Source organism: Rhamphochromis sp. 'chilingali' (genome assembly GCF_963969265.1).
Source record: "Rhamphochromis sp. 'chilingali' genome assembly, chromosome: 12".
Classification (NCBI taxonomy): domain Eukaryota; kingdom Metazoa; phylum Chordata; class Actinopteri; order Cichliformes; family Cichlidae; genus Rhamphochromis; species Rhamphochromis sp. 'chilingali'.
Genome location: NC_137939.1, coordinates 20,431,889 through 20,669,762, shown reverse-complemented (window position 1 = coordinate 20,669,762; position 237,874 = coordinate 20,431,889). Strand labels below are relative to the sequence as shown.

At 41.1% G+C, this 237,874-nt stretch overlaps 11 protein-coding genes across 20 annotated transcripts in view; 5 read left to right on the top strand and 6 right to left on the bottom strand.

Moving 5' to 3' along the window:
- The window catches only part of LOC308407015 (protein-serine O-palmitoleoyltransferase porcupine-like), a 14,260-nt gene extending 7,746 nt beyond the window's left edge, over positions 1 to 6,514 (bottom strand). The window contains exons 1-13 of one of the 2 annotated variants that reach the window (XM_080898386.1): positions 6,379 to 6,514; positions 5,609 to 5,751; positions 5,318 to 5,510; positions 4,432 to 4,475; positions 4,131 to 4,312; positions 3,911 to 4,041; positions 3,778 to 3,798; positions 3,485 to 3,499; positions 3,252 to 3,377; positions 3,058 to 3,158; positions 2,858 to 2,934; positions 2,694 to 2,757; positions 2,401 to 2,486 (exon numbers count right to left, since the gene is read on the bottom strand). In XM_080898386.1, the coding sequence (XP_080754512.1) occupies positions 2,401 to 2,486; positions 2,694 to 2,757; positions 2,858 to 2,934; positions 3,058 to 3,158; positions 3,252 to 3,377; positions 3,485 to 3,499; positions 3,778 to 3,798; positions 3,911 to 4,041; positions 4,131 to 4,312; positions 4,432 to 4,475; positions 5,318 to 5,510; positions 5,609 to 5,744 (1,176 nt within the window). In that variant the 5' untranslated portion in view covers positions 5,745 to 5,751; positions 6,379 to 6,514. The remainder of the gene's footprint in view (positions 1 to 2,400; positions 2,487 to 2,693; positions 2,758 to 2,857; positions 2,935 to 3,057; positions 3,159 to 3,251; positions 3,378 to 3,484; positions 3,500 to 3,777; positions 3,799 to 3,910; positions 4,042 to 4,130; positions 4,313 to 4,431; positions 4,476 to 5,317; positions 5,511 to 5,608; positions 5,752 to 6,378) is intronic. The other variant, XM_080898387.1, reaches the window with a different exon arrangement.
- A 1,884-nt stretch (positions 6,515 to 8,398) lies between these two features.
- LOC308407013 (uncharacterized protein) lies at positions 8,399 to 14,204 on the bottom strand. Its single transcript, XM_080898384.1, has 4 exons — positions 13,933 to 14,204; positions 13,710 to 13,803; positions 11,725 to 11,896; positions 8,399 to 11,521 (listed from the first exon to the last, which is right to left on the bottom strand). The coding sequence occupies exons 1-4, from the start codon at positions 14,114 to 14,116 to the stop codon at positions 10,463 to 10,465; spliced, it is 1,509 nt and encodes a 502-aa protein (XP_080754510.1). The 5' UTR covers positions 14,117 to 14,204; the 3' UTR covers positions 8,399 to 10,462.
- Positions 14,205 to 25,949: 11,745 nt separating this feature from the next.
- Positions 25,950 to 45,443, top strand: LOC308407006 (PDZ domain-containing protein 4-like). 2 transcript variants are annotated; one of them, XM_080898372.1, is made up of 8 exons: positions 25,950 to 28,594; positions 37,750 to 37,803; positions 38,283 to 38,593; positions 38,746 to 38,833; positions 38,927 to 39,025; positions 39,116 to 39,178; positions 39,491 to 39,592; positions 42,136 to 45,443. In XM_080898372.1, the coding sequence occupies exons 1-8, from the start codon at positions 28,535 to 28,537 to the stop codon at positions 44,164 to 44,166; spliced, it is 2,808 nt and encodes a 935-aa protein (XP_080754498.1). In that variant the 5' UTR covers positions 25,950 to 28,534; the 3' UTR covers positions 44,167 to 45,443. The 2 variants fall into 2 exon arrangements, with proteins under 2 accessions (XP_080754498.1, XP_080754499.1); XM_080898373.1 differs by lacking the exon at positions 37,750 to 37,803.
- A 2,324-nt stretch (positions 45,444 to 47,767) lies between these two features.
- On the bottom strand, positions 47,768 to 71,949 carry kdm5c (lysine demethylase 5C). 3 transcript variants are annotated; one of them, XM_080898362.1, is made up of 29 exons: positions 71,411 to 71,949; positions 69,611 to 69,758; positions 68,914 to 68,991; positions 68,678 to 68,800; positions 68,258 to 68,428; positions 67,993 to 68,127; positions 65,394 to 65,450; positions 60,085 to 60,208; positions 59,547 to 59,821; positions 59,144 to 59,302; positions 58,912 to 59,031; positions 58,651 to 58,809; positions 57,723 to 57,904; positions 57,427 to 57,589; positions 55,683 to 55,802; positions 55,399 to 55,593; positions 55,091 to 55,272; positions 54,823 to 54,947; positions 54,577 to 54,724; positions 54,412 to 54,502; positions 53,404 to 53,786; positions 53,150 to 53,288; positions 52,864 to 53,043; positions 52,485 to 52,613; positions 51,559 to 52,308; positions 51,414 to 51,456; positions 51,135 to 51,334; positions 48,701 to 48,877; positions 47,768 to 48,614 (listed from the first exon to the last, which is right to left on the bottom strand). In XM_080898362.1, exons 2-29 carry the CDS (start codon positions 69,752 to 69,754, stop codon positions 48,606 to 48,608), a joined length of 4,761 nt encoding a protein of 1,586 aa, XP_080754488.1. In that variant the 5' UTR covers positions 69,755 to 69,758; positions 71,411 to 71,949; the 3' UTR covers positions 47,768 to 48,605. The 3 variants fall into 3 exon arrangements, with proteins under 3 accessions (XP_080754488.1, XP_080754489.1, XP_080754490.1); XM_080898363.1 differs by lacking the exon at positions 71,411 to 71,949 and adding an exon at positions 70,979 to 71,404; XM_080898364.1 differs by lacking the exon at positions 65,394 to 65,450.
- Positions 71,950 to 74,648: 2,699 nt separating this feature from the next.
- iqsec2b (IQ motif and Sec7 domain ArfGEF 2b) lies at positions 74,649 to 104,786 on the bottom strand. Of its 4 annotated transcripts, none has more exons than XM_080898365.1 (14): positions 103,016 to 104,786; positions 82,756 to 83,050; positions 82,288 to 82,605; positions 80,972 to 82,026; positions 80,699 to 80,860; positions 80,299 to 80,421; positions 80,022 to 80,188; positions 79,746 to 79,885; positions 79,530 to 79,655; positions 79,323 to 79,422; positions 79,068 to 79,229; positions 78,714 to 78,908; positions 78,445 to 78,494; positions 74,649 to 78,149 (listed from the first exon to the last, which is right to left on the bottom strand). In XM_080898365.1, exons 1-14 carry the CDS (start codon positions 103,474 to 103,476, stop codon positions 76,974 to 76,976), a joined length of 4,530 nt encoding a protein of 1,509 aa, XP_080754491.1. In that variant the 5' UTR covers positions 103,477 to 104,786; the 3' UTR covers positions 74,649 to 76,973. The 4 variants fall into 4 exon arrangements, with proteins under 4 accessions (XP_080754491.1, XP_080754492.1, XP_080754493.1 ...); XM_080898366.1 differs by lacking the exon at positions 103,016 to 104,786 and adding an exon at positions 88,048 to 88,148; XM_080898367.1 differs by lacking the exon at positions 103,016 to 104,786 and adding an exon at positions 83,210 to 83,975.
- A 2,545-nt stretch (positions 104,787 to 107,331) lies between these two features.
- Positions 107,332 to 158,925, bottom strand: magixb (MAGI family member, X-linked b). Of its 2 annotated transcripts, none has more exons than XM_080898370.1 (17): positions 158,413 to 158,925; positions 145,070 to 145,359; positions 143,189 to 143,305; positions 137,321 to 137,440; positions 132,533 to 132,697; positions 130,198 to 130,396; positions 128,619 to 128,689; positions 127,438 to 127,599; positions 125,397 to 125,910; positions 123,816 to 124,362; positions 123,549 to 123,612; positions 122,104 to 122,490; positions 114,952 to 115,152; positions 114,779 to 114,855; positions 114,511 to 114,657; positions 111,762 to 111,900; positions 107,332 to 110,850 (listed from the first exon to the last, which is right to left on the bottom strand). In XM_080898370.1, the coding sequence occupies exons 2-17, from the start codon at positions 145,347 to 145,349 to the stop codon at positions 109,817 to 109,819; spliced, it is 4,224 nt and encodes a 1,407-aa protein (XP_080754496.1). In that variant the 5' UTR covers positions 145,350 to 145,359; positions 158,413 to 158,925; the 3' UTR covers positions 107,332 to 109,816. The 2 variants fall into 2 exon arrangements, with proteins under 2 accessions (XP_080754496.1, XP_080754495.1); XM_080898369.1 differs by lacking the exon at positions 158,413 to 158,925 and adding an exon at positions 157,877 to 158,127.
- Positions 158,926 to 159,558: 633 nt separating this feature from the next.
- On the top strand, positions 159,559 to 172,680 carry gpkow (G patch domain and KOW motifs). The gene is made up of 11 exons (XM_080898379.1): positions 159,559 to 159,775; positions 159,979 to 160,148; positions 160,229 to 160,371; positions 163,968 to 164,074; positions 164,390 to 164,594; positions 165,755 to 165,887; positions 166,287 to 166,476; positions 166,609 to 166,729; positions 169,218 to 169,287; positions 172,031 to 172,116; positions 172,213 to 172,680. Exons 1-11 carry the CDS (start codon positions 159,576 to 159,578, stop codon positions 172,342 to 172,344), a joined length of 1,557 nt encoding a protein of 518 aa, XP_080754505.1. The 5' UTR covers positions 159,559 to 159,575; the 3' UTR covers positions 172,345 to 172,680.
- pqbp1 (polyglutamine binding protein 1) lies at positions 172,539 to 176,282 on the bottom strand. Of its 2 annotated transcripts, none has more exons than XM_080898393.1 (7): positions 176,196 to 176,282; positions 175,004 to 175,071; positions 174,779 to 174,890; positions 174,422 to 174,522; positions 174,035 to 174,238; positions 173,892 to 173,949; positions 172,539 to 172,972 (listed from the first exon to the last, which is right to left on the bottom strand). In XM_080898393.1, the coding sequence occupies exons 2-7, from the start codon at positions 175,068 to 175,070 to the stop codon at positions 172,822 to 172,824; spliced, it is 693 nt and encodes a 230-aa protein (XP_080754519.1). In that variant the 5' UTR covers position 175,071; positions 176,196 to 176,282; the 3' UTR covers positions 172,539 to 172,821. The 2 variants fall into 2 exon arrangements, with proteins under 2 accessions (XP_080754519.1, XP_080754518.1); XM_080898392.1 differs by having other exon boundaries at positions 174,035 to 174,241; positions 176,196 to 176,281.
- An 8-nt stretch (positions 176,283 to 176,290) lies between these two features.
- Positions 176,291 to 181,005, top strand: timm17b (translocase of inner mitochondrial membrane 17 homolog B (yeast)). The gene is made up of 6 exons (XM_080898394.1): positions 176,291 to 176,351; positions 177,591 to 177,690; positions 177,775 to 177,838; positions 177,970 to 178,098; positions 178,279 to 178,389; positions 180,042 to 181,005. Exons 1-6 carry the CDS (start codon positions 176,326 to 176,328, stop codon positions 180,125 to 180,127), a joined length of 516 nt encoding a protein of 171 aa, XP_080754520.1. The 5' UTR covers positions 176,291 to 176,325; the 3' UTR covers positions 180,128 to 181,005.
- LOC308407001 (voltage-dependent L-type calcium channel subunit alpha-1D-like) lies at positions 180,180 to 209,659 on the top strand. Its single transcript, XM_080898361.1, has 48 exons — positions 180,180 to 180,217; positions 181,022 to 181,689; positions 182,488 to 182,677; positions 182,853 to 182,958; positions 186,173 to 186,312; positions 186,410 to 186,555; positions 186,869 to 187,021; positions 187,105 to 187,301; positions 187,411 to 187,514; positions 187,664 to 187,806; positions 187,894 to 187,962; positions 188,047 to 188,113; positions 188,215 to 188,241; positions 188,955 to 189,115; positions 189,230 to 189,455; positions 189,554 to 189,761; positions 189,893 to 190,013; positions 190,129 to 190,201; positions 192,659 to 192,722; positions 192,808 to 192,865; positions 192,948 to 193,044; positions 193,143 to 193,272; positions 193,381 to 193,440; positions 193,566 to 193,672; positions 193,833 to 193,920; positions 195,201 to 195,308; positions 195,420 to 195,472; positions 195,562 to 195,708; positions 197,002 to 197,203; positions 197,292 to 197,450; positions 197,541 to 197,651; positions 197,754 to 197,837; positions 198,591 to 198,611; positions 199,319 to 199,453; positions 199,553 to 199,618; positions 199,802 to 199,893; positions 200,744 to 200,903; positions 204,830 to 204,957; positions 205,066 to 205,162; positions 205,251 to 205,353; positions 205,474 to 205,575; positions 205,759 to 205,883; positions 206,382 to 206,713; positions 206,818 to 206,958; positions 207,177 to 207,568; positions 207,876 to 207,988; positions 208,133 to 208,465; positions 208,877 to 209,659. The coding sequence occupies exons 2-48, from the start codon at positions 181,671 to 181,673 to the stop codon at positions 209,081 to 209,083; spliced, it is 6,165 nt and encodes a 2,054-aa protein (XP_080754487.1). The 5' UTR covers positions 180,180 to 180,217; positions 181,022 to 181,670; the 3' UTR covers positions 209,084 to 209,659.
- A 4,999-nt stretch (positions 209,660 to 214,658) lies between these two features.
- sypb (synaptophysin b) lies at positions 214,659 to 231,428 on the top strand. Its single transcript, XM_080898200.1, has 7 exons — positions 214,659 to 214,716; positions 216,014 to 216,079; positions 223,535 to 223,659; positions 224,187 to 224,385; positions 224,492 to 224,683; positions 224,778 to 225,090; positions 229,312 to 231,428. Exons 1-6 carry the CDS (start codon positions 214,699 to 214,701, stop codon positions 225,057 to 225,059), a joined length of 882 nt encoding a protein of 293 aa, XP_080754326.1. The 5' UTR covers positions 214,659 to 214,698; the 3' UTR covers positions 225,060 to 225,090; positions 229,312 to 231,428.
- Positions 231,429 to 237,874: the final 6,446 nt, after the last annotated feature.

Here is a 237,874-nt window from a genome sequence, read left to right as displayed (position 1 = left end):
CCAACTCCAAGCCCATAGCACAAGTTACCATCAAGTGCGGGATCTACCAAGGAGATGCTCTGTCCCCACTGCTGTTCTGCATAGGCCTGAACCCCCTCAGTGAGATCATTAACAAGACTGGCTACGGATACCGACTACGGAACGGAGCAGTTGTCAGCCACCTCCTGTACATGGATGACATCAAGCTGTATGCCAAGAGTGAACGAGACATCGATTCACTGATCCACACTACCAGGCTATACAGCAATGACATTGGAATGTCGTTCGGACTGGAGAAGTGTAGTCGGATGGTAACAAAGAGAGGGAAGGTAGTCAGAACTGAGGGGATTGAACTACCAGAAGGCAACATTGCAGACATAGAGGACAGTTACAAGTACCTGGGGATCCCGCAGGCAAATGGGAACCATGAAGAGGCCGCTAGAAAGGCTGCAACCACCAAGTACCTGCAGAGGGTCAGGCAAGTCCTGAGGAGTCAGCTGAATGGTAAGAACAAGATCCGGGCCATCAACACATACGCCCTGCCCGTGATCAGGTACCCTGCTGGGGTAATAGGCTGGCCAAAGGAGGAGATAGAAGCCACTGACATAAAGACAAGAAAGCTCCTGACCATGCATGGAGGGTTTCACCCCAAGTCCAGCACCCTGAGGCTGTACGCTAAGCGGAAGGAAGGGGGCCGGGGACTGGTGAGTGTCAGCACCACAGTCCAGGATGAGACAAGGAACATCCAAGAATACATTGGGAAGATGGCCCCAACTGACCGAGTGCTCAGTGAATACCTCAGGCAGCAGAAACCCAAGAAAGAGGAGGGAGACGAGGAACCATCATGGAAGGACAGGCCCCTGCATGGTATGTACCACCGGCAGATAGAGGAGGTGGCTGATATCCAGAAATCCTACCAGTGGCTGGACAAAGCTGGACTGAAAGACAGCACAGAGGCACTAATCATGGCAGCACAAGAACAAGCTCTGAGTACAAGATCCATAGAGGCTGGGGTCTATCACACCAGGCAAGACCCCAGGTGCAGGCTGTGTAAAGATGCCCCAGAGACAATCCAGCACATAACAGCAGGGTGCAAGATGCTAGCAGGCAAGGCATACATGGAACGCCATAACCAAGTGGCCGGCATAGTGTACAGGAACATCTGTGCCGAGTATAACCTGGAAGTCCCGAGGTCAAAATGGGAGATGCCCCCAAGGGTGGTGGAGAATGACCGAGCTAAGATCCTGTGGGACTTCCAGATACAGACGGACAAAATGGTGGTGGCTAACCAACCGGACATAGTGGTGGTAGACAAACAGAAGAAGACGGCCGTAGTGATCGATGTAGCGGTTCCGAATGACAGCAATATCAGGAAGAAGGAACACGAGAAGCTGGAGAAATACCAAGGGCTCAGAGAAGAGCTCGAGAGGATGTGGAGGGTGAAGGTAACGGTGGTCCCCGTGGTAATCGGAGCACTAGGTGCGGTGACTCCCAAGCTAGGCGAGTGGCTCCAGCAGATCCCGGGAATAACATCGGAGATCTCTGTCCAGAAGAGCGCAGTCCTGGGAACAGCTAAGATACTGCGCAGGACCCTCAAGCTCCCAGGCCTCTGGTAGAGGACCCGAGCTTGAAGGATAAACCGCCCGCAGGGGCGTGCTGGGTGTTTTAGATATATATATATAGATATATATATATAGATATATATATATATATATATATATATATATGGTGCTAAGTAAAAGTCTTAAGCCACCCTTCATTTCTTCATAATTTGCTAGAAACAAAAAGGTGATTTATTGAAACATGCTAAGATTGAAAGTCAATATTTAGTATGACCACCTTTAATCTTCAAACAGCTAAACAGTCTTATGCAAGCTTTGTTGCAGTTTTCAGGAAGTGTACTCCAGGCTGGATGGCTGCCTTTTGTTCAGTTTTCTGTCTAAATGACCCCAGACAGCTTCATTAATGTTGAGGTCCAGGGTTCTGGGAAGGTCAATCCATGACTGATAGTGTTCCACTCTATAAAGCTCTTCTCTGTTTTTACTACATTGGAAGTGTGTGTGGCAACACTGTCATGCTTAAAAATCTGTCTTTTTTTTTTTTACCTTTGAATGACTCACAGGTCAGTATTAAGCATTTTCACAGGAATGTGAACTGTTCTGAAAATAAGTGAAAAATAGAAAATGACCTTCAGAAAGCCTGGAGAACTTTTGCTCAGTCCCACTGTAAAAAATCTCCTTCCTTAAAATGAGCATCTATATGAAGGCTATCAATCTTGTCCCTGTTTCAAATATGAAATGATCATATTTACTCAACTTACTCAATTCTTTTTAATAAAAATAATAATAATTGAACGGTTGATAATTGAAAGGTTTTTTGTTTGAAGAAGAAGAACAAATATACGAGGGAGCTGCATTTTACCTTTTTGTTCTGGTGAGTGCAGTTTGGCAGGCATTTCTTTGACAGTATACAGGCATTAAAAATAGCTGCAAGCCTCTTCCGCAACACTAAAACACGAAACAAGACCAGTGCATTAAAACAAAACAAATAGATGAGTTTTTTCCAGCATAAGAGGAAAATTACAAGCACTGCAGTAAACAGAAACAGTGTTTCACAGTGAGTGCAATTAGCCATTAGTGCAAACCTAAGCACCTTCTCCAAATGGAAAGGTTCTAATGTGGAAAAGAGAAAACCCCCCACAAAACTCTGCTTACCATGCTCAACATAAGTGATGAATCCCAAAGATATTAGGACTGCACCTAGATGAAAACTCAAACCCTGTGAGGTAAAAGAGCTTCAGTCAAAATAATCCAGTTACTGATACAAAAAAAAATGCATTTAAAAAAGTAATTGTAGGAAAAGTCTGCATAGGACTCACATGCAAAAGGGCACTGGCTGTATATGTCACCATTATAGCAGAGAATGTCCCAAATTTCAGTACACTCTTAAAAACATCTGTGAAATTAGAGCAAAAACATCTGTGAGCTGGTATAAGAATTTCTATTTAAATGAGCCATAATCATTACACTCACAATGGCAAACTAAAGCAAAAACAGCTGCCGCCTGTCTTGAACTCACAGGTGTGCAGAAAGCGAGACATGGGCAGATTCCACGATGTTACCACCTCCACCATTGACCGAGGAAACTCTATATTAAGCGGCTTGGATACGGTCATATCCCTGCAAAGTAAAAGGTAAATGGGCGGTGGCCTGTTATAAATGTGAATAAAGAGAAACACACTCAAGGTTAGCAGGTGCGCTTGCAGTTCTAACCATTTGAGGTTGTCTTTCTCCTCGGTGAAGCCTGCCCCAGCCAGAGTAGTGGTAGTTTCACTCAAATAGCCAACAAAATAATTGCTAAAGTGGAAAGACAGTGTGTTCTCATACGCCAGTAGCCACCTAATGCAGGGACACCAAAATGGGAAGAAATAGATGAATATCACAATCCAGCTTCAAATAACGTCCGACTTTACTGAGTGGCTACTACAGATGAGTAAAAAACATACTTAGCTGGTGTAGCCCTGAGTAGCATTAGGATAAAGAGAGCAATGTTAGTGACAAAAAAAGGTTTATTGACTTGCCTTGTGATGATTTATGCTTCATCAAGCTGGTGAAAGTGTTGTGGTAAATGAGAGGGTGAGAGGGGTCTCCTGGTACATATATAACTGCACAGAGAGGAGGAGGAGGATGAAGTGGGTAGATACATGCAAGCAAAGGTTTTGGACAAATGGTGATTATGAGGAATGCATGCCTACAGTGTTTGGTTTATTCAGAGTCACTGAGGTGGGCAATTAATTACCTGATCTTCCTCCTCTTTTTGCTGTAAACAAAGCAGGTGACAGACACATTATCTTAACAGAACAGCAAGCCACAAACCAAGTCAAGAATACACAGGCATTTGTTTACAGTATGAATGTGTGTGTTCTCCTCACCTTCGTAGCAGCTTGTCTCCATAAACAGGTATGAAATAAGGGAAGAGGTAGGGTGCCACACAGTTGGAAATAACAAGGCAGACCTGGCTCTTCACCCAGCTAACAGACACTTTTAAAAGCCACGAAAGGCTCTAAGGAGAAGAAGGAAACATCAGCTGTTCTTTCACTTTTTTTTTAATTAATCCTCACTCAGATCTAAAAGATATAGTATCGCACCTACCAGCTTACGGCCTTCTAAAGCTTCTTTGTAGCTGTTGAAGCTGATCCAGGGACCAAAGATGACTGTGCCCACAAAGTAGATATAACCCATGAACTCAATGGGTGAGGGCACACTGGTCACAACACCTCTATCCAAATCAAAGGCCAAAGAAATGGCTTTCATTGCAACCACCATCTGAGAACCTGGATGACAGCAGCAGCATTTAAATGATTGTTGTATTCCAAAATTAGACATTACTAATGGGAATATTAAAGTATACAGACAGCAATCACATTTAAGAGACAAATGATGGCTGTCTTACCTCTCATCTTGTGCCAGTTAGTGGTATCCATCATATGTAGCTCCCTGATGAAATGAAAAGGAAAGGTAGTCGTAATGAAAAGAAAAGACCATTCCTTGAGTTTTCCCAAATCGGCCAAATTCCCGAATTCACAAGCTTAAAGTCAATTGGAAATTAGGATTTAGGCGTGAATAAGTATACATCATACATTTAAAGAAATATTGGGGGAAATCACAATAAACTTTGTTGCTTTTATTTTGAATTCAGGTGCTTTTTAAAAATGTTTTACATGCGTACATATGAACCAGTGTGAAAGCACGTTGTAACGTGTTGGAACCAGTGTTTATGACAGATGTGTTTGCTAGCCCTGACAGATGTCAGCTCACGTTAAAAAAGAAATCTTGATGTAGAATGCAGAGTTTTTAAGAAGACATTGACTTCTGAGCTTTTATTTACTGGAGTCTATAGAACTGTGCTTAGTTTACAGAGAGCAGATTGTTGTGTTTGAGGATTACAGTTTGAATCATCATTACGAGACTAAACACACAGAGAAATACAAGAAGTTGACTGATGCAGACTGAAAATGGACATCTAAAGCTTTGCTAGCGAAGCTGCAAAAGCAACAAGGACTTTTTTCCTTACCAAGCTTTACACATCCAGAGATGGAGCTGTCAAGACCAGCTTTGTGATTTGACAAAATTTGGGCTTTTTTCACTTTGCCGGTTTCACATTTTCATTGCTTATAGCAGTTTAGATTGAGTTCAGCTTATTTATGTAACCCCCACAACACTTCCAGCTTCTCATGTGGCCCCATTGGGAAAATGAATTATTAAAGAAGCTCTTTGGTTCAGTATTACACCTAATGTGTAATACTGAACTGTCAAGTAACACAAGAGGACTCTCTTACCCCAGGAGCAGGTAAATGAGCACAGTGATGGAGAGAAAGGTGCCTCGGATGGTAGAATGGCGACACAGGAAGAGGAAGAGGTAGCAGAGAAGGCTGAGAAGGACCACCCAGATCATGTGCAGCTCAAAGAACAGGTAGAGCGTGTAGAAACCTCCTGCCACTGTGACCAGGTGTTTCACAAAAGAAGGAAGACCTGACATAGCCAGATAAAAATAAAGAATAATGTATGTGATTAGAGATTAAAGTGAAGGTCTGATAACACTGGCTGGGGTGCAAAAGCTCTGTACTCACCGAACATCCAGATAAGTCGACATAGCAGGCAGATAACCAGCAGCTGCCATACCTGCTCCAGGCCCTGCTGAGCTGTGGGCAGAAGGCAGCCATGAGCGAGCTCTTGGAAAAACTTCTGTCGGCTGAACACTCCCATCACTAGACTTAGAAAACAAAGAGAAGCCAAAATGCATTTTTACAGCAACAAAAATAACATTTGTGTTAACAGTGGTGACTTATAGCTAAATACTCTTCATTAAACTTCAAATCCCAGCATGCAACGCAATTCACTACAGATCAGTGCACATGCAGCACAGCTGCTGTTCAGAGTTTCACTAAAGATGATGAGAGCTCTTCTTGTAATTTAACATATTTTTAGTTGCATCAGACTGGATACAATGAAATACATCCCAGGATGTAAAACAATATGAAGACTTCATCACAATAACACCATGACCTGGGTCTCGGGCATGTGGAGAATATTTGACATATGCTATTCTGCAAGACATGCTCTCTCCGCAATGCAGTCGGCCAAGGGGATGAGTTGACTCACAGCTGCCTTCCTTCAGCCGCTGCATTAACAGTGCCTCAGCGTGCTCAGCGCTGTGCGTCCAGGGAGAGGCAAACGCATCGTAAATGGATGCGAGAAATCCGGCAGGAGCTACTGATCCTTGCAGTGAGCGGTCCTGCTAACAACCTACTTCAGAGCTACCCCCCCACTTCACACCAAAAACAGCTATGAGGCCCCCCGCCCCCAGCATGCCAGTTTGTTTTCCGTGCGTAAAACTCACCCTCTCAGAGCAGCAGGATGATCCTCGTGTCTCTGCTGCTACTTTTCCGTCCCTTTAAAATAACAACAAGCCTGGGTCCTGCTGCTGTCTTTCAGGCACACTCGGGCCAGATGATGCATATCTGGATGACTCCCATTGTCACAGCATCAGCACCACTAACCTGCCATCTATGAAGCCACGCGACGACACATCGGCCAATCTAAACCGCTGCTGAACGGATCTCAGCCAATCCTCGCTTTCGTCACCCTAATGTGACAGCAGGAAGGTCCAAACAGAATCGTCGCCCTGCATAACCCCGCGCATCCGAACCAATGAGACGTGGACAGCGTACAGATGGACTGAAGACGGGACTGTTGTGGATGCGGAGGAATGCCCTCTCTGAACGTATGCAAAAAAATCCAATGTACCCTTAATCTACGTGATCTTTTATTCATTTAGTTCATCGATAATATGCAAATTCAATCAGAAAGTCAGTTTTAATTCAATGTTACCATTGTGCATGAAATAAATATTTTAAACATAACCTACATTTTCTTCGTCTAAAGTAATTCATAAATGCAAACTTAAAGACAGTGGTTAGTTTGAGTGATCCCTCACCGATGTGCAACCCTAAAATATAAAGCTGATGATGATTTAAAGGCTAAAAACAAACAGTGTTCATGCGTATTTACGCATATGCTGTGTCCTTTTCCATAATTTCAACGTAGGTTTATGCTTAATATTTGTTTCACTTTCTATTTAGTCACCCATAATACTGGGTTTAAAAGAAGAACACGATCAACAAAAAGGCCATTTGACTGTTGTATTTCCTCATGTAATGGGGATTAATGGATTTTGCTTTTAAATAATAATTTAAAAAGTCCCCTGCATCCACTTTTATGCGATATTTTCCTGGGCCTTAACTTCCTTTTAATTTTATTCTCTTTGATTTGTGGCCATAACGCCTGGCAATTTATTTAAAGTATTCTACTTTTACCTGTCAAAGCAATTTGAAAATTGTGCTTTCAAAAGATGATAAATCAATCAAATGTTTTGTTGTTGTTTACTTTTATTAAGATTGATAGGTTTTCTGCTTCCTAATAATGCAAGCTGCTTTGTAGTTATAAGTGTTAGTGAGCACATAATAAATTCCTCCAGCAGCAAAAACATAAAACAAAACTTATAAATTAAGGTATGAAAAACAAAATAGCTAAACAGGGGGGGACAAACACACAAAAGAAGTCAATTAAATAGAAAATTAGATAACATACTAATAGGCACTACTAGAGATAATTTTTACTTGTTTTTTCACTGGTTTACTTGTCAATGTATAAACATTTTTTTTTAATATAAAGTAGTAGTTTTTCATCTTAAAAAATGTAACACTTTGTCAGTCTCATGCTCAAGGGCACTATACATTGGAGCCAGCTTTCTCCGGAACAGTCGAGTCAAGTCTGCATTTTCACATTATGATTAATTATTAAATAATTATTAAAATTGTCACGGCTCAATTGCAGACAGTGCGAAAACATTCACCAGATCGATACAGCTGAACCTAATGACCCAGAAGTTGATAACATAAAGGCTTTATAACCGCAATGTTAACTGAAAACATCTGTATGGCCAAATAGGACTTTTACTGTGGTTGGCAGGTTGGATTATAGAGCAATGGGGTCCTTTTTTTTTTTTTTTTTTTACTTCACATCCATGCAGCAGTTAAAGTAAAAATCCTCCTTGGAAAATTCAGCTGCATAGCAAGAAAAGTTCCAAGCAATGAAAACTAGTACACACCTTATTGTTGCTGTACTGCGGGGGTTTTTCTGTGCAGTCAGCTCACAGAACAAGCAGGTGGTTTTAATGCAGTGTGACACACTGACAGGAAGACTGTCCAAGAAAGTTAGACAGACATTTTTGGGTCATTTTAACAATCCCTCTAGAGCCACCATCAGGACAGAGACTACTTGGTCTGACAACCTTGAACTTTCCTTCAAAACTGTTACAACTCTGTGAAATCTACGCACGAACAAAAGTCAAAAAAATATAATACAGCAATTTAATTTTATTACATTATGTAAAGAGCATATTTCACTTCATACAGCTTATTTTTTTTCTCTTGTTCCTGTGTCCACGTGAGAGCAAATCTAATGGGCACACAGTAGACAGCTGCAAATCACCAGCTGAGAAATAGCTTTAGCTATTTTAACAGATAATGCTATTCCAAGAATGTGTCATTTGGACATATAGCTGGTTAGGTGCTTCTTGGTGTGGGGGAAATGGGTACATGGTAGTTCAATCTTTCCATTTGTCCATATTTTCTGCCATTTCTACATTTGAGTACATATACATACAGGTCAGCTGAAGGAGAACAAAACAAACAAGCAAAAATAAAACGTAATCAGTCCAAAGTTGTTTTTTACAAATGGGAAATTAAAACTCCATATTGTGTGCAAACAGTGCAAATATCATAGCTTACAAGTCAGAAAAGCGAAGCCGAAGGTGTCTTAATCCATATAAGAGACCACAAAACGTTAATTAAATTCAGCAACTTGTAGAAACAGCAGGTGACATAACCCTGAGCGATGGAACGTGGGCACTTTTGGAGTCAAGCATGGGATCAAAACATACTGTTAATTGATATGAGATGTTCATGAATACATTAAACGGCTCTGCTACACAACGGCAGTGTGGAAGATCCACTAGTGACTAAAAGCCAGCTAAGAAGTGATGTGGGATGACCACATTGGGTTTTATGTAACCAATATGATCGTGAGGAAAAATGAGCCTTTATGAGTTAAAAAAAAAAAAGGAGATTAGCAATCAATGGATGACATCCCTGTGACCAATGTACATCTTTTATGAACAGTCTCTAAACTAAACTTAATTGATTGTAGTTAATGAAGGAGTGTTGGTAGTTAATTCTGCTCTCAAAGAATTTTACCGTTCACTTTAAAAATTCGACAAACACTTGATGGAGGCATTTTTAAGCTGGCAGTTGTTTACTCTAACCATAAACATAATTTATTTTAGAAAACAAACAGCATTGGTTTCACAGTCAGATCCACTTCTCATATACAGATTAAAAAAACAAACAAAACAAAGAGGACAACTAAAAAAAAAAATGCACAAAATGTAACAAATGGTTGACGTAACTGTAGCTACATCATACATACATAATATGTTGTTGATCATATACACTGCATATGATCAGCAACATAAAAAGCACCTGATATCTGACAAAATAACTGTAATCCCTCAGGGCACGCATACTGGACCCTCTGGATTTGTCCTCTTCGGCATGTGGCCAGGAGCAACCGCTGTCTTCTGCTGTAGCCGCCTCTGTGGATCAGCCGTTTTTCTGGATTGAGATCTGAGAGTTTAGAGGCCCTGTCAACACCTTGGACTCTTTGTCGTGCTCCTCGAGCCTTTCCGTTTGTAGGCGTGTGCTGCACGTAAAAGTAACACCCACACGAATTCCTGGGAGCTCAAGGTTTGCCAGCATTGTAATAGTGCAATCAAGGTTATTCACGGTTTCAAGGTTACGGCTGATTGGTTTATGTGTGTAATATAAAGCTGCAACCACTATCTGTTTCCAGTTAGCTGAGGCAGATGTGAAAACTAAATTGTGTGGCAATTGTTATTAGAGATGATTGATCATATTATTGATGCCGTTTGTAGCACACGGTGCATTTTTCCACAGACTAAAGTGATTATTACGGCACAAATTGCCAAGTACAGAATATAGCCTGAAGCCCAAATCCCACCTGGTGCAGTTTTACAACACAGGTCAGTTCAAACAGCAGTCGAAAAAAAACAATTGCACCTCATCACTGATTAAGAAGTGAAAGATTTTAACTACAGAACTAAAAAAAAATTATAACAGCATCACAGTACTTACAAATATATCAGTGTGCTAAGAGAGGCAAAAGTGGTGCAAGTATAAGCCAAACACTACGGGTTTAATACTGAACACAGCCTTGCTTTTGTTAAAATGCCTTTTAACTCAAAGAACAGAAACACTAATAAGATAGGAGCACTAATGTTGAACATCTTAAGTAAGGCAAAAAGGTCAGGTAAGTAAACAGGTCATTCTAATCCATTATTGAGATCAGAGCATAATCTCCAGGTCATAAGCTATTCTCTCCTTTTTTTCTGGCTTAGTGTGTTCTTCTGGTGAAATTATTGGTGCCTCACTTTGTTCCTTCTTCACCAGATTCTTAACCCTACACTTTTTCGGCTTGCTTAAAATATATTCATAATTTCTTTTAACCTCTAGGAAGGCTGAGGTGAGGTACTGAGGTGAAAAGATCTTCAGTGAAGATGGAAGTTCTGTATTTCGGGTGAACAAGTCATGGTGAAATGAGGAACCCGGGTTTTCTGAGTGTCTCGCTTCTGGATAGAGTCGACGAGGCACAGGACACGGTCTCAGCAACACCGGTGGGGGGATTTCTGGTAATATATTGAATGAAGCCAAAGGTGGGGGCTTGGATAGAAATCCAGGATTTGGGGGTGTAGGAGCAGCAGTTGGAGCAGAAGTAGACAGTGGAGGTGTAACGGTCCTTGAGCTCTGAGTGTTGCCAGGTATTTCAGTCATCTGGCTTGGTTCCAGTTCATTTTCTGTCTCACTCCTGGAGGAACTGTCCTCAGGCTCAGACTCTGTTTTAAACTCTGTCTGCGGAAGGAATAAAATGTGGTTGTGACGCTGACAGAACAGCGTGCCACACCTGAGGCACTTCCTGCCATCTTTAACATGAAGCAGTTTATGACGCTTCAGTTGGTGAATCGTGGTGAAAGATCGATCACACATGTTGCACGGAAAGAGGGGCTCATCCCTGTGCACAGCATGGTGCTCACTGAAATCTGCCTGAGTTATGAAGCTTTTTCCACAATTTTCACAGACAAAGGACCTTTGTTCTTCGTGCAGCCGTTTGTGTTTTACCAGCTGTGGTATATCAGTGAAGGTCTGACTGCACAGTTCACACCGATAACCACCTTCTGATGCAACTAAAGGTTTCAGGAGCACAACTGGCCTTCTCTTATCTAGTTTTAGGGTGTCTGGTAGTCCTTTGAAGGGTGGTGATGTCTTATTTAAGTCGAGCATTGTTTGAGACTGGATAATTTGGGTTTCTGCTTCAGTCTCAGACACTTTTGCCACCGTTTCTCCTTCCTGAAAAACATAAATACACAAACAGAGGAAAACAATTTAAAGAATTGTAAAGAATTTATCATTAGAAGAAAATAAAAATACTTATGACAATCTTGCAACTCGTGTCTTATAAAACAACTACTTTACAACAAACAAAAACATAGCTATTTTGCATAATGTCCAAGTAGAAAAGATATACAGAAAGAGCAAGTTGTGGCTGCTACCTTTGGCACTGAGGGGGTTGCTGGCGTCTGCATTTCTTCTGAAAGTTCACTTTCAGTTCGCATCAAAACAGACGGCTCGGGATTCACAGAAGAATCAGCTTGAAGTGGAGCTGCATTTTCCTCTCTTCTGCCTCTTGCCTTCCGGCGATGCCTTTTTCTACGACCATAAATCCTTTAAAAAAAACACAAAAAACCCCACAAACAAACATATGAAGTGATCTATAAAAGTGGGTCTCATATCTACAGTAAAAGTGTAAAAGAAAATGTTAGTATTAACACCTTGTTTTTGTCATACACTGTAAAGCTGCACAAATTTTCAACAGTTCAGAGTCTGTGACCCAATATGTACACAGAACACATACGATGGGAGATAACTATGCAGCTTATTTACTGAATGTTTATCACCCTTTCTAATTCATTACCAGTTACTGTGCCTGTTCTATTATGGAAACTGATACCAAGGGATGACCTTTGTAACCCTGACCTGGGCTGGCTATAGCTATAGGCCAGAGTAGACCTGAATGTGCTTCTCGCCCACTCAGTGAAAATGATATGGGTTTTTTAATGCTTTTGATCAGTCAGAGAAGAAAAATGGAACGGAAAACACCAGTACTGTTTAAAGTACCACAAGCTTTGAGACAACCCTCTGTCCTCGCACTGTTCAAACACACAGAGCTCAGAAACAAAGAGACGTGACAACTATGAACCCAGCGCAGAGCACTGACTACAGCACACACATTAAATATCACACACCGGGTCAATATGTTGTTAATGTTATGTTTATAGTGATGGGCATTATAAAAACCTGTAACATTGAGCCATAAAGGCTTCATTTATGTACATCTGCAACCTTCTATTAATTGAATGAACAGGTTCTCGTAGGGTTTTATCTGTTATAGTAGCTTTTACTTTTATAATGTCGCTCCACTGGTTAAAAGGAACCTATTGTCATTTCCAAGTCCGTGCATTTAATCTTGGACTAGAGCTGATTTGCATGATTTAGAGTTCAAAACAGTCTTTATTTAGGCCTTGTTGCATGCAGCCTACATAGACATGCCCATTGGGACATCACCCATAGGTTATTGTGCTCCTGTTGGGAAGCCTCAATCTGAGGACCATAATTTATAAAATGAACATCACATTGTATGCATTCACTTGAAACTGATGATGACAATTAAAAGTATGTCCTCACCATGATTAACATAATTCACTAAAGGTTCTGTCCATCTAAACTCATCACATGAAGACTTCTCAAATGACCACCACAGATTTTGCTGGGAAAAATACCGTTCTTCAGAAAAATTGTGCAAACTTTAAATCCCTACTTAAAACTTTGAAAATAAATAAGTAACCTTTGAGAAACCAAAAACGGGACAGAATACCATCACAAATTTTGGATATGAATTATTTGGATTTGGTACATGGTGTAATACCTGGGGAATATTGCACTTAACTTTAATTTCAAGCTTTAAAATCTGTAAAAATATTTGAATAATTTTGACTGCTTTAAAGGGCAGTATGTGTCCTATAGATGAGGTGCTATAAATAAGATCAATCCTTTACCTGCACGACTTGCAATTTGTGAACTCTGCTGTTGGAACCTTCAAGCATCCATCATGTTATATGACCTTAGCTTAGCTACACTCCAGTCCATATTCATTAAGCCATGTTATCAGATGTTTAGCATCAAAATGTAAGGACCTAGTTAAATTAATTTTATATAATTTTAAAGAGGACACTTAAAACAATGAAGCTGCAAAACTATCAGAAAACACCCTTACCTTAATTAATTTTTAAGCGTTTTTTTAAACTAATGACAATACAGACCAGAATAAGTAACAAAAAAGTATATTACAATTAAATTTAAAACATAATAAGTTAATTTAAAAAATTGAAAAAAATATTATTAGAGAAACACAAAGCTATCCAACAACTTTGATCCTCACAGATTTTATCCTGACCCAACACTACTTTACATGTCTTACCATCTCACTTTTTTCTTGGGGCTTTGATTTTTTTTGGTGCAGGTAAAAACAGAAGGCACAAAGTCCGGCTTATCACGCTCCATAGATGCTTCTCCTATAAAACAAAAACAAAAATAAAAATATGTAGGGAGCTTTGTGCTAAATCCGACAATTTTAATCAACAAACCGCTTGTTTCTCTTACAGTATGTCTACAGTGCTAGCATAGCTCCAATCTTAGCTTACCTGATATGAAATGAGCGCCACAAACGCGATCATCTTCCGTGAGTCTCGCAGTGCTGCCGTTCGCTTCTTGTATTGCTCGCAGCCACAAACGCCTCCGGTGGCCCCGAGACGGTATTTTGTAAAATTTCAATTTTTTGCTGCGGATATACCGCTTTTCACAACCAGACACGCAGCAAACTATCATTTTTGCTTTAAAACTGTTTGAGTTTTGTGGTTAGCACGGGTTACGGAAGTTATCAGAAACAACTAAAGTCAACTTCCGCTGCAAAGAGGCGCGCGCAACCCTGTTGAGGATGTTACGGTGGCCGGGCAGCTCGTTTTACGTTAATGTTAGGTAAACATCAAATAACAATCCCTACATTTTTCTGTTTTATGTTAATGTTTTGATCCAGCATCGATTTTGGCAGACTGCTGACTAAAAGGAGAGTTTTACCGAGGCAGGGAGTACACCGCGAGCAAGCAGTGAACTGGGGACCCCTGCTGTCCGCACTCATATCTGTGAGCCTGATTAGCCTGTCAGCTGAAATGGTTCCTCGAAATTAAATAAATTTAATCGGAAATTTAATTGGAAAAAAAGCGACTTTACTCGGTTGCTAGAAAATTTCTATAAAAACAATTCGTCTATAATTTTGTATATATGTGACTAAGTCTTATTTATTATGTTCTACTAATGTAGGATAAATAAATTGGTATATTATTATTTTATTGATATTATTATTTTAATCTTGAGTGAAATTGAAGATGGCAGTGAGACCTGTTATAATGTGTGGTTTGGAGACTGGGACTCTAATAAAAATACAAGGTTAGGAGGAGGAAAACATTATGATTTTCACTGGGAGTGACCAGAATGGACAGGTGTGGAGATGAGTACATCAGAGGGACAGCTCAGGTTGAGAGGTTTGGAGACAAAGTTAGAGAGGCGAGGCTGAGATGGCTTGGGCATGTGGAGAGGAGCGTCAGTGTATATATTGGACAGAAAAGAGTAAGACCACAGAAAAGATTCATGGATGTAGTGAAGGAGGCCATGCAGAGGATGTTAGGGATAAGGTGAGATGGAAGCAGAGGGTTCCCTTTGGTGACCTCTAAAGGAAGAAACCAAAAGAAGGTTTCTTTGTTTGTTTTTTTTTAACCTGGCCACATCTACACTGAAAAAAATATTGGTAACTACCAATGATTTCTATTAAATAACAAAAAAATTCACACTAAAAAAATCGATACATTTTGCTATTTCAATGGTTAAGTGTTATTTTAGATTCAGCTGAGCTGTAAGAAGAACACCACTGCTTTGTCCAGTTTTTAAAAACATAATCCTTTGTGCTCAGTAGTATTAGAAGGTATAAAGCAGGCATGAGACAAACAGTCTAACAGGTTTTAACCTGAAATTGTTATCTGCATTAGAATACACATCCCAAAACATGCATAATTTTCACCACTGAAGAGGCAGAGGGTCCTTGATCCTTTAAACAAAGGTTTCGCTAACGTACAATCAAGGACACTTCAAAACATATTTATTTAATTAAGGGCTAGCGTTTCCCCGACAGTGCCACGCCTAATGCACTTTCCCGACCACTTTCCGCTCCCGTAACTATGAACAAAGGACACATTTGTATTCAGCTATTTCGTTCCCATTATCAGTCAGAAGAACAAAATTAATCTCCCCTAAAACTCATTTGACTTGTCCTTGGTTTTGTTTTAAAAAAATGTGTCTCTTTTTTTTCAACTTCCCCTTATTGTTGCCACTTACTGAAAACACAAGTAGGCTCAAGTGTTTTCCTGACTGTTACTCAGAACAGAGTGCCGTCTGGCACTATTTTCATCTGCAGATTTTAAGGTAGCCGGCTTTGTATTTTCTCTTCTAATGGTAACACCAATGTATACATATTCCGGAGTATTCATCTGCTAAAATAGCGTAAACAAGGAATTAATTGGTGAACTATTTATAAGGTACATCTGGTCAACTGCTTGTTAATTGAAATATCTAATCATCTAATCACATGGTAGCAGCTCAGTGCATTTAGTCGTGTAGATATGGTCAAGACGCCCTGCTGAAGTTCAAACTGAGCATCAGAGAGAAGAAGACAGGTGATTTGAATGTGGCATGATTATTGGTGTGAAATGAGTCGCTCTGAGTAACTGTCAGAGGTCAGAGGAGAAGCGCCAGACTATTTCAAGCTGATAGGAAGACAACAGTAACTCAGATAACCACTGGTTAAATCCAATATATGCAGAAGAGCATTTCTGAACGTACAACACATTAAACCTTAAAATAGATGGGCTACAGCAGCAGTTGGCCACCTGTCAGCCAAGAATAGGAAACTGAGGCTATAATTTTGTACCAGGTCATCAAAACTGGACAGTAGAACATTGGAAAAATGTCGCCTGCGCTGATGAGTCTCAACGTCTGCTGCAAAATTCTGATTTTGGCGTCAAAATATATCATAAAAAACATTAAAGCATGGCTCTATCCTGCCTTGTATCAACAGTCCAGGCTGGTGGGGGTGTTGTAATTCTGACACTTTGAGCTATTTAGTATTAACTGAGCATCATTTAAATGCCACAGCCTACCGAAGCGTCATTACTGGCCATGTCCATCCTGTTATAAATAATAATAATAATAATAATGTTTATTTGTATGGCACTACTTAAAACCAGTGTTACAAAGTGCTTCCCAGAAACGGATTTTAAAAGAAGAAATTACAGGAGACATTATGAAGAAATTACAAATCAATAACCATAGTGTATCCATCTTCTGATGACTGCTTTTAGCAGAACAAAGCACCATTATCACAAAACTCAAATAATCTCAACCTGGTTTCTTGAACATGGCAGTGACTTCACTGTACTCAAATGGCCTCCACCGTCACAAGCGCTCATTCCAGTAGAGCACCTTGGGGACGTGACAGAATGGAGATTCACATCACAGATGTGCACCCAACAAACCCATCTATGAAGAATGTTTCCAGCATCTTATTGAATGTGTGGCACTATGAATAACTAAAGTAGTTTTAAAGGTAAAATGGGTCAAACCTGGTATTAGCAAAGTGTGACCAATAAGGTGTATTTGCTTTTTAGATACATATACTTTATGTGAATATGAAGATGAAATGATGAAATCAAATGACAAATTAGGAAAAGCATAATTAAATGAGTGCTAATTAAATTAATGATGCTTGTTGGGACATAGAATGGTGCCATGTTACTATTGGTAACACCTGTTCTACTAAGAAACGCCTAAATGTCATCTGTGAAACAGTCCTGTGGTGAGTGGAGAAAAATGAAGTGGTAAACGTGCTAGTTTCTTTGCTTTGCTTTGTGATAAAAGATTATGCTTCTCTCAGTATTGAAAAGCCAGTAATGCTCTAAAAGAAGTTCACCTAAGAAAAACTGTCGCACTGTTTTCACTGGTGGATTTACAAGTGTGTTTATGGAATAGGGCAGGGCTACAGATAATAAATTGTCTTCTGATATCAGTGAACCTCCATGGCACTTTGGAATAAAAGGATTTGCTCCTGCCACCCGTCTCACTCTCTGGGTGAATATCAGCATTTCACCAATAGATGTCACTGTGGTGTAATGTGGCACACTTGTGTCCTGCCCAGTTTTGGGGAGATTTTAAAATAGCACCAAAACAGCAGCCATGCCCGATATATTTATTAAATATAATTTGAATATATTCCGCCATTTCACTTCGTACTCAGTGATGTGTAACTAACATTATAATCAATCCTCCCCAATGTCCTGGCTGAGTCATTCTAAAACATTTCACTGTGGATTTCAAACCTGAATCTGTTGCTGTGATAAACGGAAAATCTAGGCTGCCTGAGGGCAGTACTATTGTGGATAAAGGCTGCTTGGTATGACAATCAATCTATAAAGCTGCGCCTGAGAGTTAAATCAATATTATTTCACTTCCACTCAAACTTCCACTGAGAGAGGGGGGAGCAGAGTTCCACTGAAGCCAGCGTTTAGTCACTGCTGAACCTGCTTGTACCACAAACAGACAAGAACCAACAGCTAACACTTGGAGAGATTTCAGGATTTGCTCATGTTGTTGCCATATATTATAACCTTTTTGTATTATTCAGGCCGAGCATACAAATCCATTGCTTCTCAGGTGTGTTCTTCAATATCTACAAGCTTGTGACCTGAAAATAAATAAATTGGCATTCCCACTGTGTCACTTCCCTCCGCCTTTCCCTCAAGGTGACTCCTCCATCTGCACCCTCCCTGGTCTTGCCAATACCTCTCTCTGCAGTAACTGTGGTATAGTAACCAGGATCTGATTCCCCTCTTGTTTTTCTGAGCTGTCACCATCTCACCTGTTTCAATGAACTAAGCACATCAATCAAAGCTCTGCAGCGTTGCTCCTGATCTCTGTGTGCGTGTGTGTCTGTGTGTGTGTGTGCGAGGGAGAGGTGTGTACGTGGGTCATCAAAGAAGGCTAGTCTAGTCTCTATGAAAGAAATGTTTGATTAAAACAACATCTGAATATATATATTGTTAACATAGTTCCTGATGACACACACAGTCCTTCCTATTCCATTCATGTCTTCATCTCCACGGCTTGCTGTTTTAGGGTTGAGGTGTGTCTTTGTACTGGCTTCATTTCAACGCACAGCACTCCCATTTTAATTACCCTCTACTTCACCCCTGCTCGGTTTGCTCTAAGTGATTGGAAGGAGGAAGGGGAAGGCAAAATAAAGAGGAGATTGATGCGAATGTTTAAAAATGTAAATAGGAATGGGTGGTCTGTCATGGGGAAAGATGGAGGAGAGGGCATCAAATAGAGAGGAGGAAGCTGAATTTGTGGTTCCTTGCATCAATCCAGTGACCAGTTTTCATGCTTTCTTCATGCTTTCCTGACTTAATCATGCTCATAAATTCCACACGCCATGCTTTTGACACTTTGCAGTGAGCGATGGACATGTTGCTACCTGGTGCTGTTGGCACCTTTACACTGCTACTGACGACTCCCTGTGTTTAGCCGACAATGCAGCAGCTACGGGCTCAGCCACCTTCTCCGGGGGATCTTGTGGCTGCCGCTCCCTCCATCACTCAGTTGTTCAAGGGTTGAGCCACAACAACTCAATTACACATTCATTTCACCCGCACAGTCAAGCAGCCAAGCTCCCCTCCCCCTCGTGCTCCCCATTTCTTCCCTGCTTTGCTCTTTCTCTCTGCCGACGCCCACCGTCTCCATCGCTACATGATGTGGCTCAAAATTTCCACCCATTGCACCTTTAACCCCCCACCCCTCTCATTTTTACCCCTCTTTCACGGTTTGCTTCACATCAGCAGAGAAATACACATAGGACTCAAGCAGAACTGCAGAGAGATTGTGGGGTTTGGAGGCCAAAAGAATAAAAATGAAAGGCGAGGCACTTGGAGAAAAACAGCATGAAATAGTGTGAAATGTGAGGGGAGGACAGAGTAAGAGTGGAGTGGGAGGAAGGTAAGGTTTTCTGGAGGGAAAACAGGGGGTGAGTGGAGAGACTGGCTAATGATATATTGATTTGGCTGGGCCCGGGGCAAATATGTAGGAGTATGTGGGAGGAGGAGAAGAGTCACAGCTTGCAGATGTCTTAAAACACCTGAGTGGGATACGCTTTGTTTATTGCATGCTTATACTGGGGGGAACAGAAGCACAGTTTGTAAACATCTTTAGGCATAAAACACAGTTTATACATATAGCGCTTGCACCTAACGAGAAATTTTAAGTACATTTTAAATGGGTAATAACTCAGGAATAACGGAAGCATAGATGTCAGCAAGATCGCTGAGCTGGAACAGAATGGTATCTTCTGGCTATGAAGGCAAGCACTTAGATGGTGGGCTGTCACTGGGGATCGTATTAGGTGAGATCCCCAAGAGTGGGGGGACTAAGTGGAGGGATGAAGGTGAAATTAATGGCTTTTTCTACATCTTCCTCTCATCAATTTGGTGTTCATGTGCCCATGCACTCATGCCCCTTTGGCCAAAGCAGAAGACAGATGCTGATATTGATTATTAAATATAAATACATCTCTTCTAGATGGATGGCTCGCTCTTTATTGATTCTAAGAGTCAATTGAGAGATTATGATAATAAGAAACATGCTCTGGGAAGAGTCTCACTGTTGGAACGGCCACACAGACGGCAGTGGGTGTAAAATTTAAGAGATAATACATTAATTTAGGAAATTCATTGCCACACTGGCAGTTTGTTAATTTGATTTCTTACCTGGCTGCTGCGACAGTTCCTCCCTGTTGTTCTTATGTTATACCAGATTCCTGCTCCTGCTGTTGCATGTGAAATTATCTGCAATACTGGCTGAGACAGTGGTTGGCATGAGCAGTCATCCGGAGAGAAGAGTTGGAGACTTCATATTGTGTTCTTTGTATTAGCGCTCAAATTAATTAGACCATTCTGAGTAAGCCTTCCTTCCTCCCTTTGGACCGCGATAATCACTTTTTTCTTTGGAAAATTCAAGTCGATGTCTACTGCACTTCTTCTTGTCTTTTCCTCGCTTAAATCTCTCAAATACTCGTTTCTTCACCTACTACTTTAGTGGCTATTTTCTCCACTTCTACAAAACTAACTCTCAAGCTCCCTACACCCTCACTCCACTCCCTCCAGCTCCAAACCCCCTCACAGTTTCTCCTTTCTTTCATCTCTCTGTTACTGCATGCAACAAGCAGCACTTTGCACCTTAGGAACGTGATCCAGAAGCAGATTATATACACTGTATTCTCAGCTTTACATTAAAGTGTTGCAGTCCTTTCCTCTTTCCTTCAGCCTTACCTTCCACTTTACTGCCCTCTCCTCCATCCCTAATCAGTCTGTTGTGACATGATAGCAAAGCCTGTGAGAATTGGGAATAGAGGGTATGGAGTAGCGATGAGTGAGGATTTGAGAAAAGGTTGACATTAGGGAATAAGCCCCTGTTACCCTGACTACCACAAAAAGCCATTCATTTGTGTAAGAGGACTTACATGCCCCACATGATTGCCAGCCCCTTGTGATAGGCAGATAATTTAATTCCTTATAAAGCTGAACAAGCCTCAAGTGTGTCTGCTTGTCTCCGTCTCGCCCCTCTGCTCTTTCATAAAAAAACATCATTTTTATTAGGTTTTACTACATCTCTCTTTTTAGCTGAATCTCAGTTTTAAATGTTTTAGCCTTAAGGCTAAGTCCTCACTGAAAGACTTCCAGTTTTTTGCATTTATTATTTGTTAACCTTGATTTTTGTCAAGAAGTTTCATTTAAATTGAGATCATATTTGCAAAGCTAGCATGCTCTAAACCTGCTTCCTTTCCAAAGGCTGGCAAAGATCAACTTCTTTAGTTGCAGTTTCATATCTTTCTGAATACAACAAAATGTTTCAAAACACCAAGAAAGCGAAAGAGACAAGGTTTCACAAGGTTTCACACTGGACTTCACAACCTAATAGGTGATGTCAGTGGTGGTAGTGTCCATCCAGTCTGCCAACAAAAACAGATACCAGGGGATGACGTGAGGCGTACCCAGGGTTGTTGGTGCTGGCACTACACACACACGACCAATGGTGAAACCTGAGAGTTGACTATACACATGCTTTCAGAACTGGTATTACTTACTAATTTTACAAACTCATATTATTTGTTTAACATTTTCTCTGTGGCTGTTGCCTCTAAACAGTCACATTTAAACAGTGAAGCCACACATTCATATCTTATGATTTTAATTAACAATTACAAAATACTTGATCAACCTTTTTATTTCATCAGTTGAAGATGACATGAAAAAATATTTTGTTGGAATTAGAATCCCCATAGCGTACATCTGCACCACGGTTTTGCAGTTTATTCCAGTATTGGCATGCTCTAAATCTGTGTTCCTCAGCTTTTACGGCTAACTTAAACAGCAGTATCATAACTGTTTAATTCAAGCGACACTCTCTGTTAAATATCTCATCAACTCTGATGCTTGATAACTATGAAAACTGGAATACTGAGACTTTCTGAATGTCAGCAACAAATTCTTGAGTAACAATCTGAAAGGTACACATCCCTTTTTGTCCCGTCTTCCTTCTCTCACCCTTAACTGGTTGCGGCAGATTGCCGCCCCTCTTTGTGCCTGGTTCTCCCGGAGGTTTCTTCCTGTTAAAAGGGAGTTTTTCCTTCCCACTGTCATCAAATGTTTGCTCAAAAGGAGTTGTTTGATTGTTGGGGTTTTCTCTCTTTTATTGTAGGGTCTTTACTTTACAATATAAAGTGCCTTGGGGCAACTTGGGGCAAATTGAACTGAATTAAAAAGGTACTGTGAAAAATGGTGACCAGTGAGTCAATAATAGCACAAGGACAGCACAAGGATTCAGAAAATCTCTAGTCAGTTTGAAGTTTCAAATTTAACACTAGCCAAATTCGCAAATACTATATTATCCACTAGAGTTTCACTGAAGATGATGAATTGCATAGAAACATCAAAGCTTTCTCTCTTTGGAGAAATGAAATTGTAAACAAGGTCTAAAGGTCGAACAGAGATCATCATTAGAGAGAAACCCTGCCTTGAGGTGTAGCCGATATCGACATAAACATGAACATAGAAAGGTGGTATCCTAGGTGTAGCTCGTTAAAATCTTGGATGAGTTCAAATCCCAGTGACCTCAACCTCAGAGTCAAGGTCAGAGGTCAAGTCTTCTGAAAATCTTGTGAATAGGATAACTAATATAAGAAGGAAGTCACCTAGGATTTTCAAATTCATACCACAGGTGCAGCAACAAAAAATCTCGCTCAAGTTTGAATATCAGTGACCTTGACCTCAAGGTCAGAGGTCAAATTTTCTGAAAATCACCTAGGATTTTTAAATTCATACCATCTACTGGGAGTCTGAGGGGTAGCATTGGCAGCTGCCAGTATTTAAAAAAATATGCAGTCTGTGATTGAGAATATCATTCACAACAACTAAAAACAAAAGCAAACGCATATGATGAATAATATTTATTTTCTTGACGTACCTGAATTTGAGGGGCGGCGCGGGTTGTTTTCTTTTGCTTTTCAATATAGTTTTCTCAGTGCACCTCCAGTCCTAACATATTTGTTTGGCAATTGAAAAGTGGCCGGTTTGATTCCAGCCATAAACACAAATCCCCTGTAGGATTGCATATCAGGAAGGGCATCCAGCGTAAAACTCAAATCACAACATGCAGAGCTGAAAGTTTCTGGTATATATGGCTTTCTCTGTGTTTCTGAAGGCCAAAGTTTCGTTCACTCAAATAAGATTAGACACAGAGCCTCTTCTTTCATTTTCCCTTTCCATCATTCTTTCATTTCTCTGTCTCCTCACAGTCTATCTAAGCCCCCATCTCATGCCATCGCAGTGCTTCTTTGTGGCACCTGGCCCTCACTGCTTCCTCTGTGAAATAGCTTTCACACTCAGTAACCTCTGTGGAATGTGAATGAAGCTGCTGCAAGGGTCATTTTTTACTACCTACCAATCACAGTCCTATGATGTGACAGCGGAGTCATAAACACATATGCATGTGCACACACACACACACACACATACACGTATACATATATATATATGTATATAATATATATGTGCAAAAACCCAAACAAAAGACCCTTAAACTGTGGTTCTTTTGCAGCTTGTGTACTGGTGCTGTGCTCCTCAGAGCAGTAAATAAATAATGAGAACATGGTTAAAATTCTGCCAGTATTCCATTGCTCTGCTGCCTTTTGCCTCACGATAAAGAAAAGGAAGGCCTCAGTGGGAATGCAATTTCTCTTTTTTCTTTCATTTTTACATATTTCTGTTCCCCTCTTCTTTTATCTCCCTGCGATTATTCCCTTTTCTCTACTCTTTTATGTCTCGTTCTCCCTTAAAAAAACTTCTTTGCTGCGTCTGAAATTCACTGCTGTTGTTACCTTGCTATTCCTGAGTGTTTGCCATTAACATTTTTGCAAAACAAAAGCTCCCAATTCATCTCTCTTGTTCATTTTAGCAATGCGGAATGTGCCAGAAACACACAAAAAAGAAAAAAAGTGAAGCACTTCACATTAGAAAATAATTTGCATCTCCTTTCTTTTAAATTTCTCCAAAGGTACTCATTATTTAAAAATACTTTTAGCAGTATATTTTTTTCCTTTCTTTTAAACCAGTAATTGTCATTATCTTGTCTCACCGCACCTTTAAGAACCACCAAGTTTTTTATGTATTGAAATGACAACTTAAAAGGAAAAGAATTACATGCTAAATGCTGATAAATTACGCCAACGCAGCTCCCATAGAGGACTACCAAAAAGGATTTAAATGCTTTTAAGCTTTTCCATTTAAAAATGCCCTTTTTAAAAAAATGTCAGGACAAAGGTGAAGTTGAGTGGAGATAGAGAAGGGCGGCGACCTGCAGGCTACGTCCCCTTTGTTCAGGTGGGAATGAAAGAAGCAGTGGTGGGTAATGTGAAATGACAACCACTGGTATTTAAGCTGGAGACAGATCATAATGCGAGCCAGATCTGTCCGTTTAAATGCGATGCTCTCTACTTTTCTCTTCCTTGTGGAACGGACAGTTGATATTTCAGAGGATAATAAGATAACACTCTGACATTTTGTATTGAGATGAAGATCTAAAGCGGACAGATTGGGGCTGAATGATGCACATGAGCGCAACAGATAACAAGACGACGAGATCGGCGTGTGTGTGTGTTTCCTGTGAGTACTGCTAAGTGTGTGGGGTGCATTCGGTATTACTGGCTATGCAGCAAAATACATGTAAGCCTGTTGAACCAGACACAGCCACCATGAAATCCTGTTTCAGACTGGCTTACAGCGAATAACACACACAAAGGGGAGGCTGAATGTGTGTGAGAGAGACACAAAGAGGGAGAGAGAGAGCAGCAGATAAAAACAAACTAAGTGGCACAGGACTAGATGTTGACAAAAGGGTGGTCTTAATTAAATGGCAGTTAATAAGGGTCTATGTGTGATGTATTAGAGAGGATTCACACATATAAAGATGGAAAAACAGAAAAGTGGCAGGCAGAAAATTAAAAGGCTAATCTGAGTATGGCAGCATGTCATTCTTGTCCCATGGAGCGTCTCACTTTTCCAGCCTTGTGGTACTTGGCATTGGCGCTGCAGCAAAGGTGCCACTAAAGCCTTTCTAAATAGAAAATAAGTGGTGTTCTGAGTGTGAGCACAGAACTCCACAGGGAAAACTAGGGAGAAGGAATTGTACCCACAAATATCTCCCAGGCTGTGCAGATAGTTAAAATGAAACATCTCCATATGCCTCCGCCTCACCCTCCCCTCAGCAGGTCATTTTGATTACTGCAGAAACCCCTTGTTTCCACCCCTTCTCCACTTCACCAGTGATCTCCCACACAGTCATTTGCATTTTCTATCTTGGCTTTCTTCCATATCTTTCGATTTATCCTGTCACACCTGTTATTCACTTGTTTTTCTTCTTTTCCACCCCCCTGTTTCGCTTCCCTCCTTCTTTGTGGCAGCACAGAACCTCATCTAAATGCACAGCCAGTCATCAGCTCTCTACCTGCTCTGGGCATTTTTATTGGAATGAAAAAGTGCAATCATCCTTTTTCTTTCTGATACATCTCAACAAGGGTTGACACTGAATTGCTTAAATGAACCGATTCCACACTTTTCTTGCACATCTTGGTAGTACAGTGCATGAAAATCTTGATATTTCATTCACTTTTATGTGGCGTTGCTCGTTATCTTGTCCTGTCCTGCCGAAACAGAGCGCATAGACTTTCTAGTGCTTGCTCTCTTGCCTGCAGACAAGCAGACCAAGAGAGGCAGGGGAGAGGAGAGTGTAAGGAGGAGGGAGAGGGTAGCAAATGAGGTGTGGGTAAAAATTATGGGGGACTGGAAAAGAGAGCAGTGGCCCAGCCCTGGATATGGAGAGAAAGAGGGTGGGGGAGAGACAGAGGAAGAAAGAGATTATACAGTGTAAAACCAGAAGATGCAGTTTTAGTAGTAGTGCGACGTGCAGATCAGTAAGCTCCTTCACCGCTGGGGAACAACCGCCTTTTGTTTCTCCCCCTCCACTGCAGTGGGGGGGTGCATTTATCGTCTTGCCCAGGGGGAGACGCCAAGAAGTATCCTCCAATCAGCCTTTAATGATTTCTCTCATCTTGTGAGGCTGCTGACGGTGATGTATCACTGACCTGAGACTAGCGCTGCACTCTGCACAACACTCTAACCACCCGGAATACTCGCCATGGTTTTTATTTCTTTTCTTACAAATAAATATCCTCCAGTGGATGTTTCAAAGGGAAAGACCAGTGGACAAAAGAAGGATTAAAATGGACTTACTGACTGATGTTCTTGAATTTCCTGCAGCACACTGAAGATGGACTAACTTTGACACAAGCACAGGACATATATTTTTACACCCACCACTCTAACAGAAAGGCTGCGTTTGTCACAGCGTGCCATGCCATATTTTATTCTGAAAGCATGGCAGGCTGGGAAACATCCTAAACACTCAACTGCAACAATCATGTAGGACTGACACTCAGGTAGAGGTAGATGATGATGCTGAGCAGGAGGTGGAAAGACTGGGTGACAGTTGGAACTGGCTTGCCTGCTGAGCCTGTCTAGCACTTCACTATAGGTTGATTGGCCGTCTGATCTCGAGAGTTCGACTATCAGGTTGTTTCTCCCAAGTTATCATGCGGTTCATTGAGTGTATTTAGCTTTCCTCTGTGCTTGTGTGAGTGAGGATGCCACTTGGTGTGTGTGTGTGGAGTTTGGGATTACACAGCCTCTGGAAAGAATACAGGTGTAGCAGACCTTGAATAAAGATTAGCAGCTGTAACACCTTGTCACTGGCAGCAGACAGCGCGATGGTACTTTGAGACAAGACTTTCAAACTATGACCTCTTGCTGGAGGATTAATGATAATGCTCTGAGTAATATGATGACACTTAAAGGGCAAAGGAGGAGACAGGAATATGGCATATTCTAATTCTAGTTTTCTTTGAAGGAGGCAGACTGAGGCTAATCCTAAAGCAAACGGGAATTTCAATTCATATTTAAATTCAGTGAGACAGTTTACAACAGCTTTATTTGAAGAGTTAAAAGTAAAGCATCAGAATTAGTAACAGTGCAGAGCATGTCTGCAAATTCCTAAGAAATAAGGTGCCTTTCTAAATGAATTAATTGGATATGTAGGATGAACATTGGTGGTACTTGTCATAAAGAACCTTGAGCTCAACAACAACCCACCCAGCACAAAATCCAGCTGATCAATGAATCAGTTTTGTATTGATTTCCCAACACAGACTGGATAGGAGGTGTCAGTAATTATAATCAATCAGTGGGTCCAACCCATGAGCAGTTAGGTATAGTCCTGAGTATGGTTTAGCTGAATATGAGTGGTTAATAACTGGTCATGACTTCTGACAACAGATCAGATAAATGCTGCAATTTGCTGTAACAATCTGCAAACTTTACAGTTTCTGTATGTTTTATTTGTTTGTATTGTTTGGAGAAGCTTTCTGAAAAATGACAGTTTTGCTGATAGTTACAGGAAAATTGGCACTCCCTCCGTGCAGTAAAGCTTGTAGTTGAAAGAATCGTGTCTTGTTTCCTGTCTTGATGTGTCTGTAGGTGTGCTTGTCTTTAGGTTGTTGTCTGTGGCATGCAGCTTATCTTAGCTGCACAGCAAGGGCTTAGAGATCCAGGCTACTGGCATAACGGGCACCACCCAACCTGCCCCACCTCCCTACTCTGTGCATTTCAATAGATTTAAATTATGAAATTACTTTAAACACGCATTGATCGTTAAGTGGAGGATCAGAATAGGTAAAGAGGGTTCTAAAAAGACACTGAGGAGGCTAAATTATCTCAGCAGCCACACTCAGCAGTCCTGGAAAGAGAGAAAGAGTGTAGTAGATGGGAAGCTCCAAGTGGCAGCGATGATAGCAGAAGGAAAAAACAAAACTGAGACAAATTCTTTGATAGCTGCATTGTTTGCATCTAACGGGCTCAAAGAGCATTTTTGAAAATGTGCTTTTTGGAAGTTTAGTTCTTTGAGTGAAAAAGACTCAGGAACAGCGTGGGAGAGTTCAGCGAGAGTTCTTCTGGGAAAACTTTATCTTTTAGTGCAGTTTTTCAAACTAAAAAGCCACTGTAGCAATTTACAGCAAGCTTTCCGTGTGATCGTTTTTGAAAAGTTACTGGATAAGCACAACATTTTATGCCTGATCTACTGAATGACACACAAACCAGCAGGACTCTTGAAGCACATCTTTTCCACAGATCCAGCCAAAAATCCTTCCTGATCTACAACAAGCACACAAACTTAAACAAGACACATTTCTGCTTGCCATGGAAACAGAAACTAACACGTGGGCTCGCTGCTCTGAAACTATCTCCACGTTTAAATTTACTCTGGATTACAACACTTGAGCTGCAAACAGCACGGAAGAGAAGCGAACAGTGACACAGCCAATTAAACTGTGTTCTTCCCAGCCAGGGATGTGTTGTGTGTTACTCTGAGGACAACCCTGCGAATGAGGGTGGGGCTCTCCCACTGCCATAGACAAAGACCGCACAAAGAATCCTGGTGTGAGCGTTGGTCATCTGGGGCAGTTGTGGGACCCGCACAGCCACGATGGGGTGCAACATGTGTGTGGTCCAAAAACCTGAGGAACAATACAGGGTCATGTTCCAGGTGAGCTGTCTGTCTCCTCTCCTCTCTTTGTCCTTTGACTTTCTTGAATTTCTTTCTTCGTGAGTCTTCAAGCGGAAGTGTTTGCGTGTGTCCCCAAAGTATTCTTTGTTATTCTCTCCCAACTTGTTATTTTCCTTATAGTGAAGCTGCTGCACAGGTCACAACCACCTTTCTCAGAAATCAGCAGACGCTCAACATTTCTTGCCAACAATTTAACTAAACCATTTACACACCCAAAAAAACAACACAAAAAACTGTTTTGAATCCCAAATAAATTTTGCATAAATGAGCCACGCTGATTAAAACAACAAAAATAAAATCCATAGAGTCAGCTCATGACATTAGCTCTAAATTATGTGCATAGAAAGATGTTAATGACATGTTGGCCACAGTTATTTAAACTGAAGCAAATGTAAAGGATAATAAATATCTCTAATTAGTAAATCAAAACACAACGTTAGCACCACATCACCATTTCTTCCTTCACCAACCTGATTTATATTGGTTATATTGATCGGGTCATAATGTGATTAATGAATATAGGGTGTGTGTGTACCTAATATATTAAGATCTTACAATGTCTCTGTGTTTCTGAGTGGGGAAAGATCAGGAGCCTATTCGGGCTTTTTAGGCTATGTAAGTATATTCAAATTAATTGTTATAAAATACAGCTACACAGATTTGTATCTATGCATTTTTATTTAATAACTTTCCAAAAAAGTGTGTTTACCTGTCCAGGTACTGCAGATGAAAATCAGCTCGTATTTAATAAATAGTTTTTTTTCCTCCTGCAGTATAATTTGTATCTTCCTCATATGTTTTCCCACGTTCTTTAAAAATTGTCTGATTATACTCATTACTTCTAAATAGAATTTGTTTAAAACCTTCAACTGTTACCCTCCTTTTCTCATTTACCTACTTGTAAGTTTTTTCAGTGCTGGAAATGATAAGCTGAATGCAGGAAAATTACAAGATAACAGTTGTGAAGTTACACTGTAAGTCATGGTATGTGCTATAAAAGGCTATTTGTCCTTGACAAATAAAGAAATGAATAAAACTAGTTGCAAATAAACATCAATAAATAAAGTTAATTACGTGAATCAGCCCGACTGATGCAAACTCAAAGTCATAACCTGCTTTTTCTTCTCTCCTCCGTTTTATGGATTTTTATACATGTATAAATTAGCCTAGTACCTCTTGAACAAGCCTGCTAATTGATGTATTGGAATAGTCATCTAGTGACAATAATACTGATAATTATGATAATGGTACTTCACAGTGATTACGATGATATGATCTGAGAGAACAGGGTACCACTGCATGAGATGGAGAGATAGGCTGGCACAGACAAAGTAGCCTTGTGGTGCAGAGCCACAGAGGCATGAGGATGGATGGGTTGTTAAACTGGGCTAAAGTGTTGTGAGAGAGAGGGGTTGCCACGGTTACAGCTTCAGCACCACCTGCCAACTGGGACCACAGACTGAATGTGAGTAAGCTCATCTGGCTGTGCAGTGCCTAAAAGAAGCTGCTGCTCCGCAACGCCGTGATGCATGCGGTGACCGAAAAGAGGTCCCATGCTTACTAAGCATGAAAAATGCTCGGCACACATAGCTATGGAGTGCAACACTTGTAGTATCTGTGGCACCAGAAGCCTCAGCTGAAACTCTATTGCCTGCTGAAGTCGGGGTGTAAGCCAGTTAACTGAGTTGCATCTGGTGCCAAAGGCAATGCCAAGAGAGAGGAAAACAGGAAGAGAGCCCAAACAGAAGCACAGTTATGTGTCAAAGAGGGAGTCCAAGCATGTGAATGAAAGCGTCTGGGAAAGCCTGACTGTCTTTTCTCCCCGCTGCTTGTCCTTAGATGTCAAAAGTAATTGATTTGAACACTTCAGGGAGCAGGGGCGAATATAGAGGTTTGAGTGACTTCACAAATCCCCAGGGTGGAGGGTGAGGGGTGATGAGGTAGCGTGCACAGTTTGGTATGTGATCATAAATTCAGAGCATGGGTGGATCATTCCACAATCAGTGACCTTACCTAACAAGAGTCAGCAATAACGACACTGACTGCATGCAGGTCAGCATTGTGGCAAGTAGAAAACACATAATTTCATTAATCGGGTGATTGTGAAGTCAACTGTACTCGAGGGTTGTGTCAGACATAGGCATCTGTCAAGGTTTGTCATCCCAGAGTCCATTCAGCTTGATCAGACACCTGCACGTGCCTTCCAGACGGGTGTGGTGAGGAGTGGAGTGAAGAGTGACAGCCGTGAAAATAGGGTGTATGATTTGGAGCAGGCAGAAGACTTGTCATGTTGCAGAGAAAGATGCTTTCTCTGCACCCAAAAGTATTGAGGTGGTGAGACAGCAAGACTACATACAGTGTGGTCTATTAAACATGAAAAACAAGTATGAGACAAGAGAGCGAACGCAGATGGGGTATCAAAGCGGAGCCAAAGCCCTTGGCTTAGAGAGGCTGATCGCTACAAGTGCAATCAGAATATTATGAACACTAGAAGTCTCATAAAAGAAGCACGAGCTGGTTTGTGCTAAACTGCTAAAAAAAAAAAAAAAAGTAAAACACTTAAGAAGCAAAAAAAAGCAACAGGAAGGTGATCAGAAACCTGCTTCTCTACACAAAATTCAATCAAGGTTATTTTACGGTAACGATAACTGAAAAAGCAAATCTTGCTGTGCAGATGGCTGAATAATCCAAAGATCACGCCAAGCAAAAAATTGAGGTACACGGCACTTAATCATTAAAAAAAACATCATAAAAGAGAAACATAATTACACTTGCACCCCACATTTCCTGGCTTTCCACGCTATTCATTTTCCCTTTAGAGGGAAGCGGCTTTGAGCTGTTTTCCTTAACTAACATGTATAATTATACCTTCAAATTAGATGCAGTCTACTGAGTAACTGAGTCTGTCTTTAGACAATAAATACAGCGTTAAACAGCTTACAGCTACATCGCGCTCTAAAACCAGCCTGTTAAATCTGACTATATCAAAACACTTGCTTCTCTTGCCAAAGGAATAAAACTCATGCATTATACATTGGGCCTCTGCTACACATACGCTGCATACTGGTGGTTGGTACACACCCATTGGCATGTTTCTAATCAATACTGCGTCCTACAGCCACAAGTAAGAAGAAATATTTCGGTTCACTTGATGAATCGCAGAGCTGCAGGCAGATATGAATATTACCAACCATTTTTTAAGCAGCATTTTATTTTACATACATTTTACAGAGTACCTGATCCACACACTCAGCAAACCTATTCCTCCCCTCTGAGCCCTTCAGCCGCTCCCATCTTTTCCTCTCCCGTCACTGTAAAGCAGGAGGCTGTTTCCATGGCAACCCGCGTCATTAAACGGACCTGATGTGCTTTCATTCACGGTGACAAGAAGAAACATGCTGACACTGGCAAGAAGCAAACACATCAGAATCGATACATACCAATGACCAGCTGATAAAGCTGGATAAGTGCACAGAGGCAATCACACCCAGCCGGTGCACCCCGGTGTGTGTGAATGACAAAGGCAGCCGCATGCTGGCACATGTGGACAGAATAAAGACACATCTGACAGTATACTGTAACATGATTTACTACAGAAGTATTTCAACAGCATGCTGTACTGCAGTGCTATCATATTGGAGTTATGATATCATTCACCGATTATATAATTTTTCTTTATTTACACCTTTTCCTATAAATACTTTAATTGAATTGGTTAAAATACTATTTTATTCTATCTAACATCTTAAAACTGGCGAGAAATTGTTTACAGCACATTATAAAGTAGTCAAATATAAGGTGAAGTGCTGCTTCTATAAATCCTACCTAAACAATTTAAACTCAGTTGTCTCATATAGCCATTCGTTATATGTTTATACACCAACATCCTGTTCACAGGAGGAGCTAAAGATATTGACAAATACATCAAAATGAGCAGATGGAGAGTGCATTTTTCTGCCAAGACTGTCAGTTCCCTCCTTCCCACAAATGGGTTTAGTCCCTGGATCAACAAGAATAACTGGATCCCTCTAAGCCTGTCATTTTTTCTTAAGATAATCAAAATGATGTGTCTCGATTTTTCTTATTTTAATTTGATATGTATTTGTGAAAAAATGACAAGAAATCAGGACTGCGATGATTGACAATATCAGTATCAGTTCAGTGACCGTGATAATGATGTTACTGCAATGTCGAAAGAAAAGAAAATAATGATATCAGTCAAATTCTGGTGTTTTCTGGTCAATTAAACACAAAATACAATTGCAGGAGACAGTCTTTAACAATACCCATACAGTCACTCAGTTATTTAGAATAATATCAGAATAATAGATGAATGACTGGAATCATTTCCATGTTATTTATTTATTAGATGGCATTTCAGCTTTTAAATATCACAGTTACACATTTTCTGTATTAGTAATCATGAAACTGGTGTGTGGAAAATGTCCAATTTGGCCTATCTCACAGTGGCAATCCAGATCCAGATTCGGATATGGATCATTTCCAAAAGTTAATCACTTCTAAGTTGGGTCCCAGCTGTGATAAGATTTTCATGAGTAATTGTGCAAACTAACAGATAAACCGAACGATCACATAACCTTCTTGGCATCAGTATGACTGTGTTTCTATGTAACCCTAACAATGTGTTAGAAATAATTGAAGCATCAACTGGAGCAAAAAGGAAAAGACAAACAGGTAATTTAAAGGAGTTAAATAGACTGCCTGACAGACTGTTTGTTACCTTCTCAAGTGTCAGCTGTCTGTAATGCCAAAGGTGTGTTTGTCTATGCCCAATCTATGTATCTACCTAAGCATTTAAAGCAATTTGTGAATCCATCCATTCTCTTCTGCTTATCCTTGCGATGATCAATGTGTGAATACTTTGTCAAATCGATATCTTCTCAGTGTTATCACTTTATAATAAGACAACCACTCCAGGCTTGTCTACTTAAATTAGCTCGGTGATATCAAACAATCGGGGTTATATCTGGAGTAGGTCAGCTCTGTCTCCAGATTAATTGATTTTCTGAGGTGACTGGTGCAGCTTTCAAAGCATGGGAGGATGAGAAAAATCAATTACCAAACAAGTCAGAATTCAATAAGTCGGGGGTGGTTGGTGCAGGTATCGTTCATGCATGCTCCTGCATAAACACTATGGAAATGCAAATGAACACAAGCTTGGAAAAACATTTGTTGATGCTGAGAAGAAAAGCTTAAAGGCTGCACTTTAGATTAAGATTGATCTTATTTGTGTAGGGGTTTTTTAACCTACAATGAAGACTATGTGTGAGATAATGTGCATTATTGTGTAGTGAGTCATTGCCTTCCCCCTTCTTTTTCATCTCAGCCTGTTGTACCGCACATGGGATTAATTTGCTCTTTAAAGGGCTCTCGGATAAAAACTAATTATGCATCAACCACTTAGTAATTCCCCGTAAGCTCCATTGTGTGTGTGTGTTTACATGCAAGTCTCGATCGCAGTGTCAGGCTCTCTCTCTGTTTACATTTACCCGGCCAATTCTTGAAAGCTTGTTTTCTACATCTCTCCATCATCATTACACCTCTCTTCACCTCCTTTCCGCTCCTTATGTCTCGTATGCTTTGCTTTCTCCGTCTACACTTTGAACTCAGCCTCTCTTTCATCTCTATCCACAACATCCCCACCCTCCACTTCACAGCCACCGTAGATACCACCACTGCCAGCCCCCTGCTGTGAATCTCGGAGACTGTTTTTTCTGAATTTTAATATAATTTTAAATGTAAATAAACTACACAAGGAGCCTGGGGATGGGTGAGCAACAGCAGCTTTTGTTTTTTACATTTTATTTTTTTGTGAATGCATAGTTTAGCTTCTAAACCGCAAATGTACATAATGACCCAGTAACCCAGAGAAAATAGAGTACAGCATTTGGAAAGAGTGTAATGGATTGTCCATCAAGTCGGATCTGAAAAGCTGCCTAACACACAACAACGTTTACCCCGCATGAAGTCATCTTAAAAGCAATCTCAGCACCTCTCATTGATAATAAATGAGAAAGCCCCCTTTTACCCCTTCTATCAGTATTCATACCTGTCACTCATGACCATGGAGCTGACTTCTAATAGCCTCTCTCTGATCGTGAAGGGCATACAGCACAGGAACAATAGAAATGTCCTACAGTGAAAAATAGATAATGAGTTGAGTGTTGCAACAAACATAATACAAAACACACAAATTGTAGATTGTTAATTCCTTCATCACTAGTCGGTCATGCAGGGAGGAAGTGTCTTATTTGTAGTGAAGAACCTCATTAAGAAAGGCAGCAAGATTTATGGAGGAACATTAGTGAGAGGAAGGTGTACCAGCAGAAATAGATGGAAATAGAGGAGTGCGAATTGCTATCTCGAGGGAAGGGACAGAGCAGACAGAACTGCTGAGGCAGCATGGCAAAATAAATGCAGAGCCTGGAGAAAACTGGAGAGAGAAGAAGCAGGAGAGGACATGGCTTTAGATGCAGAGAACAGAAAGGAATTTGATGCTATGGAAAAACACGAAAGGTAGACCCCAAGGGATGGAGATGCAGTTGCTGTAGGAGTATGTGGGAGAACCAATGTGGGGAAGAAAAAAAGTGTGGGGAACAGGAGCCCAGTGCGGCAAGAAAGTTTTTGTGCTTGGCTGCACAGGGGAACATTGATTTGACATGCAATTACTGGAAGGGGACAAGATTTGAAAGAGGGAGTGGGCACATGAAGCAGAGTGGTAAAGATGTGGCGAGTCGCAGACAGCCAAGGTCAGTGACTGTGTACAACAAGAATGAAATTATACCAAGGCTGTCTGGCTCAGTAACATTGGTATGCACACATCTTCATTTTGCTGTCTCTCATACGGAATGACACCAAGAAAATTAAATTCATCTACATGTGATGTAAATGTCTTTAAATTAATGGTATTTTAGATTGAAATTTACAAACGTGTGACGCATTGGCTCTATGAGGCCCCAGTTGTTGAAGCAATGATAATATTCTGATCCTTATCCTTAACGGACTGCATAAAAAAGATGAACAAATCCACTGTTACAGCATCCTGTGTTTGTCATCTTGGAGTGTCTTGAAATGCGACATAATGAGCAAGGGGGTGATCTGACTGATAAACCAGCAATCTATTAGTGCCAGCGGAGGCTTGCTGTTTAGCTTAATTAGTATAGGTTCATCAGAAACCCAGCTTTAGTCTCCCATTTGACTCTAATTGAGGCCATAATATATAAAACCAAAATCACTGTATTCAGACTTAAAAATAGCAATCATGACCACAAACTGAAAATGAAGCTAAACACCTAAAACAATTATTCAGTCCTGCTTCTGGACCAAAGGGCCTGTAGTTTTTAGTTTTCACAAATGCACTAGTAATAATATGCCAGAACTGAAATACACTTATGTCTTTTAGTTTTTCTCACAGGGAAAATGGTTTTTCATTATAAATTGCTAGCATTCTGCTAATTGGTAACATGACACACTCCCTTGTTGTTTTTTTAATCATTTTCAAAAGATTACTAGATATTAGAAGTATACAGTAAAGCTAAAGTACTTGCAGAAATGCACTTCACGGTAGTATAGTCTGAAGCTATATCCATCTTTTATATACAATATATATTTTATACATAATTTTCAATAGCTAGTTAGCTTAAAGCTATTGTTAGCTTCCATGCTAGCATGCAATACCATGCAAACGTCTAGAGCCATGCCACCTTTATTTATATTTATCTTGTAAAGATCCAGAGTTTCTTGTAGTTTATTTTTGTTAAATTGATCATTTCATCATGATAATGATCCCAAACACAATGCCAACCAATAAAAGCACACTTAGATAGAAAAACACAATGGGACACTATCCTTGGATCTCAAAATTACTGAAGGAGTACGACTACGGCATTCCATCCAACGAATCTCTTTGAAGAAGCATGGAGAACTATTGCTGAAGACTACTTACATTTACTCAGATATACATGAAATATTGCTTAAGAGAGTTAAGTCTGTGTTGAAGAATAAAAGTGGTCAGACTAAATGGTGGCTTTCAGTCTCATTAGAATTGTGCAAATTATGTTTTTCCTCATATACTGTATTTTAATACAAGCATCTTCCAATAAATCCTGCAGCTATTTCAATTTTCCTACCAAACAAAGAAATGAGGAGTGACTCAAGAATTTTGCACAGTACTATAATTGCAAATTAGAAATAAACCACTGAGTATAATGTTACCTATAATTAGTTGTTCGTCAACTAAAATATTGAAGAAATTAGGGCTATTGTTATAATAAAAGAGTACTGAAATCACATGTTGTGGGAAAGCTGAATGTATAAAATACATAACATTTCATTCTGTGGTGGTAGTCAAGCCAGTTTAGCCTGAATACTGAATGAATCTTTCTCCCTTAGGTTTGTGCAAAGCACTGCTTGGTATGATAAGGATTGTTTTGCTTTAAGTCACCTTGAAGGCAAAATCCTTGTACTGTTTCATTTTTTTCTCCAGTTGTATTTTCAATAATCTTACATTTTTAATGCCCTCTCTCCGCTTTGCTGTTCGAACAGTACATGGACAGAAAGGAGAAGTTTCAAAAGCCAAAGGATATTAAAACAGCACAAGTGAATCAAAACATACACAAGCAGGAGCAGTATACTGTGGCGTATATTTGGGTCTGTTTAAGAACATAAAAGTATGCTTAATAAAATATCTGAAATACCTATGAAACATAGATATAAATGTTTTCCCGATCAAAATTCTGAAAGTGTAATTTGCTGGCAAAAAATTATGTTACGAAGGTTTTCAGTTTCATTTCCCACTCTTCTGTAAAAAGAAGGAAAATGAAACTATGTTTTCCAGATTGAAAGATTTATGCAGAGAGGAATCACCTTTATTTTGCACAGGCGAAAGATAAAAGTGTTTTGCAGACCAGAATGACTAACGTACTGAGGACACTCCATTTGATATTTGTCAATGTTGAAGCTTAATATGCGATTTTTCTCTGCCATTACCTTTGGTCCGCTCCATTATAAGAAAAAAAAAGTTCTCAGTGACCCCTTTCCATTTTCCATCTATTCACAGTTGTAATTACTTTCTAACTTCACCATTTTCCTGATGGCTTTCTTTCTCTCCACAGAAGGGTCACATAAGCAACATGCTGTGCTCTTTTGACGCTGATGGTCGATTGAAGGTCTCAGTATTCGGCTTTTTGCTCTGTTGCTTGGTGTGATGTGTCGAAGCCTTTTATATAACTTGTTTTTACGCTTCTATGTCCCTGTATGAAGTCTACTAGCTTTGTGACACTCAAGTGTATGTTTTGAGTTTTCTGTTCACTAACTTAGTGTCAGTTTTGCTTTATTTTAGGTATCTGTAGTTTCCCCTCCTTCATTTCCGTCTGTGAACTAACCTTGCCCATTTAATCTAACTGCTGATATGAGTTGCTATCTTCCTCTCCTCCACTTCTTGTCATTCATATCAGCATCTTTATGGTTTGGTTTTTACTAAAATTCCGTCTCTGGTCATTTCTGCTTGCTGTTTATTTTTTGCAGCTGTGGAAAATCTACAGCTTATTTCTTCTTCCTGGAATTATTTTATTTTATTCCTCTTCCTCCTCTCATTTTGCTCTTCCACTATTGAATTGTGATGTTTGTTGTTGTTGTTTTTTTTCAGGTGAATGGGAAGGAGTTGACACGTCTGTCGGGGGATCCCACCCTGGACATACGGGACCCTGTGCTATCCAGCATACTGAGGAGGGGGGCCCGCAGACGGGCGGGCTTAGCAGGAGCTCCTGGAGGCCAAGTGCCAGTGACCATGGGCATGGCCGACTGTGTGGACAGCTGCACCCAAACAGACATCAGCTTCCAGCATATGTTGACTCTGGGCAAGAGCAGCCAGCATCCCTGTGGAGCTCCACCCCCACCCGACCCGCCACCATCCCCTCCTCTGCCTCCACTCCTGGAACCATATCTACTCAATGAACTGTGAGTGGGAGCAGTTTAATTGGATTCTGCAGCATGTCCAACCATCAGACCAGAACTCACCTGCTGTGCTATCCCATGCCATTCTGTTCACACATTTGAAGTCGGTAGCTGCCCCAATTACTCAAATATTTCATGAATTTTCTCATCCTCAGCTTTATAGAGCCTGTATACTATGACCCCACAGACTACTTCGACATCAACCAGCATGAAGTGGACAGGCAGGATGAGCTGGAATATGAGGTGAGAGCCTATTAGCTACCTCAAAACTCTAGTACAGAAAGCTGATCCCCACTTCCTGTCTGACATTCGTTAACTTTCTTCTAACTACATCAGGAGGTGGAGTTGCACAAGTCTCGACAGCAGGATAAACTGGGTCTGACAGTGTGTTACAGAACTGATGAGGAGGAGGACCTTGGGATCTATGTAGGCGAGGTGAAGACAGTATCATGAATGTTAAAACTTTATCAGTAGTTCAAAAAAGTAGTTCCCATTTGTTCATAATTCCAGCCGTTATCGTTTTAGGTGAACCCCAACAGTATAGCTGCAATGGATGGTCGTATCCGCAAAGGGGATCGAATACTACAGGTAGAGGTTTTCTAAGCTAAGGTTCCTTTTCTATGCCATTACTTTATGTAATATTAATGCCTAAATCTGAAGTCTTAGATAACCCCCTGGACCACATCCTGTGTGCCTCATTTCAAAAGAATTTGCTAATAGCGCCACATTTAAGATGAATTCTTCTTGAATATTATTTCCTATGCTATTAAACTACAGAGAGGTTTTTTTCAGTAGCTTAATAAAAAAACCCATTTTCCTGAACTGTGCACTTTAATTCAATCTAACATTGGTATTAAGGCTCTTACATTATCTGACATTATTCTCTCCTTTCACTGTCAGATAAATGGAGTGGACATCCAGAACAGAGAGGAGGCGGTAGCTATTCTCACCAGAGAGGACAGCACTAATGTATCCCTGCTTCTCGCACGACCCGAGATAGAGGTGAGGAAATTGGAGATGCAGTTTTTAGGGGAAAATGCTACAAAATTCAGTCAAAATACCCAGCGGAAAAATGCACTGTTCTCCCTTTATCTCCCTTTTTGAGCAGCAGCAAATTTGTTTGCTTGGATATAGGTGATACTACAGACATTACATTAACATTTAGTTACAAAAATGAAAGGTAATTTAGACACAAGAACAAATAAAAGAAGAGATAGAAAACAAAAGGAATAACTTGGCGTTGTGCTTTAGTGTTTCAGGAGGCAGAAAAGAAAAGGGGTGCAAAAACACGATGAGAACACAGATAACATGAAGGGAGAGACAAAGACAAATAGTGCTTGTACTCGCAGTGCTAACGTGGCACCACTTTGTTTCACTCAAGGTCACTCTTCCAGCAGATATGGGGGCACTGTAACACACATCAGACGGCCCTGAATAACATACCTCTGCCAAATTACTTGTAAAACCACAACACGTGTCGACCCGCTCAAATGGATTTTTCATTGCAAAGCTTCACAAGAACGCGCTTCATATGGAGGCAGGCAAAATATGTGAGAAAGCAAAAAATTTGTATGCGGTCTGAGTTTTAGTGCAGATTTAAAAGGCACTCATTAAAATGGTTTAAGCCAAACACACACACAAACAGCCTGTCCTCTGTTTAAATGCGTCCTTGTCTTAGAGCACAAGCACTGGCTGTGAAAGGCTGACAAGATTTATATTGCTAAGGCATTGTCCCACATTAGGATTCAAGTGAGAGAGGGAGAATCATCAGAGGGAAATGCACAAGCAGAGATTAAAGAGATCTGTTGCCCTGTGGGAGAAAGAAGGAGAACTGAAGGGGTTTGCCAAAGAATGAGAATGAAAACGAACCTAATCAATAGCTCGCCTCACGGTCTGCATGCAGTTCACATTCAAATCAAACCAATTAGGCAAAGAGGAGGAGGAGTGAATTGTTTACTAATTTGAGACCAAGTATTTGAAATATAACTAATTAGCTTTTGAGGGGGTGCCAATCAAGTCTGCAAATTAAACAGATTAGAAAAGACAACACCTCTTTATGAATTTAAATTCTCATTAATTTCTAAAGACTGGATCACTCTCATCCACTAATGCTGATACTTACATATCATCAAATCACTTTTATTTTCTTTTTGGCACCTAGTCCTCTCAGATTTTTTGTTTGTTGTTTTCTGTAGAGACATATTGGTAAATGGAAATCAAATGTATTTTTGAGTGTAAAAATCTTACAGACCACTGGCTCCATCTAGTGACACAAAAGGACTCAGTTCAGACATCCACTGTAGTCGAAATTAAAGCTGCTTTTATCAGTACTGCTAAGATAAAAATTGGTCCAAATTTCCACAAAAATTCCACAAATTTTCAAGGTTCTTTTTTTTTTTTCATGTATTTTCAACTCTAAAACACTATTTTAAGGCTAATAATTCAACAGCAAGTTCATAAAGGCAGTAAAGTTTAGCCGCTGAAGTACACCTTTGGTTGGAGGCCAGATTAAAAGGAGAGTAAGTCTGAACTGGAGTCACGGATCTTGTTTTCCTGTGTCTGTTACCCGTATAAATAAGCAACTGCCTCCTTCACAGTCTACTACCTTTGATGTTGTTAAGCTGCTTTAAACTCACCTTACACTGTCTGTGTAAAATACACACAAATCGACACCCTTGCTATTCTCAAAAGGTTATTCTTTCTAAGATCAAGGGACTGAAACTAAACTGGTCAGGACGTTATGTAAGCTTTATTTAGGCCAGTATTTAAACTTAAATCATTGATCAGACTGTTATTATCAGACTTTTGGGTTATTTAAATACTGAAAACATGTCTCAGCCGAAACGGAAATTATTTTTCTTTTGTAGACATGAGTCGGGTTTCTTTCTTTGTTTTTTACTGTATTACATCGATGCCATTTTAATTGTGACATTCCTTTCCTTTACACATGCTTTGTCTTAGTCAGATCGTTCATAACCATACCATCACCCACCTCAACTATACAGTTGACATAGTTAATATTAAACGTTAAATGCTGGCTTGTCTCAAAACCCTCTGAAGTTAAATAATGATACACTTGATTTATTAGTGATTGATCTAAACATTTCCACAGTTCTGTCTCAAAAATGTAAAGCTGTCTACTTGTAACCTGGGAGGGATTTTTGACAGGTCTGTGTTGATGCTCAAGTAAAAACCATTATACAGTCATTATATCATTTTTGTCCATTAATGATTTCCACAAGGCTGCATTTTTTTCCTGACTTGATTAGTGGAATACTCTTTAGTCAGATCTCATGTCACCGAGTCACCAGGTGATTCAGAACGGCATTGCCCAGATTTTAACTGCCATCAAGAAATATGAACATATTATGACCGTATACCTGCTGAATTTCATATTGTATGTAAAAACTTACCATTGACTTTTACGATACCCATTCTTTGATTTGACCAACTTCCAAATGAATAATTTTCCTGTGTTTTTTGTCTCTTCAACAACGAACAACTGCCATCATCAACTGGTGCTGGATACACCTTTTACCTGTTAGAATGACAACCAGCTGGATCCAGATGAGCTGGAGCTGGAGCCATTAGACAATGCTGTCCACCTGGCCAGCTGTCATAGTGTGAAGAACAGCCCTTCTGTTCTGGGTGCAGGACCTGGAGGTTTTGCAGGTGTTCTACCCAGCCACAGTCATTCACTGAACAGGGATTCCCCCAGTTTGCTTCAGACAGTGCTGAGCAATAGCCAGGAGCTAGACAGTGGGGTGGGTCGTACAGATGAAAGCACACGCTATGAGGAGTCTTCAGAGCATGACCTTCTGGGAGACGACCACACTAGTGCCTCCAATACGAATGCAACCAACACACCAGGCAGCATGCGCAAATTTTTCTCCAGCCGAGGGGAAACTCCACCCTTGCTGCATTCCCAGGACCTCCAGTTTAGCACGGACTCCCTTTTAGGTCTGGAATCTGTTAATGGAGGCGGCTTGGAACAGGGGGAACGTTTGGAAAGGCCCTACAAGGCAGATCCTGTGAGGATGATGATGCCTGGGCTGACTGAGGAGGAGTGTGAGAGGTACAAAGAGCTGCTGGAAATCAAGTGTTACTATGAAAAGAACAGTAATGCTCTAACGTTACTGGGAGGTCAGGGGCCAGCACAAGAGGAAGGGGGTGTCTCACTGGATGTGAACAGGAATGAAAGTCTGACACAGCATGAGATGGCTCTCCTAGAAGAGGAACTGCGCCACTTGGAATTCAAGTGTCGCAACATCCTGAGGGCACAGAAAATGCAGCAGCTAAGGGAGCGATGCCTGAAGGCTTGGCCTCTAGAGGAAAAGAATGGGGCAAGTGTAGGGGCTGGAGCAGGAGCTGGACGCTTGGACATTAATGGTACTTTGGTCAGCGAGGAATCCTGTCACCATGCTCTTTCAGATATCAACGAGCTTCCCGAGAGGGAGCGCTCAGACAAAGATAGCACGAGTGCCTACAACACTGGAGGGGAAAGTTGCAGGAGTACCCCTCTTGCCAATGAACAGTACCCTTCACATTCCACACAGAGTCTGGAGGGAGGAGAGTGTCTTCACTCAGCAGGTATGCAGACTCCAGCGTCCACTCGGCAGAGAGAGAGAGGAACCAGAGGGGACGGAATACAAGAAAACTTAAACCAACCCTATTCTCCCCACGCTCACAGGCGAGGGGCTGAAGCAAAGACTTCCAGCCCTGGTGCAAAGGTTAGGTCCCTGTCCAGAGATGGGGGAACCAGGAGGGGCTCAGATGGAGGAGTGAGACGTAATCCCAAAGCTAACGGAATGGCTGACAGGGGTGGTGGACGCAGTGCAGAAAACAGCCCTTATTTGTCTCGCCGTCAGACTGAAACACAGCCGCCTCAACGCTACCTGAGCTGCATGCAGCTGAGGTCCCCCTCCACCTCTGAGCAGCTGGGTGGACTAAGAAATGCTCCCAAAGAGGGCATCATAGATAATGGAGGCGATGCAAGCCCAATGAGCTTGGGTAGCACATGCAAAGATGTTACCCAGGCCCCAGGTGCTGCATCCTTACCCCTGTCTCCTCCACTGCTGCCTGCCTCCCCTCGAATGGAGTGGAAGGTGAAGATTCGCAGCGATGGCACGCGCTACGTGGCCAAGCGGCCTGTGAGGGATCGCCTCCTGAAGGCACGCGCCATGAAGATCAGAGAAGAGCGCAGCGGCATGACAACAGACGACGACGCTGTAAGCGAAATGAAAATGGGACGTTATTGGAGCAAAGAAGAACGCAAGCAGCAGCTGCTGAAGGCCCGAGAGCAGCGGCGGCGCAGAGAGTTCATGATGCAGAGCCGCCTCGACTGTCTGAGAGAGCGTGAGAGGGAGCAGGGAAGCAGCGGAGGAGGACAGCAGGGAACCGAACAACAGCAAGAACCAACTTCAATCCTGGAGTTGTGTCACCGCAGGAGCATGAAGAAGCGGAGTCGCAAAATCCTGGACAATTGGATCACTATACAGGAGCTACTGGCTCATGGAACCAGGTCTGCGGATGGGAAGAAAGTCTATAACCCCCTGCTGTCTGTCACCACAGTCTGAGGAAAGAAATGATCAGAGAGTGAGGGCAGAGAGTTAGGAATATAAGAAAGTGCCAAAGTGTTTTACTTTCAGGATGAGCAGCTTCAGTAAACCATGGCACAAATGTTAATCTGCAGAGATGCAGCAACACAAATTCATGATGGTAAATGACTGTAATGATTACAAAACCTTACACCTGAGTTCAAAATCCAAAAGGAAAACTGTCACGTTCTGTGTCTAGAAAAACACGCAGTAAAAATGTTGTCGAAATGATCATTCATTGAAGAAATGAACTCGAAGACCACAAATGCAATGCATTTTAAATACACTGTAGCAGACCTATAGACCTAAAAGACACAGAATTAAGTAAACAAAACGATGTCTGCTGTCAGGGATTGAACCACCTGCTGTTTAACAACTAGAAACTATTTTATGATCGAAAGAATGCAGAAAAATCAAAAGTGAAGCCAAGAGCCATGCAGCTGTGAAATAAGATGAGTTAAAGTCACTTCTGTGCCATAAAACTGAACATTTAGTGTCCACAGAGGACTTCTCATTAAGCACACCTTCAAAAGAACATTTTGTGCCAGTTTATGTCGTTACAATTTCCTACATTCTTGAAGTGTTCATGTACAAATGCCTCTTTGTTTTTGTCATAAGAAAGCCAACATCTTCAGCTGATCACAGATGCTTCTTGGTCATGAGGAGCTGAGCGGTGCCTTCCTTTCGGGCAGACTTGACTGTATATAGCACATTTTTCAATGATACAAAAAAAAAAATAAAAATCTAGAGGAAAAAAATAAACGGTGATGCACAAAGCAGCCTAATTACCGTTTTTCCAAAAAGAAACACTGTATCATACAAGCACATTAATCATTTGATAGCGTTTCATGCAAAACTAGACCAATACATTTTGGTTAGTATGCAGTATAGTTTATCTTAATGCTGACTGTGATCAAGGCTATTGCAATGCAAAATAAAGTTGAAAAAAATTCCTGTTAATTTGGTCTACTTGAATTGCAATCATAGCCAAGGATGGGACGACTAATTTCCTAACTTATGTAAACTAAAGCTAATTTTTCATCTGGCTTATATGCATGTTTGATATTAAGACAGAAATGTTCTTTTTTTCATGTTCTTTAAAATTGAAGGCCTTTAACATAATGTAATTGTGGATGTGTCTTTCTATGACTTTGCTCAAAATCCTAGCATAGAAAAAAGAAAACATGGTGTACTCGTCTGTTCAATATTGTGAAATCCAGTGTCTGTCATTTTACAGTGAAAGCTTTTCTAAATAAATGCTGTGATCATCTTACTAATCATTTGAGAAGTCTGTCCATCCTTATCCTCATCTAAACAACCTTTCATCCAATAAATAAATTAAAATGAATATAATAATAATAATAATAATACAAAGCATTGTGTTAATGGAACTAGAGCATTAAGGCGAAACTTTCTCATGTGTTTTAGCATAGTCAGCATACTGTTCATGTTTTAATTCAGTAGTTCAAAACTGGACCCTTTTCTTATATTACTCATCTCAAGTATGGACCCTTCCACACATATATGGCAGTATGTAGTTCACATGTTTGAACTATAGGCAAAAATAAAGGGTAAATGAATAATGACACGCTAACCTATAAAAATTTGTATTTAGCAGTTGTTTAAATGAACTAATGATGAAGTGAGGAAGCCTGCTCCAAAGTTCAGGTGACAAAGCCTGAAAAGCATGGTTAATAGACCCGGACCAGATGATCGGAGAGAAGGAATAAGCTATAATAAGGTCTCAGTTGCTCTGCTACACACAGGAGTGTGGCCAAGTAGAGTTTTATATTTTGCCGTGGAAGACCCGAAGTCTTCCACGGCATGCATTTTTAATTTCCCTTTGATATTTGGGCTGATTCGGATGATCGATAGATTTTTTTGTTTTCTACACAATTTTTGTTTGTAAGAAAACTCAGCCACATATGAGGATATTTGTTTAAAATTTCGATAGAACAGTAACAGTATAATGTCCTCGTAAGTGGATATCAGGCCCTTGTAGAGCAAAATTGAGTATTTTGGTCTTATTAATGCAAAATGTGATGTCCACATATGTGGATGCCAGGTCCTAGGAGGTTAATTTATAACATTTGAAAATGCATTCAAAATTTCACTGGAAGCCAATAAAGGGACGCACGAAGAGGAGTGAGATTTCAAAATTATTTGGTGCCATTAAAGGTTTGATTTTTGCTTTGTTTCTTATGGAAGAAACAAGACTTATATGGAGCAAATATGATATGAAGACATTCAATAACATTCAGTTCAACCAAACAAGTTTGTGCTTTGGTTAATGATATTACATGATGATTCTATGGCATTTACATAAAGTGGCTTGAGGAAACTGTTGTTGCTGAATTAGAAAAACCCCGTCACATAACCTCCCATGAGCAAGCACCTGGTGATAGTGGGATGAATAAACTCACTTTGAAGAGTAAGAAACATCAGACAGGACCAGGGGAGGGGACGGGCTCCCTTCAGGAGATCCAATTAGTAATGGCAATAACAATGAAGATCCACTTCAAAGAAAAGTTTCAATTTGAATATTAAATTTCTCATACTATAATGCACTCACTATGCAGTGGTGGCAGTACTGCATATGTACTATTTTTATTCTTTATCCTGCTGCTGTAACACAGTATGAGTGGAAAAACCATCAGAGCCATCGCTCATTCTGAAGGTCTTCGACTCAAATTGGTTTTCACAAAAGGAAAGTTAGAAATAGTCAGTGTTATATACTGACTGTGGTGCAGTAGTCAGCTCTGCCACACAGCAAGAAGATTCTAGGTTCAAATCCAGCCACCTGGGTCCTTTCTGAAAACGGGGCACTTGCATGGTCTACCCAGATCTGCACAGGCTCTCTCCAGATACTCCAGTTAGTGTTAATGGTTAATTAGCAATAGATGTGCATGTGAGCATCTGTCTTTCTCCTCTGTTACCTGCCTCTCTTCCCATGACTGCTGGGTTCAATCTCCTAATAATTTGTTCATTCGCAGACATTTCTGAACAAGCACAAAAACACATGTAGTGAATGTGAATCCTTACAGCAGTTCTTCCATAATAATAACTTAATCAGTGTGTTTAACTACATTTATAGGAAATCTATATGTTACAGCTACAAAATAATAATAATAATAATAATAATAATAATAATAATAATAATAAACAGGCTTAATTCTCTCCAGATAGAACTGAAAATGTTGTTGGTCGGCACTTATGTGTAAATCTTTTCCCAAAAACAAAATACCATCTCTATATATAGCGCTTTTATGACTATAGAAGGACAAGGTGAAAAATCAGTCCATGTTTCCTAAACAATTCTAAACCTTTTATTTTTCTAACAAGAGTGAAAAGAAACAAAAGGCAACAGTAAAATGAAAAGTTTATACACAAACTCACGACATCTGTGTGTCTGCAATATCAATAATAATAATAATAATAATATAATAATAATCATCTGAACAAAAGGAAACAAAATATATTGGGATAAAGTGAGTTACAGTGAAGTTAACCTTAACTTGCAAAGAGGGAGAGAATGACAGAGGGAGGAATAAAACCGGGAGTCAAAAGGATGGGAGGAAAAAAAAAAAAAAAAAAAGCATAGAGCATAGAAGGGAAGAAGAGAGGGAGGAAGCCAGGAGGTGTGGAGGTACATTTTGGGAAAGTAGCACCAAAAACATTAATGCCTGTTTTTAACACTTCCCAAAATTTACTTATTTAGAATGCATGTCCCCTCAAAACAGCATCAAACACGAGATTTGAAACAACTACAAAAAAAAAAAAGAAAAGAAAAAAAAAGTGTATCCATGGCGCCGTTGTCTCAGATCAGTAGTCAAAATCCTCTACTGCAGCACAGCTTCAGGAGTCATGCCCAAACAACAGTCTAAAATAAACCCATAGCTTATCCAACTTCAACAAGTGACTCAAGTGAAGAGAAACTGCAAATGCCGGTCCTCGTGACAGGCTTCGCTTAAACTAGCTTTTAACACAGTTGGGATAACATAGCATACTGAAAGACCTCAGAGACAACTCTAGACCAAAGACACTCCTATTACGGCAAGTCTCACATCTGTCAAGCACAGTCTTATTATGTTCACAGGAAGAATTCGTCCAGGGAAGGTGGAGAATAAAGTTTGGGTAAGACTGAGAGTCTGAACAACAACAACAACAAAAAAGAAAAAAATAATAATAATAAAAAATCCGGACAAATGAGATACTGCGGTGTTATGGATGATACTGGAGTGTAGAAGAGCCACCACTCTTAGTGTCTGAATGCATAAATGAGGGGTGAGAAGGAAAGCAGAGCACAGGGGAGGTCCTGTATCTCTCTGTAACTTGATACAGTCTTCTGGCACAGAAAGCCCCTGTCCCTTCAGTTTTTCAGGCTAACTGACTGTAACGAAGCTCCAACGATGACTGCATCACAAAATCTATCAAAAAAATAAATAAAGGTTAACACTAAGATACTTTATGCATTTCAAGGTAAAAAGAAAAATCTAGAAAGGGGATATGATACCTCAGGATGGGTCTGGACAGGGGAGGGGGTGTGTCTGAAGGGGCAGGTTTTCTTTGTCTCCGAGGCATCCAGTGACCTTTGTCCTCCGTCCCCACTGCCCCCTCTGTGGCTCTTCCTCTTCCTTTTGGAGTCCTTGGTTCGCCCACGGCCTGCTCGTCTCTGCTCTTCAAGCTCAATCTGAGAGATGATGAAAGAAATGTAAAAAAAAAAAAAAAATAATAATAATAATAATAATCATCAGGGCTCTAGACTAACTTTTTGACACGGGTGCACCGGTACGCCTAACTTTAAAAATGTAGGCGTACCGGCACAAAAGTTAGGCGCACTCAAATTTTTCAACCGCATCGCTTATCACTGCAGTTTTACATGTGCACTTTCTTTTGGGGGGGGGAGTCCATACAGATAATATTCATTTCTAAATGATTAACTAACAAACTTGTGCTTAAAGTGCTTTGTCAATATTGTAGAAAATTTTAAGCTTAATCATCATCTTGGCCTCCTCTGACAATCTGTTTGCTGCTGTCTGTTGCTGAAAGGCACTGGGGAGAGGGGACACTTGGGCACTGCATTTATTGCAGCATATAATGCGTTTTCTGGATACACTGTGCTTTTTCAGCATTCAAAGATTGATGGCACTGTGTCAGAGCACTGGCTATGAATTTCAGATGGATCAGGCCTTAACTTAACAAAAAAGTTATCAATCGTTCTTTTCATCTTTTCTCATTACCCACAGCTACATCCACTTCTGTCGGGCGTAGGCTGCTCACTAGGGCTGGGTATCATCACTGATTTCTATAATCCATTCAATTCCGGTTCTCAAAGTCCTGATTCAATTCAATTTAGCCTCAGACAGTCAGAAATATAATTCTGATCATTTATCAGTACTGATACACATGAGACTTCATCAGAATTGTGAAAATCACAACAGATGCCTTTGTGTGAAAGTAACTGAGAATAAAACACAGAAAAACATGAAGGAGATTTTCCTGGTCTGGCTTTTTATAGCAGATAACCTTAAAAATATTCTACAATATTCTGCAATTTTGCATAATTTTAAGAAGTTTACATTTCTTCAGTATTGAACAGCAAAAATTAGGCTTTCTTGTCCGAGGTCATTTAAGTGAAAAAAGAAAAAGACAACAACGTTAGACTGGTGGGTAATAAGCGAATGAATAATGCAGAAAACAGATTTGAGACGGGAAACTGTTCCTGAAGTACACAGAGAGCTGTGTATGAAGTGTAATTTTTATCGTGGTGGAAGCAAAACCACAAAAGTCAGAGGGAATTTATGACGACATTGATCAAATGTGAAGCGCAGTTTGCTGCTTCTTTTGCTGCTGGCTCTGCGAATTTTGGTTGGAGAGAGACAAAACCTGCAGCTCAAAATCAGTGCAAAAAAGACGTAAACACAGAGTGGACCTGACGCATCAGAATCGCTAAGCTCCGACAGCGTATCCGTCTACGGGCCGTCGGGTGAGAAAGCCGAGAAAGACGAAGCTGATTCTGATGTGTCGGGTCCGCTCTGTATTTACGTCTTTGAGTGGAATCCGTTAATGAATTGATATCGCTTTATTCAAGCTACTCACCTCTCTCTTCCACCTGCACTTTCAACTGGACCACGGCCAATCAGAGAGGTCCCGCCCCTGACTATCTCTGATTGGTTTAGTCCACAATAGGGGCATAATGTGTGTCTGTTGTTGACCACACGGAGAGTTGCAGAGATTTATTTATTTTTTTTGTTACCCGAACAGTTGGTCACACACGACCAATTTTTTTATTTATTTTTTTATTTATTTATTTTTTAATAGTCGCACCACTGAAAAATGTGGTCGCATCTAGAGTGCGACCAATTTGGTCGCACTCTAGATGCGTAGATTTCCGCTATTCCACATATCTACAGGTAAGTAGATGCCAGACACACAACATTGTGTCACTGAACAGAGACGATAACAGAGGCTTCAACTGCAACATTTTGTAGTAAAATTAAAGTAAGCGTTTTAGTAAAATATAAAAATATTGATGACGGGTTAAGCATTTGACCTAGATGTACTAAGGCTAATGCAGAGACCTGGACTGAATGTTCCTGCCTTTCCCGTCTATCCCAAAAGCCCTTGAAGTACATGGAAGCACAAGTTCAAGTAAATACAGTGATGTAATATTTTGGATTAGCCAGAACTGAACCTTTGCCTGTAAAACTGTATTAACTTTAACACCTGACAATTTACAGGGTTTCAAACTCTAAGATTTGACTCTTTTCTTAATGCATTTCAAATAAGGAATTGCACAAAGAAGACCAACACCACACATTCTTTGGGGCCAGAGATACATGATGTTAGTCTTTTTGTGCTTTGGTCCTGGTTCTAGTTGCACATCGAAACCAAATGAGTTTTGGAAGATTAAAATTGAACTATACAGTCACTTTATTTTCCAGTACCTGTATGAGTGTGTGTAGTGTTTCTCTGGGTGGATCAGAGGCAGCTAGCAGGACTCTGTGGATGGTATGCATCTGATCTAGGGAAACCTCCAGCAGATCTCCTTCTAGCTGCAGCTCCTCCAGCCGGACCCTGGTGTCAGGGGAAAGTTCCACTACCTGACCTTTTAGCAAGGGCAGCAGGGCCAGCAGAGACCCTACACCTGAAAGGAAGGCAGATACACAGTCAGTACAGTGCACAACTTGACTTTTGGTTAAATTAAAATTAACATGCCACCTCACCTGTAACATTTGACTTCTTTTTGATGCCATTTTCACATCCACCCTGTCAAACGGGCACATAAACATATTAAAGATTTTGCCCTACTGGACAGCTCAGATTTGGTTTAATATAAAAATACACAAGAAGTTGATATGAGGAATTTACCTGTGTGCCATTGCTTTCCTTTGTGTTCTTTTTAGGTGAATTCTCCTCGGTTAAATCAATGACACCGTCGTCTCCTTCACCTCCCTCCGAGTCGGATAAAACAATAACCGAACTCCCTTCTGTCTCCTTCTCCACGCTCTTCTCCTTTTCTGGTTCACGATGAAGAGTTTCTTTGAGTTCTTGCAGCCTGTGAAGTACCTGCTGCACCTCAGGTGTCTCCAGTGCTTCCTTAGCTCGGCCCTGCCAAGTGATGGCCCTCTCCGTGAGACACTGCAGTGCTTCACCTTCAGGCAGACGCACGGGCAGCCTCTGCAGGGCTACAAGTAATGCCAGGATAGTTTCTAGGCGCGGGCGCCGTGACCGTTGGCACCGAGGACACAAGAAGCGCGAGTCCCAGTCCCACCAGCAAAGGGGGTTTATTGGTGGTCCAGAAGAGGGTAGTAGGGAGGGGAAAGGAACACAGCCACCATGAAACCAGTCCTTACAGAGATGGCAGCGTAACTGAGGCGCACGAGGCTGCCCAGAGCACACGCAGACTGACTGGGAAGGGGTGTGGTTTCTGTTACCATTCTCTTTTACAGAGTTCTTGGAGAGACCGCATGTGTCCGTCTCCATGGGATCATCCCAGCTCCCATTCTCCTTGTCCTCCTTACAACCTGCAATGCTAAGTCCAGATTTACGCATGTTCACCTTCTGTAACCTTAATAGCGCATCCTTTTCCTGGTGTTCCCCTTCTTTGAAAGCCATCACCTACAAACAGGGCATGGAAATAGATTTACCAGTTTAGCATAAAAAAGCATTAATAATGATGGAACTTAAACACTGAAAAAAAAAAACAACAACCCCCCCCCCCCCCCCCCCCCAAAAAACAAACAAAAAAAAACAAACAAAAAAACAAAAAACAAAATCATATTCTGAATACTCACAATAGCTGCAGGGTCCCTCAAGTCCTGAGCAGAGAGTCCCAGAGTGTTGGTATCAGAGTCATCCAAAGGATCATCCGGCGGCCCTGCCTGATCCCGCCTCTCTCTCCTTTTTGCACATGGACATAATACCTGCAGGGGGCGAACGCCAAGTTTAATTAATGATTTCATGGAGGTCACAGCGCTGTACAAACCAAAATTAAATTAACTAGTACAACCTCAACACACAAGAATTTATTCAGATAATTATTTGTTTAGTAAGTATTCTGCTTTCAATTTTGGGATTCAGACATCTATTTTATCGATTCAACAATAAATGCCAAAAACAAAAAAACAAAAACAAAAAAACAAAACAAAACAGTATAGGACAGCTCTAAATGACCTCTAGTAGACTGTGCTGACTGCTCTTCTTCAGGAAAGTCTTGCTGGCCTTGTCCCTCCACGAGTGTGCGCTGGTCACCTGGAGTTCCAGCTGCCTCAGCTCTTCCATGAAGACTGGTAGGTCTCTGCCAATAGCTACCAGGCCCTCCAAATCATCCATACATGGGTAATGCTCCCCATTCTACAACAACACAAACATTATTTAATAATTGCAGGTATTTCAAGTATAAGTCAAACCATTAAAGTGGGAGGTAAGCTAAAAGAACATAGATATTTTTTTTCCTCACCTGAATTTCCTCCAAATCTGTTACCCATGCCCGAGCTCGAGTAAGGCACCCCTGTAGAGCCAAAATGTTGGGCAACGTGACTGGGATAAGTTGGGCCTCATTTACTATTGCCTCCAGGGTGGAGAGAGGGTGCTTTTGCCTGGAAGATCAGAACCCAAAAAATTCATTGATAGAATAGACAGAAACACTTGTAAAACAATAACACTCACTATGGCAGGGAATGTAAATTCTCTGGCCTGATTCGCCCGTCTCACCTTTGTTCGAGGCAGATCTGTGCCTTCTCTTCCCAACGTTCTGCAATCGTGAGTAGCTCCTGAAGCTCTGCCATGGCGGTCTCCACAGACACACTTTGGGGCACATTGCAGCCTGCTTCCATCAGGGTCCTCAACACATCCAGCGTCACTTCCTGCCTCTCACCTTCTTCTGTCCCAAGGGTGCACCTCACCTTGGCCAACCAATGGCCCTGTTCCTTTAGCCCCTGGAGTAAATTACACTCTGGAACCAAAACAGGCAGCTTGGCCCCTTCCTCCAACAAGGTTTGCAACTGCTCAGGGGGTGGCGAGTCCTTCCTCCAATCTTTGTCATTGATCAATACTTGAGCTCGGCTTTGGAAATCCTCCATTGCCCGTAGAACCGTCTGAAGAATGAGAGAGTACCGAGGTCAGGCTAACATCACTCACACTTTTAAACAGAGACTCATCACAAGATTTTTTTCTTTAGATCTCAGTCACACAGCTACAAAAACCAGTCTGTGAGCCCCTGAAAAAGCACAGATAACTAGAAAAAAAATGTGTATTCCCCACCAGACTGGCAAGTTGCTGGATCAAACTGGTCACAAAGAGGGTGCTGCCCAAACGTCGTTACTGCTAACTGCTTTAGTCAATAGAGGTCGCCTGTAGTTTGCATGAAGACACTAGGCATTTACTTTCCAAGTAGTAATTTGCAACTTTTATTTTAACAGCGATCATTATCAATTTCTAGTTTGACTCACACTTTAAGTTTCAATACTGCTTGGGGAGTAGTATACCACTTTCACATAGTGACAGCTAGCTAGCAACCACTTGCAACTGTTCCGGGAATACAGGTTTTTCCCTTATGAATGGCGGTTGTCAGATAGTTATTCACAATCACAAGGGCTGAAGCCTTTATGAATGAGGTTTTAATTGTAAATTACATAAATATGAAAAAGAAAAAAAACCCCAGAAGATTATTTGTTTTGTGTGAAATGTTACGTTAACTTCTTAATAATTCTGAATTCTCACCGTGACCCCCTCCAACTGGTTTATTACACAGGGCAGGTTTTGTATCGTCTCAACCAAGGACTTCAGCTCGTCCAGAGTCATCCTGTTTTCACTAAAAAAACAGAACTATGTCAGTGCATACAACCTAACGCTTTGTGCAAAACTTAAGCTTGGATTCTATCTTACCTAGTTGTTGAATTGCTAAGGAGCTCTGTACTTTTCTCTTGGCAGTGTGCTATATCTTTAAGAACAGTGTTGAGTTTTCTGAGGAGCTCATTGTCAGGAAACTTTTTCTCTGCTGCTTCCATCTTCAGCATCTCCAAGTAGTCAATTTCTGCAGTTCAACAGGCCTTTGGTGTTAGTATCGTCTTTTGAAATGATTATGTTTTACTGAAATTTCAAGGCTTTATGTAATTAATGCTGATTCCTCACCTATTTTGTTTCCTTCTTCCTGTTCAAGTGCCTCTTTTACTCTGTTGGCCCAAGAATCAAAGGACTCCGACCGAACTTTTAATCGATGTAACATGGCTAATAACTCATCCAGGGTGTACCTGTACCTGCAGAGTGAAGAGATAACAGAAAATAACACAGATGGTAGCTGTATTAGAAAAGAAAAATACCACTGTATTTATTTTATGGCAATTGTATTTACACGTGCAAGCAAAAAACAACAACAACAACAACAACAACTGACAAATACCTGAGGTAGAGTTTTTCAGTGGGGCAGTTGCACAGATCCTGAGTGTGATAGAGACAGACCAGGCGCTCGGGACAGTTTGAGCAGGCCAGGGCAGAAAGGAAGCATGTGGTCTTACATTTATCACACTGTCTCTCATCATCAGGCAGCAGCTCAAAAGCCTCACGCTCTGCTTCGGTAATGCCCTGCAAGAAACGAAGTTTCCCATATTCTTAAATGAACAATAAATAATCATCAATACATAAATATTATTCAACTGAGGCATTATTTACTTATATGTGAGTAAAATAAAGTTTGCTTCTGTGTCTCACCCTTTCCATCAGACTCTTTCGGAGCTTCCGCTCCTCCTGAACAATGATAAACATTTCCCGATGTGTAGCTGCAGCCAGATTAAGGTCTAGCTTCTCTGGGCTAGCAGCCATTTTACAGGTGAGCTCCTCATGGGAGAATACACAATATCTCCTAAGACGTCTGTAGTGCTCAATACAGGAACGACCAGCAGGCAGCTGAAAGAGACAGAGAAAAGTGATACTGATCGTGCAATATTGAAGGAGCAATGTGAAATGATAAGTTGGGACAGCGTAAACACACATACCCAATCTGCAGTGCAGAAATTGACAGCTTCTGCAAAGTTATATCCCTGATTGAAGCCACTATGGTAGGCTCTGGGGAAGGTAATGACAAACTCCCCAGCACACTGATTGGTACGGACAACCTGCCAATCAGAAGCACAGCAATCAATTTAAAAACATAAATCTTTCTAACGTGTGTACATTGTTTCCCAGATGGATGCTTGGGCAGTATATAATATGCATATATGAGCAATTGTTTATTTGTGCACCACAAAGACATTTAACAATCAAAAATTACATGTTTTTACTCTGCAATAGGGCTGTGCGATATGACCAAAATCTGATATCCCAATAGAAGACATTTATCGTCCGACAACGATATATATTACACAAAAATTACATTTTCAGTAAATTCTGTGAATCTCAGTCAACTCAACTTGTGTGAAGTGCTTTCAGCTGGGCGTCATGTACCTGGAGTCGAGTGTTATGCAAGTTCAAATGGCCGCAATTTTCCTTTGTGAGTATTTATTACATGGCGTGCTGCGAGGAAAAGCCTGTTCTTAAGTTTATTTTTTAGCACCTGACGACTCTTTTTAGCTTATCATCCGTAAACACCCTGCATACTATTTTATGTGATTCAGCTTATTTTGAAAAATCTCAACAGGATCTTCAGATTTATTTTGAAAGGTTCATGTGAAAAATAAACAAGCGGATAGGCTCCAGCGCCCCCCGCGACCCTGAAAAGGATAAGCGGAAGCGAATGGATGGATGGATGGATGGATGGAGGGCGGAGCCACGCGATGGTTTTACCATTGTTGTTGCTAACGACAACGCATAAAAACAGTCACTTGTGCGTCTGTTGCCGTAAACAGTTTATTTTGCGTCACCCCGAAACAAACGATAGCGTAATATGAAACGATAGACGTTTTCATATCGTCATCAGATATATATCGTTATATCAAACAGCCCTACTCTGCAAGTTGCTGACAAATACTTGGACAGTACAATCAGTGCTTCTCCAGTGTAGCCAGTGTGAGATCAGTGGCACATAAACAAGCTACAAAGTGTGGTTAGAGTGCCCAGCCAATTAACAGAGCAGAAGATTATCAATGACTACGGTATGACAATAGTATGTTAAACAACTGATATGTTACTAATGCACAACAACATTTGTACTGCTGATTCTGAGATGTGAGGATGCCACCCACCACAGCACCCCCATACAGAGATTGTCAGGGGAATCTTTGCTGTGTGACAGGAAGCTGTAAACAGGCAAGGTGGAAAACAGCTGCACTAACTACTGCTGCTTGTCTGTACTTTGAAGTAGAAAATGTGCAGCTGTATGCCCGCTGTAACCATTCAACCAGAGCAATACATAACCACATTTTGCATGGGTGTGAGGACGTTAATCCGCTTCTGCTAACAATGTCAACGTTACCCACACTTGGCAAACTGATAATATGACATTGGGTGTGCGCAATGTTTTGTATGATGCAAACCACCACTTGTTTTAGCCTCATTTAACATTGAATTCAGTTTAAAATGTCTTTTAAATACACATTCAATATTTGTGATCATGTCTGAGTCAGCCTGTGTGAGATGTCTAGCAGTGACTGAACTTTCAAAATAAAAACAAACTGATTGTCTAATCGTGGATGGTGATGTTTTTTCAGACAGGGTGGGGGGCATTTAAATGCCTCTGAGGCCTACTAAAGTAAACTCCATGTGTAGGAAACACTGGTGTATGTGATTTGATGTGACACTGACCGGGACACCATGAGCCATGAGAATATTTGGGTTCATGATGGTGACCAGCTGATGCAGGAGGTCAGGCTGGAACTCAAACAGCTCTGGTGTTAGCTTCTTCATAACCTCCTCAAGTCGCTCAGCTGCCATAGAGGGAACCCCATACCAAGTCTTGGGTTCACCCCTAGAGATGGAAGATACATGGGGAGTGAAGGGGAGAGAGTGCAAAGTTAGTCTTTCTCTAAAGTACACGTACAAATGACATACTGTCTCTGCACTTAAAAGCTTCCTGAACAAATGCATTGAGCATGCTGTACCAGTGCAGGTAGTTGATGGAGTAGCTCCAGTGATCCTCAATGTGCCAGCAGAAAGCTGAGAACACCATGCCCACGTAGAGCCATGGCACCTTCATCCCAGAGATGTCTCCATTAATATGGCACAGGAGTGACTGCTCTAGCACAGGCATCACATTCAAGTTCCACCCACAGCGGGCATATTCCTGAACAAAAAGAAAGCAAAAACAAACAAAAAACATGGTTATGAACAACTTTAATGATTAGAGATTGGCAACATTTAGTATTTTAAAGCAAAAATGGCAAAGATACACTGGTGTCTGTCTCTCCAAATGGAATAAACTGCAGCATTTCCTTCTCAATTAAAACATTTGGTCAATTAAATACTGATAAATATTTATATTTAAAAACATTTGTTGTACTTTGGACCAAAGGTAAAATCAAAAGAAGTAATTTACTTAAATAATCTTGAACTGCGACAAATTATAATTGACTTCTTTGACAAAAATTATTATAAAGAAAGTAAATCAGTCGAAAATGTAAATAAACGTCACACTGTAGAATTACATGGAACGCACAGCATGTGCAGCAGCAGCTTTGATGTGTCTTCACTGTAGGTTACCAGCAATTTTCATTTAAGCGTCTGTTGTAGTACATTTAGCACAAAAACGTTTTATGATGTAGCTGCAGTTTTACTTTTGAAACATTTTAAAGGATGTTTGTGATTTTTTTTTTTCCACCTTTATCATCTTAACTCTGAATTAGGTGGGGATTAGTTTCACCCAAAATCCATTCTACAGTGGTGTTTTGTGGATACACTAACTACTTTCCGGCTTTTTCAGTTGACAAGATTTTCAACAGTTAATCTAAAGCCGGATACTGCAATCATCACTCAAACAAAGACTGCCAATGAAAAACTGAGCTTAGAAAATAAGAAAAACAATGCACGTACCTCCTCTTCCTTTGTGAGCTTCCTCTTGCCATTGTTCATTGGGAAGCCACTACCAAACTCTTTGGAGTGTATGTCTGCTCCGTATTCAACAGTCACGTCTTCCTCAATACTACTTACTAATCGCCAGAATTCTCTCTCTACGAGCTCAGTGGGGACCATCTATACAGGCAAAAAATATAAACGCTAGAGATTAGCCTCTCTCCATTTTAATCGCTGAAGGGGGAATCATGATTCATAATGAAAAGCAAATGATACACTCACATGGACAGGCATGTTGAAGTAATCTGCTTTGAAAGTATCTGCCATTTCCCCAAAACTCTGCAGTGTGTACTCCCGTGTCGCTTGTTCAAAGCCAAAGGCTTCTGTGGGTTTTTTACACTCCTAAAAACATTAATTCAAAAAACAAAACAAGATGACACATAAAGAAAATCAAAACATCTAAGAGTCTTGCAGATTAAAAGGCAAACACATGCTTTTAAACATTCTTACGTACTTCTGCCACACACTTAGGGCATCGCCAGTTGCCCTTGGGAGGATCGGCAAGTGGGGGTAGTAGACAGTAAGTGTGGTAGTTGTCATCACAGCCGTCACATAGCATTAGTTTCTCGTCATCGTCTCCCCGACCACACATCCGACACACAAAAGAATCCACCTTTGAAAGTCGGTGATTAAAATAACATTAATCACAAGGCTTGGAGCCAAATGATGCCAACTTTGAACCGAACATCTGCAAAACAGGTTCCTGGGAACCAAAGCAGTGATTCTCGCAAAAGTTCTAAAGAATACCATCTACCTTGTTTACAGGGCTGAATAATCATTTATGCTATAATGTAATTAGATATCACATTTATCACAATTTTAACTGCCACAATGGAGTAATCACTAACTCTACTTACACACTGAGGATTGTTGAGATTGCGTCTAAGGCGCATTGTCATTTTGGTGCAAGGTGTATCATCTTCCTCCTCTTTATGTCCTTTCCCATTCTCTTCCGCTGGTTCTTCTTTCTTCACTGCCATCTTTACTGTAACACTAGGAGGAGGAAGCTGTGGGCCTGATGAGCTCCCATCACTCTGTCTCTCTTGAGGGTCCAGGGGCTCTGATTTGATTGAGGTGTCACTCAAAGGAGGTGGTATGTTGTCCTTGACAGTAACAGTTTGAGGCAACTCATCTAAAAACAGGAGGAAGAATCGCTCAGAGTCAGATGTGGTCATTTATCACAAGACAAGTAAAATTTATATTGTGTGAGATGACTGGATGATTATAGCACACAAAAAACAAGCTTCACAATATGTCCATTTATTCAACTGTCCAATTATTGACTGGTGCCACGCCATCCCCCCCCCCCCTCGAATTACTAGTGCCAAGATATAAAAGCCAAAATTCAATACAAAAATTTAAAAAAGCTGTTTAATAAAGTTATAGTAATGATACCTTTCTTTCTGATGCCCTTGTCCCTTGCCACCAGTCCAAGTCCCATCATCTTAGGTCCTGCACCATAAATCTGTAACTTCTTCAATTCTGGGTTCTTCTCTATGTCTTCCTCTGTTGGTTCAGGCTGTGGAAAGAAGAAGTCTTTTACAAATCAGAAAGCAAGAAACAGACAGCAGCTACTCCTCAAAGCACAAAGAGCAAGCAGAACACACAGTTAAAAACATGAGAGCGTAGCAATGCATCACAAGAAGGGATTATTCTAGGTTAGAAAGTAAGGAAAAGTTAACCTACATCACAGTGAAGCTTAAAGGTTAAGACCCATCACCATCACACACAACAGCAGATGCAACCATTCATTTAAGTGGAGGGCACTGGTAAGGATTTTAAGTTATGTCATCTATTTAGTCAACTCAGGTTGATTATTGGTTTTACGAGTCGGGTGAGAACACAAAAATAAATCAATAGCAGACATACAGAGTAGATTAGGGCTGCCATTCACAATTATTTTTTAAAAGGGTAAATGGATTTTGAAAAGCAATGTCAAAGGCAGGAATGCATCTCAGACACAAAGTTTCATGCTCATATAACAAAGATAAGCCATTTTAGCATCTAAAGCTGTACTAAAACATCCCAAAAACAGATATTATTTAGTTTTCCATTCCTATTGGATGATTTAAACTTCAGAAAAACTGCAGAAAAATGACATCACATTACAGCAAAACATGAAAACTACAAATTAGTGTAGCCACATTCTGGACTATATTGCATCTGGGAGGTTTAGAACATGGAGAAATCCAATTTAATCAAAATACTACCTGCACATAATATTAATGGGGGGGGTGAATATTTTAGGACAGTGATCAGATTTTCAGTCTGCACAAAACACATGCATGATCAGCAACGCTGACAAAACCATAACAGGCCGTAATGTCACAATTAAATAGAATTATTGTTTTTAAAAGGAAAGACACAAAAGCATTTCTTGTTTAGAACAGCCATTCCAAACAAACATAACGTCTTCGCATAACATCCATTTAAGAGGTTTCCTCAGTCAGTCCCAATCATGAAAGGATTTGGTGAAAACTTGCTCAACCCCCACTTTTTGCACACAGGTGTGCACTAAGAATCCAGTAAACCACATTCAAACCACAACCTGTCTTCCAACAAGACAGTTCATGTTTGCATATCATACCAATACTATTGCCAATCACAGCACAAAAACTGTAAATAAACAATACCAAAGACTCAAAATTTCTTTAGATAAGAGGTCAAGACATTACAAGGAAAAAAAGTTAGAAATTTAATCAAAAAGGATTCAAAATATTTGCCACCTGTGTGCAGTTGTACTCCCTTTAACTGACAAATGTAGCTTTGGCCACCTAAAACATTACCTATATTGTCCTTGTGCACAATGCAAGCACCTTTTTCAGTCAGCCAAACCCTGTGGACTGAACGCAATAGATATCAAAGCAGATGAAAAGGGCTTGAGGTTGTGGAGCTATCACTCTTTGATCTGAGGCCTGTACTACAAAGCAAAGTTTGGGCTTCAGGTTCAACTATGGAGCTAAAGTCTTTGAGCTTATTCACCGCTTATGCTTAATTTACGCTACCACGGTTGTGTCTGTTTGCAGAAGTATTTGACTATAGAGAAGGATTTTCAACCAGCACAAAAGTACTCCCATGCAGTCCTTCAAAATCCCAACTACATGCTGCTCAATGTGGATAACTTTGCGTATTGGTCGAAATCTGATTGAGATTGAGAAGTGGGCCAGAGAAGTGAGTGACACTGAGGGCTCATCAGGAATGAGAGGAGTGCGACAAAAAGAATAAGATCAGAAAGTAATCACAAGTAATAAAATACAGACAGTGGCTACAGTGAGCACTTCATTGTTTTTTAATACTTTTTCACTTCAGCTCTTTGTATGTTACAACTTTTACTCATCTCCACGGCTGGCTCATAGACCAACAACAGAACACAAGCAAGAGTAGCCCTCGGACCGGTTGCACCGCATATTTTTGTTACTGCCCCATCTAACAACAGATGCTCTCTGCAGGTAGACAAGCAGTCCAAAGCTGCCAATGGACTTCCCACACGCTACCACTGCTGAAACATAATTTCCCCAATAGTGCGTTTCTAATGCCATGGTAAGCTACCTCTAACAGAGCAGGTCATGTTTGGGAATAAGAGTTGAACATCAACAAACACCACCAGCTAGTGACTAATCAATTCTGTCAAATATAGTGCATGTTGTGAAAGCATCTATAATTTAAAGAATTATCTAAAGTCTTTCCTTCCTCCCGACCCCAACAATAGAGGCACTTTGGACACTCATTCCCCCACCTCTCCCCCCTCCATAGAGCCATCACCACCTTCAAACTGTTCACCTGCAACACCCGCCCCCTCACCCCACACAAAAGAGGATTTCACACCACCTCCTCCGACCACAACTCTTCATATTCATGAAGCAGATGTGAGGAAGCAGTTTAGGAGTCTGAATGCTCGGAAAGCTCCCGGCCCAGACGGTGTGTCTCCTGCCACCCTCAGACACTGTGCAAACGAGCTGGCCCCAGTGTTTTCTGGCATCTTCAACTCCTCACTGCAGGCATGTCATGTGCCTGCCTGCTTCAAGTCCTCTACCATAATCCCTGTCCCCAAGAAACCTAGGATCACTGGACTAAATGACTACAGACCCGTGGCTCTGACATCTGTGGTCATGAAGTCATTTGAGCGCCTAGTTCTCTCCCATCTCAAGACCCTCACGGCCCCCCTCCTGGACCCCCTGCAGTTTGCATATAGAGCCAACAGGTCTGTAGACGACGCCATCAACATGGCCCTACACTTCATCCTGCAGCATCTGGACTCCCCAGGAACCTACGCCAGGATCCTGTTTGTGGACTTCAGCTCTGCCTTCAACACCATCCTTCCAGACCATCTCCGAGGCAAGCTTTCCCAGATGAATGTGCCTGATCCCATCTGCCGGTGGATCACCGACTTCCTGACGGACAGGAAGCAGCACGTGAGGCTGGGAAAGAATGTCTCGGACTCCCGGACCATCAGCACCGGCTCCCCTCAGGGCTGTGTTCTTTCTCCTCTGCTCTTCTCCCTGTACACCAACTGCTGCACCTCCACCCACCAGTCTGTCAAGCTAATCAAGTTCGCAGATGACACCACCGTCATTGGGCTCATCTCGGACGGGGACGAGTCTGCCTACAGGAGAGAGGTTGAACGTCTGGTGTCTTGGTGCAGCCACAACAACCTGGTGCTGAATGCCCAGAAGACAGTGGAGATTATTGTGGACTTCAGGAAGCACACAGCCCCACTCCCCCCCATCATCCTGACTGACACCCCCATCACCTCTGTGGACTCATTCCGCTTCCTGGGTACCACCATCACCCAGGACCTGAAGTGGGAGCCCACCATCACCTCCGTCATCAAGAAAGCCCAGCAGAGGATGTACTTCCTGAGGCAGCTGAAGAAATTCAACCTGCCAACACGGACGATGATGCAATTCTACACTGCAATCATCGAGTCCATCCTCACCTCCTCCATCACCGTGTGGTACGCTGGAGCCACTATCAGGGACAAACAGAGACTGCAGCGTGTTGTGCGCTCTGCTGAGAAGGTGATTGGCTGCAGACTCCCATCTCTGCAGGACCTGTACACCTCCAGGACACTGCGGCGTGCAGCCCGGATCTCAGCTGACCCTTCTCACCCTGGACACAGTCTGTTTGACCTGCTCCCCTCAGGCAGGAGGCTCCGGTCCATTTCCCACCAGAACCTCTCGCCACAAGAACAGTTTCTTCCCCTCTGCTGTTGGACACATGAACAATAACCACATGATTGTCCCCGCCACTAACACATGACCCTACGCTGTGTCACTGCATCATTTCATGTTTGGCACTGATCACCACCTGCACTCATGTATATATCTTTCTACGTAGCACTCATAATTCTTATTCTCATGTATATATCTCATGTATATCTCATGCACATATCTTTCTTTCTACATAGCACTTTAATTCTTATTGTCTGCACTGAAGCACCGCAGCAATTTCCTAATGTTGTAAACCTCAACATCTGGCAATAAACCCATTCTGATTCTGATTCATGAGGAGCATTAAGAAATAGCCTTTAGAGCAAATATATTTCTAGATTTTTTGTTTTGTTTTGGTTTTTTTGTTGTTGTTTTTTTGTTTGTTTTTTAAGTTTGTTTTTTTTTTTTTAAACACTGCACCTGTTAATCTTTGTAATCACATATGCTGTAAACACTAGACAGAAAAACACCGGGTTGCCTTATTGAGTTGACAGACACCTTCGTGTGATTTAGTGCGACTGCAGATAGGGCAAGTGAAGCCAAATAAAGAACAGACATACTGGATATGCCTCACTTGCTTCATAGTACAGGCCCCCTGATCTCAAATGGGTAAAACCACCTAGACGACAACAATATGTTCAGATTGGCGCTTATTTATTTTAGTGCTTGAGTGCATTAAGAATCCAATATTTCGCTGTCTGCTGTCAAAATATAGTGCTTGGTAAGTAAAACCCTATTAAATTAAACCTAGCTGGTTCTTCAGTGTGAGTGCACTCAAAAAAAGAACACATGCAGTCACACTGTTAACTGCTGTAATGAGGGAGCAAGCCAACACAGCGCAAGTGAAAAGGCACACAGACATCCCAGCAACAAAGCATCACAAGCCAATTACTACCACACAGAAATAGCATGAGTGAAATAGAGAAGACTAGAGAGCACAACAGCCCAAAAACGAGACTAGAAAAATTTGTTTGTCAATATTGTCTATAATGAACCTATTTGGTTAGGGCCTTGGAAGAATGGTTCTCAACAGCAGTGTCATTCTTGTATTCAAAGTCCAATCCCCTTGAATTTTTAAAATAAGATAATGTCTAGAAACACATCGATAGCATTATAAAACACTTCCGTCCAAGATGAGACTACACGGTCTCATAGTCCTAGAGCAATTTTAAGAAAAAGACCAAAGGGCTTAAATAAGAAGAAAAGAAGTCAGGGAAGTTTCTCTGCATTCAGTGTAAATCAATATGGAGATTTAACAAGAGAAGGTTTTTTTATGGCAACAGTTCTGTGACCATATTATGGGCTGGCACCCCCACACTGAGAAGGGATGATTGCATGTTAATGAAAATGTTTTAGTGGTTAATTATAAAAACAAAAAAAAAAAAAATCAAAAAAAAAAAAAAAATCAAACATTTAGACAACTTCAAAGGGGGTATGGTGGTCTAGGAAAAGAGTGGGGACATAAAGGGAGCTCATATGCTCAAGAGGCAGTACCGCAGAGATGAGTTGAGAGCCAGTGGTGAGAGGATGGGGGGCCAGATCCTCTGGACCCTGCAAAGGGAGACAATAACAGCAACAATAAACTAAGACAAGAGGAAAACAGGAGATGAAAGAGGAAGGGAGAGAGCCTGGAGAGAACAGCCAGTAGTTGTAGAGGAAAAAAAAAAACCCAGTGGGACATTATGAGTCCAGGATCACATCTTATGTAGGATGTAAAATTTTAGATCTAATAGGAGCTGCTGAGGATTGCCATTTTAGCTGAGGTTTGTTTTATTGCACGACACTTGGAATGCAGTCTAGAAAAATGAAGTTTTTCTAGATTAGCTTTTCTAGAGAGATAGAGATATTTGTAAATACAGAATTAAACAATATTGTTTATATTGACATAGCGCGATATCAATTATTTTACACAGAGACTTTTTTTTAATAAAGCTGTGCTTGTGAACCCTCCAACTCATGCTCATTCTCAAAGTTCACCTACCACATGGAGGGAAAATTTGAAGGTTTATGTCTATGCAGTTTGTAGTCATCAAGTTCAGCATAGTCTAAGGGGCTTGGAAGGAAGCGCCTGGACTTAAGGTCCATGTCGCAAAAGTCAACCAAGTATGATGACTTGTATAAGCAATGTTAAGAGTCAGTCACCAACTTCAAAACTATCAGTCTGCATTTAGTATACAGTGCAGACTGGTAGGCAGTGATTTTTTTTAAAGTATAAAACAAAGAGTAGCAGGTTACTCTGTGTGACCTTTTTGAAATTGCTGTTGTCAGTGAAGTCTGGTGGAGTCACAGCTTCCCTTTCTTGTCAGAAAGATTTGTCTGACAGCAGGTAAAGTGGTGAAGACACTTACACTGATATCGATTTCTTATAGATGGCTAAAATTCATGATGCCATCAACCTCGTCCATAGCCACAAATGACTTCAGTTGGGTGTTCTTGCCTGCTTTTGTATATCGACTGAAGGTAATATCAATTATAGCTCTGACACACACACACACACACACACACACACACACACACACACACACACTGAACTCTAAGTGAAAACTGTTTTGGGTCTCTAAAATAAGTGCAGAGTTTCCTGGAAATTGTAGTAAACTGTGGCAGAGAAACAAACTGCTTTTAAATAGGACCCATGAAATTAATATTATTACATTTTTTGTTGAGCAACCTGGTGATAAAAATGCTTTTGACATCCCCCCTGTTGCTTCTGAAGAATATTGTGAGGCATATATCACTTTTAGTATAAATATTTAATATATGATTTTTGGGGACAAATTACCCAGCCCAAGTCTGAACATGTGCTCAAAACTGGACGTGTTCAAATCCCAGTATAGTGCTGTATAAAAGCTGAAAGAAAACCATGCATTGAATAGGATATAAAGGACATTCTTAGGCAGTAATCACCGTCAGTTAACTCGTCACAACTGCACACATTAATTTTCGAAATTGTTTGTTCTCAAACTTAAATGTGCAAAATAAAAATGCACATAAAAAAATAAAGAAAATTAAAATCTACAGGCAGCCATGCTGCATCTAAGTAGAAGCAGATGTGAATGTAGGTTTGTCCAAAAGTTGGGTTGCAGATTAGTAAAAATTATTAAAGATAAATAAATAAAAATATACTGTGCATTTACTTGAGTGACTGGAGAAAGTGCAAGAAACAGATCAGAGAACAACATAATAGTGCAAAGAGGAGCGACAGCAGAGGAAAGCAAAGCAGCGCGACAGGATGGAGAATAAGCAAACTATGATGCGCTCTGGGTGCACTCTCATTTTCCAGATACAACTGATTCACATGGGTACATAAAGGACTTGGAAACAGTAGCATGACGGCATGGTCCACTCAATAAGATTTTCAAACACTTGCAGTGTAAATGGTGTGCCTGCAGTGATGGAAGCACTGTTATTTCTATGCAAAATTATCACAGAAGTAGAAAGTGAACTGTTAAATGACACTAAAATTTAAGCATGACGGAACAGGCTTCTGAATTCACTGTTACTTCTAGATTGAACAATAAAAATGTGCAGATAACTATGTTACACTTAGATTTAAAATGTTGTAATGCAAGATAGAAAAATCAAAGTAAACATCTAATTTAGTTGCATAATTTAAGTCCTCCTAGAAAAGTTTCTTAGGTTTGCACTTGCTAATTTTATGCATCTTTCCAGTAAATGTAACCAGTGCTGATTGTACTGCTGTTTATTTTGACCACAACACTTTCTACATAAGAAGTTTTTTAAGTCACAACAGTCACATTTTCTTCCCTTCTATAATTATAAATAAGCCCAATCAGGCTGCCTGAAAACTACATGAATACCAGGTGGTCACACACACACACAGGTTAAATTGGACTACATTAAAACCACACTGCTGCTGAAACAGACTAGATTAACCAAACCAACACGAGTTTTGCATTGCTTTACAAACAACTTTTTCTGTGGTGGACAGTTTCTTTTTGAGGCAGCAAGCCTATTTGGAAATGTGATTCAACAAATGCCATTTATGTAACCAAAATACACATCAACAGAGTCATTGGTCACAGAGGTATGCAAATATACTCAAAGAGCATTAAGGACTGATAGTCTCACTCACATCAGGCTGGCAGCGGTTTGCTCTGCGTCCGTAACTGCTGATTTTGGGTGGCTGCACTGACTGTCGTAGGGGAATGGAGTGAGGCTTGTACTCTTTGTCCACATCTTCCCCATCATAGTGCTTCGGCTTACAGTGCTGGTAAGTGTTTGGTTTTTTTAAGGAAAGAAAAAAAAATTATTAATAATATTCACAGATAAACTCAATTTGAAGGCTGTCTATTAACTGATCACCCCATGTACCAAGAGACCAGAATGTAGAGCATTACCTGCAAGCTGGTACCAGATTGGAACATTTCATAGGGGTAGACAATCCTCTCATAGTGTGAGCGCAGCAGAGAACCGATGTTCTTGCCCGGAGGGTAGCCAAGCCTCTGCGCAATGCGAGCCCAGCGCCGCTCCTTACAGACCATCTCAAAACCTCCTTCATCCGTCACAATCTTTGGCAGAAATATATTTTTACCCATACTTTTTACAAACTGAACAATTTAAAAAAAAAAAAAATAAATAAAAAAAAATAAAAAAAAAAATATATATATATATATATATATATATATATATATATATATATATATATATATATATATATATATATATATATATATATATATATATATATATATATATATATATATATATATATATGAAGTATATATTTTGAGTTAAAAAATTTTTTTATTTATACTCACCTTTGACAGGCTGAAAAGATCAAGAATGCGCCTTTCAATATGTGGAATTTTCAAAGAAGATCCCTGGATCTCCCAAAATCTGGCGATGCGGTCCAAATAATTAAGCTTCACTCTTGTCTCCGCCTAAAAACCGATGTATGGGGAAAACACCACAATTACTATAGCCTTTTCCACCCAAATAAATTACTGACAAATAAAGAAATTTAAAAAGGGGGGGGGGGGAGGGGGGGACTCACCTCTAATTCATTAAGCCTCTGAATACGAGGTGTGAAGTGAAAACTATCCAGCTCCACTGAAAATGGAGGCTGCCAGTCCTATTTAGTAGGAAAGACATTCAATTAGAACATGTGTGCCTATGTGCTAAATCAAACTTGTGCTATATCTTGCAACAGACTATTCAGAGAGGTAAGAAAAAGAATAAAAGAGCATGGGAGAAAGGGAACACTGAGCCTATTTTGGACTTATTTGGGTTTAATGGCTTTTGGGCTCAAGAACTTGGCACAGCTTTAACCAGAAAGGATGGTTAAGGTCTTTCACTTAAGAGTAAGTGAAGCTCAAGCTGTCCACAATAATAGGCCTATCTGCTCTTATCAATTCTGAAGAAATTATAATACAGATTAAAAAACAAACAAACAAAAAAAAAAAACACCACTGCAGGTAATTTGACTAGCACTTATAATAGCTCCTATTTGCATAACTTTTGACCAAGCCCTAAATATGAATGAAAAAAGCTAATTAGATTTAGTGGACATATACACAACTAAACGCAAGTGTAATCCTCCTTCAGGACCAACATACATAGACATTTTAATTAATACTGTACATTGTCGTTTTTAAATTCCAGAGTCATGGAATTTAAAAACGACAATAAAATTGAAGAAAAATAATTAAATACATAAATACAACATAAACCAAGTATAAGCAAGTATTTACTGGTGGAGGACGAATTTTACAGATCCCAGATTTCTCTGCAATCGGACGTATCTTGGCGATGTAGCCTAGGGGATCCTGAAACTCCTCCCATGACGGCTCAAATACTGGACACTCCGGAGGAGGCACAAATTCTTCCCCTTCCATCGCCCTGACAATAGGGAAATTGTCAATTCATACAAGTTAATAAACTCTAGCCCACTTAGTAATGTGCATGGCAGCAATAATACGGAATGTGAAAAATATTTTATGTACATGAGTCTGTTAGTGTACACACAGCAATTTGAATACCCCCGGACCCAATTCATGACCTAATGACCTTTTATAGATACTACAGGACACTCCAGAGTCAAGAATACTCACAAAACTATAACTCAGTGTCATCATCATATTTACATACATGTTGAATACTTCATTAAATGTTCTCACTGACAGAAAATAAGAACAAGTGGGCGGGCTGGTGATGTCAATTTTTGCAAAGGTATTCAGGAATGTCAACTTCCCCCCTTTCAGGTTAAATCTTTGATATGTAAATTGTACTTGCACATCAGAAAAAAAGACCCATACGTGCACAAATAGCCTATTTGCTTAGTCTTGCCAAATCATCACTTCCTTATTCTGCTCTCAGGTTTACATATATACAGATGTGTGATGATCATGTTGAAAACACTGTTTCTAGTATTCACAACAGTTTACACATTTCTTAATAATAACATATATCATGCTGGGAAATCCCAGGACTATGATTTGTTTTTTACCCTTGAAGTGCTCCTTGTTAAAAACCCCTCCCCCATCATCAGACAACAAAACAAATGCCATGGTCTGGTAGGTCTAAAGGCCCAGTGTTGGAAGGGGCTAAGGTTTTAAGTTCTTCTTTATCATTTGGGCTACACAAGAATAATTAAATTTGATAAAACACACGAGTAATTTCTATATGAAAATGATCAAGAAGCACTGTTGTCAATGTGTACATTAAATATCTGTACCAGCCTGCAAAAAGTGTCAATCTAGTGCCTTAGCTTTTCAACGTTTCTATTTTTATTTTATTAAAATAAAAAAAAATTTATTTTATTAAAATAAAAATAGAAAAGGAACTTGAAGCTGGGACTTCAGTAACATATTTCACATCCATCTAATCCCAAACAATGGCGTGGAGGCCATGAACCCTCAGATACAGAAGGCCTTGCAGCTATCACCACTCATGAGTGGGCTGGATTAGATTACTAAATATGACAAATACAATAACCTCTTTACAGAAGCCAAAGAGTAACATCTAAACACCACTATTAAATAACACATGTAACTATTAGGTTACAACTGTTAGCTTCTACCAACTAAACTTAACATAACTGCCGTTTAAACGAACCTTACCTTCAACCAGAAGCGTAACGACAGAAATAAATTATCAGAAAATGCCTCCAGTTCCGTTATTTATAGTGGGTTAGCTATGTGTCATTCATTTCTCGTCTTCTGTCACCTAGGAACTCTATTTGTGTCTATTGTCCGGCTATCAGAGGCGATAACGCAGCTTGTGGCTAAACGCTAGCACCGAGGCCTGCACTTTTTTTCTCAGCTCCGTCCCATCGCCACCCACAGTGGTAGGTAACTAGCCTTAGTTAGCTAACTGGGCGGCTGAAAAAACTAAGTCAATACTACAGCCGCAGACCAGCTAACCTACATAATGTCGCTGAAGTCGACGCCAACACGCAGCTAGTGAACATTAATCGTATATATGCAAGTTGATATGCAGTTATCTGTTGATCTGATTACACTACAACATCTCGCTGCATTCCCGTGACTGACCCGAAGACACCTCGATGTCCCGGGGTATGATAGGGATTGTGGCCGCTCTCCTTCCTCTGTTGTTGTGATGACTGGTGGCTTAGCTAACGATGGCCAGCTGTGCTCGGTCCAGTTGGCTAGCTACCGCTGCTAGCAAAGTTGACCGTTTTTTTTTTAGCTTCAGCGCTCCATATACTCCGGTCTGTCAAGCATACGGGCTCAAAACATGGATTGCTGATGTTCGTTTAATACTAAACGAGGTTCTCAAACTTTGTCAATTATGTCGTTATCAGTCATTTTCCGATCAACATCATTACTCTCCTCAGGCCATCCTATCTTTCTTGACGAGACGCCATCTTAGCTTTTTTCTCACGACCGAAGTACAACCTCAAATCTCTCACGTCTCTCACGTTTACTCCCTGAAAGTAGTACCCACGTAGGCAAAACACAAAGCATGTAATTGCTGCGCGACCAGTTGGGGAAGAAGTAGGTCAGAAGAAGTGAGGTTCCACTGTGTATTTAAGGGAGGAAAAAAGAAAAAAAAGTTCACATCTGTGACGCCTGCGCTTCCGCAGCACATTAACAAGTCACTGATAATGATCAGCACGATAGTGCTCTTCCGTTCTCTTCCAGAATTTCGGAAGGAATACGAAACATTAAATGTTAGCAGAAAAATGACAAGCTTGATAATGAAAAAAATAAACAAACAAATCAATAACAGTATCAGACTTTCACCAGGTTGGTTCCTGGTTATTTATTGCCGTGCAGATCTTCCTGAAAGTTTATCATCAGGCAACACCCTTTTGTTGTGAAAAAGAAAGTTATGGTAAATAGGCTGTACTTATAAAGCACTTTCCTGGCACTTTAAGCTCTCAAGTGCTTTCATACTACAAGCCTCGTACATCCCTTCATTTACACACTTACTACATTTATATACACACACAGACACTCTGTAGGATGAATTTAGGCAGGACTCAACAACTGAATCATCGACCTGAGTGGTAGACAACTCAGGCTACCTACTGAGCCACAGCCATGTGAGATAAGGCTCTATGTAGTCCTATGAAAAACAAAGTACACCCTATGATTGAGTAGCTTGTAGGCCTACCTTTAGCAGGTAGATTTACAGGTACAGGTAGATCTGGAGATCTATCTGTACCTGTAAATCAGGGATGGGGAAGATCTGCAAGTAATTGTTTTCTGTAAGACTCAGAAAACAAACAGCTCTCTTAAGGTCCTGCTGCACCATTTTTAGGTTGGGTTGAGGTCTAGACCGGACTGATTGCAACTTTTTGTTTCTTTTCTTTCTCGGGGATTCTGTTGTAGATTTGTTGGTGTGCTTGGGATTGTCCTCTTTCACAATCAGATTTCAGACAGATGGTCTCACATTTGAGTCTAAAATACTTTGGCATTCAGATGGTGACTCAGAGAAATTTTGTTTTAATGCACCTTTAATGTAAATCTTCATTTTAGAGAGAATAGGCTTTCTTCTGTCAGCCTTTCTAAACAAGCCAGTCTTTTATTTTTTCTTGTAGTTGTACTGTCATGAATATTAACATGTAATGTGCTAACTGTGGCCTGTTTCTTTGTTTCTTTTCCAAATTCTCTGACCATTTTCTGACCTTGGAGGGAATTTGCTGGGATGTCCACTTCTGGGAAGAATGTCTTGAATGTTTTCCACTTGTGAATAATCTTTCTCACTGAAGAATTATGGAATGACCTTATAACCTTTTCCAGACTGATGTGTAGCAACAATTGCTTCTCTAAGGTCATTACTGATGCTTTTCCTTCTTGGCATTGTGTTAAGATACATCTGAATGTCCCAGATCGACAAATTGCCAACACTTTCTGATCATCAGTTGATTAAGTGCTTTTGATTAGCAGCACCTGGATGCTACATTCATCCATTCGCTTCCGCTTATTCTTTCCAGGGTCACTATCGCTATCCCAGCTGTCATAACGAGAGACGGGGTACACCCTGGACAGGTCACCAGTCTGTCGCAGGGCTAACACACAGAGACAGAAGACAACCATTCACACTCACATTCACTCACAGATTCACACCTATGGGCAATTTAGATTGATCAATTAACCTATCCCCACTACTGCATGTTTTTGGACTGTGGGAGGAAGCCGAGTACCCAGGGAGAACCCACACAAACACGGGGAGAACATGCAAACTCCACACAGAAAGACCCCAGCCTGACGGTGGAATTAAACTCAGAACCTTCTTGCTGTGCAGCAACAGTGCTAACCACCGTGCCACCCACCTGGATGCTACATGCCCTCCTAATTTATATGGAATGAATCACGTGAAAACTTTCTTTTGAAGGCTCTATATGGTTTTAGTAAATGGCCATCAAAACTTTTATATATTAAAACTATCTGAACTGACTGTAACATCATTCATTGTTAATATACCTGTAAAAATCACTTATTGTCATTTGGTCTGGTTTGGTCTCAGGGTGTTTGTGTTGCTTTAGAGTTTTGGTCTTGCCAGTTTCACTGTTCTTCTTATTCTCTTAAGTCTTTCTTTTTTTTTTATGTATTACTCCTAGGTATGATTTTTGATTTCTAATTGATATTCTCTGTTATTGCACTTACCCTCATTGGTCAGTTTATTAAGTACAATTTGTCTTAAGAACTGCCTTAATTCTTTTCTCACATAGATTAAAGACGATGATAGCGTCCCACAGTGACTGCAGATTTGGAGCTTTTCTGGTTTCTAACCTCTTTAATTCCCCCTTGAATCTCGTTTGTGTGAGCTTTCTTGTCTTTGCATTTAGTCTGATTTTCATAATTCCTATTTTATGCTGAGAGGCTGTCATGTTTTGTTTCTGCTGTTTCCACTTCCCCAATCAGGCCCCTGTGTGCAGGTAGTTCTGCCTTGCTCTGTTTTGTCAGATCATCTGTTGTTTGTCATGAGTTTCCCATGTTCTTTGTTAGTTTTTGTTTCTGTGGAGTTTTTTCTCCCCTCACATTTTGTTGCATTATGGACTTTTATTATCAGATTTGTGATAGCACTCACTTCTTGTTTTACATCATGTTTTTGTAGCTGCATTTGGGTTGACTTGAGAACTGAAACGTGGAACGTAAACTTTTCCCCTTTGACTTTCATTATTACGTATATTCCTCTTTATCTAGGAACAACAATGCTGCTTATGTTGAATATTTAGAGGCGAGGTCTGTTTTAATGCACGTACAAAATACACACAAACACACATCACATCACTGCAAGGACACTTTAATGTATCAGAAGCAATAAATATTCACATCTCAATTCTCTATTCTTTCAGTACACATAGTACATACACAGAAAAAAACAAAATTGTTTGCTTAAAATAATATCCATAAGTGTACTGACATATAAACTTTTTTTAGGCTTTAATTTAAGTCATGTTAACTCATTCTCTCACCCTTAGTCTGAAATGATAAGAAAAGAAAAAGAAGTTGATGTTCCCTTTGGCCAACATCTCATATCCCTGTTTTTTATGTACATACTTAGTGGCACTCACATGCACGCACCTGAATACAGAATGGGAGCAGTTCATCCCATAGTTAAGATAAGAAGCCTATGTATATTATAATATGTACATTCAGGTTTATACAGTACAATCTATTCAATAAGTGCAGATATATTCATGCAAATAGAGTCAAAAAGGACACCATAAAGAAAAAAGTAGCCAACACATACTTATAAAATTCTTCATTTAATACTCCTGACTCTCTCCAAAACTTCTTAAAACCTACTTTTGATGATTCAGATCATCCAGAAATTTGGCATATTCTTCCTGTAGCTTACATCACCTGCATTTTTATACTTCCCTTGCTCAAATATTCACGTCTGAATCCGATTATACGCGCAGTTTTTCCTTTGTAATCAGTGGCACTGAAGGTAATCTACATCAGTGCTCAATTTTTACTTCAAAATCTGCAGTAGCAAAAGGAATGACACTAACACGAGGCCCACAGAGAAGAAAAAAAAAGAACAGGAAATACAGTATGCACCTGTAGGCTATTTTACATTCTTGACTCTTGTTATGGTTTCTAACAAGAAGCCCTCAGCAAGATGCCAAGGCATCAGAAAACGGTAGCAGAGATTTCTGAAAGTAGCAGGAGAGGGAGGATTAGAAGAAGGCCATTTCTGACTTAAGACATCACGTGTGCAAAAACCACAAAACTTCATGTAAAAGCGTGCTTGTTTCAAAACAAAAAAACACACAATGAATAAATTTGATGACCGTGATATGGGGCACTGCATATGCACCCTGTATGAAAAATTCACCAATTTTTACGATCATAATTAAGCCTTTTAAAATACTGGGAGAGTCATAAGAAAAGAAAAAAAAAGGAAACGCTAACTGAGATTCATTCTGTAGATTCAAGTTTTTGTCAAGTCACACCATTCAAGAGGTTGTGCCCCTGTTTGCAAACAGAACAGAAAAAAAAGAGGAATGTTGTAAATGTTCAAATCGATTTGAACAAAAACTAAACCTCCTTCTTTATCCTGAACAGTCAATAATACTAATCGTTAAAAGATGAACTGAATAAAACCATGGTACTATGAAAAGAACTCACACTTCACATAACTGAATACCCTCAACTGGATATGGCAAAGTGAGGGAATCTGTATGTGAATATACTCTCTAAAACCATGTACAAACATCTGCTGATATAATTACTCACTGATCAAAACAATTATTGGACAATATTCATCATACTCATGGCAGGTATATTATAATATCTATAAAACAGCAAGAAGCTTCATAAACATTCAAAATATATTATTATTTGTCTCATTGATTCCCATACCCCATGTTGCATTAGAAAGCCCGGTGACATCTGTTGACATGTGAAAGACCAATAAGCAAAAGACTGTCAGAAAACTGTGCACTGGTTTTAGAAGTTTTAGACAAAGCAACATATCTGAGGTCTTCTTTTAGAAAAAAAAAGATGCCTGTCAGCAAAGCGTAACCTGCAAAAATGAACAGAGACATCATGAAGCCAAGTAAATTATTGCAAAGTCAAGGGGCAGTTTTTAATGCCAAACTCCGCTGGAATACATTTGGTGGTTCAGTCCTTATTTACATGCCCACGTAAGCAGGTGGATACCTATGGTCTCCAGTTTCCCAGTGCCGCATTATCACATCTTTGTACTGTACATGTAAATAGTCTCATACAGACTCAACTAGACTCCAAACAATTAAAACTGAGGCAATATAGCTAGATATAGATTTAGTTTCATCTTAAATATATGGCTATAGACTTCTCTGATTGTGTGTGGGAAATGTGTGGAGTGTGTTTTTGTGTAATGTTGCACGTGTGTGTGTTTCTGTGGTGCCGGTTCAGGATCAAGGATGCGTCCACAGGCCGTGCCGTTTAACTCTAATGGTGCTTTCTGTCTCCGTCTACATATGTGGAAAACGGAGGTGAAAGTAACAGAGACGGAGCAAACTTCGTTTCCTCTTCTCAGTAGCGCTGCTGCTGTTACTTTCTGTCCTGGCAGATTTGGTTCTAGGCCTAGCTCTGCCCATCTCCTCCAATCTATCATCTGACCTTTGAACTCTGGAGCCCCACATCCTGCTCACACTACGGTACTTATCCGGTTGATAGGCTTGGATTTGGAGCTGCCCCCTGTACCGGTCGCTCCAGCCCCTGTCACCTGCGGCCCCTGCTGAGGCTGCCCGGGGTGCTGGGGGGGGTGAGGGGAGAGAGGTGTAAGAGGGGTAAGGGGGGACGAAGGGGGGGGTAAAGGGGAGTGTGGTGGGGGAGGGGGGATAGAAGAAAGAGGAGGGTACTGGGGCAGATACGGGCCGGCGGAGGCTGCGTGATGCGCATTGACGGTAGCGGATGGTAGATTGTGGGGCAGAGTGCCGAATATGAAGTGTGTTTGGTGGGTGCTGTGGCTCACTGGGTGTGGTGTGTGCGCGTGTCCTGGGTGGGTTTGGGAGTGTGCGTGGGGGTGGGAGAATGACAAGGTTAGTGGAGGTTTGGTACCAGGGCCGCCGGCCCCTCTGACAGAGTGTGTGGGCTGCACGTGGTAGAGGGCGAACTGTTGGTTCTGGGAATGTTGGGAGAGAGGAGAAAGGGGGGGGGGACATCCCACCACCATGTTGGCGTAACGACCCGGAAGCCCATGCTGGGAGAGCTGGGAGAGATGGGCCAGCTGCGGGTGCTGGGCGTGCGGTGGGCCAAGCGGTGGACGACAGGGTAGAGGGCCTCTCTGTATAGTATGAGGGGGCACTCCTGGCAAAGGAGGAGGGACAGTTTGGACATGGTAGCGATGGTGATGGTAGTAAGGTGGTGGCGGCTGCACGGTGCCCGCGTGACAGTACTGTGCGTGAAGTGCCTGGAGCTTGGAAGCCCCCCCTTCCAATTGGCATAGAGATGAAGGGGAGTGAGGAGGGGGCCCTCCCGTAGTCGGTGGGGGGACAGGTGCGGGGTAGGGTGGCCCCGGTGGAATAAGGGGCCCTGGTGGTTTGGCGCGTTTGCTGCCGAATAGGGAACCCAGGAAGGAACCGCTGTTGTTGTTGCTGCTCCCCCCAGGGCCGCTCCCCGCTCCTGCTCTCTCTGCACTGCTGGAGACTCCCCCAGCTCCTGTCCCAGCAGTGGTATGTTGCTGCCCCGGCCCACCCCCCACCCCCGTCCCGGGGCTCAGGATGGGGCGATGAGGCCGGAAGTCTTCTGTTCCATAGCAACCAGGAAGCACACCTGGCAGTGGATAGCGCTGGTGAGGCTGTGGGCTGCTAATGATGGAGCCCTAGAAGATAAAGTATCATCGAGTTTTAGAATAAACACTAGAGTCTTGCAATACATCCCGGTTCCCGCTTATTATCACACACAGGAAATAACTGTATCTGGAGGTGGAAAACATGCTAGGGTAAGTATATACGCACATAGTCATGCAACAGGTGTCAGTCCAGGACACACACATGCATGTACACGCACACACCATGTACATACAGTACTTGCTCGGGAGGATAAAGAACCAATGGGGGAAAATGCAAATCTAGTGAAGGTTATAGGTCTAATTCTAGTCTTACATAAAGACTTACTTCCATTGTACTGTCCAGAGAACCAACACTGTTCCTGCGACCACGTTTCCCTGTACCCCACCAGGAAGAACCAGGTTAGCAAAGCATGAAAGATTGGAATATTTTTTGCAAAAAAAGGCAAGAGTTGCATAAGCTGTGTCTGACTGTCAGCAAGAAAGAGAAACAGGCGGTAGCAATAGAAACAGAGACCAAAATCATGCAACCCAATTCATCCCAGCTGGTAGTAATGTAATCAAGCTGAACCTGTCTCCGATAAGGCAATGTCTCACCTGTATCCGATAGGTCCCTGAGAGAAGAGCTGAGCGCTGTGCGTTTGAGACCCTCACCAACTGAGCAATTGTCATCAAAACTTGTTCTTCCCAAGGTGCCATTCACAACATCGCTCTTCACACCTACGCCTCCTCCAACCACACCTCCAGTTAGCAAGCTGGGCCGCATCACACCTTTCTGTTTCTCCAGTTCCGCTGCACATTTACACACAGGGCACAGGGGGATTTGAAATAAAATTGAGGTTTAGCACAGAGAAGAATGACCAGAAAGGATGTGAAGAAAACGAAACATTTTGACTGACCAAAAAGTAACATTATGGTTTACAGGAAAGGCCAGCAGATGGGGCTACTTACATTCAACTCTGTATTTCTCCATTTCTTGCACTTCAGCAATACTCTCCCTGAGGTCGCTAACAAAGCGGGTGCGGTCTTGCTGACTGGGTGCCATAAACACAATAAGAACCTTCCTCTCTCCACCCAGGACTGCTGAGGTCAGACGGATGCCATGAGGGTAGTCTAGATGGGGGGGGGAGCAGAAATAAATACTCTTGTCATCACAAAATGCACTTAAGAACAGTTAGAAGGTGCAAAACAGAGATTGCTTCTTACATGAGTTCTGGAACATGTGCACTTGCATTTCAACCAAAGGGAAAGATTGTCTGAAACTATAAGTCACTGAGGTTTTCTTCTTCTGGAAGATTTTTGTCACCTAGTACACAACAGAAATAGTATAATGATTTTTTTTTAACAGGTACTTTAGGAAAAACTGACCTCTTATCTGCCACATGATAAAAAAAATGATAATGTAAATCTTACCACGAGCAGGTCATTAAAGAGAAAGACCTCCCGCTGGTGCACTCCTGTCCTCTGAGGTCTGTTAGGGTCAGGCACCTCATAGAGCTGGCAGCAACACACCAGTCTACGATGGGGAAGGGACAGCACCTACATAGACAAACACAGCACAAATAAATGACAACTTTTAGCTAAATAGAACAATATATTAAAGAGCTTTGTATTACAGGATAAACTCACAGGCTTCTTGCCCACAATGACTCTTTCCACTGCCTGCACTTGGGACACGTGGTCATCATTGGTCCTTAGCTCCCATTTCTGTATTCTCTGGTAGATCCCAACCAGCAGGTCTCTAGGTATGTCCTGGCCATTGTCTACACCTTGAGTGGAACCAAAGAAAGCTATTTTAGAGTTGTCACACAGAAAACGTATAACTTTAGCCATATTTTAAAAGTTGCAATATGTGTTTGATGAGCTCATGTAGAGGGTAATTTGATCTTTTCTGTCCAGCAGCACCTCTCAAATTCTTGATGAAATCCTCTAGTTTCATTTTCCTCTCAGGTTTGACATTGGGACTGTACATATCTGTGTTGAGGAGGATTATGGCGAAGGCCAAGATGAAGATGGTGTCGGGATTCTGGAACTGTCGAACCAGGGTCGGATTACACACACAGTATCTCTGACTGAAGACAGAAACAAATTTTGTGTGAAAAAATAAAACAAAAAGATTATTTTCATTTTGATGCAGCATCCAAGCGACTGAAATGAATTCCTTTAGTGATCTATAACAAACCTGAATGCCTCTATAAGCCGCTCTACTTTTTGGGCTTCTCCTTGAACTTTAATCTGTGCCTGGAACTTCCTCAGAGCATCATCGATGTCCATGCCTGAGAAGTCCATCTCATCCACCACACAGCTGAAACACACACGTCAGAAGTTACAGATGACACGTCTCTACCCTCCAACTTGGATATTAAGAAAAATTAATCCTATATATGGGCAGGAGATTAAAGCTGCTTCAAGATTGCATCAATTTAGACTTGGCATGAAATATGTGAGATGGAGTGTGCGTATACACTGACATATTTTTGGGCAAACTTTCTGAAGTTACAAATGTAGATGGATTTGGATCATTCAGACATCTGTGTCTGACATGTTTTAATATATTACAGCCGTCTGTCTCAAATACTCACTCTAAAACATCTTTGTTGAATTGTTTCTGTCGGTTTCCCAGAAATTCTCCAATCATCTGCCTGCTGAGACCCTTTCTCTCCAGAATGAAGCGAGCAATGCCAACAGGAGTGTCAGACACAAAACCTCTTTCTATCAGGTACTGGATCCCCTTCTCTGGTTTCCTGTTGAAGAAAACCCACCAAGGACTTTTCTTTTTGCTCCAGTATTACGACATTTGATATATTTTTCTCAGTAAAACAGCTACTTGTGTTGTGTTTCTTAGTACATCTTACTTGTTAAACAGATTAAGACCAATACGGTACTGGCGTCTCTGCACCACGTCACTGTTGAAGGGGGGCGAGTCCCAGCTATGGCGGCTCTCCCTCTGGTATGTCTGCTTGCCCAGAGGAGGCAGAGGCTCCCGCAGGCTGTCCTGAGATGAGGAGCCTGAGCTGCAGTTGACTGTCTCATTAGAGTTGGTCGTGGAGTTGAGTGAATCATTGTCTCCATCGGAGCAGCACGGCTGCTCCAGGCCCCCAGGGGGCAGAGCTGTAGAGGAGGACGACGACAGAGGGGTGGTAGGAGGCTGCTGTGGGGACGAGGATGATGAAGGTGTGTCAGGGTACTGATGGTGGTGTATAGGGTGGTGGTGATGGTGGTGGTGGGCTGCCACCTGGTGCGGGATATGTGTGGGTATGGGTCTGCCAGGAGCTCGAGTCTGGCCCTGCGCAGCTGCTGTGGAGGTGGTTCGAGTACCTGTGTTGGGGGAGTGTTTGAGGGTTCCCTGAGGGGAACCTGCACCCACACCTGGCTCCTGCTCAAAGACCAGCGTTCTGCTCAGAGAGCCTCGGTCTGAACGATCACTCATGTCCACTGAGCTGTCGCTGGGCGGCTCAATAGTGAGGAGAGGCAGGTGTGCACCTCTGAGACGATAGTCTCTACACTCTGTACACGGGGTGCTTCGCCGACTGTTACTGCTGCCGCCTCCCTCAGTGTCCCTACTGTCCTCTCGCCCTCCCACACCGCCACCAGGACCCCAGTACTCTGTATCTGTGCTGCTAGGTGCCCGGTCAAGGGACAGAGGGGAGGATGGCATACCATCATCCATATAAAGGGTGACATCACTGTACGAAGTAGCTGTACTGTCACCATGCATACTGAGTCCTCCTCCAGCACCCCTGCCTCTTTCTCCCAAACCTCTTTGGGAAGATGGGTTGCTGCTGCTGCTCCACACACACTCCCCAAAGTCTTCACTAATCCCTCCACCCTCCTTGCTGCCCTCCTGGGAGTCATCGCGACCTGCACGGCAGGTAAGGGCATCATCTATGGAGTCAGCTAAGGATTTAACCTAGAGGGAACAGAGGGTGAGCTGTTATGATCGCACAGTTTTCACACATCTAAAAGAAAAGAGGAAATTGTCTAAACATGAAATGATTTATCAGTAGTTTGCTTGTAAGGTCTAAGTTTGACAATACAGGGGACGCTGGTCAAGTTTGGTTCATTATAATGTTTCTTTGTTACTTTCTGTCTCTGTGACTACCTTCATATTATATAAAACTTAGCATTAAATGAACTTGACGATGACTACTGAAAGAAACAACACTCTTACCTGCTTGGAGAAGGAGTCCTCTAAGTGGGTGTAGTCTCCTGTGCGGCCTGGATCAGGAGAGTGAGGAGGCCCCACGGCCACACTGTGGGTGAAGTTCGTTTGTGTCTGGGCCTGCTGCTGAGGCTGTCGGTCATCAAACGAATACTGCAGTCTCATGTTGGACAGGATGATGCGGCGCGTCATGCGGCTCTCTGAAGCTGAGCTTCTGAGGCGCTCAAAATTTTTGTTCATGCGATACTGTCTGAAGGCTGTCTGAATGGTCTTTGCTGCTCTGCGACTTACAAAGGAGCCACCATATTTTCTCTCCAACATCTCCACCTGAAATAGGGGAAGGTTAAAAAAACACAAGGTAAAGGACGAAATCACAGTCTGAATGCTTTGCACCCATACTGCTCCAGTGAAAATATGTTTCCTACGGCTTACTGCTTTCAAAGAACACATTTACAAATATATTCTTGCGACTGATACCTTCTTATCCTGCAGATCTGTTGATAGTTCATAGCTGTCCGAAAGAGCCTTGCATCTCTTGTTCTCCTCTTCTTCTTGCTTGCGAAGAGCCAAACTTGCAGGTTGGTGGCGTGTTCGCAACGCCCAGGCCAAGCTGGCTGAGCTGGAAGCTGTAACGCATGAAGGGCCCCTGGAACCGGAGGGCGCGTTGCTGCTGCTGTCACTGTAGCGCTCTGAGCCTCGAAGGTAAGGCGCCTGGCTGAACGAGGTGTCTTTGTGGGTGCCCGTTTCTGGACACTGGGATTCCCCTTCCACACTGCAGAAGAAAAAAGGAGTAGAAGCTATAAGAATGACTCACAAGCAGCTTCACTAAATATTCCAAAAAAAAAAGACTTTGAAGTGTGTTAAGTCTTAAATGGAGACTGAATGAAAAATTCTGTAGGATAGACTTAAAAACATACTAACAAGGACTTACGTGTAAACTTTTGAGCGGTGCAGAACTAACCATCTCTTAGTGGAGCTCATGATGAACTTATAGAAAAGCAATATTCTGGTTACTTTCAAGCAGTGCCAGTCCCGAGACCTGACAGTATTGCTTGCCTGGAGAATAAATAGGTAATCCAACAGATATAAAAGGTCTCTGTCATGTATCGTCTTTCTTAAGAGTCCAGAGGAGTAGTTAATGTACTACCAAGCGTTTCCAAGGTTAGTATGCACTTTTGCACTCTCCTTGTTTGACAAACATAACAGTAACCAAATAAGTGCCAAATACCAGCAGCACCATACTGACAGGAAAAACCAGGTTAGCGCTAGCTGTACGACAGGCACCATCAGCTTAAATACTGGAATTAAACGCACGCAATTCCTTCCAAATTCACTCACTCAGTCCATTATGCGGCTGTAAATGCAAGCAGTTAAGAGTACCATCGTAATCCAACTGAATCCTATTTCCAGTCAGGATAGCAATAACAACAAAACCTCTCAGATATCAGTTAGTCCCAGAAGTCCTTCAGTGTCCTGTTATCCAGATTTGATGAGACAAAATCCACCCGAGTCAATCACTCAGTGTGTGTTTGGGAGAACAACTGCTGTCACATGTCCCTGCCTACATTTCCTTCTTGTGTTAGCCGCACCCCCTCCAGAAAGTTGTGTCCTGTCCCGCAACAAGGCACAGAGTGTGCAGTAAGGGTCAAGGATGTGTGGGAGCATTAGAGTCAGCAAGTGAAACAGATTTTGGCAGTAAAAGACTGGTTGTATAGTGTTAACCTTCAGTATTGTTTAAGCTCTGCATCACACAGTAATTCACATGACAGAAACATGACTGAAAAATGACTCTTTTGACCATTTTAGGTTTGAGTGGGTCATTCAGTGTCCTCCTCCCTCCCTCCCTGAGCTGTAGCTGTTCCATTGGATCAAAGAGACTTCCTGTTGTTAGAGTTTAGTTGGTAAAAACAAGACAAGGAAAAGTCTTCACGGGCAACAAGGAAACTATTTTAATTTGTTTTGGTTTTGATGTTGTAAGCGATACTGTTGAAATTCAAGCCCCGCAGTTCGACAGACTTAGAGTCGTTGCTGTCGCCAGAAGGGGAAAATACAGGGCAGGGTTTTTAAGAAGGACATCCAGTGCCTTCAAGCAAAACATGACCAAGCTAATTTATTGTTGAGTCTAACAACAACTCTAAGAAAAGCTTTAATATGTTGCATAACACAAGAGTCATGTTGAAACACAGTTTTAAAGAAGCAATTCTGACATCTACAGGATAGCCCATATTACCACAGTTAAGACAGGATCCACATATATTATATTGTGAATGTGTAATAATATATTATAATTACACCGTGCTCATTCATCACAATACCAAGCTATGCTTTGCTTTCATTTTCAACAAGTTTTTGCGTATATCTCCTCTTTCTCTGTGCAAAATCATTTATCATTCCTCCTCCTCTGCTCCTTAAATAGAGAAACTGAGAAGCGGGAGGGGGTTGCTTGGTGACGGTTGCTGTGGGACCTTTGTGGGCGGTGAGGCGGTTGTTAGGAAGAGAAGCGTGGTTGCCATGACAATGTATTGACTGTTATCACCATTTCGGTGGGTGTTGAAGATGCTCCACAGGTTGTGAATGACGGTCTACGTAATACTTGCCTTTTTACGAAAACACTAAAAGTAAGATATTTGTAAAGAGTGAATCATGAAATTACTGTATGGTCTAAACTAGCTATTTTCGATAGATCAATCTTTGGATGAATCGTTACTATATTTATGTTGGCTATTTACACATTGTCTTGCATAACCTGTAGGAATATGAAATTCTGTCTAATTCAAAGCGGCTTCAGTTGGCTTCTTTTAAGGAAACTGGGCACACAAGTGCCTCTGCATAGCATCAACAGGTAGACTACTGTATGATTTTCAGCCGTGCACGTCACTTGGAACAAATGCTACTTTCATTCAACAGCGTACCTAAAATATGAACTGAAAAGGAATATTAGAGAGCTACAAGTCCAGTTCCATATACCTGTCTCTGAAAAGGCATAGCTGATCCCCAGATTTGAGCTTTTAAGCTCTTTTAAACTCATTAAAAAGGAAAATCTAAAAATGCAAACCAAATGTAAAGGTGACAATTTCTCCACTGCCACCAAATAAGAGATCAACTATATGGATTATGTGACCATATAACTGTGTTATTCATTTGCACAGACTGTATGCTATAAGACGGGTGCAAATATCACAGATTTATGTTTCTTTCTTTGAGCGTGGGGAGAACATTTGTCACACTGTAAAATATCCAGGTTGGTGAAATATTAAAGAAAACATTTTTAAAAAATTCTCCTATCTAGGTGCAGTGCAACCCACGTCCAACTGTGCATGCAATGCTCCCTTAAAACTCTGGCTATTTTTATTTTCACCTGAAAAAAAAAAGATTTTCTCTCAGATTCAGTCAATAACAGCTACAAAACGATAAAGCCAAACTGCACAAGCTTCGGCTCAAATATGCGAGCGATATTTGGGAGACTTTTGAAATACATAATGCAATTTCTTTTTGCCCTCATCAGATCACAATAATGTTTTAAACCCTTCAGTAATTGGTTTTTTCTTACTTCACAAATAGCCTAAATAAAATCCTCAGAATATGTCACTAAAGCAGACACTGATGCTATCAAACCTGTTCTCAAACTGAACTGAAATGCAACCTCAACAAAGTTTATGCAACAGAAATGAAGCACAGCAGGCCCTATAGAAATGCTACACTTAGGCAGCCTCTTTACTGAATGTGCAACTTTCAAAAAACAAAAAAATGACAGCTGGTTATGTTTTACAGTTACTGCCTGCTGGTGCAGGGACCTCCCCAGGGGGAAAGCGTTTAATTTAGAGTTCCCTGCAGTAGGAGCCAGCCAGTAATATGCGGTAAGAGACTAGACCATGATATCTGAGTAAAAAGTTTGTTGTATAAAACATGAGTGTGGCCATATCGCAGCTGGCATCTGAATCTCATTATTTATGTAAGAAACACTGTATTCCTGTTACACAGAGAGGCTCTCTCTAGAGGCTTCCGCATAAAGACCAGCCCAGGGTTTTACTACCTCCTATCATTTAATTGGAGATGGGACAGATGGCTGGAATGTCATAAACAGGAAAGAGATTGCTGATGGTGTTTAAAAAAATTACAGAAGTGGGTTATAGAAGTGAAATTGATAACAGGGCAGATGAGAGAAAGTGTATGGGAGCATGCGCTGTAAAGGACAATGCCAACTTCATGCAATCCCCTGACTTTTTTCCCTTCATCATATAATATTGATGTGCTGACGGTGTGTGTATGTGTGTTTGCCTATGCGCTTATGAGAGAACAGCAGTAGGTCCGACTGTGTTATCGAACCCCCAGCGGGACATGGAGGCTGAGGGATTAGCCTCTCCGCTGTCTGCAATGAGATGCCAATAATTGCATCGATCTGAACGTTGACTCATTTCCACCTGAGCATAAACTCAGCGCAGTTATCTCATATCCTTTCTAATCTCTTCATCTCTGAGTTTTTGTGTTAATTTTTCCATTTGTCTCCGAGCTTATTACCCAGTATAACCCTGCCAAGCTGAACGTGGACAATGAAGGATAAAAAGTGCAGCGCAGACCTTCAACAAGATCCAAGCTAATTACTTTGGAGATGTGATGTGATAATATTTGCCATTAATTTCAGGACTTAAAGAGATCAGAAACCACAGAAATGAATCCTCAGCCGGAGCAGTCAGTATTCTCTTTCATGGCCAAACCGAAAGGAAACAATAAAATCATTCATGGGTCAAATCGGAGCATTCCTGCACCGCCAACACTCTCCAGCCATTTCACCATCTCAACCCATGAGCTTCCCATCGCACACATGAACACTTTACACTTTCTTCCTACTACCTGAAGCCTCCAGTTCAAAGCCCAATAAAGAGGTACTGGATGAAAATGTTGTACAACTTGTTTGGAAGGCTCAGAATTGGCAGCATTTCTTAAACCTTAACTCATCAGATAATCTCTGGCACTAAAGCAAAAAAGAATGAAGAGATAAGTGTTGTATAAAGAGACAGGGTGACAAGATAGTGTAAACTTTTATTGGAAACTGACTTCGTTTTCTCGTCTCTTATTACACTTGCAGTTTTTCTGAGCTTGACATCTGTTTTTGAAACTTCCTTTTACTGTCAAGCTCTACTGATTCACTTTCAGGTTGGGTACAGCTGATTTGGCATTTAGCATCTTGTGAACACACTTCAAAGTGCCGCAAAGTGCTGACAACTCCTGCTACCAGGCATTCAAACTAACATGCCAAACATTTGCAAGGGTGTTTTAACTAATTTACTTAAAGTCATTTATTTCAAACAGACCCCATCTGGCACATGGTTATATGCTTTCTTTGCAGTTCCTCAAGAGCAGCACTCATAACAGTGGCAGATTACCAAGACTTCTAAAAGTATGTGATCTGTCAGCTGACTGGCATTTACACTCTGTCACACAATTACCCGTCAGAGCCCATTTATATCCTTTCCTTTCCATTTTTCAGTTTATCAAATTGAGTTTCCTTCAATAAAATTGCATCTACTGAAAACAGACCCCCATTTATTATCAGTTCCCGCTGCCGTCTGTCTGTGATGGTTAAATATCACCGTCTGTACACACAGCAGTTAATCCACTGTACAAGCCGTGTCATGAATTTGCACCACTGCATTGTAGGCCGCCAAAAGCACACACCGGTGTTACAAGTTGTCTCATACAGATGCCAAAATAAAGTCTTTTTGGGGTAGTTTTACACGTAAAAGAAAAGTGAAAAAGCTGAGTTCTTACCATGCTGCTACTGTCAGAGAAAGTCCCACACTAACCGGAACACCGTAATAATAAACACACCCTCTCTCGCTCTCTCTCTGCATACACACATGGCTCCTGCTCACCCCGCAGAGCAGTACAGGCTACATTCTTGACGATCCTTCGACAGCTATGAACTTCCCTCTCCCTGCCCAGCTTTTTCATCTCCACCCTCCTCTGCCAGATCACTCACACGCTCACAATCACTTGTACTCCACACGAGCAAACCAAGCAAATAAAACACATCAAAACACAGGAAATAGAGACACAGAGAAGTGCATTCATTTATTGAAGAACAAGAGGATAAATTAAAAAAAAACAACATAATGAGTGCCGTTTCATCTTGTGCTTTTGTATTTTTATAGGTTTTTACAAGTCTATGAGAAGCAAGTGAAAATGAAAGACACATGGGCTGTGTGTTGAAATGAATATGGGCAACATAACAAAAGACATGCATGTTAGTTTAATCACTGATTAAACTGGCATTGGGTGTGAATGTGAATGCCTGTCTCTTTGTGTTAGCCCAGTGATAAAACTGTCTATCTGTCCGCAGTGTAATCCAGCTGGAGCCAACTCCGGCTCCAGCCACGTCGTGACCCCGAATTGGATAAGTGGTTAAGAAAATGGATGGATGGAGAGTTATATGCCACAATATTAGTAAAAAATAGAGCGGGAGGCAAACAATGACACATTTTAAAATGTAATCTTCTATAGCACGATACTACAAAATAATAATTCTCCTTAATATACTTTTATAAAAGAACCCTTTTCCGAAAAAGTTGGGACGCTGGATAAAAGTAAATAGTGATGGAATACAAGGACTTGTAAATCACGAAAATTGTACACAGTAAACAAATAGACTGCTAAAAATGTTTATTGCTTTTTGAAAAATCCATGCTTTTGAATTTGAGGCCAACGACAGAAAGAGCAGCAGCATGTTTCACACTGTGATGCATCACCATTTCTTTTAATAAAGCAACACGGGTCCCCATTCTTTCTTCATTTCAGCCACTCCGTGGTTCAACTCTTCCTCTGTCGTGTTTTTACATTTCTGAATGCTCTAAATGTTTTCAACATGTCTAAACTGCAACAAGCCCATTTTAGAACTCATCTTTCACTGTGATGCTATTAATATACATGCAAAATGTGTTAGGCAAAGCCTTTCCTGTATAGACGTCATGAAGATGTCAGCATCTTCGAAACCTGTTTATCCTGTCCTGCATTTTTTGAAATGTGCTGCTGGAATAAAATTCAAAATGGGCTTGGGTTTTTAGAAAACAAAAGAAAGACCTGTTTCAACATTTAATATAATTTTTTTAACCTATTTACAAAGTATAAATTGCATAGCTGTTGTTTACATTTTAAACACTGTCCCAACACTTTTATAGAGATTGTAAAAACAGCTACATGTGCTAAAAATAAATTAAATACAATTTGAGTCAAGAAAGCCAGTTGGTTGGAAATAACACTTTAACCAAACTATAACAACATGTCATAGATAACTATGCATTTCCTGTGTGTTCTGCAGTGAAAGGTTACCATGGAAGGCCAATGCAGAGCACAGAGTCAATATAACGCTTAACTAGAATTACTAGTATGACTTCCTGCGAATACAATGGGCTTAAGGTGTAGATACATGAGGTGGCAGATATGTATGAGCAAAATTGGTGCATGACTCAAACACAATTAGCAATTAAAGAAGCACAAGCGTCATCTTCAGACATTTATACAGGAGAGAAATCCTTGTCTTCGGGAGCTTGGAGTCTTTTATTGAAGATGAAGATTAAATCAACAAGACTTGACTTTGAAGTCATGAATAAAAATGATAATAAACAGGTGGATATTTATCAGATGGAACAAATAAATTAACAGGCTAAACAACAATGTTTTTATATCATCATATGCTAGTTTCTCTGACAATACATAATCGCTGGAGACAGAGGTGTAGAGCGCTTTGCACAGATAACAAATAGTGACTACTGTGCACATCCAAAATGACATGACTCAGCTAGTGGATCTAAGATAAACATGAGTGTGACAGTAATGAGCAGGAGCTAGTGATGTGATCTGACAGCCTGATATGGCTGCAAGTAAAGAAAAAAAAAACAGCAAAGTATACAGAGAGAACACAACATCGAGATTCCATAAAGTCTAAATTAGCACACAAAAATGATACCTGGCTAAATCAGTGACAGCATACATAAAAACAAATACGGCATGCATTTCTATTTTTCTTGCTCCGATGCAGCAAGACTCAGTATTTTTGGTACACAGCGAGGTCTCGGTTTTCTGGCAGCATAAGCTGCGATATCCTTTTCACAGGTAAATGTGCGAGCGAGTCGTCGTGCGGTCAGTCACACCTCAGCTCAGCGAGAGGAGGGGCTACTGCAGCCCGAGGCAGAACAACAGAACTGATGGGCACGCTCATCCTCACCCTCCTCTCTTGGAAAGCAACATGGGACAAGCCAAAGCACGTGAAGAAACACAGGACAGGAGGCAGACAGAGCAGACAGGGAGAAAGAGAAAGAGGAGGACGGAGAGTGAAAAAAACACAACAGTATGAGACACAAAAGCAGAAAAAGCAGAAAGCAAACAGACGGAGACTGGGTGGCAATTTTAAGTTAAATCTGGGACATGAAGGGATCTTTATTAAAAAATATGCTTTCTATACACAGTTTAAGCAGCCACGGCCTTCTAATACCACTAGATGGCAGTGTTGGACCATCATGCGCACATGTGTCTGTGACTCAGTTAAAGGATAAATGAAATAAGGAGAGGACAGAGGGGGAGAATTCACCAGGTTCACTTGTGATTCAGTTCATCTCAGTCCCAAAGCTTTCTGAGGACGAGTGCTTCCTCTCACTCTTTAAAAGAAGCTGTGTGTTTTTCAGGCTGGTAGAATTGCCTAGCTATAAGTCACACCTGGGAGTGGTAGGAGACTGAAACACAGGCTCTTGAGAGAAGCAGGTAACTGGCAGATAATGATGGTGACAAATGGACTGGCCACAGCGTGAGGGAGAGATCTTCAGGTGGTTGCCAGGTTTTGGCATCGCAATGTTTCTAATGGGGTTTAAGGGGTTTTATTTATTTATCTTGTACTCACTGTAATTAGGCCCCATGAAGGCAGCCCTTACCTGTCCTCCTGCTGTAAGCTTTGGTCAGTAGAAGGGCAGCAGTACTGATGAAGACTGACGAAGCTGTGAACAGTCAGACTGGTGGGAAACAGAGTGGCAGCACTGCTCACTGCCGTAGGAGTGGAGGGAGCCGAGGTGGGCTGCCCTGAGATAGATGGCGGCCGGACACTGACAGGAAGGACCAGAGATGGACAACACACACACACGCACGCACAAACACACACACACACACATACAGAGATGGAGAAACCAGAGAAAGACAGACACATACAGTCAGCACCAAAGCAGAAAAAGCGACAGGCAAAGGAAGCAATTGAAGCTGCACATTGATAGTGACAAATCATAGCAATGGTAGTACAAAGAATGGGACATTTAAGAGGAGGAATGTAATGCAGATGTGCGACAGCTAACAAAGTGTAATAACAGTAAGATGACTGACATCATCAAGGCATACGCCCCCACCAACTACACAAGTTTTGAGTTCTGACAGATAAGTTACAAGTGTATTAAAGAGCAACAAAAGCAATTTAAGAAAAACAAGTAAAATGGGGAAAAATGTCCCTTCGCTAAAGTTGTTAAATATGTTTTATTAGTGAAACTCCAACCACTCTAATGGATTATATAAAGCTCGATACGAGTTCTTCAGTGGGTCATCCTGTATGAAAATGGGAAACCACTTTCTGTAATGCATGCAAAAGTGCACATATAACACAAAAGCCTCTCTACGCTGGCAGAAATCAGAGATGTTCCATCTGCAGATTGCGAGTGAACGGTGGAAGAGGGAGCAGTGGTTGAGATTAGCATGTAAATGGCTGGTTTCTCGCTGGGGCCAGCTGCTGTCAAGGACATGCAGTCCCTGTCATTTTAGCATGGAAACACTGGGGGGGGAAAAGCACAGAGAGAGGGAGGCACGAATGCAGCAAAGAGAGTAAGAGGAAATAAGATAATGCAATACTTTTGCAATTCATTGTAGTTTCCCAGCTTGTTTTATGGAGAGCGGTGCAAGGACGAGGCAGCCAAACCGAATTTTAGGGAAAAACAATGAGAAGCAATCTCTTGTTAAAGATAGACTGTATTTAATATTTTTTCCACTATCAACAAATCCAATGAAAAGACTAAACCAACAAAGACTTCATTCTATTTACAGGCTGGACTATTGTCAAACAGCAGGAGTATTGTAATGTTGCTGTCAAAAAAAGAGAAATCGATTAATAAGCTGCGAAACACAGAGCTGTAAGGCTTACCACAAAACACAAGAGAACACAATACTCCACTTTTAATTATCCAACACTGGCTACCCATTTAATTGCTGTCCCCCTACTAACCCATTTACACCCTGAGATTTTCAGATAGGAACCTGCTGACTGTTTCCACTTGACTGTTCACCACAAGGGTTATGGAAATACCTGCCTTGTGAACTACAGTGTCTTTCAAATCCCTTTTTTAAATTATACTTTTAAATTTTCAGGGTTTTGTTTTGTCCGTCCCTACCCTCACCTATGGCCACGAGCTGTGGGTAGTGACCGAAAGAACGAGATCACGGATACAAGCGGCGGAAATGAGCTTCCTCCGAAGGGTGGCTGGCCTCTCCCTTAGAGATAGGGTGAGAAGTTTGGCCATCCGGGAGGGGCTCAGAGTAGAGCAGCTGCTGCTCCACATCGAAAGGAGCCAGCTGAGGTGGTTCGGGCATCTGACAAGGATGCCCCCTGGGCGCCTCCTGGGTGAGGTGTTCCAGGCATGTCCCACCGGGAGGAGGCCCTGGGGCAGACCCAGGACACGCTGGAGAGATTATATCTCTCGGCTGGCCTGGGAACGCCTTGGTGTTCCCCCGGATAAGCTGGAGGAGGTGGCTGGGGAGAGGGAGGTCTGGGCCTCTTTGCTTAGGCTGCTGCCCCCGCGACCCGGCCTCGGATAAAGCGGATGAAGATGGATGGATGGATGGATGGGTTTTGTTTTGGTCTCAGCTGTTTATTTATACTGTACAGTGTAGCTTTTCACTACACTGTTACAGAAAATTACACTGCACCCAAGAGTGATCTTATATTGCCCTTTTTGAAGTTTTAATACATACATCATTGACATATTTTAATCTTTTTCATAGCATCTATTCTTGAAGGTTTCTCCCTTTTTCATTTTAAGTACAGCATGTGCAGCCAAAGCCTGACATGGTTTATGTTTTGTGCCAGAGAACACAAGGACTAGAAGACATAACAGTGAGGCACACTCTTGCACTGAGTGACATGCTCCGTCACTACTACGAACATGGGCACTGTAGTTTATTCTCAGTCAAGCCCACATACACCCTCCAGCTTCCGTAAATACTCACTAGAACACCAAATCCACGGCTGAAAATAGTCCCCGGCAAATATGGTATTTACTGCTGTTTGAGTAGCAGTAAATGCCACTACACTGTTACAATTACCAAGCATCTTTTACTGAATATACATTATTGTGACTTTCTATGAAAACAGTAATAAACCCAAATCTGCAGCTCCCCTTAGCTTAATAGAGCTTTAGGTTTTTGGGGAACAGTGGAATATTTAGCAGCTAATGAGCCAGATATTTTCCTCAGGAATTAACAGAGACAAACAACAGAACTAAAAAAAGAGTGAATATTGTATAATAGATTAAATGACGATCCTCCCCTGTATCTGCTAGCAAGCCAGACTCAGACTCGAGCATTCCTTTATGTCTTTCTTCTCATTTTTCCATTTTTTATCTCTATTTACAGCAATTTATTACCATTTCAACTACTAACCACTTTTAACAATTTCATTTTTGTCTATTCTTTTTAGCTCACGTTAGCAAATAATTGCAAATGTTTCATATCTTACTATAATACACAAAATCTCAGTCTGTCTGTTTGTTTCTTTGTCCACAAACTCCGCCCACACGATCAGGACTTGAGCAACCGAACTTGGCACGTAGGTACATCTCAGGCCCCTGAAGGTTCTTAGCAGTACATGATAATAAGGCATCATCATGTTGCCTAGCAACCATTTAGCCATGGGTAAAATGACCCGTTTTTAAAATGTATGTACCTATAACTCCTTATAAAAGCATCCTATCATTTTAATGTCGTAACAATAAGATCTCATTTGTACCCACAAAACTTGAATTATGCATGATATATTATGACACCATCACGTTGCTTAGCAACAGGCTAAAATGACCAATTTTCCTATACATATTGAATTATAATATCTAATTCATTGATGCGTAAAGTACTGGGCAAACACTTTGAGTTACCCCCAATTCTTTATATTTCATTAGGAAAATGGGAAATAGGTGCAGTGATTTAGTGAAATGTGCAAGAGGCAGATCTACTGATGTGGAACAGGATGGGTTGTGCTACCCTAAAATAATCTCTTTCCATTTTGCATATGACAATAGCTACAATTAGCATTGAATATGAATTATAAAACTGAACATACTGCGTTTGACCATTAAAAAATGGTTCAGCCCACAGTGTTGAAACGCTTTATTTCTTATTTTCAGTAGCAACTCAGATCTATAATTGAGAGCGTGTGAAACTTGAGACTTTCTAACTGATCCACCTCATGTTGTGTAGCATTCTGGATTTTATACTTATTAGGCGGCATGATTATTTATTATACAGGCTATACAGTACATAACATCAAATGTAACTCAAATGTTTAATTATTTGTGTATATACTTGTAGCATTTGATGTGTTTTACCATATACAGTACATATTACAGAATGTAACACCTGCATATGTGTAAAGAAATGGATATGATTTTCCCACCCCATCTGATTTCCATGCCACCCTCAGAAAATGTATCTAAATCTCATATATAGTATATAAAGCAGAAACAGAGCTTAAACAGTACTAACACATTTATGATACTTTTCTGCAATAATTCCATGAATTTTGACAACATACCCATCACTGTTGCCTGAAATGCATTGGCAAATCATGTCAGAGCCTTCATGTGTTTTACACACTTACTGATGACTCTAATCAAAATGGTCAAATTTGGTTAGTCACTCCATAAGATCTGTTGCCACTAATTTTCAATCCAGTCCTTGTGTTTTGACATACCTCAATCTTTTCTCCCCGTTTTCCTTCTTTAAGAATGGCTTCCTGACAGCCAGGTTCCACTGACAGCATTTCTTATGAGGCTTTGGCAAATAGCAGACGAATCAGCTGAAGGACCAGATGGATCCTTCAAGTCTTCACTGTATTTTTTTTCTTTGAAAATCATCTTGCTGGTGCAAAAACGGCTCACAACTTTTGCATAGTACTGTATATCACTGTTGCAGCCATTGACTGATCTTATTGTTGGGTAGCTTGATCCAAAGTGATGCAATTTATATGCAAAACGTGAAGGAACTAAAGCTTTAAAATGAAACTACTTGGGGTGAAGTCATGGTTGTGGTTCTGCAAATACTTCATGGGCTTAGTTGACAATGACAAAAGGCATACTCAGTTTTATCCCTTAATCCTCCTGATGACATAACGTTTACATATAACCTAATAGATGTTTGACAGGATTTCACTCTGACTCTGCCCTTTTTAATACTGGCTCAGTCAAAGAAGACACAGATCTACCACACTAAGCAGCGATTCACATCCCATTGCTTTAATTTTAAGAGCACTTTAAGAACTACGAGAGTGGTCGAAATTAGAGCGTTTAAAGATACAATCACGTAGGTGGAGCGCTCGTTTGCTTAGTGCAGATGAATAAAAAGTTCCAATTAGGGTAGCAAAAAACTGTCAGTGGCTATTTTAGCACCATATTATCAAAGAAGACCACCTTTTTCATTCCTGTCTTTATAACTTATACTTCAGCGCATTAAAATGAAAAGTTTAGGCGTAACTTACAAGCACAGATGTTCTATTGTTGAACATTCTGACAAGATGTTACGTCTGAAAGAAATTAAACATTCGGAAAAAATAAACCCGTTGACCTGTTCATCTTCAGATGGAGATGTTGAGAGAAGCAGAGGTGCTGTTACGCAAGTCTGAGCCATGCTTGTACACACTGTGTGGTTTTACACTGCCAAGATTTGTATTTTACCAGCGGTAACTAATGCCTCCTGTTAAGAGTATCCCCCCAGTGAGGCAAGTGTTGACAGGCTAATCTAGAATCTGATTTCTGCTTCATGAGCAGTTACGCCTGAATCCCTGAGCGCCATAAAAACAGACACACACACAATCATCCTCCTCCTTCTTCCATAGAAACACAAAACACACATACTACCCACACATAGTATGTACATCTCTTGTTCTATTATTAGCAGACCCACACACAATAGCAAGACAATAGGGAGAGGAGAATAAGATATGAATCAACACAAGTCAAAAGATATTAGTAAAAACAGAGAGGAACAGGAAGTACAGGCTAGAAGAAAAAGTGGTACGTTGGGAGAACGGATGAGGTGGCGTGTATTTAAAGCTGTGAGTTGACAGAGGCTCGAGGTAGGAAGAAGAGTGGGAGGAGAAAGAGCTACGCGAGAGTGGGAGAGGTTGAATACAGAGGAGGGCAAGGGTGAAAATAATCAAGAGAGAAAGAATGAAGGTAAAAAGGATGGAGATGGGGGGGGGGGACATGATGTGGAGTGATAGTGCTGGATTCAGTGTTTCCTCAAACCTGTGCTGGGCTTGGGGGTGTCAGCGTGTAGGTGAGTGTCTATGTATAGACGAGTGAGCAGAGTGGGAGCGAGGCTCACATGCGGCAGTCACAGGAAGACATTCAGCTTCATCTTTGTGGCAGGTTTACATACCACAGCGCACATCTTACAAAGCAGCCCACAGGTCAGAGAGCACTACCATTTACATCTGTGTGGCTTTCCAGAGTTTTAATGTGAAAATCCATTCGCCTGATTTAATGGTGCGAGCCACTTCAAACTGTGCTTTCACCTTTTTTTTTTCCTTCTTTTTCTTCACCATTGTCTATGAAATAAGCGTGTGGGAGCGTACTGCGTCATCCCACCTCCAGCCTGACCTGGCTCACTCCTGCTGACAAACAGAGATTTTTGATGTAGCTTCAAGTAGAGTGTGTTTTTATCCCACCACCACCACCATCTTCCACCAGTTCTTCCACAACCAACCCCCCCCCCCCCCCCCCCCCCCCCGGTTTTCCACCGCGAGCTTGAGTCTCCTGCTGCTTGGCAACAGGGCGGACTGCCTGTGTGGGCGTCTGGCGTTAAGTGCCAGGCAAAAGCACTGACAAGGAGGGGCATAGTTACAGTTATGATTCAAAATACACATACCAGGCACCTGCTGTACCCTGTGAGTCTGAGTGCACGTGTGAGCACTTGTGCACAGGTGTCTGTGTCTGTGTGTGTGTGCGCGCACGCTCTTGATTATAACTGGATATGATTCATCCAAATGAAGAAAAATTAGGCTTCATTTGAATGTGATGTGGGAGACGGAGAAGGAGTAATTCAAGAAACTGATATCACAGCAGATCACCGAAAGGGATATTCTTATTATCCAGAGTATCCAAAGAAACCGCATCCCAACTTTCCAGTGAAACAACATGCACCGCGCGATGAAAACGTGTGGCGGCACTCATCTGTCTTCAATATGTCTCCCGCATCTCCATCAAGTCGTCATTCAATCCCGCTTCTGTCTTTCGCCCTGCTCCTGCTCCCACTCCTACCCTCTCTTCACTTCTCTGTATCTCTCTCTATTCTGTGTCTCTCGCCCACAGAGTTCTTCACAGAAGAGCTCACAGCGTTCCCACGGTAACCAGTCTCCCTTATTCGGCTCCGCAGAACGTGTGCATGAGTGTTTGACAAACATCCCTCCTCAAAAGTGCCCCTTATCTGCATCTGAACGAGGGGGAAGACAATGCTTAAAGTCGTGGCCGAGAAAAGACTTGGGAATCACGCCTCTGTTGGTCAGATGCTGAGTCCGGGGGCAGTACGCGCAGATTGGAGGCGATTTTGACTACAGATTAGATCAAATAGGTCGACTTAGGATAAATGTCTGAATTCCTCCACTGCACAAAGCACTTCAGACCTTGACTACCTCAAGTAGCAGCATGGCACAGGGAATTATGAGTAAATAAAGTTAAATAAATAAATAAATAAATAAATAAATAAAATGTCCAACTGAGTGACCCTGGGAGAAACAGGCGGAAAACATGGGAAGACCTTATAATTCAATCTCTTTCCCAGTGGATTCAGCTGAAGTCCTAAATCAAAATCAATCAATCCAATCAAAGTTGACTAATCTCTGTATGACACTGGCTTCATAATAAACTAGTGCTTTCAATGTTTATTATTCTTATTCTTAGCAAACTATGAGCCACGTTCTTTTCTCTCCTTTATTATTTTAAATGCTACTGTTAAATGGAGGCATTGCTTATTGTTACAATGGCAAAAATGGGAGGTAAGGATCAAATTGTTTTTTGTCTTAAAATGAGTTAAGTCTTCATTTTTGTAAAACTTTCTAACTTTCTAACTTCCAGTCTAATTAATCTTAGCGAAACAAGCTCCAGTTTAAATGATAGAAAGAGTGATGATGAGCAAAACTCTTGATACTATAGCGAGGGGTTCATAATTAGATCCCCAGTGATGACTGGACAGCAGCTTAGCACTCTGTCCTCCTCACTAATGACCAAGCAAGACCCATAATCTCTGCGCTAATTTACAGTACACTTGATGCTGTTAAGATGCAATCTGCACACAGCTGCCCTCAGTAAACAAAGCAATGGTGGCTGCTCCAAACACACAAGGACGGAAAAGGGAGGAGGGTATGTCAGGATCAAGATACAGGTGAGGGGAGCAGGAGGGAGGGAGGGATAGGAATGCAATATCGCAACTGTCTTGAGGACAGCTTTACAGTTTCCACAGCAACTCGCATGCACATTTCACTTCCTGTGGAAATCTTTATATCACAGCTGCTTATTTGTCTCCTCGCCATTTCAAGAAAGTCGGGTCTGATGATACATGCAGCTATAAGAGGAATGAAACTGGGAAGGGATGTTGTTTGAATGAAAGCGGCATGGGTTTGTGCCTAGAAGCACAACAACATACTACTTGAGACAATTAACTTTAACATATTACAGCTATAATTTTATCATTTTCATTTTGCCTATCTATAACATGTGAAGATAACTGCCTCATCAAACCTGTGAATCCATCAGCGTTTCCATATAATCTCTACCCCGATAACAAAAACAGAAGCTAAATCTGTGTGTTTCATCTTAATTATATAGAATATATGCAGAAAGAGGCAGGTTCAGCAGTCAGTCTACACCAGAGATGAAGCACAGGTGCGTGTTTCTAATTGGTCTGGTGATATTTAAAACAAAACATGCATTTTCATGAATCCAGACTCATGCATAGCTAAATATAAATGAACAAAACTATGACTTTTTCTTCGCGTGCATGTATGCAGCCATGAACACTCACTGCACTCAGAAATGGCAAGTAGAAGGCAACAAACACCACCCACATACAGTTGCCTCCCACATACACACGCACACACACACACATCCATCATTTAAATTTACATCAAGCTAAACTCCATCACTGTAATCATTAGCACCATTACGATATTTTAATTCCCGGCAACATTATTCAGTCCCGAAACCAAAAATATTAACAGGTCTACGATTGGGTTCTTGTGAGATAAACAGCATAAACAGCTGCAGCTTCACTGTATTATTTTTCTAGAAAGTCATGCCAGATCCAGAGAGAATAGATTACCTCCCATCACTTCACACAGCATGTTTCGAGAAGGTCAGTACAGGCTCAGCCGAGCTTACCCACACATTTGCCCGGGGCCAGTTGTATCTGTGCTATCTTTGTTATCATAGGATGTAAAATTTAAGCCAAAAGGCTAAAATGAATACACATTATGAGCTTGATTTTAGCCTCAAGAATGAAAATTCAATCAGGAACAATAACTGTGCTTCAGTTAAAGGCAAGGGAAAAAAGGCAGATGAGCACAGAGGGGAAGAGAAGGAGAACAGCACAAAAGTAATTTCTGCTGCTTCTCTGAGTCATATCTGCAGCAGTGGGAAACAGAAACAGCGAGGGGGAGAGAGTGAGTGTATGTACGTGGGTATGTGAGAGAGAGAGAGTTAGAAACGAAGAGTGAGAGAAGGGGTGGAGTGGGGGTTGTGAAAAGGGGATGGCTTATGTGTAGTAGAGCTACGTAAAATTAGCAAAATTGAGCTCCTTCTGAAATGAAAGGCCATTATCGTTCTCCATATTCTCTCAGAGGAATTAATGTCAATTTCCGAGGGAGTAGTGAACATGCCGTCGATGGCATGTGTGGAGAGGGGAGATAGATGGAGGGATGATGGAATAAAGAGACGAACGGAGACTTGAGCACCTTCACGGGGCTCTTTGGAGCTTCTGAATTCTCCCAGTGTGACAGTCAAAGTGGAGTGAAGAGAAGAAAGATAGCGCAGATCTTTTCTTTTTTTTTTTGCCATTACATAATAAAACTGCTCTGAGTATGAGCACTACTGGGGTTGTCACCAAAACCTCCTGCCTGTCATCCTATGAGCTGTTTGAGCAAACTTACATCCATGTAGCACATAAACAAGGACACAATCGCTCACCCACACAATGAACTGCCACATCTTCACGACATGACAGGCTCTATTGTCAGCACCAGGGTCGCATCAGCTTTATAATAAAGGACATCCCAGGTGATGTCCTGCAAAGCGGGCATACACACTCGCAGGAAAGACACACCGAGGAGACACACACATGCACAGCAGCAGTTGTCACCTCTGGGCCAGTGGTAATTATACTCCAGTCACACTAATTGTCTGTCTTCCTCCCTCTTTCACACATTTTTGTGCACTTACACTAGCACGTGTACTGTATAAACATGCACTTGTTCGCATACACATACATGCGGAGGGTAATACGAAATACATTTGCAGAAGTCTCCCAAAATAACCGCCGCACAGCGAGCTGTGGCAGTGCCCTCAACCCTTCTTGGAGAAGGGACTTCACGTCAAACATCATTTCACCCCAAGGCCTCAGACTCACATTGTTCACACTGCCATTAACAGCAGGAAAAGGATGAAACAGGGTTGCATTTGGGACAGCTGTTTATGATGTGCCGCTAGGAGGAAGAAGAGGAGAGGACTTTGTTTTGATGCAATTCTTGCACGCATGGCTAATAGAAGTGGAGGCGGGTGGGGGATTAGTTTATTCAGTTTCTTTGTCTGAGATCAAAATTGTGGGTTATGTGACCCACACAGAGACACAGGGAAGAGAGGAGGGCTCCTGCTGGAGGACCAAAAACTAATTGGACATAAACAAAGGCAGCTCTCAGAGCCTTGCCTTCCCTTGCCCAGACTCCCCTTTTCATCTCTCCCTCCCTCTTATACACACTCCCGTTGACAGATGGCAAATCAGTGTGTGTGTTCCACCTTTTTCTCTTTTAGACTGAGGCATGCTGAGTAAGGTCGCTCAGTCACTTTCCTCCCCCTTGTCATCCCTTTTCCTCTCCCCCTTCCTCTCCCACATCTTCCTTCTGTCTCTCCCTCTGATCCGAGCCATATTTAGCGTGTCACAAGCACTGACGATAGAGAAATTCATGTTTGTCTCTGATCCACTATCAGAGCAGAGCGTATTGTCGCTGACCTAAGCTAATAGGCCAGTTTTGGGCTAGACTGAGTCACAGCCAGACAAGCACAATATGGCTCTGCTGTGCGGGTAACTATTTATTAAATGTGGCACTTCATATGATACGCTTGTCTGATCCTGGATCCAAAGTCAGCTACAATGGCTACAGGCAATTAACAAGGGAGAATCAGCAAGATCTACATTTGCAATTCATCACTGCATTTAACACCCACATAAATAACTAATATGTGCTTCTGTCTAATGACTAAGTCGCCCCTAGGGATGAGGAGAAGGGACCAGAGACAACTCTAATCGATAAGGGATTTAGTCAAATCTGAGTCAGTCATTGATAAGAGGATTGGGACCATAACAACTCAGACAGTGAGCGAAATCCAGTAATAACTGCTAAGATGATTGCGTGTTGAGAAATACATATGCACAAGAACAAACGGCTTCTGTTACCAAGACTGCAACAATTTATTTCACAGTGAGCTTTTTCACATGAATTGCTGCCTACTCACAAAGCTTAATGCTTCCAGAACAAAAGCTGACTCTATCTGCATGTGTGTGCGTGCGGGTGTGTGCGTGGTTAAGTAAAAGCAAGGACAGATGCACTTGCTGTTTGCCAAAGCTGTGTTTTGGAGCACTCTAACTTCAGGTCAGCCTTGAGTTTGGGGGGGGGGGGAACTCTCTTCGAGACCAAGCAGCCGACAGTTCAGAGCGAGGAAGAAAAGAAAAACACACTTTGAGCAAACAGTGGGTAGATTTTCATCCAGAAATGCTTCTCTTGCCTAGAAAGTTCAGATCTTTATGAAAAAATAAGACTCTCCTGTCTGGGCCCATGTTTTCCTCAGCATACTACTATGCAACTCCTACAGGATTCACATTTAAGACGGAGATCAGTGCACAAATCATCCTCTCTGCAGGCAGAATCATACACAGCATGATGAAATACACACCTTGACCACTTATCACTCCACTCATAATCCTCCAGCACTTAGCATATTTCCTCATGGTGGTGTATTAACACATTTCATCTTAGGTTCAGTCCCATTACTGCGAGGATTATCTGATGCTTCGTACAGCCTGTCATCATGTTGGCCTATGAATGTTCTGCCACACGTAGCTATCATGCAGACTGTGGTCATTACTATAATTTAGAGCCACTTGGACAAGATTATTGACATTCATTACAGACGGAAGATAAAGCCAGCAGAAGAGGCCCGTGTATTCGAGGTGAACTTACTTTCGGCGCAAGGTGGAACTGGTGTTGGTGTCTGTGCTGTCAGTGCGTTCAAGCCGGTCTGTGGTGGAGGAGCCGCAGGAGAGACCTCGCGTCAGCCTGGTGTGGGTCCTCCTCTCCCTGCCGGGCGCTGGAGTTGTAGCTGATCCGGATATCACCTGAGTTGTTGAGGTGCTACCATTCCCGCTGCCACCGCTGCCACCAGCACCGCTGCCATGATGGATGGGCAGGGACAGGGGCTGGTTGTGGTTGTAGTTTTGCTCGGGGGTGTCCGTTCCAGGGGTACGCGGGCTGCGTTCCTGCCTCAGGTCCTGGTTCTCTTGGCTGACCCGGTCTAGCTGGCCCTCCAGTTCCTCGATGCGCCTGCGCTGCGTCTCCAGGAGCTTGGCCTGGCTCTCAATGATGTTGTTGAGCTCCAGGAGGTACTCCACTGCCCGGTTTGGGCTCTCTGGGCTGGTATCCATGGTGGGAGCCCTTCCTCTCAGGGTACGACCACCACCAGCCACAGGTTCTACCCCGTGGGGCTGAGATCCACCCTCCCCACCAGCCCTGATGAGTTGGGGGGAGGGAGGGACCAAGAAAGGCTGTGGTGAAGATTAACTATAGGCTTCAGATGTTCAGAAACAGGAACTCACAGATATTAAGATATTGAGAATGTCATAGCGACTACATATCCCCAAACATGAGGGCAAAATTTACCATTATAACATCTTAGTAGCCATTGAAAACGTCACAAAGCCAAGAAGAGAATTTAAAGCTAAAAAAGAAGTTCATGGCACTGTTGAGTGTCTGAGTTCGTGAAGTCCCAGGCATTTTGAAATCGACACGTAGCAGGTAAAGAGTTTGGGGTGTCATGATTAATGTTAATTTACTAAATAAAATGTTTAAAAACAGACTTCCAGGCGGAGAGAGTGACACACATAAGTCTGGTGTAATTTAAGCTTTTCAGAGTTGGATAATGAACTTGCTTCGATGATTGATAGAGAAAAAGAATAAGTAGAATATGAATTTATCCACTGACCTGTGACATACACTGCTCGTTAACTTTAAAAGCTCTGGCACCAGCTTTTGGTTAATTAAAAAAAAAAAACACTTTATGTTTTCATCGATATACAGGGGGAAAGGGGGTGGGGGAGAGGGGGGATACGCTAGTTTTGATCTACCACTAATTATCAGGCGCTGTCAATCATTATTTAACACAGAAAAATCTGCTCCTTCCCACGTTGAATATCCCCGCAGTCTGTCATCGTCGCTTTCAACCCATGATTTGATGTGTCTTTAAAGCACAGAGAGTGAGTAGAGGTGGTTTATGAAGTTCATTCTTGAAGTCCGAATCCTCCTCTTTGGTTCGCCAAAACTACATCCCGTTATTAAAAAACGAAACAAAACAAAAAACACAACAAAACAAAACAAAAAATCAAACTAGATCCCAGTATCTGTCTCGCCTTTTCATCCAAGAAAAATGCACTTTACCTCCTCGTCATGCACTCATAAATACTGATCTTCAAGATAAAACTTGTCACCTCTTAAAGGCTAAAACCTAACCGCAAGATTCTGAGGTCCTAAAGTCTTAATGACTGTTTCTAATCTTAAAACTGTACTTTTGTTTTTGCCGCTGGCGTAAAAAAAAATCTGAAATTGGTCGAAAAGAACAGGGAGCGTCCTTTCCTACTTATCTGACTCTCAGTGGCAGCAGGTCGGTAATCCATGCAGGAGAGTAGCGCTGAGTCTCCTGTGAGGTGGCGCAGAAACGGAGAGGATTTCGCTCCTTGAGCGTCTGAACCGCAGCGTTGCGTGCGCCTTTTCCTCTGGAGCGCATCACAGACAAGCAGGCAAAAATAAGGAAGTAACTTCCGGGCAAAGTTTTCAAAATAAAGGACGAACTGTCGAGAATAAAGTACTGACTTGGGGTGAAAGTCAGTTGATTTGTGGGCAAAAACAAACACGAATTATTAAAAAAGGCGCAAATTAATAAATTAAGGTGTCCTGAGTGTATAAGCTACAGAGCGATGATTTTCATACAAGATCACTACAAACAAATGCCACAGTCGGTGCAATGGCTAAATATTTCCACAACTTCCACAACTAATGAGCACTGATTAAAAATATATTAAAGGTTAAGCTACCAAACAGTGTAAACTGAAAGTTTATCTTTTGCTTAAAAAATATAAAAGAAAAATTAACGCATCACACAGTCAGTTAAACTTGATGGATTTCAAACTGTCCACTTATGAAGTATATTATGGGTCCATTTCACCTGCCGTAATGGAAATGAAAGTGCCAGAGGTGCACTGCTGAGGCCAAACCCCCAAAAAACGAAAAGATTTTGCGGTGGTCACAGCACATTCCTCTCTCTTCGTCCCTCCTGACGGATTTGACTGTGAATGTGAAAATCTCCTATATGTAAATGGAATCAACAAAATATCCACAAAAACACATTAAAACTGTTTATTGTGTCTTCTAAGAAAACAAAGACAATATTTTAGGTATAAATGAGACAAAACAAAGTTGCACAAAATACATACAAAATAAATATAGAAATAAATAAATACAGAAAAAAAATACAAAAAAATACTTTAAATTACTGGACAAGACTGATTTCAGCTATCACTCTTAGGAGAGCTTAAGTTAAGTCTCAAGACTGTGGAAGAGATAATCAGGAATTCTCTGATTCTATAAGGAGAGCTGGACGTAGAAGGACTTCAACGCAGCAGAAGGACCAGTATCTGCTCCTTTGGTTGAGGAAAATGAGGAGGAGCACTGCCGGTGGCCTATAAAATGACATCCGTGTTTGTTTCCGATCAAACTGTAAAAAGCAATTTTACGAGGGTGACATGAGAATCTGACATCCTTCACACAGACCAGCACCATGTTATACTGTAATGATTGAGCGCTGCTTTCAAATTTCTATTATGCACATGCCTTCAAAAAGGTTTTCTTTCTTTGCAGTTGACAGAGAAAGACATTTTCTTTGGGTCGGTTAATAGTTTTCTGCAGGAATCTGAATGACTAGCCTAGCTGGTAAATAATACGTCTGTCATTCTTGGTCATTATTTCACAGTCTTCTGAGACAAACGCGCGCAACTTAAGAGCTAATTAATTACCTCTAAACCAGGATATTTCAGCATATTAACGACCCATTTCATCCAAAAGTGACACCTTTATTCATACCTCCACACTGTGCAGCACAAAGAAAACGGCATTCAATTTTTTCCTCAGATCTCACAGGTCCTATTACATTTGTCAGATAGTGAATTTAGGAATGCAGCTTTCAACAAAGGAGCGCAAAGAAGACATTTTATATTGAAAATACTGCGAGAATCTCATTTTCTGTCTTTGTAGCTTTACGCATTCCAGGAACCCTGATGAGCGCCTGAATCCGTGGTGTTCAGGTACGAAAACAATACAGTGCACTGCAACACATTGCAGGTGAAACATTGCCCCTGTCGTGTCAAATAACTCCCTGTTATAACATTGAAATTGCTATATTTGAAGTCGTGATTTAATCCACTTCTATAAGACAATCTCCTGCAGCTGAAGTGAAAGCAGCGCTGTTATTACTGTCGTTTTTTCTTTTCTTTTTTCCATTTTGCATCTGAGCTGATTTGAACAGAAGGATGCGGCTTAGGACAACACGAGAGAAAGACAGGCCTCAGAGCGCTGTTATTTTTAGTGTCAGTGCTTAAGTGCTCATATCTACGCTAAGACTCTGTAAATTCACCCGCTTCTCTCCCTGCACAGCAGCTTGGACAGGTGAGGTTGCCTCACTGTACAGTTAATACTCCACTGAGGAGTGAGGCTGTATGCAAAATGCATGCTCTAGCAAGGCTAGATGAATGATTGATCTGGAAATGCTGAGATTTCAGCCTCTTCGTGGCTCTCATTCACCACTAGTTAAAGAGCTTACATCTGATTTATTAACAGACATCTCACCCACATATTGCATCTGAGTATCAGGCTGCATTTCCCCTTCTCTCATTCACACACACACCTTCATCTTGTGAAATCCCACTTCACATAAATATACTGCTGTCTATGTTTTTGCTGCCATCTGCTGTCCATTATGTGGACCGAGGAAAGGAACACCATCATGACCACAGAGGAAATTGGTTCAGCAGTTTATTTGCACTTTTATTAGTGTGTTTACAGTTCAGCCATACTTAGGAAATTAAGAAAAAAAAAAAAAAGAATATTGGCAAACATTTATTTATATATATATATATATATATATATATATATATATATATATATATATATATATATATATATATATATATATATATATATATATATATATATAAATAAAAAAAGGTCTTATATATAGGCTACCTAGCAACACTGTATGGCCGTTGGATGGAGAATACAGTATGTCCGTTTGGCTGCTGTAATGTCTTTCTGCAAACAGACAGGGAACACCACGCTTTTTATTTCTCTGCTTTGTTCCTCTGGGTACAAATGGAGGAATGACGTCACTTATGGCATCAACCTTTAAATGATTATGGAGTGCTAACAAATAACAGCTGTAACAGTCTGTGTCTCCAAATGCCACCGTAGAGAACCAACGTAATATTGCTTTAACATTTAAATAACATTAATCCATTGTGTGTGTTTACGAAAATGGCGTGAAGTGACTGTAGCTTTTCCTCCTAATGGCTTATCAAGAAAACCTGAGTATATCAAAAAAGATAATTTCATAGAAAAATAACATCTCACAGTATCCATTCAACTTGGCTTCTGTTTTTTCCCCTTCAACAGAATATTTTAAAAAAAGAAAGAGAGCAAAAGAAAACGATGTGCTAATTTGTCACCTCAGATGCAACACCGAGCTCAGATTCTGCAGATTTATTTTTTTTTAAATATATTTTTGTGGGGCCTTTTTTTGGCATGACTTAAATTACTAAACAGCCCACACACTTCTAGTATGAGAGACCTCAGAGCAAAGGTTTTCACAGTAAGAAAAATCAGTGGTTAGGATAAAGTGGTTTATGTTACCAAGGCAACTGTACGTGGCACGATGGGCACAGCACTCTTTAGAATCTAGATAGTGGTTTTGTACTGACCCCACATACACAATATTTAACAGTACTTGAAATATGCACGCACCTGATGCATATTTTGGCATCTTTTGCTGACTTCTGAAGTAGGGTACGACACAGAGCATTCTAATCCACACCCAAGCAGCATAATACAAAACATTCATGTATAAATAGGACGGCTACAATATAGTTCTTAGTCTGTTTACATTTTTAGCCTTCACAAAAGCTAGTTCTCACATTATTTGTCATCACACAATAATAAATAATATGAATAGTTAGCTGTTGTTTGTAATATCTAGATATATACTGCATATATTCAAATGTTTAGACATATTATAATATATATATATATTTCAATATAAATCCAGTTCCATTTAGTATAGTATTTACAGTGCTTTCTGTTGTCTACAGATATTTACAGAATATACCGTTGGCTTTTAAAAGGGATTTGCATTATCACAATCAAATATAGAACAAGATTACAAGTTGAGGCAACACAAAGAGGATGCTGTACAAACACTGACTCCTCTCAGGCCAGATAGATGCGGCGCAGTGGATATGGATTACTGATTGCATTATTATTGCTCAATATCTTCATGAGGTATAAGTGAATTTCTATGTTGTGTTTAAACAGTAGGGGATACTTAAAGGGACAGCTTGACTGAATATCAAATGTATTGTTTTCCCTCTGGCCTGCAGTGCTATTTATGCTGATAAATCAGCAGCAGTGTCTGTTTCCAGAATCCATAACAACAAATGCCTCAAGGCGCTGTAAGCTGAGATGCTCACAATACTAAGAAAGAAATCTGGTGATCCTCTATGAGCAAGCAGCTGGTGATGGTGGAAAGAAGTGAAAAAGTGCCTCCCATTCTACTTTTAGAAGAACCACAAGTAATCCTGCAATCTAACAGCGTAGTGCTTTGTTGGAATAAAATGATACTAAGAGGTTTTTAAGCCTGATTATTCAAGAATTTGAAACTACTTTTCTTCTACTGAACTACATCTACCATGCAAAAGAAAAATGTAGCTACCTAACACTAAAACTCAAGTGAAGGGGGATACAATTTAACATTTGCACTCTGTCACATGGACAAGCTTCTTGTTACAGGTAGATGCTCGCTCCTTCTACACAGTGATATGGTTGGTTAGTGCAGCACTGTAGAAAGAAAACATTTCCTACATGAAAACTGCTTACACCAACATTTTCTTTCTTAGTAGCTGGGTATCGATTTCTCAAAAGAGACCCTGCTGCTGAGTTTTTCAAAAACACGAGTGCCATTTAGTTCTATATATACATTTGAAAGAAGACCAACCAGAAATAGATATCACTAAAATAATCTAGATGGACAAAAAGCACTACAAACCGGAGGAAATAAATACCAAAATTGATTTTAGGGTGAACTGTCCCTTTGAGAGAGGACACTGCTAATGTAGTGCGAATCACTGGTAGGTGAGAAAAGACGAAAGTGCAACTTAAGTAGGGCAACAGTGCCGAAGGGGAGGGAAAAAAAAGACAATGACACTGTTGGGAGAGGGATAATCTTGTTTTGTTGGTGTCATTTACAAGTTAAAATATTAACAGCCAGAGACCAGCTGTAAAAAGGCACAAAGAATATGACTTCATACTACTTTAAATATCAAAGTGACTCAGAGGAAAAAAAAGTTGGTAGTGGGGGTAGCTGCAGAAAACAAGTAGAGGTCTAACAGTGTGAATCTGACAGAATCTGTTACAATGGTTGCTCAGTTTCCTGTTAAAAGTCAAGAGAAATCATTTCTTCTTCCCCCACACCCTGTCCGCCTGCCTGTTCTCCTTCATGACCTGAGTCAGTCTCTGCTGGCTGGGCATGAACCAAGGACCTGGCTGTGTTGTGACCAAAGAAAGAGTTGAGATACTGGCAGCGGACACACTTCCGTCAGAGTGGCTGCCTTCAGAGTCTGACTCATCATCCCCCAACTGATCTATGGACAGTGTGGAAGCGAGGAAGGAGAAGGGCTTTCTCTGTGACTCCGGATCAATCACACCCACGCTTCGTAAAGGCCGCTTGACACTGCTGCTCTGTTCATCATTGTCCTCTTTTTCACACCGATTCAGCCCCGTGTCTTTACTTTTTCTGCTGTCATCACCCCAGGACCTCTCCCACTCAGTCTCTGGCTTCTCTTCTTTCCTCAGTTCTCTGTACTCTGCTGCCATACCCCAGTCGTCATCGCTCTCCTCCTCCCAGATTTCTTTGGGCCTGGGAAGCCTTTGGGTAAGACTTGGAATTGGTAAAATGACTTCCCTGTCACCGTCTTCGCTCTCACTTTCAAACGTTTCCACCACCTCCTTCCTCCTTTCTCCCACCCTCATCAGCTTGTCCCGATTCATAAACTCTTCTCTCTCTAACATCCTCTCCCTCTCTTCGCTCCTGCTTTTCCTCTCTCTGCTCCTGCCTTTTCCTCTTTTCCTTCCCCTCTCTGCCCTCGTTTCCGTGTCACTATCATCATAGTTCCTTAGGGCATCTCTAGGTAAACTCTGAGAAGCTTTTTCTCTCCTCCTCCTGTCCCTGGCTCTCCTCAACCTCTCTGTCTGATCAGACATGGGGCTTTGTAAACGCAAGCGTTGTCCTTCACCTGAGACATGTCTTCTTCTCCTTCTACTTCTACTTCTCCTTCCCGTCCCTTTATCCCTCTCGCCTCCCCTTGACCTGCTTCTCCTCTTCTCTTGTGAACTGCGCCCCCTCCGTCCGGTGGAGTTTACTGCAGCCAAACCCTGCTTCTTGGGGTGATGCAGGAGGGGGGAGGAGGTGATTTGGTGCTCATGGCCTGGACAGACATTGTGTAGGGTTAGGGTGGTGGGCAGAGACAAAAGATATAGACTGAGCAGGCAGTTAAAGAGGAATGACAGCATCTATGGTAAAGAGAATTATGTAATCTGTTATTAAAGACTTCTGAAATCCAGAAAGGTGCCTTAGGTCAGCTTGTGTAATAACAGCTGCTTTTCTATTTTAGTGAAACTTTCATTAGCAATACAACACACTATGGTTATGCAATCAGGTCATTTTCTTTGTTTAACTGTTCAGTGTATGGACAGATTACAAGCTGTCCAATTACTGCTTCAGCATAGGTTTGAGAGACATAAAGCATAATGTTGTACTCTGCTACAATGTTAATTGCTAATCAAGTCCAAGTACTGTCGTTTACTTAATGAAGACAGCGATGCTGGTTTGGTAGAGAGATGTAGAGAGACAGAAAATGGGAGAACTAACAGGAACCATTACCAACCGCGTATTCTCTGTCCGTCCAATGACATAGAAGCAAGGCTCGCCTAGCTTGGAGTTGGTCATGCATAGAGACAAGCTGGAGAGCTCCACTGAGAGAAAGAGAGAGAAAGGGCATGGAAAGGAAACAAAGGAGTGGAGCAGAAAGAAGAGCAGTGTTTGGAAGAAAAACCAACACAGACAAATGAGAAATGTGGTGTGGGAGTGTTAAAAGCAAACAAGGTCAAATGAAACACAGATGTGATGGGTTAAAAGGTGGGAAACACCAGAAGAGAAAATGTTAAAAAAGTAGAGAGCATTTTAGTTAGAATCAGTCCCATAGAAAAACAGGAAACACACCCATAGCAGACATATAACATGCAAAAGCTATGAGGTTGCCCATGTTTCACTCTCAAATTTCTCTTTTGCTATCATGTATTGCCACTCTTAAAATTAAAATGTTCCCAGCTGCCTTACCATAATCAGGCACATAGCCATTTCCTCTCTTGAGGACCAGGTGGATGCGGTGGCCTCCTCTGCGGATCTGCTCGACAGCCTGGCTGTGGGTCATCCCGGCTGTACTGTTCCCGTTTATCTCCACAAGCTGATCGCTCACCTGTAGCCACACACATCATTTCACCGCTTTACAAACTGGAGCTCAATCATTTTAATCACCAGAGTCTGAAATTTTTAGCCTTTATTTGCAACTATTAAATGTTAATGTTAAATGTTTCTCATATAATAATTTCGTAATTCCATTGATAAATACTTAAAAGTCATCCATCCATTCTTTTCCACTTATCTTCATTACAGTCGCCGGGGGGATGGAGCCTAACCCACCTACCATAGGATGAGAGGTGGGGTACACACTGCATGTCTTTGGACTGCGGGAAGAAGCCAGAGTATCCAGAGAGAACCCACCCAGACATGGGGAGAACATGCAAACTCTTTTAGTCATATAGACTTTAATGTCAAGGCTTCCCCTTCAGACTTCTCAGGAAATATCATCCAAACACATTTTAGCTAACAGAAAAGATTACACGCACATGTTTTATATGGTTTCTATTTAGAAGTATGTAGTAGGAATAATAGTTTAACTGGTTCTGAGTGATATGGGCTGGAAGTATCTGTGAGGCTGTTATGAATAGGAGTGGCAGGCAGGCAGGTACTTTTGGCTGCTTCTCTTCTCTCTTTAGTTTTGCCACATATTTACCTTTTACAGATTTTACACCACAAGCCTCCCTGAGCTTTTGAACCAGGAGAGCTTTTCACATTTTTAGGCGAATCTGAGAGTTACTACACTATGGAAACACAATAAGTAGCTCAAAATTTTAAAAACAAACAAAGAACCTTCATTTTTCAATTTTCGAATGTACAGAATTACAGTTTACAAAATTGACTGTCAATGGAGAATAAATCTCAACAAGACTGAGTGAGAAAATCTTTCATCGCAGGCTTGTGTTATTACAGGTTTGATTACAGGTTTGCAGATCTGGAAATTGGCCACAGTCTTTGCAATGTTTACTTGGGAATGGCTGCTGTACTAGCAAAGCAAAGTTGCTTAATTTATTTCATCTTCTAGCACAGGATACACTGGATCATCCTTTCTGAAAGAAAAACAGATAATTCTGTCCTACAATTAAATAAAAAAAATAACCTGAAAGTTCTTTTCTTTATAATCTTCACCTTCACTTTGCAAAAATGTTGGTCGTTGCGTGACAGCGTTTTGATGACCGCTGAGCTGATTAATTCAATCAGCTCGATGTGCACAGCTCTGGTTGACATCTAGGTAACGAGTACTGTCCAATGCTTGCTGTCAGCACTCCCACCTCTCGGAGAACATGTACATTAATAATTGTCCAGGATTTAAACACATTGATGCCATCCTCTAGTCTTCTCCCACGTAACTTGCGACAAATAACAGACTTGCGAATAACAGAGGACATTTCTGCCAAAAACCCAGCATCCAGCTGCTTGGACTGCTGCCTCCTTACTGAGATACTTTGTCATAATAGAATCTCACAAGCAGTGTGGCATTGTGATGTGTGGGACGATCAGAGTATGTTCACTTGAGAGGTCTGCAAACGATACACGAAATGCGAAGGATTTTGCTTCTTGAACAGGCTTTGCTTGTTAAACATCTTTCCCTCCTCGAGATGTCTGAACTCTTTAAAGACATGTTACACAGATGGAATAATCACAACTTTCTTGCGAGAGCTCAGTTGTGGTTGACATCTGTTTGAAACATTTCCAGCCTCTGCATTTTGCACTGTGAGAATTTTCCTTAATGATGCTGACATGAATCAGCCTGGCTGAAGCATTGCAGAGCTTCCTCTAGTTTGAGAATAGCTCAAAGCAGAGCCTAATTGAGCCTCTGTGGTTCTGGACCCAGGGCTGGGAGTTCAAGTTGGATTTTAGCATCTGAAAGGCTTCTATTAGCTCTTCAGTATTTGATGCCACCCAGTGTAGCCCCAAATTGGATTTAGCAAACATCTGTGTAATTCTTTTCAGGAAGCATATTGCTTTTGACAGTGAAGAAAAGAGAAATGACTGTGAGCACAGATACCTGTTGTTGCTCAGTGTTTGAGAGAATGGCAAAGTTGAACTGGCACCACCCTTGGAGGAAGGGAAGGGACTAGATTTGAACATTTTGTTGGATGTTTTTCAGAGGTTTCAAAAAGATACCATAGCCATCAATGGAAATATGCAAGAAGGTGTTTTATTGTTTAGTAGCCAGAGAAGACCACAGAGACCATTTTCGTTATGTGCGGTATGAGGACAGAGACTCCAACAAAACTGTGGGGGAGTAGAGGAAGAAAAATACACATGTTTACACTGCTTTTGCCATGTAGTGCGTCAGACATGACACAGAGAAGGGTGAGGAAAAACGTGGCTCTTTTTCAACATAGGAGACTCAAATCAACAATGTTCAGTTTGGGCTAATTTAGCAGCCTTTTATAAGTAAAAACTGATTCTTTAAGCACTATGGTTGTCTTTTACTAATTTCTCACTTAGGAAAAATATGAAAAATGTGAATTCCCCTTCACATTTTTCCTTGACCTTGAGGTCAGGGAAGAGTGTTTCGACGTGGATTATTAAACCACAACCCCGACTACACAACTCTGTAGATTTTGCTGAAAAAAATAAAAGCAAAACTCAAAGAACTTCAATGCATTCATTATATATTGTGTAAACAAGCTGAAATGCACATAGGAAACAGACTCACCTGCATTTTTTGGCTCCGTGATGCAGGCCCTCCCTCCATCAGTCCCAGAACGTAGAGGCCCATGTTGTACTCACTTCCTCCTCGGAGGCTGAAGCCGAATCCTGAGGGGCCGCGATCCAGATCCACACTGTAATACCTGGAGTCCCGCTGGGACACACAGATAAAGAAGTTTAGGTTAATATTATACACTGGCAGTTAATAACAGCCACAATCGATGTAGGAATTTCAGTGCCTGTTAGGTACACGTGATTGAATGTGCTTCCCTCACCTTTGGACGTGACCTCTGTCCCTTTCGGTTTCTGTGACCAGAGTCATAGTCAGCAGTTTCTGGAAGGTTTGCAGAGTCTGCAAATGATAGTGATTAAGGTCTGATTGTGAAATAAAAGCCAAGCTTTGCACTGTGGCATATGTGTATGTTTGGATGCTTATGTGAATGCCTACAGGTGCTGGAACGCGGGACAATGGTAAGACGTAGAGTATTTCCTGCCCGGCGAAGTATCTGAGCGAGCTCCCGATGAGGCAGAGTCACCACCGAGCGTCCCTCTACAGCCTCTAAACGATCCCCGGGCCGGATCTGACCGCTCTTTGCCGCAGGACTGCCACGACGGACCGTCACAAACCGGTGGGGCAGAAAAGAAGCAGCTGAAATAGGACAGAATAAAACAGTTATTAGCGCATTAAAGTAGATGAGGCTGGAACACGAGATTCCATCAGGCCTAAAAAGTTTCCTCTTAACTGAAGGCTGAGAGTAATAAGTGGAGTCATAAGTAGATAATTATAAAAACAGGAAGCTTTAGCTCATCAGCGCATGTGCCAGAAATCCTAAAACAAGCTATAATTTAGCTTTGGATCATTCTTGACAGGCTATTTTATGAATTACTTCCTCAAAGGAGCCTACCTAGTCGCTCCTTTCCCCACTATCTCCTTGAAACACTCTCCTCTTCTCCCTCATATTCCCATCTATCAACCTACCTCTCTAACCACTGACACGCCGCAAACAGTTTTTCAGCTGTCCAACAATGCATCTTCCCCCTCAAGAATAAACTGTCATGGAACGCAATCTTTCCGGCAATACTTTTTTCCAACCCTAATCTGTCAAACCGCACATAACAACAAACTTTAGATCTTTAGATATCTGTTTACCCAGCACCAGTGATTCTTATGCTCAGCACATCTAAGATCCCCCTCAAACTGTAGCTTGTGTGCATTAGTATGCCACCGGCTTAGATAACACACACAGCAGTACTTTTATTTTTCGTGCAAGCACCATCGAATATTTTTCTCCTCGATGTGGGAAAACGACTCTTCTCACCCTCATCAGCTATAAGACACAGTGTGAAACTGAGGTTACAGATAATACACAAGTGTGTTGTGGAAGGCGAGGACCGGACCGTTAGCTTCATGTATAATGAACTCCATTTGTCTTATTGTCTGTATGAAGAGATCACGTGCAATTAAGCTAAAATGGTCAGAATCTGAGGCTGATGAGAAAAATATTCAGCAGCCTAACAATAAATTTGCTTCCTTTAATCTCCTGCACCAACTAAAAAGCTTAAATATTTTTAGCTGGACAGCTGTTTCTGTCTGCTGTATCTCTTATTTCTCTTTTTGTGTTTTAATAAACTCCCTATTAGGCTTTCCCTGACCCCACTTTGAGGGAATGCGGAGCTTTAGTGGCAGCTGGCCCTTCTAGAGTCTTGCCAGTGGCCTTATGTAACCCATCAGGCAGCATAAACATTTTGAAACTGTTATTCAGCTGAGGTACATGACGCTCAATTCTGCCCATGTCCCTCTGGTACCGAAATAGCATGTTTAGAGTGATTTAAAGAGCAAAATGAAATGCTTCGTTAACAGATTAAAATTGTATTCTTGGGGGTAGGAGTATGTCGTATGAGATGAGGAGCATGTCACATTGGAATCATGATTCAGTTACAAGGTTCAGCCTATAAATCAGAGCCCAGAGACACGAGTCCAATCTGGGCCTAATCTGGGTGACCCAGGCGGAAACAGCAATCAGGTCAAATCAAAGCCAAGGCAGCTTTGCAAATAGTCTTCTTATCATGCATAATACATCAACAGTGGCTAAACACATGAATACACATGCAACAGCGATGCTCACACGCACACGGCAGCATTGTAGAAATGCACAGACACATGTTAAGAATCTCACACACACACACAGACACACAGTGACTCACATGCAAAAAGATGAGGACAGATGCACTCAGCCACAAATGCACAAACAGACACACAAGCTACACACACATGCATCTGAACGGACTGCATTATATCGTAGTGTCTTTTCCTCTGGCTCTCCATGTTCTCCTGTCCACAGTAATCCCACTGCGGTATGCCCAGCAGCCAGCCAACCTCTGACGTGCTGCACTGATTACCGCTCAGGAGTCGAGCAGCCCCCCTCTTCCGTAAAAAACCCTCTCTGGACCCCAGATGAGGCGGCGAGCGTGGACATCGCTACAGCAGCCTGCGGATGTATACTACATGTTGTACACCGGGGGGAGAGAGGAGTGCTGGCTTTCAGCAGGATCACTCACATGGTAGTGTCTCTGCCAGTTAGTTAATGCTGAACATCACCGCTACAATCGAACTACCATTAGAGCTGGGACTAATCGCCTTTTCCCACAAATGCTCATTATGTCTTGTGCCGTTTTACACCTGACTGGGCTTAAAATAACAACAAGATTTCCTTTCATCAGCTGTTGCTTCAATCACAAAGGCTGCATCATCATAACTGCAAAATCAACCATACAACGCATCTCTTGCAGCATCCTTTTGATCAAGCATCTGACACCTCGAACGTGTGAGCATGTGGTTCGAACTTTCACACCGTCAACACATCTGGCTGAGCAAACTTTAGAGAACAGAACGCAGTATTTAACACTACTACCTCACCTACAAAGCTGAATGTGAAACACTGCACCAAACACACAAGAAGAAGTGGAGCAAATAATTACGTTTGGACTCCTTCACAGTTCTCAAAGCAGACTGTAGTCTCTCCAGCATGGCTCTCTGATTTGCATGCACAGGAAAACAAACAAAAGGATAAAAGAAAAAAAAAAAATCTGTGTCAAGCAGATTCACATGCAGCGGTCGACAGGAGCGAAAACACAGGTTTGCTGTCGCTTCTGTTGCTCCTCGGCGAGGGAAACATTCAGTGTAGCATTTGTAGAGTGATGGAGAGAGCGGGAGGTACGGAGCGATAGATACAGAGAGACGGAGAGAGAGTTTTAATCTTTTGAAAAACCCGACTGGACGCTTTTACTGCAGAGCAAAAGGGGTGTGAGAGAGAGAGGGAGAGTGGGCAGGAGCTTATGAGTGAGAGTGAGAGAGGAAGAGAAAGCCAGAGATGGGAATAGAAAATTATTAAGAAAAAAAAAAAAGAGGAAAAGAGAGACAGGAGTGGCATGACAAGGGTGAAATGAAGGGGAGAATGAGGACATGATGGAGATGGAGGCTTACAAGAGTGGACAGACTTTGTACTGCAGGGACAGGTGCACCTACAACCTTAATCTCACCATGAAAACACAAATGTGTGCTCGCTTGGGCCATAAAGCAAATTGAACTGCATCAAAGTGGAACAGAGCAGCTAATGCAAGACATGTAAAGGTGAGAGGGTAATACATCACTGGGATGCTGCGGCTAACCTGCTATTCATAAGCAATACACTAAAAGCTAATAAGGGGCAGGATGTGTTCACTTCCCAGACAGAACTGAAACGATGCAGCATTGTCCCGTAAGATCAAAGATACGAGACTACTTTTCTTAATTCAAGCTTGAATATTCAATTCAAAAGATTGCAGACGTAAAAATTAAAAAAAAAAAAAAATCTATTCTTAAATCATTTTTGGAAATGAATGAAAGATGGGGCTGCCACATAAACTTTGTGATCTTTTAGCAAAGCAGTTCAAGCAGTTTGAACTTACAGTATTTTTTAGAGGATAAAAGGATACGATCCATTAACAATATAAAATGCACTGTATGCTGGTGGTTTGCACGGTCAGCTAACAGCACATGTGTCAAACTCGAGGCCTGTAGAAAAAATCTGTGGCTGGCAAACCAGGTTAGACTCAATTAATTTTGGCCCATGCAGCTCTAGCTGTGATATGCCAGCTTAACAACTTAAACAATTTCATCTGCAAGAATGCAATCTCTGTTTTGTAAAAGTATAGTTTGTCCTCAAAATGGACATGAAATTATTACATTTTTCTGTGCAACCTGTTTCACTCGCTTGCTTTGCTGTATGACATTATGTAAACTACACGACCATTTCTTTTCTAAAATTACATTTCCCTGTGACAAAGTGGTCAGGCATGAACTCATTTACCACTTGTCCCTTAACCACATTGATAATTTATTCCTTGTTATTTTACAGTCAACCATAATGCTTTAATTTAGACATTGCTAGTGTAACTTTGCTTAACATACTATCCCGGGTTTGTTTGTGGTAGCAGTAGTTACATCCATCACATCCATGCATGCATCCATGTTTTTTAAAGCAAATACTATTAACCATCAGGTCATTTGAATTTTCTCCTGTTCACAGGCAAATGTCTGGTAAATGATGTTTTTTTTATGTTGCTTTGGTTATACTTACCATGTTTGTCCATTTATTCAGGTCCTATATTTAAACCAGGTGTGTGGGAAGGGCCGCCCCAGTACTTCCTGTTTATATAGGGTCACGAGGTCATTGATTGGATCACTGGGTGTAACCAAGTGAAGGTTTTTTAATTTGTATAGCATTGTTTATTTTCTTTAAAGTAGCCTTTTGAGTTGTACTGTATGCAGTGTTTTACTTTTCAAACCATTTAGCAGAGTAAATGAGTTTGTCAGTTTCATGCGTAATCTTATTCCTGTTCTTTGTTTAGACTCGTATTGTTCGGTCTGACCTATTTTTTTCTCAATGGTAGAGACTAATGAGGTTCAGGTGTGTGTAAAGTCCTATATACAGCAAATGGGATTTTTGCCTACCAGGGGCCTGTTCTTCGTACCTCGCTAAGTAAGTTAGCTGGATTAGATTGTTGACGATTTCGCGTGATCTTGGATCGTTCGGTTCCCCGAAGCTCATCCGGGACTTGCTGTCATAGCAACAGAGCCGTAAGCGTAAACCTGCTCGGGAGCAGGTTTACTTTATGTAAACAGGATTAGATCGCGGCCACGCAGGTATGTCCGCTTCATTTATACGAAAGCAACAGCGATAAATAAATAACATCAATGTAACTGAAGATAATGCAGCACTTGATCCTTTTATTGATGTCACACAGATACATACAGGTCATTTCCTAAAAAAGGGAAATGTACTATTAACATTCTATTACATGTATGTGATTATTACAGATGTAATTCATATTTCAGAGTAGTAATTGTAAATTACTTCGTGTAATCAAGATGAGAGACCACGGCTATAAAAGCCAAGGTGGATTTGGGAAGCCTGTCGCAGCCATGTCCTGTCCGTTTACGCGAGCAACCCATTGCGGAAGGTGCAAGATTGATAAGGAGAGTCCTCAGAATTCAGCGTATATTGCGGGACAGACAGGATCCTTTAGCTCAGCGCGACAGTGTGCTCATTGAGAGATATCGATTTTCCCGTGAGGGTATTATTTACTTAACCAACTTGTTGACGAGGGGGTGCAGGACCACCACCTGTCTTTTTTTGCTCTGCCCTTTTCTTGGTTGCTGTTATAAACAAACAAACAGATTATTTCAGGGTCTCTTTCCAAGAGACGAAAAGCAATATAAGTGATAAATATTATCATTCTATAGAATATTCTTATATTTCACTTTTACTTGTTCCCATGTTCTAGTGGGTCCTGTTATGGCTCTAATGTGAAAGAGGATATAATATAATAATATAATGTAATATAATATTGGATAATATAGTGTAATATAATAAATCTACCCTACCGCCTACTGGTGTTGGCCAGAGGGGCCGATGGCGCGATATGGCAGCCTGGCTTCTGTCAGTCTGCCCCAGGGCAGCTGTGGCTACAACCGTAGCTGCCTCCACCAGTGTGTGAATGTGAGAGTGAATGAATAGTGGCATTGTAAAGCGCTTTGGGTGCCTTGAAAAGCGCTATATAAATCCAATATATTATTATTATTATTATTAAATTACTTACGAGTTTAATTTGTCAGCAACTTTCTGCCAGCCCTCTCTCCTTGCTTTTGCAGCCTTTGCAGTGTTCCCTTGCGTTCTGATTAAACTCTGAAACTCCTGAAATCCCTCACTCAAGAGTTCTTGCTCTGCTGCCGAAAAATACCGAGCCGAGCGCACTCCTTCGACATTTTCGCCGACCAATCAGAGGGTTGCCGATCAATGTTTCTACTATCGATGCGTAGCCCCTTTTACGACACCCAGTGATGTCACATTACTGCGTCCAGCTGTACTAATCGTCAACGGAAGGTGTGTTCGGAGAACCGGATTAGCGAGCTCACGGTTAGCGCGATGGTTTGATCTTGGATGTGTCATTTGATCTTGGATGTAGTGAGCGACGTACGAAGAACGGGCCCCAGGATGGTTGTTTTATGGTAGAATGGAGATGCCAGAAATAAAGTACACTTAAAAGAAACTTGACTAGTATGCTGATGCTGTCCACTTCTCACCTTCCTTGCTGTTTATGTTACCACACAGTGGTTATGTTCAGGCCTGTACAACAGGCTTTTGTGAGTTAGCTGTATGGTTGTCTATATTTTTTAAATTTTTGTTGACTGGCTGAGGGGGTTTATGCCTACAAATCTATACAAGATAGTTTCCAATTAAAATAAATAAATAAACAGGACATGCACTTTCCAATAAATAAAAGGAATGTGATTCCTTCTCTGGTAAATTCATCCCACAGTCCAAGAAAGTGCAAGAAACAACCTGTCCAAGGAGTCCAGTGTGAGATGGGATAGTAGATTGAAACATTTAAGATTATATACAATTACTTGTTTCAACTCTCACAAAATAAAAAAATAAAAATATTGAGTTCATTTTGTCAAATAGTATGAAAGAAAGGATAAATTAGGCTATGCCTTAGGGTGGTCCTGCAACGGGAATAATGAGTTGCTAGCCCAGAACCCTAGATAAACATTTAAACATTTAAAATAAAAAACCCAAATGAGTGAATGAATCTAAAGCACAGCTGTGCACCTGACAAATGGTAAGCAACTTCCTGCTTCCAAGCCAAAAGTGCACTTCATGATGAAGCAGTCACTTGAAAATAGAGGAGGTCAAAACCAGTTTTCTTTACAACCCAAATAAAACCAACCTGGAAGCCTTTAAAAGAGAAAGGTTCATTGTGCATCATGACTCATCCAGTGGCATGTGGCCACGGTGACCACTTTTTAATCTGTAATTACCTAATGGTCTTCCTGTCCACAAGGGCGTCCAAATGAGACCCGTTTTAGTGGGCATCTCACCAAATCGCTTTACCCAGCCAGAAAAGTTCAACTAATGTTGCATAATGTCCATCCAATTCTGTTTCTTTGGATTTAAAAAAATACTGTGTCGCTCATCAAAACAAGTTAAAAGCTTTACTATCTCTAAAAGATTTAACCTGATGAAAGTGTCATGATAAGTCACAAGTTGAATCTTACCTTTCCCATTCTCCACGTCCTGTGAGGCAATCACAAAGCCAAAGCCTTCTCCTGGCTTTCTCCTCAGCTCCACTTCAATTCCTCGATGCCGCCGAGTTCGTTCACCGCTCTGCTTCTCCAGCACTGGAACGCCGGCAGCTTCATCCTCCAGGCCCGTGTTAATCCAGTCTTTGGGCTCCATAGTGAGGGTTACTGGAATGGACTCCAAGAAACTCGTGCTCTGGATTAGTGAGGAACGTGCTGGAGAGGGAGGTGTGCCGACAGAGGTCCGGGGCACTTGCAGTGCTTCTGGGAGCACAGAGGAATTGTCAGGTGGAGGAGGGGGACGGAGCAGAGGTGGAGGGAGTCTCCGGATAGTTCCAGGGGAGACAGCTGAATGATAGACTCCTGATAAGGAGAGTGAGAGAATAAAACCGAAACAAATAAAAACAAAGAGAATACATTTTGTTAACGATTCACTAAAAAGTAGAGCTTCTTATTTTATTAATTACTGGAGACACCACATATAACAAAAAAGGGGCTTTTTAAAATTTTTTAATAGCCCTAGAGGATAGTTTGTCCAGCAAAGTGCACTGAAACACCACCGTTATGCTCAATGTGATGCAGCAAATGTTACAGAGTAGCATCGCTGCTGAGTAGGCATTTTAGGGAATAAAGGAAAATCTACACATTAATCAGCAAATAATTTCCTCGTCAGTATGACTTCAAAATAAGCTTGTTCCTGACAAATGATCGTGTCATTCATGTTCATCATGTCTGTTAGCAAATAGGCAGCTAATTTGCCAGTAGAGAGGCAATTATTCCCAACTATTCCACTGGTACAATTGAGTTATTTCATTTCAACAGTATGTAGGGTATTGGAAAAAGAATGAAACAACTATTGTGGGGAAATGATCTAATCTAAAAAACCGAGTCTACCTGCAGGTCTGAACAGAAAATTTGGGTAAGCAGTGAAAATGGACGGAAAAAGTGAATGCATAAATGGTTAAAGCAGATATTAACAGGACAAGTGGAATTTATAGTTATAAGACAACTGTCTTATAACTATAAATCATAAATGGTGAGTTAAAGTAAAACTTTTGAACATGCCAGGTGGTAAAAATGAACGTTCTTGAGACCTGACAGAGCTACAGAGGAATGTCAGGAGGGAGAGGCTGAGAACCGCTGATAGAGCAGATTGCAAAGTAAACATCAGAACAACAGCTGCTCAATCTGAATTCCACAAAACCAACAAACATTTTAATTGGTTGGTCAGATGCAAAGGTGGAACTTTAAAAAGTTCCCATCTTTTATTCTACTGCAACGAACATGCACATTATGTATGCACATTACTAAGCTGGCAAAGCAGTTTTTTGGTTCTAGTTCTTATGCAAGTCAGGGTTGCAGGAGAGCTCAACCTTATTAAAAAAAAATCACTGAATATCAAATGATTGTGAATTATTTACCTCCTCTGTAAACCAGTAAGATGACTTCTCCCCGTTTGGCGTGCTCCTGGATAATTGTTTGTACCTGAGAACAAACATTAAAAGTATTAAGTTCTGAAATTGTTTCAAAATTTTTAATCATGCAAAGTCATTTCTGATGATTCAAACTTAAGGGGTGTGAGGAAAAAATAAGCTAAAATGTTGGAAACCACTCTTTTTACGCACTGTATTATCTTCATCGGTTTATGTTTCATCTCCCTGGTTTTCTTTCCACTTTTTCTCCTTTACCTGTGTAAAGCTAAGGCTCTGGACGTCAGCTCCGTTGATTTTGACAACAGCGTCCCCTGGCTGCAGGGAGTTGCACTGCTTCCTGTCCCAAACTCGATTTACTAAAGCAATAGTGCCTCCTGGACCGCCAGCCGTCATGCTGAAGCCCAGGCCTCTGTCTCCTTCAGTCTGGCCCAAGGCCACTGGCACCAGCTCCCCTCCACTGAAAGCTCCAAGTCCACTGCCTACACTCATTGCCCCAGGTGAGGACATGCTGCTGGGACTTGCAGTGGGGCTGGTGTTGCCCTGGAAACCATTAAAGCCACGGTGTTGCGGGCTGTCTGGGGTTGGAGGTCTGAGATGGGAGGTCTGTGGTCTGAATAGGTGGGGATGAGTGCTGTGGGGACCACCAGGGGAAGAGGAGGGCCTTCCTGGGGACTGAGGCAGGGGTAGCCGGGACCCCGACAGGGTGGACAGGTCACTCTCAGACGACTTGGATGTTCCATAAAGTAAAGGATGACGAGGTGTCGCGAGTGAGTTATTGTTGTGATTACGGATCATTGATGCCCTGATGAAGAAGAGAAAGGAGAGTTAAAATCAATACTAAATGCCTCTGTGTTCAGAGACAGTATCATACTAAAACATGTAGGGATGCAGTATCTGCCATTTAGTTTTTAGAAATAATGTCCATCTCTGAAATCCAATTTTCGCTCATCACAACATGGCAGATAGATTAACAACTCCGCAAATCGCAGTGAAGCTTGATCTAAAATGCTTCCTTTTTTCGACTGGCAAGATGATTACCTGACTGATCACTGAAAATTTTGTTGCACTGAGGCTAATTATAGCCTCAGTATCCTGTTTTTAGCTGGTAGGAACCCCATGTGGTTGTCATCTATTTCAAGGTTTGACATACTGTGGGTTCAGAGATGCTCTTCTGCATACTTTGATTGTAATAATTGGTTATTTGAGTTACTGTTGCAGTGTGGCCATTCTCCTCTCAAGTCAACAAGGCATTTTCTCCCAGAGAACTACTGGGACAACGGATATTTTCCTTTCTTTTTTTTTCTCAGAGTATTCTCTGTAACCCCAACCGATGGTTGTGTGTAGATTAGCAGTTTCTGAAATACTCAGACAAGCCCGTCTGGCATAAATAGCCATGCCATGTTCAAAGTCACTTAAATCACCTTTCCATTCTGAATCACGGTGTCAGTTTAAACAGGTATTCTTGGCCATGTCTATATGCCTAAATGCGCTTATTTGCTGATCAGATAATGGCCAGTTGAACATGTGTATCTAATAAAGTGGCCTGTAGGCGTATATGTCAAGATAACCCATAAAACTGTACTCCATGAATCATAAAGGGGAAAATTTGATTTATGGTTGGCACCTTGACTCCAGACTGATGGTGAACTTGCTGAGCTAGCTACGCCCACACAGCGGTGGACAGTTAAATTTCCCAAGGGGCTACAAGAAAAACTGGAAGGACTTCCCCAATGAGCTCATAGATAGATCAAATTATACTCAAATTACACAAATTAAAAGAGAATTAATCATTTAATATCTCTAGGTATGCATTTATTTTTGCATTTAAGTTATTACCTGTGTGAACCAATCGCAGAAACAACTTCACTGTCACTTTGGCTTGCCATTGTTGGGTCGAGTGACTGCAGCCTGGCTAAACTTCTGTGGGAGCGAGGTGGGCGAACAGGGGACGAAGAGACGGCATTGCTCACACTGGAGCGTCTGTAAGGGGGCAGGTGTCTGGAGGTGACAGACATGGCATTTCCATTTGTGTCCAGAGTCACGCCAGGCTCCATGTACCTCCCATCACCGTGAACCCCATTAAAGTGCTGCGTGTGGGGTGAGGGTGCTGGTAGGCGAGGTAGTTGGTGAAGAGATTGAGGTTGGGTGGTGGTGGGTGGTAGGATGGGGTCCACACTGTCCAGTAACCTCGAGTGCTTTGGATAACCATCCGGGTTGTAGAGCATTGGATACCCTCTTCTAACTTCTACATCCACGCTGTGGCCTACAGACACCACCTTGAGCATCTCTACAACCTCTTTGTGAGACATTCCCAACACACAGACGTCATTGATGTACACCAGGATGTCCGCTAATAAACCACAAACAAAAGGACAGGGATACAAAAATAATTATCACAAATTTCTTAACTTAACAACAGATTCTTTCTGTTCTCACTTCTGTTATATTTTTTGAAAAATCCATCTACCAAACTACCATCCAAATGTTAATTCAATATTAATTAGAAAATTGCTTATTATCAACTAGTCTGTGCATTCAAAGCACTCTTTTGATCTGTTTTAATCTCAAATAATTCAAAACTAACAGATTATAATTTGTTGATTGTTGCATTGTTTTCTGAAATTGTGTGTGTTTGTGCTTGCAGATGCAAAGCACAAACACACATAGCTAATGTACTCATATTTATTTGGCACTTTTCTAGTTTTACTGACTCCTCAAAGCCCTTTGAACTACAAGTCACACAATAACTGTTTTCTATGCACTTCAATCACCAGTTAACTCAAAATGTGTGGAGAAAACCCACTGCAAGTACTCTGGAGTGGATTAAACATGCAAACTCTGCACAGAATTAAACCATGAACCATCTTGATGTGAGGCAACAGTGCGGCTCATCCCACTACAACCACACTGTTTCACATCCCGTGTCTGTGTCAAGGCACCATCTCTCAAGGCACCTTCTGACCTCTGTATGACCTCTGTTCCTTATGCGGACCATATATGATCATATCTACACTGTTTTACTATTACGCTCTTTTGAGATTCTCCCGTGACCCTGCAAGGACCAGCGGTTTTGTGTCCCTGCGGGACGCTGGGTGAATGCATGTGAACACAGGCAGTTCTCATGACAGTGTGCTGATGAACTCTGTCACCACTGTCCCGTGAAAAATACACGCAGACATGACATGTCTGTCACGATTCCTTCAAACCACCATTTTACTTGATTTGACCGACACTGCTGGACCTAAAAATCTTTAAATCTAAAAATCTTTATCAGTAGTTATGGGTTAAATGTGACACCAAACAACCGCAGTGTACAAAAATTTTTATCACCCGTACAACAGTATAAAAATATTCATATTGCAGTCTAACTAAGCAAAATTTAGGTTATTTTTGCAGCTGAAAAATGTCAGAATGGGTCAAATTTGACCCGAGCAGTATGTAAGGGTTAACCCTTCTTACTAGTTTCATATGCTTAAGTGTGGAGCGTTTGTAAATGGAATACACACTGTGTATTTTGTATGTGTGTAGACTAATCCGACCACATAATCCTCCTAAACCAGCCTATTAACAGATATGAACTAGATCAGTCCCTGCAGAGACAGCCTGTGCCCCGGCTTTCTAGAGTGCAAATACCATGCCTAGTGCATTTGCATGAGTGTGTCTGCAACCAGCATGTGCAGTGGTGTTTATACATGACGGCCAGATTAGAGTGTGCTAGCCCTGAAGATTAAGAACTGATCACTCACTTTCTGTGGAATATTTTATAGTGAAACCCACAGAAATTCTGACAGAAAGAACAAAAATAAGAAAAAGACACTTACACACTACCAACTGCAAAACTGTAGCAGTCATGACCATGATACATATAATCTTTTACCTGTCTTAAGAGTGGAGGGTCCACTTTCTGTCACACTGTACACCTGCAGAAACTCTCTCGGCCTGCTTCCCCCCACAATATTGAAACCAAACCCTCTGGGGCCTTTGATCAAGTGTGTGTGCACAGGGAAACCCCTGAGGTCCCCAGGCTCGTCCGTGAACCCTGCGAGTTAGCGATAAAGGCGGAAAAGAGAGGATGGGTTAATAACGATGCTTACCTCCAAGAAAAAGTCATAATAGTCCTTAAGGAAAGAAATTAAAAAATATGCCAACAGGGTGGAATCATAGAAGAGACTGAACACCGTCCTGCATGTTTACATACAATTCAGTGCTTAGAACTGACAGGTCTTACGAATAAGGCAAAAGAGAGAGAGCTGTAACACTGCAAACCAATCAGCAGATGGGCTTTTAACAAAATGCTACACAAACCAAAGCATATGGTTGGACGATTGCATTAAAAGCAGAATCCATTACAGACGACCACCTTAAAATGGAAACATAATCCATTAGGTCGACCCAGCTCTCTACAGTAATCCAGGTCTTTATTTACTATTTACTGTTGCATCAAGAAATCTGTGCTATTACAGACTGCGCCTTTCCTTTCATGTTTGTTCTTAATTCAATCCTGCCCTAATTGTGGGGACAGAAGCAGCAATCATTTCCAGCTGTAAACATGTAAATGTTTGTACCAGATTGTGCAGAAATCCTATCAGGTACCTCTGATCATAATGAATATTATATCACCTTCTGCTGGTGAGAAAAGTGTACTGCACTTTGTCAAGTCACAGTGTGGCAACAGAGCGTTTCCAATCATGACAAACAGCCATCTGCAACTAGATTACGCCTCTAAACAACAAATGATGTGGCCAAATCATGAAATCAAGTTGCCAGTCACATGTCATACACGTGTCAACCCTGCCAGTCCCAGCAGCGAGTCTGGCTCTTCGCCAGCAGCTCTGAGCTTTAGGCCTTAATCACTTACACGTCTCAGTTCAGCTAAAAGCTCATTCCATCTCATTTGGCTCTAACAAGCTGGCTGTGTCTGTTTCTTCCCTTTTTGACAAATATATAGCTTCATTTAGACTGTTCAACAGTTAAATCGCTTGCCAGTGTTTTAATAATTACACGGAATTCGAGTGAAACGTAGAGAGAAAGAGACGAATGCAAACGAAAGACGCTCACAGTCGTTTTTGTAGAGGTTTTCCCTGCTTGAGGCTCGATGACTCTGCCAGCTGGTCCTCTTTGGGTTGCGTCTTGGAGAGACAAAGTTGGAAAAGAAATGAAAGCCACCCTCTTTAGAAACATAACAGCATTGGATACAATATGACAGTGCTGGAATTTATTAGACTTTTGTTGAACAATATACGCCTGCCTCTGCAAACAATGCAACTTTCTCTGCCATCTTTTTCCAGCGTGCTAAAAGGAGGCATTGAGCAAATTGAGAAAATCACATATTCACTTTTTAGAATGAAATGAAAATGATAGACAGACAGACTCAGGTTTCTGACTTTTTTAAATGCATATTTTTAATGTGCATATATTAAAAATATGCATAATATATTTATTTTAAAAAACTTTAGTCTATTTATAAGAGTAGATATCTCTTCTATTGTTATCTCAGGTGCAGCATTTTTGCTGTGAATATGGAAGCCTTGACCTCCTATTGTTCAGATCTTTTTACGAGGGGCAGCCAATCAATAATCGAATAGAGAATGACTTGATTGATCTGAATTAGGAATTGTGCAAAAGCCACTGTAACAGAGTCCAAGAATCAAAAGAATTATCATAGAGAAGACCAGCAAGGAAATACAGCCAGACAGTAAATCTCATTAATAAAAATAACGTACATGTTGAATTAATTAAATATTTCTACGTCAGTGATTAGGTTCGGATTAGGAGTAGATGGGTGGGGTTCGTCCATGTTAAGCTGGTAAGTGCATGCAACCCAGCTATTGCTGGGGTTTAAAAAAAGAAGCCAGCCTTGCTGTTGTTCTGTATTTCCTGGCTTTAGCTTCATAATAAGCTGGCAGATAGAATGGTGTTATTGATCTTCTTGTCTAAAGCCTTATTCACACAGGACTTATTATCTGAAGACCTCTAGTCATTTGTAATAATTGCTCAAGAAGTCTGAGATCAAAATCTCATACAAATCTACAGGATCCATAATTTGAAAAGTTAATATTTGTACCACAGATAACCTTTTTATGGTGAATCCCAGAGGTGCTGTGGTGTTATTTATATTTTATTTGTATGAAATTATCTTTAACTTCTGCCTATTTGGAAAGACTTTTCTGTTCTCCACACCTTGCTTGTGCATCTCTGCTGTCAGAGTTGTGACTGTTACAAATTAAGGAGGGTTAGTGTCACTATACAGCATAAAGACCGATAGAAATTTTATATCCTCTTGCAGAAGAACAAGGATGATGATGAGATGGATAACCGCAATGACAGGAATCGGTAATGAACATTTTGCTGTCTTTCAACAGACTTGGCTGTTATTATGTGGCAGCCTATTATTATTAATCTTAGTCCTGTAGCTGCTGACCACAGATGTCAGTAAATTCAAGTAAAACACAGACTTCACTGATCCTGTGCGAACGTGCTGCACAAAATACAGACATGGGGGGCGGGTAATTTCTAAATCACAAGATCCCCTTTGAATAATAATCCCATGTGAATAGAAGTTAAATCTCAGAACGTGAATAAGCCTGTTCCCTGAAATGTTGGACTATTCATTTAATAGATTTATGGCAACACTTACTCTATGTAAACTGACTCTCCTGGGTCACTGAAGGCCTGCTCCCAGTGATCGGGCATCACGCCTCTCACTCTGGCACCACTCCTGCTGCTGATGATGCCGTTTTCTATGACGTGACCATCGCCTCCGCTACTGGATGCTCGTGTGCGACCGGGAGACCGGTGACCAAGAGGGATGCTGCTGCTAACACCCGCAGAGCCTCCTGTAATTACAGTCAGAATCACTTTTATTGTCACGTGCACATGCAGGATTTTTTTTTTTATGACAGAGAAGAAATACTTAACACTGATATATTATTGAACGGATGTGGCAGGTAAAAAGTTTCTCCTGCAAGCTGTAATGACCTTATTCTGGCATTTCCACTGGGGGCTGTCAGGCAAAAAGACCTGAGGTCAGCATCTCAGCTGTCTTTGTCCTTTCTCTAAGGAGGAAGAATATGTGACTATGCATGCCACACTAGCAGTAGATGAAAAATAAGCATATTTTCTTTCCTAGCTGTCCTTGTAGCTGTCCTTCAGTTCTGAGCTCCAGCATGGATTTAAGAGACGTCAGCCCTAACACTGGGAGTCCTGCTGCATGCGACAAGTGATGCTGGACCCATCCACCCACGCATCGTCACTTCAAAAGATGACTCAGCAGAGGTCAGGGTGTTGGACGGCTCTCTCAAACTCCAACCTGCCTGCATCCTGCACCGGTCCGGACTGCCTGCTGCAATACCTGACTGCTTGGAGCACGTTTCTGGATAGCTGTCTGCCTGATTTTCTCACCTCCCACACTGCCTGCCTCTCTCTTATCTTCTGTCCCATTCTGGCTCCCTGCCTTCACCCTTCTTAACACTCAGCCACCCTACCTGCCACCTCCACCCCCTACGCTGCTGCCGTGCTCCCTTTCTCTAATATTTAATCTTACACTCACCTTCTGTTCAGCTCCTGTGTACTAGTTTCATGTTGCCTTCACTTCTTTGTGCCTGCAGTCTATTCAAGTATATAATTTTGCAGTATTTGTATTTCACTCACGCTTATTCACCACAATTCAAAGGGTAATATTGTTTATAATTTATATTTTTTACTCTTTGTAGCTTGTTATCATTTGAAGGTGTATGGCTGGAGGCCCTTGTCATTTCCTTTTAATCATGAAAGCACAAAAATATCTGTATATGTGATCATTTCCTGTCTTGATCGCTGTATCTTGCAAAGCTTTTGCACATTTTTGCTTCAACTTGTGGTTATTTTGCATCTCTTATGGTCACTGCGTGTCTTTATGGTCATTTACATTTATTTCTCATTATTCCTAGACTTTTTTGGAAGCTATTCTAGTCTCTCTGGAATATATAATAGAGCACAGAAACCTCTGAGTGTTCGGGCTCTTCGTGCCTCCCAGGTTGGCTCAGTAAATGTAGGTCCATATGAAAAATCACCCATGGTCTGAATGAGAACTACTTCCAAATGTTCTCTCGCCACAAGGGGTCGCCACAGCAGGTAGCTCCAGATGTTTTTGATTTGGCAGAAAACCAAAGAGAATTTGCGTCCCCATCTGGACTCGAACCAGTGCCCTTTTATTTTCCAAGCAAATGTGTTAACCACTACAAATTTGGAGGCATCTTCATAACAACTGAATAAATATTCTTGTATTTTTATGATCTAATACCCACACTGAGTCCCAGGTAAAGGATATCTGCACTAGGACTCAAAAAAAAAAGGAGTACCTCACAAGTCGAAGCATTATTAGTAACAAGCTGCTTCTACTTTAAGTGCATTTCGCTGATGATGCTTTTATTTAAATATGTTTTTGAAAGTAAGCTCTTTGCATTAGTCTTTTCTCTCACTGGTGATTAATGAGCCTTTTAAGCCTTCTCTTTAAACGAGATAGTATTTTGGTCACAACTGCCACAAAAACCTACAATGACCGTATGTTTGGGGAGCCCAATGACTCGAGTCGAACAATGCTGCTTTCTTGTCGCATGATTTGCTAGTTTTCGTCCCTCACCTCTGTGTGTGCACACTTGTCTGCTTCCCTCTTTGCCTGCTTGACCTTCCCTTGGAGGTGATCCAGCAATCGATGAGGCCACAGCCCAACTGAGATTTTAGAGCATACTAATCATGCTAATGATTGATTAATTTGGGCATTGGAGACTGGAGCTATTGATAGAGAGACGACGCAGTATTAAGCTGCTGAATACTTTGCAGTTCTGAGAAGATACATTTTCCCACTGCTGATATGCTATATAAATAACTCAATATAACTGATAACTTCAATGCTTCATTTATGATTACTTAGATGCAGACGAACATTTATTGCTCTGCCAGCACCGGCCATAGTTTAGCTCAGCGACACTTGCCCGAGTCTCCCTCGTTGTGTATGCCTTCTGGTGCAGCCTTTTCCAAGTTGCTGAGCGATTTGCTGCGTGTGCGGAAGTTTCTGAGCAGGTTGCGGTGTTCCTGGTAGGTGATGGGGGGGCTCTCTGCACTAACGTGAACGGGCCGAGGTGTGCCGTAGTAATTCCCTGCGATGGAGAAAAGCAGAAGAGAGACACCCTTTCTTAATCAATTGAGATGCAATGAAAAAGTTAAATGTTATAATGAAATAAACTGAGATATTGGGATTAATGTACATTATGGGCCCATTCAAATCCACTGGCATTAATTTGAAGATCATTAATTTCACAAAGCCTATATGAACAGTTCAAACATGATATGAATTCATGAGATAAATAAATTGCACGATTATGCACATATATACCTCATACGACATATGCATGTACACACCTTTGTTATGTATCCCCTGAGATCATAAACTACATTCTTAGAATGAGCCATCTGCTCCAGCTCCTAAAGCAGAAATGAAATTACCTCCACCCCTCCATTCGGCTCGTGGAGATCCAAATGGGCTGAGGGAAACATTAGATTAGTGAACTCAGCAGCAAGGTCACCAGCCGTCACTGTTTACTGCGCTTTCTGCAGGCGATTGGACGAACAACGCTGCCGACACTCCAGACTGCTTTGCTGTAGCAATATGTCCGTCAATGTCACATGCAAGGCAGGTGAGGATGGCATTTATTGCTCCCATTAAACTCTTATAAATTATGGATGTTAATGTATGGAGGCTTTTTAATCAGAGGCAGCACTCTGACCCTTACAAAAGGAGGAGTCTGTGGGGAAGATACAAGCTGAGTATCACCAGCTTTCATGAATAAGCACCAAGAATTAGCCTTTGAAGCCTCCTTGTATTTACCTTACACATCGCCACTGTTAGAGGCACAATAAGGGAAGAGGGTGACAAAAGTCTTCCAGTGTTTTCTTGCTGAGAAGTAAATGTGAAGACCGATATGACATGGGTTTGATAAATGCACACTTAATGTGAGCCAGGAGACATTTAGCTGAGCTAAGCATAAAGAATGGAAATAGGCTCATGTCAAAAAAACAGAACTTAAGCAACAAATCAGAGCACCTATAAATTTACAAGAAAAATCTCAGTTGTGCAACATGGACAGAAGGTAAAATGTAAAGATGACAAGTTGTCTCATGGTGTTTTTTTCTGTTAACTGTTTAACTTTTGGCTCTTTTACTTGATCTCTGGTCACGTTGTTTCCTTTTTTGGATTCATGCAGCTTTCACTTGTGCGGCACCTTTTGATGCTTCTTCTTTTAGTCTGATTAAAGTTACCTTTGTTTCACTACCTGCCTGTCTGCCTTCTTTGACTCCTGCACTGGTACAAAATTGTGGTTTTAGACATAGACATAGACTTGATTAACCCCACACTGGGGAAATTCACATGTTACATGAAAATGTGAATTAGAGATATTTTAGAAAAATAAATAATAAATAAATAAGAAAAAATATTGTACAAAATAAAAAAGTAAAAAATATATACAAGAGTAATTTGTACTATTTATAAGTGGTTGGTAAATACAGTAAAATACACTTTGAGATTTTTTCATTTGCACACAAAGAGCAGTGGGAGTGATTATACCTACACATATATTTTAGCAGGTATCTATTGTATGTGTGTTTTGCCCAGCCTGACTACTGTCGGGATGAGTGCTCCGTCCTACAACATGGCTGGAACAGCTAAACAAGCTGCTCAGGGGATATGAGGTATTGTCCATAATGGACGTTAGCTTGGATAGCATCCTCCACTCACCCACCTCCTCTATAAAGTCGAGTGGACTGGCCAGGACAGAGCTGGCCCTCTTCACCTGTCTATTTAGTTGGCTCCGGCCCCTTTCCATGCTGCCATCTCCCCGGCAGACTACTGCATAAAAGATTGCAGAGACCATCACTGTGTCATAAAAGGTCCTCAGTAAAGACCTGCACACCCCAAAGTACTCAGCCTGCCGGGCAGATGGAGCCGACTTTGGTCCTTCTTGTGTAGAGCATGAGTGTTTTCTGACCAGTCCAGTTTACTGTTAAGGTGAACACCCAGGAGTTGGTTTTCTCTGGAACACAACTACCATCTCCTCCATCTTACTGGTGTTGATATGCAGGTGGTTGAATTCACACCAGATGACAAAGTCAGTGATGACCTTCACCACCCAGGACAGTAGGCAAACTGTAGAGGGTCAAGTATTGTGCTCACCAGGTGGGTGAGGAAGATCTTTTCCAGAGTCTACATCAGGCAGGAAGTTAACAACACAGGTCTGAAAATGATTAGGCTTCCTGGGGTGCACGGTTTTTGGCACTGGACCCACACCAGAAAGTCTTCCAAAGGAGAGGGACCATTTCCAGACGAAGGCTCAGATGAAACATGCGTGAATCTGTACATGTATTCGTCATTCACCCTTACAAAAAGACTGAGCAAAGACCCCTGTACAGGAATCACTTTAATTCTTCATATCATAGATTCAAGGAGCAATTTAGGTCCATATTGGCATTATAGTATCCCACAGTTCCTGCAGATTTACTGGCTGCACATCCACGATATCCCACTCCACCACATCCCACAGTTGCTCTACTGGACTGAGATCTGGTGACTGTTGAGGCCAAAAACCAGTTTGAGATGATGGGAGCTTTGTAACATGGTGTTATCAAGCTGGAAGTAGCCATCAGAAGATGAGTACACTGTAGTTGTAAAGGGATGGAAATAGTCAGCAGTCAGCTGAAACTGTTTCTCCTCATCGAGGCATTTTGCCCCAGAGAACTGCCATTCACTGGATATTTTCTGTTTTTCAGACCACTCTCTGTAAACCCTAGAGAAGGACATATGGGAAAATCCCAGCTGATCAGCAGCTTTTGAGCAGACTGGTGTGTCTGCCATCAACAACCATGCCACGTTCAAAGTCACAAAAATCCCCTTTCTCCCCCATTCTGATGCTCAGTTTGAAATTCAGCAGGTCATCTTGATTATGTCTACATGACTAAATGCACTGGAAGTGTTGCTGCAGTCTAATTGGCTGATTAGACATTTGCATCAATGAGCAGTTGAACAGGTGTATACAAGAAAGCAGCCAGTGAATGTATACCATGTCCCAAAAAGTTGATTCTGTTAATCTGGACGTAAAGTTTTCAGTTGGTGAAACATTTCGTCATTCATCCAGTTGACTTCTTCAGTCTTAGCAACCTTATAAACAGTACATTTGCACAATGACTAAAACTAGCATCACTGGCAAACAATGGGCTGTGAGGTCAGTTTCTGGATCATTTATATGGAGATTGTCATGACCATTGACCAATGATCAGAAGATAGGTAATAATAATAATAATAACAGATTGCATTTATATAGCGCTTTTCGAGACCCTCAAAGCGCTTTACAATTCCACTATTCATTCACTCTCACATTCACACACTGGTGGAGGCAAGCTACAGTTGTAGCCACAGCTGCCCTGGGGCAGACTGACAGAAGCAAGGCTGCCATATTGCGCCATCGGCCCCTCTGGCCAACACCAGTAGGCGGTAGATGAAATATCTTGCCCAAGGACACAACGACCGAGACTGTCCGAGCCGGGGCTCGAACCGGCAACCTTCCGATTGCAAGACGAACTGCCAACTCTTGAGCCATGATCGCCGTCAGTGTACCTACAGGTCAGGCTAGGTAGCAAGGGGGAAAAAAACATCGAAATGTGTAACACAAAAGGATAATACAGAAAAACTCCTCTGCACAGAAGCACATAAATGTCCACAGCACAATATTATGAAGCACGTGACAAGCAACTGGGGTGGGTAGGGGGTGAGGAGTAATCCCAAGCAAACACAGCAGCCATCCTGCCCTGCAGCTATTTTTCCAGCGCTGGGCCCAGACCCGCCGTGTTCTCCAGGAGGGAACAAGCATACACTATATTACTCTCTTTGTGCTGGGGGACCGGGCTCTTGGAGTGGACCAATTTTTGGCCCAGTGTTTTTTGGGGTCTGAAAGCCACAGAGATGCAGTGTTTAGAGAGCATGTCCCGATGCTCCTGACACATAAAGCATCACTAAGGGTTTTCGCTTAGGCAGCAGTTGATCTTCTCTCTTAGATCACCTGGGGCTTTGACAAAAGTCCACCTGGGATAACCACACTTACAAGAGGGCCTTCTTGATATGATGTTCTTCTGCTTCTCTGGCCATTTTTTCTGTGGGGATGGTGTTCGCTGTGTGTTGAAGTGTCCTAATCACACCTAGTTTTTGCTCCAGTGGATAATGACGGTCAAACGTTAAATACTGATCCATGTGCGTTGGTTTACTGTACACATCAACTTTTAAATGTCCCCCATTGCTGATAGAAATCTCAGTCTAAGAAGGCTAACCTTAAAAGGCTAAAAAAAGGACAAAACCTCTAGGGTAACAATAACAACACACCGCTGCTTTCTGAGCTGAATCTGGTTGGACTTTGCTTTAAATTTTTAAGTTCATTCAAAAGTGAAAAGTAGAAATTTTATCTTTTCAGGAATAATAATCTAACCAGCAATCCTCTGACATATAAACACCAATTTATGCTATTTATATATGTATATCGATATCTATATGTAAATTGTGTTCATCAAGGGGTTATTTCTCATTGTCTGATGTATGTTGGGTTGTCCGATCAGAATCCAGAGATGCTGTAAAGAAAGCTTTTCATCTCTCACTTTTTAACCAGAATGTAATGTACCCTGCATAATGAAACACCATCTTGCAGTCTGTGAATGCACAGGCAGTTAGCTGAAGTGTTTACCTTTGAACTTTCCACTCTCGAGCAGCGCTCCTGATTCGTCCAAAGAGAAAAACTCCTCAATAGAGACAAAGTTGTAGTCTACCCCTGAGATTTCCCCCTCTCTGGGCTGTCTGGTTGTACCTAGGAGAGAAGAAAAAACCCAAATTATTATGTCATACATCAGCATCACAGGGCTCAATACACCATCAGTTCTGACATGGATGATGTATCAGTTAATCAAGACCCTTTCCTCTCATCAGGGGTCATCAATCTGAGTTCAGTGTTGAAAAAAAGTTGCAAATCAGCAGGTTATAAATAGCTTAGGATTACATAAGTACATAAGTTTGACAAAATAGATGAAATATGAAACAACCCTATCGCTCTATACAAGATTAATTTTACTGGTTAATTCAGAGCAGTGTCAAAAATTGTCTAAAAAGTAGAAATGGAGAGAAACTACAACATGCATTGATAATTACAACCAGACGGACGTTTGCTGATTGCAAATCAATGCAAATTTGCACTGATGCAGCTCTGCAGCAAAATGTAACACCGCTTCTAATTCACCACTAAGTTTCGTGAAATTTGGCAGGGTGGATTTCTCTTGTTAGGAAACAAATACACAAACAACTCTAAGCCCCAACCTGTACGCTGGCTCTCTCCTTGGCAGAGAAATAACCAAGTCGGCTATTCTTTTGTTTTGTTTTTTTCTTTAATAAAAGGATTTCCATGTTGTTGTAAAAGCAGCCCAAGGTGAAGCCTCCACAAACCAAAATTTACCCTTCGGCATGAAAAGCACAATGATGACAAAAGGCATTTACCAAGGCCTCTTTATTATAAACAGATCAATAAGAACCGAATTAAACATTAATGAGGCACTGAGAAAGTCTTAAAGCCGCTCTATCACCATTGTGAAGATGGAGCACTCAGATGATCAATGGTCTGTCATCATAATTGATTCACATTGACCTTGGCCTGGAAGAGAACGGTGAGTCCAAGCCATGGCAGTAAAAGCATCCTGTGTCGTTGTGGGATCACTCAGGTAACGCTCTGTGCGTGCTGTATTTTAACCCCAATGCCAAATCTCCAACCAATTAAACACAAGTACAGACATGTGGTGTGAAAAATATCACACCACACACCACAAAATTATCTTTCGCAAATCCAGTGGTGTAATTTTAATTTGCAAATTGAACACTGTGGCACCCATACTGACCTTGAAACAATTAATTCATTTCCCAAGACAAAAAAGAAAAAAGAAAAACCCAAACAAAAAAATCCCCCAAAGCCAAACTAAGGACAAATCTCTGTCCTTCTCCTAGAGGACCACATATGATGTCTGTGGATCCAGCAGGAGGGAGTCATACCCAGCTACCCTATAAAACCCATGATTAATGCACTGCTGTCCTGGGAGCAGCTCTCGCAGCCACAATGACACATACAGGACTTTATGCACACAAGTGCACACAAAGCCCCACAATGAGCCCTCACACACTCTGCAGCCAATTCACCCATGTAGTCACAGAGGCACCACACATTAGAGAGCATGAGGAATCTCCATCAGCCTGACCTGCTCTTTCTGAAGCATAAAATGTATCTAAAAGTAACCTATGATGCTCCTCATCATTTACTGTCACATAACTACTGTTACACTGGCAGGCTCTCATACCAAACATGGAAAATGTTAAAAAATTATGAGTTCCAAGTATGTATAAGAAATCCTGGGTTTCAGACCGCTCTAAGCACTTGGCTTTAGACATATTCAAGGTTAATAATTTTAATTTGATCATCAGACATTAAAACATCAGCCCCACCCATCCATCTTCTGTTTCCAGGGGCAACCAATCAGAAGAAAGCCTGCCTTAAAGGGAGGGGGGCTTAAAGGCAGGGGAGCTAATCAAGACAAGGGATGAAATGAGAGGCTGAACCAAAGCACAGTATCACATGAAAACTGATTTTTTTTTTTAACTGTGCATGCAAAGCTGCTGTAATATAGTACAAAAACAATAATATGCAGAACAGGTCAACTGTAGCATAAAGGCTACTGGCAAACAGTCAACAGTCAGACAGTCATTGTAGCTCGTACTGAAAACATCACCTACCTCACTGCTATAGTTATTATTAAACTCAGCGTAAGTCATAAGTCAACTTAAGAGTTAGCTTGGTAGGATGTGAGCTCAGGTTAAGCCGGAGAGAGACAAAAACAAATCAGGAGGTTTGCCCACAAAAAAAACAAAAAAAACTTTTAAACAGGATTTATTTTTAAACTGCCCCACAGACGTGATAAATCTGTGTTACTGATCTTCTCTTCTGAAGCCACAATCACAAAGGACCAGAATTACCCAGAGTCAAAAGTCAAATTTCAGCCACAAATTACCTACTATACTTTGTCAGCCACTGAGGTTCCAAGATAATATTAGTCCAGTGTGAATCAGCATCACTGTGATTTGGATTTTTTTTTTTTTTTTTTACATTCCCCTACATCTTTTCTTTTTCCATCTTTCCTAGAAGCTGGTTTACAAGCAGACTAGCTAGAACAGCTTGTTTCTAACTGAGGATGAGCAAAGGCAAGTATAAGATAAATATAAGGATTATTTCTAACTGTGAGCCATGCAAAGCTACTGTCATGTAGTGCAAAAATTACAAGATGGAGTTGGAAATTGGCACAATAGGTCCCCTTTAATGAACAGTATATGCTCAAATCACTTATGCATTTCTATATCGGTTTGGTTTCATGCCTGTTGGGCTAACCTCTTTTTTTGTGTTATACTTCCACATGTTGAGTTTTCCAGTATGTGGCTTACTGTCTAGGATGGCTTGAGATGGACATTTTCTCCAGTGATGTCTGACGCTCCAGTCCCAGCTTATTAGGAAACTGTTGACCACGTTTAAAGTAGATGAGAAGGGCTGATGTGATGCATTATCTGTATCAGATCAGGGTGGGTCTTGCACCTCCGGTTTCCAAAAATGGCAACAGAAAAAAAAACAAAAACCCTATTCTTAGATGCTTTTCTTTAAAAAAAAAAAAAAAAAAATAGCAGTTTCTTTTACTAATTAAAGATTTGATTGCAAATCTCATGATGGCATCTGACATGTCTATGATTCTTCTCCTCCCCTCAGGACACACAGCATCACTCCAGCTGATATGGTGAGAGTCACAGATTCATTATCTATGCACCCTCCTCGGAGACATATATGACATGTCAGCGGGGAGACAGGATGGATTATTGACATCTTCTTTCCCGCCTGTCCCCGTATAAGCGGCGCTCTGATCCTCGGGGGACGGGGCGAGGGAGGGATTGAAGAGGTAATTACACAGAACTCTGTATCAACACCCAGAGAGAGCTGTCTGTCAAGATCACTGCACACAAATAGCCAACAATAAATCCTGCAGTTGAAAAGGGCACAGAGAGTCTGGGTGACATGCTGGAGCAAGCATATTAGAATAACTAAATGATGATGTTTCTTATCTCCGACTCACTCAGAAGACAATTATAAAAGTCTTTTATGGAGGAGAAAGAGAAACAGCCAGCCTTGATACCGTGACATTGGTTCTGAATCATCCAAGGGCACATGTGCAAATGCGATTATAGAACTATGGATGGGAAAGTTGAAGAGGGTCATGTAAATTCTGCAAAGCTTGAATACAGAACAAAATAACGGGAATGAAAAGACAAAAAAGAACAATCTGTATAAAAGAACAGAACACAGGGTGCAGGATTGTTTATTGAGCATGTACATGTTCTCCAAAGCTACACAGCGATCATCCTCTCAGCACACACAGGGCTATTAGACCGCAGCCGTCCCCTCCTCCACTTTGGCACTGATAGACATTTGCTTTTAATTTAATTCCACCTCAGAATTATTGATACAGTAGCCTGCATTTACTTAGTTCTGCAATTCACTTGACTGAGCCTTTGTAATGTTATTTCTTACATCAGTGCCAGCTTGAATATCAGAGAACATTGTCTCATCAAAAGGGTTTAAGGACTGAAATAGCTCATTGGTACTGAGCACAGTTTCCAGGGAAGAACTATCTACACATAAAAAAGCGAATCAAAACTGAGGTCTTCTCGTACCATCTTTGCTTCCCTATGGCAAACACGTTTTTAAAACCTGAACTGAGGCTAATTACTCATTGTATTAGAGAATTCAACGAGGTGTTGGAGGGAGCAGTAGGAGCACGCACATGATCCTGAAGGGGGCCACAATGAGCCACTGATGAAAACTCTTCAGCTTTAAGTTCCTGTTAAACACAGCTGCCTACTTGTACAAAAACAACAAAAAGGAAGAAAATTCAGCTTCTACGTATCTACAAGTGATCAAATTTGAAATGTGATCGGTTCGGAGATGCTTGTGCTGCTATAAGCATGAGATGAACAGCATCTTTGTGGTGTCATCTTCAGCAGGTCAGGGGATTGCACTTGCAGGGGCTGAGTCTGCTTTATTGTCACTCTTACTAAAATAAAGCACCTAGGGATGGGAGGTAGTTTGCCAAGTTTGGATCCTCTGCACTGTTTCAAGTGATAAATCAATATCTAATCAATATGGATGTATAGGTATACATATATGAATCCTCTGTTTTCTCAAACTAACGTGTGAAATCATTTAACAACCATTTATTGTGTAAAGATCCCCCCCTTATTGATACCATTCTCATTACAAAACAACTGAAAGACTTAATGTTAATTTGGTCGATTCAGTCCCTGAGCAGTTGCTTGTGTAGATGCATGGCTACGTAATGAGGGAGTGTGGCTAAAATTGCAATTACACTGTAATGACAATATGCATGCGGTATACTGAGAGATGCAGTTTAAACTCTTTTACACACTTCTCAACCGCTCCTTGTTCTGTCAGCGAGTGCGTCATGTGGTGCGGGGGCAGATTGTCCCACATGACCTACTTCATGGACTAAAGGAGAGATTAGCAACAAAACTCCACACTGCCACGACAAGGTTAACAATACTGACACACGAGGTGGGTTGTATATTTAACACTACCACCTGAAGAAAATAAGGGAAAAAAAGCCCCCCAGCAACAACAACAACAACAACAACAACAGATATTATTAAAGAAAGCCAGGAAAATACAACAAAACACAAAGCTTCTCTGATAAAACTCTACTCAGCTGTTATATCCTCTGGCTGTTTCCAGTGACGTCATATTACAGAGGATTAAGATAGCAACAGATGCACTACAACTAGCTGCCTTTGGCTGCCATTGTGCTTGATTTTAGTCATAGGCATCAAAATGAAACGGCGTTTGCAGACCACAGGCTTGATTTTCAGGACATGATGCAAACACCAGGACAAAAGAAAAAACTTGTTAAGCATGAATAGAATTAGATATCCCACCAAACAAACGGTCAAACAGCTTATGGATGTGGATTGTAAATATGAGACTACCACTCAGGAAAAGGCTCAGTGTTGTGACAATACAAATGGTGGCTGTTACAGTTCAGTCAGCTTTACCAAAAGCTGATTTAAAATATACGTATTTCTCATATGCCAACATTTAATATTTCATAAAAAAATAACTCCATACAAATATACACTGACACAAGAAAGTGATCAAAACAATTCTGCCGGCTCAAATGCTAATTAACACCATCGTGTTTACATGGCAGGAGCAATGAGACTGGTGTAAAAACAAAATATTACCAACTAATAAAAGAGACATGCCCTTATAAATCAGTATTTTCATTCAATTCAGTACAATTTCATTGAAATGAACTGAATTACACCTGGAGACAATACATTTGCTATTAGGGCATGCCACATGGTAGCATCAGGATGAAACTGCAGTAGACAAGATAAGATATACAAAGGCAAGATAAATACAGGAATACTGGATATAAAGATAAGAAGTGAAACCCAGGAGAGGACTTACAAGGTACAGCACGGAGGTAGAGGTTCTCTCTGATGACCTGCTGAAGTTGGCTGTCCACTGATCCGGGTGTGAAGCACTTACTCAGATACAACCTGAGGTCCTTACACAATGTGGGGCCTGAGAGAAGGGCACATAAAACAAGTTTGGCATAGAGATGAGGAAGGAGAGAGATAAGGAAATAAATCAGCTCAGTAAGCATAAACAGTCGGATGATGCATGCTTAAATGTATCTAAAGCGCTAACTTTTACTCCTGACAAGCTGGATTTAACACCAGTACTTTACAGCCTGCTGATGTCTCTATATCACTTCATAGTAGCTCCTGAGAATTAAACGTGCCTGTCCAAGTTCCTCGTGCATATACCTACAACAGCCTACTGAGGTTAATTGTTCCAGACACAACGGTAGAGGCTGTCACCAGAGGAGGCAGAGCCGCTCAACACAGCGGGGCTTTGTTTCCTCTCTGATCTCTTAATATCGTCTCACGTGCTTTACGGCCTTTGATGGCAGGCCGCGTGCTGTTATGGATGGACTGAGCGTGTCTCCTGTTTGTCACTCTGACAGACGACCATTCTGTCAGTGCCTCCCCTGAAGGCTGTCGCCGAGCCATCCACACTCCTGTCACCCCCTATCCATGCTGGCTGTTACAGTGGTTCTGCCCAGGAGCAGGCAGAATTTACAAAGGGCTATTTAAAAAAAAAGGATCAGTGATATAACTTTATTAGTGGAGGCAGCATGTACATATGACTGGTCACATATGGCTGCTGTCTGTAAAGGGAAATGAATCTAGCCTGCCGCCCTTTGGGAGAAATGGCGGCTTTGTTCGTGATGTTACGAAACAGCTGCTATTTTCTAGTCCGCTGAAGAGCAAAATTCAAATCTGAACTGAATGAACTGACAATGTTTAAGCATATGTCTGAAGCCAGGAATAACAGCAATGCAAAGAAGATTTTCTGGAGCTTTGCTGTCATCAAAACCAGAGAATGAAATTTTAAATTTGGGTATTTTTGATTTGTGTGGCATCACTGCTCTTTTTTTCCTCTCTGCAGCATTAATGCTTGCTTCCTCTCGGGACTGTAGCCTGATGTCAGTATTCCGAAGCAGGAGCAGAGGGAGTTGTAGTAGTAGGAGTAGCAGAGGAGGTGTGGTACAGAAACCCAAAGCATCAGATCATCTATCAATGTCCACACCACATGCAGTCAAGCTGCACAGAGAGGACCAGGCAGACTTCAGAAATGATAATGGATCTACCGGTAGCAGAGCGACCAGGAGCAAAGGTCCCCATTTACGCCCCTGTGGCCAAATCGGCCATCAATCTAGCGAGCAAGGCCATCGGGAGGTGCAGTCAGGTGACACTTTGGTGACATATCGTTCTGTCCGCAGCCGACAAAGACATCCGTTCCCCCAGCCCCCTGTTCTAAACATCAAGGCCCCACTGCGAGTGACAGGCAACTCGATTGCCACACTCTTGTCATGCGTCATCAAACATTTTGAACTCCTACCCATGTTAACCAGTCCTCCCGACATAATTGACAAGCACAAATCAGCAGAGCAGAACACTACAGACCGACGATTTGGAGTGTGAGAGCTCGGGGGAGGGAGGCTGTTATTGTGCAGGAATATCATGGATGACAGCTTGGAAGCAAGTGTAGCAGATTGTTTGGGTGCAATGGCGTGCAAGATAAACAGTGATAAGTCACTGTAAACTGTCTACAGTAAGAGTGTGGGAATTTCAGATTAAGAATTAAGATATGTGAAGGGCCTTACCTGAAACAAAGCAGACCTGTGTTCACACATTTCATCGCCTTTGTGCCCATAATTTGCTCATCTATTTAAATGAGTTGCAGACTAATGTGTTGGCTGTTTTGGGTGCTGAGTCATACCTGGTGACACAGTTTTGATGCGGATAGGATGGGGGCAAGAGTTGAGGATACCACGGACATCTCCTAATGTCATCCCTAAAACTGGTGTTCCCCCAATCTCTAGGATGATGTCACCCACAGTGAGGCCACCACCCGGGGCTGACGTGACAAAGGGAAACTCTCCATAATCTGCTCCTCCCCCGATGGCGATCCCCAGCTCACCCGACGAACCTTGTAGAGGTACAAAGCTGTCTAGCACCTTTGAACGCCAGTGCAGCTTCTTCACCGCCGACTTAGACATGGCAAATGAACTGTTGAGAAAAGGAAACGGGTGTTTAGAGAGCGAGCAGAAGGCGTCAGGAAATAAAAAAAGGAGGGGAAAAAGTGTCGGTTACATAACAAGGAAGAGAAAGAACCTGTGACTTCATGTTATTTAACCTTTGTCAGTTTGCAGATGCCCACTGCCTGTGGAGTTGCTGCGTTTCACATCAGAGAGTCATGAATAATTCTAGCGTCACAGGTTAGGATGGCAGCTTAAAAGTCAAGAACAAGACAACATGGAAAATGTGTCTGTTTTATGCAAACATACAACAACACAACAGCCAAATGACTGTCCAGCCAAAAGACTGAGAGAAACTTTCCCTCATGCTCACTGTTCTCTTGGCTGACGTTTTATTTATGTGTAAACAAGCAGCACGGCCATGAGTGCACAGCCACAGTCACATGGGAAAATCGAGTGTGAGTTTGATGGAGGTATGAGAATCCATTTTCACATACTTGTCTTTATCCATACGTTTTCTAGATCATCAATAACCACGCCATTTATTTTCCCATGGATAGATTCTCCTACGCTCTGCTAGGGTGATGTTTTGTCCACTAATGGCAGCTGCTTATGGTAAAGAAGAGAAACAACAACCCAAAGCTGTACTGAAATACAGTTTGGGGTTGTTGCTTTTTTGTTAAAACACATTTCCTGGAGAGCAGCTGTGTGTTGGGGTGGGGTGGGAGGGTGCAGGAGGATGTAGCTGGCACGGTGAAGATTTGTTTGAGTCGTCCCTGATGTGACAGCTGCACTGCCAGAGAACAGACAATGTTCCTCTGACATTATCAGAGCAGCATTGTCACCTTAACACACGGTAAGACGGAGCCACACAAGGCACTATATCACAATCAAAAAGACAAACACAATGTGTGGACTAAAAGCTTTAGAAGTCAGGCAGGCAGATTTAATTTCCTTTGGGCAGCGTTTGGCGGGCTTTTGCCCTCAGTTTCCAGTCTTTATGCTAAGTTAAGCTACCTACCCCCCCGGCTCAGGCTTCATAATTACCATAGCAACATGATGGTGATATCAATCTTCTCATCAAACACAATTAAGCATATTTCTTACTTACTTTGGAACACCTCCACTAAGTCAATTTTGCTTAAATACAATATCCCAAATGGATACTACTGATTTCCCCTTCCAGTGTGGCCAGGAAATAAGCCATTACACTTCACTTCACCAAGATGCAATCCTCTTAAAAGGCTGTGGTGACCCCTGGCTAGGCAGGGTTAACATGCACAGCACCAGACCCGGAGCTAGTAGGGAGGCCCTAGGGTCCTCTGACCCAACAGACCTAATAAGTCTGCTTCAAAGAGTGAGAGAAGGACAGGATATTTCTAATCCTTTCCAGCTGACTGGCAAATCGACTTGCAGATCTGACAGAGATCCTCTTCCATCCTCTGCTGCTGCTCAGTTAAAGAAGGGAGGTCCCTGGTGTGTGTGTGTGTTTTTATAAGATTGAATTATAAAAAACAGAACCATGAAACCCAGAAATACAGATGGGTTGTTTGTGTTTTTGCAGTGCACTCAGTGAGTAACAGGAGAGGAGAGAAAAAGGGAAAAGCAGAGGTCAGATGGAGATCGAGAGGCGCCACCCTGCCTGAGGGTTGGCGTAGGACTCACTTATTTGACCTTGCAGGACTTCAGCTCAGGCGACATGAGTCAAAACTAGAGAAATAGTTGAACCCCAAAACACACATTTCTTTCTAGAACAACAGCCTGTCACTGTTGTTCAAGCACACTTGAATTAAACACAATCAAACAAGTAGCGTTGTTTACGCCGGCATATTTCAGCCTGAAATTATGCTTATCGCTTCAGTCTTGCCAAACAGTGCCCCCAGTCCCTCTCTCTACCCCACTGTGAAACCTTCTGCAGCTACACTGTCGACCTGCTTCTCCGAAGTCAGCCAGCCATCCGCCCACACAGAAAACACAGCAATACAGCGTGCATTAAGGGTGGCGTGAGGCCAGAATACAAACAAAAGCAACTTTTTCCATTTAATCATATTGTACACAACATCTGCATCGTCCCTGAATAATAAGTCTATAAGCCGTTGGTCTTTTCATGATTTATCTAAAGATTTCTGGGAACGTCTCAACAGTAAAGATTAAAAAGCTTAAAATAAAACCACTCATAGGTATAAAGCAGTATTCTGTTGGAACTACACAGTCGCATTGTGTTTCTGCTTAACGTGTGTTGCCTGAGATGTAGTTGTTGTCTTGACCTCCTGCGTCTGATGGGGGTTTAATGAGCCACAGCCTGTCAGGTTGTTGAAGCCTGACTCGTCCTGCTGCAGACACACACTCTGACACTCTCTCTCTCTCCCTGCTGTTGGTGTTGACACTACAAACTGGCCCTGCACGCTCATCTTACCATGTTCATTAAAAACACATTGTCATCAAGGCTGGGGAGGAGCAAGGGCTACTGACTCTACGCAGTGATCTTATCATGTTAGATTTAATAGATTACTAAGAAATCATTTGTTTGCATTTAATATAATTTTGAATATGATGATCTTACCTGTATCGGACCATATCTGTATAAATCAGTTACTCCACATAGCTGAAAATTAAGCAAATACAGGAGTGGCATGAATTGCAATTCCTTGAATGGCACGTTTTTAAAAACTGAAAGAGGAAGAAAGAACCAATCTACATGGACTTCCATGTTAAAACAAACTACACAGCAGAAATTTCATTTAGTCTCCATAGCTAATTTTCCACCTTTATGTCAACTGTAATGACTGATTTCTTGTGTGAAATCAGTGTGGAAGTCTTTTAAACCTGGATTATCTCTGATGACCACTAGTTGCACAAAGAAGTCTGCATGCATAGACTCCTATGGAAAATTGCCCTCAGCCCAGTAATCACTTTCCTAATGAGTTTGGCATAGTACGCTATGATGCTCATTTTGATGGATTTGATTGGCAAGTGACTACTATATGAGCATGCGCTGGCAAAATAGGACTTTACAAACCAATAGATGTTATCAATGCAACTTTGTCCATGTTTTAAATAGTCTGCAGTGCCACCTCAGCAACATCCAGGAAGCTGTTTCTTCAGTTTTAGTGTGTTAAATTCTAGCAGTTTACATGTATGCTGTTTAGCATTAATTAACAGATAGCAGTTGCCAAGCATTAACCAGTAACTTAGTATTCCACTTTCTGATTCACATATATTTATTTTTGGTTCCAAAAATCCAAGATGGCAATGGCCATAATGCTACAAAATAGGCTTCAAAAGGAGAACATAACCCAAAAGGTGATATTGCCTTTAGCCTATTGCATGAAAACATGAATGAATTTTCTGAAATACTAATTAGATTTTGTGTCATATGAAATTTCCTTTGATCAAAATCGCAAAACGTGACTGCTTGAACTGATTATGAGATGAAAATGATGAGCTCTTAATCATCCTCTCATGCTGATTCAAAGCAAACCTAAAAATATGCAGCTATGCTAGAAGCAATGTGACTGTCTTTTAAGCTAAAGTCAGCCACATGTTCCCAATAAGCATGGCAACATGCTGAGAGATAACAGCTGTAGTTTCTACCTTGTTCTTGATCTTATCAACCATCTTATCAAATAAAGAGCAGTAAAAGGGATCCCAGCAGTTTTGCAAGGATTTGGGCCCAAACCATAAACACAGGACTAATTGAAATATTAAATTATTAAATATTAGTTTTAAGATGTCGACAAATAAAAAAGTGAATCACTAAAGTCTAAGGAGCTTGGAAAGAGAGTGACTGGACTTCATTAAGTTGCTTGAACGAAACTTAAAGAAGTCCAGCCGTTTTCTTTCCAAGCTCCTTAGACTACCATGAGCTGGATGACTGAGAACCTGCACAGGCATGTCAGACATGTATCACTAAAGTTGTAAGACTAATGAAGCTGATCCTGTGGAAACATAAATCTGTGTACTTAATGCCAAATCAATCAAGAGGTACACTATAAGGAAACATGAACCAAGTTACCTTCACGTTACACCTACTGGAGCTGCTTGAACATAGAAACCTATGTTATGAAGCACCCAGTGCGCAGTTTTTGTGCTGATGTTAATGTCAGAAGAAGTTTGGAATTCTATGACGTCAAAGCTCTGCAACTTCAAGACTCACGCTTCGACTTTGCAATAACACCACTTAGTAACTCATTGACTATCTATGAGGGAAGAAATTTCACAAATTGGTTGCAGCGGCGACATTCTTTAAAATAATCAGTGACAAATTTTTGTGAAGGCAGACTGTATGGCTAGGTGTTTGATTTTGATTTATACTTGATTTTATACATTTTATTTTTATACAATGGAACTAAAAATACCTGAATTAAAAGATAAAGAGGTGTGGTCCAAAGCTTTTGTCAATATAGTATCTTTCCACTATGAAACACATTAAATAGTGACATGGAAGACAGTAGGATTCATCCACTGGGGGCTGTAATTGCCTGTACATAATTTAATAGCAATTCATTACACAGTTATGAGCTTAATATGGACCAAAGTAATTGCCCCACTAGCACTGCTATAAGTAAAGCCATTCTGAGAGCATGAATTACATAGACTGAACAATATGCAGGGTCACAGATATCTAAGCCTATAAAAAGAATGCTCTATAGAGATTCCTGACCTTTAGGTCAGAAAAGAGCTGACCAATACATATCCTGTTTCACTGACTTCCTCTGCACCAGTGAGGATCTCTACAGTTTGCAACCTCTGCCTTTCAGTGTAATTTCAACCCCCACAGTGATCTGTCAGGGGCAAAACACACAACTCCTTGATTTAGTCTATTCTTAGTGCCCATTTTGTTCCTCATCATATCTGTTTATTCAGAAACTACAGTGCATGTGCTACAGGCTACGAGTCAGTGTATAACACAAACAGCTGTGCCTCACAGATTTCTGTATGAAAATGTCTTTTTGCCCTGAACTACATGAGCACTCATTATCCACAGAACATTTGTCGTTCTTAGCTAATTAACCACAATAGTTATTTTTCCAATAAAAGAAAGTGAAAGTGCACTTTAAGCCTCAACACAATATAATAACACCTTCTGAAACAGCAGTGCAAAAAGCTGCATTTATAGGTAACAAAATCCTTTACAGTGATTAGTCTAAAAGGCCATTTTACCCCTGGCAGTTCATAGTCATGATCAGAATATTTTTATTACACGACAAATTAACTTAGCGGTTATTTCAGGTTGGATCTCGAGGGTGTTAATTTATTAAAGTTACAGAGATGAGTTTTGCCACGGAGCTCAATAATTCAAAGTCAACTTGAAGCAACGAAGCAAGGACAAGAGGGAATAGCACTTGACATTGGACCGGACGATGTCTTGAAAGACCTTCAAGAAGAAACCCCCCCCCCCCCCCCCCCCCCAGGTGTAAGCAAAACACATCAGTTAAGACGGGTGAATAATTGAATTGCTCGGTAAAAAGTGTCTCTGGTGAGGCCAGCAAAACAAGAACATCTTGTCGTGACAGATTTATCCAGCAGGGCGAAGCCAAGGTGCACAGACTTCCATTCAAAGCAGCACTTAAAACTGTTTTATTGACCATACAGCTGTTAGCAATGAATTTAACCTTCGTTTTGGCACCTTAACACCTATTCTCAAAGTCTGCCTGTATCGATAATAGAGGTCCAGCTTTATGGGGAAAGCAGCGACTGTCAGCTCTCGTGATTCTCCACATGTTCCTGATGTCTATCTAGATGCCGGCCCTCATCCCCATCAAAGCCGTCTCTCAGCTTGTAGATCACTCTCTGACATAATCAGCTTTGACAAAAGCAGAGTTTGTTCAACTTCTTCCAAAGATGAGAAACTTTTAACGCAATCAGCGTTTTGCCTCCTAGTTGTTGCTCTAATCAAACGCCGCTCTCCCCAGTTTAATCATCTCATTTTAAATCTTCACGTCATTAATTGTTGTCCTGCTGCTTCACGAAGCAGCAGAACTAGTATGTGCTCATAAAAGCTTCTTGGTTGCTTTGACTTGGTGGAGTCACGCTTGCTCTGCTGTCCACATTTTGTTGCAGCTCTAAATGGAGCCTCCGGTAATGAAATTAGCCTGGGCAATTAGCTCAGCTACGATGCTCTTTGAATTTATGTAAGCTTATTTTGTATTTCATGCATGCTCGCTGAAATGCAAGGCGACGAACAGTTGTCTTTCCTAAATGTAAATTCTGGTGGATATTGATGAACTGACTTTGTGTTTTGTCAGCTAGAATGTGACCAGCATGCCTAAGCGCTCCATTTGTTGGTCTCTCTGCAAATGCTGGCAATGAATAAACAGAACAAAACAACAAAACAATAAGAGAGGGTTTGTTTGTTTTTATACAACGCTGCATAAGCCAGTCAGCATGACTGTGCATTACAAAATAATTACTGACCAACAACACTATTGCTCCACATCAAACCTTTGAAACGGCTATAATAAATGTCCACTGACATTCATGACACTGCGTGACACTGAAGCAGAAACAGTGTTTTTACTATTGCTGATTAGATCATCCAGAGAAGGTACGGTAAACAGATGAAAAAGGAACAAAGTCAAATAATTTTTGATCCTTGTTTCATAAGTGTTAGGATTTCCTGCTAATTTATTTCTCATGACTTTAAATTGCATGAAGTGTTACATTAATTATTTTCATAATCATTTAATCTCCTGCTTATTTTTCCAAATATTGCATCAACTTCTAAATCTGTAAAATGTAAAAACAACAACAAAGGCCCAGCATGATGTCTTTAAAAGGCCTAAACCAAAAGACATTTCAGTCAGATGGCAGCTCTAGTTAGTGTTCAACATCAAAGCTCCAAGCTCAGCACTTCATAATACACTCACTGCCACTTTATTAGGTATACTTGTAGTATCAAATGAATGAATTAGCTAATAACAAGGCATCAACTGAGTGCACTTAGGCAGACCTAATAATGTTATGAAGTTCAAACTGCGCATCAGAGTGAGGAAGATTTAAAGGACTTAAAAGTGGTGTGGTCGTTGCCAGAGGGGCTGTTCTAGGTATTTCAGCAATTGCGGCTCTACTGGGATTTTTTCCACACATCAATTTCTGGGATTTTTAAAAAAGAGGAAATATCCAGTAAGCAGCAGTTCTGTGGGTGAAAATGCCTTGTTTATGTCAGAGGTTAGAGGACAATGGCCAGACTGCCTCAAGCTGATAGGCAACAGTAACCACTCAGTAAAACCAAGGTATGCAGAAGACATCGCTGAACACACGTCAAACTGTGAAGCAGATGGGCTAAAGGGGCATTAGACCACATCAGGTGCAACTCCTGCGAGCTACGAGGTGGAAACTAAGACTACAGTTCATATGGGCTCACAGAAAATTGTACAAAAAAAGATTGGGCAAATGTTGCCAGATCTGATCAGCCTCACTTTATGGTGTGACATTCAGATGATGGGGTAAAGATTTGTTATAAATAGCATAAAAGCATCCTGATTTCTATCAGTTTTTCAGGATTTTGGTTGTAGAATATTGTAGGAGATTATTTTTTGGCACACTCTGGGCCCTTAGTACCAGTTGAGCAACATTTAAATGCCACAGCCCACCTGAGTACTAATACTGGACATGTTCATCCCTTATGGAGAAAGTGCCTTCTGACAGCTGTGTCCAGTAGGATAACAAGACACGTGTCACAAATCTCAGATGATCTATAACTTATTTCTTGAACATGACAATGAGTCCCCTTTACTCAAATGGCGTCCACAGTCACCAGATCTCAATCCAATAGACCACCTTTGGGATGTGGTGAAACGGGAGATTACAGTATAATCATGGATGTGCAGCTGGCAACTGTGTGATGCTATCATGTCAATAAGAGCCAAAATCTCTGAGGAACGTTGCCAGCATTCCTCATCCTGGAGACTACATGTTAGAGAGTTAATTAGCAGGTTAAAAGGAAACGGTTATCAGAATGCAAAGAACACAGCCATGATTGTCCATGTGTTTTAGATTTATTTTTCTTTATATCTAAAGTATTTTAACTAAACGAGTGATTGAGACACATTGACTGATTCGTTCTGACGAGATAAAATAAGGTTACACTAAATGACAGACTTAAAAATATACACATTCTACTCAGAAGAAGAACAAAATTAACTCACCTAAGCTGCCGTCACATATGGGAGTGAAAAGAGTGAGTGCAGACCTTATATAATGTGAGCAGGTGAATTCAGTTGAGCAACAAAGGAACACGGGAGCCAATCAGTAGTGAGGAAACCAGGACAGGAAGTGAGGTAAGGGAGGTGAGGAGTGGATGAGTGAGGAAAAGAACAAATGAAGTAAGACTCTTTGCTACAGGTGGATTCTGGAGTCAAAACAGTAGCACTGACATGTTAAAGGAAGACGTGTAACATTTGTAGCTATGCATCACTACTCTATACAAAAGGGTGACAAATAAAACCCAATATAATGTGTGAGGTATGAGGTATTTGGCCTTCAAGCAGCACCAGAACAGCTTCAGAACTCCCTCGACTGATTCTTCAGGAGATGTAAATGAAAGTATTTGTGAATCATTCTTCCAAAAAATATTTCCTCATTGGTGTTTTGATGGTGGTGACGGAGGGACACATCAGTTCAAATTTTTCCACAGGTGTTCACTCGGGTTAAGATCTGGTGACAGCGAAGGCCATAGCATTGATTGATCCACATCATTTTCATAATCATTAAGTCCCTCAGTGACCCCTTGTGCCTTTTTACGGATATATATTGATTTGTACTGGCCCTTCCACTAGACGTACATGTGAACCCAAACCATCCAAGTATTATTATACATCCCATTGCATAACAGAGCCAGATCCTCTCACTGTGGGTCAGGAGTTCAAGGTTTTCCTTGACCGAGTGACCCTACTCTGCATAGTTTCTGATTACCTTTCTCCTGATTGACTTATTGATTACTCACCTAATCATTTATGTTCTAAATGAAAAGAGTTTGGTCTGTTGAGCCCACCAAAAAAGCTATTTGTTGTTTAATTGACATTTTGATTGGAGTTTAATTTTTGTTGTAAAATAATTCATTCATTCCATCCATAGGGGCAGCAGTTTTAGCAGAGATCCCTAGATCTCCCTCTCCCTGGCCATCTCCTTTAGCTCTTGTAGGGGGACGCAAGGCATTCCCAAATTAACCAGGAGGTGTAATCTGTCCAGCACGTCCTGAATCTGCCCTGTCACCTTGTTCCTTTAATGCCTTACCTAGGGAAGTCAAGGAGGCATCTTAGCCAGATGGCTGGACCACCTCAACTAGCTCCTTTTGATGTGGTAGAAGTGCAGCTCATAATCAATAAATTGATTATCATTATTAATTTTTTAGCTCAGTCTTTATGAACTAACTCACATTGTTTAAAGCATCATTCCAGGGTTACACCTAACTATTAATGATTGGTTTGTTTGGACTTATCAATAAGTCTTTTTGTCCTAAACTAGCCTCATTGTGACAAAGTCCATAATGACTTCCTAAATCACACAAGGTAAAGAAATTGAACAAAACCAGAGAATATTTTAGTCTTTAAAATAACTGCTGATAAATTAAATCCATTTATTTCTAACATTTCTGACATTAATTCTGAAAAGAGCCCAGAATGCATCTTGAAACATTTATCTAGGAAGTTCAGAGAAAAAAGGGTATTTAGTGAAAAATTAGGTACCAGTGAAGAAAAGAAAACCTTCAGCTGAACCCATCCCACACACTGAGCACTATAAGCTCATCTGTTCCCTCTAACCTGTGGTGAGGCACACTGCTCTTAGTCTTGCAGCATCCTCCCAGGAGGTGTTGGAGGTCAGCCAAGTAAAGCATCTTAAATAACCAGTGACCTTAAATTCATGAGACTGGTGGAGTGGCAGACAGATGGAAAATGCACAGGAAAATTCTCCCAGCTCCGACTTTGTCGCCTTATCGCTTACCCATGCCCTGACCTCTCGCTCCGAACATTTACACCAAACTGCACAAGCAACACCGGGTGTACTAAACCTCCCTGATGCTCACTCTCTCTCAAATCTAGGGCATGGGAGTGCTCAACATAAAACAAACAGCAGTGGCAGATTTATAAATATAAGATTAAATGCTTGTGGGTTCAAAATGCCATGCACAGTGGCATACACATGCACTAAAGCATTTTCCACTCTTGCACAATCAATATAAACTTAGCACAATGAATAGCTGATAAGAATAGAAGGAATGAAAAAAAAAATTCTCTGCACGGCATCAACAAATCCAAAAATGAGTTCATGTTTTTATTGAACTATTACTAAGCTGCTTGGGTGTTGACGACAAAAGGGGATTTAGTGCGAGATCCAAAAATTGTTGAGCTTTGGAGCAACACCCAGATAAACACACAAACACAAACACACACACCTGAAAGGATAACACCAGCTCAATGATGCTCGCCTTGGGCAAACTGTATATTTAGAGTCACGGGATCAAGGTCAAGGCAGGAGGCACGTTAGTGGGTCACTTTATGTTGTGCAGACTCTCGGCTCCTCTGAGGACCAGCTCTGTGACAACAGGTCCCCTTTTACGCAAAAGTGGTGCACCCCTCGCTGCGATCCCAGATTAGCTCTCATCAGGAAGACGGAGCAGTTTAATTAAACACAGCAGATCAGCTCCTCAACAGTGATGATGGATAAGAGAGACCAAAAGGGAAAAGCAGAAAGAAATTAGGAAAATTCAAAGCGGATGGAAAAAATAAAAAAGGGGGAATCAGTGGAAGCCTGGAAGGAAACAGAATCCAAACAGAGAAGGGTGCGGTAACCTTATGAAAGAATGGCTGAAATCATAATAACAAAATGAATAATTCAAAAGGAAATGGGAGGGAAGGTTCAGTTCACTATAATGAGCATTTTTGTGAGGTCGCAGTTTGGTAACCTAAGCAGGCCCTCAAGTATATGTGTCTGTGTGTGCCTTCAGTTGTGTGTGTGGAAGAGAGATACTGCTGATTCAGTAGGGATGGGTGAAGGTGACCCTCGCGCTTGCTCCTGCTGCCAGTCTCACCACCTGATATTGATCCCAGTTGTCCAACTCAGATCTGACTCAAGGATACAAGGATTCATTGCCTTCTTGACATTTCAAATATGGAACTGTGTAAATTGTAACTCCACACACTAGCATTGATTAGTTATTGATTTTCTACCTAAGTCAGAGTAAACCACTTAAAGGCAGCTTCGCCGATCCAAACTGAATTTCAGTGTGTGTGCAGGTATGGCCACGAGAGGTAGTTCCAGCATGGGTATGCTTTTGTTGTTGTTGAAATTTCATATCAGACTGCACACAAACTGCCGAGAACTAAGAATAGAGCAAGCTACAACTGTAGAATTCAAAAGCAGTGGCTGGGAGCAAAGGTTTGGACCACAGATGGGAGAATGTGCCTGCGTAGCCCTGCCCTGTCAAGGGTAAACTGCCTTGAAACACACACACACATACTTTGTTTTCACCACACCTTAAAACAGATGCATGAATATTCATGATGCCGAAGGACACAGGAGGTACATAATTAGACAATCACCAACTCCCAGATGACATGCATTACTACGACAGAGGAGAAATGCACCTCACTTCATCCTCCCCTCTTATTAGCGGTGAAAGGGGAGTTGACATGCATTTCCACTTACTGGTGGTTAAAACTTGAGCTGGATAACTGGAAACAAAAGGGGGACAAATGCAGAATAAAAGGCTCTCCTTATTTATGTGCAAAACAGGTGCTGGATGCATAGGTGAAGCTAAGGCAAAACAAACAGTGTGAGTACCAGAGCAGAAGGAGCTCTCAGTGTGTGGACTACCTAACACACCATGTATGTTGCTCTACTAACAAATTAAAGATTTATATTAACAGCATAATCTTGACTGCTTTCTAAACCCAGGGCAATGCACGCTATTAACTCAGGGTTACACATCCATCAATTTAATACAAGATGCCTTTATCGAACCAGGACACACCCTAAACAAACTGCAACAAAGACACTCACACACGCAAGCATGTACAGAGAGCTGCCAGGCACTTGTTCACATGCATGCACACACCTGGCTGTGAACTATAGAGTGCATTTTGCAAGTCAGTCTATTTCTGAGGGCAAAATGGGTGCAGGTGCATCGAGCATTTCATTAAGACCATTTCTGGAGCAGGGGATTGAAAAGTGGAGAGAAAAAACACACACGGGCGAATGGATTTATGAAACGGGGCTCAACAAACTTTCGAAAGCCATTCAAGGGTTCATGTGCACACAGATACACACAGATACACACACAACCAAGCATGCGCACGTGATTAACAGCTGCTACATCTGTTAAAACTGACATTGTTATCCAAAAGATCTGCCACCCTAATCACAAACCCACATTCTTCACACTCTCTCTCTCACACACACGCAGGCTGACTAGTTTACATGCATACACACACTCTCTCTCTCTCTCCTCTCAGTCCACCCTCTACCTCCCCCCTCATCTCACCTCACACACACTTGGCTTACACACAACAAATTCTCAGATTTCCCATATTTAGGGAAATACTAACCTGCCTTGCCGCTGACACACACACATCCTCTTCAAGCAGTTCAGCCTTTCAAAGAGGATCCGTTTGAACGCGTCTATATACATTGACCCGACTGAGGTTAAATGACAAGCCAGTATACTTAATTAAAATGAGTTGCTTTGTTAAAAAGCAACGGCAGTAACAGTAGCAGCAGCAGTCCGGTGTATAATATTTTTTTTAAAAAAGGTGTGGGAATGCAGTGATGTGTAGATGCTGCCACTGTATCCCAGACAAAGTCAGATACGATGTGCGCGGCTGACGGGATATATTTGGACACTAGTGATGCTCTGAGAGCTGTGCTGATCTTAGAGAGAGAGAGAGAGAGGGAGAGAGGGGAGAGGAGAGAGAGGGAAAATAACACACACACACACACTGTCGGCCAAATGTGACAGCGGCCGCTCATAATTTGTAACAGCTGCTGCACTGCTGTGGGCAAACCAGCGTGGAGGATGGATGAAAGACGTGGTTACAAATGTTTAACTTGTGCAATAAGTGTCAATAATAATGGCTAGACTTACCTCCATGTCCGCCTTACTCGCTTCAAATCCTCCCTTCCTTGTTTGCGAGATGGTCCAGGTTAATTGTTTACGGATGCATAGTTATTTGATCGATGCAACTGCAGCAGCTAACAAAAAGACCAACATCGGTACTATCGATTTGACCGGGTAGAGGTGTCATTGAACTGCAGGCGCGGTGCTCCCGGGGCGTAAGTGAGAAAGACAAAATTAGATTAGGCTTTACTGTCCGGTTGAAAGTGCGGGTATAGGCTGCAGCTGGTGCAACTAAAATGGACTTTTGCAGCGATAGAAACAGTGAAAGCATAAATGGCAAGTGAGAAGGTTATCTTGAGAAGTTAAGGAGCACGGAGGGGAGGGAATAAAAGAGTTAAAAGTACCGCCCCTGTTAGGTCTCTTTGTACCTGCAGCAGCAGCAGCAGTAGCAGCATCACTTTTCGCTTACGAGTTAAAGGCGTGAAAGCAAGATTTAAACAGGAGACTTTCTAAGCCACAATTGCGCTGCAGGTTATTTAATCCAGCGCTGGCAAGCGTGGTTTCGTAATAAAACCATAAATGTGAGGTTAGTGAAGGTGAGAATCTAGGTTGTCCTTCAGGGATGTTGCAAGTATGTTTTGGGACGTATGGGAGCCCGGATACACCGCTGGCTACTGCTTTTCGAAACACGAATGAAAACTGATTTCAAATGCTTGTAAAATTATGAAAATAATGCAGAAATAGTCTTATAAACTTTACAGTTTCAAGAATACCGACTGGAAATATTATATGTTCTTAAAATTTACCTAAATATTCCCCCAATATTTCAAATTAGAATGACTACTCGGTCCTTATTGTTTTTTAATTAAACGCAAACAATTTCACGGCACTGAGCATTATCAGGGACACGTGTTATTATAATATATTTTTCATCTGTAAATATGAGAACTATATTCGTGAACTGTGAACATTTGCTTCCTGTCTAATTTGTTCCCTCTTCCCTGTGGATTTTGAAAATCACAAAACAGGGACAGCATCGCCGTCAAAACTACTCTGTACCTTTAATTATGTCGCATGACGGAAGATGTAGTAATCTTCAACTGGCTAGAAAACGTTCTTGTGCCGGAAATAAACTACAACTACCACAAGTCTTTCCGCGTACGTCATTTTTTTCTTTTTCACAAACAACAATGGCGTCGCACGGAGCAGATGCGGGTTCCTCCAAGCCCATAGCGTCTGCGGAGGAGCAGCAGGGAGAGAGAAAACCAGCGGCCGTGTCGTTTGGTTTCACCAAAACAGCCAGTAAATTTAAACCGTTGACGAGCGACGCTCAGGCCAAGAAAGATGACAGAGATTACCTGACAGGAATTCATGGAAATGAGCTGCAAAGGTCGGCTTTTTCTGCTAATGCTAACATAACGTTTCGGTGTCATTTACCGGTTACGTTTCTCATCTTAGCTAGTCATTGTAATTACTGTGCTTTTTGACAATGAATAACTATGTATAATTGTTATATGGACACAGTTAGCAACGCAAAGTGTTATTTTGAAACGGCCCCGCCTGACAGCGCTCTAATTTTGTATTTTGGTGCAGTTCAAAGCCAAGTGAGAAACCCAAGGAGCTCATCATCCCTCTGATCCAGAAGAACCGCTGGCACAAGCCGGACCAAGTGGGCCAGAACTCAGAAAATGGAGGCAAAATAGAAAACACAGCCCAAGACAATGACTCTGTGGAGTCTCAAGCTGTTAAGGAGCTCATTGAAGGTTTGTGTATGTGTAGGAAGCAGGGCTGCGAGTACCATTAGATAACACAAATCGCCTAAAACTTCTCTTTACGTTCATAGATTCGCGGAGGCAGCTTGATCTGTGGCAAAATGGCCCTAAGTCAGAAAACATAAACCTCTCCATCCCCCTGTTAATGCAAAACAAAGTGCCAGAAGGCTTTGAGGATGGAGACCAAGTAAAGGTGGACCTGAGGCCTGAATCTGTAAGTATGGAGAGCAACATAAGGACATAAATTCTATTCTATTTGCTGTGCAGTTCAGTCTTATCTTGTCCATATACACTGCTGAAGGGTATAATATTAATTTTATTTTTATACAAAGTTTAGAAGTGTAGTCAAGAAGCTGCACTATGTCTTGTCTATGTGAGGGTGGTGCAGGACATGGATGAGAACCGTGAGATAGTGGTGAGGTGTGCTTGTGATGGTGATGGGCAGGATGACGGGTAACGTCAGGCAGGAATGAAAGTCAGTACAACATACAATACAACTTTATTTATAGAGCACATTTAAAACCCAACGGTATACCAAAGTGCTTCACATAAAAGACAGAAAATAAGACATAAATATTATAATTATTAAATATTAGTAAATATTATAGGACCTTAACAAAGTTCCAAGTACTCTAATAGGTCAGTGTCACTAATACACAGGAATAGCATAAAATGTATATCAAGTAAAACATGTTAAAAGCACACGTATAAAAGGTAAAATAGAGTAAGCCTAGGGATCAGATACAGGCATTAACGAGCAGGAAAGGCAAGGTTCGACGAGATCTTGGCTGCACGAGGAGTAACTGAGTAGATGATCTTAGTGCTCGAGCGGGAATTTACGATCTAAGGAGTTCAATAAGGTAGCTCGGGGCTGTGCTGTTGATAATTTTAAAGGTAAGCAGCAGTATTTCAAATTGGATGTGGTATTTAATGGGTAGCCAGTGCAGGTCAACTACAACAGAGGTAACAGAGGCAAACCTCCCAGTTCCGGTCAGAAGGCGTGCCGCCGCATTTTGGACAGTTTGCAGTCAACGAAGAAGGTCAGAATGAAGACTGAAATAAAGGGAGTTGCAGTAATCCAGCCTAGAGGTCACAAAGGCGTGAACAAGACCGAATACAAGTGTGTCAATGAGAGGGGACAAGTGTAACAGTGATGCTGTAAGAAGTAGAGGTAGTAAAGGTAAAGGAGTTAACTACCTGGGGTCACCATCTAAAGCAAGGGACAGTGCACAAGAGAGGTGAGGGAGAAAGTATAGACATGGTGGAGATGGGTGTCAGGGGTCATTTCTGACAGAAGCATAGCAGCAAGAGTAGAAGTTTACAAGATGGTAGTGCGACCTGCTATCAGGGATTGTTTTGGAGATGTTAGTACTGACAAAAAAACAGGAAGCAGAGCTAGAGATGTTAAGCGTTTCATTGTAAGGGGCCAGAATGAAGAAGATTAGAAATTAGTATATCAGAGGGAGAGCTCAGGTTGACCGCTTTGGAGACAAAGTTAAAAATAGGTTGGGATGGCTGAATTTTAATTAAGGAGCTGCCATACAGGAGGTGAAGAGGAAGACCACGTTCATGGATGTACTGAAGGAGGAGATGTAAAGAATAGAATAGAATAGAATAGCCCTTTATTGTCATTGTATATGTACAAAGAAATTGTGGGCGCGCCACTCCAACTGCTGGAATAAAATGTAAATACAAGACAGCAGGAATAATGGCAAACAAGAGAAATGTATACAATCAAGAGGAATATATACAAAAACAATAGAAAGGCACACACTAGAGAACAAGAATAAGGGTTTGTGTGACGGAAGAGGATGCCAGAGAAAAGGGTGAATGAAGTCCAATGAACTACTTTTTTAGACATGCCTGTTTTTATTCATATCCAGCTGTTTCTACTACAGCTGAACTGTACTGACTAAGAAACGTGAAAATTCCAGAGTGATTTGGGCAGCACAATGGTTTCCTCACACCAAGGGGTCCTGGGTCTGAACCTGACAATTAACTGGGATTGTATGGACTTTGCATGTTCTCTGTGTTCTTGGTTATTTTAGCTACTTTTCAAAGATGTGTGTAAGCTTAGTTGAGGTTATGTTCAGGATGTTTCCCACCTCTCAGCCTATGACAGTTAAGAAAATAAATGATGAAATAAGTAAATGTGTAGAAATATGGAATAGAATTATTTGTTTTGATATAATTTTCTAGAAATCACTTTTTTTGCAATATATTTAAACAAATTTTTATATTTAGAAAAAATGGTGAAAATGGAATTAATGCAAATAAATAAAAAAAATACATAAACAAATAACATGCAGTATGGAATTAAAAAAAAAAAAAACCATCAAAATGAACATTCAGTTCTGTAGCCACACAGTATATTTGGAACTACAAAGAACTAATACCTGATTGTGACAGCATTAAAGGGGTTGAACATGAAAAACCTGATGATATATCCTAAAAGACAGCTTCTTATTAGATGTTGAATTTCAGTCTTTGCTCAGGGAAAAGTCTGAAATGAAAGGATACCATAGAAATGACAATTTAAGGAACTGATACATAACTCTTGTATTAAATTTAAAGTAGGTGTAAAAAACAAAACAAAAACAAACAACTTTAGTTGTCTCAAAAGTTAAAAATTTGACTCTAATATGACAATTAACTGGAACAATATTGCACTTACAAAATGAATTCTGTTGTTTGTTTTGGGATATAGCCCATGCATGTTGAAAATTATATACATAAATTGTCTTAAATTAGTCAAATTGGTCCTGATAACATACCTGTGGAAATTTTGGTCCCCACTTAGATTTCTGTATGGACATGAGTCCATATCCTATTATATCCACATCCTATTATATCTCAACACTGTTGAGATATAATAGGCATATTCAAATACCTATTATATTGCCCTTACAGTTAACCCTGCATTGTTTTAAAACAACAAAAACAAAAAAAAGTAAAGCAAAACTAACACTGAAACCAATAAAAACATAAAGATTTTTAAACATTTTTAAAATAAACTGAATTTAAAACAAAAAAATGTTGAATGAAATGCTAAAAAAAAAGGGAAACTATTATGACTGTATCAAATGTATATAATCTACAATAGAATCTATTAGAAAGCAGTGAGCAAATAAAAAAAGCCCGACAGTGCAAACTGTCTGGTAGACTGGCTGCTTTGACTCAGACTGAAATTTGAGTGTGGGAAAGTGCTGACTCTGGACTGGGAGACACCCCTGCATACATACACAGCGACACACACTTTGTCATTACAGTAAGACTTTGATAGCAGGCGAGCATCAGTCTCCCAGAGACATAAAGGCAACCAATTGGGTCTCTCTCTGTTTCTTTTCATGTAAAGGCCTCACATGTCTTCTCACTGTCATCCCATATCTGCTCTGTCACTGTGGATGTGACTAGCAAAACACGAGAGTCAGGGAAAATTTGCTCACGGTGCCCCTGAGCTCATTTTCATGCAGCATCCTCTGCGAGGGCTCCCAGCTCCCTTTAGAGGAAGACCTTCAGTGGAGAGAGATGAGCAGGGCTACTGCTGCTGTAGCTGCGGCCTGTTGACTCTGAGTCAGCCGGGACCGAGTCTGACAGCCTGTGGCCAAAAGGCTGAGTAAGACCGGCATGACAAGCTGTTTCTCTCTGTCAGCTGCAACAAACTTTTTTTTTTTTGTGCTTTATACGTCAAAGATTACATAAGCACCTTGTTTAGCCTGTTGGGAATTTTTAATGCAGACTGTGATGTCTGAATTTTTGAATGTAATATGCTTTAATTTCCAAAATAATTTTGCAGTATTTATTTGTCAGTCAACAGAGGCAGATTATGAGCGTGTTCCTGTTGAGGCTTATGGACTTGCAATGCTTAAAGGGATGGGTTGGAAGAAGGAGGAAGGCATTGGACGTACCTTTAAACAGTAAGTAACAAATTGATAGTTCTGCTACACTGACGTTTTAACACAGTGGTGTTCAAATGTATACTGAAACAGCAAGTCAACTGGCAAACAATTAATTGGCAGCTGTTATAATTGCTGTATAACTGATTAATTCCTGTGGATTTTCTTATTAACCTACAACAGTGGCACAGACTATAAAACTAAAAATAACTAGTAACTGTGCATTATTCTTCACCTACATAAAAGTAAAGCATTTAAATCTTTAGCCTGTTTTACAACCTGAACATGTCTATTCATGTCTATTGATTTATTCCTGTGCCTGCCTAACTGCTATAGAGATGTGAAGCCAATTGAGCACCAGCTGCGTCCGAAAGGATTGGGTCTTGGAGCAGATCGTTCGGCAGTAAAGGACCTGGAGCCCAGCAAACATCAGCGTCCCCCAAAGCCAGGCGAGGAGCGGGGAAAGGAGGAGGAGCTAGTGATGGGTCCCGGGGGTTGTGTGCTGGTACAGTCGGGGCCACATAAAGATCTCTATGGCAAGGTAGAGTTGATCTAGAATCTGTGTGGAACAAAGTCAGCATTTCCCACACAAGGACTGTATTAGACATGCTAGCCAAGTATATTCAGTGACTCATTTGGGTATTTTTATTTATTTATTTTAACTATACAAGTGTATGATTCTCACAATTATTTTGCAAGTTCAGTCTGCTAACAAGTCCGCCCCCTACACCCTTTCACTCCATAGCAAATGTAAGAGATTCTAATTAGGGGTAGAGTAGAAATACAACAGCAACCTTTGAGTCTTCCTCACCTTCCTGCACCGGAGACAGGGACTTGTAACGAATATCTTTGGCAATTTATTCTGCTGTCAGATTATTGAGATCTTCTTCACCTGTTATAACAGGTACCTATTTTATTTCATTTTCTGAAATCCCACACTCTGTCTTCTTTTTCATTACCGCCATATTTGTATTTTATCATATGAAGAAAAATAAATAAATAATTATGAGACATTTCACAAAACCATGTATAAATCATGGGTTGTATTTATGAAATGATCTCATGTAACTCATTTTTGTGCGGTTATAGTAAGATGGTATTTCTGCAGACTCACTGAGGAGGGCTGCGCAACACATTTCGATTAAAGGCTAGTCAGTTTGGAACTGCTTGTCATGTAGTGTGCACCCTAATACAGATGCACAGACAGTGTCAGCGTGTAGGGGCTGGAGTGGAGTTGAGCGCTTGATGTTTGAAAACTGGTTCACTTGTTAGTCATGTGTGCCATGGTTGAAAGGACTCTAGTTTCACCATCTTGGACTAGAGTAGTGATATAGTCCTTGTTCAGCTCTGTCGATCTGCTGCAAGCTGGAGCAGAAGCCCCCACCAAACCAGAACCAGCAGCAGATGGAGAACTGGTTCATGCTTCGGTACACAGAGCAGAACAAGGACTATCGTTCCCATCTGCAGTCAAGGCGTGGAGCTGGAGTCTGTCCAGTGGCCACTCACTGTGGGAGGCAGCTGTTTATATTGTTCAGTTATTTGTTATAAAGTTCTTGGCTATCACACACAGGTGCATACATGTACAGGCGTGCAGACACTTAGACATACACCAGGTTCTAATGTTAAAGAAATGTAACTGAAGTTAGCCATTTGTTTTGTACTACCCACTTCTGACTATGTGTTTTTCTTTGCCTGAGGTAGATAGAAGGTGTTGATCCAGACAATGCTCGAGTCATGGTGAAGTTGGCTATTGGCAGCAAGGTTGTGACGATTAGCCAATACGCCATTAAACTGGTGGAGCGCAAGGAATATGAGAAATACAGCAAAGATCTCAGTGAGTAACTCTGACTTTTAAAAAAGTGACCTTTATTTTTTTCCTGCATAACGAATTAGAAGAAATCTCACTTAAAATATGGTGACATTTCATTAAATACCAAAATTCTGTTTTGTAAAAGACTTGTATTGCTATTGTAGGTACATATAATACAGATTTATTTTTTAATTAAATATCTAAGGGATCCTGCTGTTATGCAGTGTTCTGGGAATCAGACTTATCCTTTTCAGTGACATTTCACTGAACAGAGATTTAGCCACAGCCTGTATTTACGTTAGCCAGCAGTGTTTTTCCTAGAATGAAAAGGCCATGAAGATTAACTCTTTCAGTACTGTTGTCTGTGTTTGCAAAAAACATTTTTTTAATGCCATCTAATACTGCTTTTCCCCCAACAATTAGGTCGCCTCAGTAAAGCCCACAAAGACAAGGAAAGGGAGAAAGAGAAGGGAAAGGATCAAGAGAGAGAGCGTCAGAGGCGGGAGGAGAACGAGAGGAGTAGTAACGGCGACAAAGTAAAACACAAGTCCTCAGAAAGAGATCGAGAAAAAGACGAGAAGAAGAGGAAACACAGAGAATCAAGTCAAGACAGGTACATTTTCACTAAGAGATGTAATATTTCAATAATGAGCATTTTAAAGTGAATTATCTGATGGTTTTTTACTTTATCATTTTAACAGCATGTTCTCTGCTTACATGTGTTCATCTTCTGTTTGTTTCGTAGAGATAAGCCTCCAGTGAAAGAAGCAAGGCGACCACCAGCTCCCCCGTCCTGGCTCCAGAGAGACCTGAAAGTTCGCTTTATAGACAAAGCGTTCAAAGGGGGCAGGTACTACAATTCAAAGGTACTCCAGCTTTATTACACCTTTCTATGTCAGTTATTAACAGCTTTGAATTAACAGATTTTAATGTGTTGAAGCTACAGGCAGATAAAAAAAATTAAAGGAAAGGGCAAGCTGATAGGGAATTACATACCACCACAGCTTTATTGTGCCTTCATTAGATTTTGATGGGGTTTTTAACTTTTCTGACAATAGCAGGCTTATACGGTATAACGAACTAAACAATTCCTAAATAACATCAGAAATACAAATTTATTGAAATAATTATTCATTTCATGAATGTACTACAGCCCGCACGTCTCACTGTTGCAGTCTATGTGGCACTGCATTCCTGATTTCTCCATTCTCCCTGTTATTGGAATTCACAAATAAGAAAGGAGGAAAATAAAACATTGTGTTAGCCTTGCGACAGACTGGCGACCTGTCCAGGCAGCACCCTGCCTCTCGCCGTAAGACAGCTGGGATAGGCTCCAGCCCCCCCGCGACCCTGAAAAGGATAAACGGCACAGAATGGATGGATGGAAAATAAAACAAACACCATCTTGTGACGTGAACTTAGTTGGGAAGTAATTTAATCTAGAAAACTGGGCTGGGGACAATACGACACACTTTGTCGAACTAAGTGGTCTCTGTTTTGTTAGGTTGCTCACCTGCATCAATAACAGTGGTTCTTAACCTGGGTTCGATCGAACCCTAGGGGTTCAGTGACTCAGTCTCAGGGGTTCGGCAGAGCCTCCGCCATGACATGCATGGCTCATTTTGTGCACCAGTAAAAAAAAATCACATTTTATTTTTCACTAAAGAGGGGTTCAGTGAATGCGCATATGAAGCTGGTGGGGTTCGGTACCTCCAACAAGGTTAAGAACCACTGATCAATAAGGTGGAGTTTCAGGACTTGCTCCATTTACTACTTGAAGTTGTCATTGTTCACAGCTCACTGAGCTCAGTTGCCACTGCTGGTAGAGACTGCCCTCTGGTGGTGTTTCTGGTTTCTGGGCAGCATGCCATGATAGATAGCTTTGTAGAAATAGATGGTCTAGTTTTGGGTTTTTTTTTTCTGTGACAGTATTGAATGGATGAGTTCCTGCCCCAAGTGGAGGAGTTCAAGTATCTCGGGGTCTTGTTCGCGAGTGATGGGAGAAGGGAGCCGGAGATCGACAGACGGATTGGGGCTGCAGCTGCAGTAATGCGGACGCTGCACCGGTCCGTCGTGGTGAAGAGGGAGCTGAGTGTAAAAGCGAAGCTCTCAATTTACCGGTCGATCTACGTCCCTACCCTCACCTATGGCCACGAGCTGTGGGTAGTGACCGAAAGAACGAGATCGCGGATACAAGCGGCAGAAATGAGCTTCCTCCGAAGGGTGGCTGGCCTCTCCCTTAGAGATAGGGTGAGAAGTTCAGCCATCCGGGAGGGGCTCAGAGTAGAGCAGCTGCTGCTCCACATCGAAAGGAGCCAGCTGAGGTGGTTCGGGCATCTGACAAGGATGCCCCCTGGGCGCCTCCTGGGTGAGGTGTTCCAGGCATGTCCCACCGGGAGGAGGCCCCGGGGCAGACCCAGGACACGCTGGAGAGATTATATCTCTCGGCTGGCCTGGGAACGCCTTGGTATTCCCCCGGATAAGCTGGAGGAGGTGGCTGGGGAGAGGGAGGTCTGGGCCTCTTTGCTTAGGCTGCTGCCCCCGCGACCCGGCCCCGGACAAAGCGGATGAGGATGGATGGATGGATGGATGGATGGACAGTATTGAAAATCCTGCTGTCAGAATTTCTAAATACCCTACAGTTCAGCTCAAGCCTACTTTGCACTGACTCTCTAAGTCTTTGAAATTCTACCGAGGCCATAAATCATTCTTGTGAAAAGAAATTCTCCCATTTGATGCTTTGATGATGGTTTTAGAGAGTACTAATATGACATGAGTAGTTGGTTTAAGATTTGGTGACACATCGAAGTGTGGCTACTTGTTTACCAGTGATGGGGCCATTATCATCCAGGAAGAGCCCACTCCCACTGCAATAGAAATGTTAATCCCCCAGAACAACTTTGCATTAAGTGCAGTAACCCCAACAGGAACAGAAAAATAGCCCTCACAGCATAAACAAGCTGGATATACCCTCATTGTTAGGTTAGGGACTCAGGATTTTCCTTTAACTTGTTAGCGGTGTGCCAGTTTGCATTAGAGATGGCTTTATTAGATGTGAAAATAAAGGACTAGAAAGCCCTTTTTAATTGCCTTTTTTAGTTTCACACTCTATATAGAAAACTTTTAATCCTAAGCAGCTGAAATAGACGAATCACTGCTTTGTTATCATCATGTAGCATGTCAGAAACTACTTTATCTTTCAAGTGTGTTCACTTTTTTGAGAGTCAGACATTAGTTGTAGTTAGTTTTAAACCAAAGTATCGGCATTCACAGAAAAGCCACAGAATGTTGCTGTGATAATTTCAAACTTCAGTTTCCGTCAGAGCTCTTAAAATAAGTCTCGTTTTTGTGCAGATGCAAGTGGAGGATGTCCTGACGCCGTCTACCTGTGTGTGCCGAACTGAAGAGGGAAGACTGTTAGACGGTGAGTTATTAGTGTGATCTCGGGCTTGCTCGGTGTTATTTTTCTCAGTCTGTGGCGTTCGTGTTTTCTGTTGCCTAATTGGAGCTTGTCAGGAAATGTGTAAAATGTGTGCTGTCACTGTCTCTGTTGAATTCCTTATTCATCTAACAAGTTAAGGTGTTTTTAGCTGCTCATAAGTTGCATGAAAAAAATTAATCACTGTTATTGTGAGGTGTTTAAGGAATAGACAGATGTGACTTTTTTTGTTAGAATTTGAAGGAAATGTATGGCTTTATTTGTTTTTGAAGGTTTGTTAAATCTCTTTTTTTCCATTTCTTTGCACATAATGATGAATAAGTTATAATTGTTGACCAGTAGATTAACTTGTAATGCTCATTTTCTTTTCCCTCAGGTTAAGTTTCCCAGGTCTGCACCTTTGCATATTTAAATATAAAGGTGTATAGGTCCTCGCAGCTAACTTTCAACAATGCAAAGCAAATATGGATTTTTAAAAAATGGTTGAACTATCCCTTTTGGCACGACTGAATCTCCAGAATAACCAGTCTTCTATACTGTTTACAGTTAGTTAATTTGAGAGATATGTACAGTTTTAATCTGTTAGGATTATACTCAGATCTCTTCTGTCATGATAAGTTTTGTTTCTGTGTTTTGTTTAAAATGAACTTCATATTGTCCTGGCTGCAGTTGTGCTTTTTAACAGCTAACTTTACACAATGCTATCATGTCAAATCAGTCACTTTAAAATCATGTCAGCATAAAAGTGTTCAGAATCTTTAGGCGCAGGACAAGAATCTGTTTGCAGATTACTTACAGGTAAATGGTCCTGTTGAAGAGCAAGGGGAGGGATTACTGATTATTGTTATTGCCAAAATATAACCTTGAGTTAGAATAATATTTTTACATTTTATTTGTTCTTTAAAATGTATTTGTTGCAAAAATAATAACATGACTTCTTACCACGGATATCTGCTGGCTATGGTGGAAGCATTGGTTATTGTTCTGAGAGGTCGGTCTGCTGATTTAAATCTGGCAACCAGACTTCCCAGATTGGGGATTAATTTGATTCTTTTTCCTTATTGGTTATTAGCAAACATACAGTGGCTTGCAAAAGTATTTGGCCCCCTTGAACTTTTCCACATTTTGTCACATTACAGCCACAAACATGAACCAACTTCATTGGAATTCCACGTGAAAGACCAATACAAAGTGGTGTACACGTGAGAAGTGGAACCGAAATCATACATGATCCCAAACATTTGTTACAAATAAATAACTGCAAAGTGGGGTGTGCGTAATTATTCAACCCCTTTGGTCTGAGTGCAGTCAGTTGCCCATAGACATTGCCTGATGAGTGCTAATGACTAAATAGAGTGCACCTGTGTGTAATCTAATGTCAGTACAAATACAGCTGCTCTGTGACGGCCTCAGAGGTTGTCTAAGAGAATATTGGGAGCAACAACACCATGAAGTCCAAAGAACACACCAGACAGGTCAGCATCCCACGGAGCACTGTTCAAGCGATCATTCAGAAATGGAAGGAGTATGGCACAACTGTAAACCTACCAAGACAAGGCCGTCCACCTAAACTCACAGGCCGAACAAGGAGTGCACTGATCAGAAATGCAGCCGAGAGGCCCATGGTGACTCTGGACGAGCTGCAGAGATCTACAGCTCAGGTGGGGGAATCTGTCCATAGGACAACTATTAGTCGTGCACTGCACAAAATTGGCCTTTATGGAAGAGTGGCAAGAAGAAAGCCATTGTTAACAAAAAAACCACAAGAAGTCCTGTTTGCAGTTTGCACCAAGCCATGTGGGGGACACAGCAAACATGTGGAAGAAGGTGCTCTGGTCAGATGAGACCAAAATGGAACTTTTTGGCCAAAATGCAAAACGCTATGTGTGGCGGAAAACTTAACACTGCACATCACTCTGAACACACCATCACCACTGTCAAATATGGTGGTGGCAGCATCATGCTCTGGGGGTGCTTCTCTTCAGCAGGGACAGGGAAGCTGGTCAGAGTTGATGGGAGGATGGATGGAGCCAAATACAGGGCAATCTTGGAAGAAAACCTCTTGGAGTCTGCAAAATACTTGAGACTAGGGCGGAGGTTCACCTTCCAGCAGGACAACGACCCTAAACATAAAGCCAGGGCAACAATGGAATGGTTTAAAACAAAACGTATCCATGTGTTAGAATGGCCCAGTCAAAGTCCAGATCTAAATCCAATCGAGAATCTGTGGCAAGATCTGAAAACTGCTGTTCACAAACGCTGTCCATCTAATCTGACTGAGCTGGAGCTGTTTTGCAAAGAAGAATGGGCAAGGATTTCAGTCTGTAGATGTGCAAAGCTGGTAGAGACATAACCTAAAAGACTGGCAGGTGTAATTGCAGCAAAAGGTGGTTCTACAAAGTATTGACTCAGGGGGCTGAATAATTACGCACACCCCACTTTGCAGTTATTTATTTGTAAAAAAATGTTTGGAATCATGTATGATTTCCGTTCCACTTCTCACGTGTACACCACTTTGTGTTGGTCTTTCACGTGGAATTCCAATAAAATTGATTCATGTTTGTGGCTGTAATGTGACAAAATGTGGAAAAGTTCAAGGGGGCCGAATACTTTTGCAAGCCACTGTAAATGTCAGAATCTGCTGGCTCTGAGTGCTGCCTAGTTGGTATTACTGCAGAAATTCTTCAATGAATGACGTAGCGTTTCTTTTTTTCTTTTCCTGTGGCAGATGTGAAGCAGGACATGCTGGAAACTATTGTCCCAAAAAGTGAATATGATTCTGTAATGGTGGTACTGGGTGAGCACAAGGGAAAGGTGAGCAAAGTAACCTCTCTGCTTTTTATTTATAGATAGATAATTTGTTTAAATCTGATTAGCTAATACTGATCACTATATTCCCACCTGATTCAGGTTGGCCGTATTCTTCAGCGGGACAAGAACAAGTGCAGAGCGATGGTCCAGCTCGACAGATACGAGGATAAAGTGTTCACATTGGACTATGACACCATTTGTCACTATGTTGGGGCAGCAGCAGACCACTGATTTCTGATGTTTACTGTAATATTCACTGTCCTTTTTCCATCGACTTCTTCCCAGCTGTTTTTTTTGTTTTGTTTTTTTAGTTATTATTCAAGTATTATGGATTTTAAAAGATTGCAACTTTGTAATAAAAACTTGTCGATTTTTTTCCCCTTGTACATATGGCAATGCAACAATTGAGAAAAAGCTGCAACAGATAATTTTCACAGTAGTCTTAAGTTTATTATCAGGTTCACTGATGGGTCTAGTGACAACGAGAAGTGAACCTTTGGGTCATATAAAAACATATTTACAAATGCTCTACACGGCAGGAGTATGAATAGAGAAGCTGTCCAAAAAGTTCAGCCCTTCATTTCTGACATGTACACATTTCACAATGAAAAGAAAAGCCTGTCAAACTATGATGTTTAGCATGTGAGCATAATGAAGACCAACTGTAGAGTTGTGGGTTTTAAGTTGCTGTCTTCGTAGTATCTGCTTTTACTCCTTGGGTAGTTGGTTTGCTGCGTTAGCCCGAAGAACAGCTCCTGGACTCGGGTACGGACGCTGCTGGAAGAGAGGCCCCGCTGCTGTGGTGTCTGCACCCGTTTTTGCTTCATTACGTTTGGGCAGCCCACTTGACCACGACCCCCTGCAAAAATGAATACGTTTGTGTTCACTGCATTTGTAATCAGCACTACAATGTCTTCTGTGTCTGAAAAGGGGTTTTGTCAAGCCTGAGAAAACGACCTTGATCAAATTGCAATGACAATCTCAGTTTGGTCTTAGGAATATTTTAAACAGAAACCCTGCAGGTTTAGATCTTAGACATTTCCACAGCAGACAATTTGGCTCATGGTGGCAGGAAAACTGCAATGAGGTAAATTTGGTTAATGACGACTACAGTATGTTGCATTTACAGCTACAATAAGACTGACTGCACATACAAGGATAATGAAACTAGCGTGCTGAAGTAGTATGGAGCCATTTAAGTTGTTTTTATACATGTGCTTTCTCTGACATGCCAAGTCAAAATGCTGTTTAAAAAAAAGTGTATGGCCCCTTCCCAGCGTTCACACGTTCCTGCTCTGAGGGCTCAGAGCTCATAAGGATACGAGGCCTTTCTGCAAGTCTTTATTTTATGCTCAAGGGAATAAGTGAGTTGTGATAAAAGCTGGTCAAATTTGGTCAAATATTAAGAGTAACTTTTTTGAAAATGGGAGGAAAACTAATCCAGTTCACTATGAACATTATGCTACTGGAATAAAATCTGCCTCTTGTTGAGGTGTGGTGCCTTGCATGAAATGTAGATTTATGTGAGCTCCCTAAACCAGGGATATCAGCTATGCTGATTACCATTTTGAATTTTGAGAGGACACACTCAAAAATTGTACCTGTGCTGTGTGAGGGTTTAGTTCTTACGTCTAAGATAAAAATGCATGATGGGAATTGATTTGGTCTGTCTCTCATAACTATTTTTCAACAAGTGCAACACAATGATTCTGGCAAAATCAGAATACCAGAGAACGACCTGTATATAGCTTATATCGAGGTGACCATCTGTACTGTACCTTGGAGCATCAGAGTAAGCACTTGGATCCATGGGGTCCATCTCATCATCTTTTCTACCTGTAAAAAATATTAAGTGTTCAATATTCAATCATGTGAAAGTTGCTGATGTGTAAACATGTAATGAATCAGATGTAAACATTACCTTTTTTGCTTCGACTGTATGGTGCTGCCTCATCTCTTCTCTGCTTTCTTCTGTCTCTGTCCCTCCCATCGTCACGTTCTCTGTCCCGGTCCCTTTCCCTGTCCCTTTCCCGATCTCGATCCCTTTCCCGATCCCGGTCTCTGTGTCGTTCTCTGTCCCTGTCTGGTTTCTCAACTTGCTTCTCGCCTTTTTCATCTCCTCCTTCTACTAAAAACACAAGTTAAGGCAAGGATCACAAGATTAGCCATGGCTGAAATCTGTCAAAAGCAAACTGTATTCTGAGGTTGTACATTCAAAGTAGCACACGTCAACTGTAACAGAACTGAAATTTGTGATCACTAGTGCTTCTTGAAAACATTACATTATAGAGGCTGAATAAAAGCATACCTCTTATTTTCTTGGCAGGTTTTGTTATTACTGCAGATGGGTCATTTGGGGATAACCAGGCAACCATATCTGTCTCGACATTCCAGTAATAAGGAAGACCACTGTTTAAGGAATAGAAAACATTAGCGATTAATATTGCAACCACAAAATTAAATAAAACTTACTTAACAGTTTAAAAATACACTTTAGCTCTCCATGACAGTAGTTATAATGTTCAAGGACTTCTCAAGAATAAAATGAGAAACAAGAAAGAAAAAGTAAAAAGCGCATTCTGATTGTGAAGTTTATAACAATCATTTTGAATTAAAAGTATAAAATTCTTATTATATTAAATTATAGTATATCAAGTGTACATACCAAGCAGAGTCAAACACTTTGTACCAGTTTGGTGGTAGATTCTCCACTCTGGTGGCTTCATAATCTACATTGTTGTCATCATAATCTTCAGCAATAATCTCCTCATCTGCCCCTGGATTAATTGAAGGGGAAAAGGTTTTTAAAAAGGCATGGAAAAAAAAAGCACAAAACATAAGGAGAAATTCACAAAGGGTAGAGACCCGAATATGAAATCTGTTCCACTACCTTGCTCTGTTGGTTTAACAATCCCTCTCTTGGCCAATCGGGCCAGCAGTGCTGGAGGTAAAGGCATCCTGAAAGACGGAGTCCATGTGAAACTCTGTTCATATTATGGCTGAAATTCACTTGGGGTACCAAAATAACAGTTGCAGAACAAATGCTCATAACACATTATTACACAGTATTAAAATAGTCTTATATCAGATAATATAATACATATCATTTACTTTCAATAATATGTACCCTTTGATTAATTAGGACATATAGAAACTCATCATTTACACACAAACCACTAAGTCACATGTGGCCATAAAGTAAAATGCACATGATTACCACCATTATATAGTTTAGTGATCTTTAATATAAGCACATTTTGTAACAGTTTCATTACTTTCATGGGATATTTTATATATTTTTATCATCATTATGTTTAATATTTTTGGTCCACCATTCATTTCACACTTTACTGAGCACTTGGTTTTGAAACAGTTCCCATATTTACCTGTTTTTTATTCTTCATCTTCTTCTTATTATTATCATTATTTTGTCCATTTTTTTCTGGGACATTTCTTGTTTTCTGATAAGCGGAGATTAAGCCTTTACTGTAATAATTCTATCAAAAGCAGCTTTAACACTGCCCAGAACCACATTTTTGCAGCAGACTTGTCACATCTGTAGACAAGTATTTCCTGCAATAAATTACTGCTGGCTGTTTTGATGTCGATATCACAATGATATTCCTGAATTGTAGTTTAAAGCATGTATCCTGGCAGGTCTGAGAATGACTGAACTCCTGAACTGTTATGTGTCCTGTCATCATTTAAAGTAATCTGCTCATAAAAATTAAAGTAACTCCATAATCCTAATAAAGAAATCAGTTTCCTAGGTTATATGGCCATCGTACGCGAATCCCAGGTAAAACTTTACTAGCTCCTTATTTTATGTGCATGTGCATATATGTATTTACATATATACACATACCTATATATTTTTTCTTTGTGATTATTTGTACCATGTACAATACGAACTGTTTCCTTTAACAAGAAACTAACACGCTTGCGGTGCATCCGCGGCTGCAGATGTAAGATTAACGCAATAAACAAAACTATGCGTCTCCAAAAAGCATCCACACCACACAAACACAAACGTTACCCTTTACTTCAAAAGACTGAACAACAAGAAATAGTTAAATTCTTACCTTTTCTTAAAAAAAAAAGGTGGCCCTTTTTTTATCGTCAAGCTAACGATACCTCTTTCCAAAACAGCATACACGGCGCGCTTAATGATGACGTAATCACGTCTTCTCGACGAAGACGACGTAAACAGACATGGAGGAGTATGCCCGAGAGCCCTGGTAAGATTAGATTTTAAGCGTTTGTTTGTATTTTAGAACTAATTAAGTTGGAGTCAAGTGTTGACTTTCTTAAATTTCATACTCAGCTTTGACGTGAGAGTGAGCAGAAAGGCTCTGCGGTTGTTGCGGCCTGCTTATTAAAGGCATATAAAAAACATAAAGATGTTATATGGAGGCGCCCTCTGCACACACAATAAGCTGGTAGAGTCACCTTTATCTGAAAATGTCGCTGTTTTTAAGTGACAACTGGAGTTAGGATAGAAATTAAAAATAGTTCAGGGTGGATTAATTTCAAAATATGGTTCCAAACAGGCAGTACACGAAGCTTCATTTATTTATTTATCAAGTTAAGACACACCTCGAGCCAAGGTTGATCCCCTACAAGTCAAACTTTAATGATAGTTCAAAGGAACGGGATAAAGAATCCAGATATCAGCCACTTCATTAGGCATACCTGTCCACCTACTGATTAATGTAAACCTACATTCTGTCACTTGGCAACAACATAGTGCATTTAGGCATCTGGACATGGTCATGACGCATTGCTGAAGTTCAGGCTGGAGAAGTTCAAACAGCTTATTTTTATTGATTTTGAACATCACATGATTGCTTTTGGCAGAATGGCCGATCTTTTCAATATTTCCGAAACTGTTTAACTACAGCCTTTTCCCCACAAAATAATTTCTAGGGTTTTACAGAGAACAGCGTGAAAAAGAGAAAATATCCAGTGAGCAACAGTCATATGGTTGAAAAAGCCTTGTTGATGTCAGAGATCAGATGAGAGTGGCAGACTGCTTTGAACTGAAGGCAGCAGTAACTCAAATAACCACTCCTTACAACTGAAGTGTGCAGTATAGCATCTCTGAATGGACAACATATCAACCCTCAAAGCAGCTGGGCTATGGCAGGAGAATACTAAATTGTCACTTCCCTTCTCCACACCTCATTAGTTCTTTCACTACTGTTTGACATATTCATTTATGATGTTTGATATGTTTTATAACACAAACATAACTCAGAGGTGAGCATTTAGTTATTTGTGTGGCTTTAAGGAACTAGTTCTTCATCCAAGGGTAATATACATTTCTCAGCCAGAACTGTGCCCATATTGTCTTCGGCTTCATCCAGACCGCGATTGATAACTTCTGCATTTTGTATATGAACTGGATGTTAGTTGTCAGATATATCTCCATTGTCAGTTTTCCTATCACATAGAAATCCATTTCTCTCTTAACGCAGCCCCTGGAGGATAGTGGATGACTGTGGAGGTGCTTTCACAATGGGTGCAATTGGAGGAGGGGTGTTCCAGGCGGTCAAGGGCTTTCGAAATGCCCCTGCTGTGAGTTCAAAACACAGGTTTTTGTTTGTTCTTTGGCTCGTCAGGTTGTTAAAGGCAGAATTCAACTGAGCTCTAATATTTCAGGGTGTTGGACACAGGCTGAAAGGGAGTGCAAAAGCAGTGAGAGTTAGAGCTCCACAGATTGGAGGTGAGCAGTTCCTGTTTTTTGTTACACATGGCAGTTAGTTAGTAATATATCATTTTTTGTGTAGATTAAATTGTTTAGGTACAGTTAGCTTCATAAAAGTAGCTGAAGTCTGGTTACTTCTTATGTTGCAGGTAGCTTTGCTGTTTGGGGAGGGCTCTTTTCCACAATTGACTGTGGTTTGGTTCGTCTGAGAGGGAAAGAGGATCCTTGGAACTCTATAACCAGTGGTGCGCTGACTGGAGCCATCCTAGCAGCACGCAGTAAGGAGCTCATTAGCTCAAAAGAAACAATACACCACTGTGTCTCTCTGTGTCAGTAAATACAGCCCCAATTCTGAAAAAGTTGGCATGCTGTGTAAAATGTAAACAAAAATTTTTTGGAATTGGGTTTCTACATTGGGATAATTAGCGTGACTCGCTGAATATTGCATTTTTCTCCAGGTGGACCGCTAACAATGATGGGCTCTGCAATGATGGGGGGAATTTTGCTCGCTCTCATTGAGGGTTTTGGGATTCTCCTAACCAGATACACAGCGCAGCAGTTTCAGAACCGTGAGTGAAGATAATTATGTTTCAGAAATGATATTTAAACTGGGCAGAACCAATGATTTATCAGTAGTTTAGCAAAATGTCACATGATTAAATGTGTGAGTGGTTTTATACCCCTGTACTGGTGTCCACTCCTCAGTTTGACAGAATTATGGCTGGACTTCGGCATAGAGCAACATTTTTCATCTCACTGGTCCCATTTTTACTCACCCTCATCACACTCGTAGCATTTTTTTGTTTCTATCAAAATGTTTTAAAGAACCTGAGGAAAATCGTCCACTCTCTCAAAGTTCTTGTGCAGTTTAATTTGTGTTTCCTGTTTGATTCATTTTTCCCAACAACACAATTTCTCACAATGTTAATGATATAACAACTTATAAAACATTTTGAAGGATGTGAGACTATTAAAATCGTTTGGGTTTTTTTCTTAGTGTTGCTATGAATAACCAGACAAATGTATGAACATCAGGTTGCCTCCAGCACAGCTCAAGTTAGATTTCCTGCTGAGACATGTCTTATTTTGGATGAGATTGTCACGGTTGATGCTGGCCAACCGTGGGGATGTGAGGAAAAGGAGGACCTAGGCGCGGAGCTCTGAATGCAAGCAGTGCGTTTATTTACAGTGAATGGACAATAACAATAAATCCTCAGTGCGTTCCTGACTCCCGTGACATGTCCTCTTCCCAGTGCTAGTGTTCCTTGTCTCCGCTCCTCAGTGTCTGAGCACCCCGTGCTCGCTTCCCTCTCGTCTCCACGCTTCTCCTGCGGAAATAGCAAAGAGGCAGCCGTAAGACACACACAATGCGGACTAACCATACTAACTGGCCGAGAGACTAATGTGAAGTCACGCAATGATCCAGCGTCGGATAGAGCTCCATCACACTCTTAAGCAGCTCCTCTGACGAGGCTTGATCAGCTGCAGGTGTGTGAAGGTCTTCAGGTGGGGCCAACCACCTGGCACACCCATTAGGCCTGAAGGTGCCTGTAAACAGGTGCTCCCAGATACACCTGCATCCACACACACACACACGTATACCTGCAAGCAGGGAGAACGAGGGACAGCAACACCAAAAACACATATAATATAAAACAAGTCCATAACTGCTCAGGGACCCTAGGTAGCTCAGATCCAGGTCCTTGACAGTGATGAGTTGAGGAAAGGCTACGAAACCAAAAAGCCTGAAAGCACAGCAGACCTAGACAGTAGTAATATTCATATTCGGGGCGATCGTGGCTCAAGAGCTGGGAGTTCGCCTTGTAATCGGAAGGTTGCTGGTTCGAGCCCCGGCTTGGACAGTCTCGGTCGTTGTGTCCTTGGGCAAGACACCTCACCCGTTGCCTACTGGTGGTGGTCAGAGGGCCCGGTGGCGCCAGTGTCCGGCAGCCTCGCCTCTGTCAGTGCGCCCCAGGGTGGCTGTGGCTACAGTGTAGCTGCCATCACCAGTGTGTGAATGTGTGTGTGAATGGGTGGATGGATGACTGGATATGTAAAGCGCTTTGGGGTCCTTAGGGACTAGTAAAGCGCTATATAAATACAGGCCATTTACCATTTACCATATAAATATTTCTGAGGGAAACATGGGTTATATATTGATTACATGCCAGTGAAGCATGAAAAACTGACTTTGTTGTGTCTTCTTCCTTGATTTCTCCAGCAATTCCCTTTGCAGACGACCCTAGTCAGTTACCACCAAAGGATGGAGATCATCAACATCAGGGGCAAAGGGGGCAGTTTCAGTAGAGAAGGTTCAGGACTGAAGCCAGCTGTGGACAACCAAAAGCATAACAGGAATGCCAGCACATGAACAGCATCTACCAGGATGACCAAGAGGTGGAGATACTGGTCCCTACTGGATGCTAATAGATACCTCAGGGACAAATTACTGTTTCAGTTATTTATGAGTAAATGATAATAATTTCCTCATGTTTGCACCACCTGAAAAATCAACGTTTTCAATATTTATGGTTATTTTGTTCAATGTGTAGTTCTCAAAACCACATAGTAAATTAAATTAGTTATTATAGCAACACGTATCTATTAAAATAAATAATTTTCAGCTCATTTATATTCTTGCTGAGAGTTGGGGACAATGCTCAAGGAACCAAATAAGTTTTATCCAAAAACTGCTTTATGCTTCCAAAGATTTTATACTTGGGCCGATTATGTATTTTAATGACTGAAAGGCAGAAAGTTAAAGTAAGAAAACTGCACATCTTTAAAGTTTTGCATTAGAAAGATATTTATTCGAATATTAACGTTAATATTTATTTACCTGTGAGGTGTTAAAGTCAGTTCAAAGGACATTTGAGGGGGTTTTTTTGTTGAAACTCAGCAAACCCTTTTTTTAAAAATAGTTTTTGTTGATTATAAGTGTTTGTCTAGTCTGTTATCTGTGCACCATTTGTCACTTTAATTGCCGCATAAAGCAACAAAGCACTTTTTAAAAACCTGAAAGTCTCTCATTTCCTGAAATTAGCACCATCCACAAAAAATTCTATCAAATCGATCTGGTTACAAACTGTCAGCAAATATCTATTGTAGTAAACGTACTGTGAACAATGTTCCTAAAAATAATAAAGCTTCAGATGATCTTTAAAAATGTGATCGATTGTTTGTTTGTGACTTCTTTTTCAGGTAATGTGATGAATATTTTTGCAGTCTTGTGATTTACTGCTGACTGGCGCCCCCCGTCGCCGGCCTTTCGGTACTGCATACAGTGGCTGTTTCTCTCCAAGGTCCTGAAATATTGGGGTCCCAACTTGCAAATGCTTTCTTCATCTTGATGGACTATTTTCTTAATATTATTCTCTCTCAAAACTAAAACATCGCAGCAAACTCCCACAGAGCCGGAGAGTTTCTCCACCTCCACCTTCCCCTTGAAAGATTTCCCTTGTCATCCTTTTAAACGGCTCAGCTACTTTAATCCTGACGGCTGGCCGCCGCGAATATATGCACGCGTTTGTTTTAATACTCCTCACCGTTGTGTGCCCGCATAGATAAACTTAATTGCAGTCTTCATTTACACACCGCAAGAAATGACCAGAAAGCGGCTTTAATTGGATTTATGGGCTACAAACTGGCGGTGAGCAGAATGGCCCGCAGCCTCTGAGCTGCACCGGCTTTCTGCATGTGGATATGAAATGACAGGCTACAGATGGTCCTTATTTTTTCCCTTCTCTCTTTGGGGGCCAAATTCAAATCTGTGATCCATTACGCATCACAGATTTTGTGAGGAGTTGATGGTGCGTTTTCTTCAGTGATTTCGTGGCGTTAACCTGTGAAAATGGACCCGGCAAAGAAAGGTATGGTCTGTCAGCCTTTCAGGAATGTGTATAGTATACCTCCACGCGTAACATTTGCTATGTTTTATTGCACTGTAAAGCTATTCTGAGTGGGAACAGACAAACGTAAGATGAGCATAAACATTTTTGTCATGACGCTTTTCTGAAAAGTAACAAAACCTAACTAGTAAAATAAAAAAGGGCTTTTATAATAACCAGAAAATGCACAGCTGGTCTCATATTTTCACGTTTTCTTACTAGGGCAGACAGTTTATGTCTTGGCTGCTCGTTTAGTTTGTTCACGGATGGGATGATAAAAGTACCCTCAGGCTTATTCTCTGTGCAGTGCCTTGTCAACAGGTGTTCGTGGGTCTACTTGGGGATAGGGCCGGGCTAAGTGCCACGCTGCTCCCACTAAAGAAGTAGGTCACATCTGGTCTTATAATATGAGGCCTCCGGGACAGAATACCTCCCTGTTGCCACAGCCACATGTCAAATCCTTTCCTAATTGTGTTAGATAATAAAATCTGAGCTCACATAAGCAATGCTAGAGTAACATGACTTGAAACTGTGTGCAAATGCACACTGGAACTGGACAAAACATTGTTTAACTTGCTTTTTTTTTTTTAATTTTTTTTTTTTTACACTGAATCTATTCCCCAAAATAAAAGAAACAATTACCTTGCATGTATATATCCTTACTTACAATAAAACAACTCAACCCATGCCCAACAGAGCTAACATTCACTGTGTGTGAAAATGCGCATTTTCACCCTGCCTTTTTAATCTTTATGTATATATTGACTTATTTATTTTCAGATGCCCTCCCTGGGGACGATGCAGGCAAATCAGACACCCTCGGGTCAACTGGCTCGGTCAGGAAAAGAGGAGGGGGCGCCAAGAAGGCGATGCAGGCAAACAAGTCTGCCCTCAGGGCCCCCCGAGCTCTTTGCTGCCTCACCCTTAGCAACCCCATCCGGATGGCTGCACTGGCCCTGGTGGAGTGGAAATATCCTTTTCTCTGAGAGAGTTGCTGTGTTTGTCTCTGCACATGTACTGTGTTTTGGTTTGTGTATGTTTAATCCTGCATATGATGCACATTCATTAATAATCATTTGTTTCATCTATTTTTCCTGGAGAGATACATTCACAAGGCCCGCTCTTGCCTTAACTAGAGTCTGCAAGCCCTTTGACATTTTCATTCTTCTTGCCATTTTTGCCAACTGTGTGGCCATGGGTGTCACCAAGCCGTTTCCAGATGATGATTCCAACCCTACCAACCACAAACTAGTAAGTGTTCAGTGAACAAATATAAAATAATTTAACAAAGCCACCAAAAATATACAGGTTGGGCCATTTATATGGATACACTGTAATAAAATGGGAATGGTTGGATACTGGATGCCTGTGTTGGCATTTCTCCTGCGGTGTTGCTATCAGTGTGTGAAGAGCAGGAGAAGAGGGTTCCATTGACAATCCAACACAATGGGCAGCACATTGAACACATTTTATGAGTGGTCAGAAACTTGTAAATAACTCATGAAAGAATAAAGTTACATTGAAACCAAGCACACCATTGGTTTTCTTGTGACATTACCAATAAGTTTGATGTGTCACATGGCCCTCTTCCTATTGAAAAAACAAAAGTTGTATCCAAGATGGCCGACTTCTAAATGGCCACCATGGTCACCACCCATCTTGAGGAGTTTGCCCCCTCACATATACTAATGTGCCACAAACAGGACTTTAATATCACCAACCATTCCCATGTTATTACGGTGTATCCATATAAATGGCCCACCCTGTACATTATATGCCAGATCACAGATGATAGTGTGGGTCAAAGATATGTTTTTGGACACATGGATATGATCGCGGATACAAGTGGCAGAAATGAGCTTCCTCCGAAGGGTGGCTGGCCTCTCCCTTAGAGATAGGGTGAGAAGTTCAGCCATCCGGGAGGGGCTCAGAGTAGAGCCGCTGCTGCTCCACATCGAAAGGAGCCAGTTGAGGTGGTTCGGGCATCTGAAAAGGATGCCCCCTGGGCGCCTCCTGGGTGAGGTGTTCCAGGCATGTCCCACCGGGAGGAGGCCCCGGGGCAGACCCAGGACACGCTGGAGAGATTATATCTCTCGGCTGGCCTGGGAACGCCTTGGATAAGCTGGAGGAGGTGGCTGGGGAGAGGGAGGTCTGGGCCTCTTTGCTTAGGCTGCTGCCCCCGTGACCCGGCCTCGGATAAAGCGGATGAAGATGGATGGATGGATGGATGGATGGATGGATGGATGGATGGATATGAATAAAACAGCTTGATAGTGAATAACTTACTGAACACCTTCTGTATGTGATACAAACTGGCACACTTTTTTATTTAGTTGTTTTGATGGCATCTCTAATCTAGAAACATTAAGGTAAAAGCCAGTGATGAAGAGGCTGGACCAGCTCGCTGTCTAAAGGGTCCAAGTCTCTACTCCTGAAGGTCATTATTATCCCAGTAGGAATTGCTAGAAACTTGTTTAAACCCACATTGGGCCGGTATGCCCAGCTCTAACTGCTTTTGTCCAAATGCCTACCCTGTTACCTAACCAAATAATCCTGCTCGTCAAACACAGACACCAGCCACTCTGGTTCACAGCATTTCCCACACGCTGACACTTGTTGAGTTGCTAGGTTTTTACTTTAGTGGCCAGGAAAACAGGTCCCCGAGGACATATTAGTTTTGTGGGCAACTGGTGAGAGCCTTTAAAGAGATGTAGCCATGCAGAAGTCTAAAACCTTACTATTAAATGAAGACTCCAACAAGTGCACAATTTAGACTTAGTCTGCAGAGAAAGTATTTATTTAGACATTTAAGCAGGGGCAAGGCATGCAAGAGGAATGGTAGACAATGCATAGCTCGTTATTTAACCTCTGTGTGGAGGACTATACTTCAGGCATCCTGACTCCTGCAAAGGGAAACCCAACTTAGTGTAGAAAGGAGAAGGTCTGTAACACTACACAGAAGGGAAGGAAGGAAAGTGAATTTACATCTTTAACAGTGCCTCACCTTTACTTCTTAATTTGCAGGATACATGACAGATTTATTCATTTTTGAGACACATCTGTGGATACTTGGCAGTGGTGTCAGAAAGTCAAATAGACGAAGAGATCATATCGTTGGAGGACATGTGAAGAGGAAAAAATGTTTGATGAAAGATCTTACATGGAGGAAGTCTTGTTATCTATAAACGTCAAAGAGACGCTGGTGCTTTGATCATATAGAGCTGCCTTCATCAGACTTCAGAAAGGAGGCTTGAGCCTTGGAAATATAACAAGGTTAACACTTTGTATTGTCATGTGATGACATTTCTGATCTTCTTTTACAATTTTTATGCTTTTCTGTTCCTGGTTTCTACAGCTTTACTCTCAGTAAGAAGATTTCCCTTTGCCTTCCTGGAATCATTTTCATTGTTGGATCGAATATAAGTGACTGATTCCATTCATTCATCCATATTGGTGGTAGTGCAGTGAGCGTGACCATTATCTATCTGAGACACACATGCCTGATATGTATTATCAGTCATCATTTTATTAGTTCAGTCAGTATGTCTGGTGTTCTGGTGGATGGTGATGCGTTAGCGTGGAAAAAGTTGTGCCACAACCTCATTGGCGTGACATCTATCTGGGATCATGACTTACCTAAACACCAACCATCTGCCTCTTCTTTCCTTCCAGCACTCTGTTTTTTTTTTCTGATCTCTTTTTCCAGTGAATAAAATGTCATATTGTTGTCACATTGTAAGCAAGTTCTATTAATCATGAAAGATTCCTATGACTAAATAATAACTTAATACATTTATAAAATAAGTCATGCAATAATTTTGCTTTGTTTGACCTAATCCTGACATTGTTTGCAGACAGATAACAGCTGATTCGGTATTTGAGTTTGAGCTCAGACCCGTTTAGTCAAATGTGTAGTGGACACACAGTCGCAGCAGGATAGACGATAGTAGATCTCTTTGTTAGATTTCACAGAGCGGACAGTTGAAGATATTCTTCATTGGAGACTTAACTATATCCGTTATCATCATAACTTTTGGATCAGATTTTGGGGGAGGTTACAGATTTTCCAAGCTCCATCTTCTTAGATTAAAGCACTTCGTTCCTGGATTATAGTGTCAGCATGAGGTAAAGTCCCAGTGACAGTGACACTGATTAGAAGCTTTAAGCTGAAGGTTACAGAAAAGGGATCTGTTGGCAGACTTATGCGTGTGTTAGACAGTGGGTTAAGAGGTTAGAAAGCCAACAGTATCAGCTCTTAATGACTGCACAGGTTGTTTTTCGCATTAGGCAGGAGTAAAAACCAGTTGCAATGTGTGATAAAAAGAAATAACAGCCTCTAAATGTCAGCCCTAACAATAACTTGACATTTTCTTTAGTTTTCGTCCATTTTTTTCACATTCCGTCTGTAAAAGGTCTTTCCAATTTTACTTAACCATCCCCGTGTTACCTTTTCTTTTGTTCTCAGGAACAAGTTGAGTACGTCTTTCTCGTCATCTTCACCATTGAGACCTTCACTAAAATTCTTGCCTACGGCTTAGTCATGCACCCGAGCGCCTACATACGCAGCGGATGGAACTTGCTTGATTTCATTATCGTCATTGTTGGGTATTTTGTGTACTTTATAAAGTCACATTTTGCATCCACGAATGTTGTATTGTTAGTACGAAAAGTCAAATGCAGCGGCTATTTTCTGACTCTGCAGGTTGTTCAGTGTGATGGCAGAAGCAATGACAGATCACAAGCCCGGTGAGGCCCATCATGCTGCAGGAAAACCTGGAGGCCTGGATGTCAAAGCTCTCCGAGCGTTCAGAGTGTTACGACCACTTCGACTTGTGTCTGGAGTGCCAAGTGCGTCAACTACAATTAGTTTTGTTGGGATATTAGTATGAAGTGAAGGTTTGCACTGAGGGGGGGAAAAGACAAAGCAGATTATTTATTTTTAGTATTATTATTATTATTTATTATTTTCAACATTTTGTTCTTTTTAGATATATTTTAATTGTATTCTTAACTTTTTTTGTTTTATTGTTCACATCTATACAAATTCTTCATCAAAGCAAAAATTCATTTTAATCTTAAAAGGTCAAATTTAATTTTGTTATTTAAACTTCCTCCTCTTTTTCTGCCTTTTTGTGGTTAACGTTGGTGTTTGTCTTGTCAGGTTTACAAATTGTGTTGAACTCCATCATGAAAGCCATGGTGCCCCTGCTCCACATTGGTATGCTGGTCATGTTTGTCATCATAATCTACGCCATCATCGGCTTAGAGCTTTTCATTGGGAGGATGCACAAGACGTGCTACCTCATGAGCACAGGTCTGTGTCATTCTGTGGAGTTTCCATATGTCATTTATTTCTAGACTCAAAGCCTTTTGGTCTCTTGCTGTTTCCTGTTCCAGGTCTGATGGTGGAGGATGATCCAACACCTTGTGCATTTGCTGGGAACGGCCGCTTCTGTGTCACTAATGGGACTGAGTGCAGGGGCAAGTGGGAGGGCCCCAACGGAGGGATCACAAACTTTGACAATATCTTCTTTGCCATGCTGACAGTTTTCCAGTGCATCACTATGGAGGGTTGGACAGATGTACTCTACTGGGTACACATACATATTGCTAGATCACAGTTTTCAAGCTCCATTTTTTCTTTTGTTTTCTTTTGTTGATTGACAATACTTATCAATTCTTTATGCCTTTGTCTCTGTGCAGATGAATGATGCTATTGGCTATGAGATCCCATGGATTTACTTTGTTTCTCTGGTCATCTTTGGATCATTTTTCATTATCAACCTTGTATTGGGTGTGTTGAGCGGGTGGGTAGTCCCTGCACTGCAGGTTTCAACTTCCTTTGCGTGAATTGTGCAATGAGAAACAAAGGCGATACTTTAAAACGAATCTACCGCATATGTCCCTAATGGTTTTCCTGTTGTTATTAAGCTTGTACTTGTATTTATGAGCACAGAGAGTTCTCTAAAGAAAGAGAGAAGGCCGTCGCTCGTGGTGAGCTGCAGAAGGCGCAGGAGAGCAAGCAGATGGAGGAGGACATGATAGGATACATGGATTGGCTCATAGAGGCCGAGGATGTGGACGAAGAAGGAAACAAACGTTAGTTAGGAGAACATTTACATTCAAATATAAACTCTCAAATCCTTACATTTGTACATACTAATCTGCCTCTATGTGTCTTTGAAGGTGCTGCAATTGCAAAGAAAAAGATGATGAAGAAGTTTGGCTGGTATAAGCACAGTGAGGATGGAGGAGGTATGATAGCTGCTGCTTGTTGCTGTTATTATTTTTCATTTTACGTGATAATCTCTAACAGCCAGTATGTGTGTGTGCATTCAGCAGAGTCAGACTCTGATGATGATATAGCATACCTGGATGATGATAGTGGCTTCTGTGCGTCTCTCATGTAAGGAAACAAAAAGGTCAACGTTGTTTTAAATCATTTTTTCTGTGGAGGAGATGGTGTCATTTTATTAATGTTCCTCTCTTGTTTGATTTCTTTCACAGGGCAAAGATGATGGCCAATAGTTTCTGGTAAGAATAAGAGAAGACGTAATACGCTACAAGAAGATATATTTCTCACTGAATTATCCATAACTTTAGGCTCAGTGGGTTTAAATAAATGATGCATTTTTTCACACCTGAAACAAAGAGGACTTTCTTTTCAAGTTAATGGTAAAATAATTATGAAAAATAAATATGATATCATGATTTTATCACAGCTCAGGCAGGCACAAGCGGTTTTCCTGCTTGCACGCTAAATGCTAAACACAAATTTTGGCTAAATGAGAGCTGGTAACATAAAGTACTATACACAGGATGTGAAAATAACACAAATTGGAAATAAAGAAAACTCAAACCAGATAAATTAATTTATGGGTGCAGTCTACAAAAACTATAAATCTTTGAATTAAGGCGTTTTCAGTCCCATTATGACAGGTGTATAAAATCAATCAACTAATGATGCAGTGTGCCTTTACAAACTTACTGAAAAATTGATCATTTTAAAGAGCTCACTGAATTTGAGCCCACGCTCAAACTATAGAAGGATGACACCAATGAAACAAATCAGCTTGCGAAATTTCTTCCCTCCTAAATATTCTGTAAGTGGTTAGAACTTGTAGACCAGAGTGGGATCACTCAGTACTGAGGCCAGTGGTGGGATTGTGCTATGTCATATTAATATTTTTTGACTGTACATGTCTAGTATGCGTGCAGTAAAGATGTTCATTCTACACTTTCTTTAGTGACCAGCTGTGCCAGCTGAATCACACTCTCAGGAAGAACTGCCGCGTTGCAGTAAAGACCACTAACTTCTACTGGTTGGTGCTTCTGTTGGTGTTTCTCAACACTGTGGCCAGCGCTTCAGAGCATTACGGGCAGCCGAAATGGCTCACAGAAATGCAAGGTAATAAATAGCCCCGCCCATTTTTATTCTAACCTGTGATCCCAACCATCTCTATGCTTTGATTCTGAATGAGTCAGTGATATAAGAACAAATGTTACTTTTTTTGTCCCTCAGAGCGAGCCAATAAGATCCTGCTGCTGCTCTTCACTCTGGAGATGTTGATGAAGATGTACGCCTTTGGTCTGCAGATCTACTTTATGGCGCTGTTCAATCGCTTTGATTGCTTTGTTGTGTGTGGCGGTATTCTCGAGACACTCCTCGTAGAATTCGAAGTCATCCCGCCCATTGGCATATCGGTGCTACGCTGCATCCGACTGCTCCGGATATTTAAGATGACTCGGTAATTAGTGATTAAACCTTACGTGAGAAGGGAACTACAAATTTCCATGCCCTATCTGCCCATCCTGATGTGTGGTCATGATGTCCTGTCATTTTTAGGCACTGGGCTGCCTTGTCTGATCTGGTCACTTCACTGCTCAACTCTATGAAAGCTATCTGCTCCCTTCTGCTTCTGCTCTTCCTCTTCCTCATCATCTTCGCCCTGCTGGGTATGCAGTTGTTTGGAGGCAAATTCAACTTTGATGAGACTCAGATGAAAAGAAGCACCTTTGACTCATTCCCTCAGGCGCTGCTCACATGTTTCCAGGTGATTTACATCTCCAAACATCTCTCTCTTATGCTCACTGCTTAGCATTTCTTTTTATGGTATTGATTAGATCTCGTTCCCTCTGTCTGTTGAATTCCTTCTTGTTCATCTCGGATGGACTTTTGTTATAGATCCTCACTGGAGAGGACTGGAACGCTGTGATGTACGATGGCATTATGGCATACGGAGGGCCAATATTCCCTAACATGGTGGTGTGCATTTACTTTGTCATCCTCTTTGTCTGTGGTAACTGTATCCTTTTCAACAAATGATTATCAGCAATGATATCAGCTAGAACAGTCTAAATATTAAATTTGGTCTTTCATTTCAAAAGGAATAAACAGCAATTCCTTAATTTTGTGATCAGACATCCTGCTTAATGTCTTCTTGGCTATCGCTGTGGACAACTTGGCAGGAGGTGGTGGGAAGAAAAAAGTCGAGTAAGTTTGATATATAGACTGCAGATGGATGTACAGTGGGGCAAAAAAGTATTTAGTCAGCCACCGATTGTGCAAGTTCCCCCACTTAAAATGATGACAGAGGTCAGTAATTTGCACCAGAGGTACACTTCAACTGTGAGAGACAGAATGTGAAAAAAAAAAATCCATGAATCCACATGGTAGGATTTGTAAAGAATTTATTCGTAAATCAGGGTGGAAAATAAGTATTTGGTCAATAACAAAAATACAACTCAATACTTTGTAACATAACCTTTGTTGGCAATAACAGAGGTCAAACGTTTACTATAGGTCTTTACCAGGTTTGCACACACAGTAGCTGGTATTTTGGCCCATTCCTCCATGCAGATCTTCTCGAGAGCAGTGATGTTTTGGGGCTGTCGCCGAGCAACATGGACTTTCAACTCCCGCCACAGATTTTCTATGGGGTTGAGGTCTGGAGACTGGCTAGGCCACTCCAGGACTTTCAAATGCTTCTTACGGAGCCACTCCTTTGTTGCCCGGGCGGTGTGTTTTGGATCATTGTCATGTTGGAAGACCCAGACTCGTTTCATCTTCAAAGTTCTCACTGATGGAAGGAGGTTTTGGCTCAAAATCTCACGATACATGGCCCCATTCATTCTGTCCTTAACACGGATCAGTCGTTCTGTCCCCTTGGCAGAAAAACAGCCCCATAGCATGATGTTTCCACCCCCATGCTTCACAGTAGGTATGGTGTTCTTGGGATGCAACTCAGTATTCTTCTTCCTCCAAACACGACGAGTTGAGTTTATACCAAAAAGTTCTACTTTGGTTTCATCTGACCACATGACATTCTCCCAATCCTCTGCTGTATCATCCATGTGCTCTCTGGCAAACTTCAGACGGGCCTGGACATGCACTGGCTTCAGCAGCGGGACACGTCTGGCACTGCGGGATTTGATTCCCTGCCGTTGTAGTGTGTTACTGATGGTGACCTTTGTTACTTTGGCCCCAGCTCTCTGCAGGTCATTCACCAGGTCCCCCCGTGTGGTTCTGGGATCTTTGCTCACCGTTCTCATGATCATTTTGACCCCACGGGATGAGATCTTGCGTGGAGCCCCAGATCGAGGGAGATTATCAGTGGTCTTGTATGTCTTCAATTTTCTGATGATTGCTCCCACAGTTGATTTTTTCACACCAAGCTGCTTGCCTATTGTAGATTCACTCTTCCCAGTCTGGTGCAGGTCTACAATACTTTTCCTGGTGTCCTTCGAAAGCTCTTTGGTCTTGGCCATGGCGGAGTTTGGAGTCTGACTGTTTGAGGCTGTGGACAGGTGTCTTTTATACAGATGATGAGTTCAAACAGGTGCCATTCATACAGGTAACGAGTGGGGGACAGAAAAGCTTCTTACAGAAGACGTTACAGGTCTGTGAGAGCCAGAGATTTTCCTTGTTTGAGGTGACCAAATACTTATTTTCCACCCTAATTTACGAATAAATTCTTTACAAATCCTACCATGTGGATTCATGGATTTTTTTTTCACATTCTGTCTCTCACAGTTGAAGTGTACCTCTGGTGCAAATTACTGACCTCTGTCATCATTTTAAGTGGGGGAACTTGCACAATCGGTGGCTGACTAAATACTTTTTTGCCCCACTGTAGCTACAGTCACCCAAATTTGTGAACTCAGCATTATGTCCCTCTCTGGGACTATATACACAAATATTTCACAGCTCTTCCCTACTCCTTCCATAGCAATTAAGAGGATAAGTAGCAACAAGTTAATCAGATGGAACTGATTCAAGAAACTCAGCATCAGCGAATCTCATCACCTCTTTAAAAAAGCTTAGTAGTTTGGTCTGGAGCAGGGGCAGGGAACTCCAGGCCTCAAGAGCCGGTGTCCTGCAGGGTTTAGATGTGTCCTTGATCCAACACAGCTGATTTAAATGGCTAAATTACCTCCTCAACATTTTTTGGAGTTCTCCAGAGGCCTGGTAATGAACTAATCATTTGAGTCAGGTGTGGTGACCCAGGGTGATATCTGAAACCTGCAGGACACCGGCTCTCGAGGACTAAAGCTCCCTACCCCTGGTCTGGAGCGTTCAGATCTGCGTTAATACATACAGAAAGCTGTGAGAAAGCTTCTTCTCTCTAAAAACAACATGGCAGCATGGCTTAGATTTGCATCTGAGCAAATCCCATGACTTTGGGAACAATACCCTTTAAACAGACATGACCAAAGTGTAGATGTTTGGTCATAATGCATTTTTGTATCATTATCACATACCATCCCCCATCCCAGTTTTTGTCCCTCCCACACCGAGTTTAGGTCAGCTGTGTAGGTTGCAGCTTGGTTCGATATGCTTAAGGAAACGGCGACACGTTCTTTTAATTTCTGCTGCATTTACGCGTCAGTGTATTCAATATAAAATGTTATTTGAAGCATAACAGTAGTGTATGAACATTTATTTATTCAGAGAGAAAAAGGAAGATGAAGAAGAGTGGGATGAAGATGAAGAGAAAGAGGATGAAGATGCAGGGGCAAGGAACTTTGAAATCTTTTTATATATTATATTGAATGTTTATAGAAAGCGAAGTAACCGCTGATATTTTGTCTCGGGAGCAGAACGAAGATGACGACTGGCAGGAAAATGAGGAGCTGAGAGTCATCGAAGGCCTGGAGGGTGAGTTTGATCGACATTACACCCAACAGAGAGATATTAACTATCTTGACCAACAGTGATTATAAGTGTGTCTTTATTGTAGGAGTGGCTCCTCTGAAGCCCGATTTCTCCGGACCCAAAGAAAAGATTGTACCAATACCCGATGGAAGCTCCTTCTTCATTCTCGGAAAGAAAAACTGGTAATTTTAAATAATCATGAACCCGAGAAATGATTGAAGGGATACAATCTAATACCAGTGCAGTGCACGTGATTTCCTTCCCATTTTCCATTCTTCAGTTTACGAGTCGCCTGCCACAACCTCATCCATCACCCCTACTTCACCAACTTCATCCTCATCTTCATCATCCTCAGTAGTATTTCACTGGCTGCTGAGGATCCCATTAAATCCCACTCATTCAGGAACACTGTAAGGCCAAGCTTCACTCGCTTTTCCTGTCATATTCCCTACATGTTTACTGACTCATAATATTATCTTCATTAGACTGAGAACTGATTTAGCTTCTGTCTTCCTCAGGTGCTGGGATATGCTGATTATGTATTCACTTCAGTTTTCACTGTGGAGATCGTACTTAAGGTAACAGCTGCAGTGGCTGTAAAGAACCAAATCTAATAGAAAATTATGCACTAGTAAACCTCAGAAGTACATGGCAGTGCAATGAGTTTCTGACTTTGTTTCTTCACCCTCTCACTCATGTTTAGATGACTGTTTATGGAGCTTTTCTGCACACTGGCTCCTTCTGTAGAAATGCCTTCAACCTTCTTGACCTGCTGGTTGTCAGTGTGTCACTCACGTCCTTCTTTCTGCAGTGAGTAGATGCACGTGAAACGCAAGCTGTGGTTCTTCTGTTGGGTTCTGGCAGAAAGATCAGGAGCAGTTGTAGCAAAGAGAAGAGATTTGAGGATAACTTTTTTTAATTTATGAGCTCAAACTTTTCTTTTCTAATCTCTTTTCCTTGTTTCTTCCAGCTCAAGTGCCATCTCTGTGGTGAAGATTCTCCGAGTGCTTCGAGTGCTCAGGCCTCTTCGAGCCATTAACAGAGCCAAGGGATTAAAGGTAAACAGCTATATTCTATCTAGTTTTATTCCTATATTCATTTAAGCATTATTTCAGACAGCGCACCAAGTAAAGCTTGGTCTCCAAGCTGATAACAGCTGCCTACCTACATTGGCTGATGGCTCAGCTGATACCCTTCTATGTATCCAATTAGCAAATCTCATAAAGGGTGCACCGTTCAGCCTGCTGCATCTGCAAGCCGCTTGCACCTCAGCTCCTCCTTTTCATGTCATGTCACACTTAATCAGTGTCATGTAAACTCGCTGATCACTTAACACAAATATCTAATCAGCCATTCACATGGCAAACACTAATTTAGGAGTGTAGACATGGTGAAGAGAAACTGCCAAAGTTCCAACTAAGCATCAGAAGAAGAAAGGAAATTGAATTTACTTTGAACATGACATGATTGTTGGTGTTAGACAGGCTGGTCTGAGTATTTCAGAAGGTGCTCATAGACTGGGATTCATCTCTGGGGTTCAGTGAGGATGGTCCAAAATACGGGGCCAGTGAGTAGCAGTTCTTTGGCTGAAAATGTCTTGTTGATGTCAGAGGTCAGAGGAGAATGGCCAGACAGCTTCCAGCTAATAGGAAGACAACAGGAAATTCAAATAGCCACTTGTTACAAACAAGGTATGCAGAAGATCATGTCAGCACATCAAGCCTTGAAGCAGATGGGCTACAGCAGCAGAGCTACCACTCCTGCCAGCTAAGAACAGGAAACTGAGATTATAGTTCACACAAACTCATCGAAAATGGATAACAGAAGATTGTAAGATTGTGACTTTTGAGTGGTGGGGTCAGAATTAGGTGTAAACAACATGAAAGCATAGATCCATTGTCTCTTGTGTCAACGGTTCAGGCTGCTGGTGGTGATGTATAGGTGTGGGGGATCTTCTTTTTGGTCCCTTTGTAGCAACTGAGGATCCTTTAAACGCCACAGCCTACCAGCATTTTGTTTCTGATCATGTCCATCCCTTTATGACCACAGTGTGGTCTTCTGTCTTCTAGTGGCTAATTCGAGCAGGATAACACACCATGTCACAAAGCTCGAATTGCCAAGCTGGTTTCTTGAGCGTGCCAATGAGTTCACTGAACTCAAATGGCCTCCACAGTCAACAGCTCTCAGTCTAACAGAGCACCTTTGGATGTGCAGCTGACAAATCTGCAGCAACTGTGACAATATTGTTGTTTGTACTGTACAATTTATTCAGTGTACATACAAAAGTGTAACATGGTGCCTTTTAGTCACATCGTTTTTGCTGTTTATATGTTCACAGAATGTGGTGCAGTGCGTGTTTGTGGCGATCCGCACCATCGGTAACATCTTAATTGTCACAACCCTCCTCCAGTTCATGTTTGCGTGTATTGGAGTGCAGCTTTTCAAGGTTCATGTTCACACTTTCAGCATGATAAGATTTTAACACCCTCAGCAGATATATAGAGTGTGTCGAGTGAGTGTTTGTAACAGTGTAACTTCTCTGTGTTTGCTGTTATAGGGCAGATTCTACAGCTGCACTGACGAAGCCAGACACACTCCAGATGAGTGCAAGTCAGTGGGTTTTTTTTCACACGACATAAAGCTCTTGACAATTTCTTATCACGCTGTTTATTAAAAGATGTGCATGCATCTACTTTTAGAGGCACATTTGTGGTGTATAAGGATGGAGATATGAATCACCCCATGGTCAGGGAACGCATCTGGGAGAACAGCGATTTCAACTTTGATAATGTGCTAATGGGAATGTTGGCTTTATTCACTGTGTCAACATTTGAAGGTTGGCCGCAGTGAGTATTAATTCTACATTTTAAGTCCATTACCTCTCTAAACTATCTGTGTCATTCCTTGGGAGCTTCAGTTTATTTCTTAGAAGCTTATTGAACAACTTACCATTTTGTTATTTTCTTTATTTTGGAAAATATTGCTAAAACAGGAAGTAACAGAGCAGTTGTAGGGACTATTTTTAGCTGAAGATTAAGTGAAAACGGCCTTCAGAGCACTACAGTCGTGGCTTAAAGTTTTATCAGTGGCACAAATGTTTATGTTTCATACACTTTGCTGCTTCACTTTTTGTTTAGATTATTTTTAGAATCGGAATAAGAATATTTTATTAACCCCAGAGAGAATTATATGGTCACAGCTGCTCCAAGACATGTTTCCATGAAACAGTGAAGAACCATCATGACATCAAGACTTTTATTGGTCAATAAATTAAAGCCATGCAAAGACTCAATATTTAGACTAATCAAAATCCAGTCCTGCCTTAAAAGTGCTCAAAATTGATCATAGTTTTTGGGGTTCTGTTTGTCTCTCTGCTTTTTAAGCACTGCCCATACTTAACGTGTACTCAAAGACCAGTTTTTAATGATCCAGAAGCAGTTTGGTGACAATCTGTTAAATTTCCAGCATGATATAGCACTTTTCACAAGGCAAAAATGAGACGTAAGAGGCTCAAAGATCATTAAATTAAAATGTCCATATCTTAATCACATCAAACATCTGTGCTCAACAATAAAAAATAATCAAAGTTAAAATAGGAAAGTATATGAAACACAAAATGTGTCGCTGCCAAAAACTTGTCATTGTGACTGTAGACCTGATTTCATTGTTCTCTAAATATATCCATCCAAATATTCACCAAGCAATTATTTGTTTCATAAATTGTTTACACATCACACAAATAATGATGAATATAGAATTTGAATTGACATTTTATGATTGCGTGGCTATGCCAAAGCTTGAACTGCCCCATTTTAAGCAGACAACAGAAATACTGTGTTTCTTGTGTGTCTGAGGGCTACGCTACAACATCACTGGGACCGTTGTTTTACAGCCTGCCTTATGAGATTATTCTTTATTACTTATGTAAAGATATTGCTACTGAAATGACATGCTCTTTTGTGACGGCACAGAGAGGAAATACATACATGAAACTATATCACCTTTTCATGGCTTTTTTAATGGAATTTCCAAATAATAACATAAGTTTAGGAATCTTATATCAATGATTAAATGACTCAATGTATCAGGAATCCTGTGTGTCACTTGCTTTGTCTCTTTTATTTTATTTTTGCCTAAAGGCTTCTGTACCGGGCCGTCGATGCCAACGCCATAAATCGAGGCCCCGTTTACAACTACAGAGTAGAAATCTCCATCTTTTTCATCATCTACATCATCATCATCGCCTTCTTCATGATGAACATATTTGTGGGTTTTGTCATCATTACATTTCGAGAGCAAGGAGAGGCTGAGTTCAAAAACTGCGAACTCAATAAAAATCAGGTTAGTTATCATTAAAAACTGTAGTTTTGACTTCAGTGTAACAGCATTCTTTCAGACGCAATCATTTCTATCCTCTCCCTCCTCACAGCGTCAGTGCGTGTATTATGCATTGAAAGCTCAACCAATTAAGATTTACATTCCCAAAAACCCATCCCAGCTCAAATTCTGGAAAATCATCAACTCCAGCCAGTTTGAGTACGTCATGTTTGTACTGATTCTGGGAAACACCCTTACTCTGGCTGTTCAGGTACAATGTCAGTCAGTTTTCACTCAGATAAAATACTAAAATATTGATTCAGGGCTGTGATGTGAATTTTTGTGTTGTTTTTCCTCTCAGCATTATGAGCAGTCAAAACTATTCACCTCCATTATGGACATCCTCAACATGATCTTCACTGTGGTTTTCACTATAGAGATGATTATCAAGCTAATGGCTCTGCGGGCACATGTAAGGTTTCACTCTTTTTTCATCAGAAAATGATATTTGGCACAACTCCACTCACTGTCTGCTGTCTCGATGACTCTCACTTTGCTTGTTTAATCTCTGCAGCACTATTTCATCGATCCTTGGAATTCATTTGATGCACTTATCGTCGTGGGAAGTGTGTTGGACATTGCAGTCTCTGAATTCAGCGTAAGTTTGTTCACACAGCAACAAAATATCACCAGCTACCTTCCTTATCTACCCAAATATCTAATCAGCCAATCACACGCCAACAATTAGTCATGCAATAAGTGAGTCAAATTAGGCATTTCGAGATAGTCAAGATAACCTGTTGAAATTCAGAAAGAGCATCAGATTGGGGAAGAAAGGTGATTTAAATGACTTTGAACAAGGCATGGTTGTTGGTGGAGAACTGGGATTTCCCCACACAAACATCTCTAGGTTTACAGAGAATGATCTAAAACAGAAAAAATATCCAGTGAGCAATCGCTCACCTCAATTCGGGCGAGGTGAGCAGTTAACACACTGGGTGACGCCAGTCCCAGTATTTTCTGTGCAATTTTGATGAAACTTTCCTTTTAATATCCTGAAGATTTGCTGGTATTTATCTGCAGGAGCTAAAAGGGATCTCAGCAGCTTGGTGTCGGTTATTATGGTGCTATTATGTAGGAATACAATCAGAAGATAATTCAGATGCGAGAAGGAAAACTACTACTGCCATCAGGATTGTCAGCTGCACTTTTGTGAACAATAAACTAAACAAATGATTAAGAACTACACGATGAAAAATAATAAAATAAACCTTTCTACAATTTTTTGAGGAAGAAATTCTACATGGCTTGAAATATGTATTACTCTGAAAATGAAATCATTTGTGCTTTAATTTCTTTTCTCCTGCATGGTATCGCCTGCCTGTTGTTCACCACATGCAAAACGATGCAGGGCGGAGGCGGTCATGGTGAGGTAAGAGCTGAATTCTGAAGTACTCCCTTTAATTCTTCTGCAATACACTTTGGGTGGACAAAAGCTAATAACCTTGAGAAAAATAAGTGCAACTTGAACAACATGTCTCAGCTTTTCTACTCATAACTTAAACACTTCTGTGCTGCTCCTTGGCCGCATTTCTCTGTGATATCTCAGGGTTTGGGTAACGCCTTTGTCAGGAAGAAAGCCTTGAAACTCTTCTGGATTGGAGGAAATCAATAGTTTGAACATTCACCTTAAGGATTTCCAATCCAAATGGCTTGTGAAAAGTCCAAAAACGGTGCTCTTATCTTCAGTCTTTACACTTGACAAGCGCTTCAAGCAGGCCAGAATTAACCGTTTACATAAACCGTCCTGGCCTTCAGGACACGTTTCACACTCCTTTTTTTTTATTTTTTATTTTTTATTTTTTTACCAAAAAAAGAAGATTTATTCATAACACACGGGAAAAGACCCAGGGAAAGAGTTAACGATAACAACAATAAAAAAAAACAAAACAAACAAGACTAAGAAATATTAGACATCTAAGGTTCATATTTCATTGTGTGACAATGCAAAATAAATTCTTTTCAATCAGATCCACAATGCAAAATTTTGATTTAAGCCACGTTTCACACTCCTGATGACATATTTGCTTTTTCAGTCTCAGATATTTAACTATTTCTGTCTGCCGTTATTCTTTCTAGGGTCCCGGGAAAGGTGAAAGTGGAAAAGTGTCCATCACATTTTTCCGTCTTTTCCGAGTCTTGAGGTTGGTCAAACTCCTCAGTAAAGGAGAAGGCATTCGGACTCTTCTCTGGACTTTTGTCAAGTCCCTCCAGGTCAGTAGCAGCACAGAAATAACAAAAGGATTAAACAATTTCTTGTGACACCTGTAGACAACTTTTATGTAACTTTGCTCTCGACTTTTATCTGCTCAGGCTTTACCTTACGTTGGCCTCCTCATTGCCATGATCTTCTTTATCTATGCTGTGATCGGCATGCAGGTGAGTCTTTGTTATGAACGTAGGTTTAAATTTTGGCTGTTCCACTCATTGCAATTAATCAAACAGGTATCCGATGATAAACAAAACATTACCATTACATCATACGGGCTGCATCCCAGTTTATAAGTCTATAATAATAAAAAGTCTCTGGTTTTAATGACTGTTTTTTTTTTTCTCTTGTAGATGTTTGGGAAGGTGGCTGTTGATGAGGACACACACATCAACAGAAACTGCAACTTCCAGACTTTCTTTATGGCTGTTCTGGTACTTTTTAGGTGAGTCTTTTTAGCCCCCAGGAAGGGGCAAAATTAAAGGGACAAAGCTGAATTGTTGAAAAATGAAGCTTTACTTCATCCAATGGCCACTGGAGGCTGGCTACCAGAGATATTAAATTAATGTTAATAGTTACAGCCTTGTAATGAAAACTGTTTTTGGCAATGAAACTAATGTCCTCCTTCATAAAGACTCTTAAGGGGGCCTCTTAAAAAGTGTTTTGTGTTAAGGCTTACCACCTTCAGTAACCACTGGATCGGTGGACTGAACCTCTCAGCACTGCTTGTTGTATAGGTGCCTTCTGGAGCACTTTAAATAAAAAATAAAAATGTGACACAATGTGTCTTACTTTATCTTTCTTTTTGACTTTAATGAGGATCATAATTTACATGATGAACATCCTGTTTTCTAACTAATACGGGGCAGTTTCTTTGTGCAACCAGAGGTATCGCTCCCTGCTGCTCATTAGCAAGAATGCACATTTAACGCACTTCAAAGACAACTTTACTTTTCAGACCTGAAAGCTGAGTCATCCGTATTTTATATCTTTGTTTTTGCAGACAAAACATAAATGCCGAAGCTTCAAAATGCACAGTCTAAGAAACAACTGGTGATGGCATGTAAGCTATGTCCATCGTTTATCTACAGTCCATGGCTTTCTTCTCTCTTCTGATAATACATTTCTTTATTATAGTCTTACTTAGAATCAGAAGTTACTGTGCTGCATTAACATGACTTTTTCCTCAAACAAAAAGTACTTCTAGTGTGAAATTTTCATGCATCTTTTCTAACATCTAGAAGGTCTAAAACAGTGTAAAGGAACAGTGATAATGCTGCTGTTTTTCCTTGTAGGTGTGCCACTGGAGAGCAGTGGCAAGAGATCATGTTGGCAGCTTTGCCTGGCAGACGCTGTGACCCAGAAGCTGACGTTGAACCTGGTGAAGAGTTCACCTGCGGTAGCAACTTGGCCTACCTTTACTTCATCAGCTTCTTCATGCTATGTGCTTACCTGGTAAGCAAAGCCACCGAAAATTAGGGATCATTTTTTAAAAATCCCTTCGTTCATCTTGTTTGTGGTAAAACATGTCCTTTCTTTTGATATAACTAAACACTCTACCTCTTGTCTCTAAAAGAAATGTAGGTATAATTAATTCTAACTCGTGTTTTATAGAATATCAGGTCAGGAGGAATCAAAGTTAGATGAAAGCAGACAGCATAGTATTACAGCTGCAGCATACTAGCAGGTTTAAAAGCTTACCCTGTCTTCTCCAATTCCCAGCTCATCAGACAACTCGCATCCACGGATTTTATTAATCCAGGCAGCACACTCAAACCACAAAATCCCGATTTAAAAGGGCACAAATATTTTGGTAACAGTACTTTGACCATAGTGCTATTTTAAAACATTAAATGTGTCGAAAGAAGGTGGCGTTTGCCCTAGAGAGCAGGCAGAGGAGGGTCCACGTAGGATCTCATACTCTATCAAGTTGCTGCGTTCCTGCAGTGGAAATGGTAAAAACCGCAGAAAATACAGCAGAGTATAATCTGTTCCAGATTACCTGCTTAGAATTATCAGCAGTATCATATATGATTCAGACAGGGGCAGGGAACTCCAGGCCTCGAGAGCCAGTGTCCTGCAGGTTTTAGATGTGTCCTTGATCCAACACAGTTGATTTAAAATGGCTAAATTACCTCCTCCACATGCCTTGACATTTTCCAGAGGTCTGGTAATGAACTAATCATTTGATTCAGGTGTGTTGACCCAGGATGATATCTAAAACCTGCAGGACACCGACTCTTGAGGCCTAGAGTTTCCTACCCCTGACCTAAAATATAACCCTAGTCCACCAGGAACTTTCACTGAAACGTTACAATATCAAAAGTAATCATCCAATACATAGACAATTTCAATCTTGCTATGGAACCCAATGTAATCCATGCGATTTATAATATTTACCTATGACAGACGTTGGCCTTTAATCTCTTCCACTGTTCCATGGACAGTTTTCTCAGTTTAGGCCAGGGGTGTCCAACTCCAGGGCCCGTATCCCTAAAGATTCTGAGAATCCTCTCAGAGAGCTCCTAACTTAACCTAAAAATTCCTTGCCAGGAGTTTTAGCTTAGAAGTGATTCCAGAACATTTTCAGTGAACTCTGAGCAAGGAATGGATGGAAAATCCTATCTTAGTGAGGAGGTGTGGTTGACCCCGTTGCTAGGTATGAGACATCATTTCAAAAGCCGTGATTGGTTGATCCTACAAGTTTGATGGAAATGAGCTTTTGGTGATAATGAGCAAAGGATGTACCCTCAAATCAATAAACATAATTATACACTCTAATCTTATGCTGACTGTAATTGTAAATAATATTTCACATTCAAGAAAATATCTGGAAAATGAATAGTAAGCTGTAGGGGTTATAGCCTAACATTAGAATCTAAAATATGTGAAAACTTAAACTCATTACACCCTGTTCAAATAATGATTTGTGTCTTATTTGCTCATATTAATATCCTAGCTGACATATTTTGTACTTTCACTCCCATATGGACCCTGTTGAAAACAAGATGGCCTATCTCAAGGGGCTGTCCTTAATGAAGTAGAAATCACAACGTTACAAGTCCAGTGTGGTCTTAACGAGGGTAACACGGCTCAGCTTTTAGCAATGTCTGTGATTGCAGACCCAAGTCATCACTGCTGCATTGTTGCATTTTCCCGGTTGCCAAATACCTCAGGGTTGTGATTACTTTCGTCTCCGGTGTAATAGCGTTGTGGCGTCGAGTTGGTGAAGTAATTGCATCTCTAAGGAGATCCACCACAAACATGATTCCTGCACGATCCAATCTGTAGCGTCTCAATAATTCCCTGTCATCCAGTGTTTGCAGGACATCTCTCCTGCCTCTTCTGTTGGCCATTTTGTGCAGCTGCTTAGGGGAACTCCTAAGCCACTAAAAGTCCTCTTCCCTGCTCTTAGCAGATCTTGCCTTAGGAGCCCTTTTAAGCGCTAGGAATCTTGAGGAATAGCTTTTATATTAACTGGGATTGTCGTGTCACTTTTAGGGGAAATTCTAAGAAAACGTCATGACTCTGAGAATTTTCTTAGAATTTGGCCGCTAGGAGCCACTTTTTGCACAAAGATTCTTTAGGGATACAGGCCCAGGCCTCGAAGGCTGGTGTCCTGCAGGTTTTAGATCTCACCCTGGGTCAACACACCTGAATCAAATGATTATTTCATTACCAGGCCTCTGGAAAATGTCAAGGCATGTGGAGGAGGTAATTTAGCCATATTAATCAGCTGTGTTGGATCAAGGAAACATCTAAAACCTGCAGGACACTGGCCCTTGTGGCCTGGAGTTCCCCTGCCCCTGGTTTAGGCGGTTTGATTTATAGCAGGGTTACAGTTTTTCCTGTTCATTTGTCCTTCTTTATGTTTTCTTCCTTTGTGGACAGCTGACAAAAATCAATCCGTATGTGGTTTTCGGCCTCTAGCAGAAACCCACAAAGACCCTCCTGGCAGCTAATGTAGATCAGGGCCCGTATCCCTAAAGAATCTTTGTGCAAAAAGTGGCTCCTAGCGGCCAAATTCTAAGAAAATTCTCAGAGTCATGACGTTTTCTTAGAATTTCCCCTAAAAGTGACACGACAATCCCAGTTAATATAAAAGCTATTCCTCAAGATTCCTAACGCTTAAAAGGGCTCCTAAGGCAAGATCTGCTAAGAGCAGGGAAGAGGACTTTTAGTGGCTTAGGAGTTCCCCTAAGCAGCTGCACAAAATGGCCAACAGAAGAGGCAGGAGAGATGTCCTGCAAACACTGGATGACAGGGAATTATTGAGACGCTACAGATTGGATCGTGCAGGAATCATGTTTGTGGTGGATCTCCTTAGAGATGCAATTACTTCACCAACTCGACGCCACAACACTATTACACCAGAGACGAAAGTAATCACAACCCTGAGGTATTTGGCAACCGGGAAAATGCAACAATGCAGCAGTGATGACTTGGGTCTGCAATCACAGACATTGCTAAAAGCTGAGCCGTGTTACCCTCGTTAAGACCACACTGGACTTGTAACGTTGTGATTTCTACTTCATTAAGGACAGCCCCTTGAGATAGGCCATCTTGTTTTCAACAGGGTCCATATGGGAGTGAAAGTATAAAATATGTCAGCTAGGATATTAATATGAGCAAATAAGACACAAATCATTATTTGAACAGGGTGTAATGAGTTTAAGTTTTCACATATTTTAGATTCTAATGTTAGGCTATAACCCCTACAGCTTACTATTCATTTTCCAGATATTTTCTTGAATGTGAAATATTATTTACAATTACAGTCAGCATAAGATTAGAGTATATAATATGTTTATTGATTTGAGGGTACATCCTTTGCTCATTATCACCAAAAGCTCATTTCCATCAAACTTGTAGGATCAACCAATCACGGCTTTTGAAATGATGACTCATACCTAGCAACGGGGTCAACCACACCTCCTCACTAAGATAGGATTTTCCATCCATTCCTTGCTCAGAGTTCACTGAAAATGTTCTGGAATCACTTCTAAGCTAAAACTCCTGGCAAGGAATTTTTAGGTTAAGTTAGGAGCTCTCTGAGAGGATTCTCAGAATCTTTAGGGATACGGGCCCAGGACCTCTGTGTGCTGTTGGGTTTTTTAATATGTTCACAGAACTGTAGTGGCCTGACTTGCCTGTTGTGACTTTATACAAAATTTAGAAGCAACAATAATTCAAAATGTAATCTCACTACTTTTATTTGCTAAATTTACTTAAAATGTTTCCTAAATTTTCTTTTATCATTTTTACACTATACTACCGGATTATATTATACTGGACTTTCTGGATCCCTATTCTAACTTTTTTCAATAATAGATTTATTTATGTAAAACACATGCTGTTATAGTCATATCTTTCTCTCTCAGATTATCAACTTGTTCATTGCTGTCATCATGGACAACTTTGAATATCTGACAAGAGACTGGACCGTACTCGGCACTCACCATCTGGACGAGTTTAAGAGAGTTTGGTCTGACTATGATCCAGAGGCCACGTGAGAATCTTTTTAGTATCATTCTCCACAACTTGTGCATTTTTTCTGTCCTTGCATACTTTGTCTTACATCTGTCTCACCAGCTCTGCGTCCATCTCTCTCCTACAGCGGTCGTATAAAACACATCGATGTCGTCACTATGCTGCGCAGGATTCAGCCGCCTCTTGGTTTCGGAAAATTATGTCCTCATCGTGTTGCTTGCAAAGTGAGCAAAAACACATTTGCTCCTGCGGATTTCATGAACAAACTAAAGACACGCATCTGACTCCTTCTGCCTCAACTTGTCTTTGCAGAGACTGGTTGCCATGAATGTTCCCCTGCATCCTGATGGCACAGTCACCTTCAACGCTACTCTGTTTGCTCTCGTGCGAACCTCACTGAAGATCAAGACTGAAGGTTTGACCTGCTGCATATAAACAAAAACACAGAAGCTCATTATTTGTGTATGAGATTACCTCACTCTTTTAATGATAGTGCTGTTTATATTAAAGGATCTGTTGTTTGTGTCCCACTCAGGTCCCATCGACCAGCAGAATGAAGAGCTGAAGGTGATTATCAAGAAGCTCTGGAAGCGCACTAAACCCAAACTCATTGATGAAGTCATTCCTCCCCCTAGAGGTATACCACAAAATTGCACTGCTTTCCAACATAATGAAAAGTAAAGAAAACCTAAAACACACTGAATATTAAATCAAGCCTCTTTTCTTTCATATTGTGCACCTGATGATGCCAAATATGTACATTTATTCATATAAGTCTTATAATCCAAAGTAATGTTTGTGTAACATTACCTTCTTTCAGGAGATGAGGTGACTTGTGGAAAGGTTTATGCCAGCTTCTTGATTCAAGACTACTTTAAAAAATTCCGGAAAAGAAAAGAAAGGGAGAGGAAATCCAAAAGGAAGGACAAAGCAGCTTCTCTACAGGTAACATAAACTATCCAACTCAAAGATCCCATGTTTGACACAACTTTGTCATTGACTCGATGCAAAATAAAATCATACGGTCATGTCTGTGTGTGAATGTGGACCCAAATGCTGACCTAAAAGAGGAGTAATAAACAAAACAAATCTTTATTTCAGTGAGGCAGAAGTCCAACAGGCAACTGACAGAAAATAAAAGGAAATAACCTAAATGCTCAAAGTAAAAGAATGAAAAAATGTAAAATACAAAAACTCATGCACATACATTTTAATTGCATCTTGAACCATGTTTGCTTTCCGAGTTAAAATCATCTTTTTCATGCGAGTCTTAAACTGAGATTTGAAAGGTTAAGTTCAACTTACGATCAAATATACTTTTTTATAATAAAAAATTAATAATTATAAAAATAAAAAATCTTTTCATCCATCTTCAGGTGCTTAACTTTGCATTAAACTCATTTTTGAATGTAGGCTGACTTCAGTTTATGGATATGTTTCTAGCAAGGGCTGCGGACACTGCAGGATCTGGCTCCAGAGATGCGTCTGGCAATGGCTTCTGATCTGGAGGACGAGGAAGGTGGAGGCGATGACATATTCGAGAGTGGGCCTGAAACGTCAGCAACCCCCACTCCCTCCAGCACACCGATGCCGCCTCTGGACACGCTGGTAGAGCAGACGACTTTGATCATGGAACCAGAGCCCAAGATCTCCAACGGAGGTGTGATCACGGAGCAGGTGACGGGCTTGAAGGAACACCAGAGGCCGGGATCAGAGCTGGCAGGTGTCAGCGTGGTAACAGAGCAGCCTGTGAGGTCAGAACACCTCCCAGTGAGGTACGTTACTGCGTCATACGTGAATTCTCACATTGGTACTCACACGTATTCCTTCTATTTTATACCAAGGAGTTTTCTAATTTACTTGTACTCTTAACAAACAGGGCGGACTCCATCAGTGAATCGCCTCTTCCTCCTCCACCTCCACCTGAGATTTTAGTTGAAGAAGTCAAAGCTACAGAGGAAGTATCCGAGCAGGTGTACTTGAGTGAAGGAGATGCTGCAAGTCTGGCATCAGTAGACCGGTAAGGAATAATCAAGAAGGTCAAGCGATAGATGTAGGTTTATTAGGTTATTCATTAAAAAAAAAATTTGGGAAATAGATGGATTAAAAAAACCAAACAACTGAAGACAAGATTGAACAGCCTAGCATTAAGACTGGAAACAAGACTGGGGTAGAGGATTCAACCCACCAGCACCTCTAGAGCTCACTAATTAGCACTTTTACTCTTTGGTCGTGCAGGTATATGTATCCAGAGGCTGTTTCCCCAGTACCAACTGATGCAGGCTACAATGGCCAGAGTCTGGAAAGAGGCAGCAGCCTTGGCGAAATACCGTATGACTCTAATGGTACCAGTGGCTTCGTCAGCAATGATTACACTGACATCAACATGAATGGAGGGAGTGCTGCCACGAGTCCCACTCCCTACACCACAAATGAATATAATGAGAATGGATATCCAAGATACAGTGAGAATGGAAACGGCATCATGACCGCCAACGGGAACGGAAGCACAATGAGCGGCGGCCATGAAAACGGCAGCAGCATCGATTACACTGGAAACGGCTACACTACCAATGAGAACAGCGGTGCCCAGTTTGTTAGGAGAAGGTTACTTCCTGCTATTCCAAAAGGTTTTCCTCCTTCTCTTCCATTCTTCAAGAGTACTGATAGACAGAGGTGGTTGTATATTTTTGGACGTTGCCAATCAGAAGAAATTTAAAATTCAAATATAATGATAATGTTTTTGGTGTTTAAATAATCTGTCAAGTGAATTTATCAAATATTACTCTTATTTTACTTTATACACTGAACTTTTCTGAGGGGTTTTATTGGGCATGTGAACTATAACTGATGCCTGCTAATACAAACTCTCTCCACACACGGTGCTAGTCTTGCACTCAGGTCATTTTTCTAATATCTTCCTGCTTTCTGTTTCAGGTCATAAACCCGCCTTTAATTTCCAGTGTCTGAGACCACAGAGCAGCGTAGATAACCTCCCCATCCCAGGAATCTATCAAGGCCACACATCTCCAACTAGATCACGTTTGCAGGTAAAACAGTGACACGCATACACACTCAGCCTGCTAGTTTTCCTACTCATTTCTAGCTTAAACTCATAATGATATGAATAAATGACAAGAGAGCAGCCTCTCTGATCTGGATTTACTGGCTCTACTTTTGCTCTCCTCTGTCAGAACCAGCACAGCCTGGAGTCCCGGCCCAGCAGTGTGTCCTCCATGTTGTCCACCTCCTGGGCGAACACGGCAGCAGCTGGTGCCACTCCTGTTCCAGGAATAATTGCCCCATCGGCACGCAAGGGCAAGCTCATCTACACTCCTATGATCTTGATGGATGAAGCCACAGGTAGCAGTCAACCGCTGTGGAATGACGGTTCTGCCAGCCTTCCTGCAGGAAGGCGCCCCGGCTGGAACCCCGGTCAAACCAGGACGTTCACCAGTGTAAGAATGCCACCCCCTGTGAACCAGGGCTTCATAAGCAAAGGCAGCGCGGACAGTCTGGTGGAGTCGGTAAGTAGTTTTTGAGATTTTCGTAAAGGTGAAACCTCCTACACCCACTATTATGTAGAACTTGGTGTATTTTAAATTCCCGTGACCCTTTGGAACTTGATTTAGTGAGACTTTAAGGCTGATATTCACCTGTTTTGACTGATTGGAACTTTTGAAACCTCATGGGGATATTCTTGCCCAGTAAAAAGGATGGCAAAACTGTTATCCATCATATTAAAAATCCTTTTAGGAACAGATCTAACCATGAACAGGATGAATGACTAAAGCAACTCTTTGCACTATCGCCTCCCTGAAATGTAATCCTGCTCATTTATTTGAATATTTGCTCAACTCTAGATTGGACGTGAGCAGCTGACAGCACGAACCTGTCTTAAATGATTGCTTCTATACTCTTTCTGTCACCAACCACAGATCTTGATCTCTGAGGGTCTCGGTGTCTATGCAAGGGACCCGAAGTTTGTGAACTTTGCTAAGCGGGAGATTGCTGAAGCTTGCCGCATGAGCCTGGATGAAATGGAGAGCGCAGCTGCTGACTTGATAGTGCGTGGAGCCACTCAGTCGATTTCTCGATTTGAGGAAGAGCTGGCTGATGAAATGAACTGTGTGATTTCTTACTGAGATCAGCTGAACTGTAAGAGAAATGTGTGAGAAACTGAGATGTGAAGTTTGTTTTTTCTTAAAAAAAAAAAAAGGGAGAAGAAAATCTTGTGTGTTTGAATCTCTTTTGAAAACAAAAAGAAACATCCCACATATGAGATTTCTATCATGTTGGGTATGATGTGCTTTTGTTTGTGAATGCCAAAAACACACTTTGATTTTAAGTGTACGTGTCAATTTGTGACAAAAATTTTGATTGCAGCAGAAGAGTCAGCAGGACGCAAGTTCATTTTCTGCATTGTGCTCTCGTTTTGTACCCTACTTGAACTGTGGTCACCTTATACACGTGTGTTCAGCTACAATCAGGGAAACTAGACTCTGAAATAAGAATGTTTTAAATCTACACATGTAGATCAAATACTTTTCTTTACTCTTGATACAACTGAGTAAGACTGTGAGTTTCCAACAGCATTAGCTTCTTTAGAGAAATATTTAAATATAATGAATATCCTCTAAGATGCACAATGCAAACTTGTGGCGGAAATGTCCAAATTATGTTTTGGATTCATTGTGACTGAACAGTTGCGTGGCTATCCACTGTGCACAAATAAAATAAAATGTTTTCTCAAACATTCGTTAATTTTTGTTTTGCAGATGGGATATCGTTCCAAACGTTGCACACGGTCTCAAAGGCTCTTTGTATTTGTTTAAAAGCACATACTGAAAACCCACAACAAAATTAAAGCAGCGAATTATATAATCAGACATTAATGGACCGGCAGATGGGTAACATCTGGGTTTCACTTCCCCTTTTAAAGAAAAGAAACATGCAAAGCTATGAGCCATGGATGCTTGTTATTCGGTGCTATTGTAGTAGCACATCAAGTATCTGTGTAAAATCCATTTTGTGTTAAGTAGAAAGCTTTTACTTTGGTTTGTTTAGGTACAGCTTTACCGTTTTACATTTCCTTTTTCTGTCTGTGCTCTTGATCAGAGCCTGCGCTACTGTTTTATTCAGGTTAGCTGCTAGTATTTGGAAAGGGACGGGAAATAAAAATATATAGATTGGATTACGAAAAAAGCAAAACCCTGAGAGAGTCTATGTCACAGAGAGTCACAGTGTCTATGAAATACACAGAGAGTGAAAGCAAGGAGAAGACAGGAGCTTGGCATGTCATGGGAGGGGTTTTTTTGTATCCAAGGCTTATAGCAATGTAACTACAGGATGCGTTAAGGTTGGTTAAGTATTCCTTTTTTCTTTTCTTTTTTTTTTTTTCCGCCTGTCCCATTTGGTTCTTTAGCCATCAGAATTGTTGTCTGAAGACCAACAAGGATACCCAATGGATTTACTTTGCCAAATGGATCATCGTGGCATTGCCGTATTGGTCCATTTGGTCGATCTTTGTTTTTATTATTTATTATATTTTATTTTCAGATGTTACAGACGGGACAGACATGAGTGAGAGATAGGAAAGGGAGGAAGGAAAGGAAAAACAGAAGGGGAGAGGGACAGTGAGAAAGGGGGGGAGAAAAAAAATAAAAATCTCCTGGATCACCTGTTGAGAGAAGAATAGAAAACAAGCAAAAAAGACAAAAAAAACAAAAAACAAAGCAACATACTTTTTTTTTTTTTTTTTTTTTTTTTGGCCTGTCCCGTTTGGCTCTTTTGCCATCAGAATTGTTGTCTAAAGGCAAAGAAAGATGCCCAACGGATTTACTTTACCAAACTGACCATCCCAGCCTTGCCGTAATGGTCCATTTGATTCACCTTTTATTGTTTATTTTATTTTCACTTAATGAATACGGGACAGACTTGACTGGGGGAAAGAAGGGGAGAAAGAAAGAGGGAAAGAGAAACAGCTGAGAAGAGGGACGGGGGAGAAGGGCAAAAGACAAAAACCAACAGAACGGGCAGAGAAAAAAAAATGCATATATCGATCACCTGGATCACCTGCTGAGAAAGAAAAAAGAAAGCAAGCAGAAGAGAACAAGAGTAATAGAATAAACAACATCACAATGATATATGGGAATATGACAGTAAATACTAAATGTTAAACATTATTGTGCAGCACATAAGATCAACAGAACACTGTGCTTTGAGGTAGGAGCCAAAAAGGGTGTAGTTTGTGGGTGTGATCACCCGTGTGTACACCTGTGAGCATGGACGCGCTTGTTTTTTGTTTTTTTAAAAGGTTCCTTCATGTAATAATCTGCTAGAGGGTGTGGGGGGGCCACAGCCAAACAAAGCAACATACTAAACACAACACCATCGCATTAATCTAGCTAAGTGTAAACAGCAGTAAATACTAAATATTCAATGTTGTTGTGCAGCACGCAGGACAGATGTGCTTCGAAGTAGCAGCCAAGAAAGGTGTAATTTGGGTCTACGAGCAGTGAACACCCGTGTGCATACCTGTGTGGATCAGCGCGCTTGTATTCCAAAGGTTTCTCCATGTAACGATGGTTAAGTATTCCTTATTAAAGGCTTTGAATCACAGCGGGAATGATACCTTCATCGTGACGAATTCTCACGGTAAATTTTCCGTTTCAGTTTTAAGGTTTCTGCAATAGGACAATACTTTAAAAGGTTTTACTTGATCCAGCACCCTTTCCAACCTTGCTTTTATTTCCAAAATTTCCAGAAGAGTTGTTAAACAGCACTAACACTGATCATAATTCTCCCATATGACATTCTTTTCACTGGCTCTGTTAAATCCAGAATTGAATTTAAAAATTTTCTCCTCCTACATAAGATCTTGAATCATCAGGATCCATCACATCTTGAAGACCTCGTATTATCTCAATAGAGCTCTTTGATCTCAGACTACATGTGTCATGAAACGGCTGTGTGCAGGCAGGAGAAGGACCCAAACGCAAAATCTCGGAAACAGGACTCAAAAACCAGCTTTATTTGCTGAATGCAAAAACAAGGCAAGTTTATTTATATAACACAATTCAACAGCAAGGTGATTCAAAGTGCTTTACAGAGACATTAAAAAACAGAAACAATTAAAAAGCATGATTTAAAAAGAAAAAGAAAAAAAGGGAACAATAGATAAAATCAGTAGTTAAAATTTTAAGTTTTGAAATGTAAGCTTAAAAGTAAAACAGTGCGGATTTGGTGCTTTATTCAAATGCAGCTGAGAATAGGTGAGTCTTCAACCTGGATTTAAATAAACTGAGTGTTTCAGCTGATCTGAGGCTTTCTGGGAGTTTGTTCCAGATATAAGGAGCATAAAAGCTGAATGCAGCTTCTCCGTGTCTGGTTCTGACTCTGGGAACTGATAATAAAAACGGATCCAGATGACCTGAGGGATCTGGAAGGTTCATACTGGGTCAGGAGGTCACTGATGTATTTTGGTCCTAAACCATTCAGAGCTTTATAGACCAGCATCAGAACTTTAAAGTGTAAACAAGACAAAACTATACTGGGAAAATACTAATGATAACATGAAACACAGGGAGAGGAACACAGCCATGGAACTGAGGGAGATGCATAAATACACAGAAAGATAAGGGATGTGGGAACACACGGGGACACAAGAACTCACAATTAAATAAACAGATACACTGAGGGAGACAGAGGGAAAAGAAACAACGGGGGGATCTAATAAACAAAACTTAACAGAACACCCTATGCAACATAGAATTAACCTTTAAAACAAGAAGTGAGCTTAAACAAAAATGGCAAAAAAACACAGGAAAACTCAAAACACTGGGTCAAAGTACCCAGGACCATGACATACAGTAGTACTGGCCCACATACAAAAACTTAAGCTGTCTTTGAATTGAAAAAATATGCTCAGAATGTGTTTCAAGACATGCCTTAACTGTTGTCAGTGTCATCCAATAGATTGTATTGTACATTAAAGATGGATGCAGCCACCATCATATTCACCCCTGGTTTTGGCAGTCTGAATGTTAGCCTTTTGGTAAATGCTATGTTCTGTTTTTGGAGTAAGCAGTGACCATATTCGGATGAGAGTTATGCAAGCTTCATTAGAAAGCTGCATCCATAAATTATATAAGTGCAAAGCACAGACACAGATATCTGCAAGTCAGTGCAAATTAAGAGGAGAATAAAATACAAAAATTCACTGACCAGAATTACAAAGAACGGCTGGTGCAACGGGCCATGTTATTTTGGTGGCCTTTTAAAATGGTACTAACATAAGCCAAGTTTTATCTCTACAGCACTGAGAAGGTGATGATCGTGTGTATTACTGATATAAACAAGAGTGTGGTGCAGGTGGCCAGATGACTGGATTAATGACATCTCCTCTCATTAACACCATACAAAGAAGAAAGCTGTCTAAGGAGGATATGTAGCAGGGATTACTCGTTTCTATGCTTAACATTTTTAATATGAGCATCCACAGTTATAGCATCCACAGTTATAGTATTATACTATATATGTCAGAGAATAAGGCCCTCTTTAATCTACCCCAGGTGTCACATGGTGGGAAGTAAGTACAACTTGGACATGCCAGCAGTACATCACATTTTTTTAATAAAAAGAAGGGGTTTGAATTTGCATTTGCAGCACTTTCATACACTTCCTCTTCCCATCTAGTCATTCAAACATAAAGATGTGAAAATGGATTTTCCGTGTGCTGTTTACTTCACCGTTTGATGTGAATGTGACCAAAAATATTTTTAAACAAGTGTGAATTATAAGCACCTACAGACTTTTGCTTTTGAGCTTTCTCTTTCTCTATCTGTTCCCTTTAGGGGTCGCAAATCGGATCATTCATCTCCATCTCATCCTGTCTCGAGCCTCTTCTTCTGTCACGCCAACCCTCTACATGTCCTAACGTTTACTTTTTCAGTGTGCATTTTAATGCATAGTTTTAGACAACAGGGAAACGTTTGCTTTTTTTCACAAAAATTGCAGTGACTTTGTGAAGGCACTGTTTGTCTGCTTTTGTGATTAAAGGCTTTTTTGGATGTCATATTGATCTTAATATTTTGCATCTCATTTCGGTTATTTCACAGTTACTTTGCATAACGACGATAGGTCATTATCATTATACAGGAGCAGCAACTACAGTTGCAGCTCCCGATGTTTGGCAATAAAATGCTCAGAGACATTTCTGGTGAAAACAAGGAGCCAAACCCACCTGGCCTCACTAGCACTCTATTTATGATTCCATCCTCATCTTCCAGAACTCTCGGTGAACTTTCCCCAACTTCCCTCGCAGGTTTTGGCTACGGGGACTTCTAAAGGGAAAATATACATTAAAAAACAAGCAAACAGCTGTTTTGATAATGTCAGGTGATCGTGCTGACTGTTAATGACTAGCATCTGTTCACAAACCTTCATTGACCTTTTGATGTTCTCCTCTAAACCACTCCTTCCACTAAAGCGTGAACAGTCTCCATGCGCTCCTCTCTCCATCATCACCCCCGGGGTAGTTTCTGCTCCCTCGGAATAAAAGCAACGACGCGATTGGATAGAGTGCCCGGCTCGTCGCTACTCCACATCCTCGTAATTATTTTGACGTCACGACGCTCGTCCAGCTCGTGACGCATTCCAGCTCTTCCTTCTGGGCGTCTTCCTCCCCTGGGCTGTTCCGGATGAGACGCCTCCCTCCCCCCGCCCCTCTGATCCTCTTATCAGCGAGTAAGCGGCCAAGATGGATGTTGTAAACCAGGTAAGGCTTTGATGGGGAAATCATCTATTTCATTATTGTTTCGTGTGGTAACGATTGTTTCATTTATTAATACTCGTTTCATTTTGTCGCCCGTTTTAATGGCGATATTTTATTCTAAATGTAGACATCGAATGCGTTTTGGAGTCCTTGGACTCGAAATGTGAATTTGGGAATTAATCTTTAAAATGCAGTTTTATAGGGACACGAAAGGGTCCAATCCAATGAGAGATTTCTCCACAGCTGATGCTGCAGTGTGTGTTTTAAAGTGGCCCGCTGAGTTTCCAAAAATGAGTAGGATGTCCAGAGATTTCTGCAGCAATGACATTTAGCTACGGAAGGAGACGATGATACCTATTATCTCAGGGGATTCACCTAATTGATTTAGTTTGCCCACGTCTCAATTAGCCCGCTGTTGCCACGATAACAAACGACAACCTGATTAATTTCCAAGGCCCTCGCTGTATTCATATAACCGCAGTAGGCCAAAGAGGAGCACAGGCTCCTGCATCTCTCTTTCGCTGGTCCCGAACAGCTCATCTCTCAGACTGCTGAATGGTTTGTGTCAAAGCCATCAAGTCTTCCCGGGGAGACGAGCGGATATCAGGCTGTCAGGCTCCTCTGAGCAGGAATTTTGTCAGTACCTGCGTCATCTGCTTAATATGGATGTTTGGCTTTGTGCAGAAACAATGAGGATAAAAGTGGCCCCGCAGCCTGTGAGAAAATCATCACTGCTGCTTATTCCGGTGCGGCCATTTATTGATGCACACGGGGACACACCGCCTTCTTTGCTTTGTCGCATTCACCTGCACGCCAGCCCCTCTTTTGCCTCGATCGTCAATTAAAAAACGGGATTTCCTCATAAATAAGTCAAAGAATTGCTGAGGAGTGTGCAGCACGGGAGCCGAGCGGCAGACCGCTAATCAGCTTTGTGTAATTGTAAAGCTGCAGGAGCAGCTCTGTGCCTCATTCTTACACATACAGATACACCACAGCCTTTGAAGTCTATACTACAAATTACTACACTACATCACCTCATAAGTCCACAAAGATGTGAGCTCTGGCAGGTGACTCACTGTATTCACTGCCAGATTGTTGCCGTAGTATAACAAACACCTGCAGGTGCCAGGAGCAGGCCAGGCTTGTGGGCAATGAGACTGAAGTAATGAGGTTTGTGTTTTTAATCAGCCTCATCGTGCCTGCTCGACTGAGAGGCACAGAGTTCATAAAACTAGAGTAAAGTCCAAAACGTGATGTTTTTAAAATTAAGTGCTTCTTTCTGCTGTTTTTGTCTTGACAGCTGGTGGCCCAAGGGCAGTTCACGATAATCAAACAACCTCTGGGATTTATAAAAGCTCTACAATGGGTAAGTTTTCTGTTGTTACACATTTATTGGTGGCAGTGATCATGATATACAGCACCAACGAGGGAATATTTTAATACAAATTGTAATAAAATCATATTACAAAAGAAGAAATCCTGAAGCTTTTCTATGGTTTTGTGTGATACATAATGCCTGCATGTCCCTTGATGCCATATTTGTGACCTTCTGTCACACAGAGGCCATAAAGCTGCATGGTACATTATGATGGCTATGCATGTCGAGTCTTGGGGAAAAGACTCAGAGGTCAGACGTTTTTTTAATTGTATTTTCTTTTATTATTGTTCCTGAAACATGAACCAAGCCACTTTAATGACTGAAATCACCAAAAGGAGTTCAATTGATACATCTCTGTAAGTTGAACTGTTTTCATGGTCATTTAGGCATTAACTATCTGCATTACTGAGTACCTCTTGCTACTGTTAGCCATAATTCAGTGAATTGTTTGGCAATATACTGATTAGGAGTGGAAGACTGCAACAAAACCAAGGCCTACATGGAGGTCTGACTTTTTTTTTAAATGATTTCTCCTAAAACTTATCCTAAGGCCTCTTAATTACTGAATTGCACATGATTAAGTAATGCATTGAGACTCCAAATTGAAACTGTGGAGTCTCATGTTTCTTTATGGTTATGGTAATACTTGCCCCAGCAGCCCTGAGTGGGAGATACCAGCAGGCTGTATTACATCACTCTGTAGTAACACTGTGTCAATTCACTGAGGAATATAATGACAATTTGTTAAATCCATCTCAGAGGATGTGCCCTCATGCTAGTGCAATTTAGTACCCATTTTTTATGTGCAGCCTGTTCCAACCAAGCTACTCATTCATTAATTCATCGATGCAGGGAGAAAACCCGAGGATTGCAAGGATTTGCCTTTATTTGTTTATGCTGGTGGAATATGGGACACCTCACACGCTGTGTTGTACTCACAAATAGCCAGACATCTTTTTAGATTTTCTTTGTAGTTCCATCAGGTGCTCAACCCTTCAAGTCAGCTTTTAGGCAGAAAATGTTGCATCATGGCAACAGTTTCCCTCTTAACTGGAAATGTTTTTAGCTCACACAGTCACAGACATTCTCTCGTTATGTGTTGTTTTTCACAGTGTTTGTCCTCCATCATCATCAGCAGCATAGTGAAGAGGCTGCAGGGTGGAGAGTGGTGCAGCTACATTGCATTTTTCGCTTTCTTTCTGTTTTCCTTTGTGTCCACAGCTGGGGGGCATTTCAGTGACGGAAACAGAGGCACTACTTATGGTTATGCTACTAACTGACCGTGGCCGCATCTGGTTTGCTGTCATAATTGTAGCAGACTGCGATCTCGAAAGTGACTAAAATATTCTCTGCAATAATAATCAGATTGACATGTTTGTAATATAATAATAATACAATAATTACTATAGTCATTTAAAAAAGCATGCTTTTCCTTTTGACATATATTAAGGTATCTAGAAGCAATAATTAAACCTTGGGTTGCTGATAGTCATAGCACCTATTCATCATTGCATTTATGAATATCCTGAACTGAAAACTTACTTCACTTGTATATTTGTTTCATTTAGGGTTTGTTTTGTTTTGGTCAATAACTTGACCAATCAGTTAGCAGTGATTGCAGATGCCACTTTTACAGCTGAAATGACCAAGTAATATTATTTATTGCCACAGTTATAATGTAGTAACTGATGGTTTTTAATTATTTTTATTAAGTTGATGTATCTCTGTAGGTCGAGCTGTTTTCATCATCACTTAGGGCAGTAACTACCTGCCTTAAGGAGTAAATCTTGCTACTGTTAGCCACAATTCACTGAATTATGTTGCAATATACTGATTAGAAGTGGAAGATTGCATTGCACACACACACTCACTCTCTCTCTCTCTCTCTCTCTCTCACACACACACACACACACACACACACACACACACACACACACACACACACACACACACACACACACACACACACACACACACACCACTTTCCATTATCCTTACCACACCAATTCCTGCAACAACAACAAAAAATGCAAAGGAAGAAAATCAATAAATTAATGTTAGGGAACATTTAATGATTAAAAATATCACAACAGCACATCTAAAAATAGGACTTAGCTCACAAATGACCCAAAGGTTATGTAGCTCTAATGTTTCAATTCCTCCTACATAATGAAATGTCAGAATGCATTTTTGGGAGGGTGCAGGGCGTGCCCCTCCTTGGATGGGTGCAGTAATCCCTGGCCTGTCCTCTGCTCCTCAGCCTGAGAGCACAGCTAAAACAACCCAGATGAGAACGCGTGTGCCAGAGCAGTGCTGAAAGAGTTCCACATTGTAATGGGCTCTGCAGATATGCTCGAGAATAGTCAGAGCCGTGAGTGTGCTGCATGACTCTGAAGTCCTTCCCTGGAGCTGTGTGAGTGTGCCAGCACCTCATCACTGCCTCCCTGGGTCAGTGCGAGCCAACCACCAATCAGTAGCCCGCTCAGGAGGCCAAGGCCCATGAATAATCTGTCAGTGGGCCTGCGTGCCTCAGCGTCAGGGCTAGAGGAGGAGCTCCTGGATCTACTCCTCTTTGTGGATTAATATGGGCATGCCTAACCAGTAACACCGTGTTTTTTAGGAGAGGGGATAGAGGATCCACCCATGAGAAGTATTTTTCCAGATTCTAGTGGAGGTTTTGCTGGAAACAGAAATCAGGAAGATGTATATTTGTATAGCCGAACAAAACATTTTTTTGTGCTTTTATAGAGCACAGTTCATGCATCAATGAAATAGCAGCAGTTTACCAGCTGTGTACATATCAGTATTCCCATTTTTGAACTGGAGAGATGAGAGTAGTTAGAAATGGACAGTCCTGTATATGGGTTGAGGATTTGTGGTCATGCAGAAGCAAGTGAGCACTATTCTTGTTGCATGAGTGACATTAAAACAGCATACTGTATGTGTGACTAATGTGGATTTGCCCACCTCACCCCATCCTCTCTCTCTCCCTGTCTCTGGGGAATAGTGCTGACACAGCCTAGATTTGATGGATGTTAGAAGACATTGAGTTCCAGAATACAGCTGATGTAGAGCTGAACCCCAGGAACTGTTCTCAGCTGCTACATGAAGCCACTGCGATGTTGAATTTAATCTGTATTCAGATTTCTGCTTTGACTCATTCTCAGCAGGCTTATAAAGGCTGTGAGAACATGAAGTAACAGCCTTTTTCACTTTGGCATGGTCTCTAATGTGTAATAAAGGCTGTTGATTTTGTTGTAGCTCGGGGCGGGGGGGGGGGGGGGGGGGGGGGGGGGGGTTGCTGTGCAGACACTCTTGGTGGTTATTACTCCAGGGCCTCTGGTGGAGGCTTAGACAGCTTGTGTTTATTTTGCTTTTGGTGTGTATTTTTTCTACACATATATGGGTCAGTTTATAGATTGCATACTAAATGACAAGTTTTGACACGTTAAAGATGCCTTTGCTTTCGTTAGAACTAGGATAGTCCCAAAACTACAACATCTACATGCTCTGTTATTTACAATTGCTACTTCTATCCATGTCTGGATCAATAATTTCGGAGATGGAGGCAAACTAAGTCAGACAGGGAGTGTGAGAACAGCAGATCATTTGTGTCTGAGTGTGAAGAATTGTATATCTTCTGCTGACAACCATTCAGCATACCAGGAGGGGTAGAAACCAGCCTCTGCCTCCTCGCTGTGTGATGCTGCCAGCAGTGTTACCATGGCACCTAGCACTCAGTGTGCCACCATCTCTTTACTCAGTCTGGCTGTCCCGCTCCTTCCTCTCCACAACGCCTCCCTCTACTCATTTATCACCATAAAAGTGCAGTGCTTAATTGTCCAAAGGCGCCTTCCATTTAGATTCTATTTGCTGACCACAGATTTTTATCCAAGCTCTAAAATGATCACAGGAATGTTTCCACAAAAAGTTTACAGTCCTGGGAGACAAGAAACTGACTATCCCCTGACTTTTCCGTCAGTGCTGGTACTTTGCTTTATATATATTGATGGGAATGCAATCTGCATTATTTCTAATGGCCAGCAGGGGACGACTCCTGTCATTGTGGAAAGAAGACCAGTTATATGGAAGGGTTTAATGTGTGTCCATAAGGCATAAACAGCAGCTCCAGTTCAATAACTGGAATTAACCGAGCTGAGGCAGACAAGTACAGGCCCAGGTATCTCAAAGCAGCCACATCCCTAACTTTAAACTTTAATAAAATCATAATAGACTAACCATGTGACATAGGCTGGACAGTGAAGGATCACGTGAAAAAGGCCATAGTCATAGGCCTAGAGACAGTGATGATCTGGCAACCACAGAATGTAAGAGAATAATGTGTAATCCCCAACCAGTTGCTGAGTGGTTTGGTTAACATCAATGTCTGTGAAATCGATTACTAAAGCCCAGCCACACAGGCCTATAGACCAGTCAGTGACACCCCTGTTAAAAATGTGTATTCCTCCACCTGTGTATGTATATCTATGTAAGCATCACTACATACACAGGAGAACGTAAGGCATCAACTAACACTTAATAAGAGGTTGATGGTAATTTATGCAGTTCCTTTGGTTGCTTGCAGATTACAGTGGTCGCCTGGGTTTGCATGGAGTTAACCAACTTGTCTGCAAACACTCACCAGCTACTCTTCAAGCAGTAGTGAAACTGTTAGAAGGGCAACATAAACCAGAAATGGATAACATTTGGCTTCAAACTAAGGTAGACTTTTTGAAGGGTCAGCAGGCTGGCTGCGGTAATGAGGCACAACCTTTGCACACTACACGCAACAGTGGCAATCTGCTAAGGATCAAGTAACTGGTGGAGCACCATTAAACCTCTTTATAACTTATTTCAGCTAGCAACTGCTAGCAATTTGTGGGAACCACTCGCCAACCAGTTGGAGAATATGTATTTTTCACTCCCAACTGTTAGCTGTCTCATAGGCGATTTTCTGGCCTTACCTTCACCTGTGTGTGTAACGATGCTTTGATCATCAAGATCTGTTATCAGATCAAAATTCATAAGTTGTTCGCCATCATGTGAGAAACATATAGCATATAGCACTACAACAGGGGTTTCAAACATTAGGCCCATAACCCAGCAATTCACTTTTGATCAGCGTACTCTCAAATCCAGTCCGTGCAAAACCAGTGATGATCTGATAACAGGCATGCCAAAATTTACATAAAAACTGTCCGACAGCACGTCTGCACTGGCTGTTTTGAAAGATCTTGGTGATCAAAGCAACATTAGCAACAGGCGAATTTAAGGCATAAACTAACACATAACACTTTATGCTGACTGTATGGAAGCAGAGCATTTAAAAAGTGGTATTACCCATTGCTGATACTTCAAAAAGTATTTTTCAGGATCCACCTGGAAACATCTCATTGTGCTATCAATATCAAGCTGTTACCTAAATAAATATTAGTCTCTGCTCTGTTGCCAAGAAAGAAATAAAAAGCACCTAAGACTCTTATCATGAGTACTGTATGAGCACCTTCCTGACTTTAATAATCTGCTATGCTTTGTTGTTTTTAAGGACTCTGTAAAAAACAAACAAACTATGAATTCTTGCATATGTTAATATACTGTATTAATATTTAGCTACATCATCATGTTGCACCACATCAAAATCGGGCTCGTTACATATTTTATGTTTAAAGGTGTGTTTTCATTTGATCTGTAAGAACAACACACAGCTGAGGCACCAAATAGTCTCCATACTGAGCTCACTCAAGAAATTTTAACCTCTAATTGTTTTGAAAATAATGAACAGTTAATAGTAACAGCATGGGTGGTACACATTTATAGCATAACACTGCAGGCTGTGTTAAGGATTGTGCTTACACTGCAGTTACTGCCCAGGTTGTAGATATTGATTAATTGCACAGTTACTTCAGCATTTGATTCTGTTATGCTGTTGGTTTGGAGTTTAAACAAATATAACACCCCTATTTATTATTGATATAAATGGTGATTTGCTCAGTGTTAAGGATTAATTGCTTGCCCATGAAGAACATAACACGGATGGACAGATTTTCTCACTTTTAGGGTGCATTTAGATCTCTCAAACATTCTGGGTTAGATCTGGTCAATTTCCAAAGCTCCAACTGGATTTTTGCACCAGAGCTACACTGCAGATGGCAAATGGTTTTTTTTCTTTGCTTTAAATTTAATAGAGAGAGAGAAAGAGAGATGACTGTGTTGCTTACGAGTGCTCTTGTCTCTCCTTTCACACATAATGCCGCCTCTTTCACATCTACAGTCATTTGCATCGATTATTAAAACCTGTTAATAAGCCTTTGGGCTTTGGCAGAGGACACTTTAAACTTAAACACAGCCCTAAAGGAACAGGGAAGAACAAAATTAAAACAATAGGGCTCAATTTAGTCACTCACTCTGTGCAAATCCAACAAACGAGCCTCCGTACTCACATTAGCTGAAAGATTACTGTAATTAGTTTAGTGTGTTTATGCCTTCTGCACATAGGTCATACTATGAGGCTAGAGGAAGTGACGTGAGCTGGTGTGTGTGCATATGCACTCACGTGTGGGGGTGTGCCAGTGTGTGTATGTATGCATGTGTTGTGACTGACTGTACAGTAGCTGGAAGCTGAGTATTTGGTAACAGATGGTGGAGCACCTCCGTCAGATTAATAGCTGGATATTCTATCCAATCGGATCTGGTCTGCAGAGTAGGGAGGGTGTGGTAAAAATAGTCCGACTTGTCTAATCTGCTGTTTGTGTGTGTGTGAAGAGCGAGAGGCTGCAAGTTTATCTCCACTCATATTTGTCTGTGCTGTTTATGTGACTGCAGGTAAGAGGTGAAAAATAAGACTGAGCTAAGTGCACCTACAGTAATAATGAGGCACCCTGTAAACGAATGCACAATCACACATGCACACACATAAACAACAGTACAAAACCAATTTAAATGTACCGTGGGCAACAGGTGCAGTCAGTGCTCTGTAACCTGCTGATAATGCTGTATTTATTTGCACTCTGTGGGAATTTATTAGCACCTCGCTCTGATTGGTTGATCTTGATAAGTCTGCTTGAAACTGCAAAGGTTGGGAAGCATAGTCATGGTTGTCTAGAATGTGTCAATGATCACATGGATGGGGTTTTAAATTCAGTACATATTTTATTAAGGCATGCATGTATTTATTTTTATTCATTCATTGTAATCATGCAAACAAGTAAACAAATAAACAACAAGAAAACTCCTAACACAAAAAATTCTGCTCCTCATATGTAACATAAAGAAGTCCACATTCTCAAAGAAACAAACATGGTTGTCCAACTTTATCCTCTAATATGTATTTTATACTTTGTGGGGAAGCCAGAATTCAAACAATGTTTGTTCCTTTTTAGTGTAACTCTTACCTTCTGGATACAAATCAAGTAATTTGGCGTATTCCTGCTCCTTCTCCCACAGATCTTTGCAATCTTCGCTTTCTCGACATGTGGAAGTTACTCTGGCATGTTCAAGATGAGTGTGGAGTGCAGCAACCGCTCGGAAAGTGATCTAGGCGTAGAAGTAGAGTTTGAATATCCATTCAGGTATGGATTATATCATCACATAACTGAACTTTTAACATTTAATTGAACTTACAGTTTGACAGCCTTCTACATTAGATTAAGTTTAACAGCATTCATAAATAAATAAATATGTCCTTTTGGGGGGGCAATTTTTGTCACGAAAGACTTATTTTTATTTTAGATATGCTTGTTGTTCTGTAGCAAAGAAGCTCAGAGAAGTTTACTATTTTAGAAGCTCTAGCTAACTGAACAAATTCTGCTTGTTGCAGTAATAAACTGTACATAAAGAAAAGTATGCAGTTTCTGCTTTTGAAAAATAAACCTAATGTGGAAGTCCCTTAAATCTGCCTTCTGTGTAATGGCCAGCAGGAGAAGACTCCTCTGGTTGCATAAAAGTCTCTGAGAATTCAATTCACCCAGTTTTGAATAAATTAAAATTCAGCTACAGCATGTTTCAGATTTACAACTTTAGAATCATCTGCTGTATTTTTGCAGCTCTTACACCTTCTCATCTGTGTCTATCCCTTTTTTTGTGTTCCTGCCCCCAGGCTCCATCAGGTTTACTTTGATGCACCCACTTGTAAGGGAGGAGACAAGGAGCGTCTGTTCCTGGTCGGGGACTACTCCTCTTCAGCCGAGTTCTTCGTCACCATTGGTGTCTTTTCCTTCCTCTACTCTATGGCAGCGCTCGCTGTATACTGTTTCATCTTAGAGAAGTACCGTGAAAACAATAAAGGGGCCCAGATTGTGAGTTTGTTACCTTGAAGCACATAAAAAGTACATCTTGTCTTAAATGTAATACTTCTCAATTAATGATAGGAAAAAACAATAACCTTGTGTTGCTGATTTCCAGGATTTTGTTGTGACGGCGGTATTTGCCTTCATGTGGCTGGTATCTTCTTGTGCTTGGGCTAAAGGCCTCTCAGATGTGAAAACAGCCACTGATCCAGAGCGGGTCATCACTCTCATCCAAGCCTGTGAAGAACGAGAAAATAAGTGCCGTGAGATCCATGACCCCAAGGTCTCCGGCCTCAACACCTCTGTGGTAGGCTTAAAATGCTTCTGTTAGCGATACAATGTAAAGAGATGATACTAGAATAACGATAAGAACAAACGTTTGTCTCTTTTTTCCTCCACAGGCTTTTGGTTTCATCAACCTTATCCTGTGGATTGGAAACCTCTGGTTTGTCTTCAAAGAGACCGGTTGGAAGGCCGCTTTTGCTGGTACGTATGTCCCATCACAGGAGAAGCAGCCCGCCCCAGATTCCTATGCCCAGGAAGGCTACGGACAGCAGGACCCCTATGCCGGCTCCCAGGGAGGTTACCAGCCCGATTACGGCCAGCAGGGAGGCTACAATGAGGATGGAGGTTATAACCAGGGCTATGACCAGCAGCCTACCTCTTACTCTAATCAGATGTGAGCCTGTCCTGAAACACTACAGCTGCAGAATGGTGAGTGCAAATATGAGTAGAAAATCTGATGACATAGAATGACATAGATATCCATTATTCAATGTGATATTATATTTTAAGCACAAATAAAGGGTTGAATGCACAAATGCTTTCTATGGTCCACTTTTTGAGTCTTTTTTCACATTGCCTCTTGGCTAAAATGACAAGTACTATGAAAATGACATGGAGAAGTTTCCTGGAGCGCATTAGATTTCATCAGTAATGTTAAGATTTTCTGAAATCCAGCATGCAACTGCTTCAGAGAGCGACCTTAAACTTGTATTTTCTCTAATGGTTACAAAACAAACGTTATGAGAGAATGATCCAACACTTCCTTCATCTATGACCTCAGAAAAACACACATCCTGGTATATTTATGGTTTTCAAGTCTTACAACACAATGTTTATTTTGTAAATGACTGTCATAGTTTGAGTAAAACAGAAAGTAAATCAGGGTGTGCTTTAGGGTGTGGGCTTACTGTGAGTGCCCAATGTACTCAGTCTCTCTGGGAGGGGGGGGGGGGGGGGGGGGGGGGGGTGCAAGATGGTGCTGCTTGAGGCAAGATTTCAAAACAAGAATCTACAAATCTATGGGTGGCATCACAGTGAATAAATCCATAAATCCATCTTTTATAGATCACACTTATTTTTTGGAAAACATAAAAGTGCTTAAAATAAAAAGTTATGCTGGCTTATTAATAACTAAAGTAAAATAAAACAATTTAATTAAATTCAGTTTTATTTACGCAGCACCAAATCACAACAACAGACCCTACAATAATGAGCAAATTCATGGGCGACAGTTGGAAGAAAAAACTCCCTTTTAACAGGAAGAAACCTCTGGCAGAACCAGGCTCAGGGAGGGGCGGCCATCTGCCACTACCGGGTGGGCCAAGAGAAGTAAGACAGGACAAAAGACATGCTGTGGAGGAGAGACAGAGATTAATAACACATATGATTCAATGCAGAAAGGTGTATAAACATGTAGAGAGTGAGAAAAATGACTAAGGAAGAAATACTCCATGCATCATGGGAGTCCCCCAGCAGGCTACACCTATTGCAGCATAACTAAGGGAGGATTCAGGATCACCTGATCCAGCCCTAACTATATGCTTTAGCTCAAAGGAAAGTTTTAAGCCTAATCTTAAAAATAGAGACAGTGTCCATCTCCCGAATCCAAACTGAAAGCTGGTTCCACAGAGGAGGGGCCTGAAAGTTGAAGGCTCTGTCTCCCATTTTACTTTTAAATACTCTAGAAACAACAAGTAAGTCTGTAGTCAGTTTATATGTATCTGTTTACAATGTATCCACTTGTAATAGCCTAATAACCTGAGAAAGGTGAAGTTTGAAGATGTCCTCTTTTTTGTATTTTCGTCATCTGCTCGATATCTTATGCAGCAGGTGATAAAAAGAAAAGTTTGAACTTTCATTGTTAATTAAATAGTTAGTTAGCTACAGCACAAACAGAAGTATTCTTACCCTCTCAACTCCATTTTGAAAGGAGAAAACAAAAACATCCACAACTAATGTTCTCACAGGCTTCAAAGAGATCAGGCCTATTGTGACTCCAAGGTAAAATCTGGAGGATGAAGGTCAAGGCTTTATAATTAAGAGTATGCCAGATTCAGTCGGTATCTTTCGACATTTACTGAAACAGCATTATTGTTAATGTTCAGTAGTGAAGGTTGCAGGAGAAAGATCTAGTCATTCGATAAGGACCAATTGTGTACAAACATCTGACTTGCAAAGGAGCTTTTGAGCCAGCTACAGTACATACATTTACCAGCTCTCTTTGGCCTTTGAGTTCCACTACCCTCCAGAGGTCTTATAACTATGGTGAGAGAGCTTTTTGCTCCAAGGCTGTAGACTACACTGACAGCTAAAACTGCACTTAGTATTAAAAGATGTGAAATGTCTGCCACACAGAGCACTTAGAAACGTGGTTTAGAGTACTCAGAAGCCATTGCCTTGTATTCTTGGATTTAAAACCTGCACTTTGGCTCATCTTCTTCAATGATTTGTTTTCCCTGTTTGGTCAAAAATGTTTTAAAGTCCCAAAAATATACTCATCAATGTACTCAAACAATCGCAAAATAATTTGCTTAAATTTGAGCAGCAAGTTCAGCAGGTAAACAAGAATGTCACTTTTGCTATTGACCAATCAAATTTCAGCAAATAGAGAAAGTTACTCCACAGTTAAAAAGGATGTAACCTCAATATATTTTAGACAGATTTTCTGGCTCTTTGATTTGCAAACCGAATGCTATACTTAGATCAAAAGAGCAAAGTATTGTTTCATATCAATCATACTATATTTTTCATTAAGTCAATATCCATCCATTCATTTTCTTAACTACTTCATAACATTAGAGGTAGAGTCCACAGGACATGTCACCAGTTTAGCACAGAAAGTGAATTTCCTTTAACCACACATTCATTTTCTTAACTACCTTTCACCTATCTATGCATTCCTCGTGTATGTTAAGACGCCAGAGTACCCAGAGGGAACCCACAAAAGCACAGGAAGAACACTACTCTGCCAGCTGATTTCTTTTATCCATCCATTCGCATCCACTTATCCTTTTCAGGGCCACGGGGGGTGCTGGAGCCTATCCCAGCTGTCATAGGGCGAGAGGCGGGGTACACCCTGGACAGGTCGCCAGGCTAACACATAGAGACACAGACGAACATTCACTCTCACATACATGTATTCATTCCCATAGGCAATTTAGATTAATCAATTAACCTATCCCCACTAACTGCATGTCTTTGGACTGTTAGTGGGGGATAGGTTAATTGATTAAACATGGGGGAATACATGCAACCTCCACACAGAAATGATGGAATTGAACTCAGGACCTTCTTGCTGTGCGGCAACAGTGCTAACCACCGTGCCACCGTTCTGCCCTAATTTATTTGAATTAATTATAATTCAGCTGAAAAAAATTAATTAAATAACAGATACATGTGAAGTAAAAAGAAAAAAGTGCCACAACCTTGCAGAGGATGGATTTAGACTTTTACAGAGAGGCAAAGGTAAAGGAAAGTGGAGGCGTAAAAACAACAGCTACTGCATTCACACACATATGAACTTGAGTGGCTTCCCACTCTTAATCCATATGGTTTACTATGATGGTGGCCCACGCTGTGTAGCTATAAGAGCTTCAATTCTTCTGGGAAAGCTTTCCACGAGGTTTAGGAGTGTGTTTATGGGAAGTTTTGATCATTTTTCTAGAAATACATTTGTGATGTCAGACACTACGTCGAATGAGAAGGCCTGGCTCGCATTCTCTGCTCTAATTCATCCCAAAGGTGTTTTATGAGGCCGAGATTAGGACTCTGTGCAGGCCAGTCAAGTTCTTTCACACCAAACCCGATCATCCATGTCTTTATGGACCTTGCTTTGTGCACTTGTGCAGTCAGACAAGTAGCATTCTCCTGGCAACCACCAAACCCAGACGCGTCCATTTGATTACCCCACAGAGAAGCGTGAGAAGTCACCGCAGACAACACGTCTCCACTGCTCTAGAGTCTAGTGGCAGCATTTTTTACATGGCTACATCCGATGTTTTGCATTGCACTCGGTGATGTAAGGCTTGGATGCAGCTGCTCAGCCAGGGAAACTGATTCCATGAAGCTCTCTATACACTGTTCTGATGGTTACATGAAGTTTGGAGGTCTGTAGCTCTGCAGAAAGTTAGCGACCTCTTCACAATATGCGCCTCAGCAGCCATTGAGCCCACTTTGTGATTTTACGTGGCCTACCACTTTGTGCCTGAGTTACTGTTACTGTTGTTCCAAATTGTTTTTTTTTGTTATAATCCCACTAACAATATATACCAGATGCTCTTCTTGACACAACCCCAAAGGGATTTGTGTCTCCTCCTGGAATTGAACTGGAAGGCTGCCACACAGCATCACTACAAAATAGAAAGATGCACAGTGAGTTCATAAAGACGATCTTGGTTTATTTATTCATAGAAGCAAAAAAACATGATTTCAATTTGAGTAATTGCCCAGCTCCTTATCCTATAGTGAAATATACATCACATCATACTGTCATTTCTTGGTGTTACTGTGAATAAATAGTATCATTGTAAGCGTTTAAAAAGCCATGATTTGTTGAGTTAGTTGTATGTATGTGTAATTTATCCAATGATGTGTTTGCTGTTTATTTAACATTTTCTTTCCCTCTCGTCTTTGCTTGTCTCCTTTGCCCAGGTTGACCTTGTGATTTTGGAGTGTGGCTCTCCACCGACCACCACTTTCATTTCCACACTCCTCTGTTTGTCTGTTTGTGTATCTGTGAGTTGACAGGCGGAGGAAGGGAGGCCTGGAGGGGAGACACCAGTGGGGCTGGGGGAGGAGATCATCACTGTGGGTCGGGGTGGGAAGGAAAAAAAAGAGGGAAAATGGATCTTTGCTGTAACATGATGTTTATTCTCGTGATGTATTTACTGTAGAAGACAACAGAGGATTGTCTGTTTGGTTATACGAGAAAAACTTGAATACAAATACCAAAACATTCGTTGATGAACATTTATGAGAAATCTTGTAATGGAAAAGACATTTACGGAAAAAGAAAAAAAAAAACACATTGTAGTAACATTTAACTTGGGAGAATGTATTTGTCTGTGCTGTGTAAATATCAACATACTGATATATATGATTATATGTACACAGTTGAATAATTGTGCACTCCATATTAGTTGTTATACAACAAATGTTGAGCACAGAGTTATTCAATTGCATTTACTTTGGTTCTGTTTAGGAGCTCACATAGTTTAGCCTTTGCCCTTAAGTTTCCATGAACTATTAATACCAACATCATCTTCTTATTTTCTCATCTCAGAATCTGGGCATTTTTTTATGTTCGCATTATGACTTTTTTTCTAATGTATTTGATCAGCATTATAGGCAAGATTTAAGAATTAGGGTTGATGTGATGGTAAATATTGAAAGCAAATACACACATATATATGAAATGAGCTAAGAAAGTGAGACGTAGTGAGATGTGAACAGCAGTGGTAACAGTGAGTTGCTTCAACTTTATGTCCATTAAAATATATTTTTCCCATCAAATGTCACCGTCAAGAGAGGATGAATTCTTGTGACGCTCTGAATATTTTAAATCCTGACATCTAAAATAAAAAGTGCATAGGGAGAAGAAAATGGCAATTGTGGCAGTGAGCAGCTGCCTTAGCAACGTGTGTGTGTTTATTCGTTGGTTTTATGTAAGGGCATCAAACTCATTTTGTCAATGAACCACATCCTGTTTTCAGTCGCCTTTTATGTGGTCCTGAAAGTTGTAAGACAGAGTTATATAGTTTTTTAAATGGTGTTTCTATCACACTGTAATCAGTGGCATACATACATTAACATTAACTGTAGAGAAATGAGAATAAAGTGTATAAAATTTTAAAGACCTCGCTCATGCCATGGAATAACCACGTAATATTATGAAGCATTTTAAACAATATGTCTTCATATATAATCCGTCTGCATCTTCAGTCGTTCTTAAGCTCTTCTCTTTCTGGTGGCGAACCAGTTTACTGCATGCATCCTACTTCCTATATCTCAAAGCATCCTTAAACATATTCCAGAGGCTGAGGCTCACGGCTGCAGGAAAGCATTAGGCTACACAGTAAATGTCGTGGTACGTTCAATCCATCGTAGAGGTTACTGCACACGACACAAACTGAACAGCAGCTCTGCTATATTCTACTCAAAGCACAAAGTAAGTGTTGCAATAATTATTTATTTCCAGATATCAACACACTTTTTGATTGCCAGTCCTCCGACTGGACATTCTAGATCGTCTTTGCCGAATGGTAGGAGATGCGTCTCGATTGGTAGTTTTGCTTCCACCAGCTTTGTCACAATAAATTGTTCATCTTCAGTATACTGGTCCATTGTACAGCCTCGTATTCATCCAGATGTTTTTTTGTTTTGTTTTTTGAAAAAAAGTGAACACAAATACATAGATAAATATATAAATTCAGGGTTCTTTGATTCAGGCAGTGTAGAAGCACCTTGCTTTATCTCCTCCTCTAGTCTCCCACCTCGGTTGTTTCCCTCTTTCTTTCTCTTTCACTGTAGCTCTTATAAATATGCTGAAATGAAATATAATCTGTTGTTAGTGGTGAATGATGTCTTGTGATACTCTCTAAGCCTTTGGATAGTGCTGTGTTTATTGTGTATGATGTATTCCTATTAGTATTTATGATAATGATAAGTCAGAGAAAAAACAAAATAACCGAGACGCTCCAGAATTCTGCTGTATTCTTATTATATGGGATCCATGTGAAACGAAATGAAATAAAATTGAAATTATTCTGTTGAAGGTTAAAAGGTGTTTTTCTGTTCATATGTGGTTTGTGTGCTTTCAAATTGTTAATATAATTTACATGAGAACATAAAAAGTGACATGCCACTGAAAATGTTCTGAAGTTTCAAGATGGACAAACAGAGAAAGCTTGATCTATTTTAACGCCTGTACAGTTTCATATGGCTTCTAAAATGCTAATCATGCTCAGGTAGATGGCTCTATAGATGGCATATGTTTCTTGAAATAGGCCTACATTAAGCACAGTCATACTAACCTGGAAACTTGCACAAATTAGAAAGGCTGAAGTCTGAATACCAGGAGTATAATACAAAATGCAGTGTACAAATGACAGAAGTGAAAACTGATCTTTAAGTTCATTTTTTTTATTATTTCCTTTTATTGTTTGGCGATGATGTAAGTGTAAACTACAGGTAATCTTTTGAATTTTGTACAAAACACAGCATTTTTTTAACTACATGATAAAAGCATAAAGGAATACAATTACACGTTAAAACTCAAAGTAACACTCCCCTTGTTTACGGTAACCTCTGCACACACAGAGATAAAAGCATCTTGCATTGGCGCACAGATCTTATCAGCTTGCCTGTGGTCATAACAAAAAAAAATGTTAAACTTCTTCCTTTCCGTTTAAAATGACTCATGCCTTATGCAGTCTTCAAAGATATCATTAGCTTGTGAAATATTTTAGGGTGTTGAAAGTATAGAGGCTATACAGTGTTTGTGAGTGCTGGAAAGCATATTTTTATATTCCAGCTGAAATGTACAGAAGATAAACTTTCTGTGAGAAAGCTAGCAAGCATTTTAAGCATTTGAGGGCTTTTTATGTCATGGTTACCTTTGAAAATTAAAGCTAATTTAGGTATACTTTTCAAAATATTCAGGATGACAGAAAAAGTGAGCAGTGCTGGAATTCAACAGACAAAAACTTTTCTTTACCTTTAAGAGCTAACGTTGTTTGCAACTTTTCAGATAAGTAAAAGAAATGCCCAAAATAGCATTTTCATCCCTTTTGCCCCCATATCATAATTTGAGACAACATCCTACATTAATACTGAAAGTAAACAGTTCGACACTTCTTTTCTTTATCTGGTGTATTCATAAAGAAAGAAGGGGACGTATAATCATCTAGGTAATGTCCAAAGAGTTCGATTTGGGGTGGGAGTATGATCGACCCACAGTGACACCCCTCAACAAATGACTTAAATTCCCACTGCCCACTGGATAAGAACATGGACAGGTATTGTAGTGGTGGAAGTAACTTGGAGTGGAGTGTTTTACTGAAGTGTTTAATTTTACTCTATTTTGTTGCTTTTTAATAGTGCAACATACTCTGAATGCAAATATTGTACTTTATGCCACACACTATATATTTTGATAATGTTGCACAGTAATAAAAATCATCTCCAGGTGCAACTTAAATACTTCCTTTTTGTTGCTCCTTTATTTCCTAATGGATCACTACTTTCCACTTTCCACTAACCACAAAACAAGTTTTCCCATTTCTCATAATACCATCTGCATCATATGGAAGCCCGTTTCCGCCACTAAATAAAAACAAAACAGCTAGTATCCATAACTCGAAATTTCGAGAAATATAACTCAAAATTCCGAGTTACTTTTCTCAAAATTTCGAGTTAGCTCTGCCAATCAAAAATATACGTGAATGAGGTCGCTTTCTTGTTACCCGGAAGCATATGGCGCAGAGGAACGCGCATTCAAAAACGGATCCCAACAAATTGGCGCTTGCTAGATTTCTACAAGGCGTTCAACTCCTTAGAGCATGAGTTTATTTTTACTGCTTTAAATAAATTTGGGTTTGGTCAGTCCTTCTGTAATGCCGTTCGGACACTGTATTCCAATAGTAACAGCTCCATAAAGCTTGCCACTGGTACTTCCCCAAGATTCTCTCTAAAGCGTGGAGTGAGGCAGGGTTGCCCCCTATCCGTATATTTATTCCTTCTTTCTGTGCAACTCCTTAATTCGCACATTGAACTCAGTTCTTTAAAAGGCCTGGTCATTGCTAACAGAGAAATACTCATAAGTCAGCTGCCAGACGATACAGCTCTCTTCCTCAGAGACGCCTCGCAAGTTTCAGTGGCCATTAACAATATACAGCCATTCTCTAAAGCCTCCGGACTTTCACTCAACCTGCATAAATGTGAACTTTTACCAGTTAAAAGTTGTTTAGCAACTTCAATTCATGGAATACCTGTAAGAAGCTCTGTAAAATACCTTGGAATTCAAATAATAAAAAATGAGCAATCCAGATGCTCCACAAACTTCATTCCTATTATAGATAAATCCCAAAAAATCTTTAATCATTGGCTACAGCGAGACCTGTCATTGAAGGGTAGAGTTCTGCTATCGAAGGCTGAAGGTATCTCCCGTCTAACCTATGCTGCCCAGTCACTACATGTTGATAATACAACCTGTAAGTCAATTAACAAATTATTATATAATTTTTTATGGAAAAATAAAACTCACTACTTGCGTAAATCAGTAGCTTTAAATTCATATGATAAAGGAGGTAAAAATTTTATTGATTTCGGTGCTCTTAACAACACCTTTAAAATAAACTGGATTAAAAAGTATTTAAAAAATCCCACTTCTATCTGGAACTTTATCTCACATCATGTGTTCTCTAATTTAGGCGGCCTTAACTTCCTACTGCTCTGCAATTACAGTATTCCAAAAATACCACTGAAACTTTCTCACTTTCATCAACAAATTCTTTTGGCATGGGCCCTGATTTACAAACACAATTTCTCTCCACAAAACTGTTTTATTTGGAATAACTGCAATATTATTTATAAAAATAAAACTCTTTTTTAAAATAACTGGTTTAATAATGGAATAATCTTGGTTAGTCAGTTATATAGAGAAGATGGACTCTTTTATAATTACTCTGAGTTCCTCAGGAGATACAATGTACCGATAACGCCTAAAGAATTCTCAATAGTGTTCGATGCCATCCCATCTGGTCTGTCCATGTTACACAGATGCTCCCACAGTGCTCCACTACAGGTCACTCCCCCGGATGTGTTACATTCTTCTCTTGGCAATGTTTGCTTTTCCTCTCATAAGTCTATAAATACCAAAATAAGATCTCTCTTTCAGGATGCAATGGTCTCTGTTCCATCAGCCATATTTTATTGGGCCAATTTTGTAACAGATATTGAATGGAAAAAAGTTTGGACTTTAAAGGTTTTTCTTGACAAACAAAATTAAAGAGATTTCCTTTAAGTTGATTCATAAGTTTTACCCTACCAAACAATATTTGTCCAAATTTATGGCTGAAATAAATGTAAATTGTACTTTCTGTCAAGAGCAACCTGAAACAGTTTCTCATCTGTTTTGATCATGTAAATTTACGTGTAAATTCTGGAAGGATTTCCACAAGTTTATTGCTGACTTTGTTCTCCCTAATCTTCGACTATACTATAAGGATGTTATCTTTGGCTATTATAATTTTAAAGACAAGGACAATGATGCTTTCTTCTTTATAAATTTGGTTTTATTTTTGGCAAAATTTCATATACACAAAAGCAAAGTCCTCGGCAGAAAGCCTGAACTTCTTGTATTAAAAATGGAACTTGCACAATATATAAGGACAATCTCCTCATCAAAAATCACTAAGGCTCTCAAGACTGTTAACATATATAACCGATTGAAACTGCTAACTTGATTTTGGCTCTTGCAAACTTTTGTTTATTTATGTTCCCCTTAATTTATTTTATTTTTTGTACTCACTTTTGTCTCACTGTCCTTGTCACTCTTTCTGTTCTTCATTGTACTACCACAATGTCATCTTTTATGTGATCCCTGTTTTACTTGACTGTATGTCTAAAATGTGATAAAGTTTTTAAAAAAAAGAAAAAAAAAAGGCTGCAAACCCAAAAAACAAACAAACAAATTGGCGCTTGCTGATAGTAACACCATGTGATTCAGCTAATAACACAGGGATTTCATCATTTGTGAAGCAAGGCTGAAAACACTCAGCAATGTGTGCATCCACGACTGGATGTAATACCGGTTGCTTAGCTGTAGCATTTGTAGCTGAGGGCTTCAGCTTCCGGGTAGGGTTGCCAACCGTCCCTTAAAATACGGAATCGTCCCGTATTTCGAAACAAAAGTACACGTCCCGTATTGAGCTAATAAGGGACGCACTTTGTCCCGTAATACAGTGAGAATCAAAAGTAGTCTATAACTTTTAATGGAATTAACGCTTTGTTTGAAAACATAATTCCCAGCCCCTCTCCTGCTTTGTGACCAATGAGCTGACAGCACACTTATGACAATTCGAGTATGACAATTCAGATTACCGCTCATCTCATTGGTCGAGGAAAGGTCGCTTGCGGAGAAAATACCGGAAGACAACAGATGACCACAACAAGAAGCATGGCCAACAGGGAAACAAACGCCGACACTGCGGTGCAAGTCTCGGACGACAGTAAACTTAAAGCTGGGCAAACACTGTGCGATTTTTTCAGTCACGTTATTCAGCTCCTGCTCAAACTGCACAATTGACTCGCAGGGGTTAGAAGTTTGCAGGTCACGATGCAGAGTCTCACACTATACCGCCCGATGCTCTGATGCGACCTGAGTGCTCACACTGTGCCTCCATAAAATGAAGGTTATAACAGAAAATCTGTCGCTCGCTCTCCCTCTCTGTCTTTCACTCACACAGACACACCACCACCATCAACTTTGCTAAATTGCTAATGAAAAACATGATCAGGCAGCTGTGATTGAGCAGCAATGTAAATCCAACTGTTTTCACGGTTGTTGTGGTCGTGATAATTTTGTGAGGCCACATCGAAAAGACTCGGATGAGCTTTCCAAAGTTCTACAAGTTGTGCCTCCATCGCTTATGTCCAGATCACACGCTGCACAGCCGCGCTGCTCCGTCTTTTTCACCGACGTTTATGTGTTTGCGCGTGAGCAGTGTGAGCGGCTGTGGTGAGACCCTCACGAGCGATTGATGATCGGGAGCTGGTCGTGAGGTGTTAATCGCGTCTCGTTACCCCACGTATACTACACGATGCACGACGCACGATGAAGGCCAAAATCGGGCCGATCGCCAAATCGGTCGCACGACTCAAAAATCGGTTCAAAATGGGCCAAAAATCGCACAGTGTAAGCCCAGCATTACACTCATACAGACACACCACCACCATCAACTTTGCTAAATTGCTAATGAAAAACATTGATCAGGCAGCTGTGATTGAGCAGCAATGTAAATCCCACTATTTTCACTGTTGTTGTGGTCGTGATAATTTTGTGATGCCACATCGAAAAGGCTCGGATGAGCTTTCCAAAGTTACCCCACGTATACTACACGATGCACGATGAAGATCACTCAAAAATCGGCTCAAAATGGGCCTAAAACCGCACAGTGTAAGCCCAGCATTAGAGCAGCAATGTTTGTTCCCCTCAGAGAAAGGGAAGAATGGGAAAAGGAAAACACCTGGCTGGAAAAAGTTAATATGGGCATGTGCAGTGAATATCAGCACTATGTGGCCAGAAGTGTGATAATATAATTTATTTTGTGTAATAAACAACTGCAAGGATAGATGATTACAAATAGATGACTAATACATAAAAGTAATACATAGATGAATAATGATGATGAGTTAAGATGCGTAATCATGGGAACAAGCGGGTTTACAAACAGGAGCAGCTGATTAGCATTAGAAAAGCTGAAATAATACCTCAACTGAAGCCAATTGTACTAAATGCACTAAATGTGCACTGTTACAAGAATGTTTTTCTTTCTATTGTTTTCTATTATTTTAAGTTAAGCAGGACAGAGTTCTTTTAAAGAAAGATTTACTTATATTCTCAAAAGTTAAGCATGACAGGCTTCTGTTTAAGAAGGAGACCTGTTTTACTGTGTTAATGTTGTCATTTTTGAGCTAAAAATAAATGGCTAAATGATCATTTGTTTCACATGTGTTCATATCACAAAGAATAAACATCTACTTAAATCAAATTCAAGTCAAATGGTTAAAAAAATAATTTCACACACAAAAAAAGAGCTACCACACTGGGAAGGGTGAAGACAACTGGGTCGCCCGGCCCTGGCCACGAGGTGTCCCTTATTTATTTTTCAGGGAGTTGGCAACCCTACTTCCGGGTAACGAGGAAATGACGTCATTCACGTAGATTACTGATTGGCAGCGCTAACTCGAAATTTCGAGTTACTTTTCTCAAAATTTTGAGTTAATAAATAGAAATTTCGAGTTAATATGTTGAAATTTCGAGAAAGTAACTCGGAATTTTGAGAAAATAACTCGAAATTTTGAGTTATGGATCCTTTTTTTTTAGTGGCGGAAACGGGCTTCCACAGCATCAAGACTCCACACACGGCTGAAAATGTTTTGCACACCCGTTTTCTACATTGGGTTTATTTCTGATCAAATACCCTGCACTCCT

Excerpts from the sequence above, each read along its gene's own strand:
- LOC308407013 (XM_080898384.1), bottom strand. The coding sequence starts at position 14,116 with ATGATAGTTTGCTGCGTGTCTGGTTGTGAAAAGCGGTATATCCGCAGC. Across the intron at positions 13,804-13,932 it reads TGGCGCTCATTTCATATCAG|GAGAAGCATCTATGGAGCGT; the intron begins GTAAGCTAAGAT and ends TTTGTTTTATAG. Across the intron at positions 11,897-13,709 it reads CCCAAGAAAAAAGTGAGATG|GATTTATGGTCGTAGAAAAA; the intron begins GTAAGACATGTA and ends TTTTTTTTAAAG.
- LOC308407006 (XM_080898372.1), top strand. The coding sequence starts at position 28,535 with ATGGGGTGCAACATGTGTGTGGTCCAAAAACCTGAGGAACAATACAGG. Across the intron at positions 39,026-39,115 it reads TTGGGATCTATGTAGGCGAG|GTGAACCCCAACAGTATAGC; the intron begins GTGAAGACAGTA and ends TTATCGTTTTAG. Across the intron at positions 39,179-39,490 it reads AAGGGGATCGAATACTACAG|ATAAATGGAGTGGACATCCA; the intron begins GTAGAGGTTTTC and ends TTTCACTGTCAG.
- kdm5c (XM_080898362.1), bottom strand. The coding sequence starts at position 69,754 with ATGGAAGGGGAAGAATTTGTGCCTCCTCCGGAGTGTCCAGTATTTGAG. Across the intron at positions 55,273-55,398 it reads GAAAGAGTCTGATGGAAAGG|GGCATTACCGAAGCAGAGCG; the intron begins GTGAGACACAGA and ends CGTTTCTTGCAG. Across the intron at positions 51,335-51,413 it reads AAAGAAGTCAAATGTTACAG|GTGTAGGGTCTCTGCTGGCC; the intron begins GTGAGGTGGCAT and ends CCTTCCTTTCAG.
- iqsec2b (XM_080898365.1), bottom strand. The coding sequence starts at position 103,476 with ATGGATACCAGCCCAGAGAGCCCAAACCGGGCAGTGGAGTACCTCCTG. Across the intron at positions 83,051-103,015 it reads AGTTCCACCTTGCGCCGAAA|TGTGGAAGGGGAATCCCAGT; the intron begins GTAAGTTCACCT and ends TTTCTTCTGCAG. Across the intron at positions 78,150-78,444 it reads CTCTGGACAGTACAATGGAA|GGCTCCATCATTAGCAGCCC; the intron begins GTAAGTCTTTAT and ends TTTATCTTCTAG.
- magixb (XM_080898369.1), bottom strand. The coding sequence starts at position 157,959 with ATGTATATAGACGCGTTCAAACGGATCCTCTTTGAAAGGCTGAACTGC. Across the intron at positions 145,360-157,876 it reads GTGTGTCAGCGGCAAGGCAG|TTCATTTGCCATGTCTAAGT; the intron begins GTTAGTATTTCC and ends TTTTCTCAACAG. Across the intron at positions 114,856-114,951 it reads TGTCCCGCGTTCCAGCACCT|ACTCTGCAAACCTTCCAGAA; the intron begins GTAGGCATTCAC and ends TATCATTTGCAG.
- gpkow (XM_080898379.1), top strand. The coding sequence starts at position 159,576 with ATGGCGTCGCACGGAGCAGATGCGGGTTCCTCCAAGCCCATAGCGTCT. Across the intron at positions 159,776-159,978 it reads CATGGAAATGAGCTGCAAAG|TTCAAAGCCAAGTGAGAAAC; the intron begins GTCGGCTTTTTC and ends ATTTTGGTGCAG. Across the intron at positions 165,888-166,286 it reads GAAATACAGCAAAGATCTCA|GTCGCCTCAGTAAAGCCCAC; the intron begins GTGAGTAACTCT and ends CCCAACAATTAG.
- pqbp1 (XM_080898392.1), bottom strand. The coding sequence starts at position 175,070 with ATGCCTTTACCTCCAGCACTGCTGGCCCGATTGGCCAAGAGAGGGATT. Across the intron at positions 174,891-175,003 it reads TGTTAAACCAACAGAGCAAG|GGGCAGATGAGGAGATTATT; the intron begins GTAGTGGAACAG and ends CAATTAATCCAG. Across the intron at positions 174,242-174,421 it reads ACCTGCCAAGAAAATAAGAG|TAGAAGGAGGAGATGAAAAA; the intron begins GTATGCTTTTAT and ends TTGTGTTTTTAG.
- timm17b (XM_080898394.1), top strand. The coding sequence starts at position 176,326 with ATGGAGGAGTATGCCCGAGAGCCCTG. Across the intron at positions 176,352-177,590 it reads GAGTATGCCCGAGAGCCCTG|CCCCTGGAGGATAGTGGATG; the intron begins GTAAGATTAGAT and ends CTCTTAACGCAG. Across the intron at positions 177,839-177,969 it reads TAGAGCTCCACAGATTGGAG|GTAGCTTTGCTGTTTGGGGA; the intron begins GTGAGCAGTTCC and ends CTTATGTTGCAG.
- LOC308407001 (XM_080898361.1), top strand. Across the intron at positions 187,515-187,663 it reads GTATTGGGTGTGTTGAGCGG|AGAGTTCTCTAAAGAAAGAG; the intron begins GTGGGTAGTCCC and ends TTATGAGCACAG. Across the intron at positions 208,466-208,876 it reads CGGACAGTCTGGTGGAGTCG|ATCTTGATCTCTGAGGGTCT; the intron begins GTAAGTAGTTTT and ends CACCAACCACAG.
- sypb (XM_080898200.1), top strand. Across the intron at positions 216,080-223,534 it reads TTATAAAAGCTCTACAATGG|ATCTTTGCAATCTTCGCTTT; the intron begins GTAAGTTTTCTG and ends CTTCTCCCACAG. Across the intron at positions 223,660-224,186 it reads GAGTTTGAATATCCATTCAG|GCTCCATCAGGTTTACTTTG; the intron begins GTATGGATTATA and ends TCCTGCCCCCAG.